This window comes from Heteronotia binoei, chromosome 11, assembly GCF_032191835.1.
Source record: "Heteronotia binoei isolate CCM8104 ecotype False Entrance Well chromosome 11, APGP_CSIRO_Hbin_v1, whole genome shotgun sequence".
NCBI classification, from domain to species: Eukaryota; Metazoa; Chordata; class Lepidosauria; order Squamata; family Gekkonidae; genus Heteronotia; species Heteronotia binoei.
Genome location: NC_083233.1, coordinates 65,269,145 through 65,496,270, shown reverse-complemented (window position 1 = coordinate 65,496,270; position 227,126 = coordinate 65,269,145). Strand labels below are relative to the sequence as shown.

The window sequence follows — 227,126 nt, the reverse complement described above, 5'->3', positions numbered from 1 at the left end:
CGGAGGCATCATCTGCAGGTAGCTGTGCTGTGCCAGGCCTTTCCGGGTCCCTCTGGGCCTCCTCAGACACTGATCTTGACTCTTCCTCTAGAGAGGCTTAGAATCACTGAACAGGCTGGAGGGGGTCATGATGACACCTGTGTTTGGGATGATGACAGTAACGTGAAAGTTCTGGGTAAGGCTGGAAGCAATTTCATTAGAGCAATGGAATAAATCCAATAAGGAAACTCGAAAAAAAGACATCAGTTTTGCTTTCTACAGCAAAAACGTTGATCGCTTATAAATGTCTAGATAAGCAAATTCCTGCTTCCCAGACTTGGTTTCAAAAACTATGGGATTATTTCATTTTAGCTAAAATAGCATTTTCCTTTTAAAACGTAACACCAATGCAATATGAGAAGAGAGTTATTGAGCCATGGTATCCTGTAGTAAATTACCAGATAATTCTTTATACAAAAAAGATATATATTTTAATAGGTTAAAAAAATAAACAATCAGAATTGGAGTATAGTAAACTATATAATGGTATCTATAGTTTGATGATTAGAAATGTTTTTATTTGTATTTGAATTTGTCAAATAAAAAACTGTGAAGAAGTAGTAGTAGTTCTGGGTAAGAGCTGTGGCTCATCAGTAGAGCATCTCCTTTGCATCTAGAAGGTTCTAGGTTCGATTCTCACCATCCCCTAGTTGAAAGATAGTAGGTGAGGTGGAAGATCTCTACCTTAGATTCTGAAGAAACTAATTCCAAAGCAAACAGTAGTGACCTTGATCGACCAGAGATATTTATTTATTTTAAATGTTTCCATACTGCCTCTTCAGAGTCCTGTGTGAGGGGGCTGACAATTAAAAACCACAGTATAAAACACAGTAAAAACCACAGTATAAAATACAAGCCAAGATAGTAGGTGAGGTGGAAGATCTCTACCTTAGATCCTGAAGAAACTAATTCCAAAGCAAAGAGTACTGACCTTGATCGGCCAGAGATATTATTTATTTATTTTAAATGTTTCCATACTGCCTCTTCACAGTCCTGTGTGAGGGGGCTGACAATTAAAAAACACAGTATAAAACACAAGCCATCTTTTTGAAAGTACAAGAAGCATTAAAAACAATAAAAGATAAAACAGACCATTCAAACCTGATAAAGACTACCCTCTTTCGATCGGCCTTCACCGACTAAGGGGGAAGCTGCTAATGAAATTCGCCATCTGTACAATAGCACCAATATGTTAATTTTATTAAATTTATTGATTTTAGAGTTTTAGCAAAATTTTAATTAAGGTGTTAATTAGTTTGTTTAAATACTTTGTGAAACTAATGTATTGATTATGTTGTTAGCCGCCCTGAGCCTGCTTCGGTGGGGAGGGCGGTATATAAATAAAATTGATTGATTGGTTGAAAATAACCCCCTGATTAAAAGCCTGGGAATATGGTATGTTTTAGCCTGGTGCCTCAAACAGCGTCAAGTAGGTGCCCAGTGAGTTTCAAAAGGGAAAGCATTCCAAAGATGAGATGCCACCACAGAAAAGGCCATGTCTGTAGCCATCGCCTCTGAAGGCAAGAGCACACAGCAGGGCTTGAGAGGCAGGTCTTAACTGGTGGGATGGACAGTATAGGAAAATAAGGCTTTTTAAAAAATGTATGTGAGTGTTTTATCTGCAGTGGTTGATTAGTGATGGTCTGGCTGCAAGTTCATGTGTGAACCAGCCCACAGAGAAAGTCTAGGACCAAGCTAGATGGTTGAGAAAATGAAAAGATGGAAAAAAATAACCAGAAGAATAGTAGAGTGATCAAATATTATGTCAAACAGGAAGCCACAAGAACAGAAGGACATCTCTCTATGAGAAGTTAGAATGTGGTGTTAAAAGGCTTCCAAAGAAGCAAATCCAAGGGTAACGTAGAGCAGAGCAGAGCAGAAATATTCATTGTATATAGCCAAAGGCCATCACAGTGAAGAACTTAATAAAAAGGTCAAACAAAGCTAAAAGCATCTTCAAAAAATCTGTTATAAGATAAAATACAGAAACAAGTAATATTAAATTACAGAAATACAATTACCATTATACTCAACCATAATAGACCTAATTAGTTACAAATATTGGTATCCAAGAATAATGTGATATATGCCACAATGTCCTTCTGTCATTTTTACTTGCCAAACTAGGCCATTTAGGCAAGAGAATAATGGACAGGAATCGGACGTTAAATGTAGAAAGCTTTCTAGTGGGAGTGGGGTATCATCTTCCGTGTAACTCGCCATACTCCAAAGAAACTCAAAGGCGGACAATCTGAATTCATATGTAGGTCTGACACTATCAGTCTTGGATTCACTCAGGCTTGGGAGTGGCTGGCTCCCTATATGCGGTAATTATCCCTCTTAACAGACTCATGAGCAGCTGTTGACTTGCTTGCTGATTCATCACAAATTTGGAATGGTCCACGCCCACTTGAATAACATCTCTCTTTTTTTAATTGCATCTTGTTTTCATTTGTGCTCTGAATCATACTGTAATTCACCAGTCTTAAGTTTTCTTGATTTTGTGGCTTCATCTTTCATATACACACACTCCTTTTTTCTGTTTGTATTGGATCGTGGCCCTGGTAAATGTGTTAGGCCTTTAAGGTGCTGTGAGACTCTGTGTTGTTTTAGCTACAAATGGATGGGTGCACACTGAAGCACAACAGTATGAACTCACATGCCATCTAATAAATAAACCTCTCCCTCAAATTGTCACAACTTTGCTACTCTCTCCTCACTGATATGTCTAAGACCCCAAGTCTTTGGTACTAGTGTAGTGTACAGAGTACAAGAATGAACATGAGATTCCCAGTTCAAATCACATCTCTGCTAAGATCAGGAGTGTTAAATGTGCAGCCTGTGGGCCAGATCCGGTCCCCAGAGGGTTCCTATCAGGCCCCCAAGCAACTTACTGTCATCTGTTTCCTTCCATCTCTCTTGCTTCCCTCTGCATCCCAACTTGCTTTGCCAGGCTTGCACAGTCGCGCAGGAGCTACGTTTTCTCCATTGGCTAACCAGCAGATGAAGCAATTTATGTACAAAACCTTGCAATGCCCTGCCAATTCATGTTTTCCTCTGGGTCTTAGGCTCAAAGCATTGACCATGTGATTTCTGTAATAAAAAGGTAAAGGTAGTCCCCTGTGCAAGCACCAGCCGTTTCCAACTCTGGGGTGACGTCACATCACAACGTTTTCACGGCAAACTTTTTATGGGGTGGTTTGCCATTGCCTTCCACAGTCATCTACATTTTCTCCCCAGCAAGCTGGGTACTCATTTTACCAACCTTGGAAGGATGAGTCAACCTTGATCCAGCTACCTGAACCCAGCTTCCACTGGGATCAAACTCAGGTCGTGAGCAGAGCTTAGGACTGCAGTACTGCAGCTTTACCCCTCAGTAAATCAAAAGTAGGTTTGCAACAGATGAACACCTGAACAGCATACTCAAGATTGCTACAGCACAGACATTGTCTCCAGATGTTCAAAGCAAGAGGTGTCAGTTATCAGAGATTGTTAAATAAACAAATTATTGCAAGAGCGCTAGTCTTTTAAGCATGTTTAATTTAAACTTTTAAAAAGTGTTTTAGTTATTTAGTTATGTTTGTCTGTGTCTTTTATAACGTTTATATCTTCACTACCTGGCATTTCATTTTATGACGCACGTGGCCTAACCCCACAAAGTCCCATTTGTGTCAGATCTGGCTCTCAGAACAACTGAGTTCAACACCTCTGCGCTAGATGCTCATAGACAAACCACTGTGCCTTCCTCTATAATATGATGATAAAATACTGATCCACCTTATAGGGATGTTAGAAGCAATGTTCCCTCTAAGCCATGGAGTCTTGTGAGCAAAAATTCTACGTTGTGAGCTACTGGCATTAAAGTTGGGAGCTGCTGCATAAATTAGTTTGCCATTTTTCCTGACAAAAGTGTGTGAGCTGGATGCTAAAAAACTGAGCTAACTCACTAACTCAGCTTAGAGGGAACACTGGTTAGAAGGATTGGTAGTTGAATGTGCCATTGAGTTGCTGTGGACTTGTGGAGATCCTGTAGGGTTTTCAAGGCAGGAGCAGAAGTGGTTTTCCCTTGCCTGCCTCTATGGAGCAACCCTGGGCTTCCTTGGTGATCTCCCACCCAAATACTAACCTGATTTGACCCTGCCTAGCTTTGGAGATCTGACAAGATCGGCCTTGCATGAGCTTAGAAGGTCTTCCACCAATAGAATGTGTGTGAAGTGCCCAGAACACTGAAGGCAGTCTGTTTACTTGACGCTAAGCATCTTCTTGAAAAGTACATGAGACAATGGGATGTGCTTTGTAATCGAGAACAAAAGGCTGGAGGCTTACAGTTTGTGGGGAAGTGTGTTGTTGTTCCTGTTTTCTTCTGTTGCCAGGGTTACAAGGCCACAAAAAGCAAATCAAAACAAAACCACAGAATGATGGTATGGGGAAATGCATCGGTATGCTGTATACGTTAACTGTTAAAGGGGTGGGAGAAGAAGACATGAAAGTTGTACAGTTAGTGACAGACATTGCGAGCAGAATGATGTAGCTCAGGGGTGGCCAAACTTGCTTAACATAAGAGCTACATAGAATAAACATCAGATATTTGAGAGCCACAAGACATGAACATCAGATGTTTGAGAGCTGCAAGGGAGGGAGGGAGGAAGGCAAATAGATGAGGGGGAGGAAGGAGAGGGGGAAAGGTGGAAAAAAAGCAACTAACTTTAAATGCATTCTCCAAGCTGCTGGCTGGTTTGGCTTGGAGAAGTGATTTAAAGAGACAAATGCCTTCTTGAAGGTGGTGGGGGCTTTGAGAGTGACACAATATGTGTGAAAGAGCCACACGTGGCTCCCAAACCACAGTCTGGCTACCCCTGATGCAGCTGAATCCAGGCAGGCGTCCTTCATAGCTAAAACTAAGGAGCTTGGATTTATGTAGCTGTCCCTGTAGGATTTCTTCCCTTTGTTCTCTCATTTTTGAAAGAACAACACTGACCTCTAGAGGTCAGATATTTGCCAGGTACCAAAGAACTGCAGTTATAAATAAAGTAGGAGTCAAGGAGCACCTTTAACACCAACAAAGTTTTATTCAGAATGTAAGCTTTCATATGCATGCATAGGGTACAATGGATAGGGTAGAAGCTTTCATATGCATGCATAGGGTACAATGCATAGGGTAGAATGTAAGCTTTCATATGCATGAATGTAAGCTTTCATATGCATGCATAGGGTACAATGCATAGGGTAGAATGTAAGCTTTCATATGCATGCATAGGGTACAATGGGCTGAAATATTCCAGCTGGCCTTTAATTGATCCGGAATGGCTGATATGGTGATATGGAATGACACTAAAATATATTGAACGCCATCTGAAATGAAACAATACCAAATGATATTAGCACCAGACTGTTTTAACTGTTTTAATTGTTTGTTTAATTTCAATGCAGGATGTAAGTAATATGAGTAAATTGTTTGATTTTACTATTGTGAGTTGCCCTGAGTCTTCTTCGGCGGGGAGGGTGGGATATAAATCCAATAAACCTTAAACCTTAGTTGGTGGTTTAAGAGTGTAAACTGATACAAAAGATGAAATGGCGAAATAGTGTAATAAATTGGAAGACCATGTCTGGCTAGCAATAAAAGGTAATAAAAGTTGCCTGTTAATTGCTGTTGCTGAAAGTCTAGGTAAAACAAAAGGACATATATTTCCTAGTTCTTGTCCACCTAATTTACTTTTTAACATCATTCTATACCTTATAAATGAAGAATAGATGGTTTTGAGATGTGGTGTTGGAGAAGACTCTTGAGAGTCCTTTGGACTGCAAGAAGATCAAATCAGTCAGTCCTAAGGGAAATCAACCCAAACTGTTCCCTGGAAGGCCAGATGCTGAAGCTGAAGCTCAAATACTTTGGCCACCAAATGAGAAGGGAGCACTCCCTGGAGAAGATCCTGATGCTAGGAAAAACAGAAGGCAAAAGAAGGGGATGGCAAAAGATGAGATGGCTGGACAGTGTTATTGATGTAACAAACACGAATTTGAGCAGACTTCGGAGGATGGTGGAAGACAGGAGGGCCTGGCGTGACTTTGTCCATAGGGTTGCAAAGAGTCGGACTCGATTGTGCAACTGAACAACAACAATACCTTATAAACATAATTCTAGTGAATTTTTTTTAGCCATTAGAAAAAAAGAATACATAAAATGAGAATGGCTGCCCTCTTGGATTTATGCAGCTATAAATGTTATTCCTGACCAGAGCTTTAAAAAAAAAAAAAAAAGCAGGAACGGCTGGCTTAGCACCAAGAAGTGTGGCCTAATATGCAAATGAGTCCCTGCTGGGCTTTTTCTACACAAAAAAGCTCTGTGTGAAACAATGGCGATATCAAGTGGTGTGGCCTAATATGCAAATGAGTCCCTGCTGGGCATTTTCTTTTTAAAAAAAGCTGTGTGAAACAATGGCGATATCAGGTGGTGTGGCCTAATATGCAAATGAGTTCCTGCTGGGCTTTTTCTATAAACAAAGCCCTGTTCCTGACTGTGTGTGTATCAAGTGCCATCCAGTCACTTATGGCGACTCTATAATGACTTCTAAAACATCTGCTAGTTAACAGCCTTGCTCAGGTTTTGCAAACTGAGGGCCGTGGCTTTTCAGCTATTTCTGATTAGCTAAAATCAATTTGCTTTTTGAATCTGGATGAGTCAATGAATCTAAATTCCCATGTCCCCTATTGGAAAAGAAAGAACATGTAAACCCAGAAAGATACCTATGTAAAATCAAGCAGCAGGCTTATGGCGTTTCGGAGACATAGCACATCTTTTAATTCTAGCATAAGCTTTTGTTGACCAAACCCCACTTGATCAACTGAGGTTACAAAAGAAGAAAGAGGCAGAGTCACGAAATTCAGAAAGCACAAGGTGAGATGTAATTGTGTAGAATTCAAACGCAATCAAGAAAATGGTGATTTACTCAACCTCTCTAGTTTTGCTAACACCTGAAGTAGTTGAAGGTTCCCAGGTCCTTCTTTATTAAGTCCTCGGGAGATGGGATTAAATTACTCGATGAATTCTAATGCAACAGTTTCACACTGGGGTCACATGAGCTGCCTTATACTGAATCCAAAGCCAGTATTGTCTACTCGGACTGGCAGCGGCTCTCTAGGTCTCAGGCAGAGGCCTTTCACATCACTTACTGTTAGATCCTTTAACTGGAGATGCTGGGAATTGAATCTGGGACCTCCTGCATGTCGAGCAGATGCTCTACCATGGAGCTATAGCTTATCCTTATGGTCTTTCTTGGAACCTCTTGTGTGGAATTCACTGCTACAGGAGGTGGTGGCGGCCACAAGTATAGCCACCTTCAAGAAGGGTTTAGATAAATATATGGAGCACAGGTCCATCAGTGGCTATTAGCCACAGTGTATGTGTGTATATAAAATTTTTTGCCACTGTGTGACACAGAGTGTTGGACTGGATGGGCCGTTGGCCTGATCCAACATGGCTTCTCTTATGTTCTTAAGAGTATGGTGACTTTTAGTTCAGCAGCAGTGAAAGCAGCTTGCTTCCCTTCATCTTGATGGTCACCGCTCAGAGCTGAGAGCCAGTTTGGTGTTCTTGGTTAAGTGCACAGACTCTTATCTGGGAGAACCGGGTTTGATTCCCCACTCCTCCACATGCACCTGCTGATGTGACCTTGAGTTGGTCACAAGTTCTCACGGAGCTGTTCCTCTCAAGAACGGTTTCTGTCAGGGCTCTCTCAGTTCCACCTACCTCACAGGGTGTCTGTTGGGGAGAGGAAGGGAAAGGAGATTGTAGGCCGCTCTCAGGGCTTTTTGTGTAGCAGGAACTCCTTTACATATTAGGCCACACACCCCTGATTTAGCCAATCCTTCTGGAGCTTACAGTAGGCCCTGTACTAAGAGCCCTGTAGGCTCTTGGAGGATTGGCTACATCAGGGTGTGTAGCCTAATATGCAAAGAAGTTCCTGCTACAAAAAAAAAGCCCTGGCTGCTCTGAGACTTTTTTGGTAGTGAAGGGTGGGGTATAAATCCAATCTCTTCCTCCTCCTTTTCTCCTCCTCCTCCTCTTCATGCTGCCAGAATTCTATGGAAGTACACAGGGGGCACATTAGGAAGTTTAAATGGCCCAATGCTGAGTGGCTCCTGGCGTGATGCAAACCAGCATTGCAGGTAGGGGCTATCACCCTCCAGGTGGCACCTGGAGTTCTCCATGCTATTATAACTGATTTCCAGATCCAGTCCCCTGGGAAAAAATGGCTGCTTTGGAGAGTGGACTTATAATATAGTGGATTCAATGCATGGGAGAGATGAGGTAGTAGTGATCATAGCTCTTCATTCAAGTACAGCATTGTGATGGCTGAACTCAAGACTGGAGAATGGGCCCTAAAGGGCTAACTATATACACTACAAGGTTCCTGTGCTAGTGCGCCATTGGATCATTCAAACCAGCAGGGGGCCTGTGATTGGAGCAGAACAGCAGGGATTTGGATCCTGCTGCCCATTGTTCCTGAGTCCCCAAGCTAAGTCCTAATGGCTCCAATGAGCCAGGCAGGAACACACTAATAGTCTTCACTTTGGTCCTCATACATTATACTCTGATAAGGTCCCTCCCCAAACCCAACCCTCCCCAGGCTCCCCCTGCCCCCCCAAAAAATCTCCAGATGTTTTCCAACCCAGAGCTGGCAACCCTAACTGCAGAGGCCACGCAAATCAGGCTCAGTCAACAGTCTCGGTGATCAGGTTTTCAGCTCACCCATTTGACTCCCATGGCAGTGTGGGAGGAGGCAACCGGTGAGCCAGTGCCAATAACTGCGGCTGCTGAAAGATCCAAGCCAAACAACTCCTACAGCACTGGAATTTCTTTTGGCTTCTTCTTGTCTGCCAGCAGCCCTCCAGGGGACCAGCCCACCAAGAACTTTCCCAGATCATTAAATGGCTGCCCGTTGCAGTATGCCAGTGCAAATCCTGTTTCTGACTTCCGTTCATGGACTATAGTTAATGTCTTTGGAATTTAAAGCAGTCGCTCATTGCATATATTATGCATGGAATATGTCATAGTTCTCTGACTTTGGAATCCAGCTTTATTACGTTATTTATTCTTTGTACTCTACTGTTTCATTGCCTTGTTCTACAAATCACGTAATTTATGCTTTATTCTCGATACGATACTGTGTCTTAGTGCAGTGTTCTCCAACTTTGTATGCTGTATGTATTACTATATTGTCCTTAATGCATTGCTTTTAGTTGTGATTTGCCTTGCGTCTCAGTGAGAAAGATATTGGATTTATATCCCGCCCTATACTCTGAATCTCAGAGTGGTCACAATCTCCTTTACCTTCCCCCCCCCCCCCCACACACACACAACAGACACCCTGTGAGGCAGGTGGGGCTGAGGGAGCTCTTGCAGCAGCTGCCCTTTCAAGGACAACTCCTACGAAAGCTTTGGCTGACCCAAGGCCATTCCAACAGGTGCAAGCGGAGGAGTGGGGAATCAAACCCGGTTCTCCCAGATAAGGGTCCACACACTTAACCGCTACACCAAACTGGCTCTCTGAGGTGGTCTGTAAGTGAACTAAATGACAATGGTAGTGGGCCCTGTCGTGTGGCTTTTGTTTTCCACTCGGGATATATGCCTTGTTCACAGAGCAACAGCAACAAAAATGAGATATACAGAGAAGGATGGAAGAAAAAAGGCAAAGCCACTGTGTATAAACGTCCAAAACAATCTTAAGAAAAATACACAATCCCTATTACACTCACAAAGTATACTAATATACATTCAATGTAATTGACAAGCAAACGCAGAAGCAGTGCAGTGCCGTACAAGCAGTCCAAGGCAAGAATCCAACTGGTAAAGTTCAAAAAAGTGATACAATCATCAATACAATTTGTAGGAGCGCATCTTCTGTTCCAGCACTGCTTACTAGAATCCACTATGGACTAGGGTTGCCAAGTCCAATTTAAGAAATATCTGGGGACTTTGGGGGTGGAGCCAGGAGACATTAGGGGTGGAGCCAAGATCAAGGCTGTGACAAGCATAATCGAACTCCAAAGGGAGTTCTGGCCATCACATTTAAAGGGACAGCACACTTTTTCAATGCCTTCCTTCCATAAGAAATAATGAAGGATAGGGGCACCTTCTTTTGGGGCTCATAGAATTGGACCCCCTGGTCCAATTATTTTGAAACTTGGGGGATATTTTGGGGAGAGGCACTAGATGCTGTACTGAAAATTTGGTGCCTCTACCTCAAAAAACAGCCCCCCACAGAGCCCCAGATACCCACGGATCAATTCTCCATTATTTTCTATGGGAATAAATCTCCATAGGGAATAACAGAGTTCCCAGCAGACATTTCCCTCCCCCCCCCCCCCGCTTTCTGACGACCCTGAAGCAGGGGGAGGGCCTCCAAACCGGGGGATCCCCTGCCCCCATCTGGGGATTGGCAACCCTACTATGGACCGAAATCCAGCAATTGTACAAGAAGCCACTAAACAAGCATCTCCGGATATTTGAACCTCGTTTTTGCAGGAAGCTTCGCCTAAGCTTAAACTTCAAAGGACATGATCTCTTCAAATTCCAATGCTTCTAATGTGTTCCCTCCAGTGAAGTTCAAGGCTTGAGACTTCTCAGACCAAACCACATCAGGATTATAGTGCTTGGAGAGCTGCGGTTTAAGCTTTCCTCCTGTTAACATTTTCCTGACCTGAAATGGCCCCTGAGGAGCTGTGATTTGTCACACTGGGGGAAATTACATATAATAGGGTTACCATATTTTGAAAAGCAGAAAAGAGGATGTATTTCCTGACTGACTGCTTCAAACAAGTGATCACTATGACAAATCACATATTCATATACCCCTGCTATTTAAGCTGGGATAATTGCTGTTATCTAGGAATATTCCTTACCATCCAACCCAGATAGAGGACATTTTCATCAGCTTTTTAAAAAGAGTCCAAAAGAGGTTGGAAACTTGTTGTGTATGCGAACTGTAATATGTATGTTTAATGGTGTTCCTGCCTGGCTTATGGGAGGGCTGAGCTTGGTGACTCGGGAACAATGGGCAGTACAATCCAGATCCCTGCTCCAATCATGGCCCCCCTGCTGGTTTGAATGATCCAATGGCATGCTTGCATAGGAATCCTGTAGAGTATATAGTTAGCCCCATTGGCCCAGTTCTCCAGTCTTAGAGTGCAGCCCTATTCCCTGCTGTGTTGGAATAAAGGGCTATGATCCCCACCACCTCTCCTCTTCCTTGTGTTGAACCCACAATATTATAGGAAACCCGCCCCCCCCCCCAAAAAAAGAGGACATGTTCCCTAAAAAAAAGGACATCTGGCAAACCTAACATATAACCAGGACTTTTTTTGAACAGGAATGCACAGGAATGCAGTTCCGGCAGGCCTGGCATCGGGGTGTGTGTGACCTAATATGCAAATGAGTTCCTGCTTGCCCTATTCTACAAAAAACCCTGCATGAAACAGTGGTGACATCTGGGGGGGGGGGGTGGCATAATATGCAAATGCATTCCTGCTGGGTTTTTTCTACCAAAAAAAAGCCCTGAATATAACCATCAGTGCAAGTGTACTTTCCCAGCAAGGCAAATAGTGGCACGCTGTGGCCATTTCTGGTTGAGAAATTGGTGTATGTATGAAGCCCTCTCTCCTCATGTGCCACAGTCATGATCCGAATTAGATCTGTATGCGATGAGGAGCTGAGTTCCCCCAGCATGGAACTCATAAGAACTGACTGCTCAAAAGTCCTTGTGGCAGCCACAAAAGGGGTTCAAGGACTTTGTAACATGTGAATTGCCTGTAAGTCTCATCTACATTGGATGCAGAGAATGAGGTGGCAGACCATCGATCTCTTCTGATTGCAGGGCAGGGATACCACTTTTAATGCTTCCCTATAGAATAAAGCTGCAGTACTGCAGTCGGAGCCCTCTGCTCACGACCTGAGTTTGATCCCAGCGGAAGCTGGTTCAGGTAGCCGGCTCCAGGTTGACTCAGCCTTCCAACTTTCTGAGGTCAGTAAAATGAGTACCCAGCTTGCTGGGGGGAAAGTATAGATGACTGGGGAAGGCAATGGCAAAACCACCCCGTAAAAAGCCTGCCGTCAAAACGTTGTGAAAGCAACGTCACCCCAGAGTCGAAAACGACTGGTGCTTGCACAGGGGACTACCTTTACTTTATAGAAAAGTTGCAATCAGAGAACCAGCAAAGAAGACAAAAGGCTACTGTGGAGGCAGAGAAGATTATGGTCTCCAACCTCTCTTGAACCAATATCCACAGAACTGCAAGCGTATCACAGTCATGTGACATCAGGGATGGAATTCTAGCAGGAGCTCCTTTGCATATTAGGCCACACACCCCTGATGTAGCCAATCCTCCAAGAGCATACAAGGTTCTTTTTTGTAAGTTCTTGGAGGATTGGCTACATCAGGGGTGTGTGGCCTAATATGCAAAGGAGCTCCCCCTAGAATTCCACCCCTGTGTGACATTAAGGGCAGAGTCAGAGTTATCACCAACGGTCTCAAGGCTTGGCTCATGGACAGCAGATCAAAAGAGCTGGGGAAGGGAAACACAATATTTATTTGTTTGCTTATATTCTGCTTTCCTTCCCAGAGGGGACCCAAAGTGTCTTGCAACACCATTCTCCACTCCTCCATTTTATCTCCACCATAACCCTGTGAGGTAGGTTAGGCTGAGAGACAGTGACTGGCCCAAGATTCCCTCGCAAGCTTCTGTGGCACAGCAGGGATTTGAACCTGGGTCTCCTGGATCTTACTCCGACATGCTAAGCACTGCACCAAGCCAAGCACCAGGAGGTATACTGAACAAACCATGGGTCAGAACCAGAGAGAAATCCTTTCCTGTGCTGAAGGATCTCGCCTCAGTGTACAGCTGTTCTTCTGAGCATGAGTGCAAAGAGAGGCAGGGGACGTCAACACACTGCTGCCTATGCAGTGAGCACTCCCAAAAGGTAGCAAAAACATGTCTGCTGTACAGGGACTTCCCATGCAACAGGAAGGTCTCTTCAACCAACCCAAGAGACTCTACTAGGGTTGCCAGGTATCTCAGCCACCTGCAAGGGATGGGGGGTAGGGTTACCAGCTCCAGGTTGGGAAATTCCTGGAGATCTGAGAAAGGTAGGGGCATCAAGTGGGGTAGAATGCCATAGAGTCCACCCTCCAAAGCATCCATTTTCTCCAGGGGTACTGATCTTTGTAGTCTGGAGATGAGTTGTAATTGCAGGTTCATCATCATCAATCTGGAATTACAGTTGGGTTCAATTTTGATGATTTAGTCTCCCTCCCTGAGGGGACTGCATTTGCTCTGATCAAACAACAACTTGCAGATATTGAAATGCAAGAACTCAGAAGCCTTGTCTCTGGCAGATGTTCCCCTTTGAGGTGGGGGATCTACTCTAGTGGAACCTTGGCAACATATCTTTCTTGCTTGACTTCCCTTAACCTTCGTAGAGCCTTCATGTTAGAGACAATCTGATGGTGGTAAGACTCTCTTCCTATTGTTCTCTCATAACCCTGAGATTATTGAGACTGTGGCTAAATATCTGTGCTGTGCTTCTAAGAGGAGAGGAATGTTTCAAATGTTGGGGTAATATATGTTTTCTCCTATGCTGTTAGTTATGCCAATAAATGTTGTTGTTTGTAATTCCAGGGGATCCCCAAGTCCCACCTGGAGGCTGGCATTCTTAGTTCCTACCCGTGGGCTGAATTCCATTGGTCTGAGGCATGGTCTGTTCTAGTACTTCATTACAGTGTCATTCTGGTACATATATAAAATCAGCCTTACTTCCAGATATGCTCAAGGCCAAACCAAATGAGATATGCGCTGGAATCCACTTGGTCAAACAGGAAGCGTCAAACCTCCTTTGCCATTACACAGCCTAGGGTTGCCAATCCCCAGGTGGGGGCAGGGGATCTCCCGGTTTGGAGGCCCTCCCCCCCAGCTTCAGGGTCATCAGAAAGCGGGAGGATGGGAAGGAAATGTCTGCTGGGAACTCTGTTATTCCCTAGGGAGATTTATTCCCATAGAAAATCATGGAGAATTGATCCGCGGGTATCTGGGGCTCTGGAGGGCTGTTTTTGGGGGTAGAGGCACCAAATTTTCACTATAGCATCTAGTGCCTCTCCCCAAAATACCCTCCAAGTTTCAAAAAGATTGGACCAGGGGATCCAATTCTATGAGGCCCAAAAGAAGGTGCCCCTATCCTTCATTGTTTCCTATGGAAGGAAGGCATTGAAAAGGTGGGCCGTCCCTTTAAATGTGATGACCAGAACTCCCTTTGGAGTTCAATTATGCTTGTCACAGCCTTGATCTTGGCTCCACCCCTAATATCTCCTGGCTCCACCCCCAAAGCCCCCAGATATTTCTTGAATTGGACTTGGCAACCCTAACACAGCCCCAATTTCCTTCTTCCTCCCCACAGTGAAGGCATCTTTGTTTGGCCCTCAGTGGTGGGGAAAAGGCTCTCTCAGGAGGCTTTCTTCTGTGCGGAAGCGAGTTCTCCAGTGGGAGGCTGCAAAGTTTCTTAAGATCAAGCCTAAAATGTTGCAAAGCTGCCTTAGGGAGTGAAGAAGATGCCTAAATCATGTTGCAAATTTGTGGAAATTAAAAACATTCAAATAGTTTAAAGAGGTGTCATAACAATCTGTTCACACTTAAATGCTCTGAATCATAGGATAAGGCCTTGGTTCATCTCTCTCTCTCTCTCTCTCTCTCTCTCTCTCTCTCTGGTGCAAGGACAAACTAAACCCTGACCTTTTAAAAACATTTGAGTTTTATCTGTAATCAGATACGTTGAGCCTGTGCGTATATATATATATATTTTAAACAACCCACTCACTTTCAGAAAAGCCACTCAGTTTCTCCTCTGGACTGCCTTAAAATGTCGAGACAGATTGAGGAACGCTGCCAAGAGATAATTCCCAGACACAAAATCATCTCAACCTTTTTCTAACGGGTTGCCTTCCAACTCTCAAAGGTTTAGCATGAATATTTTGTATAAATGCTTATATTTCAATACAAATGGCAAGCCCATCTGTTTTGCGGAATCCGACAGTGTATAATTTGAGCACTAGTTAAAAATAGATCCATCAGGCATGCAAAATCATTTACAGTAATGGCAATTTATGAAAGTCTTTGTCCAAATATTTTTTTAAAAAACTGACTTTGATTGGCACTCAGCAGAACTAGAGCATATTGTATGTTATGCAAACATATTGTCAGGGAGGGGGATTATAAAGCATGGAGTATGCTTTTTGGTGGGAGGTTGTGCAGAAATTAGGACAACAGGCCATGATAAATAATAAAATATTCTGCAAGTTCTGTTTTTAATTAACACTTTTACATATGTTACCGTTTTCCAGCTTTTAAATCAAATTAGTTTCTAAAGTAAAAGTAGTAGTTTGAAATTTCTCAAATCCATGGTAGCCTTAAGGGAATTATGAATGCTTATGAAATTCTGAGGGCAATCTGGCATACACACTCTGTCTGTCTGGGGCACTCTACATTAGCTTGCGATTCTCCCAAAGGTGTTGAAAATGTGGAAAGGATCAACCAAAGACATGGCACTGTACATAAGAGTGGCACTATCTATGCACAGTCATGCAAGCTTACCGCTAGGGTTGCCAAGTCCAACCCCAGAAATATCTGGGGACTTTGGGGGTGGAGCCAGGAGACACTGGGGTGGAGCTAGGGGGGAGGGGGGGAAAAGCGCCGGGGAGTGTGGTGAGCCGCCCCGTCTCGGAGCGGGCGAGGCCGCCGCGCCGCTGCCGCCTCTTCTCCGCTTGCCGTGGCTGCTCCTCCGAGATGGGCTCAGGCTGAGCCCATCTCGGAGGAGCAGCCTCGGTGAGCGGAGAAGAGGCGGCAGCGGCGCGGCGGCCTCGCCCGCTCCGCCTCTGGGGTGGAATCAGAGGGTGGTGGTGGAGGCAGGCCGGGGGCGTGGCCCGGATTCACGGCTCGCCATGCTCCTGGCCTGCTTCCGCCCTCCCCTGGATTTTCCTGTGCTGCTGCCGCCTCTTGGCTGCTCCTCCGAGATGGGCTCAGCCTGGGCCCATCTCGGAGGAGCAGCTGCGGTGGGCGGGGAGGGCGCGGCGCCTCGCCCGCTCCGGGATGGGGCAGCTCACTATGCTCCCCGGCACCATTTCCCCCCTCCCCCCGCTTCCGTTTTTTGGGGGAGCGGGGGAAGAGGGTGGAAATCCTGGGGTCCCCCACCAGGGCGGGAGGGTTGGGAAGCCTACTAACCGCTCTTGTTGCTCTGCCAAAGAGTTGCTAAAGCTATCTAGTGAAGGAGAACCAAGCTTGAATCTTACCCTGAACCCACTATAAAGTCTAGACCAGGGGTGGCCAAACTGCAGCCCGGGAGCCACATGTGGCTCTCTCACACATATTGTGTGGCTCTCAAAACCCCCACTGCTTCATCAGCTGACTTGGAAAAGCCATTTTTCTCTTTAAATCATAACAGAATAAGAGAAGCCATGTTGGATTAGGCCAGTGGCCCATCCAGTCCAACACTCTGTGTCACACAGTGGCCAAAATAAAGGAGGTTCACAAGCGGGGCTAGAAGCTCTTCCACTTTGCATCCCACCCAAGCAGCAAGAATACAGAGCATCAGTGCCCCAGACGGTTCCAATAATATGCTGTGGCTAATAGACACACTTCTCCAAGCCAGCCAGCAACTTGGAAAATGCATTTAAAGCTGCTTTTCCCACCTCTCCCTCCCTCCTCCATTTCCTTCCTTCCTTCCTTCCATCTTGAGGCTCTCAAACATCTGACATTCATGTCCTGTGGCTCTCAAACACCTGATGTTGATTCTATGTGGCTCTTACGTTAAGCAACATTGGCCACCCCTTGTCTAGACTTTATAAATGGTCTTATGTGTGCATGTTTATAAAGTACTGTCAGACAATCACAGTCCTTTTATGGCAATCCCATAAGGCTTTCAAAGCAAGCGGTTAAGCAGAGTTGATTTGCAATTGCTGCTTTCTCCAGTCATCGTTGGTGGTGTCCCATCCAAGTTCTGACCCTGCTTAGCTTCCAAGATCTGGCTATAGTATACCATTCCACATCCCTATAGGTGGGTTTATCCAGGAGTTCTAAAGTGGGGAATGTCATCCTCTCTTCTTTCACAACAATCCTGTGAGGCAGGTTGTACTGAGAGATAGGGACTGGTTCACCACTAACCAGTGAGCTTCATGGCAGAGTGGTTCAGTGGGAAAGCCTGTGTTCAGTCCCTGCTTCTCGTTCAAAGGCACCCAGTAGAAGGTGCTGGGAAAAGACCTTTCTCTGCCTGAGACCTTGGAGAGCTGCTGCCAGTCAGAGGAGGAAATACTGAGCTAGAATCATTGATCAGCTAACGCTTTCATGCTTTCCCGCATGCATAATAATGATGTTTCAACCCACTTCAGCGACTGTTTGCAAGTGGAACTTGCCATTTCACACAGCAAAATCCAGTTGCAAAGTGCACTGAAAGCGTGTTATTTAGTTTGGGTGGAAGCACCCTAAGGCAGCTGGCATCTTCAAATCTCTTTTCAATCCCAACATTTTTCTCATTAAGTTGCAGCAAATTTATGGTGATACTGTAGGGTAGAGAGCCAGTTTGGTGTAGTAGTTAAGTGTGCGGACTCTTATCTGGGAGAACCGGGTTTGATTCCCCACTCCTCCACTTGCACCTGCTGGAATGGCCTTGGGTCAGCCATAGCTATCGCAGGGGTTGTCCTTGAAAGGGCAGCTGCTGTAAGAGCTCTCTCAGCCCCACCCACCTCACAGGGTGTCTGCTGTGGGGGGAGAAGATATAGAAGATTGTAAGATGCTCTGTGTCTGATTCAGAGAGAAGGGTGGGGTAACCTATTCCAGCATAACTTCTTCCTGGTTGTGTGCTAATGGTGTTAGATACAATGGTGTTAGAGATATTGGACACGTCCACTGATTGCCATCACACAAGAACATGAACACACATGTTTGAAGGCCTATGAGATGGCAATCAAATCCGCAAAGAAAGCATTCTTTGCGGCTAAGATTGCGTCCGCAACTTCGCGCCCGGCACAACTGTTCGATATAATTCGAGGACTTACAACGCTGCCGCAAGGCAGACCAAATTCTATTGAATTGGAAATAGGCTGCGAGGCTTTTGCGAAATTTTTTGCAGATAAAATCACGTCACTCCGCCCCGACCCCCCTGCCAGTTTTAAGACAGTTAGTGAAACCGAGGCCCCAAGCCTGTCTTCGGATTATATTCTGGATGGTTTTAGCCCCCTCAGCCTGGAGGAAGTTGACAGGATTCTCTTATCGGCTCGCCCAACAACTTGTAAATTGGACCCATGCCCTTCCTGGCTTATTAAATCCTGCCACAGGGACCTTAGATATCCTGTACGGGATATCATAAATAGATCCCTGATGGAAGGGCATTTTCCAACGCCGCTCAAAGAGGCTGTGGTCCGTCCCCTCCTAAAAAAAACATCTTTCGACCCGGCCCAATTGGCACATTATCGGCTGGTCTCAAATTTGCCCTTTTTGGGCAAACTTATTGAGAGGGCAGTGGTGATGCAGTTACAGACTTTCCTGGAGGACGCTTCCGTCCTTGACTCATTTCAGTCCGGCTTTCGCCCGGGTCATGGGATGGAGACGGTGTTGGTTGCCCTAGTAGATGACCTTCAACGGCATCTGGATCGGGGTGGCTCAGCGGTGCTGATGCTGTTAGACCTGTCGGCTGCGTTCGACACGGTCGACCATCAGCTGAAGTGCCGCCTTGCCGACGCGGGGGTTCAGGGGTTGGCCTTACAGTGGCTTTCCTCTTTCCTGGAAGGTCGGGGACAAAGGGTCGCAATTGGGGGGGAGCTATCCCGGAGGTGCACACTCGATTGTGGTGTGCCCCAAGGGGCGGATCTCTCTCCGATGTTATTTAACATCTATATGTGGCCTCTTGCCCGGATTGCCCGAAGGTATGGGCTGGGGTGTCACCAGTACACTGATGACACCCAGCTCTATCTACTGATGGACGGCCAACCGGTCTGCGCCCTGGAAAATCTTGATCGGGCACTACAGGCCATGGCTGAGTGGCTCAGACTGAGTGGACTGAGACTAAATCCTGCGAAGACAGAAGTCCTTTGCTTGGGTCGCCGGGGGCCGGGAGGGGGAATCCCCCTACCAGTTTTTGACGGTGTGCCGCTGACGGCGGCGGACAGGGTCAAGAGCTTGGGGGTACTATTGGAGCCTTCTCTAAAGATGGAGGCTCAGATAGCAGCCGCTGCCAAATCCGCGTTCTTTCACCTTAGGTGGGCAAGGCAGTTGGCCCCCTTTCCTGGAGCACGACGACCTAGCAACAGTGATCCATGCTACGGTCACCTCGAGGTTGGACTACTGCAATGCCCTCTACATGGGGCTGCCCCTGTCCCGAACTCGGAAATTGCAGCTGGTGCAGAATGCCACGGCCGGCTGTTACTGGGTCTCCTAAAATGGGGACACATTCGGCCGGGTCTTCGGACCCTGCACTGGCTTCCAGTGATATACCGAGTTCGGTACAAGGTGCTGGTTATTACCTTTAAAGCCCTATATGGCCTGGGACCTGCCTACCTGAAGGACTGTCTCTCCCCACATGTTCCCCAGAGAGTACTGAGATCAGGAACCCAAAATCTTCTCACTATCCCTGGGCCAAAAGAAGCCCGTTTAAAATCCACTAGAGATAGGGCTTTCTCTGTTATGGCCCCTACATGGTGGAATCAGCTGCCGGAGGAGGTGAGGGCCCTGCGGGACCTTGTTCAGTTCCACAGGGCCTGTAAGACGACCCTCTTCCGGCTAGCCTACACCTAGCTGAGATGAGAAAATCAATGTAGCTTGCCAGACTCCTGTTTTATATATATATTTTTGGAATGTTTACTGGTTTTTAAGGTTTTAACTGTTTTAAATGTTTAACTGTTTATATATTTAAATATTGTTTAATTTTATGTTGACTAATTGTTGGGAGCCGCCCTGAGCCACTTGTGGGAAGGGCGGGATACAAATCATAAATAAATAAATAAATGAAGCTGAATCAGACCCTTGGTCCATCAGTTGCTCTCCAGTGTCTCAGGCAGCGGCCTTTCTCATCACCTGCTGCCTGGTCCTTTTTTAACTGAAGATGTGGGGACTGAACTTGGGACACGCAAAGCAGATGCTCTTACCACTGAGCCTCAGCCCCTCCCCATGTCTGAAGTGCTGGCAGAATAAGGTTTGCACAGTGAGCAGAATGGAGATGCTACTCAGGGATAAAGTTCACATGAGGCTTTGTTGCTTTATTTTATTGTAAAGGAAATACATACCGGATAGCAAAGAGGAGCTGTGTTGGTCTGAAGCAGCAGAACAAAGTCTGAGTCCAGTGGCACCTTTAAGTCCAGCAAAGTTTTATTCAAGGTATAAGCTTTTGTGTCCCTGCACACCTCTTCAGATACAGCAAAGAGGAGAGTTGGCATTCTATCTGTGCTAGGATGGAGAGAGACTTGTAGAGAGCACACCTTTTCCTTGTGATGGTTAGTCAAATAAGGCAGGAAAGAATAGTCAGCTGGAAGGAAGTTTCCCTGAAAATAGCCATTTAGGCCAGGAGTCCCTAATATGGTGCCTGTAGGTGCTTTGACGCCTGCCAACACTTTTCTTGGTGCTCACAAAGTGTTTTTAGAAAGTGGATGGGGCCAGGTGGGGCTTATGCACACCAAGGTTTTGATGGCCATATTGAGTTTAAAAGCGTTGCTTTGGCAGCAGCTGCCACCACAGCACAAGGATCTTCACTGTGCTACTGAGGTAAGGTACTTCAGTCAGCCATCTTGTGGTTGGCTCCTGTGGCAGCCATTTTGTGGCTGCACTACTACCACAGTATCAGACTTCCAAAGGTGCATGCAGGGTCAGAAATGTCAGGGACACATGATCTAGGTAAACAAAGGGACAGAATCAGAGCAGACAACTGAAGGGATACATAATCCTGACCTATCTGTCTTTCTAATACTATTGCCCCTCTGAAATCTTAGTGTGGACTAATACTAAGTTACACTGTGGTCCATTAATTCCAGCACTGAGTACCTCTGAGCAGAGGGAAAGTGTTACATATTGTAAAAGCCCCAGGTTATATCCAGTTTTCAGATATCCAGTTTTAAAAGAATCTCAGTTAGCTGGACTGGCAAAAACCTCTGCTCGAGATCAGAGAAGAAACCAACAGAATTCACAATAATTCTAATGTTTGCAAACAAAATATTAAAAACATTGAACTTACCTTTCCGTTGTCAGGCCCCACATACAATGGGACTTATTATTTGTGTACACCTTAAAATGCTGAGCACTTCTTCAAACGGCTTTCAAACTGCACATGGAAGATAGCATTCAATATGGGGGGCTGGCTCAGTGAGCTATGCTCAAAATGCACTATTTTGTTTGGACTACATAGATGCCAGGATCATCATAGGTCAGTGGTGCATCATCTAAGGGCTGACCACATTTCAAAGATACTTCTTTTGTAGGACAGTGGAAAATCAGTGTGAGATGTGCAACAAGTTTGCAATAAATTTGTAACAAATTTTGAGCATTCTGTAATTGCTGAATGTTTAAGGGCATACTTCATAATTCAAATTATGGGACGCCGTCCATGTATCTGTTTTTCTTATACATCACATATCAGCAGATATAGCAAGAAATCAGTTAATTTTATATATTACGGTTTTAATAATTGCTTAATGTTTTATACTAACATTGCTTTAGAATAGATTATTGTATTTTATGATGTTAATATGCTGTTAGCTGCTCTGAGCCTGTTCACAGGGAGGGTGGGATACAAACATAAATAAATAAATGGAGGAGTGTTCACCCATCACGAGTTAAAATAGACAATTTGGCTAGATAGGTCACTGGTTTGTTCGAGTATTTCACAGTTTTTGGTATCCTATACCAGATCGCAACAATCTTTGCAAGGCAATTGTGTGCTATCTTTCCAGAGATGTTCTGCCAGGCTTGGGTTGAGAATAGCGACGTTTTCCATCTTGGATGGTACCCTCTTTTTTCCATGCTCCCTTTGCTTCCTTTTGCCCCTGCCCAGAAAGTGGCCAGCGGTCTGCAATTTGGATAATTAATGTATCAGTATTTGCCATCTGCCTATTAAACGTACCTCTCATTTTGTTTACTGTTTTTATTTGGAAATTTTTTTAATGTTACTGCGGTAGCAAGGACGGGGCAACTCATGAATCAAACCAATCAACCAACCTTCAGCACGGTCACTTGAATGCGGAAATGTTGCCCTTCGAAACCATAAAATACTACAACTCCAAAAGCTGAAAAATATATACATATGTAATTGAGAGCCACAGAAATGAGAGAATTACAGACGGAGCTCCACAAAGCCTGCACAGATACATTCCAAAAATTCAAGGTAGAACAGGTGAAATACAGACTGTTAAGATATCTCAACACAGGGTTCTCAAATCGTGCACTTAATAGCAAGACTGCCTCCAGTCTGTTCGTCCGTTGTCTCTCTCCGCCTCTAGGCGTGCCCGTAGACTGACTCAGCCAAACATTGTCATGGCCACCGCTAGGTCCCTTCCACAGACATGTGTGCTCATCACCTGGAGAGGCTCTCTTAGAGTCCCAATAGTACAATAATCCTGGGCAAATATTTACACAACTCTGGGCTTGCTTTTTCAGCAAGCCACCTTTGCTGCATATCAGATTTTTCAACATTAAAGCATACATCTGCATAGTTTTTTATTTTCATTTTTTTTACAGTCGAGGTTACCTACCAAAAGAAAGATTATTTAATTTCACTTTTTTATATATATACAAAGTAATAAAGGCCTTGGGAATCTCTTTGATACCTCTGAAGACGTCTCTGAAACCTGATCTGCCATTCCCATGAAAATATACATCCCTAAGGAATTCTCTTTTTGTCCTCCTGTAACACTGCAAATAATAAAAAAAGCCCTTTTGTCTTCCCTGCCAGCTTTTTAGCATACCTGGGCAAATTCTAGCATTACGCCCAAGCAAAAAAAGTGTTTCTGAATCATTCCCCTCCATCACTAATTCTGACAAAGAAGTAAAATATTAAGGCTTCAAGTTAAAAAGAAAGGAAAGAAAACAAAAGGAAATCCAACTCTCCTCCCATTTTTGTTGCAAATAGAAAAGGCCTGTCATGCCACAAATGACAACCATTCATCCTCACCCCCCACCCCGGCACACACAATAACTTCAAAGATATAAAAAAACTACAGCTCACCTAAGATGCGATACATGGTGCTACTAAGATGAAATGACAGCCCAGACTGGATTTGTAATGCAGAACTATTGCTGTTTCCTTAAACAGAATGTAGACTACCGTGCAAAATTCACAATTAAATGTTAACTTGTTTGAAAGGGTATGAGATCTTTTTTTAATGCACAATCAACAAAAAGGAGACAAAACCGATTAATTTGCCATGGATCTGTCATTCATTATGACAAGAGCAGTGTATTATTTTAATATGGAGAGAGACGAGGAAGGGGAGGGATTACAGTAACAATGTCCTGGCCAATCTGTTGTGATTTTGTGATCCCCGAAATAACCGAATTTAATCTACTTGAACAGAAACCAGGGCGTGAACTGAACTTGCTTGTTTGTTTCACCCAAACAGGACCCGGGGGAAAAAATAAACTGGGTAGGAGCTCTGCAGTTTGAACTAGATGGGGTGCCCATTTCTCCTTTAGACCCACTTTACAAATGTAGTGGATTCACCATTTCTTCATATATGTGAAGGCTGACATGATCCTTTGCCGTGCCTCCTAGATCTTAAATCTAGAAAGTTAGGATGTCTGGGCTTTCTGACAGTTTTTTCATGAAGAAGTATTGAGGCAATCAAGTTCCTAACAGGCATCCTGAAATGGTTCAGTGATCCAGTCCAGGAAAAGGGGAGAATCAATAGGGAATTTACGGGGGGGGGGGGAGTTGTAGCATATTAGGCCACGCACCCCCAATGTAGCCAATCCTCCAAGAGCTGACAGGGCTCTTCTTACAGGGCCTACTGTAAGCTCTAGGAGGACTGGCTACATCAGAGGTGTGTGGCCCAATATGCAAAGGAGTTCCTGCTACAAAAAAAAGCCAATTTCCCACTCTTACATGGGCCAGGTTACTAACTCTTAGCATGACATTTCTCACAGGGCTGTTGTGAGGGGAAAAATGGAGGGGGATGGCACTGAGTGAAGAAGGAACAGTTGTTTTTTTATACCCCATTTTCCTCTACCCTAAGGAGTTTCAAAGCCGCTTACAATCTTCTTCCCTTACTCTCCTCACAATAGGAACCTATTGAGGGAATAGGGGCTGGAAGAGTTCCGAGAGAACCGTGATTGGCCCAAGGTCAACCAGCAGGTTTTATGAGGAGCAGTAGGGAATTGAAACCGGTTCACCACTCTTCGCCACTATACCACGCTGGCACTGCATTGAGCTCGTTTGAAGATAAGGATGAATAATATGATAAAACAATATTTGGGGGGGAATTTAAATGCATTTAATGTATTTTTACATTGTATTTTTAAAGCTTTCTGGTTTTTCTGCAACCTGTGGGAGGGTCCCCCAAGTTTGCAGAAAAATTGTCGTGTAGTGTTGATGTGGCTCCATTCTGTGAATCTGCCATTGCTATTAAGATACACAGATAATTGTATTAATTATGCCAAGCGCCATAGGTAGGTCGTTATTTTCTCTGAAACACAACACTCAACTTTAGGAAAAGCTACTAATCATGGTGACTAAAAGGGAACCTCCATGTTCTGAACAGCAAGGTCAGGTAAAACCACTGGGAAAAGACCTTGGGGTGAGTTTTGTACCCTGGCTGCACTTTGGTTGGCAGAATGCATCAAGAAACGGCTATACTACTGTGTCCTCTTAAGACACAGTCAGCTTGCCATAATAAACAATGTCTCAGAAGTACAGTCAAGTACCACTTATAATGTGCTTTCTGTACTCAAAAAAAAGATGTTTGGGTCTAAAACAATCCCAGAAATCATGTATTTCACCACTGGGTTTTCTGTTTAACCCCACACCCATTTAACATAAAAATACCCAGGGGTTTATACATGAAAACAGTGGTGCAAGGAACCATTTTAAGAACTTTGGAGAGACACCTGATCTTTCCTAATAATTTGGAGAATATTTACCTCACCACAGAGAGATATATTCATGGGATAGAACATTTCCCCGATAACAAAAACATTAGAAATTATGGATTTTAGATATTTTTAGATGTTTTCCTCTAATATTCATGGAAGTTTATGCTAACAACTTAGATGCCAAACATAGTTTTTATTGTTCCAGATTTTAAAATAGTATAGCTTTGTAAATCAACCTTACTGGTGTGAGTTATTCAATAGGCAAAAAGGGGAGGGGTGACTCTATGCTGAAGAAACATGTCTCACATCCAAGTTTCTTTTCAAGCTCTGGATATTTTAGTAAACACAAACACGGCAGTTTCAGCCACCATGTTTTTTTGGAACTTTTCTCCCCAATATAATGAATTTTGGCCTTGGGGTATGACTATACCCTAGAGTATATGTAAAAGGAAACATTTCTTGGATTTAAAAGTCCTAATTTTCACCATGTTTATTTGTTTTGACACCAGGATGCTGGAAGTCCTATCAAATAGTTTGATGTGAGAATTACATGTAAAAATTAAGCAGAGTCTGTGGTGAAAGCTTGTGATGGAACCTAACTCAGTTATACTAAAAATATTTGACACTTAATGCCCAACCTTTGTGCTGGCTTATTTTTAAAAATTGTAAGCCACTCAGATTCAGAGTGAAGGGTGGGGTATAAATCCATTATCATCTTCTTCTTCAAAAATGGACTAGTGTGCTGATTTATGCTTCTGATGTCTATCTTCTGCCAGCCTTAACCTATGTGTTATGCGAGATCAAGAGCTTAGGTTCCAATTCCCAGCCAGGTAGCAATCCAGAGATTCTTGCCCTCTACTTTTAAATCTACTGCTGAATCTGGAGATGAGGCATCAGGGATTTCTGCTGCCTGGCTACCTCCTTATTTCCTTCTGGTCCACTCCTTTCCCACCTTCTGGGGTGGGAGTCCCAGAAGCTCCACCCCACTTCTACAACTGCCGATTCTATAGCTAATTACAAGCAGGAGTCTCCAGTTTGCAATCCGCCAAACCCGTTTGTCAGTGCGCTCACATTTAATGGAATGGTTTTACTTTCAAGTTAATGTATTTTGGAATCAGGGCATTAGCGAGAAAGTAGGTCTGAACTGCCTGCATCTGCCATTTTCAGTTATGGTAATCTCTAGATGTCGACTTCCAGGAAGATTTGAATAATTTACTGCCGTCTCCAATCCAGTCGAGCTATTTTAAATGCAAACCTCAAAAGAAAAAAAAAATATCTAGGGCTATCATAAGCCTATTAATATGAAATGTATCTCCATATCCCACAGGAGTCTTGCATCTAGATTTAACAAGCTACTGCCTGCAATTTATGTCTGCATGGATCCCTCTTACATCGTAACCTAATGATATGCAACCCCAGAGCATTCACTTACATCATCTTTTTCTTGTTACTTTCTTCATCTCTTGCATGATGGCTAATTCACCTTGGCAATAAATGGTTTGAGGGTTTTCCCTCCACCTACATACAAATAAAAGATGGGAGTTTTAAAGAATTCATGAGACTGAGGAAGTATTTCACAGGTCTTTATGCTCTTCTTTTTCCCCCTTCCTAACAGAATAGGGTTGCCAATCCCCAGGTGGGGGCAGGAGATCCCCCGGTTTGGAGGCCCTCCCCTCGCTTCAGGGTCATCAGAAAGCAGAAATTCCCTATGTTGACCAATTCCCACAGGCCAGGGTATAATAGAGCATTGATCTGCAGGTATCTGGGGCTTCAGAGGGGCTGTTTTTTGAAGTAGAGGCACCAAATTTTCAGCATAGCATCTAGTACCTCTCCTCAAAATACCCTCCTAGTTTCAAGAAGATTGAACCAGGGGTTCTAATTCTATGAGCCCCCAAAGAAGGTGCCCCTATACTTCGTTATTTCCAATGGAGGAAAGGCACTTAAAAGGTGTGCAGTCCCTTTAAATGTGACGGCCAGAACTCCCTTTGGTGTTCAGTTATGCTTGTCACAACCTTGCTCCTGGCTCCACCCTCAGAGTCGCCAGATATTTCTTGACTTGGACTCGGCAGCCCTATAACAGAAGCAATAACTCAGAATTTAATAAGCTTGCTCAGAATTTAGCCTTTTACTATTAGAGTCCGTTAGGGCCCAAGCATTATTTCTCCAGGCTTGTAATATACTCCCCTCCTAACAATACTATCTCATACATATAATGTCAGGATTTATTTAAAAAAAAGGGTGAAAGTATTTTATTTCTGAAATGGCAAAAATTGGCCCTATCCTGATAATGGGACCCCAGGCTATTGGATCGATCTGATTTGACTGCAGAAGCCAGGGGTGCCTACCAACAACTCGAACACTGTCTCCACGCTTCTTCTTTTAAAAAGTGCCACACTATTTAAGGGATAAGAAGGAGGTTTTTTGGTGGTATCATGGGAGGCAAGCACCAGGCTGAAAACTTACAAATTGTTTCCCCCATTATTGCAGAATTTGACTCTAGGGAGTGGGAGATGCATAAATGAGGCAACTACATCAGTCTGCTGTTCTGGACATGTCAGATCTGTCTTTCCTCTAACAGAGTTGTTTTAAGCACATCGACAACTGAAATTTAAGTGCAACGGGAAGCTCAGGATCAGATGTTAAGCTTCCATCCTCAGGGAAAGGGGTAGGTCTCAGCCTTGCTACTGAAGTACTGCAGGCTATGAGGATGAGGACGATATTGGATTCATACCCTGCCCTTCACTCTGAATCTCAAGAGCGGCTCACAACCTCCTTGACTTTCCTTTCAACCACAACAGACACCTTGTGAGGTAGGTGGGGCTGAGAGAGCTCTCCCCGAAGCTGCCTTTTCAAGGACAGCTCTGCGGAGCTATGGCTGACCCAAGCCCATTCCAGCAGGTGCAAGTGGAGGAGTGGCGAATCAAAGCCAGTTCTCCCAGATAAGAGTCCACGCACTTAACCATTACACCTAACTGGCTCTCCTGAATTGGGCAGAAGCCTCCACCTACATTAGAGTAGCCTCTAAACAGAGTAGTTGTACCACACTCATGCCACATTATTTTAAGCTCCTGTTAAGAAGGGTCGTGATAATTTAACCAAAGCCATGAAAGATTGTTTCTTATTTTCTGTGCCCCGCCAATCTGATCCACAGCTCCATTAATCTGAAATACCAGGAAGTCAACAACAGTGCTGCTGAAGTCTCAACTGTATTTCCCCTTATGTTGGGGATATCCAGATCCTGGCTGTGATCTTAGGATGGAAGTTAATGGGCAATTCAGTCTCTAGCTGGAAATGCTGTACATGCAGTGGGGGCAATGGATCTGTGTGTGCATGCGCATGATGTAACACACAATCAATGTTCCCTTTAAGCTGCAGAGTCTTGTGAGCAAAAATTCTACTTTCTGAGCTACTGGCATTAAAGTTGTGAGCTACTGCATAAATTATTGTGCTCTGGGGTCAGCCTTCCTGAATTAAGGGGAAAAGCTGTGATCTGGAGGCTAAAAATCTGTGAGCTAGCTTGCGCTAACTCAGCTTAGAGGGAACACTGCATATAATGCGGGCACACATCTGAGCATCTGTACTGTTCTGGATTTCCCAAGATCCTTGGCTGGAAGGAGGCCGGGAACTGCATGCCACACATTACTGCTTGGTGCAGAAAGGCCACGCCTTCCTGAGGCACATGCAGCATTTCCACGGATATTTTCCCAGAGCGAACCATTCCAACAATGTACTTGCACTTACCTGGAGATGCAGCAGTAATTCACAAGAACATTGCTGCATCTTGAAATTGCCACATGGGAAATGATCCTAAAATTACAGTCTTTCACTGGCTCCCCCTGCAAGCATGCAGCCTCCCCACACATAATGCAGTCAGTACTATGGCACACCAGGACAACTTGAGGAAATCAATTTAGAAAAAACTGTGGGTGCTCTAGGATGGTTCTTAACCACTAAGGTGTAAAATCTTCTGTGTTTCCCATGAAACAGCTCGTGGAATTATCTGTACCAACTCTTAGAACTCTCGTGGCTTTTTTTCTTTAGAATCCTTAGCTGCTTTTTAATTCATGAACATTAGATGGAAACCCAAAACGTGTACACTTTTTTTAAAGTGCCAGCAGGAAGCAACAAAGTGGAGACATGAGGAAAGGAAAGTGACCTACAGCCCAACCCTAGACAGAGCTGAACCCTTCTAAACCCACTGACGTCAAGAAAATGAGGGCTGGGCTTTTTTTTTGTATCAGGAACTCATTTGCATATTAGGCCACAACTCCCAATGTAGCCAATCCTCCAGGAGCTTATAGTAGGCCTGTAAGAAGGACCCTGTGAATTATTGGAGGACTGGCTACATCAGGGGGGTGTAGCCTAAAATGCAAAGGCGTTCATGCTACAAAAAAAGCCATGGAGGCTTTGCTTAGGATTGCCTGACGAGATCACCAGATGTTTTGCTGGTCCATTAAGAGAGGAAAAATCAAACAGTTAACAGTATAATAATTTTTCATTAGGACCAACCAAAGCATCACAAATGGAAGAGCCACCTTCTGGGCTGCACAGAATTCTTCTTCCGGCTGGGTATGAACCCTGAGCCTGACAAAGAGTTCTGTGGGGACTGTTTAATGCATGGGAATGATTTGGTTGGTCAGAGATTGTTAGTTCGTTTGGACCTCATTTGCCAGAAGATGCCTGCAGCAGGCATGGAAAGCAAGCAACATGGACTGCCCAAAACTATTTTCAGTTGCTGCCAGCACTGTGGACTGGCAAGGAGTCAACGGTTGCTGTCCAGTGGTCTTTCTACCTGGACTTGGAAGTGCTACAATAAGACACTCCTCCTGAAATTAGAGCAGCCTGGATTAGAATTGAAATGAAATTCTGCAATCTGAATTCTGAACTTTTTCAAATTTCACTGTCAAAACTAAACTCTGAGGGATGCTTCTTTTGTTAAAAATGCAAATCTAATGGCTTTTAAGGTGATAATGTGCTTATCAGGTTCCCTAATTTATTTTTTCTTGACACATTGCTTTTCTTTACAATTCCAAAATCCAACAGCATCCGTAACTGAGGAAACTGCGGGGGGAAATAATACTGCTTAGGAAAAGAAACATTTGGGATTTCTGCAAGTAACTTTTTCTATTTTCAAATCAGCTCTACCCTGGAGGAACTTTAGGTGCAGTGGACATCAGCAATGGAAAATACATGCCTGTTTTCAAAATATTTAGGGCTTACAAAAACTCACTCATTGGACAGGTAACACGCTTGTATATCTTACAGGCATGTGCTTGACTGATAATCACACACAACCAGTCATCCACAAGCACGCACACACACACACACAAAGAGCAAATTTCAACAAACCATAATAACCTTGTGCTGAGATGATACACACTGCACGAGTGTGAGACAATACACCGTATTATAGCCCATCTCCAGAAGTGCAAACAAGGGAAAAAGAGGACGGCCGAATATCAGTTGAATATTTGGGGGTTTCTTTTCTCTGAGCTGAATAGGCTTTTAAAAAAAATAATCCAAGGAGGAACGGAAGTTGCTTCTTTGTGTGACAGTTTTTTGACATGATTAACAAACTCACATGGACACAGGATTTAATACACAGTGGGTGAAGGATAACGGGATACCTCCAAACCACTTTCTCCCCTTCCCTTGCTCAGAAAACACTCACAAAAAACAGACTGCATGATAGTCAAATGACCACTGGCCCCCTTCAGCTGAAGAAGATCACAACTGACTTTGCTTGAGCCCTGCTCTTGCCTACAATGGCGCAGAAACCCATGCTTGTGCGCATGTATGAGAATTCCTTGTTCACACAAACTTTCTCCATTCATTCCAATGGAGGAAACAGATTGGCATACCTTCCAGTGTGGAGCAAAGAAAGTGGACAGAGACAAATTTTCTACTTTCATAATACTGAAAGTTGGGGAATTCATGGGGAGCAGATTTAGGACAGAAAAAAGAAATCACTGCTTCCTATAATGCATGATTAATTTGTGGAATTCACCACCACAAGGATAGCATGATGTCCTCTAACAGATAGTTTTAAAAGTGTTTTAGACAACTGTGGAAGAGAGATCTATCAAAGACTTATCCATAAATGGCTACATGGGATTTCCATGTTCAGGGGCAATATACCTCCAGATACTGGTTGCTGGGGTCAACTGTAGAAGAGGACTGTTGTGTTCATGCCCTACTTGTGGTTTTTTAAAAAAAAACATCTGGCCAGCCACTGTGGGGAAACAGGATGCTGGTCTAGACAGATGCTTGGTCTGATCATCAGGGCTCTTCTTATATTCATGTGGCCGCCCACGTGAATCTGTTTCCTCCTGCAAAATGAATGGGCAGCCATAGTTATTTGGTGCCTTGGGGAACAGCAACCTCTTCCAAGAAATCTAGTATTCATAATTTATAGAATGAAAAAAAAATAAGCTAATTAACTCTGTCATTCTATCACATCGTTTGCCATCAAACTTAGAGGACAGGACGGGGAGAACCACTGAGCCTGATCAAACTGTTTTTTTAAGATCACAGTACGACATCTACATGACAGGATTTGATGGACAGACAAACGCACAATGGCTTTTCCCATTCTCTTCCGCAAAAACAAGAGTAATCTCTGACTCGTGGTGCCGCACATCTGTCAACTGGTCCAGCTGGTTCCCAACTTCCTTTTGGAGATAATGAGCTGTACAAAGTTTTATTTCTTCACAAATAAGGCTGCAGCTGGTTTTTGGCCAAAAAATGGTTTTTTTAAAAAGAAAAGAATGAAGAAAGTTTTTTTTTTAAATTTAAAAACAAAAACCAACCAACCCCCATGAAACGAAACAGAAACGACTCCATCAGCTGCTCCTCCTCCACTTCTTGTTGTTGGCATTATTATCTGAGTTTTCACAGTGCACCTAGCTTCACGGCTGGTTTTGTGGATGGCTGTTTGTTTCACGAATTTCTTTTTTATACTGAAATTTCGTAGGTCGTTCCACCCACTCCAGACACTTTCTTAACGTTTGAGTGCCTAGCAGGACTGACTGGGGGGCCCTGGAGGCTTGGCGTTGATCCTAGTCGACACTCTACCCTTGAAATTCCTTTTGGCTGTCCGTTAATTTTACTGTGAGGTGTCTTCAACTGGATGTCCTCCCTGTATCGGAAGCAAAACAAGCAGGTTGGGAATTAGCAGACAGGGATCAGTGGTCATGAAAAGTTCCATATAAACATTCTGGGAAGCTGTTTATGTCCAGATTCTGCAAAGCGCACAAGAACTTTTTAAGGGTATTTCTCCAAGGTGTTTTCCATATGAGGATAAGCTTGTGCGTTTTCCCTATCTCTGATAAAGGGCGTGGCAGTGGGATTCCATGTGGCAGCTTTCCCATACTTTCCCTTCCCCAATCCACCATGGCATTATTCCCACACACATCACTGGGGGGAGCTTTTTCAAATTCTTTAAATCTGTAACTATCTATCATTATAGCATTAAAATCATAATATTATAGCATTATATCACTCTATCAGATGCTGTGAATTCTCGACTTTCATTTACGTCTCTAACCTCTTTCACTGTGGAGTGTTCTGGAGGGTTCCTACTCTCTTAACCAGGGGTGGAATTCTAGCAGGAGCTCCTTTGCATATTAGGCCACACACCCCTGATGTAGCCAATCCTCCAAGAGCTTACAAAAAAGAGCCTTGTAAGCTCTTGGAGGATTGGCTACATCAGGGGTGTGTGGACTAATATACAAAGGAGCTCCTACTAGAATTCCTCCCCTGCTCTTTACAGAATTTGAAATTTATTAAGATGATAAAGGTAACACGATGAGTGGTAAATTATGGGGGAAAATGCCAATGTAGGCTGGACCAGAAATGTCCAGTACCACAGGGTACCACTGTGGCTTTTCTGCTATCTTTCCCAAAATGTTGCAGCAAAGGTTTGAGAAAGACTGCAAGAAAGATGGGGAAAATATGACAAGTGCAAATAAGGCACCATGATGCTATGGGGAACTGGGGGAAAGTCTGCTTCCCAGCAGTGTCCAAGCTGAGACAAATGACTCTCGTGTCTATTCCGATGCATGAACACATCTATAACTGGAGAGGTGAGAAGAAAAACTGAATGTTATTCTTCTCCAGGTGAAAAGTGGCAACAGGGAATGCACAAAGCACATTTAAAAATACATCTGCTCCAAGAAACATTCACCCTATTTTGTTTCTATGTACAATCTTCTCTTGAAAAATAAATGAAAGGAAAATGGTTTTTTTATGTTTATAGAGCAAGATTGAGTCCAGGAGCAGCTCAAAGACCAACCACATTTCCAGGGTATAAGCTTTTGACAGTCAAAGCTCCCTTCATCAGATACCAAAACTGCTACCCAACTAGGGTTGCCAGCCTCCAGGTGGGATCTGGAAATCTGCTTTTATAACTGATCTCCAGAGGGCAGAGATCAGCTCCCCTGGAGAGCATGGCTGCTTTGAAGGGTGGACTCTATGGCCATGTACCATGCTGAGGCCCCTCCCCTCCCCAAACTCCACCCTCAAAATTTCCAGGTATTTTACAACACAGACCTGGCAACCCTATCAGAAACTATCTTTGTGTTTATAATAGATGCTGGATAAGACCTGCACTGACTGGCCTCAAACAGTGACATCGCCAACCCTCTTTCTCCCCAAAGCAATTTTTCATTTGAAGATTCCTGCTTTTTAAAAAAGAGAAACTTAAATTTAATTTAAATGTACATATGGCACTTTCAGAAATTTGGAACAAGTGGGACAGAAAGTCAAGTTTGATCAGCCGGAGGAAATACTACAGAGAGTTCAGATTGGTATGTACGTTTACGAACAGCCCCAAATGAATGTTTAATTTTGTGAATTTATAAGCTCAATCAGTACTTTGTATTGCTGATCTGTTTCCTGCCTGTCCTCCAAGGGCTCTAGATATACAGGGCTGTTCTATGTTCACAATAATCCTGAGAAGCAGGCCAGGCCAAAGACAGAACCTTAAGGTTGAACATGGATATAAACCCAGATCTCTCCAATCCAAGTCTAACATTCAGTCCAGGGCAATGCCTTTCTAACACTGCTCTGTGGTCTCCGGTAATAAAGTTTCAGAAATACCAGGTTTGCCACATACAAATAGGAGAGGATGATGCCATATCCCAGGAGGAAGAAAAAAACTGAATGTTATTCTTCTCCAGGTGAAAAGTGACAACAGGGAATGCACAAAGCGCATTAAAAAATACATCTGCTCCCAGAAACTTGAAAGTACACATCTGTAAAATCATTCAGATTTAACTGCTACATTTTCCAGGAACTGTAATTAGAATTAAAGATGGCACTGGCTGTTTCCTCTGTTAATGAACTGGATTCACAAGCTCAAATGAATGCCTGTGTTAAAGGATAACAGGCCCTGCAATAAATTTGTGCGCAACCACTTTGTCCCCCTTCTCTACTAACGGTAAACCTAAGTGTGCTTCACTTTAAATGAGCACATATTTGTCCCTAATTTTATTCCAGTCTCTATCTCCCTCCCCTCCTTTTGTTGTGTCCTTAGCTCAAATTTTTGACTTCAAGCTGCTCAAGGCAGGGACCCGTCTTCAAACCACCATCTCAATCGACAGTGCTCCCCTGAGGCCATTTGCTGTCATCATTACCCCGCCTAGAGATGCCAATCTACAGGTAGGGCCTTCAGATCTTTTGGAATTACAACTGATTTCTAGGGATCAGAGATCAGTTTCCCTGGAGGAAATGGCTGCTTTGGAAGATGAACTCTATGGCATTGTACCCAACTGAGTTCCCTCTCAACCTCAAACCTCCAGGAATTTCCCAACTTGGAGTTCACAACCCTACAGAGACTTCCAGAAGTCTCAAAATATACGTCTCCTCTGGTGAGAGTTCAGCCATCTTTACTGGTTGCCTGTTGCCCAGGCAACCGAAATGGGGGCAGAATTCTGCCAGAGGAAGAAATATCATGTAAGCTTTATTCAGCATGCACAGTGGCTGAGGCAAAGGAGGTAGTGGATTGGTGGAAGTAGTGGATACACAAATAACTGTAAAGTTATTTGTAGAGTAGAATATATCTGAGGGGAAGGGAGAAATACTTTGTGCCCGTTTTCTGCCCCTTAAAGTGATCTCTGAACAGAGGAGGGTTTACAGGTCAATATGAGAAGTAAGTACCATTGTTTCAAGTAGATGGAAAATAGATGGGGGGTGAAGGGACGGGAAACATGCTAAGCATTAAGTAAATGTAGCCCCAGACTGAATAATCTCCCTGCCAAAAAGACATTTTGTATTTTCCTCCAAGTCCGGTTTGCTTGAATAGCATATTTAAAGTATATAAAGAAAGGACAGGATTTCAACTGTGTGCTAGACAGCTATCTCTGTGTGGATATGTTTGTGCTTTGAGCTTATTTTTTAAAAAAAACCTGTAACTTTCTGCATTGTGTGTGTATAAAGTGCTTCAAATCACAACCAACTTATCCCCTCATAGGATTTTCAAGGTGAGAGACAATCTGAGGTGGTTTGCGATTGCCAGCCTCTGGGTGCACTCATACTACAACTAAATTTGTACTGTGTAAGGATAGCAAAAATCCAGTTGCAAATCGCATTATTTAGTGTAGTGTGAGTGCACCCTCTGTGTAGCTAGCGACCCTGGATTTCACTGGTGGTCTTCCATCCAACTACAGACCTAGGCCAACCCCTCTAAGCTTCTAAGATCTGACAAGATCAGGCTCACCTGGGCTCTGCAGGTCAGGACAACCTAAAGCTCAATTTTATTTTATTTTTTCAGATTTTTAGTTTTATTTTTCAAATTTTGGTCTGTCCCATTCAGCCTGCCAGCCACTCCTTCCTGTTTGCTTAAAAATTGCTACTTAATTAATCTAATTACCTCCTAGTATGCATTCTGCAATGTAAGCCTCTTTAACATGCTAAAATGTTTTAAAAGGTAGCTTCACAATCAAATATTTCCATTCCAAAATTACGTTTCCTTTTCGCCACAAGATGTATGATGCACGTTCAAATAAATGCAGCAATTTTAGCAGAGGGGTTCTTGAGAGATTACTGGGACCAGTTAGAAGCAGCAGTCCTTCTCATTATTCTTTGCAGCTCGCAGGATAATAGAAGTTTGTTCCCATTGAGCTCCTTATTATAAACCACAAGAGACCAAAGCGACACCCACCTCCATCATCAAAGCCTGTTAGTATTAAGCAAACAAGTCAGCTACACCCTGGTAGTTAATAGCTGTTACAGCACTCAAAATACAAGATTGCATTACTATGTTCCATGATTGCTAGGTGGGTGGGTTGGGACCTACCTAAGAGTTTCCAAGGGGCTTTTTCAAGTGCATTGCCAGGCTGCCAACACCGAATGTTCCATGAGCAAGTGAAATGGTTACAGAGATCTCATTTCCAAGCTGAAATTCTGAATTATGGTTATTCCAGGTTGGGAAATTCCTGGATACTTGGGGATAAATCCTGGGGAAGATGGGGTTTAGGGAGAGAAGGGACCTCAGAAGGATATAATATACCCCACCAAAGCAGCCATTTCCTCCAGAGGAACCAGTCTCTGTAATATGGAGATGAACTGCAATTGTGGGAAAGCTCCCGGCCCCACCTGGAGGTTGGCAACCCTATAAACGGTCACCACTGTGGAACTCTTTGACACAAGAAGGCAGCGATAACCACCAGTCTTGTCAGCTTCCCAAGCAGCTTAAAAACAGCCAATAGGCCCATCACTGTCTCTCAGCTGTGAAGTTCAGAGGCAGCATTCTGGTGGCCTGCATAGTTCTTCTTGTTACCTTTGACCACTGCTTGTAGGTTTCTCAGGGGCATGTGGTTGACTTCTGTGGGAAACACAATGCTCACCTAAATAAGCCCTTTGGTCTACTCCGGGAGGATTCTACTTATGTTCTGCTTTGGACTCTATGAGAAAGATGCGCACAGGTCTTTGGGCTTTTCCAGGGGCCTTTGACATGCCACAGAGTGGATGAAATTAATGCTCATACACTGCCAGACAAGCTAAGTCTTTTTAAAAAATGTGTGTGTGTGAAGTGCCATCGAGTCGCAACTGACTTATGGCAACCCCACAGGGGTTTTCAAGGCAAGAGAGATTTGTAAGTAGTTTGCCATCGCCTGTCTCTTGGTGGTCTCCCATCCAAATACTAAGCAGGGCCACAATCCTTTCAGAAGTCATTTGGAGATCTGATGAGATTAAACTAGCCTGGGCTATCAAGGCCTCCAAAGAAGACAGTGATGTCATGGACCCTCACCATATGCCAGAAGCCTCCACATATGTACTGCAAGGGCTAGCAAGGTTCTGAATATTGTGCCAAAGTGCTAAAGAAGCCAAAAGATTCCAGTAAGTCATGCTAGCCTGTGGAAGCTGCGCATCAATCACTTTGCATATTTTGGGTTGAGAAATACTTGGAGATTTTGGAGGTGGGGCCTGAAGTGGGTGAAATTTGGGGAGGAGAGGAATCTCAGCAAAGGACAATGCCATAGCGTCGACCCTCCAAAGCAGCCATTTTTTCTCCAAGGGAACTGATTTTTATTGTTTGGAGGTAAGTTGTAATAGACGGAGATCTTCAGGCCCCACCTGGAGGTTGGGAACCCTAACTCTGAGAGTATGCCACTCTCCTCATGGTGACAGGCACAAACTTACCTAGTGTGGCATTGTGTTTACAGTATCAGACTAGGACCTGGCAGCACCAGGTTCAAATATCCACTCATGAAAGTCACTAAGCAACCTTGGGCCAGTCAACTGTCTTTCAGCCTAACTACAGAGTTGAGGCAAAGATAAAATGGAGGAGACAGAACTGTGTATTCCGCCCTGAGCTCATTGGAGGAAAGGTGGGACAAAAATGCACCAAATAAACAAATACATGAATAAATCAGTAGTGGCTTGTAGCCTACCATCTGTGCACAGAAAACCCAAGGAGTTTCCCCACATTTCTCTCCCTTCCAAAACCCACATAGACCAAAAGCCATGCAGTTTGGGTCACAGAGGACAAGAGTGAACATAAGAACTTAAGAGAAGCCATGTTGGATCAGGCCAATGGCTCATCAAGTCCAACACTGTTACACAGTGGCCAAAAACCCCCAAGTGCCATCAAGACGTCCACTAGTTGGGCCAGGACACAAGCCCCCCCCCCCCCCCAGCACCAAGAATACACAACATCACTGCCCCAGACAGAGAGTTCCATCTACACCCTGTGGCTAATAGCCACTGATGGACCTCTGCTCCATATGGTTATCCAATCCCGTCTTGAAACCATCTATAAAGATGGTATTAGGGAGTAAAATCCTCCCCCACCCCAAAACTGTGCCTGGGGGGAAAAGATGACAATTTCATCTCCTCGTCCCTCTTCACTTCAGCCTGCTGATTTTGCTTGGCTATTCCTTCTAAGTCCATGCCAACCCCTTACCCTCAGGAACTATCTTTCCAGGGGCCAGAAGGGGCAGCAAGAACAGGGGAAAACTCTGCCTTCTGTGTGAGGATGGTTGGATGTAGACCAGAGCAACAGATGTACATCACAGAAGAGATAAATGTCAAAGAGAAAGAGCACAAGTCGCACATTACTGCGGCTCTTAATTGGCACTTCTGGTTTAAAACGTAACAGCTTTCTAACTCTGATTCTGAATGTAAAGTATATGGTTGGTTTCACCCTAGAGATGCTAAATCCAAGAGCAGCACAGTATACAGGTGTTAGCATCCTAGCTTAGGACTGGAGAATTCTAGGTTCCAGTCCCCCATCAACTCTAAAGCTCGCCAGGTGACACTCTCTCAGCCTAAACTACCTCATAGGATGATTGCAAGGATAAAATTAAATAACACCATGAACATTTCCTGAAGGAAAGGCAAGATAAAAATGTGACAGAGCCATGGGGATGTCTCTGCAATGGTGGTTATCAATGTTTACTGGACTTTCAGGCTGTAGGTCAGTACAGAGTTTTTCTCTCTAAGGTAAAATGTTATACTCAGGGCTTTTTTTGTAGCAGGAACTCATTCGCATATTAAGCCACACACCCCTGATGCAGCCAATCCTCCCAGAGCTTACAGGGCTCTTCTTACAGGGCCTACTGTAAGTACTTGGAGGATTGGCTACCTCAGGGGTGTGTGGTCTAATATACAAAGGAGTTCCTGCTACAAAAAAAAAGCCCTGGTTATACTCATAATGTAGCTGCCCACTGTGTAATGGATGCTATTCTATCCCACTGTCTCCTTCCAATGGCCACCTTGCCAGATTGATCCAGCTGCCATTTTTTCACCCTGCAGCAATCAGCACATGGATTGTCACACATGACAACTGGCTTTTAAGCTGTTTCTTGTGCATTGAGCATGTGTGCACTGCGAGTTCACGTAATTGCGTTTCTCCTGCACCACAATAGGAATAAACGACTTTGATGGCTCCCCCCCACTGCTCACACGAAACAGGCTGGATACTAATCTGTATGCCATCTTTCCATGTTCCAAAATTTAATAATATTTCCCCTGTCAAAAAAAAAAATCCTTGAGCATTCAAAGAAAAATATCTCTGCTAAGGAGGAAAGGAAGGACGCTAGCACAGTTTAAGGACAACTGTAGTAAGAAAGTTGTGCATACCTTGGAGTCCCCATAGGTTGTGCCTCTGTTATTTCCACAGCGTTAACAAAAGAGACCGCTTTTGGGCCATACGAAGGTGACCTAGGTATCCCACCGGGGGATGATGGGACTTGATGGCCAGGAGACTTGAAGGAGCCATTGCTCATCCTGCCCTGCAATGCTTGGTGGGCTTGGACATTGTTATTGGCTAAGTCAGCTTGAAGGGAAGGAGTGGAAGTCCTTGATGTTCTGGTCATGGCGCTGGAGAGGGAAGTAACCGAGGCCTGCAGGACAGGGTTCCTTGCGCTAAAACTGCTTGCGGCCATCAGGTTGTCTCTAGAGCCGTATCTCAAGACGATGCTCCGAGGGTCTTCCGACAGCATGCTGACTTGCTGAAGGCTGTAAGAACTAGGGGTGTCGTACACACCAGAGTCTGCAAACACAGAGTCTGGGTGAGAGAGGAGGAGTTTTTCCCTCTCCTCCATTTCCTTCCTCTCCTGAATGGATGCCATAATGGTTTTCGACAGGTTGTCATAGCGGACCGGTGAGGGGTCACGTGGGTGTGAAGCCGGGCTGCCCAGCACGGGGCTGAAGCTCTGTGGGGGTGGGCGCTGAAGCTCTCTGCCTCGCAGGTGGCACATTTTGGCAGACAAATATGGCGAGTGGTACCCAATGGAGCCCACAGCGGAATGAGCTATGCACCTCCTCCCTGAGGGGGACATGGGGTTGAGCAAACTGTCATAAGACAAACTTCCGTTCCTGTTCGACAAAGAGTTGGGGGAAAAGATGCTCTTGTAAGGTGTGGAGGCAGCCCCTTCTGACTTCAGGGGATGGAGGGGCATTTTGTCTAACCCTCGCCGGCTGGCGGATTTTAGGCTCAAAGACCTCGAATTGACAGCAAAGGAGTCTATCTGGAGTGGAGAAGACTGGTAGGTCTTGTGGAGGGAGCTCTTCCGATAGCTGGGGATATCGACGCTCGGTTCTGACTGGTAATCGAGGCTGCTGTCGTTCTCCTCCATGACGGCTGCTTGCTTGTGGCCATCCTGTATGGAGATCTGGAAAAGAGATAAGAGATAAGGCAGCAGGGCCAAAGAAAGGGAGGCAGAATACAGGCCACAATACTCTTGGAACGTCTCCTCTTTGCAAAATGGGACCATTTCCCTCTTTTCTTTGCAGTCACCATATACTTGGACTCCTTTATGGAATGCAGTACAAAAGTTGGAACAAGGTGACAGAGATATCACAATCACACTTGAGCTATATCCAGGTGGGCAGCCATGTTGGTCTGAAGCAGTAGAACAAAGCAAGGGTCAAGTTGCACCTTTAAGACCAACAAAGTTTTATTCGGAATGTAAGCTTTCGTGTGCTAGAAGCACACTTCATCAGACAATAGCACACATTCTAGCATACGAAAGCTTACATTCTGAATAAAACTTTGTTGGTCTTAAAGGTGCATCTTACTTTGTTCTACACTTGTGGGTTCTCCTCAACTCCTGTGTGTGCACTGCACAGTGAAAATCAGGAACACAGTGCACACGACAGGGGGCTTCAGCACCATAATATCAGCCTGTAATAGTCCCAGGGTGCTGTTTGGAGAAACCCAAATGTTCTCTGAGATATCCATGGGTTTCCCCCAAGAGACCTAATAGTACCACCCTTGGGCTGTTTCAGGACGTGAAAACTGTGCAGGCACAAAGGCCAAAGCCCCTTCTCAACATGCCCTGCATTCCTGACCCTAACTTACAACTTAAAGACCCTTTCTACACAAAGCCCTGCTCGATACTAGTATTCTCTTCCATCCACCCAGTTCTACAGACAGTTCGAAACCAGCTGAAGCATGCATAAAACTATAATATTTTGAATGAGAGGCACACTGAAGCCATTTGTCAGGTAATAAAGGTGAAGCTCTCAAGGTAATCTTTTCAGCTGTGGGCAGCTCGGTGCCATAATAGCACACTGCAAACTTGCCTTTTGAAAGCTCTCAGTCGGGCGACAAGTACCCAAAGAAAGATGGATGAGCCATTACAGTGAACTTTAAAAAAGGCACTTTCCTGAAGCAGGATTTCTTAATGGGTGTCTGCCTCCCATTTTCAAAGCTAAGAGGGCAATCATCATAGGCATAGAGCCTATATATGGTTTCCACATCTTCCTTTGTATGCTGCAGAGGTGGTTCTCCACTATGGAGTATGTATCCCTTAGGCAGGGGAGGAATTCTAGCAGGAGCTCCTTTGCATATTAGGCCACACACCCCTGATGTAGCCAATCCTCCAAGAGCTTACAAGACTCTTTTTTGTAAGCTCTTGGAGGACTGGCCACATCAGGGGTGTGTGGCCTAATATGCAAAGGGGCTCCTGCTAGAATTCCACCCCTGCCCTTAGGTGCTAAGCATTTTGCAGCTTATTGAAAGACACTGCGTATAAACAGAAATCCCTAGCAGCACACAGAGAATCTATGCTTCACAACACAGGACTGCCTTCATAAAATTGTCACAGGGGGTTTGAACAATGGAGCCCAGAAGCAAGCATTTGGGGCGGAGGGGGTTAAGAAAGAAAGAGCACAATGAAAGTTAGATGTTCCGGAACTCTGATCCTGAGAGCTCCTGCCCAAAATGAGGCCTGCAGCAACCCTCACTGAAATGCTTGATTTTGCAGCCACATCATACCCACAGAACAAGAGGCATGAATGGCATAAAACCTTTTCATCATACATTGCAATATATTTAATTATGAACTGAAGGTTAAGTAAAGTCATTCATTTCATGATTTTTTCCCCCTAATTAAACTGCACAATTTAAAAAAAAACAATGGGTGATTCATATCTTATTTCTAGAAACTAACACACAAGCTTAATGTCTCAAATATGTAATCTACTAGTTTGGGCAGGGAAACACACGAGAAGGATTGTATGCAATATTTCAGATCTTCCAAGAGCAAGAATTTTCGTTTTGGGGTGCACTTCTTTCACAGAACTTTTTTTGCAGTATGGTATGTATCAAATTCCTCCTTCTGAAAGCAAGCCACACACTGTAATACTCAAATCTCTAAACTCCAGGGAGGTAGCCGTATTACTCTGTTGTAACCAGATCAACAGAGAATCTTGTGGCACCTTAAACATTAACTGATTTATTGTTGAATAAGCTTTCACGACTCAGAGCTCACTTTGTTAGCCACATCATTAAAGTATGAGAGGGAGAAGAAGGAGAAGTTATGTTTGAATTGATTAGCCATGTAATTCCTGGGAATTAATCCCAGAGTGAGGCCAAGAACAAATCTTTCATGCTTATCTCAAGGACTATGCAAAAAGTATTTAAAGCCTTGCTTCTTGCAATTCAAGGCCACTTACAAACTAATTAAAGCAATACAGCAAATTGCTAAGAACACCTAAACATTAAATATGTAATTTTTTTTTAAAGCACCAGAGACAAATCCAGGACTTTTTTGAGCAGGAATGCACAGGAACGCAGTTCTGGCTGGCTTGGCATCAGGAGGTGTGGCCTAATATGCAAATGAGTTTCTGCTGGGCTTTTTTTACAAAAGGAAAGGAAAGGTCCCCTGTGCAAGCACCAATAGTTTCCAACTCTGGGGTGACACTGCTCTCACAAAGTTTTCACAGCAGACTTTTTACGGGGTGGTTTGCATTGCCTTCCCCAGTCATCTACATTCCGCCCCCCCCCCCCAGCAAGCTGGGTACTTCCATTTACTGATGGAAAGCTGAGTCAACCTTGAGCTGGCTACCTGAAAACCCAGCTTCCGCCGGGGATCGAACTCAGGTCGTGAGCAGAGCTTAGAACTGCAGTATTGCAGCTTTAACACTCTGCCCCATGGGGCTCTTGCTTTTCTACAAAAAGCCCTAAGCAAAGCAATGGTGACATCAGTGGGTGTGGCTTAATATGCAAATGAGTTCCTTCTGGGCTTTTTCTGCAAAACCTTGAACAAATCTACCAATGAATCTACTCTTACTTACAATATAATAATAATAATAATAATAATAATAATAATAATAATAATAATAATAATAATAATAATAATAATAATAATAATAATAATATTAATTTGTATCCTGCCCTCCCCACCGAAGCAGGCTCAGGGCAGCTCACAACACAGGTACTTCAACAATTAAAACAATATATATTATACGTACATACATATTATAAATCAAACATTTATAAAATTAATCATCATTGTAATTAACAAGCATTCTAAGATTAGATTAATATTAAAATCTTGATGTTATGCATCGCACAGTTTTTCCGTGGTGACGGTATTCATTCAACAATATGCTGTAAGATCATTAAGTAAAGGCCAGCTGAAAAAGAGCAGTCTTGCAGGCCCTGCGGAACTGAGCAAGGCTCAGGCACTGAAATTAATAGACGTTGGTTACATGGAAAACCAGTTCCAACAAGCTGCTTCAGAGACAGGCCAACACGGCTTCCCATTTTGATCTATCTCCATATGACTACACACTTAAAGTGGTACAGACAGACCAGCCCTTGGTTTACCATCTCTGCAAGACCTAGGCCTCCATGTTAGATAGGAACTGGCTCTTTGGTTGACTTAGATATTTTCACAGTTTTGGAATCCTCGGTTCTGAAAAAGGATTTTCTTCTTTCAATTCAAATATACCAAAGCAAGATGCGCCTCTGACAAAATTCTGCAGCATGCTGCTTCCTTTAAACTGAGAATACTGTATCTGATGTAAAAATGCCTAGGTGTGTAAGATGCCACCGAGTCACAGCGAACTTATGGTGACCTTGTGGAGTTTGCAAATGCAAGGGATTAACAGAGGTGGCTTGCCACTGCTTGCCTCTTGGTAGCACCGCTGCACCTCCTTGGTGGTCTCCCATCCAAGCACTAACCAGAGCTGATCCTGCTTAGCTTCTGATGAGATCAGGCTAGCCTGGGCCATCCAGGTCAAGGCAGATGTAATAATAATTACCAGTTAAAACCACTCTCATTCATAACCACTCAGATCTAGAACTTTCCCCCCTGCATAAATGTGGATGTTTATATATGCCTGCCTTTTGAGGTCCAAACACCTTGCGTCTAACGGATGGGTACTGTCTGTGGCAGTTTATGCAAGATGAAGTGTCATTGAGGAACAAAGCAGGAGTCAAGTTGCACCTTTAAGACCAACCAATTTTTATTCAGAACGTAAGCTTTCGTGTGCTCTCTTAAGCACACTTCATCAGACGAGGGGATCAGGTATTGTCTTAAAGGTACTACTTGACTCCTGCTTTGTTCTCCTGCTTCAGACCAACACAGCTGCCCACTTGGATCTGTCATTGAGGAGATACCTTTCTTAAGCACTTTAAATCCTCACCTGTTCAGATGCTCCATGATAGTGTACTTTAGGATTGTTACTGAAAGCTGGGCGATACTTATACATTGCCGGTGTGGGAGGGCTGATCAGTTTGGGCGAAAGGCTGCTCTCTGGGAAAAGAAAGAAAGAAAAGAAATGAACTAAAACCGATGCATATTTATGTGCAAGAGTACACACCGGGAGTCCCCACCCTAGCTGAGTTAAGGAGCACTTTGGAATGTTGAGTGCCCCACAAAAGGTGAGATCACACAAGAGATTTGGCCACCCCTCCCCTCTGGACTTAATGTGCATGATCACACGCACATATCTGCCCCTGAGTCCTGCTCATACTTACCTCATCTTAGGACAGGTTGGAACCAGAGAAACAGCTACCAGGAAGATCCCAGCCTGTCCTAAGATGAGGTAAGTATAGGCAGGACTTGGGGGCAGATGTGCATGTGTGATAGTGCATATTAAATCCAGGAAATCTCTAAAGCGCATACAGAGTGCGTTTCCTGGCAGTCTGAATGGCTGGGGTGCCCTTCATGTGCAGGAGCAGTCTGAAGACTCCTCTTGCGCGTGTGCCGCCCGTGCCACTCCCAGCAGCAGGACGGGGGCTGTGTGATTGCCACAGCATGCATCAAAGAGCACCAGCTTTTTCAAAGCCACGATACTACTGTGCCAAATACCCAATGTGATTTCACCCAAAGTGTCTAGCATGGGGAATCATCTCCTTGCTTTGGGGAAGAGATACTAGCATGGTCACTGTGAGCTCAAAGCTCAGTGATATAAGAAGGTCTGTTAGCTGTACATTGATTATTTTCACCTGCTTGATCTCCTTGTCTCTTCTTGGTTTGTTAAGGTTTACTTTTCTTTGTCTGAGAACCTGGTGATCCACTCCGAATCAGAGTAGACAATGCGAGGCTAGATTAATCAATTACCTAACCGACTGTAAGCCAGCTTCATTTCAGAGTACTTTATTCAAACAGTGCACGCCAGTTTGGTGTAGTGGTTAAGTGTACGGACTCAGTTTAAAGAGGCCTGTAATGGCTGCTTCCACACCAAGGTTTTTCTCCACTCAGGTGTCTAACCTGGAGCTTTTAGAATCTTTTTGGAGTATCCATACAAACTCTAAACATGTTCCAATCATCCTTTCCCTGTTCTCAGTATGCTCATTCCTAAACCTGCTTTGCTATGATCTTTTGGGGAAGTGCACAGTCCAAGAGAGTTATCACAGCTTCTGAATGGGAAGGCGTCTGTTTTCAAAGGTCCCACCCACATCAGTACCATTTTCCTTCCATCGGTTGTTTGATGCCACCATTTCCACCCACTTTACAACATCCTCCACTTCTCCATTTTATCATCACAACAACCCTGTGAGGTATGTTGGGCCAAGAGTATGTATGACTAGCCCAAGGTCATCCAGCAAGCTTCCATGGCAGACTGGAAATTTGAACTTAGGTCTCTCAGATCCTAGATCAACAGTTTAAACACTACACCAGGCTAGCTATTGCTATGGTGCTGTAATTAGGGCTTTTTTTGTAGCAGGAACTCCTTTGCATATTAGGCCAAACACCCTTGATGTAGCCAATCCTCCTGGAGCTTATAGTAGGCCATGTCCTAAGAGCCCTGTAAGCTCTTGGAAGACTGGCTACATCAGAGGTGTGTGGCCTAATATGCAAAGGAGTTCCTGCTACAAAAAAAAGCCCTGGCTGTAATGATATACCATTTGCTGATTTTCAGAAAGCCCTTCAGTGGCACGGCAGGGAACAAATGCAGGGAAAATGGCAGCAGATGGTGGATACGGTATAGAAAGTCCTCATGTCCTGTGATCACACACACAAAATAATGCACTTTCAATTCGCTTTCAATGCACTTTCCAACTGGGTTTTGCCAGTTCAGACAATAAAATCCAGTTGGAAAGTGCCTTGAAAGTGGATCGAAAATGCACTTTTTTGCATGTGTGATCACAACCAGTAAGAAGCTCCAAGCTTCTGCATTCACAGCAGCAATGACTGCAAAACAGAGAATCCACACTATATGGCTGTGGCCAGTATCCTGTCTGGCTTCAAAAGTAAAGCCCCAATACCTTCACTGCTCCCCAGTTCACTATATTTGCTGGAATCTCCTTTGGGTGGTAGAGGTGGCTGGATATCCAGGCTTTTGTCTTCCAACCCTTCCAGGCTAACTTTAGACTGAAAAATAACCCAATAAAGCAAATTAATATCATTTCAAGGTCCAGAAGGCACTGCACATCTAATGTAAGATAACAGAGAACAGAAGTCATGCAAACTCTTCAAATTAAGGAAATGGTTGTGCCTGTCTTCTCATTGTGCTTGGCTAAATATTATCTACTGAATATTATGGTATTACTTCCCGGCACGGAGGCATCTGAAAGTATTTAGGCATGCACACAACCTATTCAAAGACATTCCCATCAGCTGGCTTCTTGGCTAGATCTGGGTCAAGGGATTGCTCCATATGTCTCTTAATACCAGAGGCCTCTTGATCCTTTTTCAAGTGTATCTATAACTCTGAGGTCTAGAAAACCTTGTTTTCTGTTTAGGATTGCACTTTAATACTCATCTGGGTCTCCGCTCCATGCTCCCCTCCAGCAAGCCTTGGAAAGCATGGGGGGAAATCTTGAAACGTAATGAATGCAACAAATCTGGATGTATTAATATTAATGTATTAAAATGTAATTAATGCATTAAATATTATTGCTATTAATGGATTAAGACCTTATGCATATTAATTGTTTCCTTGGCATATTTTATGTCCATTATTGCAGGGGTCCCCAACCCCCGGGCCCTAGACTGGTACCGGTCCGTGGCCTGTTTCCGAGTGGGCTGCGCAGCTGCCCCCACCTTCCCGCGCAGCCTCGCCGTCCCCTGTTTATACCACTTTAAGGCCGGGGAAGGTGCCATGAAGCGCTTTCCAGGCTGACCTCCCCCACCCCCTGCTGATCAGCTGATCCAATCAGTGGGGAAAACTGCAGCAGCAGCGGTGAGGGACGGCTGTTGTAATTTTCCTGGCGGATTGGATCAGCTGATCGGGGGGGGGGGTGGAGGTCTGGAAGGCGCTTCACCTTAAAGTGATAAAGTGGCCTTAAAGTGGTAAAAACAGGAGGCAGTGAGGCTGCATGGGGGCGGGCGGCAAGGCTGCGGGGGGCGGGACAGAGGAGGAAACGGTGGGGGAGGAAGAGGCGCCTTGGGGGAGTGGGGGGCGGCCACTGGCTCTGGGGCCACAGTGGGCCGGCCAGCCCTGGGGTCGGTCCCTGGGATAAAAAAGGTTGGGGGCCTCTGTATTATTGTACTCAGAATCATGGTAGCTGAAAAAATGTTGCTTCCTTTCTGAGGCTTGCTTACTGAAGAAATTGTGTACTCGGTGATTAGGTAATGCTCAGGGCTTTTTTTTTTTTTTTTTGCAGCAATGCAGTTCCAGCTGGCCTAATATGCAAATGAGTTCCTACTGGACCTTTTCTACAAAAAAGCCCTGCTTGAAGCAATGGTGAAGTCAGGGGTGTGGCTTAATATGCAAATGAGTTCCTGCTGGACTTTTTCTACCCCAAAGCCCTCATAATGCTGAATGGGTATGCCAAATGCGTAGTTGCATCCTTATTTTAAAATTCCATGCATGGGGATTCCTAGCTAGAATCTGGTACCTGAGGGAGCAGATGTGGGGGTGGCCCTCAAAAAGGCTCCAGCCTTACCCATCTAACAGTGCAGTCCTAAGCAGAGTTACGCCCTTCAGTGCTCACCGAAGTCAATAGGCTTAGAAGGGTTAACTCTGCTTAGAATTGCACTGTAAAGGTGGGAGGGAAGGAAAGAGAGATCCAGGTGTTGGTGGACTGGCTGTTATGGTCCCCTGGAGTTTCCTGGGGGGCTAATGCCCCCATCAGGCCCATAGCCAGGATTTCAAATGTTGGGGGCATTTAGATTTCCCACTTACATTAATTTAATTCTTGCGGGGAGCTGTGCACTGATGCTCTGTCTGTCTGACCTCTGCCAGGCTGTCCTTGGCAGCAGCAAGGCACAGGTGGGGCTTCCTTACTTTCCAAAGGGCCATCTCACCTCCCACACCCCCAGTTCTCTGAATAGGGAGGACTGACCTCTTGCAATCTGCCCGCCCGCCTCCCAGGCAGTGGCAGAGGCAGCAGGAAGAGAAAGCTGTGGGTTAGGGGCCCTGAGTCAGGGGGCCTCACCAGGAAGTCAGGGAGCAGGGCCCACACAGGCCCCCCTGCAGCTATAGCCCTGCCCCCCCCCCCAGCCTGGCCCAGCCCAGTAGCAGAAGGACAATGCTTGGCCTCGTTCAGTAAGGAGAAAGGCAGACTTCCCTCTCTCCCTTTTTGAGCTCCCCCCGCAGCCACTCCTGCAGGTACCAGATTACAACTAAGAATGCATGGAGTTTTAAAATAAGGATGCAGCTATGCATCTTTCATGCTTCAAGATTACGCATAATCTCATGAGACCATTTGAGCAGAAAGCAGCCACTCAGGAAGACAGACTAATTAATTCTTTCCCCTCTTGCTGTTTTATGTTTCCCCAATGAAAAATCGCCACTCCCAAGCAGGATGGCAGTTTCCACTGGGAAACGACACAAAGACTAAATAGCCCCTCTCTCCCCATGCTGGCCTCCCCCCTTCACATTTTGGTCTCAGAGGCTGCCTCGTTTATAAAAGGTACCCTGTAAACCACACATTGTTCTAATCAAAGAGGCTTGACTTTCACACAGATCTTGTTTTCCTACAGAAACGTACTTGTTCTCATAATCTTCCAAAACTAGAAATTATCTTCTGTTTCAAAAATGCATTTTCTATCCTGGGCTTCAGTCCACAGGTTATTAACAACAGAATAACCCTGAAGTGCCCCGAAGCTCTTTACAGAGCAGAGGCCTTGCAGAGTACAAAATGAATGTTAAATCATGTATTTATTAGTTTAAAAACATGCTGCTGGAACTGACCGGCTTTTCATCACAAATGAGGCCAGAGGGACAACTTTTCTATCACCCGAAAGGCTATGTCAGGCATTACGGAACTGGCATGGGCAAAAGGCACACATAATGGAGGGGGAACTGGAGATATGAAGTAGAAAAGCTGGTTGGATTGAACCCAGATGTTACCCAGCTCTCCAGCTTAGGATTGCCAGTTGGGGGCAGGGGATCCCCTGGTTTGGAGGCTGTCCCCCCACTTCAGGGTCATCAGAAAGTGGGTGGGGGGAGAGAAATGTTTGCTGGGCACTCCATTATTCCCTATGGAGACTGATTCCCATAAGGGTATAATGGTGAATTGATCTGTGGGTATCTGGCGCTCTAGGGGGGCTGTTGTTTGAGGTAGAGAGTTTTCAACATAGCATCCGGTGCCTCTCTTCAAAACACCCTCCAAGTTTCAAAAAGTTTGGACCGGTGGATCCAATTCTATGAGCGCCCAAAGAAGGTGCCCCTATCCTTCATTATTTCCAATCCAGGTAGCATTTCCCCCTCACCAAATTCTTTATTACAGGGGTCCCCAACCTGGTGGTGCCCATGGGTGCCATAATGCCCAGTGACACTTTTCCTGGTGTCCAGGGCTTTTTTTGTAGCAGGAACTCCTTTGCATATTAGGCCACACACCCCTGATGTAGCCAGTCCTCCAAGAGCTGACAGGGCTCTTCTTACAGGGCCTGCTGGAAGCTCTTGGAGGACTGGCTACATCAGGGGTGTGTGGCCTAATATGCAAAGGAGTTCCTGCTCCACAAAAAGCCCTGCTGGTGTCCATCAAGTGTCTTTAGAAAGTGAGCAGAGCAAGGTTGGACTTTTGTCCAGTAAAGCTTCCTATTGGCCACTGGAGAGCTAACTGGCTGTGCAGATTTTCAAAAATGCTGTTTTGGCTGCAGCTGATACTACAACACTAAGATCTTCACTGTGGGACTGAAGGTAAGCTACAGCAACCATTTTGTGGCTGGCTCTACCTCCTACAGCAATCATTTTGTGGCTGCATCTACCACCCTGTGTCAGAATTCCAAACATACCTGGCAGACTCAAAAACGTTGAGGACCCCTTGCTACAACTCTCATCTCATGTGGTTTTTGTCCATGGCAGTTCCATGATCCCCAGCATAGCATTCTTGGTGATCAAAGGGAACCCTTTTCTCCCATTTTCACCATGGAAGAGCCAGTTGTAACCAGGGCTTTTTTTGTTGCAGGAACTGCTTTTCATATTAGGCTATACCCCCCCTAATTAGCCAATCCTCCAAGAGCTTACAGTAAGCCCTGTAAGAAGAGCCCTGTAAGCTCTTGGAGGATTGGCTATAACAGGGGGGTGTAGCCTAATATGCAAAGGAGTTCCTGCTACAAAATAAGCCCTGGTTGGAAGCAATCCATAATCTCTTCTCCTGTTTCCCCCCTAATATCTTATCCCCCCAACAGCTCTGCCTGAAATGTTGATGGTTTTGGAATGACAGCAGCTGGGTAGTGTATTCTGTAGCCCCTTCTTCCCAGGACTAGAAGTTTCTTACATCTTGGGGGCTAAACAAGGAGGAGTCAGGGGCCTAAAACATTGCTCTACCTTGCTCCGGTTGAGGTTGGCTTGAATGCCGTTGTCACTGATCTTGACTGTGATCTGCCGCTCAGTTAAATCTGGTCTCAGAAAGGGTGGTTTCACGCTTACTGGCTGTTTCTTCTTTGGGTCAACAATGTATCTGAGAAATTAAAGAAGAAGACATTGGATTTATATTCCGCCCTATACTCTGAATCTCAGAGCAGTCACAATCTCTTTTAACTTCTCCCCCCACAACAGACACCCTGTGAGGTGGGTGGGGCTGAGGGAGCTCTTATAGCAGCTGTCCTTTCAAGGGCAATTTCTACAAGAGCTATGGCTGACCCAAGGCCATTCCAGCAGGTACAAGTGGAGGAGTGGGGAATCAAATCCAGTTCTCCCAGATAAGAGTCCGCACACTTAACCACTACACCAAACTGGCTCTCAAGTTAGTTAAAGATTTCTTCTTTTTTAAAAAAACCAACTCCTTGCAAATAGGAAAGAGGGGGAAAAATCCAACTCCTGTTTTGTTTGCATAGCTAAAAGAAGCATTTGTAAGTAGCCTGGGAAGTGTCATTTTTGTTACACTGAGATTTTGAGAGGACTGGATCCAGACTATAGTGGCAACTCCTACTAATTCCTTCTTCCCACTTCAAACCTTCCCATACCATTCTTTAACGTCCCCTCTAACCCAGGAGCAGAATTTTCTGGAAATCGGTGGAGTACAGTGGGAGGGGTGAGGCTGAAAATTTCCATTCTGCCATTGGAAGATTTCGTCTGGATCTAGCCAATGGCTAGTTTCTCCTACACAAGTTTCACTGGCATTAGAGAGGAGTTCCCATTCATTTCATTGGAGCTTCTGCAGGAGAGCTTCCCAATCAATTGTGCCCAGAGACGACAAAGCCGGGCAGTTTTAAGGATCACTTCTGTGCTTAGAGAGTCCTGCACTTGGAGAGTGCCTATTTCATAATACTGAAAACTGTCAAGGAGATTGAAAACCACCACTACCTTCCATTCATTATAACGCTAAGGAGCCAAGCATCAGTTTCAAGGACTTCAATTTTGTTCTGACAGTGGATAGGATCTTGTGAAAAGGCAGACTGCTATTGTAGGAGAAGGAGAATCTTTGAGACCAGGAGAATAATTGCTTTGATGATGGAGGCTGATATGGATCTGCCTGAATACTGAATTTCATCAGATAAGCAATTTCTAGCGAGCAAAATCAATTAAAAGGGGGCTGCAAAGGAAATGTACTTGAGTGCATGAGAGATTGGCCTGATTTATATACAGTTGCCAGACACCCTGTGGAGTTGGAGGGGGGTCTCCCGCCACAAGCCCTGCCCCCCGCCGGCTGTCAAATGGACTTACCATTAAAAAGAAGAAAGCCTAGGCTGAGTTGCCTGCATTGTACAGGAAATGACATCATGTCAGCTATTTCCAGGCGACACTCTGGTCTTTGGGCAAAAACTCTATGGTAGAAGTGAGTTGTGATACAAGCAATGTGGCCTAGGCCTTTTTTTTTTTTTAACTCATTATCCCCTGCCTGGCAACCCTACAGTAAATGAGGTGGGAATAAGAAGGCAGAATATTGTGGTAGGCTGTGCCATACCATTTCAACTTGGTGGAACATCAAAAAGGATCATGGGATTCTCTCCCCCATATTCAAATTTTCCTGCCATTAGAAACGCTGTCTTTGGAAATTCCTGAAGATTTGGAGGCAGTGTTTGGGTAGAACAAAGTGTGGGGAGGGGGGGAAGGTCAGCAGGAATTTCACACCAGAGTCCCCCTTCTGCTTTTTCCTCCAGGAAGCTGATCTCTATAGTCTGGAGATCAGCTGTAAACTCAGAAAAACTCTTTACTGAACACAACAAAGTGGAGACAGAAGTTTTCTCCCTCCAGGAGAGGCACAGAGAAGACTCACTGGAAAAGATAATAATGCTAGGAAAAGTCAAAGGCAGCAGGAAAACAGGAGGAGCCAACATGAGATGGATTGACTCCGTCAAGGAAGCCGCAGCCCTCCGTTTGCAAGATCCGAGCAAGGCTGTTAACAATAAGATGCTTGGAGGGTCATCACTTCATAGCGTCGCCATGAGCTGGAAGCGACTTTGAGCACTTAACACACACAAATTAGGGAAGGAGAAGTTAACTTCCAACCACACACTTTCCCCAGCTGAAATCCCCTTCCCCCTACTGGTTAGACAAAAGAGGTATCTGTCTTTTCCCCTCACTGGGGTTTAATTTGTTCTTGCACCAGAACTATCTGATGCTGGTGCTGAAACCTGCAATGCAACCAAGCACATTCCTGCTTTGAAGTGGGGTTGTGAGTCTGTCCATATAAAAAGAGTTCTCCAGCAGTTGCCAAAATAATATATGAACCAGCTGACGCATCAGTGGTAGATGGAGGATCTGAACCCAGGTTTTTCAGGTCCAAAATGCCTAGTAAGCAACAGGCTGGAACTCCCAGGACCCCTGGGACACAGCTTAGGTTAATAATGTAGCTTTTATACTCCTCTCCTCCTGGTTTACCTGGGTGCCAGAGGGCTGCAGAGAACATGTTCCACATTACCACAGCATCCTCGAGTGAAAGGATTCACTCCTCCTCGGAATTTACCTGTCACCTGCAATTATAATAATCATAGTACTTTGAACAGGTAAGAAAAACATCAATTAGGACATCTACATCACGGCTGCTGATCTCTCGTCTTCAGTATCAAAAGAGCCCTGCCGGAGCAAACCAAAGGTCCATCTACTCCAGTACCCATTTCCCAGCAGTGGCCAACCAGACGTCTCTAAGGAAGCCCTCAAGTGCAACATGAAAGCAAGTTTCTGACTTTCTTCAAAATAGTATAATTGTTTCTCTTACACCCCTCTCCCCATATCTCTGCAGAGAACATGGAGACACAAATATACGTGAAGTTGCCTCAAACTAATGGGCCACTGGCCCATCTTAAAGTATTCTGATCGGCAGGGAAATAAAAGTCTTTCCCAACGCTCACTAACCAGGGCTGTAGCCAGCAGTGGGGGGGGGGGGGGGCCACAGGGCTGGTGCCCCCTATAGAATCTGTAGCACTCCCACTGGGTACAGTCCTGTTCCTAACCAAGATTAACGTATGAAGCTGCCTTACACTGAATCAGACCATCGGTCCATCACAGTCAGTATTGTCTACTCAGACTGGCAGCAGCTCTCCAGCCGAGGTCTTTTTCAGCAACTAGAGTCTTGTTCTTTTAACAGGTAATGCCAGTGACTGAACCTGGGACCTTCTGCATGCCAAGCAGATGCTCTACCACTGGGTCACAGCCCCTTCCCTTTTGACAGATCAGGAACTGAGCCTGAAGCCTTCTGCATAAAAGACCCATTCTCTATCATGGAGACATGTCCCCTTTGTTTAAATGTTTAAAAATTGCCTCCTTACCTGTTCGTTGGTTGTGCGTCCTCGTGCCACTAGGACAATATGGAAGCCTGTGAGGCCAATGACTGGAATAAAGAACAACCCAGCCACACACATGACAGCCATCCTGTGTCCCCAACATTAAGGAAATTCTAGTGTTTAAATGAGGATGCAAATGACAGGAAGAGAAGGGAAAGCACCCCAGAGCCTTTCAGAAGGAGTCCTGGAGGATTCTAACCCTTTCCATCTCAGTGAAAATGAGAGACTGAACTATACTAAACCAAGCTCTAAAACTTTACACAAAGGGTAACAGCGTGACTGCATATCGTCCATGTTTGCGACAGAAGTTTACAATGACTATATTCTATGGCTAGGGTTGCCAATCTCCAGGTGGGGGCAGGGGATCCCCCAGTTTGGAGGCCCTCCCCCCGCTTCAGGGTTATCTGTTCTTGGCGGCCATCGCTGGTCAATTACCAGGCAAGTGATGGTGATAGCAAGCAGCCACCAAATGCTTTCTACATCTGACTGAAAAAGAAAGGAACAACTGTGATGGAGGACAAGAAGGTGATGGTGTTACACTTGGGGTCTGACTGATGCAGGGTTGCCAGTCTCCAGGTGGTGGCTGGAGATCTCCTAGAATTACAACTGTTCTCTCTAGGTTACAGAGATCAGTTCCCCTGGAGAAAATGGCTGCTTTGGAAGGGGGACCCTATTGCATTATACCCTGTGAGGTCACATCTCTCTCTTAACCCTGCCTTCGTCAGGCTCCATTCCCCAAATCTCCAGGCATTTCCCAACCCAGAGCTGGCAACCGTAGAGAAGGCCTTTTTTGAGGACCTCTCTAAACTGAACTGTCAGCCACTGATTAGATAGTTACATAGTTATGAAAGCCACTTTCTCCATACCCTCTGCAGATGCATTTTTCAGGGGCAATTTCTTTCTTTCTTTGTTTTGTGTGGTGGAACATCACGCTGCCGTGTGAGCTCCCATCTGCCATCTGAGAGTTTAATGAGAAGTAACAACAGGAGTTCCATGGATTGTACCCCTGCTGTTCTGTAAACTGCAAACAGCTGCTGGGGAGGTGCGGAGGAAGAGTTTGGATCAGGACTGCAGGTGGCATTGGGATTAACTCTCCTATGGTGTGCTATCTCCAACACACACACACACACACACTTGCAGAAAGAGAGAGACAGAGAGAAAGAGAGAGAGATAGACAGACATACACACACACAGTGTTCAGGTGCTTGTATATTTCTTTCCCTGCAAGAAAAGCATCTGGGGAGAAAGACCCCAATTTGAACTGGAGCTCAGCTGCTATTTGCAATTCAAAATACAGGGAGGGGGGAGAGTTGCTGGAGGGGAAGACAGCATTTAGCCTCTTCCTCCCATCTCTCTCCTCCACAATTTAAAATGCAATCATAAACAGAGTGACATCCCACTGATTTGAATGGACTGAATGCTGGGCCAGACCTAGAATGTCTGGCTCCCTAGGCAAGGCCAGCTTCTGGTGCCCCTCCCCTGCACTGATAACATCACTGAGTCGCATGGGGGGGGTACCTGATTTGGCACCCCCAAGAGGCCAGCACTCTAGGCAATCACCTAGTTTGCCTAATGGCAGGACTGGCCCTGAGTCAATGGTGGAAAGTGCTCTGAAGTCCCAGCCGACTTACAGCAACCCTTTAGGATTCTCAGGGCAAGAAATGTGCAGAGGTGGTTTCTTCTGCATGGTGACCCATCCAAGTACTAACCAGGGCTGACCCTGCTTAGGTTCTGAGATCTAACAAGATTGGTCTTGCCTGGGCTATCCAGGTCTGGGCTCAGTGGATTTGGAAGGGTGTAAATCTGCTGACTGTGGCAGTACAAACTTGGGTTGCCAGCTCTGGATTAGGAAATCCCTGGAGATTTAGGGGCGGCGTGTAGCGAGGGTAATGGGAAGGACCTCAGCAGAATATAATGTCATAGCCTACCCACTGTTTTCTCTAGGGAAACTGTTGTCTGTCTTCTGGAGATCAGTTGTAATTCCAGATCTCCAGCCCCAATACCAGGGCTTTTTTGTAGCAGGAACTCCTTTGCATATTAGGCCACACACCCCTGATGTAGCCAATTCTCCTGGAGCTTACAGGGCTCTTATTACAGGGCCTACTGTAAGCTCTTGGGAGTGTGTGGCCTAATATACAAATGAGTTCTTGCTACAAAAAAAGTCCTGCCCAACACAGAGATTGAAAATCTTGATACAAATCTCTCAACAGTCTTCAAAGGAGAAGAGGAGAGACTAGACTTATACCCCGCCCTTCACCCAGAGTCTCAGAGCAGTTTACAATCTCCTTCCCTTCCTCTCCCCACAACAAACATCTTGTGAAGGAGGTGGGGCTGAGAGAGCTTGAGAGAACTGTGCCTGGTCCAAGGTCACCCAGCTGGCTGCATGTGTTGAAGTGGTGAATCAAACCCAGTTCTCCAGATTAGAACCTGCCGTTGTTAACCACTGCACCAAGCTGGCTCTCTGGGGCCACAAATAAGTATTTTAATAAACCACAGAAGACATAATCCATGGGTGTTTCACATCAGGTATGGTTTGGCCTTAAAAAGAAGGCCTACGTTTGCGCAGGGAATGAGTGACTTTGGGATAGTGTGGGACAGATGACCGAGGAGGAGGAGGAAGATGATGATATTGGATTTATACATGCCCTTCACTCTGAATCTCAGAGTCTCAGAGTGGCTTGCTATCTCCTTTACCTTCCTCCCTCACAACAGACACCCTGTGAGGTAGGTGGGGCTAAGAGAGCTCTTACAGCAGCTGCCCTTTCAAGGAGAGATCTGTGAGAGCTATGGCTGATCCAAGGCCATTCCAGCAGCTGCAAGTGGAGAAGTGGGGAATCAAACCCGGTTCTCCTAGATAAGAGTCTGTGTACTTAACAACTACACCAAACGGGCTCTGGTTATAAACCAGAGAACTGTACAAAAACCAGAGAGCAAGGGCTGTGGAAGGGATAAGATAATAATATTGAGGGAATGCAGCTAGCTTTCGCGGTCCACACATCCAGTTCTTCTAGGGTGAACATTCCACTTGCCAAAAGAAGGATACGTAACGGCTGTGTGCACTGCCCCCAGTTTTTCCGCGTGGTTTAAAACGAAGATGAGTCCAAAAGTGAACACTCCAACCATGTGGGCGCTTAAGGACAGCAAGAAGAGGAAAAAATATCGGTAGTTCCTCCGTCCTATGCAGTTATTAACCCAAGGGCAATGATGGTCAAAATCCTTGTAAAGAGAGGAGAGAGAGAGAAGGTATAAGTATCAAAATGAAGCAACTTGATCCAAAAGTTATAACAAATATGTAGGCAAGGGTTAGCAACAAAATAATCTAGTTGGTGAAACAGGTATCATTCTAAGAATCGCAGCTCTGAATATTATTTGGGAAGTAAGTTAAGTTTATTGATCTCAGCATTTTGAAGACAAGTCTAAAAAAACACAAGCAGCCTTTTCTGTAATAATGACTATCTTTGGCTTCCAGTTATCCTTTTTAAATTCAGCACAGTGGCTCCTTTATCCTCCCCCAATCTGATTTTTCTCCCTTAGAAAAAAAATCACTAACATAACCTATTTATTTCATTGATTTTCTTGGGATCGTACTGCAGAGAAGCAGCGTATAACGGTGCCAAATAAGTTAACATTTTCTCTAACTTCTCATTTATCCATTTTACCTCCAGCACCCTTATTATGGTCGTAAAATAAATTCCAAACTCTGTTAAAACTAGAGGTTGTGCAAACAGACTAGGAACCCTCCAGACAAACTGGTATAAAATGATATTAACTGATGTCTTAATAAAATTCTCTGCATGTCAGGTAGCTGCTCTGCCACTGAGCCAGAGGGTCACCGTGCCCTCTGCTTGCCGTGGTCTCTCCAAGCATCTTGTCCTCCACTGGCACAATTCCTGGCTGGAGACCTCCCCCGCCTTCCAAATCCTATACAGAAAAGTTGTCAGAAGCCAAACCTTGAGTTATATTCCTATCCCTGTAAGAATTGCTAACACATGTTCAGGATTCTCTAAAATATATACGTTGAAAAGGTGTGGAGGCAACTGATACCACCAACTGCAGAACTGGAGTTTGTTTTTAGACTGTTATGTTGTTTTCAGATTGTATGTTGTTTTATTATATGTGTCTGATTTTAACCTTGTATTATTGACTGTTGTTACCCGCTCAGAGTCCATTCGGGAAAGGGCGGGCTATAAATCTAAATAAATAAATGAAATTAAGAGTCCTCAAGAGCACATCATTTTTAAACTGTTTTCTTCATATCAAGCATAGTTCACATTTCTGCTCTGACCAACTGCTACTTTTTTCTCCTTAAATCACTACCTCCCAGCAATCACAAAATCTTTCCTTGTCTTGTTTCACTTTAAGTAAAACTGTTATTTTATTATATGTTGCATCGCTGTACACCACCCTGAGCCTGCTGGGGGAGGGTCGTTTATAGATCGAATAAATCAAATCAACCCTGTGAGGTAGGTTAGGCTGAGAGGGTGTGACTGGCCCAAGGTCACCCAGCAAGCTTGCGTGACAGAGGGGGGAATTCAAACCTGAGGCTGGTTTCACACAGTGAAATTGACACAATTTTATCCCGTTGCAAAAAAAATCCACTTCAGTTTGAACCGTTTCCGGGCTAGCTCAATTGGAGAAGTGAACAAGCACTCTTCAGAGAGGGGTCGGGGGGAGAAACCCCGACCTTGCTGGAAACGGCTTGGTGCGATCACACAGCTCTTCCATTTATGAGTCGCCCCGGGGCATTCAGACAGCAGTCGATTATGCAACCTACATCCGATTCAGGGGGATGCTACCAGGGAAATCCAGGTAGCTTTTTTATGTGGATAGGAGGCGTCTAGAGACGGGATGAGTATAGGTGTGGCTCGGAGGGCAGTTGTGCTCCTGTGATCGTGCACTTTTAATCCAAATGGGAGGTGGGGCTAGGTCAGGGCAAATCTCCTGTGTGAAATCACCTTGAGTTTCCCAGATTCTAGTCCGACACTTTAACCACTATGCCACACTGGTTCTTAATTGTTATTATTATTATTTTCATTTATAGTCCAACCTTTCTCACCCGGACTCCAGATGGTTTACATGTATGATAAAAACTTTTCAGTCAGTCAGTAAGCAGATTACAACAATAGGATAACATAAGTCAGTCAGTAAGCAGATTACAAGATATGATAATCATATCATATCTTAACAGCAAATATTCCTAGTAAAAAGAAAATAGTGTATAAAACGGCGGGGGGGGGGGGGGGAGAGAACCAGGGAAGCAAAGAGATGTGTTGCATCAGCGTAGAAAACACTTTATCCCCAATAAAGGTCACCTCCTGAGCTTGATACATATGAAGCTGCCTTATACTGACTCAGACCCTCAGTCCATCAAAGTCAGTACTGTCTACTCAGATTGGCAGAGGCTCTCCAGGGTCTCAAGCTGAGGTTTTTCATGCCTATTTGCCTGGACCCTTTTTAGTTGGAGATGCCAGGGATTGAACCTGGGACCTTCCGGTTACCAAGCAGATGCTCTACCACTGAGCCACCGTCCCTCCCCTTTAGTGGCTCTCCAGGACATAGTCTCAGTGTAGTCATTTTAGTTTTTAGGGGGAGCAGGTAAAGGGAACTAAACTCTGGGCCAGATCTACACAAATTCCTGCCATTTGGAGTAGGGAGACTTTTGACAATTCTCCCTTCCCACAGGAAATCACCAGCTCTTCCCCGCTCTTCCCCGCCCCCCCCCCCCCCACACACACTGTCCCTGTATCTCAGTGGCAGCATTTTGGGGTGCAGTAGGAAGAGGGAGGTGAAGAAGTCCTGCAGCACACAAAAATCCTTCCTGTACAATTCTGGTCACTACACCTCAAAAAAGATATTCTAGCATTGGAAAAAGTGCAAAAAAAGGGCAACTAGAATGATTAAAGGTTTGGAACACTTTCCCTAGGAAGAAAGGTTAAAACACTTGGGGCTCTTTAGCCTGGAGAAACGTCAACTGAGGGGTGATATGATAGAGGTTTACAAGATTATGCACAGGATAGAGAAGGTAGAGAAAGAAATACTTTTCTCACAAGAACTCATGGGCACTCAATGAAATTGCTGAGCTAGTCAGGTTATGTTGGAACTCTCTGTCTGGGGCAAGTGATGCTCTGTATTCTTGGTGCTTGGGAGGGGCACAGTGTGAGGACTTCTAGTGTCTTGGCCCCACTGATGGATCTCCTGATGGCACCTGGGTTTTTTGGCCACTGTGTGACACAGAGTGTTGGACTGGATGGGCCATTGGCCTGATCCAACATGGCTTCTCTTATGTTCTTATGTTCCCTTCTACGGAGATTTTCCTCAGGATCTATGATCCTGCTACCTATCCTCCCTCCTTAATTGAACTACACTCCATTATATTATGCATTTTATCCCAAGCCAAGCTTAGGGTAACCCCAAGCCTTAGGCTTAGGGTTGCCAGATCTTACTGGATTTTCAGCAGGGTGTTCTCAGTCTATGCAATGTGGTGATGTTACCAGAAAGTGATATCATTACACTAGGCATGTTGTGTGTTGACACTCTAGCATTTTTGCTCCAAAACTCTGTTGTAACCATAGAGTTTTGGCCCAAATGCCAAAGCGTCGACAAGCAACACGTCCACACGATGACGTCACTACTGGGTGACATCATTGTGCTGACAACACCAACGTGGGAGGGAGCTATTTGGGGTGGGGCTTCCCACACTAGCCAGTGGCGTTTTGGAGCCCCTGAAATCGGGCAACCCTAGCTGGGCTATAAGAAGAGTGCTTCATGTGATGGAGAGCACTGAAGGCAGTCAGGGAGAGGGCAAAGTTTTACTTTCCTTCACCTATGTCCTCTATTAAAAAATCAATGCATCCTCAGCATGCTTGACCCGACAGACATGTGACTCCACCTTCCAAATCCGTTGAATTCTCATGTCCAAATTAAATACATCAAATGCACGGTGGGATGCAGGCAGGGCTTGTGTTGTGTACAGAATGGTTGTGTGAAATGGCCCTAAATCAGCCTTGATTGTTTACTATTGTCTGGCAACAAAAAGCTGCCCTTTACAGCCTAAGTAATTGTGAAAATTTATAACCACAATGAGAATGAAAGGGCTGAATAACAACCTTTGGTGTACTGAGAGCTTCTAAATGGAAACACAATAATAAGTACTTCATTGTGACCCAATATCCAGGTGGAAATGCAAAATGTACAGAGAATTTTCAAACATACATGCAAAGAACTAATCCAAAGAAATGAATGAAGCCTTCGGGTTAAGGACACAGTTTATTGATTTAAGAGATATTAATGACTGTGCCTTGTCTTCCCTGTAAGCAACAGTAGCTTAATAATGTGCTAAAGCTGTCTGTTATAACCAATCAGGGATATAGTTTAATAATGTGGCAACACCATTTGTTGTAGCCGATCAGTTTAATAATATGGCAACACTATCTGTTGTAACCAATTAGGCTTATAGTTTAATAACGTGGCAATTCTGTTTGTTATAGCCAGTCAGGGATGACAAGATGTTCTGTACATTCAAAAACTGAAGAGAATTAATGGAAACCTAGAGGCAAGAAGAACATATGAATCTGGTTTATACAAGTCAAATCACCAGCGGACTCATAGAAGTTAACTTATACAGGTGCAACCAACCGTTAGTTGACTTTTCCTACCAGCCTCAGTCCCAGATTCACTGTGTTTTAAAAATATTCTGTGGAACCTGAGCAATGGCAATCAGGTAGGGAAGTAGGAAGCAGAAAACATGATGGGGAGATAGAGAGCTTTAAAGTGTGAAGAATTCCTTCCCTTGTCTACTGGAAGCCTTTTTCAAAACTTCATTGAGTCTCCAAGCTCTTAACAACATCTTTATGTTAATCCATCCTTTACTAATAATGGAGGCTAAAAATGTCCTTTAGGAGAGTCCTGTGGCGCAGAGTGGTAACCTGCAGTATTGCAGCCCAAACTCTGCTCATGACCTGGGTTCGATCCTGGCAGAAGCTGGGTTCAGGTAGCTGGCTCAAAGTTGACTCAGCCTTCCATCCTTCCGAGGTTGGTAAAATGAGTACACAGCTTGCTGGGGGTAAAGTGTAGATGACTGGGGAAAGCAATGGCAAACTACCTTGTAAAAAAGTCTGCTGTGAAAACGTCGTGATGTGACGTCACCCCAGAGTCGGAAACGACTGGTTCTTGCACAGGGGGACTACCTTTACCTTTTTACCTTTTAAAAATGTCCTCTACTCTTTGTTCACTGTGGTATGTTAGGCTTGGTGTAGTGGTTAAGTACGTGGACTCTTATCTGGGAGAACCGGGTTTGATTCCCCACTCCTCCACCTGCACCTGCTGGAATGGCCTTGAGTTAGCCATAGCTCTGGCAGAGGTTGTCCTTGAAAGGGCAGCTGCTGTGAGAGCCCTCTTAGCTCCACCCACCTCACAGGGTGTCTGTTGTGGGGGGAGAAGATATAGGAGATTGTAAGCCGCTCTGAGTCTCTGATTCAGAGAGAAGGGCGGGGTATAAATCTGCAGTCTTCTTCTTCTTCTTTGGGGGGGGGGAGTGTTGCATGGTATTCCCAGTTCTGCAATCCTATTCCTGTTGCATTGCTGTTTGGAAATCTTGGATGCCTAATTGAATTATTTTCATATTTTGTAATCCACATTGATTCTCAGTGAGAAAGGCAGCTATAAATTACTACTACTAATAATAATTATTATTATAACAACAACAACATGCCTTTAAAAATCCCCTAACAATAAAAATGAGATTCTGAGTCAGACAGATGTACTTGTGTCCTAAATACATTGCACAGTTGCAAACATACAGTAATTCTCTACAGGTCATATTGAGATCCCATGCCCACTACTCAAGCCTTACTCCATGTAAGATCAGGCATGCTGCCTTAGTTAAGGGAGTACCTTTCTTTTGATGCTGGGGCACAAGTTCTGCCATTTATAAAGCACCGCTCTAAGAATGACCAGCCAACAGAAAAGCAAGCCCAGTTTATGTCTTCAGACCCAACGGGACACTGAAGATTGCACCCAAAGTAATGCACAAAACAGTTCTAGGTTACATCCATGCATTGCTGGATACTGCACTATCATAGTGCTATAGCAACCATTTGCAACTGGATCACACAAAGGAAAAAATCCAGTTGTGAATGAAAGATTGGATGAGGGCTTTTTTTTTTTTTTATCAGAAACTCCCTTGCAAATTAGGCCACACACCCCTGGTGTAGCCAATCCTCCAGGAGCTTACAGGGTTCTTAGTACAGGGACTACTGTAAGCTCCAGGAGGATTGCTAAATCAGGGGTGCGTGGCCTAATACGTAAAGGAGCTCCTGCTACAAGAAAAGCCCTGGGTTGGATCCAGGCTAAACTGGAAATTTGCACCCATTTCCCCTTCCTGCTACAGACCTCCCCCAATAGTGTTCCTCAGGGGGCTTATATTCCCCCCTCCCCAAGCAGTACATTGTGGAGACTGGAGGCAGGGCATAAAATCTCTGTTGCACTGATGGAAAATTTAGTCTGGACCCAACTCTATTGTTTTAGTGCAATGTGTGAATGCAGCTGAAACATAGCGAATGCATACTAGGATATTCACCCATTTAAACATGTGATTTCAATCACAGCCAACCCAAGTAGTTGCATGGCCAGAATGATGAACAAGGGGGTGTTTGTGTCTGGTGGGGGGGGTGCACGTTCTTACCTCCACACAGTTGTCACAAACGCTGCAATGGGAGCAACGGGGAGGGCGATAGAAGTGACAAGTGGCACACCATTTCATCCGTACTTGGATCCCTTTGATCTCCACGTTCTTGTACAGCGGAGCTCGGAAATCGTCATCTTTATCCTCATCTTCATCTGCTGCTCAAGAGTGCACAAAAACAACACCAGCACAGATTATTGACAGCAAGCTGAGCCAATAAAGGAGCAATACAGCAGGACCAAGTTCTTTGCCCCACTGATTTCCTATAAAACACTGGCAAGAAAAATTGGGACTGTTGATTGATCTAGGTGGGCAGTCGTGTTGGTCTGAAGCAGTAAAACAAAGCAAGAGTCAAGATGCACCTTTAAGACCAACAAAGTTTTATTTGGAATGTAAGTTTTTGTGTGCTAGAAGCACACTTCATCAGAGTGTGCTTCTAGTACACAAAAGCTTACATTCCGAATAAAACTTTGCTAGTCTTAAAGGTGCATCTTGACTCTTGCTTTGTTGGACTGTTGACTGGAGGTGGAGAATGGATGGATGGAAATGGGAGGGGAGCTGCTCTATTGGCAAGGGTCTTGCAGACCCACTGGGGCAAAAATAACTAAAAGAGATGGGAAGGGGGAAAGTTCATCCCACCATCCTACTTATGAAGGTGCTGCAATGGACCTCTCTAGCTTTACGGATTTCAAGGGAGGAGCCGTGGCTCAATGAAAGAGCCCCTGCTTTGCATGCAGAAGTTCCAAGGTTCAATCCCTGGCTTCTCTGGTTAAAAAGGACCAGGCAGTAGGTGATGTAAAAGACCTCCTCCTGAGGCCCTGGAGAGCTGCTGCCGCTGTGAGTAGTGTGCATATGTTTAGGACAGGGGCTATAGCTCAGTGGTAGAGCATCTGCTTGACATGGAGAAAGTCCCAGCATCTCCAGTTAAAAGGATCAAGTAGTAAGTGATGGAAAGTAAGTGATGGAAAAGATCTCCAATTAAGAGCCCGGACAGCCACTGCCAGTCTGTGTAGATGATACTGATCTGGATGGACCAAGGGTCTGATTCAGCATCTGGCAGCTTCATGGGAGTGTTCAACAGAAAACCCAGTTTCACAAAAAGTCTGCTCTCCTCACATCTAGTGTTAGGGCTTTTTTTGCAGCAGGAACTCCTTTGCATATTAGGCCACACACCCCTGATGTAGCCAATCCTCCAAGAGCATACAAGGTTCTTTTTTGTAAGCTCTTGGAGGATTGGCTACATCAGGGGTGTGTGGCCTAATATGCAAAGGAGTTCCTGCTACAAAACAAAGCCTGGTCCAATTTATTTGATTGTAAATAAGTACCCAGCTTGCTGGGGGGAAAGTGTAGATGACTGAGAAATGCAATGGCAAACCACCCTGTAAAAAGTCTGCCAAGAAAACGTCATGATGTGACATCACTGCATGGGTAAGTAACAACCTGGTGCTTTCACAGGGGGCTGTCTTTACCTTTAATTTCTAGGGAAGCCTGGGCAACATATCCCACCCCCCTTTTAAATCTGAAAAAGAGGTAAACTGGTGTGTTACCATTTATCTAATAGCCAAGTAAGGCCCACTCTGATGCAGATTAAAAAATCCACAAGCCGGAGCTGCCCAGGGCTTGGGGGGATGCTTCTGGAAACCTGCTGGGGGATTAAAAAAATAGATTTTTTTTTAAAAAAAAATGCATATAGAATGTTTATTCCTACCAGCCAGCCATCAAATGTGATAAAAACTGACAACGTACATATTCAAAGATACACAGAGCTGTCAGAAGTATTAGTCACTGTCCACATGAAATAAACAAGGAAGAATACAGAAATATGGTTTGTGTTAAGGAATTTATCCTCATAGAAGACTGCTAAATTATGGCCAAAAGCAAGCCTGTAAAATAGATAGACAAATCACTATGGTTAATTAGTGGTGTAACATTTAGTCAATTCATCTGTTGATCTGCTCAATTAATAATATTCTGATTGACTAAAAAGGGTCCCTAATATTCAGGTAGCAGTTTTAAATTTTTTAGAACATTATAGAATTTAGAAAAACTGCGGACAGCAAGTGACATCTGAGAAGAGGCATTTCCCCCTGAAATAGGCATGGAGAATGCTTCTTCTTGGATTGTGTCAATGGTACCACATGGAAAGATCACCTAAAAACAGAAGTGTGGCTCTATTTTCCTTTAAAACTTAAATTTTCTTTTCATATGCCTATTTATGCAGATTTAATCAGCTTGCAGGACAATCCTAAAAAAAGGTCTACTCTGAATCCTTCTGAAGTCTACTCGATAGAGGCTTTACTCCCAGGAAAGTAGTTTTAGGATTGCACCTAAACTCATGATGCTAAAATTGGTTGAATCAGATTGACAGCGCCAAAACCAGTAAAGCTGTTGGAAGTAAAGACTCAGTGTGGCTGGAATTGTACTTTAATCTACAGAGAACAAAAAGTTGAGTCTCTGTCTCAAGGTTACAGTTTAAAACTTAACACTCAGGAAAAAAGAATGAGACGAGATGGAGGGAGACATAGGATAACAGAGAAAGAATATTACTGTAATTCATCCTGGTTACGTGTACTTAAGTTTAGCTGCCATAGTAGTAGGAAACTAAGGACCGCATTTCATGGAATGTTAGGTTTTAAGAAGGGAATTGGAGGAAATGAGAGGTGGTATCTCACATAAATCCTCTGAGAAGTCCTTCCAGACACGGGTCAAGAAGAGAGAAAAAGCAAAACCTTTTTAGAAAGCACGAGAATTCTGGATAACTCAGGGTGAATTTGGACGGCCATGTTTTTGTTTTCACCCTTCCTTCCCACATCCCACCTCCATTTACCTCGTGGAAAAACTCCTGGGTCCATGAAGGTCGCCATGCTGAAGTTTGCGAGGACAAAAAGAAAAACGAGCCCATTGTACAGAGGGATGGCTGGGGAGACGGCTCTTGTTAACCAGGGGCACCTGCACAGAGACACAAGAGAAAGAACAGAACATTGTCTATATGGAACATCAAGAAAGGTGTGTCCTGCTCTGCAGTCATGCTGAGGAAAGAGGGAAGCCATCTTGTTAACTGCTTCTATAAATGAGACTCGGGAGACCAACATGAACAAGCAATCCAGGCATTTAGCTAGGCTAGCAATACTTCTAGAACTTTCAAAGAAAAGCCTGCCGGATCAGACCAAGGGTCCATCTGACTCATCATTTTGGTATGAACAGTGGCCAACCAGTTGCATCTGGGAAACCCACAAGAAAGTCATGAAGAGAACAGCCCTCTGGAGGTTGCATTTCGCTTTCACTGGTATTGACAAACCTATCTTCTGTAAATCTGTTTAAACTCCTTTAGACAGGCAGGTAAGTGGCCCCCAGTGTAAGTTTTGGTGTGGGTTTTTTTGCTGTGGAGCCACAGCTGCCCATTTTGAAACTCTCTGCATGCGAGAAATGTAATCATAATGCCTTATATTCTCTTATCAGTGCTAAGTGATTTATCAGGCCAGATGATCTGACATCTAAGTCATGGACCGATTTCCCACTATCCTTATCTAGCTCTCACTTTCCTCTGCTCAGCGGGGCTTCCTGTCGGATTTTGCATAAGCTGCCCCGAGGCTGCAACTCACTCCACCTCTTTTGCACAGCAAACAAGATCCTCTAAAACCCAGTTTCTGTTTGCTGAGCCAACAAGGCAAAGCACGTTGCAGCCCTGGGGCACATAGTGTGAAATACAATGGAAGCCTCACAGAGAAGAGGAGCGTGAGAGTGGCATAACGCTAGTGGGAAATTGGTATCAGTGTGTCTGTATGTACAGATCCCAATCTTTGAAAGCAACCAATGGAGGCACAACATCCAATTTAAGCATGCCTTCAATGAACATTTCTGAACAAAGACTTTCTCTCCCTACAGTTCATCAGCCAAGAAGGTCTACAAAGGAATGACAAACTAACCATGAAAACAATGAGCGGAGATTTATTTGCAGGTAATTAGCTACCTAGGGAGAAATTAATAAGATATTTGGCGATGGTAAATTTTCATCTCCACTGCATCATAATGGAAGGAAACCCATAAGCATAAACAATTCTGTCCATTTATTGCAGCCACATATTTTAACAAGTCCGTCGGAGTTTAAATAAAGGACACAGTGAATCACCATACACATTAGCCAGAGTTTCTGGTCTCCACCCTTTCTCTGTTCCTTATATAATTTGTTTTCAGGAATTTTTTTTTGACAGCATATCGAGTACACTGTGAAAAAATTAGAACCCACAAAAACTTTTAAGAGATGAGGTTGCGCAAATGAAACTGCCAGATTAAAATAACAAAAATATGAGTATTAAACATTTATTTCACACTTTTGTATAACATCCCTATTTGGGGTTGCCAAGTCCCACCTGGCACCCGCCACAGAGAAAGAGAAAGGCCCAAGCTATGTTACTGCTGTCACATAGGAAGTGACAACATCACACCAGTGACTTCCAGGTGAGGATCTGGTATTTGGGCAAAAACTCTATGGTAAAACCAGCTTCTACCATAGAGTTTTTAGCCAAATACCAGAGCACTGCCCAAAGATCACTGGCATGATATCCTCACTTCCTTTGTGGCCTGGGCCTTCCTCTTTTTACCAGTAAGTTCCCCTACTGGCCAGCTGATCAGTGGCTGTGGGACAGAGCCTGGCAGATAATGAGACATAATTAAAGTGCATTATCAACTGGGTTAGAAAAAAATCGACAAAGAAAAGGGCTGGAAGTGGTTGAAATCAAAGTAGGGCTATACCTTGGTGGTAAAGCAGCTGCTTTGCATGCAGAATGTCCCAGTTTCTATCCCCAGAACTGACAGTTTAAAAAGGATGAGGTAGTAGGTGCTATAAAGCATTTTCCCTGAAACCTCAGAAAGCTAATGCCAGAGTGGACAGTGCTGGGTTTGCAGGCCTATTATATGGCTCAGTATATGGCACTTTTGGTTGTGCTCAGGGCTTTTTTTCTGGAAAAGAGGTGCCAGAATTCTCAAGAAGGAAATGAAGGAGAAACACATGGGTGCCCCTCATGAATTTTAAACATTGAACAATGTTTCCACAAAGAGATTCCGGAATTTTGTTTCCACAAAGAGATTCCGGAACTCCGTTCTGTCACATCTCCCAAAAAAAACCCTGATTGTGCTTCTTTAGGAGAACAGCTGTGGTGGCTCAGTGGTAGAGCATCTGTTCTGCATGTAGAAGGTCCCAAGTTCCATCAATATCTTCAGACTGCAGGTGATGTGGAAGACCTCTGCCTGAGATTCTGAACAGCTGCTGGCAATAGGGTTGCCAGCTCGGCCTTGGCAAATGCTGGGAGATTTTCAGAGTGGTGCACAGGGAGGTGCAGTTTGGGAAGATTGTAATTCCACTTCCAGATGGGATACCACTGCTGGATGTAACCCCACTTCTTAGTTTCTATGATACCAGGGAAATTTTTAGAGCATCACTATGTGAGTCATTTTCCAGCCATTTTTTTTTCTTCCACTCCTCTGTTTCTTGAGCACAAAGGATTGGGGCCAAGAGTAGAGGTCTGCCTGGCACAGGCAGGTAAATGGCAAGCCTAGTTGCCAGTCAGAGAAGACATTACTTTGGTAGATCCAAAGCTATGATTTGCATTCATGCAAATTGATGCACTACGTTTATTGCACAGTTTTGACACGCACCGTGGAAGTGGAAGGCCAGGGTTTTGGGGTTTTTTATTATGGAGATAACCAGGGAGGTGCTTGCAGAATTAGCATGCATTGTCACAGCATGCAATCTGCATAGCATGTTGCCTAATGAGCAAATTCACTTAGGGAACTGGAATATGGGAATCCTAACTTTAGCGTAGCTTTCCCCCCCACCCCTTTCCTCCAGAAACTGTCACATGCCATGGCCCGTTAAAACCTGATTTCACCCGCACAATTGGCAAAGCAGGCTTCAGAAGACAGTTGGCTTGCTGAATACACAGTCAAGGGCTGCCTTGCCTGTGGAATGTGTAGTCTGCTTCCTTCAGCACGGGGCACAAAGAAAAAGAAGAGGGAAGGGATGCTCAGATATCTCCATATATGCATCTCCTGCTCTTTCTCCAGGGAGCTCAGTATGGTGTCCATGAAGTAATAAGCAGTATTTTTTTACTTCATTTATAGCCCCACTTGCAGGGCTTTTTTTGTAGCAGGAACTCCTTTACATATTAGGCCACACACCTCTGATGTAGCCAATCCTCCAAGAGCTTACAGGGCACAGGGCTCTTAGTACAGGGCCTACTGTAAGCTCCAGGAGGACTCCCAAATGGGGGTCCAATGCAGTTTAATTCATTCTCCATGTTATCCTCACAACAGCCTTGTGAGGCTGAGCACGTGACAGGCCCAAGGTCACCCAGCAGCTTCCATGGCATAGTGGGAATTTAGACCTGGATCTTTCAGATCTCATTTTGACACTCTGAACACAACGTGTTGGCTTTCTATCATCACAACAATTCCACAGGATAAGTTAGACAGAAAACAAATGAAACAGTTTGATTGTTGAGTCATAAGCTATGGGTAGACAACAACATGTGCAAAATAACTATGTGTGAGTCCAGTTTGTGTCTAGCACACAGGGACAGTTCCCTATGTAAGGGACTGCCCACTCAAGGCACTGGCGCCAGCACTGCCAGTGAGACGCAACGTGTTCCTCATGGATCTGGCCAAATATGACCCGATTCACAGGCACAACATCATTTTCACAGGTGGAAGATGCCTTTCACGGGCCTCAAAAGTTGCCAACTGCTGCCTCAGGCCATAACAATATACAGAGAATAAAAGGAAGTCCTTCCATAAAACTAGCTATTTTGTTAATGAATCATCACGAAGTCAACAACATTAATGAGTCCTTTCGGAACAACCCTGCTTTTCCCACCAAGAAGAAATGAAAATTCCTTGGAAGACAAACCAACAGAGGAAAGGACAGAGGGGAAAAAAGGATTTAAAAGCTGATACTTTCTAGACTCATGTTACATTTCCCAGAATTATGGCAGCTTTGCAGGAGTTTGGTACCACTGTAAGTCAGCATGAGAGAGGCTGCTTTCAACTGTGGCAAGTTTGCTATTTTCCTCTAAAGGACACAGGAAGAGTTTTGCCTAAAAAAAGAATCTGAAAGTACACAAAGAATCTGTTGATCCGGAAAATCCAGGGGAAAACCTTTGTAAACAAATAATTCCTAGTTAAACACAAAATGATTTTATTTCTCACCCCTAGATTGTACTGTAGTAGGCCAAACAGCTTTCTCTGAAGTATAGTTGCCAACTTCCAGGTGGTGCATGGAAATCTCCCAGAATTACAACTGACGGGGTGAAATTCTAGCAGGAGCTCCTTTGTATATTAGGCCACACACCCCTTATGTAGCCAATCCTCCAAGAGCTTACAGGGCTGTTTTCTGTAAGCTCTTGGAGGATTGGCTACATCAGGGGTGTGTGGCCTAATATGCAAAGGAGCTCCTGCTAGAATTCCACCCCCTTAAAACTGATCACACCACAGAGGTCCATTCTCCTGGAGATAAAGGCTTATTTGAAGGGTGGACTTTGAAGGGCATTATACTCCACTGAGGTCTTCCTCAAACTCCACCTTCCTCAAGTTCCATTCCTAGATCTCCAGGAATTTTCCAGTGTGGACTTGGCAACCCTACGAGCCTCAAGAAGTCCCTGCAGTGTTCAATAAAGACGCTTCTAAATATTCACCTTTGAAGCAACACTCTGAGCAATCCTAATAATCCACTGGTTGATAAATTTAGGAAGGGTGGAATCCTGTTTAGGATTATGCTGTGGGCTCCAGAACTGTATGTAGAATAGGAACGGTCTCAAAGAGGAAGGATCTACCATTACAAACTCTTATTTGTGAAAATGACCTTGTGCTAATTGCCCACTCTCCACTTAACCTACCTAACAAGGTTGTGAGAGAATGGAAGAAAGAAGATGATGATATTGAATTTATACCTCACCCTACACTCTGAATCTCAGAGTCTCAGAGCAGCTTACAATCTCCTTTACCTTCCCCCACCCCCACAACAGACACCCTGTGAGGTAGTTGGGGCTGAGAGAGCTCTCCCAGAAGCTGCCCTTTCAAGGACAACTCCTATGAGAGCTATGGCTGACCCAAGGCCATTCCAGCAGCTGCAAGTGGAGGAGTGGGGAATCAAACCTGGTTCTCCCAAATAAGAGTCTGTGTGCTTAGCCACTACACCGAACTGGTGTAAGCTGCTTTGGATCCCTGTTGGGGAGAAATGTAGGATAGAAATGAATACATATGTCTTTTTTTTGTTTCTTTTGCTTTTCATTGCGGGTGTTTCCAATTTGTTTGGGGTTTTTTTGCTATTTTAATGGATTTTTAAAACATCCTATGCCATTTATATGACAACATAATGCAAAAACAATGAAGGAAAATGCATTCATTTTAATAGGAAGAATTCAGCACAAAGAAACAGAAACTGGCAGGATACCATATCCAGGATTCTCCATTTTGTATTAATTGCTGCTGCAAATGCAGAGGCATATGCTTTGGCAACAGAGCTTCCACATTGGAATTCTCATGCACTTTCTTCCATCAGTGGTCATTTTCCTTTCTCCAGTATGCCATTGGATGTGGGTTTTTTAAATCGATAATTGCTATAGCATTATAACAGCATTAAAATGCTATAGCAATTCTGTTTTTTTAAAGACATCCAAATGCCCTTCAGTGGCAGAGCAGAGAAGTCAGTGTCTGAGAGGTACAAATGGAGAGAAGATGGTGGTGTTATGGGGGGCATCATTGAAAATGTGTACCTTCTCATCCAGAGAAACATGAACTGTCCTCTTTCAAAAAAAGACTAAAGAAAAGCAGATCTGGGAAACAGCATACCAGGAATGGAGAAAACTGGAGCATGATAAGAGCAGAGGTGGAATTCTATCAGAAGCTTCTTTGCATATTAGGCCACACACCCCTGATGTAGCCAATCTTCCAAGAGCTTACAAAAAAAAAAAGCCTTGTAAAAAGGAGCTCCTGATAGAATTCCATCCCTGGATAAAAGCATAATGCTATGTGGATCTCCCCTGACCTCCATGCTCCAGTTTGGAAATAGAAGCAGAAAAAAACTTCCTAATGGAAGCAGCTGAAGATTCGCAGGTTTTATTTGCATACGGGCCAAACTATATCAAAATAGGGGTTTTTGAGGCAAAACAGAGTGGCTTTGAACTTCATTAAGAATCCTCATTGGTCTGCTAACAACTGCCACACTCAAGCTGTTTTTCTTCCTATTTTGAAAAAATACACGGATTCAGGATATTTTCCTGTGCAGGTCAGAAAGCAGCTCAGGGGAAATATTTGTTTGATTTAAAAAGCAGCTTAGGGGGGGACAACAGATTTTCTGTTATTTCCTTCCCTCCGCTGCTTCTCTGATCAAATTTTGAGCCCTTCCTGTCTACATTAAAAAATTTCTAAAAATTAGAGTCAGGGAGGATGTACCAGGAGGATCCACAACCAAGGACTGTGGGAGAGCCAGAAAGAGACCTTGGAGCACTCAAAAGTTAACCATCAGGGCAACTGGATTTTGAGCTTCCGTTTGAGCTTCAGTCTACAGTCACCTTTCACTTGGCATAACAGTCATTTAGAAGATGCCTCAAGTCCCACTGGGGAGAGCTTATTCTTTACACTGGTTTAAAAATGAAGGTCCCCTGCATTAACAATGCTAATTTCACTCTCATAATAAACCAAAAGGTACAACGAGGCAAATGGTAGTACACCAAAAATAGCAGGGCCTTTTAACTATTCTGGATGGATTGTTGTTGGGATTCCAATTTCCAACCAGGCTAATGGTAGCGCTCACAACCTAGAAGTGTTTACTGAAGAAAACGGTTTCTTCAGATGGTGGAATACCACAATGAGGTCTGTTAAAAACTGTTTAAGAACTACCTCTGAAAACACCTTTCCTCTCAGGTCTTTGACCTCTACTCTTCTTTTCCCCTAATTTCCACTTCTTATTATGTCCCAACCTGTCTCCTTTTTGGGGGTTATCTTTTATGAAAAAAGTTTGTACACCTGAGGCAAAATTTGTTCTTTCCAATATAATTGCTGTACAGTTCCTAGCTTTTGATGTGCTTTATAATTAAATAAATACTTGGACATGGGTTCAAAGCTTAGCTCTGCCACAGACTTATCTTCCCTTGGGCAACTTTAAAAAAAAAAAATCCAACCCAAAGAGTCACTTTGCCAGTGTAACTTTTGATGATATTCTCAGGTGGGTCGCCATGCTGACCTGAAGCAGAACAAAAGGCTTGAGTAGAAGATAAAAGGTACCTGACTGAGGTTCCTGTGGTGTGTTTGAAAGGATTTGTTTTTTAATGTGATGAGGTAATTCCTTTATAAGATTGTTTCGTCTTTTTTTATTCCTTTTTTATTTTATTTTGTTTCGTCCTTTTTAGAGAGCCAGTTTGGTGTAGTGGTTAAGTGCACGGACTCTTATCCGGGAGAACTGGGTTTGATTCCTCACTCCTCCACTTGCACCTGCTGGAATGGCCTTGCGTTAGCCATAGCTCTGGCAGAGGTTGTCCTTGAAAGGGCAGTTGCTGTGAGAGCCCTCTCAGTCCCACTCACCTCACAGGGTGTCTGTTGTGGGGGGAGAAGATATGGGAGATTGCAAGCCGCTCTGAGTCTCTGATTCAGAGAGAAGGGCAGGGTATAAGTCTGCAATTCTTCTTTTCTTCTTGTGTTGTGTTCCTGGGGGGCAAACCTTTTCTGTTGCACAGATAGCCCCCAATCTCAAACAATTCCTCACCCACAATAACACCTCTAATCTGAATATAGACACTGGTACCAGAGCTTGCAATAAACCTAGATGCCAACTTTGCTGCCACACACCCCCAGACAACACAATCACTGGACCTAACAACATCAACTACACCATCTCAGGCGTATTCACTTGCTTATCTTCTAAACATTGTATTTGCCATTAAGTTCTCTACATAGGGAAAACAGGTCAAATCCTAAGCAAAAGGCTAAATGGATGCAAATCTGATACCAAGAATCACAAAACTGAGAATCCTATTGGAGAACACTTCAGCCTTCCAGAACATTCAATGGGTGACCTCAAAGTAGCTGTTGTATTGCAAAGGAACTTCAGGAACAGACTAGAAAGGGAATTACAACACTCAGAACAATGGAATCACCAGGACTTAACAGGGATACTGGTTTCTTATCTTACTACATATGCTAACCTCATTCAGCCCTTACTTACATCTGTATTCTCACTAGGCATGGGCATGAATCAAAGCATGAACTGTGATTCGTGCTAAAAATGGCTGATTCATAATTTGTTACAAATCGGTTTAGCAAATAATGCTGTGCATCGAATAAAAACAAAACGGCTTGGGTTTTTGGGTGGTTCATTTGTGTTGTTATCAGCGGGAATCTGCCTTGCATACACAACGTGCCCTGCGTGATGACATAATCCGGACGTGACATTATTGCACTGAGCATTTCGCCGATGGGGAGGAACGCTCTATAATGTGATAGAGAGTTCCCTGGAGATATGCCCGCATGATAACATCACTCCCGGGTGATGTCATCATGCAGGGCATGTTGCAGCACACCTGCACTTTCTAGACTTTCCCAAACTGAATGAACCAACAAACCACAAATTGTTTGAGAAATTTAAAAAAAAACCCATGAACTGAATCGAATCAAACCACCAAACTGGGTAACCCAATGAACCATGAAACAAAACAAACCACCATTTCCGCGTTCTGCGTTCATGCCTAATTCTCACCAATCCCACAGAAGGGCCATACATCCTCTTATTTCTGATTTGGAATAGCAGATTAGAACACTAGATTGTCATGTAGTGAATGGTAGAATGTAATGTAATCTGGAATGGTAGACTGGAACATATTTATCTGGTCTGGAGACAGGGGAGATACTCTATACCACCAATCGCATCACTTAAAAGAAGATGCTATATGGTTGCCTCTGGCCTGAAAGGAGACAAATGGAGTCTCACTTAAGAAGATGAAGAAGAAGATATTGGATTTATATCCCGCCCTCCACTCCGAAGAGTCTCAGAGCGGCTCACAATCTCCTTTACCTTCCTCCTCCACAACCGGCCCCCGCCGTGACGTGGGTGGGGCTTGAGAGGGCTCTCACAGCAGCTGCCCTTTCAAGGACAACCTCTGCCAGAGCTACGGCTGACCCAAGGCCATGCTAGCAGGTGTAAGTGGAGGAGTGGGGAATCAAACCCGGTTCTCCCAGATAAGAGTCCGCACACTTAACCACTACACCAAACTGGCTTAATAACTATCAACATTCCACAATTAAGGATGCATCTGCCCATCAATCTCCAATTTTGACATATTTATTTCCTTTATATGGTTACAAATAGTAACCATATAAATTAAGCTTATCATTCCTGTTTGGTCCTTGAGTCTGTTAAACATCTTCATTATGTTGTATGCTAATTTACTGCTCAGTCTCTACCCGTATGTATAGACTGGTAACGTCTGTTTCATTGTATCTGAAGAAGTGTGTGTGCACACGAATGCTTATACCTTGAATAAAACTTTCTTGGTCTTAAAAGTGCCACTGGACTCAGTCTTTGTTCTTTTGATGATATTGTTCTTTCTGAAAGTTGAAGGAAGATCTATGTTTCCCTAAGCTCTACAAACAGTGGATTGTTGGGAGAAGGGTGATTGACTAGGCATACGAGCCATGCTTTTTGCATAATTTGCATGGAGAGCTCCCTCAAATCCCACTATGCTACTTTAATTCAAGGTGACACCTTTCCTTGTGCTCACCTTGTTTCCGCCACCAACTTTCAGCATGAGATAACGGAACATTCAAGAGATTAGCAAATAAGAGCTTATTGTTTGCAAGGGCATGCCACAATACATCTGTTCAAGTTGAAGGTACCAGGTGATGCCATTGTGCCAGCAATGTTGATGTGGGAGGGGGCTGTTCAGGAGTTGGCAGGGGTTGGCATCCCTAGGGTCTAAGAAAGGGAGCTTTGACTCTCTAAAGCTTATACCCTGAAACTCTTGTCAGTCTTTAGCAGGGCTTCTTTTGCAGAAAAAACCCAGCAGGAACTCATCTGCATATTAGGCCACACCCCCAGACAACACCATTAGTTCGCCCAGGGATTTTTTGTAGAAGAAGCCCAGCAGGAACTCATTTGCATATTAAGCCACACCTCTTATTTATTTATTTATATTTATATTTCGATTTATATCCCGCCCTTCCCACCGGAGTGGCTCTGATTTAAAACCTCTGATTTTAAACCAACCAGAACTGTTTCCTGTGCATTCCTGCTCAAAAAAAAAGCCCTGGTCTTTAAGATGCTACTGGACTTGAGTCTAACTGTTGTACTACAGTGCAGACTAGGGTTACCAGAACTCCTTTGGTCACCAGTTAGGGGTGAGGGACATAGGGTTGCCAGCCTCCAGGTGGGGCCTGGAAATCTCCCACTTTTACAACTGATCTCCAACTGGAAGAGATCAGCTTCCCGGAGAAAATGGCTGCTTTGAAGGGTGGACTCTGTGGCATTGTACCAAGCTGAGGCCCCTCCCCAAACCCCACCCTCTCCTGACCCCCCCTCACAGTCTCCAGGTGTTTTCCAGTACACACCTGGCAACTCTACTTTTCAATATTAACCAAGATAGGTCTGTATTGACCCTTTCGCCACAATATCTGCTGCAAATAGGAACTTTTTCATCCAGTTCTTCTACACATTTTTTCTACCTCCCTCTTCCTTTTTGGTTTATCATTGATCCTGAATTGGCATTCTGGTGAACTCCAAAGCTTATTCTCTTTTTTTGTGTCATATGAGCAGATCCTCATTAAGATGTGGTGATAATATTTGTTTTGGGAAAACATGACACCTCTCTCCATCACGGCTAGGCTGCCTCAAAGGGAACCCTGTGGTTTTATTGTATCTGCACCACAGACTCCACCCCGCCTCTATCCTTTAGATGCTACGTTTACAAAATGGCCTAATAATGAAGAATCTGCCGAACTCGAGGATGCGCTTGGGAGATAAATCTAATTAATGCAAAGCATAACACACTCTGGAGTGTTACTTGTAGTCTCAATTCCTTTTGAAGTTTTCACTTCAAGTAAACACATTACCATATTTAGAGCCAATTGCCCTAGAAAATGACAATGAGGGGAAAATGTTGTGAGTCATAAAACAAGACTCATAAAACAATAGGAAAGCCGCTTAATCTCTCGCTACCACATTTTGAGGGGGCTTTGTGTGTGTGTGTATGGAAACAGCAATTCCACAATTAACGCCTACCTTTGTACTGCTCAGGAAGCACAATCAGTACGTTGAACCAATTTGACTTCCAAACAGGAAGTCAGAGCTCTGATTCGGGTTCTGTCTGGGCTGAACTCCAGTTCCAGTCGAAAACCGACTCAGGCTCTCTGCTTTGAATGAAAACTGCCTGATATCGACCCAGCTAATTGTGAATCCCACACAAAAGAAATTTCTGTGCTTCACAATAAGCATTGTAATGAATAGAAGACGACGACCATAGATTTATACCCCACTCTTCTCTCTGAATCAGAGTCTCAGAGCGGCTTACAATCTCCTTTATCTTCTTCCCCCACAACAGACACCCTGTGAGGTGGGTGGGGCTGAGAGAGCTCTCCCAGAAGCTGCCCTTTCAAGGAAACCTCTGCCAGAGCTATGGCTGACCCAAGAACATTCCAGCAGCTGCGAGGGGAGGAGTGGGGAATCAAACCTGGCTCTCCCAGATAAGAGTCCACTCACTTAACCATTACACCATACTGGCTCTCTGACCTAGCTGACCAGCTAGGGATGCCAGCTTCCAGGTCGGACCTGGGGATCCCCTGGAATTACAGCTCATCTCCAGACGACAGATATCAGTCCCCCTGGAGAAAATGGCTGATTTGGAGAGTGGAGTCTATGGCACTGTACCCCACTGAGGTCCCTGTCCTTCCCAGACTCCAGTCCCAAAACTCTAGGAGTTTCCCAGTCTGGAGGTGGCAACCCTACCCCCCACCCCATCCTATCTCCGTGGCTAGAAAGGACTTTGTAACCCTTGAACTTTAGCTCCTGGAAAGGAGGAAGGGCCTGGGAACAGGCCCTTGTCATCAAGGGCAGAGCTGTTGCCACCTGCTGTACTCCCCCCCCATTTAGTCTGTTGATGGCATGTGGACTTCTTCCTTCCTTCCTTCCAGGAGGCAGCTTCCCTTTCAGTTTCCACAGGATGGAGGGGCAGAGCACAGCAGGTGGCCATATTACCAGTAGTTGCTTTCTGGAAGTTTTGCAGCATTATGAGTCACAGGAAACAGACTTGCCTTCCATTTCAGCCAGTTTGCCACGCTAGTATTGTAGACTCTGTGGGTGTTCTCAACATTCTGTGCTCTTGGGGTATACTGAGTTCTCATTAATCCACTTTCTTGGCATTCCTCCCTTGCTTGTGGTTAATTTACACAATTGCATGGGGGGTTGGTCTGAATACATACATACTATCTTATCTGCAGGTGGTCTGGTTTTGCAGTTTTTGTAACTGGCTTGGGGGGGGGGGGGGTCAAGGGTTTAAAATCTTTGTGCTTTTGTTTTTTTGACACTGTGACCCATACTGAGAGGAGGAAAAACAGGTTTAATGTTCCCAAATGAACAGAGAAAATGCAGTCATATGCTACACTAACAGAGTTACTCGCCGAAATGCTTCTGGCCACAGTGGTCAAAGTGTTTTGGTTGCCCTTCAAACTGCTAAACAGCCCGGAGCCTCAAAAAGCACTTCTCTACATGGCTGTTGCTTTCGTGAAAATCTGGGCTAAGGCTTTCCACACAGAGGCACTGAAGCCTTGTATAAATTCCCAAAAGCTCATTTCAAAGTAAGTGTTGTTAGTCTTCAAGGAGCCACTGGGTTTTTGTTTTATCACTCTAAAGAGGCCTACATTGCTCCATCTTCATGGAGGTATCTTTGAAACGTTACAGACAGGAATATCATGGGATTCAGCATTTAGCCATTATTTCTCCATAACATTTTTAAATCCCACCCTTCCTCCAAGCAGCTCAAGACAGCACATACCAAGGGTGGCCAAACTGTGGCTTGGGAGCTAAATGTTGCTCTTTCACATATATCGTGTGGCTCTCTAAGCCCCCACTGCCCTGTTGGCTGGCTTGGAGAAGGCATTTGTTTCTGTAAATGACTTCTCCAAACCAAGGCAGCTGGTGGCTTGTAGAATGCATTTAAAGTTAAAGTTGCTTTCTTTCTGCCTCTCCCTCCTCCACCTATTTGCCTGCCTGCCTTCCATCTTGCAACTCTCGGACATCTGGCATTCGTGTTTTGCAGCTCTCAAACATCTGACATGTATTCTGTGTGTCTCTTACATTAGGCAAGTTTGGCCATCCCTGGCATGTATGATTCTCCGCTTCATCCTCACAACAACACTGTGAGTAAGGCTAGGCTGACGGCTGGCTGGACCAAAGCCATCCTGTCACCCAGAAGCCTGCTGAGACTTTCCCAGTGGCAATAATGGCTAATCTGCCAGAACAGCTCGGTTCTTCCTGGCCAGCAGTAGTATCCCAATTTAGCCTTCAATTAATATTTTCCTGATCTCATTTCCTCTTTGCAGCCTCAAGAACTGCTCTTTTAAAAAATCGATCTTTCAAATGACTTCCCAGACATGCCACATGCAGAGCTGAAAAACAGCAATTAAAACATTCCATGTCCTCGAGCAGAACCCTGCAATGTCTATGAGTTCATGCTCTCCATTCCGTGATATAAATCAGCAATTTAAACAAACATATCTTAGTCTGCAGTCTCAGAATGTTTCCAAAATAAAGGGTGATGGAACTGAGTTGGAGGAAATTTGAAAATGTCAGCGCAACCATGAAATGGTAGGGCCTTCCTAACGATGTCATGAACTCAACTACTCCTACCACCAGAGCATCTACTTTGCCAGTACACACTGCACAGACTAATACTTCAGTACTGTTCAAAGAAGTGTCATCACAATCCAGGTCTGAAAAAAGTCAGGAGGGCAACACAGACAACACTGAACAGCAACATTCTGCCAGTGTTGCCATCTGAATTCTCTATGATGACCACATGAACAAATCCATAGCAATTCTAGACAAAAGGCTGGTTAGGTAGACAGCCTAGGTCACTTTGGACAAGCAACAAATCCTTTCTCCACATTCAAAACTACATCCCGCCATGCCTATTTGTCTAACGATCCCCCATGCTGCCAATTTGATGCCATATTCTGCTGGTTTAGAAGTTAGAAAATGCTATCCAAGTACTGACTTGCTAACGAAACAGCATCAGAAAGCTAGTTATTTATATGTAACACTTTTACACTGACTTTTTTGGGGGGAAAGGGGGAGTTGAATTAGGAATACCCAAAGTGGTATTCAGCAATAGCAATAATTAAAACACTGTGCAAAACAATAATTAAAAATTTATACAGTAGTACATGCCAAAGACCAGCACTCTAACAGAAAAGAACTATACCAGAAACCTTACCAACAGCTCCCTCCAAGGCAAGAATGCCCAACTTGCTTAATGTAAGAGCTGGATAGAATAAATGTCAGATGCTTGAGAGTCATCAGGTATCAACATTGAATGTTGGAGGGAGGGAGGGAGGGAGGGAGGGAGGGAGGGAGGGAGGAAGGAAGGAAGGAAGGAAGGAAGGAAGGAAGGAAGGAAGGAAGGAAGGAAGGAAGGAAGGAAGGAAGGAAGGAAGGAAGGAAGGAAGGAAGGAAGGAAGGAAGGAAGGAAGGAAGGAAAACAGATGGGGAGAGGGAGTGGTGGAAAGAATGCAACTTTAACTTTAAATGCATTCTCCAAGCTGTCAGCTGGCTTGGCTTGGAGAAGTGATTTAAAGAGGAAAATGCCTTCTCCAGGCTGGTTGACAGGATGGTGGGGGCTTCAAGAGCCACACAATATGTGTGAAAGAGCCACATGTGGCCCCCGAGCCGCAATTTGGCCACCCCTGCTGCAAAGTCTTGGTAGGTTTATTTATTTATTTATTTATTCCGTAACTTATATCCCGCCCTTCCCGCAAGTGGCTCAGGGCGGCTTACAACAAATAATAAAACAATAAAATCAGAACCAATTAATACATTTAAATTCAAACATTTAAAACCTAAAAACCTTAAAATTTTACATTTTACATTAAAACTGTGCAGTATAATCACAAAAATCTAAGATCTAGAAAGCTACATTTGTCTAGTCAGGCGTAGGCTAACCGGAAGAGGGTCGTCTTACAGGCCCTGCAGAACTGAGTAAGATCCCGCAGGGCCCTCACCTCTTCCGGTAGCTGGTTCCACCACATAGGGGCCGTTGTGGAAAAGGCCCTGTCTCTAGTTGTTTTGAGGCGCACTTCCTTGGGCCCGGGGATGGTGAGAAGATTTTGAGTCCCAGACCTCAGTACTCTCTGGGGAATGTGTGGGGAGAGACGGTCCCTCAGGTAGGCAGGTCCCAGGCCATATAGGGCTTTAAAGGTAATGACCAGCACCTTGTACCGGACTCGGTATATTATTGGAAGCCAGTGCAGAGCCCGAAGACCCGGCCGAATGTGCCCCCATCTTGGGAGGCCCAATAACAGCCGGGCCGCGGCATTCTGCACCAGCTGCAATTTCCGGGTCCGGCACAGGGGCAGCCCCATGTAGAGGGCATTGCAGTAATCCAACCTCGAGGTGACCGTAGCATGGATCACTGTTGCTAGGTCGTCGGGGTCCAGGAAGGGGGCCAACTGCCTTGCCCGTCTAAGATGAAAAAACGCGGACTTGGCAGTGGTCGCTATCTGGGCCTCCATATTTAGGTTGACGGAAGGACTGTGGCTCAGTGGTAGAGTGCCCACTTCACACGTAGAAGGTCCCAGTTTCAATCCCTGGCACCTCCAGTCTTCAAAGCATACAGCAGTAGGTGTTGTGAAATACCTTTACATTAAATCCCGGAGAGCCACTGCCAGTCAAAGCAGACAACACTGACAGTCAATGGTAGGCTTGCCAGTTATGGATTGGGAAATTCTTGCAGATTTTGTGTTGGAGCCTGGAGACAGTGGAGTTTTTCGAGGGGGGTGGGTGGGACCTTAGTGGGATATAATGCCATAGAGACCACTCTCCAAAACAGCCATTTTCTCTAGGAGAACTAATCTCTGTAGTCTAGAGATCAGGCCCCACCTGGAGGCTGGCAACCCTAAAGCAGATGACTCAGTACAAAGCAGCTTCACCTGCCTATGCTTAAAAACAGAGATGAGACAGATTTATTTATCTTATATGTGCAAACTAGTTTAACAGCCATCCCCCTTCTCAGAGGCTTCTGAATGATAAGGCTAGCGGTCATTAGAAAAATATCGACACCCCACCAAACCCCAGAAAAACCCTGATTTCTTTGGCTCCAGTCTAATAGAGCATGCATGAAACAGCCAGTGCTAAATAGAATCATAGAGTTGGAAGGGACCTCCAAGGTCATCTAGTCCAACCCCCTGCACAATGTAGGAAACTCACAAACACCTCCTCCTAAATTCACAGGATCTGCATTGCTGTCAGATGGCCATCTAGCCTCTTTTTAAAAACCTCGAAGGAAGGAGAGCCCACCACCTCCCGAGGAAGCCTGTTCCACCGAGGAACTGCTCATGTGCATAGCTGGTCAGTGATTTGGTGCAGAGAGGAGAGCACAAAAGACAGACCTCAGCTTCCGCATCCCTTGTCTGAGCATCCAATTAGTGAGATTATTGTTTCTTTTTTAATATGTACAGTTCTCATCTATTGGCTCAGGAAGAGAAATCGTGTCTGCAGAGAGGATGCGGTTTGTACATTTATTTTCCCATCCAGCTAGGACTGCAAGCTCTGGGTTAGAAAACACCTTGGTATTTTGGAGATGGAACCTGGAAAGAGTGGGGTTTGCAGAGTGGAGGGGCCTCTATTGAGTAGAATGCCATGGAGTCCACCTTCCAAAGCAGCCATTTTTTCCAGGGGGACTGATCTCTGTGGTCTGGAGATCAGTTGTAAACGCTGGAGACTGGCAACCTTCCATTTAGATATGGAAACCCGCTTCCTTGTGCAAATCAAGTCTCTTGCTGTACTGAGGAGACTTATCGATAACAGGAGAACAAGAATGCCATCCTTGTGCCAAAACAGGCAGGTTGAAGGAAGGATGGGAGTACAGGGATGCAGCATGGAAAAAGATTGACTCTAAGCCAGTGTTGTCAAACATGCAACCCAGGGGCCAAATCAGGCCCCCAGAGAGTTCCTAACAGGCCTCCAAGCAACTGGCTGCCATCTGCTTCCTTCTCCCTCTCTCTTGCTTCCTTCTGCATCACAGATTGCTTTGCCAGGCTCTCTCAATCGCACAGCAGAGCTACTGAGCGAAGCCTCTATTTTCTCCATTGGCTGAGGTTCCTCCCTTGGGGAAGAGAGGGGAGGAAGAGCTTGCTTTGCCAGGCTCTTTCAATCATACAGCAGAGCTACTAAGCCAAGTCTCTCTATCTTCTGTTGGCTGAGGCTGCCCCCTGGTCTCCAGGAGAAAAAAGGAAAGAGCCAGAGCTTCCTTTGCCCAGTTCCCTGGATCCCATGGAAGAAATACAAAGAAAGCACATTTAAGACCAACAAGTGCTAATGTTTTAAGCATGTTTTAAGCTTTTTGGGGAAAAAAATCATTGTGTTTGTCTGTGTGCTTTATATAGTTTATATCGCTGCTACCTAATCTTAAATAGATATACACATGGCCTGACCCAACCTGGCCTGGCCCGACAATTAGAGCCAGTTTGGTGTAGTGGTTAAGTGTGCAGACTCTTATCTGGGAGAACTGGGTTTGATTCCCCATTCCTCCACTTACACCTGCTGGAATAGCCTTGGGTTAGCCATAGCTCCGGCAGAGGTTGTCCTTGAAAGGGCAGCTGCTGTGAGAGTTCTCTCAGTCCCACCCACCTCACAGGGTGTCTGTTGTGGGGAGAGAAGATATGGGAGATTATAAGCCGCTCTGAGTCTCTGATTCAGGGAGAAGGGCGGGGTATAAATCTGTAATTCTTCTTCATAACAAATGAGTTCGACAGCCGTGTTCTAAGCAATGTCAAGCTGAAAACACACATATCCTGATAATCTCCACCAACCTATGGCAGAAATTGTCCTGGATGCAGCTGAGTCCAGACTGGCTCTTTAAGCTGACAAAGGGATGGCTCCCAGACAGATAAAAAAGAACCTGAATCCAAACAAGCACATCTGTATCCTGTCCTGCTCCCATACTCACCCTGTCCTTAGGTGTCTCTGAGATGGCTCAAAAAGCTACCACTTTCAAAGTAGTAGCAAATTTTTGTGTCGCACGCCATCCACCCTTCCAGCATCTGAATGCCAAAGCACACAAGTGAGGCGCATTGGTGGTGTGAACCTGCCAGGCTGTCCTGAGCAGCTTCCGACTTTTAAAGAAAACACACTGCTTCCAAGTGCATAGGCGCATGGGTGCACATGTGCATTACCAATAAATGATTGGGAGGGGGGGGGGGAAGAAACCCAAACCAAGCTACAGGAACGGTGCATGACAGACATCTGACTGCACTGAAGTGCATCCCAAGTGGGATATGGGTGCTTCGTGGGAGAGTGTGTGGATGGGCTTCTGCCACTCCATTTTGAGCCGGCCCAATTTGGGATGCCTCCTGTGCACCCCAAGCTGTCGGTCTGGACCCAGCTTACATTGTGTGTGTAAAGCACAGCCAAGCTGCAGACAACTTATGGCAACTACAGCAAGGGGTTTTCAAGGAAGAGTCATTTGGAGGTGGTTTGCTGCTGCCTTCTTCAGCGGTCTCTCTTCCAAGTATTGACCCTGCTTAGCTTCCAAGATCTGACAAGGTCAGGCTACACCACACCACTCTCTCCATTACTAGAGATTATTTCTCTCTCTCATTTTTTTTCCGACAGAGCAAATTAGGTTGTGTAAGTCTCTTCTAGGAAAACCTGGCAAGACGCCACCGCTCTGAGGTTCAAATCCATCTATCCGACTTAAACTTGTTTAATTATTCAAATCAAGTGCACTGGGTAGAAATTCTCTGAGGTTTAATAAGATCTGATGGGTTGCAGTGAGCTTTCCATTACAACCTGGATGTGTTCCAAAACCAGGAGACGTATGCTGGGTAGATCAGGGAAAGGCAAATGGATTAACAACAAAAAAAGATGCTTGACACAAAAGCGCCCTTAGTCAAGAGCTGGATCAGAGTTCCACACCACAGACACAAAACAAAGCCTCTTAAACCAAAGAATGCATTGGAGCACCATTTCTAAAAACCCCATCCTAGCTCAGAGGCAGGAAGGACACTTTCTACTAAGGAATACTGTACGAGAAGTTTTTGTTCTATTGCATGGCCATTTATTTGTGCACAAAAATTAGAATTGTCAGTCTCCAGGAGTACGGAGAAAAAAGGCACCGCCTCCGTGTAAAAGTGTCTACGGAGATACTCTTAAAGTCACAGAATTTACGCTCTAATTACTTGGAACAATACAATTATTATTTTTCAGGATCAAAAATAAAGCAAAATATTCCAAAACAGAACAACCAACAGAGAGCGGGACATAAAACCCTTAAGACCAACAGGTAACGTTCAGAGTATAAATGCATTCATTCTTCTTTTTCTCAGGTAAACATCCACAACTCCCACAGTAGAAGAAACTCTCAGAAGGCCTCCAATTCAAATTCGATTCTCAAAGGTGCAGTATATGCAGGGGTGGAATTCTAGCAGGAGCTCCTTTGCATATTAGGGCACACACCCCTGATGTAGCAAATCCTCCAAGAGCTATTCAGTGACCAAGAGAGAGACCTTGGGGTCATGGTAGATAACTCACTGAAAATGTCAAGACAGTGTGCGTTTGCAGTAAAAAAGGCCAACGCCATGCTGGGAATTATTAGGAAGGGAATTGAAAACAAATCAGCCAGTATCATAATGCCCCTGTATAAATCGATGGTGCGGTCTCATTTGGAGTTCTGTGCGCAGTTCTGGTCGTCACACCTCAAAAAGGATATTATAGCATTGGAGAAAGTCTAGAAAAGGGCAACTAGAATGATTAAAGGGCTGGAACACTTTCCCTATGAAGAAAGGTTGAAACGCTTGGGACTCTTTAGCTTGGAGAAACATCGACTGCGGGGTGACATGATAGAGGTTTACAAAATAATGCATGGGATGGAGAAAGTAGAGAAAGAAGTACTTTTCTCCCTTTCTCACAATACAAGAACTCGTGGGCATTCGATGAAATTGCTGAGCAGACAGGTTAAAACGGATAAAAGGAAGTACTTCTTCACCCAAAGGGTGATTAACATGTGGAATTCACTGCCACAGGAGGTGGTGGCGGCCACAAGCATAGCCACCTTCAAGAGGGGTTTAGATAAAAATATGGAGCAGAGGTCCATCAGTGGGTATTAGCCACAGTGTGTGTGTGTGTGTGTGTATCTATATATATATACATTTTTTTTGGCCACTGTGTGACGCAGAGTGTTGGACTGGATGGGCCATTGGCCTGATCCATCATGGCTTCTCTTATGTTCTTATGTTTTTAAAAAGAGTCTTGTAAGCTCTTGGAGGATTGGCTACATTTGGGGGGGTGGCCTAATATGCAAAGGAGCTCCTGCTAGAATTCCACTCCTGAGTATATGAACATTCAAACGTGCAGCTAAATGAGCTCTTCCAGAATCTCATTATTGCTGAAAACTTCATCTAACCTTCACATTCAAGACAAGGCATTTAATCAGATCCAAACTCGTACACTTCTCAATGGGTTCCAAGTTTTGATCTGATAAAATGGAACAGGGATCTCCAGTTGCAAAGGATCCCCTTGTTGGCTGATGCATTAACATTTGAAAAGAACGTAAGAACAGCCCTGTTAGATCAGACCAGCGGTCCATCTAGCCCAGCATTCTGTCTCACACAGTAGCTACCCAGTTCCTCTAGAGCAGAAGTGGTCAAACTTGCTTAACGTAAGAGCCACATAGTTTGAGAGCCTCAAGACATGAACACCAGATGTTTGAGAGCTGCGAGAGAGGGAGGAAGGAAGGCAAATAGATTGGGGGGGGGGGAGGGAAGGAGAGGTGGGAAGAAAGCAATTTTAACTTTAAATGCATTTATCAAACCTCCAGTTGGCTTGGCTTGGAGAAGTGATTTAAGGAGAGAAATGCCTTCTCCAAGCTGGCTGACAGGGTGGTGGAGGCTTTGAGAGCCACACAATATGTGTGAAAGAGCCACATGTGGCTCCTGAGCCGCATTTTGGCCACCCCCTGCTCTAGAGGGCCAACAGGGCAGATTGGCAGAGGCCTTCTCCTGATGTTGCATCTTGACACCGGGATTCTGATGTTGACTGCCTCTGAATTTGGAGGTTCTCTTTAGTCACCATAGCTAGTAACCCTTGATAGACCTATCCTCCATGAATCTGTCTAATCCCGTTTTAAATCCATCTATGTTTGGGGCCATCACTACATCATCTGGCAGTGAATTCCATATTTTAATCATTTTCTATGTAAAGGGTTGTTTCCTTTTGTCCATCCTGGATCTACTGCCCATCAGCTTCACTGGATGCCCTCAAGTTTCTAGTATTTTGAGAGAGGAAGAAAATGTTCTCTTTGTCAAATCTCTGCAATCCATGCATAATTTTATAAACCTGTATCATGTCCCCCCTTTAGTTATCTCTTTCCAAAAGCGAAGAGTCCCAGCCTGTCCTCATAGGGAAGGTGCTCCAACCCCTAATTGTCTTGGTTGCCTTCTTCTGAAATTGCTACTAGTCCCCAGAAATCACTCCACAGGTTTGTTCTGGCAATTGGCTTTCCTTCCTTTGTCTGTCATACCTTATAGTGTGCCAATAGTGTACTGGATTCATTACAAGGTGCTAGTTATTACCTTTAAAGTCCTATATGGTCGAGGATCTGCTAGGGTGGCCAGACCGTCCCGGTCTCCCGGGACATTCCCGGTTCTGGCCACCCAATCCCGGCTCCCGGGCTGCCTATACCGGGACCATTAAAGGTCCCGGTTTAGCCAGCCCAGGAGGCGGTGGGCCGCGGGCGGGGAAGGCGGCGAGTGAGGGAGGGAGCGTCCCTGCGCCTGCGCAGGGCCCCTGCGCACGCGCAGGGACGCTCCCTCCCTCACTCGCCGCCTTCCCCGCCCGCGCGCGGGGCCGGCAGCGGTGGCGGAGGCCTCTCCGCGGCCTCCGCTGGTCCCTGGAGGCCCTCCAGAGTCTCTGGAGGGCCTCCAGGGACCAGCGGAGGCCGCGGGGGACGCCGCGGAGCACCCGGCGCTGGTCCCGGAAGGCCTTCCTGAGCCTCTGGAAGGCCTTCCGGGACCAGCGCCGACCAGCGAAAGCCTCCCCGCGGCCTCCGCTGGTCCCTGGAGGCCCTCCAGAGTCTCTGGAGGGCCTCCAGGGACCAGCGGAGGCCGCGGGGACGCCGCGGAGCACCCGGCGCTGGTCCCGGAAGGCCTTCCAGAGCCTCTGGAAGGCCTTCCGGGACCAGCGAAGGCCTCCCCGCGGCCTCCGCTGGTCCCTGGAGGCCCTCCAGAGTCTCTGGAGGGCCTCCAGGGACCAGCGGAGGCCGCGGGGACGCCGCGGAGCACCCGGCGCTGGTCCCGGAAGGGCTTCCAGAGCCTCTGGAAGGCCTTCCGGGACCAGCGCCGACCAGCGAAGGCCTCCCCGCGGCCTCCACTGGTCCCTGGAGGCCCTCCAGAGTCTCTGGAGGGCCTCCAGGGACCAGCGGAGGCCGCGGAGAGGCTGCAGAGCAGCCGGCGCTGGTCCCTGGAGGCCTCCAGAGGCCAGCGCCGGCAGCTCCCTCCCTCCCTCGCCGCAAGGCCGCCGCCGCTGGACTCTCCGCCGCCCTGGAAGCAGGTAAGGGGGCCGAAAGCGGGGGGGGGGGCGGCCTTCCTTTCTTCCCTCCCTCCCTCCTCCCTCCCTTCCTTCCTTCCTTCCTTCCTTCCTTCCTTCCTTCCTTCCTTCCCTCACTCCCTTCCCTTCCTTCCTTCCCTCCCTCCTCCCTTCCTTCCTTTCTTCCTTCCTTCCCTCCCTTCCCTCACTCCCTTCCCTTCCTTTCTTCCCTCCCTCCTCTCTTCCTTCCTTTCTTCCTTCCTTCCCTCCCTCCCCCCTTCCTTCCTTCCTTCCCTCCCTCCCCCTTCCTTCCCTCCCTCCCCCTTCCTTCCTTCCTTCCTTCCTTCCTTCCTTCCTTCCTTCCTTCCTTCCTTCCTTCCCTTCCCTTCCTCCTCCCTTCCTTCCCTCCTTATGTTCTTATGTAACACAGAGTGTTGGACTGGAGGGGCCACTGGCCTGATCTAACAGGGCTTCTCTTATGTTTTTATGTGACCAGAGTGGTGGAGTGGATGAGCCATTGGTCTGATGCAACAGGGCTTCTCTTATATTTTTATGTGGCACAGAGTGTTGGACTGGAGGGGCCACTGGCCTGATCCAACAGGGCTTCTCTTATGTTCTTATGTGACACAGAGTGTTGGACTGGAGGGGCCACTGGCCTGATCTAACAGGGCTTCTCTTATGTTCTTATGTGACCAGAGTGGTGGAGTGGATGAGCCATTGGTCGGATGCAACAGGGCTTCTCTTATATTTTTATGTGGCACAGAGTGTTGGACTGGAGGGGCCATTGGTCTGATGCAACAGGGCTTCTCTTATATTTTTATGTGGCACAGAGTGTTGGACTGGAGGGGCCACTGGCCTGATGCAACAGGGCTTCTCTTATGTTCTTATGTGACGCAGAGGGTTGGACTGGATGGGCCACTGGCCTGATCCAACAGGGCTTCTCTTATGTTCTTATGTGACAATACTGACTTTGGTGGACCCAAGCACTGATTCAGTGTAAGGGAGCTTTGTGTTTGTGACTGGAGTAGATAATACTGACTTTGGTGGACCCAAGCACTGATTCAGTGTAAGGGAGCTTTGTGTTTGTGTCTTCTGGTGCAATTTTGTTCTCAGATCCTGTATTTACTTCATCAGTATATGGGATAAGGCACTTTCTCAACTGTGCTGCATAATGCAGCCTATTTATTTTGTCCTGTTGGCTCTGTTGGCTCTGTCTGCGCCACCTTCATCACTTTCGGGGTGTGGATCCCCCAGTGGGGTGGTCTCGTGACTCCCTCCGCCGGCTGTTTCTGATAGCCCTGCGCCCCCTCTTTCATTTGATATGTGTCCCGTGCGGGTGCCACCCTCCCGCCGGGAGATGCCGCAAAATGAGCCCCCTTGAGGCTTATGGCGGCAGGGCTCGGGGGAAGCGAGCTAGACTGCTGTTCTTTTGAGGGGTTATAGAGTGTTTCGAGCCCGTCCCTGTGGCATCGGTCCCATCGTTGTGGGGCCCAGGGGGCCGGCGCAGCGGTACGCTGAAGCAGCCTGTCGGTCACTTCCGGGTTCCTGTCCTGCATCTCGACCTGTGTTATTAGTGACAGGCTGCTTCGGCGTGCCGCTGCGCCGGCCCCCTGGGCCCCACAACGATGGGACCGATGCCACAGGGACGGGCTCGAAACACTCTATAACCCCTCAAAAGAACAGCAGTCTAGCTCGCTTCCCCCGAGCCCTGCCGCCATAAGCCTCAAGGGGGCTCATTTTGCGGCATCTCCCGGCGGGAGGGTGGCACCCGCACGGGACACATATCAAATGAAAGAGGGGGCGCAGGGCTATCAGAAACAGCCGGCGGAGGGAGTCAGGAGAGCACCCCACTGGGGGATCCACACCCCGAAAGTGATGAAGGTGGCGCAGATAGAGCCAACAGAGCAAACAGGACAAAATAAATAGGCTGCATTATGCAGCACAGTTGAGAAAGTGCCTTATCCCATATACTGATGAAGTATATACAGGATTTCAGAACAAAATTGTTTCCGGCGGTGATATTTGGGGGATTTTTGGGGATGTCACAGGAAGTGCTGTGAAGTCACTTCCTGTTTCCGGCAGTGGAATTTGGGGGAAATGATGTCATTTGGGGGAAATGATGTCACAGGAAGTGATGTCACTTCCTGTTTCCTGTGGTGGCATGACGTCGCCGGAAGTGACGTCACTGGAAGTGACGTCACTTCCTGTTTCCGGCGGCGCGCGCGCACAAAGCGCGCGCACCCCTACCTCCCCCCCCCAACATGTCCCTGGCTGGCCTTCAGACATTATGGTCACCCTAGGATCTGCCTACCTTAGGGACCATCTCTTCCCATATATTCCCCAGAGGGTACTCCGATCTGGTTCTCAAAACCTATTGGTAATCCCCAGGCTGAAGGAGGCCAAACTGAATGTCACCAGGGAAAGGGCCTTTTTGATCGCTGCCCCCCACTGGTGGAACCAACTGCCAGAGGAAGTGCGGGCCTTGCGGAATCTTGGCCAGTTCCACAGGGCCTGCAAAACCATCCTCTTCCAGCTGGCCTTTAATTAACATGGAGTCACATCGTAGATGGAATGTCGTCACACTGAAAAATTGAATAAGACATAATACCTAGATCTTAGCATCAAATGAAATGAAATTATTGAATGTATAATTTTATAGAAGGTACTATTTTATAACGTATTGTTTTAACTACTGTGGTGTTTTTATGTTGTGAGCCACCCTGAGTCTGCTTCGGCGGGGAGGGCGGGATATAAATCAAATCAAATCAAAAATAAATAAAATATAGTGTGCAGACTCTTATCTGGGAGAACTGGGTTTGACTCCCCACTCCTCCACTTGCAGCTCCTGGAATGACCTTGGGTCAGCCATAGCTCTGGCAGGAGTTGTCCTTGAAAGGGCAGTGAGAGTCCTCTCAGTCCCACCTACCTCACAGGGTGTCTGTTGTGGGGGAGGAAGATAAAGGAGATTGTGAGCCGCTCTGAGACTCTGAGATTCGGAGTGGAGGGCGGGATATAAATCCAATATCTTTTGCTTCTTCTTAGAACAGTGGTGTCAAACATGTGGCCCAGGGGCCGAATCAGGCCCCCAGAGGGCTCTTATCAGGCCCCTGAGCAACTGGCTGTTATCTGCTTCCTTCTCCCTCTCTTTTGCTTCCTTCTGCATAACAGCTTGATTTGCAAGGCTTGCTCAATCACACAGGAGCTACAGAGCAAAACTGCCATTGGCTGAGGTTTCTCCCCTGGGGAGAAAGGGAGAGCTTGCTTTACCAGGCTCTCTCAATCACATAGCAGAGCTACTGAACCAAGCCTCTTTTCCTTCTCTTGGCTGAGGCTCCTCCCACACCTGGTCCCCTAGGGAAGGAAGGAAAGAGCCAGAGTTTCCTTTGCCCTGTTCCCTGGATCCCATGGGAGAAATGCAAATAAAGTACCTTTAAGACCAGTGAGTGGTAATGTTTTAAGCATGTTTTAAGGGTTTTACCAAGGTGGGTAAAATGAGTACCCAGCTTGCTGGGGGGAAAGTGTAGATGACTGGGGAAGGCAATGGCAAACCTCCCCGTAAAAAGTCTGCCGTGAAAACGTTGTGAAAGCAACGTCACCCCAAAGTTGGAAAAGACTGGTGCTTGCACAGAGGACCTTTCCTTTCCAAGGGTTTTTAAAAAATCTTTAACTGTGTTTGTCTGTGTCCTTTATAAAGTTTATTTCTCTGCTACCTAATCTTAAATAGGTACACACATGGCCCGACCCGACATGGCATGGCCCAACAAGTTCACAGCCAATGTGCCCCTACACCGATCGATATTGGTTCAATATCAATCTCTCCTATTTTTTTATAGCTCCTGTTGGCCCAGGAGACATTGAGTATTCACTCAAACATTAATAAGAACTTCTTATCACAAATTGGGGAGGGGGGTGAGAGAGGAAACTAGGCTAGTCTCTCTGTGTGGGATTCAGGGAAGGGGCGGGGTGGGGGGGGGAGAGATATTCTAGAGGGAAGCAATTCTAATTACACATGCTGCTGATCACAGAGAAATCAAGAGCCTCAAGAGATCGGGTGACCTTGCAGAACCTGTAGTGAAAAGAGGTTAACAAAGCTAAGCTAATCACATTTCCTTTTGCTGTCTTTGCCCATCTTGCCGAACTACTGTTCTCTGCCCCCACCCCCCAATAGTATTTTTTTTTCTTCAACAAGGCCAAATTAGCACTAAGATCAATCTTAACATTTTTATAAGGCGGAATGCTAGCAACAACAAAAAGGCGTATGAATACCCTTGAAAGTCTAACGGTCAGTAAGTTTGCCACCCCTGCCCTAGCTATTTTCTCCGTTCTATTAATGTACAGAAAAAACCTTCACAAAGTAAATGTAAGCTGAAGGAGGGGAGGGAGAACAGGTCCTTGCCTCGAGGAGCTACAATATTTCTAGAATGCCTGAAGACAACTCAGGCAGACTGAAAAACAGGAGAGAATGCAGCAAAACCACGGGTCGTTTTGTTGAAAAAGACGTGGCAAAGCTCATTAGCTTATGCCCCCCCCCCCAGCCGAAAGCAACCCGATGCAAGAAAGGAGAGCCCTGGGCGAGCGAGGCCTGCCCAGTCAAAAGGTTGCCCCCCCCCTCCAGTCAAAACGCCAGCAAGCCACCCACTGCCCAAAATCACATAAGAAGTAGAGAAAGGGTAGTGTGAGCTTCTCTAGGGGTTAATGGGGGCTGCTTGGGGTGGCAAAGCCCCTGGAGTCTGGCTTTCTGCCCACTCTCCTAATCCAGGGATTGTTATGCAGCTGCACCTACTATTTAGGGTTCCCAAATCCCCCGCTAGGCCTGGAGACTCCAGATTTGGAGCCTCCTCCCCCCGCTGGCCATAAAAGGGAAAGCGGGGGGGGGGGAGGGAGGAGAACGGCAGCCAGAGCTCTTCCGTTTTCTCAGGCTGCTTCCCGCCCCCAGTCAGCTGGCCGGTGAAGGGAGGGGAGCCCAGCCACGCCCCCAAAGGACCATGTGCCTTTGCACCTCCGGAGGTGAGTGAGTTCTGTCCCCTGCATCAGATTTCCCAGAAACGGGGGGGGGGCGGGGGGGAGGGGGAGGGGGTGGAGAGGGAAACGTCTTCTCATAGGGTATAATGGGGAATTGATCTGGAGGTTTCGGGGGCTCTGGGGGAGCTGTTTTTTGAGGTAGAGGCACCAAATTTTCAATATAGTATCTAGTGCCTCTCCCCAAAGTATCCCCAAAATTTCAAAACGATTGGACCAGGGGGTCCAATTCTATGAGCCCCAAAAGAAGGTGCCCTTATCCTTCATTATTTCCTATGGAAGGAAGACATTTAAAAAGGTGTGCTGTCCCTTTAAATGTGATGGCCAGAACTCTCTTGGAGTTCAGTTATGCTTGTCACACTCTTGTTCCTGGCTCCGCCCCAATGTCTCCTGGTCCACCCCCAAAGTCTCCTGGCTCCACCCCCAAAGTCCCCAGATATTTCTTGAATTGGACTTGGCAACCCTACTACTATTCAATGGACAAGGTACGTAGGGAGAAAGAAAGGGAACCCTCAGAAAGGTTCAGGAGCTGTGCTCCTGTGAGCTCCTGCCAAATCTGAGGCCTGAGCAAAACCATGTAGAAACAACATAATGTGTGACATGGAACCCCGTCTCCTTCCAGATGCTCTGTGCCACTCACGCACTCCTGCTCTGGCTAAGGGTCTATATCACTCCATTGTAGTAACCTGCTGGAACCAGATTTGTTTGGGGTTTTTTGCCGTATAAACAGTGCACAAGTAGTATTAATAAACAGGGAAATGGCGGCAGGGGGGCGGGGACGGGGGAAGCAAATCATTAAACCTAACATAGCCCGTGTCTTTGTTGGAAAAGCTGTTCCAGCTTATTAGCTGCACCTTTTGCTTTGTGTGCCGCAGGAGGAAAAGGCAGTAAAGCCTAACAGAAGCCCCCTTTCCCGGCAAGGCCCAGGGGAAATAATTAAACATAAGAGTAGCAGAGCTGTACAATGTTTCAATTCATAGTAAAACAAGACTTAGCAGCACATGGAAGGGGCAGTATGAATTCCTGCCAGTGGACGAGCACTGGGCTTAAGCCAGGCTTTCTCACTAAACAGGGGCTGCAGCGTTTCAGACACATGAATGGGAAAACCAGGGATGTCTTGGTCACCCACAGAAAACCCAGTGGTCCTTTTGCCAAGTCCGTGTCTGTGTATTTTAGCATCTATGAACTGGTTAGCACCAGAAGGCCTGTGACTAAGAACATTAGTTTTCTTTCTCTTTGTTTCATTTTTTTTTAAATTTCTCCTTATTTATAATGACTGTATTCCTGAAATAATCATTCTTATCATTTCTGTAGTGTTTTCAGTGTTCGACATGCTCCACACACGTTTCAGGGGTCCCCAAACTTTTTGAGCCTGTGAACACATTTGGAATTCTGAACGTGGCACAGTGGCAGCAAAATGGCTGCCAGAGGAGGCGGAGCCACCCACAAAATGAACACCAGCTTCAGTAACACAGTGTAGAACCTTGTGCTGTGTTGGCTGATGCTCCTCAAGCAAAAAAAAAAAAAAACACCAAACCTCTGCACAGCCAATCGAATTTCCAATAGCCAATCACAAGCCCTGCTGGGCAAAAGACTGACCTGGTCCCACCCACTTCCTAAAAATGCTTGGTGGGCACCAGAAAAGGGGTTTTTATTTTGGGGGGGTCCATGGGGCCCACAATCACCTTTTTGGGGACACTGCATTATTTTGTAAGGGTTCAACAGCAACCTTGTAAATTAGAGGATAAGTGGCTTGCTCAAAGCTAATTCACACGTCCGTGGTAGAGAGTTGAATTAAACCCACAGGGGCATCAGCACTTGGAAGGGGGACAAGAGCTTGTGGGGCTGCCAGGCCATGTGACTGGTCTGGATTAGGGCCTCACAGCAATTAAAAAGAGCCAGTTTGGTGTAGTGGTTAAGTGCATGGACTCTTATCTGGGATAACCTGGTTTGATTCCCACTCCTCCACTTGCACCTGCTGGAATGGCCTTGGGTCAGCCATAGCTTTCTCATGAGCTCTCTCAGCCCCACCTACCTCACAGGGTGTCTATTGTGTGTGGGGGGGAGAAGGTAGAGGAAATTGTGACCGCTCTGAGACTTGGAGTATAGGGCTGGATATAAATCCAATATCTTCAACTACAGCTGCTTCTAAAATGGTTGCCATCATGTTTAATTTGGCTCAGAGACAAGATCTGAATGCGGGAATCATAGTTTGGTGTAGTGGTTAAGTGTGCGGACTCTTATCTGGGATAACCTGGTTTGATTCCCCACTCCTCCACTTGCACCTGCTGGAATGGCCTTGGGTCAGCCATAGCTTTCTCATGAGCTCTCTCAGCCCCACCTACCTCACAGGGTGTCTATTGTGTGTGGGGGGGAGAAGGTAGAGGAAATTGTGACCGCTCTGAGACTTGGAGTATAGGGCTGGATATAAATCCAATATCTTCAACTACAGCTGCTTCTAAAATGGTTGCCATCATGTTTAATTTGGCTCAGAGACAAGATCTGAATGCGGGAATCATAGTTTGGTGTAGTGGTTAAGTGTGCGGACTCTTATCTGGGAGAAACGGGTTTGATTCCCCACTCCTCCACTTGCACCTGCTAGCATGGCCTTGGGTCAGCCATAGCTCTGGCAGAGGTTGTCCTTGAAAGGGCAGCTGCTTTGAGAGCCCTCTCCAGCCCCACCCACCTCACAGGGTGCCTGTTGTGGGGGAGGAAGGTAAAGGAGATTGTAAGCCGCTCTGAGACTCTTTGGAGTGGAGGGCGGGATATAAATCCAATATCATCATCATCATTTACTGCCACCTGATATACTACCTAGATTTGGGGGGGGGGGGGTGGAGCCTGAGGGCAGGGTTTGGGGATGGGAGGAACAACAGTGGGGTATAATGCCACAGAATCCACCTTTCAAAGTAGCCATTTTCTACAGTTGAATGGATCTCTGTTGCCGGGAGATCAGTTGTAATCCCATGAGGACTCCAGCCACCACCTGGAGGTTGGCAACCCTAACACTACACCAGCTTCCAAAATAAGTAGGTAGCAACAAGTAACTCCTTTCACCGTTTATGCATTCTGCCATGCCCAGTGTAGATAAGGGTTTGTTTTTCTTCTTCAGGATCACCTAACCACGATAAAGGTGGCTGTGATCTTGAAAAATCATAAGAGTTGAAAGGGACTTCCAGGGTCATCTAGTCCAACCCCCTGCACAATGCAGGAAACTCACAAATACCTCCTCCTAAATTCACAGGATCCTCATTGCTGTCAGATGGCCATCTAGCTCTAATGGTCAGGAAGCTCTTCCTAATATTAAGCCGGAAACTCTTTTGATTTAATTTCAACCCATTGGTTCTGGTCCTACCTTCTGGGGACACAGAAAACAATTCTACACGATCCTCTAGATGACAGCCCTTCAAGTATTTATTTATTTATTTATTTATTTAGTGGACTTATATCCCGCCCTTCTCGCCGAAGTGTCTCAGGGCGGCTCACAACATAGTGATTCATACAATTCGATTTAAAACATTTACAAATACAATAAAACCATTAATAAAACAAAGATAAGATAAGATAAGATAAAATCAGCGGTCTATAAAAGCATTTTGTTCCATCCGGAGGTGTTCTCATTATCAGTTAGGTGTTATAGGCCTGCCGGAAGAGGGCTGTCTTACAGGCCCTGCGGAACTGCCCTAGGTCCCGCAGGGCCCGTACCTCCTCCGGCAGCTGGTTCCACCAATGGGGTGCCGCTATTGAGAAGGCCCGATCCCTGGTGGATTTTAGGCGGGCCTCCTTTGGCCCAGGGACTACCAACAGGTTTTGCGAACCCGAGCGTAGTACTCTCTGGGGAACGTGTGGGGAGAGACGGTCCCTAAGGTAGACAGGTCCTAGGCCATATAGGGCTTTAAAGGTAATGACCAACACCTTGTACTGGACTCGGAATATTACTGGCAGCCAGTGCAGATCCCGGAGCCCCGGCCGAATGTGCTCCCATCTTGGGAGCCCTAATAGCAGCCGGGCAGCAGTGTTCTGCACCAACTGCAGTTTCCGGGTCCGGCACAAGGGTAGCCCCATGTAGAGGGCATTACAGTAGTCCAACCTCGAGGTGACCGTAGCATGAATCACTGTTGCTAGGTCGTCGCGTTCCAGGAAGGGGGCCAACTGCCTCGCCCGCCTAAGATGAAAAAAAGCGGACTTGGCAGTGGCTGCTATCTGAGCCTCCATCGTCAGAGAAGGCTCCAATAGCACCCCCAGGCTCTTGACCCTGCCCGACGCTGTCAGCGGCGCGCCGTCAAAAACTGGCAGGGGGATTTCCCTTCCCGGGCCGCAGCGACCCAAGCAAAGGACCTCTGTCTTCGCCGGATTCAGCTTCAGCCCGCTCAGTCTAAGCCACCTAGCCACTGCCTGTAACGCCCGGTCCAGATTTTCTGGGGCGCAGGCGGGCCGGCCGCCCATAAGCAGATAGAGCTGGGTGTCATCAGCATATTGATGACAACCCAGCCCGTACCCTCGGGCAATCTGGGCAAGGGGGCGCATATAGATGTTAAATAACATCGGGGAAAGTACCGCCCCTTGAGGCACGCCGCAATCAAGCGTATGTCTCCGGGACAGTTCCTCCCCAATCGCCACCCTTTGTCCCCGACCATCAAGGAAAGAGGAAAGCCATTGCAAGGCCAGCCCCTGAATCCCTGCGTCGGCAAGGCGGCGCGCCAGAAACCGATGGTCGACCGTATCGAACGCTGCCGATAGGTCCAACAACATCAGCACCGCCGAGCCGCCTTGATCCAGATGCCGCTGAAGGTCATCTACCAGGGCGACCAGCACCGTCTCCGTCCCATGGCCCGGGCAGAAACCAGACTGGTAGGGGTCAAGAACAGAAGCATCCTCCAGGAAACTCTGTAGCTGCAACGCCACTGCCCTCTCAATAAGTTTGCCCAAAAAGGGCAGATTCGAGACCGGCCGGTAGTGTGCCAATTCGGCCGGATCTAACGTTGTTTTCTTCAAGAGGGGACGGACCACCGCCTCCTTGAGCGCTGATGGAAAATGCCCCTCCAGTAGGGATCTATTTATGATATCCCGTATAGGATATCTTAGCTCCCTCTGGCAGGTCTTAATAAGCCAAGAGGGGCATGGGTCCAATTTACAAGTTGTTGGGCGTGCAGATAGGAGGATCCTGTCAACTTCTTCCAGGCTGAGCGCGCCAAAGCCGTCCAGAACACGATTCGAAGACAGGCACGGAGCCTCAGTTTCGCTAGCTGTATCTAATATGGCAGGGAAGTCGGAACGGAGCGATGCGATTTTATCCGCAAAGAAATTCGCAAAAGCCTCACAGCCAATTTCCAATTCATTAGAATTTGGTCTGCCCTGTGGCAGTGTTGTAAGGGTCCGGATTGTATTGAACAGTTGGGCCGGGCGCGAAATTGCGGACGCAATCTCCGCCGCAAAGTATGCTTTCTTTGCGGCCTTGACTGCCATCTCGTAGGACTTCATAAACTCTCTATAAGATGTTCGAATCGCTTCGTCTCGAGTACGCCGCCATTGCCTCTCTAATCGTCTGAGTCCCCGTTTCAACCGCCGCAACTCCTGGTTATACCAGGGTGTCGGCCTTGAACGAGGGCGTAGAGGACGCCTAGGTGCGATCTCGTCGATGGCCCCGGCAAGCCTATTATTCCAAGATTCCACCAGGTCATCGAGGGAATCGCCAGGGGGCCTGGGATCCCGCAGAGCCGTCAGGAACCGTTCCGGGTCCATCAGGCTCCGCGGGCGAGCTAAAATAAGCTCACCACCCAAACGGGTTTGGGGTGGGACGTCCACACTAGCCTTAAGGGCATAGTGATCCGACCATGGCACTGCTATAGGAGCAAGATCGTTCACTAAAACTCCCGACGCGAAGATCAAGTCTAACATGTGACCCGCCTGGTGGGTGGGTGTCGTAACTACTTGGGAGAGTCCTAGTGTCGCCATGGAAGACACTAGGTCCATCGCCTGATTGGAGGTCACGTCATCGGCATGAACATTGAAGTCACCCAGGATCAAAAGCCTCGGGTGCTCCAATGCCCATCCTGCTGCGGCCTCCATCAGGGATAGTAAGGCGCTGGCCGGTGCGTTAGGCGGTCGGTACACCAGCCAGATCGCCAACCCCTCCCCCAACATCCCACGCCAGGCCGGCACATTCAATACCCCCGATCTCCGGAGTCGGGAGGGTACTTGAAGTACTTGAAGTACTTGAAGATGGTGATCATATCACCTCTCAGCCGCCTCCTCTCCAGGCTAAACGTGTCCAGCTCCTTCAACCTTTCTTCCTAGAGTTGAAAGGAACCTCTAGGTCATCCAACTCCCTTCCAAGTGCTTGTAGAGAAAAAGTTAGGAAAGCTAAAGCTCAGTATGAGCTTAGGCTGGCCAAAGATGCTAAAAACAACAAAATAGGGTTCTTTTTTTATGTTCAGAGTAGGAAAAAGAGCAAGGACATGATAGACCCCTTGCGAGGGCAGGAAAGTGAAATTGTAACAGGTAATGAAGAGAGGGCGGAACTGCTCAATTCCTACTTTTCCTCAGTCTTCTCTTCTGGGGGAAACGGTGCTTAGCATGGCAAAAACAGAACATATAAGGAGGGTATGAAGTTCCAACCTAGGATCAGCATAGGGATAGTACATAAACACCTAGTTTCTTTAAATGAAACTAAGTCCTCGGGGCCAGATGAATTGCATCCAAGGATTCTAAAAGAGCTTGCGGATGTAATTTCTGAGCCTCTGGCTATTATTTTTGAGAATTCTTGGAGAACAGGAGAGATGCCGGAAGATTGGAGGTGGGTGAATGTTGTCCCCATCTTCAAGAAGGGGAAAAAAGATGATCCGGGTAACTACTGACCCATCAGCTTGACATCTATACCTGGAAAAGTTTTAGAACAAATCATCAAACAGTCGGTCCTGGAACATTTAGAAAGAATGGATGTGATTACTAAGAGCCGACATAGGTTTCTCAAGAACAAGTCATGTCAGACTAACCTGATCTCTTTTTTTGAGAAAGTGACTCCCTTGCTGGATCAGGGGAATGCTGTAGACATTGTTTATCTTGATTTCAGTAAGGCTTTTGATAAGGTTCCACATATTATCCTTGTTGACAAGTTGGTAAAATGTGGTTTGGATCCTGTTACCATTAGGTGGATCTGTAACTGGTTGACAGATCGCACCCGAAGAGTGCTTGTGAATGGTTCCTCATCCTCTTGGAGAGGAGTGGCAAGTGGAGTGCCTCAAGGATCTGTCCTGGGACCTGTTTTGTTCAACATCTTTATAAATGATTTGGATGAAGGAATAGAGGGAATGCTTATTAAATTTGCAGATGATACGAGATGATTGGGAGGGGTTACAAACACAGAAAAAGACAGAAACAGCATACAGGATGACCTTGACAGGCTGGAAAACTGGGCTAAAATCAAGAAAATGAATTTTAACAGGGATACATGTAAAGTTCTGCATTTAGGTAGGAAAAATCCAATGCATGGTTATAGGATGGGGGAGACTTGTCTCAGCAGTAGTATGTGCGAAAAGGATCTAGGGGTCTTAGTGGATCATACTATTGTGAGCCACCCTGAGCCTGCTTCGGCGGGGAGGGTGAGATATAAATCCAATAAAATAAATAAATACCCTGAACATGAGTCAACTGTGTGATGCGGTGGCTAAAAAGGCAAATGCAATTTTGGGCTGTATCAACAGAAGTATAGTGTCCAGATCACATGAAGTGATGGTATCACTACTCTGCTCTGGTAAGACCTCACCTGGGGTACTGTGCTCAGTTTTGGACACCAAATTTTTTTAAAATGTCTTTTTGAGTTTATTGGTTATAAATTCTTCATACAATTACATCTTTATACATAATATCCTGATAGTTATATCTTAATTCATAATCCAATTGAAAAGAATAAAAACAAAACCATTAAATTATTAAAACAGAAAACAAAGGTAGTTATTTCATAAATTCCTATGTTATTTAATATCCTTATACCATCCGTCCATTCATTTAAATTTATTTATCCTCTATTAATCATTTATTCCAGATTTAACCCATTACTACCCATTACTAGCATTATAATCCTCATCTTTAACTCCATTTTGTATCCACTCGTATAATTTCCCCCATCTTTGAGTGGCCAATTTTTTTTATTTCCCATTAACAATTGTCGTAAGTATATCTGCTTCTGCAGCTTGGAGAACCTTATCTATTAATTCTTCCATGTTTGGAGTTTTCTCCAGTCTCCAATATTTTGCATATAACATTCTAGCAGCCGTGAGGACATGTATTACTAAGTGAACATTTTTCTTTGCCACATCCTTCTTAATAAAATAATTTTGGGCTTGAACTGAATTACCATTTTTAACATTCCTTGAAGGAGTTCATAAATTTTAACCCAATATTTTTTCACCCTTCTGCACGTCCACCACATATGGTAGAACGTGCCTATATTTTCACCACATTTCCAACACTTTGGCGATACTCCTGGGCATATCTTGGCTAACCGGACTGATGTGATATGCCACCTGTGAAATATCTTGAATAAATTTTCTCTAGTTGTCTGCCTTAGTTATCCTACAGTTAATCTGCCATATTTGTGCCCATTGCTCTAAATCTATGTTTTGTCCCAAATTTTGCAACCATTTTATCATTACTTCTTTAACGGTCTCATCCTCCAATTTCAGTTGCATAAGATATTTGTAGATTTTTTAATTAATTTATCCTCCTTATTCATTAACAATTTATCAAAATTCTCTTTGTTAAAACCGATTACTTTATCTTTATTAAATTTTGATTTGATCTGCATTGTTAGCCACCAATCCATTTTTATACCTTGATTCCCTAGCTCTTCAACCATTTTTAGGGTATCATCTTCATTTAATAACTCGATATCTTAAGGTCTTTGACTTTGACTTTAAAAACAGTTGTGGTTGAATAGAAGCTTCAATAGGAGAAAGCCATCTTGGGGTCTTACTATATATTTTCTTTTTTACTTTTTCCCAACAGTCCAGTAATGATTTACATATCAAATGATTACTAAAATATTTGTGCCCATTAACATTATATCACATATTTGCATGCCATCCTGCTTTGAGATCGTATCCCTCTATTGCTAAAATTCTTGTGTTCTCCAATTTCACCCAATCATATAACTAAACCAAAGCATTTGCTAGATAATATGTCTCCCAGTCCAGCAGGGCAAGTCCACCATTTTCTTTTTTATCCCACAACATTTTACGTTTTATCCTTGGTTGCCTACCCTGCCATATAAAGGACATAATTACTTTATTTAGCTTTGTAAAATAATCTTTTCTTAACATAATATTTATGGTCTGAAATAGAAACATTATTTTTGGGAGGATAGCCAATTACCACAATGCATCCCATAAATGACAACTGCAGGTTACCCCACTTTTTTAGGCTTACTTCTATCTCCTTTAAAAGCTTCAAATAATTGTTTTCATAAAGCAACAGGTGGAAATGTACTTCCAGGAACTTTTTTTAAGATGTCAGAAGAATATACATGGTCGATGCATGAAGAAGATAGAAGAAGATATTGGATTTATATCCCGCCCTCCACTCCGAAGAGTCTCAGAGCGGCTCACAATCTCCTTTACCTTCCTCCCCCATAACAGACACCCTGTGAGGTGGGTGGGGCTGGAGAGGGCTCTCACAGCAGCTGCCCTTTCAAGGACAACCTCTGCCAGAGCTATGGCTGACCCAAGGCCATGCTAGCAGGTGCAAGTGGAGGAGTGGGGAATCAAACCCGGTTCTCCCAGATAAGAGTCCACACACTTAACCACTACACCAAACTGGCTCTCCATGCCTGCATGGAGAACAGGTAATCCTTTAACAAAAGACTATACATTCTATTCACATAGGCATTGTTTGTGGTCGTATATTGACATGTGCTGGATGTCGGCTGGATTAATGAGAAACCTGGAAGAGATTGAGATATTACCAAATACATTCGCTGATCATAATCCAACAATGTTAAGTCTGAAAGGAGGACGCAAGGAATATAGATGGAAGATGAATCCTATGATAATAAGGAACAAGAAGTTTGTGGAATATGCAGAACGAGAAATGAAATTGTTTTTTGAAATAAATAGCCAAAATGGAATGTCCCCAAAAATAGTTTGGGAAGCAAGCAAAGCTTCTTATAGGGGCTTGATTATAAAAACATAATGCTATTCAAAACCGGGGAAAAAGAAAATGAAAGAATTGACAAATGTGTTGACCTGCAAAGATATAGACAAGTTGGAACGGGTCCAGAAGGTAGGACCAGAACCAATGGGTTGAAATTAAATCAAAAGAGTTTCTGGCTCAACATTAGGAAGAACATCCTGACCATTGGAGCGATTCCTCAGTGGAACAGGCTTCCTCGGGAGGTGGTGGGCTCTCCTTCCTTGGAGGTTTTTAAATAGAGGCTAGATGGCCATCTGACAGCAATGAAGATCCTGTGAATTTAGGGGGAGGTGTTTGTGAGTTTCCGGCATTGTGCAGGGGTTTGGATTAGATAACCCTAGAGGTCCCTTCCAACTCTATGATTCTATATGACTTGCTCTTCAGACCCCTCACCATCTTCGTTGCCCTCCTCCAGACCCATTCCAGCTTGTCTATATCATTCTTAAAATGTGGTGCCCAAAACTGAACACAATACTCCAGGTGAGGTCTTACCAGAGCAGAGTAAAGTGATACCATCACTTCACATGATCTGGACACTATACTTCTGTTGATACAGCCCAAAATTATATTTGCCTTTTTAGTCACCATATCACACTGCTGACTCATGTTCAGTGTATGGTCCACTAAGATCCCTTGATCCTTTTCACACATACTACTGCTAAGATAAATCTCCCCCATCCTATAATCCATCCTGAGCCAGGGAGATCTTGGGTAACGGAGTTCAGTGACTCATTTGGGAAGAGTCTGGATACAACCATTTGGGAGGAATCATCTATTGCTCATCTGTTTTCACAAGAAAATGTTCCTGTTCCGAAGCCATACTGTCAAACCCTGGTTTTTACAAGCAAATTCTTAGGGCAAATCAGTGCATTGAGCTGGTGGGACTATATACTCCGGTCCACAATGGCTACGGCCCTGGTGAGAGAACTTTGCTTTATGTTAAAATTGGGCTCCTGATGATAAAAGATGTTGGCAGGACATGGATGAATAGGAAGAAGAAGAGGAAGAGCAAAGATAAAAGGTCAGCTTTACCCACCTTTCCATGTTGACAGGTAAGGCTGAAAGCTATTCCCGCCCCCCTCCCGCATTGAAGAAGAATGGCACAATTTGTTCCTTCAACCACAGCACTTTCCTTTCAGAGAACAGAAGGGCAAGATTTGCCTGCTTTCACAAAAGCCCCTTCACACACTTCTGTGTGAGTCATGGATGTGGGCGTCTTTCCCATCACAACTACCTGATCCCTTTTTAACTGGCGATGCTTGGGTGTGAACCTGGGACCTTCAGCATGCGATGCTGAGATTATACCACTGAAAACAAAATACAGGCTGGCTTTTCAGAGCCTCATCTGTGTATGAAGATCAGTGATAAATGAATATGGGTCCTTGGACTGTGGGCAAGGCTAAGTGTTTGGACTGGGCAAAGGTTGCTGCCTCCAATTCCAAACCCAAGACCGATCCATACAGTAGTGGTATGGGATGCCTCTGGCTGAAAAGCACATTCATGGGTTCAGAGCACTACCTGATTGCAGGAATGTCTGAAGTGGCTTCTTGTGTGATTGGACTTTTGCCTCTTTGAGAGCCAATTTGGTGTAGTGGTTAAGTGTGTGGACTCTTATCTGGGAGAACCGAGTTTGATTCCCCACTCCTCCACTTGCACCTGCTGGAATGGCCTTGGGTCAGCCATAGCTCTCATAGGAGTTGTCCTTGAAAGGGCAGCTGCTGTAAGTGCTCTCTCAGCCTCACCTACCTCACAGGGTGTGGGGAGGGGGGGGAAGGTAAAGAGGATTGTGACCGCTCTGAGACTCTGAGATTCAGAGTATAGGGCAGGATATAAATCCAGTATCATCTTCTTCTTCCCAATCCAGCTTGCTAACCCATGTGGAAATAGGGTTGGCCAGGTGCCCCTGCCCACTGGCATGGGATCGGGGAAGTAGGGTAGCCAGATCCAGGTTGGGAAACTCCTGGAGATTTGGGGATGGAGCTTGGGTGGGACAGGTACCTCAATGGTACCGCAAAAAGCATCTGTTTTCTCTAGGGGAATGGATCTCTGTATCTGGGGATGAGCTGTAATTCTGGAGGAAAGGAGACTCAGTTGTTCCTGTGGATAAATGAGCAACCCCGATCATGGAGCAAGCCCTACCCGTGTGAAAGCGATTTTCAACAACTCTGCCTGTGAATGAGACCGAATCAGCCCTGATTCTATGCATGGTTTGCTCCGAATAATTTCCAATAAATTGAATAGAATCCCTCCCAAGCATGCACTTGCGGAACTGCAAACTCTGGGTTTTTCTGCATGCTCAACTTACTCCTGATTTTCTTGGCAAACAATCCACAAGCAATGGAATCGGTCTGAGCGCAGGTCCCCCTCATTCTGCCCCCCATCTGCATTTCACAGTTGTACAGTCAGTTTATTTTCTTCTGCACTGGCATTCAATAATGAGGATTTTCAGAGCAGGATGCTATTGTCATCAGTGGTATCATAGCACTCCTCACCCTTGTTTGTGTGTGTGTGTTTATATTGCTATATGAATATCAGTTCTGCATTTTTAAAGACACTAAAATAGCCTCTCAGTACAGTGTTGTAATGATGGTTTAAGCAGGTTCTCCAAATTCCCAGTTTTCACCTCCCCCTCAAAAAAGAGGAAGTCTCTAGCCCTTACCTCAAAGAGATATAAGGAAAAAGGCATACCTCTGTGAGGGAAGAAGCTAGAGATTTACAATGAAAGCTCAGCATTCAGAGAGCCTGTTTAAATTATCATTACAATTCTATATCAATATATTGATATCTTAGTACAATTTTTTTAAAAAATAAAACGAAACCATTCATCTTTAAAGCGGGGATGGTTTGACCAGGATGACAGTCTAATCATGGAAAAGAGGGTTGGAGGTGGGTTGGAGTGGGTGAGACAAAGAAAACAACTGAAACATTATGCACTAGGAAAAAGCTAACTCAAAACTGGCTTCCAGAAAAAAACAAGTGGGGTAAAAATGGTCTCAAAAGAAATAGAGGCGGAAACCTGCAAACTACAAGGTCAAAAACTCAAGGCACAGAAGTGCATGTGGAACTCAGGGGATAAAGCAAAGCAGTTACACAGGCTTACCAGTCCCTAGGTCCTGGCAGGGGATCCCTTGGTTTTTCAGGCTCCTCCCTGCCCCAACAGCCACCATGTGCATTCAAACTTTGGCTTCCCTGGCAGAGTGGGGTTCCAAGTCTGACACGCTCACTGCTACGCCAAGGATCACTATTTGAATCAGAGAGCTCCTCAGCTGCCATTGACATTTTTTAAAAATTACAGGCAGAGATTTGCATGGGGCTCTCTGGGGTTGCCAGTTCTAGGTTGGGAAATACCTGGAGATTTGGGAGGTGAAGCCTGGGGAAGGCGAGGGACCTCAGCAGAGTATAATGCCACAGAGTCCATCCTCCAAAGCAGCCTTTCTCTCCAGGGGAACTGATCTTGGTCTTCTGGAGTGGAGACCAATGGTTATAGCCGGAGGTCTCCAGGTGCCAACTGGAGGTTGGCAGCCCTAACAGGATCCCCCAACCTCCTGGTTAGTTGAGTTTTTAGTCTCCTGCTTTTGGAGGAGCAGATTCAATCTGTCTCCATGCAGGAAGGCAGTCAGCATTATCTACCTACATGATACTTTCAGATGAAGAATTCTGCCACTGCCCAGTTTCCCTAGGATTACTGAGTTGGATGAGATGTAAAAAATCTCTGCACAATGACCGTTTGGTACATGCCTGCCTTGACACCATGAACTACCAAGGGAAACATTGTTCTTGTTGTTTAAATGCAGTACGCTTGTACTATCAGCTGCACAGGAGACCGCATCTGACGGAAAGAGCTTATCTGCATCGGCACATCTTCCTTAAACCGGCTGGGATGCTTCTCTATGGAGCTTTAGCGAAAGGCACGCACACACGCCTTGTCGCAATGTCACTTCGGTTCGCGTTTATTATGCAAACTGCATGTATCCGTCAGGATGCTGCTCCACCAAAGAGATCTCGTTTGCTCTTCCCTGCATCTTCCAGGTTCTCTCCCCCTCTTCCTCTGTGCACATACACACACACACACACACACACACATTCATACATACATACACACCCCTCCCAAAATGCGAATTCTAATTGTGGCTTTGTACGCTCTATTTCCTGTCATGGTTTCTGCCACCCAGTCACTCAGTTAGTTAAACCAATTTGACTGCAGCAGCAATCTGACATTGCCGCAAGGCAAAAACTAAGGATTCTTGGAGCCTCAACCGTTCAATAGAACAGAGGTCTTCCCAAGTAAGCCTCTGAACAATCTGCAGCAAAAAACAAAAAAAACGAGGGGGTCAAGAGGTAGGGGGAAAGATTCACACCAGAGGAGCAGCTGTCGTTTCAGGGTGATGGTTATTTTTTTAAGCAACTTTTGCGGAGGTTGTTGCGATAAAAGCCAGTGTTTGCAGGACTCCTTCACAAGACATCAGGAGCCACCCCCCCACCGGAAGATAATTCCTAACTTCCTGCAAATTCACCTTGCAAATCAAACATCCTTGATCACGCAATCGTACCAGCCCATTCACCCATGCACATAAAACACTTGCTCTCTTAGTGCCCAATGCACTGATATTTGTGACCTGCAACTTAACGTGCAAACTAACTTAGCAGAAAAGCACTGCATTTTGGAGAAATTAAAGTTCTGTCTCCTGATGTATGATCTGCGGTGGCTTATTCACACATGCAGATGGCCACATGACGCTGGGTTGATTGCAACAACCGTGCAGGGCCGGATTAACAATTAGGCCAAGGAGGCACTGGCCTATGGGCCTCCATACCTTCAGGGGTCCTGGGATGGCTCCCCGCCCGGTTCCCCCCCTGCTTGCAGCCCTCCCAGCCAGCAAGTGAGCCGCTCTTTGCCTGACTTGCCTGGTGCAGCTGCTTCTGGCATTGTCGCCAAGTTTGCCTCTCTCTGCTCTCCCCCCGCAGCTTTGTCAAAGGGGCCTTTGAGAAGGTGCCTGCAGGCTGCAGCAGGGGCCGCAGGTGGCAGAGCAGATGCTCCGACTCTGAGATAATTTGTGAAGGGGGGTTTTGACTGCCTAGGGGCCTCCACAGGGTTTAATCCGGCCCTGCAACTGTGCACATGTGAAAGGTTGCCCACCCAGTCCAACCTTCGGTGAGGAAGCAGGGTCACCAGTTCCTCCAAAAAAGAGAGATCAGGTCTCCTCCAGCGGCTTGTTGCCCTGTGACTGCAGATGTGAAGAACTGGACACTCTGGCCTCTGTCACTAGCCAGAGGTCCAAAGGCCGCTAGGAGGCTACACTCCCTTCCTATAAAAAGAACATCACGGCCACAGTCCCAGCCACAAACTAGCAAATGAGCAGTTGCAAAGATGCGCTTGCCTTCCATGCCAGGAAGAATTCTACTCCACACACCAGGTGTGCTTGGGACTGTAGAAGGGGGAAGGACTCTGCTAATTTTGGTTTTCTGTAAAGTGCCACGGTCAGTTGATCAGGAGGTGGGATATCAGTCTTTAACCAACAAGCCCACCTGCTGAAGGTGGAGGAAAGGAAAGGTCCCCTGTGCAAGCACCAGTCGTTTCCAACTCTGGGGTGACGTTGCTTTCACAACGTTTTCACGGCAGACTTTTTACGGGGTGGTTTGCCATTGCCTTCCCCAGTCATCTGCACTTTCCCCCCAGCAAGCTGGGTACTCATTTTACCGACCTCGGAAGGATGGAAGGCTGAGTCAACCTCGAGTCGGCTACTTGAACCCAGCTTCTGCTGGGGATCGAACTCAGGTCGTGAGCAGAGCTTAGGGCTGCAGTACTGCAGCTTTAACACTCTGCACCACAGGGCTCTTACTGAAGGTGGAGAGATCTGCACAAAAAAGACGCTCACAGCGCAAACAGCTTGAAATGACTCATGTCAGAGAATGAAACCACCAGGGTGCAACACAGTCACACGAACACACGTGAAGCTGACTTCTACTAAATCAGGCCTTTGGTCAGTATTGTCTGCTCAGATTGGCAGCAGCTCTCCAGGGTCTCAGGCAGTGGTGTTTCACATCACCTACTGCCTGGTCTTTTTCAACTGGAGATTCCAAGGACTGGATCTGGGACCACTGGTATTGAAAACAGATACTCTGCTACTGAGCTATGGCCCTTCTCCATTACGTTTCCTTTTGTGACTGTGAAAATAGTTCCACTGTGACTGTCAAGAGGGCCCCAAGCTCCTTCTTGGCTCCCAACATGCTGATCAATTAAACACTCTTTGCATGAGCAAAACCCTTACGCAAGAAAACCCTTAATCCAGGGGTGTCAAACATGCAGTCCAGGGGCCAAATCATGCCCCCAGAGGGTTCCTAACAGGCCTCCAAGCAACTGCCTGTCATCTGATTCCTTCTCCCTCTCTCTTGCTTCCTTCTGCATCAGAGTTTGCTTTGCCAGGCTTGCTCAATCACACAGGAGCTACAGAGCAAAGTCTCTGTTTTCTCCATTGGCTGAGGCTCCTCCCTTGGGGAGGAAGGGGGGAGAGGGAGAACTTGTTTTACCAGGCTCTTTCAATCACACAGCAGAGCTACTGAGCCAATCCTCTTTTCCTTCTATTGCCTGAGGCTCCCCCTGCCCCCATCCCCTGGGGAAGGAAGGAAAGAGCCAGAGCTTCCTTTGCCCAGTTCTTTGGATCACTTGGGAGAGATACAAAAAAGCACCTTTAAGGCCAACAATTGCTAATGTTTTAAGCATGTTTTAAGTTTTTTTAAAAAAACCTTTAGTCATGTTTGTATCCTTTAAAAAGTTTATATCTCTGCTACCTGATCTTAAATAGCTATACACATGGCCTGGCCCAAGATGGCCCAGCCCAACAAGGTCTCATTTACTTCAGATCCGTCCCTCATAACAAATGAGTTCAACACTCCAGTCATGGAGTTTTCAAAGCAAGATATGAGCAGAAGTAGTTTGCCACTGCCTTCTTCCACACAGCGGCCCCTTTTTTCCTTCAAGTGCTAATGTTTTAAGCTTGTTTTGTATTTGTCTGAGTCCTTTATAAAGTTTATATCTCTGCTACCTGCATTACATTTTATGACACACATGGCCTAGCAAGATCCGATCCTCATAACAAATGAGTTTGACACCCCTGCCTTAATCAGCCTGGGCTGGTTGACACCTGTGTGGATTTCAGGTGTATGCACAGAGCTGCGTTAGACTGAATCAGACCCTTGGTCCACTAGAGTCTGTATTGTCTACTTAGGCAGTGGTTCTCCAGGGTCTCAGCCTGAGGTCTTTCACATCCCCTCCTACCTGATCTTCTAAATCAGAGATGCCAGGAATTGAACCCGGTGCTCTACCACTGAGCTACTGCCCCTCCCAAGGTGATTTCTTCTTGCTTCCTATAGTTCTGGAAAGAAGACTGCAGATGAAGACTGCACATTTATACCCCGCCCTTCTCTCTGAATCAGAGACTCAGAGCAGTTTACAACCTCCTATATCTTCTTCCTCCACAACAGACACCCTGTGAGGTGGGTGGGGCTGAGAGGGCTCTCACAGCAGCTGCCCTCCCTGCGATAGCTATGGCTGACCCAAGGCCATTCCAGCAGCTGCAAGCGGAGGAGTGGGGCATCAACCCTGGTTCTCCCAGATAAGAGTCTGTGCACTTAGCCACTACACCAAACTGGCTCTCCAAAGGTAGGGTAGGCATCAGGGACTGAAGAAATAAAAACAGTGCTCCTCTCCAAGGCCATGTAAGAGACAGACAGGCTCTCTGGCTATGCCCCACTGCCCACTAAACTGTCTCCTGGCTTTGCTTTTATCAGCACCTCTGCAGCTGCCTGACTCTTTCTTACCCATCCTCACTGTTCATCGATTTCTCCTTCCATTCCTGCCCTGCTAAGCCTTATTAGACTGAAAGGCAGACACTGTGCTGAGTTTATATTCTTTTTGCTACAGTAGTGGTGGAGAAACTAGTCACAGATTGTTGCTTCCTAGAGACGAAATAGGCAGGGACCTACTAGACTAAGGGTGTCAAACTCATTTGTTATGAGGGACGGATTTGACATAAATGAGACCTTGTCAGGCTGGGCCATGTGCGTCATAAAATGTAATGCCAGGTAGCGGAGATATATACTTTATAAAGGACACAGACAAACACAATTAAAGAATTTTTTTTTTTTAAGTAAAACATGCTTAAAACATTAGCACTTGTTGGTCTTAAAGGTGAAATCCAAGGAACTGGGCAAAGGAAGCTCTGGCTCGTTTCTGCTTTCCCCAGGGGACCAGGAAGGGGAGGAGCTTCAGCCTATAAAAGGAAAAGAGGCTTGGTTCAGTAGCTCTGCTGTGTGATTGAGAGAGCCTGGCAAAGCAAGCTCTCCCTCTCCCCTTTCGCCCCGAGGGAGGAGCCTCAGCCAATGGAGAAAACAGAAGTTTCGCTCTGTAGCTCCTGTACAATTGAGCAAGCCTGTCAAAGCAAGCTGTGATGCAGAAGGAAGCAAGAGAGAGGAAGAAGGAAGCAGATGACAGCATGTTTCTCAGGGGCCTGATAGGAGCCCTCCAGGATTCGGCCCCTGGGCTGCACGTTTGACACCCATGTACTAGAGAATCTACTGGGGACACCTCGAAACTTGATGCTATACATGGTTTGATTTTAAGTTTTCTGGTATGTTCGATGTAGAAACTACCACCAAATAAAACACGTCTCTCTATTTGGCTGTAACTCAGTGGTAGGACATCTGCTTGCCATGCAGATGGTCCCAGGTTCCAGACAGTGGAGAGCAGCTGCCTGGAAGGAAATAATTCAGGTTTAGATGGACCATTATATTATGCTGCATTTTGAGATTCAGTAGTGGAGTACATAGGCTGTACATGCCGTAAGTCCCAAGTTCAATATTTAAACATACGAAGATGCCTAACAGTTGAGTCAGACAACTGGTATGTCAAGGTCAGTCTTCTCTACTCTGACTAGCAGCAGCTTTCTAAGGTCTCAAGCAGAGGTCTTACACATTTCATGTCATTTCATTTTATTTGATTTCTATCCCACCCTACCCCACCGAGGCGGGCTCAGGGCGGGACATCACCAACTGCCTGACCCTTTTTTTACTGGAGGTGCTGAGGATTGAACCTGGGACCTTCTGCATGCAAACCAAATGCTCTACACCTGAGTCATGACCTCAGTCCAGAGCCTTCCCACTCCCAGTTAAAAGAACCCAGTGGTGGCAGGTAGTGGGGAAATCTCCTTTTCGCCTAAGGCCCTGGAGAGCCATGGCCAAGCATACAACACTGAAGTAGATGGACCCATGGCCGGACTTTGCATAATGCAGCTTTGTGTATTCACAATTCTATCTGATGTTTTTACAAAGTTTTTAAAAATGCAGATTAACCTCTTCTCTTTTTCTTTTAAAAAAATTTTTTTAAATGCAGATTAACCTCTTTTCTTTTCCTTTTAGGAATACCTTCCGACCGTGATGAGAACAGTGAAGTTAGAAAACAAGTGCTGAATACACGGGCTTAACAAAAAGGAATCCAAAACAAAATGCAGGCGTGCTTCCAGCAACATCAGCAGTGACAATTTCACCCAGGCAGCTGACACTCCTACTCAAATCGCTCTGCAGGGCAAAGCGCGACTCAGCACCTATCAGTGTTTTGTAGTTAAACATCATGAACAAGCCATGATAAATTATTTTTTTTAAAAAAAATACGCCCAACAGAGCACTGCGTACCACAAAGCTGCAGCTTTGCCAATTGTAACTTGGAGAACGAAACCCTTTGCTTTAAAACCTCAGCACCAGAATCCTGTCTGGGATCCACCTTCTTTGGTTTCAGACTGCATTTTCACAGGTGCACTATGACTTAGCAACATGCACTCTGCTTTCGTCTGCAGTCACTTGCGGTACCATTTCAAAGAGCCTAACTAGATGTTACAAACGGCTTGAGTTCATAACGGGGACTCGGTCTTATAGCGTAACTGTTAGTTCCCCGCGGTAACTTGTGAACAAACCTGCAGGTTCTGATCAGGATCGCTGTGCATGAGAAATTCCTGCCTTCTCTCCTGCGGTGCATTTGGTGGCTGAAACAGCCCGGGAGCCATGGGAGTGTAGGTGGGAGTGTTATTTGCTCTGCTGGGAACCAGCATGTGGACTGAATGCTTGCATACTCTGACTGCACACAGAGAAATTAACAGACACATCCCCTGGGAGCTCCTGGGCTCTTTCAGCTGCCAAAAACAGAACAGCGGAGAAGGCAGGAATTTTCCTTCTGTGCAGCAGTCCTGTGTGCATCAGGCCCTGCTGTGCATTTACTCATGAGTTGCCACTGGGAACTAGCAGCTACAGTTGAGCTGCAAAGTCCTCCTGGTGAACCCTTGCAGCTAGTGACGTCAAGTTAAGCATAAAGGCTCAGGGGTGAATTCTGCCCAAAGACAAAGTTAGATCAGTATTTTGTTTTGTTATAATTGCGCATTGTAAGTTTTGCCCCAGATCTTCCTAATAGGTATGGGTGGGGAAGGGGATTGCAGACAGATCATTCCTGTTTGAGTGTGGCATTCTCACAATGCTTAAGCCCAATTTTATTTATAACTTAAATTCACAAACCACTCTCCCCTGAGTACATAAGGCTCAGGGTGGTGAACAACAACCATGATAAAAATGCTGATGATGTTAGGACAACTTACATAATACATAATTAAAACAAGAGCTTTTTTTGAGCAGGAATGCAGTTCTGGCTGGCTTGGCCTCAGAGGTCTAGTATGCAAATGAGTCGATGGGCTTCTTTTTTTAAAAAAAAGGCCCCGTGTGAAACAATGGTGATGTCAGGGGGTGTGGCCTAATATGCCATTGAGTTCCTGCTGGGCTTTTTCTACAAAAAAGCCCTGATTAAAACATTCCCAGATGCATTAAATCTTCAAAATTTCAAATTGTGTTACTGCCCAAGGGGGAAGGTAGAGAAGAAGCAGAAAAGGGGGAGAAATGGAATGCCAGAAAGATAGCACCTGTCACTGTCCTCAGCCAAAAGCCTGAACATCTCTGCCTTGCAAGGCCTGTGCAATTGCATTAAGTCCCACAGGGTGCAGGTGTTATTCAGCAGAGAGTTCCACCAAGTGGGAGCTAGCACTGAAAAGGCCCTGGCTCTGGTCGGAGACAGCTGGATGTTTTTTGTGTTGGGGACCACCAGTAGATTGTTCTCTGCAGAGTGTAATGCTCTTTGGGGGACACAGCAGAGGAGGTGGTCCCAAAGATACGTGGGTCCCTGGCTGTTTAAGGCCTTAAACATCAATACCGAAACCTTGACTTGGTACTCCACTGGAAGCCAGAGAAGCTGATGCAGCAAGGCTAAATAAGTGCTGCTCTTGACGTTCCCGTCAGAACTCACTCTGCCATATTCTGGACCAGCTGGAGTTTCCATATCAGTCTCAAGAGTAAGTCAACATAGAGCAAGTTACAGTAGTCCAATCTGGAGGTGATTGTTGCATGGATTACTGTGGCTAGGTTGGGTCAAGACAGGAAGGGAGCCAGTCGCTTCACCTGGCAGAGCTGAGAAAACTCCAGCTTAGCAAGATTTGTGATCTGGGCTGCCATTGATAAGAAGACATTCAGAACCATGCCCATTGTGGTGTAATGGTTAGAACAGGGGTGACCAAACTGTGGCTCTTTCATTGTGTGGCTCTCAAAACCCCCACTGCCCTGTTGGCTGGCTTGGAGAAGGCATTTGTCTCTTTTAAATCACTTCTCCACGCCAAGCTAGCTGGCCACTTGGAAAATGCATTTAAAGTTAAAGTTGATTTCTTTCCTCTTCTCCCTTCCCCATCTCCCTTCCTTCCCTCTCTCCCTCCCTTCCAGCTCTCAAACATCTGACATTTATGTCTTGCAGCTCTCAAACATCTGACGTTTATTCTTTGAGGCTCTTGGGTTAATCAAGTTTGGCCACTCCTGGGTTAGAGCATCAGACTAGGATCTGGAAGACCCAGGTTCCAATTCCAGCTTGGTTGGGAGACCACCAAGGCAGAGGCAGGCAATGGTCAGCCCCCTTCACTGGCTCCTTGCCTTAAAAGCCCTACAGAGTCACCATAAGTTGACTCTGACCCTCCAGCATTTTCCATCACCACTAATATATAAACAAACAAGCCATTGGCAGCTGCACAATACAAGCTGGACTTTCAGATCAACCAGAAGCATATACAGACTGAGAGAGTTTGGAAGAGGTGAGGGGAGCCGATTGGCAATAACAGATTCACAGCAGCATCCTGGAATCTCTCCCCAGAAACCTATTCGCAATTTTTACAGGCGCTTTCAGACTCAAACAGGTTCTCACCTCTGAAGCCCACCAGATGTGAAAGCGAGTCCGGTCTTGTCTCCCTTCCTGCAGGAGAACCAACCACCCCCAAGCCAAGCTGATCTCCTGTGCCAGACTGGCACAGGCTGCCTACATGCCAGGTCATGCCAAAATTAGGCAGAACAATAGGAGTTCAGTTCCATTTATCTGCTCTGCAGCCTAGGCCATCAGGAAACAATGATCCGCTCACGTAAAGTTTTTATGAACGTGTTCCAGACACACAGATAGCCAAAACAAGCTAATCACAACGGCTACAGAAATTGCGACAGAGCCACTAAAAATGCAGCTTATTATAGGGAATTTAATGAAATGTAATTTAATTTCTGTGAGAGAGAACAATAGGTTTCACACACTTTGTTCTGATTTTCCCAGCTGCCACCATACAAAAGATCACTCTGATGTAATGTTTAAGTATCAGACAAGATCTCGAGAGTGCAGGGTTCGTGTCTCCGGATTAGCCATGAAACTTGCTGGGTGATCTTGAGCCAGTTTCAGCCAGATCTACCTCACAGGGTTGTTGTTAGGACATAAAGGAGGAGAGAATCATCAATGTCACCTTGAGCTCCTTGGAAGAAGAGCAGGATAAAAATGTGAAATGGAAGATTAAAGGTTGCTTTATCGGTATTTTTTATCCAGATCAAACAGTCAGTAACAAATCTGAAAATCTATCATCTTGGTTATGCTAGTTAGCAGACATGAAATAAACCTTTTTTTCTGGAGTCTCCGTATATAAAGAGCAAGCGCAGCATACTGAGAGTTAAAGAATCAAGAATAATATACAGTATGAATAAGATAATTTAATTAATCTCTATGCCTCCCAGGAATGTGCAGGCTGATTTAGATGGGAACCATGACACGACTGGCCTTGCATGATGCCGCAACCACATTTCTAGGTATGTGCCAAGAAGTGACAGCACACCAACATGCAAAGCTCTAGGCATTTCCCATTCTTTTTACCATAGAGATTTGGGGAATTCCTAGAGTGTCACACTCTGTTGCATCGATTTCAGGTACATGACTGGAAGTGATGTTGTGGCATTATGCAACACCAGTTTTCAATGTGTCCACCCCTCCGAGGTTCCTGGAGAGATGCCAGCCAAGGACTGGCAATCCTACTTAAACTCCATCTCCTCTTGTGCCATAAATCCTGGTTCAAATCTGGCCCCAACCCTCCTAGCAAGCACAGAACTCCCAGACTGCATCTAGACGCCCCAAATACAGAACTGCCCATGTCCTATGTAGGCTAATTCTTGCAAAGGAATCCTGTGAGTGTTTATTCAGAAATTCCAGTTTATTTGATAGAAGTTAATCCCAGGTAAAATTGCTTAGAACTGCAGCTTTTAGGGTTGTCCGGCAGAGCCTGGCAGCCAGCAAGAGGATTGGGGGCAGGGACATGGAGGGTGCAATGTTGGTTGTGTCCCTACGTCATTTCCAGGAAAAACCTGGAAGTGATTTGGGTACTCCTAGGAATCACTGGAAAATCTATGATAAAACCATAGACTTGCAGATGATTCCTAGAGCTACTATATGTCACTTCCCCCCCCCCAGAAGTGATGTAATGACACAGCTGATGTAGCTGCTTTGTAAAATTTTCCCCAAAGCTGGCATCCACTGTCTGTTGTCTCAAGAGACACATCTTAGGGCTTTGCCATCAGATTCCTTCCCACCTCATGCTATTGCGTGTAGGAACCAGGCCCAACAAGTCTGCTTAGCTTTCTGCTTCTCCCATCCTTATTTTTCTCTCTGCCATGAATTGGGCCTTGTGAGACAGGTGGAGTCCAGATTGTGCTTTTTACAAGGCATGTTTCAAGGCCAACAAGCTCGCAGAACAATCAGGTGTTCAGATTAATGTTGCTGTTAAAAACTAGATTAAAAAAAAAAAACTCAGAATGCAAAGCCAATAAAGTGCATTAGGAAAGCTAATGTAAAAATTCCCCAAGATGTATCAAAACAAACCTGTGCAACCTCTATGGGGAACACAGAGAAACTGTGCCTCACAGTGCCATCCTAAGCTACAGAACATAGGAAGAGCCCTGCTGGATCAGACCAGTGGTCCATCTAGTCTAGCATCCTGTCTCACAACAGTGGCTGAATAGTTATTCTGGAGGGTCAACAACAGAGCATAGAGACTGAGGCCTTCTCTAATATTGCCTCCCAGCTCTGGTATTCAGAAGACTACTGCCTGTATTTGGGGCGTCTAGATGCAGTCTGGGAGTTCTGTGCTTGCTAGGAGGGTTGGGGCCAGATTTGGACCAGGATTTATGGCACAAGAGGAGATGGAGTTTAAAGAATTCCCTTTAGTCACCATGGCTAGTAGCGACTATGGACTTATCCTCTACGAATACATCTAATTCCCTTTTAAAACCATCCATTCCTGTAGAGGATAAGTCCATAGTGGCTACTAGCCATGGTGAATACTTGTCATGTAGAAGGTCCCAATTTCAATATGCAACATCTTCAGTTAACTATTAGGTTATATGCAGTGTGCGAGATCTCAGCCTGAGACAGTGGAGAGATGCTGTCAATCTGAGCAGACAATACTGATTTTGATGGCTCAAAAGTCTGATTCAGTTTAAGGCAGCTTCAGGTGTCCATGCGTGTTCACATGCACATCTCTTCCAGGGGAAACCCAGAAGTGATGCAGGGTTGCTCAAGGAATCCCTCAAAACTTTATGGTAAAACCATAGCGTTTCCAGAGATTCCTAGAGCTGCCCTGTGCCACTTACAGGTTTTTCCCAGAAGTGACGCAGCAACACAGCTGACATCATCATTTTCTCCCCTCCCAATATAATTCACAGTGGTGATGGGCAACTAGAAGCAGCCCTGCCTGTTCCTAACATCTGCTCCCTTCCCCTTTAATCAACAATGCCAAGGCTTACAGTACTCTGCTACTAAACCACAGGGCAACTGGAATGATTAAAGGTTAGGAACACTTTCCCTATGAAGAAAGGTTAAAACGCTTGGGGCTCTTTAGCTTGGAGAAACGTCGACTGCGGGGTGATATGATAGAGGTTTACAAGATTATGCATGGGATGAAGAAAGTAGAGAAAGAAGTACTTTTCTCCCTTTCTCACAATATAAGAACTCGTGGGCATTCGATGAAATTGCTGAGCAGTCAGGTTAAAATGGATAAAAATAAGTACTTCTTCACCCAAAGGGTGATTAACATATGAAATTCACTGCTACCGGAGGTGGTGGCGGCTACAAGCATAGCCAGCTTCAAGAGGGGATTGGATAAAAATATGGAGCAGAGGTCCATCAGTGGCTATTAGCCACAGTGTGTGTGTGTATGTGTGTACTGGCCACTGTGTGATACAGAGAGTGTTGGACTGGATGGGCCACTGGCCTGATCCAACATGGCTTCTCTTATGTTCTTATGTCTTCCCAAATTTTATGAACAATATGAAGTTGCCAAGATAGGGGCCTGTAGCTCAGTTGTTTCCTTTTCTGGGAGACAGCAGCTCTACCAGATCTCAGGCAGAGAGATGTCTCCCCCAACACTTACTACCTTGGATTAGACCTCGGACCTTCCACATGCAAGGCCCTTGACCCACAGCCCCTCCCTAGTGAGGGCATACCTAGCCAACCTCTTGTGAAATAAACCATTAACTGACAAATCATAGAATCAGAGGTGGAAGGCACCTCCAGGATCATCTAGTCCAGGGATCCCCAACCCCAGCCCATGTACCAGTCCCAGTTTGTGGCCTGTTAGCAATTGGGCCATCAGTTGTATAATTATTTCATTATACATTACAATGTGGTAGTAATAAAAATAATAAAACAACATTGGATTTATATCCTGCCCTCCACTCCAAATTTCAGAGTCTCAGAGTGGCTCACAACCTTTTTTACCTTTCTCCCCCACAACAGACACCTTGTGAGGTGGATGGGGCTGAGAGAGCTCTCCCCAGAAGCTGCCCTTTCAAGGACAACTCTGCGAGAGCTATGGCTGACCCAAGGCCATTCCAGCAGCTGCAAGTGGAGGAGTGGGGAGTCAGACTCGGTTCTCCTAACTAAGAGTCCGCACACTTAACTAAGCCTGCTTCGGCAGGGAAGGCGGGGTATAAATTAAAATTTATTATTATTATTAACTACCACACCAAACTAACAGAAATAAAGTGCACAATTGTATCATCCCGAAACCATCACTCCCATCCCCTGGTCCGTGGAAAAATTGTCCACAAAACTGGTCCCTGGTGCCAAAAAGATTGGGGACTGCTGACTAGTCCAAACCCCTGCCCAATGCAGGAACTTCACAAATACCTCTCCCCACAGACCCCGTCCCCACCCCAATGACACCTGCTCCACACCCAGAAGATGGCAACACCCCCCACCCCCGAATCCTCAGCAAACTGGCCTGGAGAAAAATGGCTGCCTGACCCCAAAGAGGCGAACAGCATTTCCCAGGGCAGGTAAGAAAGGGCCACGAGAACGAAGCTCTGATGCAGTCTTCTTGCCCTCCCTCCCATGATCTGCCTAACTGGCCCTTTTCAGACATTAGGTTTGATCTTCCAGGTTTTCTGATTGCATGGTGAATCCCATACACGTACCCATGTAAACCAACATTCAAGGAATATGTCTAGATCAGTGCTGGGTCTGCCTGAGCCTCCTCCTTTCCTTATGCACATCCACCTGTTGTGTGAAAGGGTTACACTCTGCACATAATGGATTTGGGGAAAGGAAGAATTAATTTGTTGCAATGATTTGCCCTCTTTGAGAAAAAGAAAAGGCTAGATGCCTGTTGTAGCTCTGGAAAGAGGAAAAGCAATCCATTAGAAAGCTAAATAAATCACTCCTTTTAAAATCATGGGGGGGAATCATTTATTGGGTTGAGGTGGCTGGTGCATGCTGTTTTTCAGGTTTACAGGATTAGCAGAACAGAAGAAGAAAAGATATTTTGGAAAATTTGAAGCTGAGGGTTTTGTCAGTACAAGATTATTGGTCAGGACTTCGAAACAGCCACTTTTGGAACCTGACTGTGCTGGATTAAGACTGCCAGAGACTAATTTGTAGTCAGCAGGCTGGGGACAGCAGTGATTCTGAGGATCCACTCAAGACTTTTGCCTAGAGCCCCAGAATAGGCTTACCAGGTGCCCACTAATTGAGGGCAGACTCCTGGTAATTATCGCCAGCGTTTGTCGAGGCTCATCTGGTTGGTGGACAGGAGCAGACCAGCAAAATGGGGGGCAGCTAACTTTGTTGCTGAATGATGATGTCACTTCTGCCGCAACCAGGAAGTGCTAGCATCACACAGGGCAGACGAACTGGGGCAAGTATCAGAGCACTGCCTGGGTGCAATGCCATCACATTGTGACATCATCATGTGCGGCAACAAAGATCGCTGCCCCCTCCTGCAGTGAGTACCTGCCTCCTCCCATTTGTGACATCATCATATGCTGCGACGACAATCACTGCCCCCTCCTGCAGTAAGTACCTGCCTCCTTCCATTTCCTGCCATTGCCTGGCAACCCTATCCCAGAATCACGATGACTTCTCCTGCATTCTCGCCCCCTGTCTTTTGCTATTTCAGAACATCCCGAGTGAAGTGTCAATAGCAACCCATTTTCTACTGTAAGGTATCTGGGATAGATTTGCTTTCTAATAAGGATGCCCTGTTGCAAAACATTTTTTTTAAAAGGACTTGATGGCCTTCACTATCGATCTATGCCATTAAGCTGACAGCAGCATAGGATTCGTGTCAACTCAGCAAGCTGCGTTGCTACGGAGGCAGACTGGCTGGATGAAACGTTGAACCTGTTTGCGTTTCCCTCTCTTGCGCTGTTCCTCTTTCAGAACAGAAACTTGTTTGGACTCAAACGGTCCATGAAACCAACACAGCAGTGGGTAGCAGCAATTAAAAACAAATTATTAAGAAGCTCTTCCTCAGATAACACAATCATAAATCATATTAAGACAAGGTATCTCAGAAAGAAATCATTTCAGAGGAATTATTCCATTATTGAGGATATAATTCATGCATCTGAGGAAGCAGAATTAATCCTCAAAAGCCTATTCTGGAATAAAAGTTTGTCATTTAAAGCACCCTATTTATTCTCACAAAGAAAGTTTCGCATAGGAATGAACTATTGAGAGAATTACAGCATTACTAAGTTCTACAAAATAGGATAGAATGGATTTAAAATAAGGGGGGAAATCCTTTGATGCCATGTGCATTTTACAGTCAAGATGCAGGATGTTAATTTTGTCTGTATAGACCCTCACTTCAAAATAGGTCCCATTCAGTTCAGCGAAGCACGTGCAGGTAAAGTGCCATCAAGTTGCACCCAACATACAGTGGCTCCAGCCAGGGCAAGAAGGAAGCAGAGCTGGTTTGCCATTGCCTTCCTTGGTGGTCTCCCATCCCAGTACTGACCCTGCTTAGCTTCCAAGATCTGACTAGATTGAGCTATCCCACGCTGCCTTCCCTCGCTCAGAAGGGCTTACTTCCAAGTAAAGAACCAAGATGCAACAAAGACGACGACCATGGATTTATATCCCGCTCTTCTCCCTGAATCAGAGTCTCAGAGCGGCTAACAATCTCCTTTATCTTCTTCCCCCACAATAAACACCCTGTGAGGTAGGGGAGGCTAAGAGAGCTCTCCCACAAGCTGCCCTTTCAAGGACAACCTCTGTGAGAGCCAGGGCTTTTTTTTGAGCAGGAACACACAGGAACGCAGTTCTGACTGGCCTGGCATCAGGGGGGTGCAACCTAATATGCAAATGAGTTCCCGCTGGGCTTTTTCTACAAAAAAAGCCCTGGTGAGACCTATGGCTGACCCAACGCCATTCCAGCGGCTGCAAGTGGAGGAGTGGGGAATCAAACACGGTTCTCCCAGATAAGAGTCCGCACACTTAACCACTACACCAAACTGGCTACTTTTGCCCATATGAATCTACCTGTAGTCATAAGAATATAAGAACAGGCTTGGTGTTCAATGGGAGAAACATGCATTCTCTAACTGAAAATGGCAGGGCATAAGAACAGCCCTACTGAATCAGACCAGCAGTGGTCCATGTAGTCTAACATTGTGTCTCACATAGTGGGCAACCAGTTATTCTGGAGGGCCAACAACGGCATAGAGGCCGAGGCCTTCCTAAGAACATAAGAAGAGCCCTCCTGGATCAGACCAGTGGTCCATCTAGTCCAGCATCCTGTCTCACACAGTGGCCAACCAGTTCCTCTGGAGGGCCAACAACAGGGCATAGAGGCTGAGGCTTTCCTAAGACCATAATAAGAGCCCTCCTGGATCAAGACCAATGGTCATTCTAGTCCAACATCCTCTCTCACATAGTGGGCAACCAGTTATTCTGGAGGGCCAACAACAGGGCATAGAGGCTGAGCCCTTTCCCAAACGTTATCTCTGAGTATTCCTATCTGATTGTGGAGCCTCAGACAAGGGGTTCACTTTTGGTGAGATCATGCCCTGGCTCTTTTGTGCAACCTACCACCGCTGGTCCATTTGCCAGAACATTTTATCCACCTCACTTCACTTTTATGCTGTGTATATTCATTGGCAAAGTCTGCTTTCTCTCTTTGGTTTCTTGGGAGCCTGTATTGGCCGTCCATCCATCCAAACAATCGTTCCAGCAGAGCTGAGGGCAGCCGTGGCGGGGGAGGGGGGCGGCTCAACCATGCCAGCCAAGTCTTGTTTAATGAACGTTAACTGTTTTATAACATGTCACGCTTGGCGATACTGAAAGGAAAAGCCTATAAGGAGAAAACTTAATCGAGTGATTCAACACAAGTGCTCTGCCTTCCTGGCTGCTGAAGCTGGCAACAGGCCTCCCCCCTAAGGGCTGGGTGGAAACGGTCTTCTGTCTTTGGCAACGTGGCCGTCGTTTTCATTAACAAAAGGTCCCAGGGAATGAATGACGGCAGCGCAGGCCTTCACACGGAACACTGAGTTGTGCCAAATTGACTGTGATGTAATATCTCGGTACTCACAGGATGAGTGTGATCCCATGAACAGAAAGCAATGGGGGGCGGGGTTGGAATGAAACAGAAGCAAGTTGTCCCCAACTTTACTGGAATAAAGTTATTTATTATCATTAATAACCAGGCCCAGAAACAACTTGGAAGCCAGTGCAGGCGAACCAAGACTGGAATTATATAATGTTATTATCCACCCTGAGCCCTCCTTGGGATACGACGGACTATAAATGACCTTAAATAAAATAAAATAAAATGATATGGTCCCTGTGAGCTATGCCCGTCATCCTGGCTGCAGCATTCTGCACCAATTGGAATTTCTAAACATTTTTTTAAGGGCAGCCCCATGTAGAGCACATTACAGTAATCTAGGGCTTTTTTTGTAGCAGGAACTCCTTTGCTTATTAGGCCACGCACCCCTGATGTAGCCAATCCTCCTGGAGCTTACAGCAGGCCCTGTACTAAGAGCCCTGTAAGCTCTTGAAGGATTGGCTACATCAAGGGGTGTGGCCTAATAAGCAAAGGAGTTCCTGCTACAAAAAAAAAAAGCCCTGCAGTAATCTAGTCAAAATGGTAAAGGGACATAGAAGGGAAGGGGCCCACTGATACTCCAAAGTTTGCTGCTAGCTAGTAGTTGTGGATAGAGCAAAGATTGTGATTGGAGGATCTGTTTGTTTATTCATGCTTTTTTCCATTCATGTGAGAATCATGGATCTGGAGCAGGTCTATTTGTAATTTAAAAAACAGAACATGTGCTGAAGGAAGCTAAACCTTGTCTCCTCCCCCAACATACCTGGCTGCATCTGCTGAAGTCAGCACTTTTCTCCTAGTCCAGACTGCAGCTTTGGAGCTACATGTGGCTCTTTCACACATATTGTGTGGCTCTCGAAGCCCTTACCACCCGGTTGGCCATCCTGGAGAATGCTTTCGTCTCTTTACATCACTTCTCCAAGACATGTCAGCTGGTGGCCTGGACAATGTATTTAAAGTTAAAGTTGATTTCTCCCTCCCTCCTCCCTCACCCATCTACTTGCCTTCCTTCCTTCCCTCCCTCCCTCCCTCAAACATCTGATGTTTATTCTATGTGGCTCTTATGTCAATCAAGTTTGGTCACCCCTGTCCTAGCCAATCCCTAAAGGCAGTACCTAAGCAAAGAAAGGGAGAGGCGGGGCAAGATTAACTTGGTTTAAAATATCCAGCTTTTCACATAGTGGGGGACATTTGAATAAATACATGAGGATTCTCTTATCACATCTAGTTTGGCCCATTTTTTTCTCCCTCACTTCATACTTCTGCCATTCTCCTCTAGGTTGGCAACAAAGGGTCAGAAGACACCTCTCAAAGAGGCTAGATTTAAAGCCCATTCCCGACTCTCCCTACAAATGAGAGTTAGATTCCGTGGAAGACAGACAATGTTTGGAACAGTTTTCATCACACAGCAACATTATTTCAAGGGTGATCAATCCTGCAAGCAAGATCTTAGGTTATGTTCACATGTGCCACTTCATTATAAATTGTCACACTTTTAGCAATAAATATTCCCGTATAAGTTGGATCCATAATTTTTTGAAGGCCCATTACTCCATCCTGATATGTATGTTTGTATGTTTGATCCGCCACATGCTGCGCTCGGCCAAAGATATGAGAGATCCACTTTCAACCCCTGGAGTCTACAAAATACCCTGCTCCTGTGGTGCAGTCTACATTGGCACTACCCAACGCAGTATCAACACCCATCTCACTGAACACAAGAGACACTGTCGCTTGTTTCAGCCAGAAAAATCAGCTGTAGCTGAACATGCACTTCAAGAAGGAGACCACGTCATCCACTTTGAAAGAACTGAAGTCCTTTCTACGGTCTCACATTATCATACCTGCCTGAACAGAGAAGCTATTGAGATTTACAAACACCAGCACAATTTTAACAGAAAGGAAGAAGGCATTTTCATCCACCAATCTTGGTACCCAGCTCTACAAAACACCCTACAGACTAGAAAGTCTCAAAACAACCAGCAAATTCCACAGAACAATCAGCACAGTCAACAACCACCTTCCTTATCTTCAAACCCCTTCCAACCTTCCCGGCAATTAACACAGAACAATGGTCACATTCAACAGCCAGTTTCCTTATCACTACCCTTCCAGGAAGCCCCACCAAACAATGGGCACATCCACAAACCAATTGTCCTTTCATCACACCCCCTCCAGCCTACAAATAACAGCTCTCCAGCAGCCCTGGCCCCTCTCAATGCACAGCAGCCAAGAAGGTCATAGTGCCTGCTCCGGCTGCAACGCCACTGAGGATGTTCTCCGCAGCTGAGAACGAAACGTCTGGAAGGAAAACTTTCTCCAGTAGAACACGGCACTTGATCCCGAAAGATTCTACAAACCATAACTTCTATTACTTGTTGGTACTGTGTAGGATTGCCAGCCCCAGGTCTCAGGGGGGGTGGTTCCCCTGCTTTTGGAGGATTTTGCCGAGGGAAACTCAAACAGTGAGGTAGTTATGCAACATCCTCAACGCAATAAGGCTCTGTTTTTTTATAATGTTGGTGATGCTCTAGTTTTGGGGCAAACTCTATGGTTTTGAAGTAAAAAAATCATAGAGTTTTTAAAAAAACCAGAGTGTTGTCTCTGTCACTGCAATGATGGCACTTCTGAGTGATGTTATCACATTGGGGACATTGTGACCACCCCTGGAATGACCCCCAAACCTTCGCTGGATGAGCAAAGGGACCTGGAAACCTTAGTATGATGCCAGGGTAAAATGAGGGAGAAAATGTGTTGCTTTTATGTACATCACTTCCAGTGCAAAACTGGAACTGTTGGTCATTGGATTGAGGCAATACTCTAACATTCCCCCATAGAGTTTTGGTGAGATCCTGAAGTGCTGATACAATGTGATTGCATCACTTCTGGTTTCATGCTGGACATGACATCGCACATCAAATCAACCCATATTTCAGAGGTGCCAAACTGCAGCTCGAGAGTCACATGTGGCTCTTTCACACATATTGTGTAGTTCTCAAAGCCTCCTCCACCCCATTGGCTGGCTTGGAGAGGGCATTGCTCTCACTTCTCCAAGCCAAGCCATTTAAAGTTAAAGTTGATTTCTTTCCACCTCTCCCTCCCCGATCTATTTTCCTTCCTTCCTTCTTTGCAGCTCTCAAACGTCTGATGTTCATGTCTTACAGCTCTCAAACATCTGTCCTGTATTCTATGCAGCTCTTGTGTTAAGCATATCTGAATGCCCCCATCTCCATAAATCCCCCACAGGTTGCCACTGCTAAGCTGTCAAGTCTGTTGGGGGGGAGCTCTATGGCACCACATCCCTCCTGAACTCCCTCCCTCCCCTTCTGAGACTCCGCCCTCCCCAAGCTCCACCTCCAAATTTCTACCCCAGAGGAGGCATGTTCTGCTCCAGAATGCTATTTCAGATGTCCCCACAGGGCAGCTTTGCAAGACAGTCGATCAACAGCAGCAGCCTGTTCTCTGCTTCAGCCAATTTTGCTAAAATTATCCCACTGATATCCTACTCACGGGCAGGGCAGGCCTTCCCAAAAATCCTAGCAAGTGCTGAGATGTCTTTACACATTCTAAGTTTGGCCTGGATCTTGCAGAAAGGGATTTGTTTGGTTTTTGTTTTTAGCACTTAGCTAAATAAGTGAATGAGTCAGTGTGGTTCGGTGCCAGATGATGACCTCGGAGATCAGGGTTCAAACGGCCCTGAAGTTCACTGGATTACCTCAAGCCAGTCACATTCTCCTAACCTACCTCGCAGAATTGTTGAAAGGGAGTGGGGTGAGACTGAAAGTAGGACAAAACCTTTCCTCTTAGGAATTAATGATATTTACAGAGATGGATGTATATGCAGGCCTTGAATTCAGCAGGAGCTCACAGGAGCATAGCTCCTGAACCTTTCTGAGGGTTCCCCCTCCTCCTCCCCACCTCCCTTGTCCATTGAATAGCAGGTGCAACTTAATAACAATCCCTGGATTAGGAGAGCGGGCAGCCAGTCAGCCACCAGTAGCTTTGCCACACTCCCAGCAGCCCTCATTAACCCCTGGAAAAGCCTTTCTCCACTTCTTATGTGATTTGGGGTGGCAGATGGCTTGCTGGCCTTTTGACTGGGAGGGGGGTGTCCCAGGAGAGCCCCAGGTGAGTGAGGCCTGCTTGGGCTGATGGATCTCTAGCCAGCCCAAGCAGGCCTCACTTGCCTGGGACTCTCCTTTCTTGCATCGGGTTGATTTGGCTGGTTGGGGGGAGCGGCATATACTAATGAGTTATGCTAATGAGCTCCACTACCTATTTTTCAACAAAACGACCCCCGGGTATATGTAGCTGGGAAACCTTCACTTCTCCAGAACTAAATGTTTTCACACCCTGCCAGGGAAATAAGAAATCTCTCTGATGTGCAAAGCATCTGACTTAGGGGAGGCTGGAGATCTCCCACGATTACAACTGGTCTCCAGCAGTGTTTCCTCTAAGCTGAGTTAGTGTGAGCTAGTTCTCAGTTTTTTAACCTCCGGCTCACACATTTTTGTCTTAGCTCAGGAAAATGACCCCAGAGCAAACCAATTTATGCAGTAGTTCACCACTTTAATGCCAGCAGCTCACAAAGTAGAATTTTTGCTCACAAGACTCCACAGCTTAAAGGGAGCATTAGTCTCCAGGCAACAGAGATTGGTTCACCTGGAGAAAATGGTTACTTTGGAATGTGGACTGTATGGCAGTATATCCTACTCTGAGGTCCTGCCCTCCCCACACCTCTCCAGGCTCCACCCTCAAACCTTCCAGGTAGTTCCCCAGATCAGACCTGGCAACTCTGACTATTGGCTGCTGTATTCTTGCGGAATTCTGTAGCTAGAACCCAGATTGGCTAGCATCTTTATACAAATGTGGGAGGAGAGCACTGAAAAGGAACTTTCTTTGTCTCGTATATGCATATCTGTACGTCCATGTGAGTGATCGCCAGAGACCATCCTCTTTAAACATACACCCATTTGCATCTTCCAGTAGGGAGGGAAACTGCAGGGTTGCCAGGTCTGTATTGGAAAATACCTGGAAACTTTGGGGGTGGATTTGGGAGAGGATGGGTTTTGGGGGAGGGGAGGGGTCTTTGCATGGTACAATGCCATGACTCCACCCTTCAAAGCAACCATTTGTTCCAGGAGAGCTGATCTCTGCCAGCTGGAGATCAGTTGTAAAAGCGGGAGATTTCCAAGCCCTATCTGGAGGTTGGCAACCCTAAGCGGCTTGGTATAGCCCAATCTTGGATCCTAAGGAGGGTGAGTACTTGGAAGGGAGACCACCAAGGAACACTCTGCAGGGGAAGGCAATGGCAAACCACCTCTGCTTCTCACTTGCCTTGAAAGCCCCTTGGCAGCATGGCACTGTACACACACAATAGGAAGAGAATAACAGACACGAGGTACTGTAGTTTTCACATTAGGTTAGAAATATTTCTGTCTTCATTTTTCTTTATTAGTGACTGTTAGGGTCAGCCCTACAGAAACTGTGTGCCGGCCACGAGCCCACCCTACCCCTCTCTGATGAGCGGAATCATCAGAGAGGGGTGGGGAGGACCTTCTGGCCAGCGCACAGTCTCTGTGTCGCTTTCTGAGCATCCGAGAACGCTCAGAGTGATACAGAGGCTGTGCGCCTGCCAGGACCCCTCACAGGGCAAAATCTGGGCATTTGCCTATGGCGCCCAGCCTGGTGCCCTAGGCAGATGCCTAATTTGCCTAGTGAGAGAGCCGGCCCTGGTGACTGCACCATCATTTCTGCAGCCTGTATACCTTACAAGGCTCCCATTAGTAAGCTGCAACTTAATGGCATTTTACAAGCACAATCTTTTACAGTCCAAACCTAAGAAGAAATCAATGCGCTCAGAAGAGCGTAACTGTGTTTAGGATTGTGCTGTGAATTTAGTTTTTTAAGCAAGGAGGAGTACGATGCATTAGATAAATCCTGATCTATATGAATATGCACCAGTCTCTCAAAATGTGGGCCTTTAGCCACCCATACCAAGCTCAACATATGTTCATGTCCTTTCCTCCTGCTCTCCAATATTGTTTCAAATAACCGCATGATTGTTAGGAAATGTCCCCTATTTAGGAGTCTTCTCTTCCACAAACGGCTGTCTGCCGAATACTGATTTTGGCCCCGAGCTATGGAAATATAAAATCGTGTCTGTTTCCTGCTCTGAACTCTGAAACATCTGCGATTTTTAGCGTTTATGTCAGCCACTGTTGTCTGTGGTCCCCCTGAAGAAAATTAGAGGGGGTTGGTTTGTCTCACTGTTCAGGAGAAAGAGGCAGATGTAAAAATTATAGGGTGGAAAGAAGGAAACGTAAACAGTAATTAAAAGGGAAAGACGTACCACTCCCCTAACACATCATAACTTCCCTCCTGAAATCCCCCTCTGTAGCAAAAAGATTTTACACCATATAGCGTTGTGTTTTGGGTTTTTTTTTTGGGGGGGGGCGGTGTCACACTAACCTTGCCTTCCGCCTTCAGAGCTTCTGCAGAGTGAAATGACTGGAGTGTGCCACACACAAAAAAACCGCCATACGTTCTTTTTGGGTATGAAACCATGGCTGGTTTCCACTGAATTAAATTCATCATAAATCTACACGCTTCTGCCAAGACCAATAGATCTCAGCATGGTCAAAACCCAGCCAGCTTCTCTAAGCAGGGTTGCTAACCTCCAGGTGAGGCCTAGCAATTTCCTGCTTTTACAACTGGCCTTCAGAAATCAAAGATCAGTTCCCCTGGAGAAAATGGCTGCTCTGGAAGGTAGACTCTATGCCAGGGTTCCCCAACTCTCAGTCCATTGACCAGTACCAGTCCATGGCCTGTTAGCAACCAGGCCGTGAGTTGTATAATTATTTCATTATATATTACAATGTAATAATAATAATAATTATGACGACATTGGATTTATATCCTGCCCTCCGCTCTGAATCTCAGAGTGGCTGACAATCTCCTTTACTTTCCTCCCCCACGACAGACACCCTGTGAGGTGGGTGGGGCTGAGAGAGCTCTCCCCAGAAGCTGTCCTTTCAAGGACAACTCTGTGAGAGCTATGGCTGACCCAAGGCCATTCCAGCAGGGGCAAGTGGAGGAGTGGGGAATCAAACCCGGTTCTCCCAGATAAGAGTCCCCATGTTTAACCTCCACACCAAACTAATAAAAATAAAGTGCATAATTGTATAATCCCAAAACCACCACCACTCCCGGTCCGTGGGAAAATTGTCTTACACAAAATCGGTCCCTGGTGCCAAAAAGGTTGAGGACCGCTGCTCTATGTCATTGTACCCTTCCCCAAACCCTGCATTCCTTAGGCTGTACCTCCCCCCAAATCTCCAGGTATTTCCCAACCCAAAGATGACAACCCTATCTCCTAGGGAAGGCACAATGATGTATAGCATTGTTAACTTGTGGAACTCACTGCTTCAGGGTGCATTGAAGGACACTAACCTTCCACGTGCAGCTGAATCATGAGGGAGTAAAATAGACTGTAGTGCTTCAGACATGTTTATGTTCCTCCATGTAAAAAACTCCCAGCAATTTAGAAAGAGCAGTTTGAAGCTGGGGAAACAGCATAGGAGGGAAGGTTGAAGCCTCCTTCCCCTTGAGTAACAGCCAGCATTCAAATCAGTATATGGGATCATACGTTCTTCCTTTTGAAAAATTTTGACTATTTTGTGTGAGTTTTGGCTAAAGTCCTAAACACTGAGAACAATAGAACTTCCAAGTAAACATAAGGTCTAGGTTGCACATCACATTTTGTAACATGACGGAAGCACCTGGTATGTGCTCACCGGATCAAATTTTGGAGAGTGCCCTAAAAGCCTACTGGCAGAGTGTATGTGTGCATCCACAGGACACTGGGAGAATATTATACATATAATTGTTGTGTGTACTCCAACAGATATAAATGCAGATACAGCCATATATCTGCACTATGAAAAACTGAATTCTGGAATATGCATAAAGCTTGCATGATTGTTTTTTTTTCTTCTGATTTCAAATCTTGCATGATTGTTTTTGTTTTCTGCTGCTACTCATGAGGAGGGACTCAGAACTACACAAGGCTGTCCCTCGCAGTCCATCAAAGTCAGTACTGTCTCAGGGCTGGATTAACAATTAGGCAAAGTAGGCACTGGCCTATGGGTCCCCATGCCTTTAGGGGCCCCAGGCTGGCTCCCCATCCCCCACTCCAGTTTTCTCCCTGCTAGCAGCCCTTCCAGCCTGCACGCACAGCCAGCAACTGAGCCATGGATGGGCCGTTGGTCTGATCCAATATGCCTTCTTTTATGTTCTTAGCTGCTCTTTGCCTGACTTGCCTGGTGCAGCTGCTGGCGTAGTTGTCAATTTTGCCTCTCTCTGCTTCTCCCCCACAGCTTTGTCAAAGGGGCTTTTGAAAAAGTGCATGCAGGCTGCAGTGGGGGGTTGCAGGTGGCAGACTGGCCATTCCAACTGAGACAATTTGCAAGGGCCCCCCCCGAGATTTTGACTTCCTAGGGGCCTCCACAGGGTTTAATCCGGCACTGTACTGTCTACTCAGACTGGCAGTGACTCTTCATGGTCTCAGGTAGAGGTCTTTCACATCACTCACTGCAGATACTTTCACCTGGATATACTGAGAATTGAACCTGAGACCTTCTGCAGTGGCAAATGCTCTGTCACTGAGTCACAGCCCTCCCTACGGTTTACTAGTCTCTCCTCCTGCATATTGGGGAAAAACATTTCTTTCGCTTGAACTTATTCCACCAAGAGTCCATTAGAAGAAGAGGACGACATTGGATTTATATCCCGCCCTATACTCTGAATCTCAAAGTCTCAGAGCGGTCACAATCTCCTTTACCTTCCCCCCCACACACAAAAGACACCCTGTGAGGTAGGTGGGGCTGAGAGAGCTCTCCCAGAAGCTGCCCTTTCAAGGAGAGCTCTGAGATAGCTATGGCTGACCCAAGGCCATTCCAGCAGGTGCAAGTGGAGGAGAGGGGAATCAAACTTTTAGGGATGAGGCTCGTGAAATTTCTCTGCCATCAAATTTCCCTGCCAAATTAGATCTGTCCAGCCAGCAGCACAACACGTGTATTTCTTTTTTCCTTTTCACTTTGCCACCTCCAGGTTGATTATACATGCTTTGATTATCTCACTACCAGTGGGCATGGGAGTGGCTAGGAGCCTAGATGGCTTTAAAAGGGGATTAGAGAGATTCACAGAGGCAGCCCATAGCTCCTAGTCAAGGTTAGTAAAGGGAACCTCTGTATCCAAAGACAGTAAACCTCTGAAAACCCAATGGTAGGTGGCAACATCAGGGAAGGCCTGGTTGACTGTTGAGTGAAACAGGGTGCTGGATTAGATGGGACAGCTAGTATATGTAATTTAATTTGTATATGTAATTTAAAACAAGTTGACTCCTCCACTTGCAGCTGCTGGAATGACCTTGGGTCAGCCATAGCTCTGGCAGAGGTTGTCCTTGAAAGGGCAGCTGCTGGGAGAGTCCTCTCAGCCCCACCTGCCTTACAGGGTGTTAGTTCTGGGGGAGGAAGATTAAGGAGATTGTGAGCCACTCTGAGACTCTGAGTGGGGGATGGAATAGAAATCCAATGTCGTCGTCATCGTGACTCGTCTCATATTCTCATATCAAGGTGACTTGTCTCATATTCTTTATTGTCCTCTATATCAGGGGTGGCCAACGGTAGCTCTCCAGGTGTTTTTTGCCTACAACTCCCATCAGTCCCAGTCATTGGCCATGCTGGCTGGGGCTGATGGGAGTTGGAGGCAAAAAACATCTGGAGAGCTACCGTTTGCCACCCTTGCCCTATATGCCTTAGATTTCTAGATCCAATTCTGTTCAATATGACAGGCTGCTCAGACGCTGTAAAGGTTTGCTATCTTTTGAATGATTTGTCATCTGAAATTACTGAAAAGGTTGCTTTATTCTTGAGTCAAGGATTGATTGTCTAATGTATAGCTGCATATGACTGTTTTTGTTATTTCTGTAGCTGTTTGTTTGTTTGTTTATAATCTGATATATGCCAATAAAGGCTTTTGAGTTTGGGTTTAGTCTGATCCAGCAGGGTTCTTCTTACATCCTTTCAACAGTTGAAATGAAGGGTGCACAGAAAGCCATAGGCAGGGCAGCCTGGGAGATGTCACTGATCTAGGGATGCCAGACTCCAGGTGGGACCCAGGGATCTCTTGGGATTACAACCCATCTCCAGGTCACAGAGATCAGTTCCCCTGGAGAAAATGGATGCTTTGGAGGCTGGACTCTATGGCATTGCACCCCACTGAGGTCCCTGCCCTCCCCAGACTTCGTCCCCAAATCTCAAGGAGTTTCCCAACCTGGATCTGGTAACCCTCCCCCCACCCCCTATCAGTGGCCACCCTAATGAGATCTGAACCTACTGATAGGATAATAATATGGGAGCTTCAGAGCTGTGTGGAGCTCGAGGATCCTGGCTCCTACACCGAGGCACACAAGATAAGGAGAACCCTGCTGGATTGGAGCAAAGGCCCCCAAGCAAGGCACAGAGGCCATGTATTGCTGCCCCCCCCACAATGAGTATTCAAAGATATACTGCCTATGTATATGGAGGCTTTATTTAGCCATCATGGCTAAAAGCCGTGACCAGTAGTCTTTAAAGATACCGATGGTTTGAGATAAGTAAGAGACCTAACTTGACTCCTGCAATGTTCTGTTATGTTAAGGACAAGCTGCCGTCATTGTGCTAAACCAATCTGACAACTGTGACCTCAATGTGACAGCAAAATGTCAAGGAAATGCCTCAGAAACCAGGCAAAAAGAAACTGTGACAGTGGAATCCTGCGGCTGTCTTCGGCATGGCAAAAACTTGCACAAAGCAAAACACTTGGATGGATGATTTTTGAGGAACTCATCCCCAAATGAGTTATCCTGATTAGTCAATGTTCGAAACCTTACAGGAAGAATTCCACCGCCAATCCTGTTTGTCATTCTGTGAAACAGGATTTCTTCAGGAAATCTGTTGGCCAGCTGGATGGTTGCCTGGTTCATCAGAGCCTTGCTGGATGAGACTAAAAGTGACCTCCTGAATGGAGTTACACGCTTCCAAGTTCAGTAAAGTCAGTGGGCTGAGAACATGGCTGCCAGCCTCCAGCCTGGAGTTCTCTTGAAATTACAACAGATTTCCAAATTATGAAGATCCATTCCCTGGAGGATATGGCAGATTCAGGGGGTGGACTCCATGGGCTCACATCCCTGCTGAGTACCCTCTCATCTAGGGTTGCCAGCCCCCCTCTGGTCACTGGCTGGGGATGGGTGTTAGAGCTGCCATATCAAGGTTGGGAAACTTTGGCCTAGAGATTTGGGAATGGAGCCTGGGGACGACGAAGACCTCAGCGTGGCCTCAGCAGATAGATCCAGGTGGGCAGCCGTGTTGGTCTGAAGCAACAGAACAAAGTTGGGAGTCCAGTGGCACCTTTAAGGCCAACAAAGTTTTAGAAGAAGATGAAGAAGATATTGGATTTATATCCCGCCCTCCACTCCGAAGAGCCTCAGAGCGGCTCGCAATCTCCTTTACCTTCCTCCCCCACAACAGGCACCCTGTGAGGTGGGTGGGGCTGGAGAGGACTCTCACAGCAGCTGCCCTTTCAAGGACAACCTCTGCCAGAGCTATGGCTGGCCCAAGGCCATGCTAGCAGGTGCAAGTGGAGGAGTGGGGAATCAAACCCGGTTCTCCCAGATAAGAGTCCGCACACTTAACCACTACACCAAACTGGCTCTCCATTTATTGAGAATGTTTTATTGAGAATTGTCTGATGAAGTGTGCTTTTAGCACACAGAAGCTTACATTCTCAACAAAACTTTGTTGGTCTTAAAGCTGCTACTGGACTCCAACTTTGTTATGATGCCATAACCTTCCAAAGCACCTATTTTCTCCATGGGAACTGAACTCTGTAGCCTGGAAATGAGCTGTGATTCTGGGGGATCCCCAGGTCCCACCTAGAGGCTGGCATCTCTACTTACATCCCCAAACTCTGCCTTCCCCAAACACACATCCCCTCCCCAAATCTTATTAATTCCCCAACATGGTGGTGACAATTCTAGTTGAGAAGGACATCATTCTGTTTAGGAAGATACTGCTAGTATCCACCTACTCCAGCATCCTGGTTTCTGCAGCAGGCGACTGGTTCTGTGCATGCTCACTGCATTCATTCACTTTGGCTTAGCTTAATCTAGGCTCCAGATGTTGTTTTGCATAATGGGTTGTATAGTCTTAAAACTATGGGCACTGCATCATTCTCTAAGGCATATTTCAACTGAGTTAAATGTCCTAACCAGACCTTTTTCTCAGAGAACAGTTCCTGTTCCCAAATCCTTCTCCTTAGTAAAACCACTGTCTTTAGATGGCCTTTTCAAAACTCTGATACTGAGAGTTGCTAGGACTATCATACTATATGACTTACGCTGCAGTCCTAAATGGAATTACATCCTTCCACTGTGGTGCAGAGTGGTAAAGCTGCAGTACTGCAGTCTGAGCTCTCTGCTCACAACCTGAGTTCGATCCCAGCAGAAGCTGGGTTTAGGTAGCCGGTAGGGGTGTGCAAAAAAAAAAAAAAATTACGGATTTACACGGATTCGGAAATACACGGGGCCAAAAAATTCAGGATACCGTGTATTTCCGAATACCGGTACTCGGAATAGCTGCACATACGGTAGATGTGCGGCTATTACCGAATATACGGCCCCATTATACCCTATGGCCATTGAAATCAATGTCAAAATAGGGTATATTGGAAGCCATCTGGAGGGGAGGAGGTTTGAGGGAGAGCCCCCAAATTTGCAGGGGACCTGCAGGAGACTCTCTCCTACAAACCCCCCAAATCCCCAAAAGATTGGGCCAGGGGGTCCCATTCTAGGGGCACCCAAAGAGGGTGCCCCTATCCCACCATTATACCCTATGGGCCATTGAAATCAAAGGCAACGTAGGGCATAATTAGAGGCTACTAGGGGGCAGGGGGGTTGAGGGAGAGCCCCCAAGACTGCAGGGAACCCGCAGGGGATTCTCCCCTACAAAACCCCCAAGTCCCAAAAAGATTGGGCCAGGGGGTCCCATTCCAGGGGCACCCAAAGCCAAACCTAACTTCACACCACAGAATCTCTATAGGACCCAAATGCACTACATCCATCTATCTACTCTATGAACCCTGCTGGCCTGGAACCAATATAAACCCAGTTGCTAATGTTACTGCCACACAAAACACAATCTGCTCAAGGTCTGCTCTGTAGACCTGGCTGCAGCAAACCCAGATGCCAGCTCTCTAGCCCTGCCCCAAACAACACGGGGAGAGCTGGCCAAGCACAACAAGCCTGCTGGTTCTGGGCCTCTCACCCAGGTGCCAGCTTCCCTGCCACAGAACACACAATCTACAGATGCCAGCTCTCCAGCCCTGCCCCAAACAACACAACTCTCAAACAAGAGAAGCGGTGGACAGATCCAAACAGACCACTGAGAATCAAACTCAACTGTTTAAAAAGTGACCCTTTTTAACAATGAAAATTAGGTCAAACAGCCCCCCCTCCACAAAAACCAGAACCAGAAGAGAAAAGGAACAACAGCAGCACAACACAGCAGCAACAAATCAAATACAGAATCCTTTTAAAACAGTAAAAAAACTTGATTTTTAACAATGCAGGAACTTTACCAACCCCTCCCCCCCAAAAAAAACTTCGCCTTAACCCCAAGAAACCCAAGCCACCCAAATCAGGAAAAGTACTTTTAAAAGTCCTCTCACTAAAGTAAGATATGGGCAAATTGGCAACCCCCACCCCCACCCCAGGCCCCCACCCCCAGCAGAACCCCCTAACCCCAAATAATCTACCCAGTACTTACCCACCCAAATCTGGATAAGTAAAGGGACTCTGAGTCTTAAAAAGTCCTTTTACTAACTAAAATAAAAACAAGAACCCCAAGACTGCCTTACCTCAGATGTCTCCTCTTCTCCTAACAGGTCAGGCAAGGCTGAGAGAGAGCAGCAGCAGCTGAGGCCAAGGACTAGCACAGCACAATCTCTCTCACACACCAACATAGCAGCAATGCAATGGAGTCCAGCCAGGCAGCCTCCTTTAAAAAGTTCTCTGACCCTACACAGAGCAGTTTCAAAAAATACCACTGCTCTGTGATTGGCCAGAGAACACTGTTTACTTGGATACCCAACTAAACAAAAGAACAAAAGAACAACAATGTTGCTGATGGCTGGGGAATGAGCCCAGCCATCAGCTACACAACAGCTCTGCAAAGCATGCATTTGTAATGCATTTTGCAAATGCATGCTTTGGATTGGCTGCTGGGGCTCCTCTCCCCCTCCCCCTCCCTCCCTGATCCCAGGGAAGCTATGAGAGAGGCGGGAAAAGGCTTCCAAAGGCAGGAAAGGAGGCAAGCAGCTTCCCTGAGGCTGCAGAAACTCCTTTCCCGCCTTTTCCATGGAGTTCCGTATACTTCCGAATATCTATAATGGCTTCAAAATGGATTTGGAAGTATACGGCGCCGTATACTTCCGAATCAGGGGTGATTCGGGGGTTTCTTTGATTCGGCCGAACCGAATGCACACCCCTAGTAGCCGACTCAAGGTCGACTCAGCCTTCCATCCTTCCAAGGTCAGTAAAATGAGTACCCAGCTTGCTGGGGGTAAAGTGTAGATGACTGGGGAAGGCAATGGCAAACCATCCCATAAAAAGTCTGCCGTGAAAACGTCATGATGCAATGTTAACCCAGAGTCAGAAATGACTGGTGCTTGCACAGGGGACTACCTTTACCTTTTTAATTCCATTGAAGTTGATGGGCTTAAAGTGGTGGAACTCCACTTAGGCAAGCCTCTCCCCCTGCCCAACCTTTAGCAAGTGCGGACAATATTAGATGTTATAATTCCAGAGATGGGTAACAGAGTTAGTCCATTGCAGCAAAAATAAACAGAAGTTGTGGTGACTTAAAGATTTAGCAACCTGTTATTCCAGCATATGAAGGAGTCTCTAGCCCACAAAAATTATACTGGAATAAGCTTTTGTTAGTTTGAAGAGGGGGTGGATTGGCCACTAAGGCCACTGGGGAAATTCCCAGTAGGCTGATGGCCGGGGTGGGGCATTCACTGTGCTGGGACCACTCCTTAAAGATTAATAAAATTTGTGGCAGGGTATGAGCTTTTGTGAGCACTCACTGGAGAAGAATCTGATGCTGGGAAAGACAGAAGGCAAAAGAAGAAGGGGATGGCAAAAGATGAGATGGCTGGACAGTGTTACTGATATAACAAACATGAATTTGAGCAGACTTCAGAGGATGGTGGAAGAAAGCAGAGCCTGGCGTGACTTTGTCCATGGGGTCGCAAAGAGTCAGACTCGACTGTGCGACTGAACAACAACAAATGAGCTTTTGTGAGTCACGAAAGCTCATACTCCACCACAAACTTTGTTAGTCTTTATGGCGCTACTGGACTCTTGCTCGTTTCTACTGCTACAGAAAGGCTAACACAGCTCCCCATCTGGCTAAAAGAATTGCAACTAGGCAAGAGTTTCACTGCAGAATAATGTAAGAAATGCAAGCAAGGAGCAAAAAAATGATTCAAATAAGAACATAAGAGGTGCCCTGCTGGATCTGACCAGCGGTCCATTTAGTTTGGCAACTGATTGCACTCAGCATTCAACCAATTACCCTGGAGGGTCTTTGAACAGGTCATGGAGGGCAAAGCCTTCCCCCAGAATGGTGCCTCCTAGCATTGGCATTCAGAGGTTAACCACCTCTGGATATGGAGTTGCCCTTTCACACTAATTTATTGATCAACCTCTCCTCCGTGAATCTGTTCAATCTCCTTTTAAAGCCATCTGTGCCTGTGGCTCTCACTTCATCCACTGGCAGTGAATCCCACTATTTAAGTGCTCATCGAGGAAAGAAGTACTTCCATTTTGTCTATCCTGAATTTATTACTTTGCCCTTGGTCGCTGTTACTCTAGCTCTGAAAAGCCTCAGACTCTTGAGGCTTTTCTCGGAGGGAAGGGTGTTCCCCTTTATCATTGTGGGAAAATAGGAGACTGCAGATATCAGACAGCTACGTAACAGGACCTGGTATGGGCATATGATGAAGCACTTCTGCTAAAGCAATAGAGGCCTAGGGCTGATCAATGCCTGGATGGAGACCCTGCCCTCCTGAAAATCCGCAAACCTCAAGAGCAAAGTCAGGTGGGACATAAAAGTGATAAATGATGCTTAAGGTTATAGGCCCAAAGAAATCTTTCTGGTCTTGGATCAATGAGCGGGTTTGACAATAGGATGCCATATTTCTGTGTGACTTTCAGTGTTACCAGAAACAGCAATATTTGAAGATCTACTTTTCTTCCTTTTTCAGATCTCTTGCCATACTTTTTTTTTTATTTTGAATTTTCAATAGGGATACAGAAGGGCGAAAAGGGGAATGTGGAAAAGGGCAGAATCATATATTAAATAAGTATACAAAATATGGGCAATTTTACTAATATGAATACTGAAGGTACTTCTCAGGGCTTTTTTTGTACAAAAAGCCCAGGAGGAACTCATTTGCGTATTAGGCTATACCCCTTGATGTCACCATTGTTTCACACAGGGCTTTTTTGTAGGAAAAGTCCGTTTGCATATTAGGCCACACCCCCTGATGCCAAGTCAGTCAGAACTGTGTTCCTGTGTGTTGCTGCTCAAAAAAAGCCCTGGTATTTCTTATTCAATGTACAAATATGTAAGAAGAGTAGTTTAGCCAATACATGACATGATATATTAGCATAATAACATGAGAGTATTTCATGAGAAAGTATATACAGTATACAATATATGTATAATGTAATATATAGGGCCTATTTAAAGGTCCAATATAGATTCCTATTTAAGCCATTATATATATATTCTGTAGTATTATCTTACTGCCTTAACATTGTTATCCTATCTTATCAATTTCATCTAATATGGAATATGATATATCTTTCAATAAGTTCAAAGTTCAAATTTATTGATACAGTCAAGGACCAGCTCAATCAAAACATTTGAATATGAGACAAACAGAAAATGATATAAGTAACCTCATTAGGGCAGTTATAAAGTTTTCATGCTAGCATTTGTTATATATATTTTTAAAAATAGTCACAACTAGACCCTATAAGATTTTATGTTAAATCTATCATATCTATCATGCAATATTATCATATACCGAGCTACCAAACTACACATTTAATTATGGGCAGCACAGAACCCCTCTTTCAGATTTCAAAGGGAAATCAGATATGTTCTCATCAGAGTCAGGCCTAATTCTTCCTGCTGGCAAAAGACCCTATCCTAAATGTTACAGGGAGCTTGTTCTAATTTATGCTCTCTGCATTTAGTTGCTTTAGTGCTACACACAATTTATGTATCTGCAATGCTCGCTCATTTCCATTCTCCCTGTTACATCCCCAAGAGTTATCCACAGATACATTTTGGGCTCTGGCCAGTTCTAAGACAGACAATATCAGAACAGGCAAGCTTTAGATGCTGGATCTCTCCTTGGCAAACTCTAAGGAGCTGTTGTGTCAACCTGACTCAGCTTTCCAAGCTCTTAAGCACTGGACTGACTCAGCATTTCCAAAGATGGGATCAGACAGAAGCTGGAACCGGTAGAAGAGAGGAAGAGATAATTAGCCAGACGGTAGTAGTGTATTTCCATTTTTACCCAAGTTCACATATCCCTTCAGCAGAATTCCACAAATCATAACTGTGGGTGGCTGTCAGTGCATTCTGCTTAAAGAAGCAGGGATATTATAAAAGGAAGCGATCACATTTTCTCTTCCTGACTTGATGACACTTCGCACACACACAGAGACATTTAGCTCTGTTCAAAGCATACACTATTTCTAAATAATCTTCCCCAGTTGCTGGAAAGGATTTAGAGATAATGGTACATCCTCCCCTCCCCCTGCTCAGTTAGGGTGGCTAGCACAACCCCACCTGAAAGAAAGTCTTTATCGCCTCTAGTAAAGTAATTCAGGAAAGTGTTACTCCAACCCTGATTTAGGTTGACTGGGCATTCTTAAAGAGACCATGGGTACTAAGCCACACAAGACATAATTCATTTCTTTATGGTAGCAACCTGACAAGTTATTGCTCCGTTCTGAAAAACCAAGGATGCCTCTGATGTCCAGATGTGGTACGCAGAATTGTAGAGACCTGCCTCTGTGAAGAAATTAATTCACCAGTTAAGGCTATCAAGGGATTAACTTATCCAGAACGTTGTTTTTTAATGTAACATCTGGCATCCCTTTAGCTGCATTCATCCAGGCTCAATCTCTTCCCTTCCCCCAAGACAAATGCAATAGGCTTGGAACAGAAGTCATCGCTTTTAACCAACATTATTGGATGGTTTCTTTTGTTTTGCTCTTCAACTGGCTTTGTCTGCATTTTATCATGCCAACACGTTGTCTGTTCACTTGCCTTTTGCATGATCCCTTACACCTGTACACTTTGATGTTTGCATAAAACATTTCATGTTTTATCATGCCAGCACGTTGTCTGCTCACTTGCCTTTTGCATGATCCCTTATTGCCAATGCCAGTTATTGGAAGAAGCATTCCTCTTGTAACATAGAATGCCTTGAAAGAGGCATTCCATGGAAGAGGCATTCCTCTTGCAACATAGAATGCCTCTTCCAAGATGGTGTCTGCTGTAACGCCTGTCAACATCAGCTAAACCCAAAGGCAGAATTTCTTTTTTTTAATGCCTTTGTTGTAATAAGATAACATGTACAATGCTGTTTTATTATCATGTTTTATTATCATTATTACACCAGGGTGGTGTAGTGGATAGCACGTCAGACTAGAACCCAGAAAGCTCAGGTTCAAATCCCCATTCAGTCTTAAACCTCCTGCATTACCTTGCATCTCTCTCTCTCTCTCTCTCACCTACCACACAGGATTGTTGTGAGCAAAACTCCCTTCTAAGCTGTGGTGTGAGCAAAAATTCAACTTCATGAGCTACTAGCATTAAAGTTGTGAGATACTGCATAAATCAGCTTGCTCTGGGGCCATTTTTTCCTGAGCTGAGGCAAAAATGTATGAGCTGGAAGCTTAAAAAACTGTAAGCTAGCTCACACTAACTCACCTTAAGAGGGAACATGGGTTGTGAGAACAAGGTGGGAAAGAACTACCACATACATCACCACGAGCTCCTCAGAGGAAAAGAGGAATAAAAATATAGCAATGTACATGTTATCTTATTACAACAAGCATTAAAAAAGAGACATTCTGCCTTTGGGTTTAGCTGATGTTGGCAGGCTTTACAGCAGACACCATCTTGGAAGAGGCATTCTATGTTGCAAGAGGAATGCCTCTTCCATGGAATGCCTCTTTCAAGGCATTCTATGTTATAAGAGGAATGCTTCTTCCAATAACTGGCATTGGCAATAAGCAATTTTACAAAGTGCCCTATTAAATAGGAGCACCATTTTAAATCAATGAAAAGATTTTTAGTCAATGGGTATCAAGCTGAGGTCTTTCACATCACCCACAACATGATCCTAGAGAGGTTCAGGATTGAAACTGGAACCTTCTACCTACAAAGCAGACACTCTATTGTCAAGCTATAACCCCACTCTGTTCGCCAAAGGCTCTCATACAGATGGCCAAAAGTTCCAACAAAGAGAAAGCTGGATGCAAAACAAGATGCCTTTGAAAATGGCAACTGAAGCTCTCAAGCGTAACAACCTGCTTCCCTTTGATATGTAACCGCGGTTGCCTCCAATTGATATCTTTGCACCTGCAAGCAATTACATCATGCAAAGCGACCCAGGTGCAAATCATTGAGAGTAATTTTTAAGGGGGGGGACTTTGCTGTTAAGAGTTCAGCATTTTAAAGGTATTCCAGCTGCTGGAGCTGCAAAGAGATTTGTTTTTATTAGGGCTCCTGGGAATTACAGCAACATTTATCTTCCCCTCAGACATTACAGATAGCTTTACTTTTTACATATGGCGTGACACAGCCAGGGCGAGAAGTGATGGGGATGCTAAGCAAAGGCACACATGCTTTGCGAGAGGCAACTCCCTCCCCGGCACATGGGACTCCATGGTCAATGCTCCCTGTATCTTCCTGCCTACCTGAGCCAAGATCTAAACCGCAGCTGAACAGCAGAGATTAAAGAGAGGAATGGCTTGAAACTGCAGCTAAGCCAAACCTCTTCTCTGTATTTACCGTAAGGCAGGGGTGTCAAACATGCAGTTTGGGGGCTGAATCAAGCCCCCGGAGGGCTCCTATCAGGCCCTCGAGCAACTGGCTGTCATCTACTTCCTTCTCCCTGGCCGTTTTCGCACTCACGTTTTACTGGCGCCACGACCCTCCTGACGCCGGCGAATCTGCATGGATTTCGCACCAGAAGCGCCGGCGCACCCAGAAGCGCCGGCTACTTCCGTCGCTAAGCCAGCGCAAACGGAAATCGCAAAGATGCAGGAAAACGTTTGCGCTGGCTTAGCGACGGAAGTAGCCGGCGCTTCTGGGTGCGCCGGCGCTTCTGGTGCGAAATCCATGCAGATTCGCCGGCGTCAGGAGGGTCGTGGCGCCAGTAAAACGTGAGTGCGAAAACACCCCCTATATCTTGCTTCCTTCTGCATAACAGCTTGCTTTGCAAGTAATGCTCAATTGCACAGGAGCTATAGAGCAAAACTTTCCATTTTCTCCATTGGCTGAGGCTCTTCCCTTGGGGTGGAAAGGGGGAGGAATAGCTTGCTTTGCAAGGCTCTCTCAGTTTCACAGCAGAGCTACTGAGCCAAGCCTTTCTTCCTTCTGTTGGCAGAGGCTCCTACCCCCCTAGTTCCCTGGAAAAGGAAGGAAAGAGTCAGAGCTTCCTTTGCCCTGTTCCCTGGATCCCATAGGAGAAATACAAAGAAAGCATCTTTAAGACCAATGGGTGCTAACATTTTAAGCATATATATATATATAAGCATATATATATATATATGCTTATATATAAGCATTTTAAGCATATATATATATATATATATATATATATATATACATACACATATATATATATACACATATATATACACACACACACACATATATATATATATATATATATATATATATATATATATATATATATATATATATATATATATATATATATATATATATATATATATATATATATATATATATATATATATATATATATGGCTTGGCCCAACCTGACATGGCCTGGCCCAACGAGGTTTCATTTATGTCAGTTGCAGCCCTCATAACGAATGAGTTTGACACCCCTGCCATAAGGAGAGAGCAGGCTCTGTAATATCCCTCCAGGATATTGTACAAAGAAAAAAGGAAGACTGCATCATCCCAAGCTATGATAGGTTTGCCAGCCTCCATGTCCCAGCTGGGGTTCCTCCACTTTTGGGGGCTGTGTAAATAAAAGAACTGCTAAGAGACACCATAAATTTTAAACAAGACAGTGTAATGTAGAGGTTAGTGGTGTTCTGACAAAGCTTGCACATAGAACTTCAAATAGAAAAGAGCATGTAGCCAAAAGACATTAACAGAAGACAGTTCAAAAGCAGTCTTTCCAATCACAAAGGAGTGACAATATTCTAGTATTAAGTTCATGGAACTAAAAGAAGCCCTTCCAAAGATTTCCAGGTTCAGAATATGTCTGTAAGATTTCCAGGCTTTCCAGAACCTGGAAAACTTACAGACATGTTCTGAACCTTGTTGGTCTCCTGTGAATGTATTGTAAAGATTGGGTTCCAGTGATAAATAAGCCTCCAAACTGAAGAAAGATGGAAGAAACGTCTTGATATCTAGAACAGACATCTTTGGAAGGGCTTCTTTTAGTTCCATTAACTTAATACTGGAATATTGTCACTCCTTTGTGATTGGAAAGACTGCTTTTGAACTGTCTTCTGTTAATGTCTTTTGGGTACATACTCTTTTCTATTTGAAGTTCTATGTGCAAGCTTTGTCAGAACACCACTGACCTCTACATTACACTGTCTTGTTTAAAATTTATGGTGTCTCTTAGCGGTTCTTTTATTTACCCACCTGGGGATTGGCAACTCTAAGTACCACTCCCTTTCTCCTTTGGGAATGCTGCTCCATTTGGATTGACCAACTTCAACAGAAGATCTGTGGATGGAATCCTAAAGAACAGAGACTGAATCCTAAAAGGGGCCGGCCTTCAGGAATCTGCCACTCCCTCCTCTCAGCTATATTGGTGTGGATTCACATTGCCTATGGCTTTCTGAAGCCATGATCTCTTCAAGCCTCTTCTGTCTACCCAGCCACACGGAATGCCAGGACACAAACAGAGCCGTAGGTGGGTGCCGGCAAACACAGTGTTGTTTTCATGATTGGCTCTCTTGTCAGAAGCATCCGCTCCGGAGAAACAGTCTATTGTGCTTTGGGTTTCTTGGACATGGCACCCTGACCTGTCTTTGCTTCAGAACTTTTCTTGCCACTGTAATCTCATTATTTTCCAGCTGTAAGACTGAAAACAACCCAGAGTACCTGTAATGCCTCCAGCACGCTTTCCTCCACTTAGGAAGAAAACAGCATTATACATAGTTTTACAAAATCATTGCCCTGAATACCTGTTGTATATTTACCAAGAGGTAGATTCATGCAAGCTCAAATTAAAGCTTCTGGAGGCCAGAAATAACCTTTGCGTAGGAAAATATGTGCATATCGGTATACAAAATATAGCGCACAATGGATTTATTTATTTTTGAACAGCCACTTCTCACCTCCCAAAGTGGGCACAACATTTAAATCATCCTATTCAAGTACATCTTCCAGTTTAATTCCGTGTAGGAAAAATGACAACATTTTCTCCAAGGGAACTGATCTTGGTCATCTGAAGATCTCTGACTGCCATGCGCAGGTCAGCAACCCTAACCACAACCAGGGCTTTTTTTTGTAGCAGGAACTCCTCTGAATATTGGGCCACACACCCCTGATGTAGCCAGTCCTTCTGGAGCTTACAGTAGGCCCTGTACTAAGACTCCTGTAAGCTCTGTAAGAGACGGCCAGTTTGGTGTAGTGGTTAAGTGCGAAGGCTTTTATCTGGGAGAACTGGGCTTGATTCCCCACTCCTCCACTTGCACCTGCTGGAATGGCCTTGGGTCAGCCAGAGCTCTGGCAGAGTTGTTCTTGAAAGGGCAGCTGCTGTGAGAGTCCTCTCAGCCCCACCCACTGCACAGGGTGCCTGTTGTGGGGGAGGAAGATAAAGGAGATTGTGAGCTGCTCTGAGACTCTGAGATTCAGAGTGGAGGGCGGGATATAAACCCAATATCTTCATCTTCTTCTTCACTTGAAGGATTGGCTACATCAGGGGTGTGTGGCCTAATATGCAAAGCAGTTCCTGCTACAAAAAAAGCCCTGCACCATAACAGATATCCAATTCTGTATTAGACACTTTTTTCCAAAGTACATGACATCTGCACAGCAATACTCAGGCTGGTGTCAGCTTTAGAAGAAATCTGGAAAAGCAAGGATATCAGCCTTGCAACCAAAAGCAGATTAGTCTGTGCTATTGTGTTCCCCATAGCAACCTATGGCTGCAAAAGCTGGACCATGAAGAAGCAAGACAGGAGGCTTCCACGCATTCCTTGGACAGCAAAGGTGACAAAGAAGCAAGTACTGGAATGCATAAAAACCAGGCATGCCACTGGAAGGAAAAAATCACAAGACTGTGACTGACTTATTCTGCCTATATCTTGCAGAAGAACTTGCTAGATAAAGCAATTATGCTTGGATGGATTAGCGGCAAAAGGAAACCAGGCCGCCAAAGAACACGATGGGTAGACACCATAAAAGCTGACACCAGCCTGAGCATGGAACAACTCAAACTAACAGTACAAAATTGGAAAACGTGGAGAGAGGTGGCCCACAGAATCGCCAAGAGTTGGACACAACTGAATAATTAACAACAACAACATGACACCTACACTGGTACCTGAATGTGCTGCCATTTATGAAACCAGCATGTTCTTCACAATATCGGAGATGACCCCAGATAGCAGAGGGAGAGAAGAATTTCAGAAAAACAAAAAAAGGAATTCAAGGAACTCGCTAATTTCTTACCCTTCCTCCAGACTAAAAAGAACTACTGTGAAGAATGCGTTCAGACTTCGCCCAAGCTGCTAGGACTTGGAAAGCAATTGCAACAGCTGTTACTCATGAAGAGCCAACTTGTGGCACCATAGATCAAAATGAAATCCTTGGGAGCAGAAGACTATTTATGCTAGCCTCTTAATTGAATGTTCCTCTATCAGCCAAGACATTCCAGGCTCTGCTACGCAAATAATGTCAGCTAATTTGCAGTTAAGCGCCCTAAGTTGGAAACATATTTATAAATATCTTTCTCAGCTAAGGAAAAAGAGCTTGGCAGAAGGTGGACTGGGAATGGTATGATATAAACACAATGGACAAGGCACAAAACCAACACCGAGTCTCATGAGCGGCTGACCTCGGCTTCTTCTTTGACAGCCTCATTTAGAGAACCCCCAAACAGCACAGTAGCCTGTGGTTTAAGGAAGACCCAACAGGGTGCATTTATTAGTACTCGTTGAGAAGAACTGCACCCTGCTTCTCCGGTTCCAAACCAAATGCAATAAACCACAATTGAATATAAAAATTACAATAAATTGCTAACACACAAATAAAATCAATGCACCATCACAATCATAACAGCCAGATCACAGCAACAGAACGAAATTTAATACACATTTATTCATTGAAACCATTTACAGATTGCCGTTCTTTGTTTCTCAAGGCCATTTAGAAACATTAATGTAACCTATCAAGAACCAGAACAATCCCATGAAAGGCACAACTGTACAGAACATTGGGTTGAAAAGCCATTTTCCCCCCTAATAGAACTACAGACCCAGACCATTCTCAGTCAACCGTTGAATTACCCAAAGTTGGCCATGAGCAAAATGGTCTAGTCACTCTAATGTTTGGGACAAGGGAGAAACAGTTCCCTCTAACCACATCCTTCATGGTTTAGCTTCAGTCCTGCCCTCCCTGAGTCACCTTTTTCTTCTAAACTGGTGATGAGAGACTTGTAGAAACCTCACAGGGTTTTCCAAGCAAAAGAGACATTCAGAGGATGTTTGTCATTACCTATCTCTGCATAGCAACCCTGAATGACTTCCTTGGTGGTTTCCCATCCAGATTCTAACCCGGGCCAGACATGCTTTGCTTCTGAGTTCTGACAAGATTGGGCTACCCTAGGCTTCCGTTCTAAACTGGACAGCACCCCCAACTCTTCAGCCTTTCCTTGATGTTGTGGTATGCGGACTCAAGTGATATTGGATTTATATCCCGCCCTCCACTCCGAAGAGTCTCAGAGCGGCTCACAATCTCCTTTCCCTTCCTCCCCCACAACAGACACCCTGTGAGGTGGGTGGGGCTGGAGAGGGCTCTCCCAGCAGCTGCCCTTTCAAGGACAACCTCTGCCAGAGCTATGGCTGACCCAAGGCCATTCCATCAGCTGCAAGTGGAGGAGTGGGGAATCAAACTCGGTTCTCCCAGATAAGAGTCCGCACGCTTAACCACTACACCAAATGGGTGTTCCTGCCATGCTCGTTGGAGCCATACGAATGAAGCCAAATCCCTGCCTCCCTGCACCAATCACGGGCCCCCTGCTGGTGTGAATGACCCAACAGCATGCTCGAACGGGAATCCTGAGTTGCATATAGTTAGCCCTGTTGGCCCAGTTCCTTAGTCTTGAAGTGCAGTCTACCTAATGCTGTACCTAATTAAGAGCTGATGTTCACTACCGCCTCGTCACTTCTGTGCGTGGAACCCACTATATTATACTTGTAGAGAGGGTGCTCCAGCACTCAGGTCATTTTGGTTGCGCTTTTGTGTATCTTTTTCTGCTCTAACTCAGTCTTTTTGAGATGGGGAGGGTACTACCGCCAACCTCCAGGTGAAGCCTGAAATTCTCATGGAATGAGAACTGATTTCCAGTCTACAGAGATCAGTTCCCCTAGGCAGGGGTGTCGAACTCATTTGTTATGAGGGTCAGATCTGACATAAATGAGATCTTGTCGGGCCACACCATGTCAGACCTGGCCATATGTGTGCCTATTTAAGATTAGGCAGCAGAGATATAAATTTTAAAAAGGACACAAACACAATGAAAGATTTTTTTAAAACTTAAAACCTGCTTAAAACATTAGCACTGTTGATTGTTAATTTGTGATACAACCCCCTTTTATGAATATACAGGCCAAGGTCGGGCATTTGACTATACACAGATTTGTAACAGCTCTGTTGCCAGATGTCTTTGAAAAGGCCATTCTTTATTCCCCAGCACAACAACACTTCTACAGCCCTATCAACACCACTTACTTCAAAACAGAAACACTCTTCCCTACAACTATATAAAACAGACACTCGAGCGCTTTCTGTTTGAAACGGTAATCTTTCAGACCCCAGCGATTTGACAGGATTAGCTATGCTTCTTGCCTTATCTAGCAATTGCCTGCCAAGGGATTAAAATGGCTCGGTTTTGCAAAAGACTCATGCAAAGTGTGATATTACAGACACCTATTCCCTCCCCCCCCCTCGCTTTTTTAATTGAGCTGTGGAGAAGAGCTAAGGAGGCCCTGATCCATGCCACAGAGAAATGCTGGCTCACACTGCTTAATCAGCTTTTGCGTCTATTAGCTCCAAAGAGAGATTCATTCTCAAAGATGGCAGTTTGCTTGCTAATTGCTGTTTTTCTTTGAAATTTGTATTCAGGGCAGATGGGGAGAATAAAATGACCCCAGAAAAGAGCCTTAGTTTCTCCTTGTACATCTCACCTGATCCAGGCCTGTCTCTTTGGCCACTAAGAAGAAGAAGATGATGATGATATTGGATTTATACCCCACCCTTCACTCTGAATCTCAGAGTCTCAGAATGACCTACAACCTCCTTTACCTTCCGCACCCCCCCCCACAACAGACACCCTGTGCAGTAGGTGGAGCTGAGAGAGCTCTCCCAGAAACTGCCCTTTCAAGGATAGCTCCTGTGAGAGATATGGTTGACCCAAGGCCATTCCAGTGCCTGCAAGTGGAGGAGTGGGGAATCAAACCTGGGTCTCCCAGATAAGAGTCTGCACACTTAACCAAGCTGCTCAGGCCTGGGGGTGGCACTCAGGACAGACAACTCAAGAGGCTATCAGCCCACCAAGAATTTACCTTGATCTCCACCAGTGCATCACAGGCAAGCATGGGGAAAACGGGGGAACATGGGGAGTTCTAGAGTTTTGACTGAATCCTAGAGTGTCCCCCAACATGATGACACCACTTCGGATTCAATATTAGAAGGGACATGTGCTGACACAATTCTGGCATATCCCTCCCTGCTCCTCAGTTCCTCCCAGAAGATTGCCAGCTATGGCCAGCAACTCTGCCTGGTAGCTATAATGGCCAACCCGCCTCCTTCTCATTCCACAACACCATTTCAAGAGGCACAGAAAATAAGCAGCCTCTGGAGAGAGCAGAGAAGGGCAGTAAAGTGCAAGAGGGACAGACCATCACCCTCTGTCCTCCTTTTTTGCCCTTTCACTAGAATTTTTCATATTCTAAGCTCTGATAGAATGGTGTAGGCCAGGGTTAGCCAAAATGTGGCTCGGGAGCCACATGTGGCTCTTTCACATACCGTATATTGTGTGGCTCTTGAAGCCCCCACCACCCTGCTGGCTGGCTTGGAGAATGCATTTAAAGTTACAGTTACTTTCTTTTCACCTCTCCCTCCCCCCATTTCCTTCCTTCCTTCCTTCCTTCCTTCCTTCCTTCCTTCCTTCCTTCCTTCCTTCCTTCCTTCCTTCCTTCCTTCCTTCCTTCCTTCCTTCCTTCCTTCCTTCCTTCCTCTGATGTTCATGTCTTTCAGCTCTCAAACATCTGATGTTTCTTCTATGCAGCTCGTATGTTGAGCAAGTTTGGCCACCCCTGGTGTAGGCAAAGCTCTTGTATGCATGATGCATATAAGTAGTACCACTGTTCTCAAGTTACAGTGACGCATGTACATACATTTATAAGAAACAGCCAACGTGCATTGCCTCCTCAAATGAAACCAGGGAACAGTACCTGGATAAACGTGTTGTTTCAGTTACACATTCCACTGTACATGTGTTGAATGTAACACAAGAATCATCAATGCATGCATGAAGAAAAACCAACCATACACTCTACACACATTGTACATGCACTAACTGTTTTTAATTAATTAATTAATCTTATTTATTGTCTACCTTTCTTGCTTTGACTCAAGGCAGGTAACAATACAATGGACAAATGGGACATTCAGTAAACAATGCAAAAGGATTCGGGTTGTAGAACCAACCAGAAGTCTAAAAACAGAACTGATGTAAAGCAGATTAACACGACACAACTGAATGATGCAAAATTCCACAGTAAGATCCTAGTTCCAGCAAGCTAAACACAGTAGTATAGACCACAGTTCCTAATGATTTTTCCAAGGAACTTTGTGAATCATTTAGCTCTATCGCCTGTGTAGACATTTCCTCTTGAATAATTTAGTTTTACATAGTTTGTGGAAAGTTGCAGTTTGTGGAAAGCCACCATAACTTGTGAACAGGGCTATAGGGTCAACATGCATGGCCTACGTTTTATACTTTTTTTTAGGCTCAAGTATGTTCTGAGAACATGTATCTCTTGATGTATCTAAATCAGGGGTGGCCAAACTGTGGCTCAGGAGCCACATGTGGCTCTTTCACACATATTGTGTGGCTCTTGAAGCCCCCACCACACCACATCAGTCAGCTTGGAGAAGGCATTTGTCTCTTTAAATCACTTCTCCAAGCCAAGATAGCCAGTGGCTAGAAGAATACATTTAAAGTTTCTTTCTTTCCACCTCTCCTTCCTCCTTCATCTATTGCCTTCCTTCCTTTTTTCCTTCCTTCCTGTCTTGCAGCTTTAAAAAATCTGATGTTTATGTCTTGCAGCTCTCAAACATCTGACATTGATTCTATGTGGCCCTTACATTAAGCAAGTTGGGCGACCCCAATCTAAACCCCCTCCTTGCGCCAAACTCCCTGAAAAATTACGCTGTATTTCCTTTTCCACAAACCCATGTATACATTTTTGTTCATTCCAGCACTTCTTCCACAATGCTTACATTATTCTCCCCATAATTTTGGCCTCACAATATCCCAGTGAAGGACTTTAGGCAGACAGAGAATTTTACACCCAGGGTTATCCAATTTGGAAGTCTTTGGAGGATTTTCAACACATGGAAAGGGGGGCGGGGGAAATTGTTTGTTTTTAAAGATCATTAAGTTGGGGAAAAAATCCGGGGGTCAGAAAGTTTCAGAAGAATAACAGAAACCTGCTGAATCTCAGCAGACAGGCTTTTGCCCATGTCAGCAGCTACCAACCAGCGTGAGACGGTCTTTGATTCGGTCCTCTGATATCACATTATTTTCTCATCATATTTTTCTGTGCTTCATTACGCTGCTCCCTCTTGCTTGCCTCTCCTACTTCTGCAGTCAACCTTCCTTCCATCCCTCCTCTCTTGCACTCAGCAGGGGTGCAGCTGGTGTAAGTCCTAGGAGATGTCTTGCCCCATCTGGAGCTGAGATTTGCTCTCCCTAAGAATGTTTTAATGGAAAACTAGAGCTTTTAAACATTTGAACTGAAAGAACACGGCCGTGTTGGAGGAGCTGGAGAAATTTGGGGTTTTAGAGAAGAGAAGGCTGACACCCCTCCAAAATGATTGTCTCCCTCCCCAAAGCTCCACTTATAGGATTCACTCGTGCTCATCTGGAATTCTCTTCAGCAGGGCTTTGTTTGTAGAACAAGCCCAGCAGGAATTCATTTGCATATTAGGCCACACACCCCTGATATTGCCATTTTTTTCCATTGGGTTTTTCTGTGGGAAAAGCCCAGCAGGGACTAATTTGCACACCCCTCTTCTTATAGGGCCAACTGTAAGCTCTTGGAGGATTGGCTACATCAGGGAGGTGTAGCCTAAAATGCTAGCTCGATCTCTTCCAGTCTCAAAAGTTAGGCACAGTTCACCCTGGTTGGTATTTGGGTGGGAGACCACTGAGGGAGTCTAGGGTTGCTATGCAGAGGCAGGCAATGGCAAACCCAGGGCTTTTGTAGCAGGGACCTCTTTGCATATTAGGCTACACCCCCTCTTCTTATAGGGCCAACTGTAAGCTTGGATGGATGGATGGATGGATTGGGTCAGTGACACTAGGAAGAAAGAGCAGATAACCCCTCCCTCAGGCTATTTCTCTGATGGTTCCCCATGCCCCCTGTCTCTCTCTCTCACACACATGTATATTTAGGAGCAAATGTCTATAATTCCAAGCACAGAACTGCAATATCACCTGTAGGTTTAATTCTGATGCACACATCTGAATTCTTGGGAACATACACATCCAGCCAATGCTTCTGAATCATTAAAAAAAAACAACACAGGGCCTGAAAGTGTTCTTTAACACACAAGTTCTTTGGATTCCCTGGTCTGAAATCACAAATGGTAGTGGAAAGTACTGTCAAGCTGCAGCCAATTTACAGCCACCCTGTAGGATTTTCAAGACAAGAGGCATTCAGAGGTGGTTAGCCATTCCCTGCCTCTGTGTAGCAACCCTGGAATTCCTCAGTAGCTAGGGTTGCCAGGTCTGACTCAAGATATATCTGGGGACTTTGAGGAGACTTTGGAGGTGGAGCTGGGAGCAAGGGTGTGGCAAGCATGATTGAACTCCAAAGGGAGTTCTGGCAATCATAGTTAAAGGGACCATACTCCTTTTAAATGCCTTTTCTCCATTTGGAATAATGAAGGATAGGGGCACCTTCTTTTGGGGCTCATGGATTTGGGCCCCCTGGTTCAATCTTTTTGAAACTTGGGAGGGTATTTTGGGGAGATACACCGAATGCTATGCTGAAAATATGGTACCTCTACCTCAAAAAACAACCCCCCCCCCCAGCCCCAGATACCCACAGATCAATTCTCCATTATACTCTATGTGGGAATCAAGTCTCCATAGAGCAGGGGTGGCCAAACTGAGGCTTGGAAGCCACATGTGTTTCTTTCACACATTGTGTGGCTCTCAAAGCCCCTATCAACCCATTGGCTGGCTTGGAGAAGGCATTTCTCTTTTTAAATGTCTTCTCTAAACCAAGATAGCCAGCAGCTTGGAGAATGCATTTAAAGTTAAAATTGCTTTCTTTTGACCTCTTCCTCCCTCCCCATCTGTTTTCCTTCCTTCCCTCAAACATATCTTGTGGCTCTCAAACATCTGACATTTACTCTTTGTGGCTCTTACGTTAAACAAGTTTGGCCACCCCTGCCATAGAGTATAACAGAGTGCCCAGCAGACATTTCCCTCCCCCACCCCCCACTTTCTGATTACCCTGAAGTGGGGGGAGGGCCTCCAAACCAGGGGATCCCCTGCCCCCACCTGGGGATTGGCAACCATATCAGTGGTCTCCCATCCAAATACTAAGCAGGGCCAACCCTGCATAGCTTCTGGGCTCTGAGAAGATCAGGCTAGCCTGGCCCATCCAGGTTGGGGCAAAACGACCCTTGGCACTTACCGTGAGGGGTCCTTCTCCTAAGAGGACAGGAGGACATCTTGGGTGTTTCCCACCGTCCAATCAGGGAGGCAGGAATCTTAAAAACTTCCTCTTCCTGTGGCTGTGGGAACCACCCTTCCTTCAGTTCGGGTGACTCCGAGAAGCAGTAAGGAAAAAACTATCATACCTAACGCTCCTAATGTAACAAGAAAACTAACAGTCGGTCATAAAAACGTGGCATTAGCCTACCAGACCGATTAGAACAAACTCTTAGAGAAGATAACAGGAAAAACAGACATCAGCCGGAAAAAAGGGCCGCAGACGAAGGATACAAAAATTCAGATACAGAGAAATGCTGCCCAAGGTAGGGTGAAAGAAAGGGAGGGCAAGATGTCCTCCTGTCCTCTTAGGAGAAGGACTCCTCACGGTAAGTGCCAAGGGTTGTTCTCCCTAAGAGGCGGAGGACATCTTGGGTGCTCCCATAGCAGTATGTTAGTCAGGGTGGGATTGCCCTACTCAGGCAGTACATGTTGCAGGATTCGTCTGCCAAAGGCTGCATCCGCTGACGCGTATGCGTTCAGTTTATAGTGGCGGATAAAGGTGGAAATAGACGACCACATAGCTGCTTTACACACCTCCTCGATGGAGGCATTCTTATTAAAGGCTGCATTGGTGGCCACACTTCTGGTCAAGTGCGCAGTGATCCCTGAGGGTATCTGAAGATGTAGTGCCTTATACGCCTCCACTATACACTGCTTGATGGCGTAGCTAATCGCAGACTTGGACATTTTCTGACCCAATCTGGGTGCTGCTATGTTAATGAACATTGAGTCTGACTTACGAATAGATTCAGTTCTAATAAGGTAGACTTTGGCTGCTCTACGCATGTCTAGAGTATGCCATGTGCGCTCCTTGGGATGCTTTCGATCCGGACAAAAAGATGGTAAATTGATTTCTTGGCTCTGGTGAAACCTAGAAGAGATCTTCGGTTTAAAAGTAGGGTCTGGATAGAGAACTACTTTGTCCTTGTGGAACACGCATAATTCTCGTTTAACTGACAGGGTTCCGATCTCTGATACTCTTCTGGCCGATGTTATTGCCCCCAGGAAGATGGTCTTCATGCGCATCATCTTTAAAGGCACGGATATTAAGGGTTCAAATGGTGGACCTGTTAAGGCAGAAAGGACTAGATTCAATCTCCAGGTAGGAAAGCGATGCACTTGTGGTGAAGAACTCATAGCAGCCCCTCTAAGGAAACGACGGATATGAGGGTGTGATGCGAGATTTATGCCATCCACCTGCTGGAGTACCGAAGACAAGGCCACAACCTGACGTTTGAGGGTAGCCGGCTTCAGGCCAGAACGAAGACCATCCTGAAGGAACTGAAGAATCTTAGGGACAGAAGGTAATGGGTCCACAGATTTTCTCCGACACCACCTGTGAAAGGCTTTCCATGACATATCGTAAATCCGCGTTGTGGAATCTTTTCTGGAAGCTAGGATGGTATTTGTCACGTCGCTTGTATAACCCAAGTCTAACAGGGATCTCCTCTCAACCTCCAAATGGTCAATCTCAGCCAGTCTGGATGAGGATGCCACACTGGTCCCTGCAACAGCATGTCCGGCCAAGTTGGTAGATGAAGTGACTCCGCAATTGACATCTGTTGGATTGAAGAGAACCAGTGACGTCGAGGCCACCAGGGAGCAACCGGGATGACCTCGGCCCCCAGTAGCTTGATCCTTCTGAGTAACTTTGGGATGACCGGGATCAGAGGAAAGGCATATAGAAGGTCTCGTGGCCATGGAGATGTTAATGCATCCGTGGACTCCGCTTGACTGTGGTAGTATCATGTGTAAAATCAAGGAAGCTGGTGGTTCTGAAGGGACGCAAATAGATCCAACACCGGTGAACCAAAGTGCTCCGCTATCCTTAGGAAAAGCTTCTTGTTGAGAGACCACTCTCCCGATTGAATGCTCTCCCGACTGAGCCAGTCTGCCTTGACATTGCAAGTCCCTTTGATATGTTCTGCTCTTATTGATTTCAAATGAATCTCCACCCATTCGAACAGCTTCCCGGCCTCCTTGTGGAGAGAACTGGACCTGGACCCCCCTTGATTGTTTAGATAAGCTTTGGCTGCTATATTGTCCGTTCGAACTAGGACATGCTTCCCGGCCATCTGGTCCTGAAAATGTAGTAGAGCCAAACGAATGGCCCACAGCTCCAGGAGATTGATTGGGAGACTCGACTCCTTGGTCATCCACTGACCCGGTGTGGGGATCTCGTTGAGGGTCGCCCCCCATCCTGAGAGGCTGGCATCCGAGAACAGCTGTATCTCCCTCTCTACGAAGTATGTTCTCCCCTGACGTAGGTTGGGGTCCTTGGTCCACCACAGGAGACTTTCCTTGACTGTCCTGGGAACGGTCAGTAACATGGGATGCCTCTCCATGATCTGGATTTGAAAGCGTCCCCACTGAAGCGCCTCTAGATTTGAAATCAAAAGATCCATGAGCCTTGCCAAAGTCTGGAGAGACGACAATGGCTCCTGCACTACCTGACGTATTAACGTCTTGGTCTTCAGTATCTTGTCTTCTGGGAGAAAAATAGAGTTCAGGTTCGTGTCGATGACCATACCCAGGTGTTGCAGTCTCTGGGATGGGCATAAATGACTCTTGGATAAGTTGATTATGAACCTGTGTTGCTGGAGACAACTGATAGTGTGTTGAACGTCTTGCTCCAAATTCTTTCTCAACGAAGATCTTATCAACAGGTCGTCGAGATAAGGATGCACGTGTATCCCCCTCTGCCTGAGGAGTGCTATCAGGTTCACCAATACCTTGGTGAATACCCGCGGTGCCGTTGCAAGGCCAAATGGCAGAGTTCTGAACTGGTAGTGGGACCCGTTCACACGGAAGTGAAGGAATTTGCGGTGTGCAGGGAGGATTGGAATATGAAGATAGGCCTCTGTTAGGTCCAGAGATGACAGGTAGTCTTGATGGTGCAGGGCTTCCGTTATTGACTTTATGGACTCCATTCTGAAGTGACAGAGCTTGATGTGTCTGTTCAGAAATTTTAAGTCCAGAATTGCCCTCCAGTCCCCGTTTTTCTTGGGTACCGTGAAAAAAATAGAATAAACACCTTGACATCTCTGCCATGGAGGAACTTGTTCTATTGCCGCGATTTCCAGCAGATGTTGAATTGCTTTGAAAGTGACGTCCCTTCGCCCCGGGTTTGAGCGAAGAGGAGATACAATGAAACGATCCTGAGATGTCCTTTTGAATTCTATGGGGTAGCCCCACGAAACAATTTCCAGAGTCCAAGAGTCGACCTTCGAAGCCGCCCACACTTGATGGAAATGTAGTAGGCGGCCCCCTACTAGTATGGAGTCCCAGTCATGCTTTATTGGGCTTGGAGCCCTTCTCGAACTTGTCGGACCTATCAGGCTGATTTCTCTGGAATCGTGTATTGGAAAAGCTTTTACGGAAATTCTGTTTGGGCTGTCCCCAGGCTGATCTCCTATATTCCTGTTTAGGCTTGGAGAGGCTGGCGGAGGCACGAAAGGAATTAGATCCGAACCCTCTTCTGTCGGTACGTCTCAGATACTTGGGCATGGCTTTCTTCTTATCCCATGTTTCCACCAGGATCTTATGAAGGGTGTCTCCAAACAGCTTTTCTCCTTGAAAGGGATAGGCTGAAACGATCGACTTCGAGTGAATGTCTGCCAGCCAGGCCTGAAGCCATAGGTGTTTGATGCCATTGCTCTAGCAGAGAACGTAAGAGCATCCAGAGAGGTGTCCACTGAGAATTCGGATGCCCTAAGGAGTCTGTTGGTGCCTTCCAGGATTCTTTTATCTGCATTTGGCAAAAGTTGAGTTAGTCGCTTTATCCAGACAATTGCTGTTCTAGAGACTATAGAGTTGGTCGCAGCTGCCTTAATGGCCAGGGCCGTAGCTTCATGGCTCCTCTTCAAGGCCAGGTCTATCTTTCTGTCCCAGTTGTCTCGAACCGAGCCATGGCCGTCCTCAGCTAACAGGCCATGGGACTGCAAGGCTGTGATTGGTGCATGCACCAAAGGTACCTGTAGCATGTCATTAGCAACGGAAGGTAACTCATAAAGCTTCTTGACGAAATTGGGCACTTGTCTGTTAGCACTAGGCTTGGCCCACTCAGACTTTAACTGGCGTTCAAAAAACTCCAGAAAAGGAAAAACCTTATCAGAAGATCGGTATCTAGGAAAAAACTCCGTGTTCCCCTTGGGTTTATTTTTGGAATTAGTCAGTGGGCTGGAAGACTCCTGTTCCTCAGGGGACACCTGGAGGTCTAGGGCAGACAGCACTTTGGCCAACAGGGGTTGGAACTCTTCTGCCTTGAAGAAATGTGAACAGGGTTCCGGAACTATAATGTTCTCTATCTCCTCATCGGATAAGAATTCACCTTCCTCCCGATCTCCCCTATAAGAATCCTCAGAGCGACCCTCACAAAAGGATCTTTTGCTCTCCATCTGATCACTGACCAAGGACTTTTTATGAGCCCTAGAGTGGGAGGTGCCATCCCTGGATCTCTTGGGAGAAGGTGACCTGGAGGAACTGGATATGGAGGACCCCGGTCTCTTACGGGCAGTTGCCCTGACTGCCGCCCCCACAGTCTGCCTTATAGACTCTAAAAATTCAGAAAGAAACGAAGGTCCCATTAAGGGTACGTTACCCAAGCCCTTCTGGGGCTGGTAGGTCTGCGCGGCTTCCAGAGCAGGCTGGATATCTTCTGTGTTGAAGTCTCCCACCTGGAGGTTGGCACCGGAAAGCTCCTGTGGCTGGAGCCTGCAAGGCTGCTGGTCCTTCCCATTTCGCGCCTTTTTGCGCTCCCCGAAATGGCCGCCAGTGTCGGGGGAAAACCCTGAGGAGGAAGCCTCCTCCGCAGCCGGAGAAGACCAGCGCCGCTTGCGTCCGCTCTTCTCCGCCTTGCCCCTACAGGGCACGTTGCCGGTAGCTGAGGCAAGCCCAGCGGTCATGCCGGCTCCAGGGGGTGGACTCTCGGCTCCGTGCCATGCGTCAGGAGCCGGGCCGTCGTCCATAAACACGTTTCTCGCCTGACGCGCCATTTGCCTCCTCTTCTTGCCACGGCTTGAGTTTTGTGCCGGGGCCACCACTGCGCCGCTCCTCGATAGAGCGGAGGAAAAGCGGGGGGGGGGGGTCAGGAGAAAGGAATGCAGAGGAGGCTGAAGAAATAGAATGGGAAAAAAGACAGAAAAGCTGGAGATGTTAGTTGCTAGAAGATGTTGAGGAGAAAATACTCAAGGTAAGGAGGAGGAAGAAAAAAAATTTTTTTACAGGTAACAAATGAAAGATAAAGGGATAGGGACCTATCCTAAATGCTTGCTCTCCCTGTTGAGGCAGGAAATAAACTGAAGGAAGGGTGGTTCCCACAGCCACAGGAAGAGGAAGTTTTTAAGATTCCTGCCTCCCTGATTGGATGGTGGGAAACACCCAAGATGTCCTCCGCCTCTTAGGGAGAATCACAAATATATATTTGCATTTCAACTCAGTCAGTAACAACATAAGCCTCTTACAGTTGCTCTGGTCTGCTGAGGATAACAACAACAATAGAATTAGGCTTAATAGGCACAATATCAGTAGACCAGATGACAGTCTTCTCTGTGACAGTCATTATCAGCAGTTGCTACGCACTGTGGGATTCATATGGTTTTGGACAGCAAGCCACAGGCCAACCCATGGCTGGCATTTGCAACCTGGGGGAAAGGGGAGAGGAGGAAGGAACATCCAAAGATGCTGTGGAAAATTGATTTATTTTGTTGGAAACTGTCCCAATGCCTTTGACACCAGCATGTTTTCAGCAAAATGCAAAATCCAGACTGCCAAATGTGCGTGAGTATTCCCGGGTGTGTGTGTGTGGGGGGGGGAAGGTCTGCTCCTGCCACACTGCAGCTCCTTCAATCGACTCTGTTCCTTTCTCTGTGTTGTCCATATGCCTGGAAGTGCCTCCCAGAATGCCTTCATTATGCAGGCTTCTCCCCACCCTCTTCAAATCCTTCCAAAAACCCTCTATTTTTCTTCCAAAGCATTTGACACAATCTGTTAGTCTGCCTTCCCATACTGGAGCCCTGCATGCATAAATGAAATGCAGGTTCTTCCCTGATTTTCCTAGAGTTGCCAGGTCCTCTCCTCATTGTGGTGGGGGGGAATTGGGGGGGGGGGTGTTCTGGGGTGGGTGGTCTGGCGTGATGACATCACTTGGAAGGGAGGTCATCGCTTCGACAACATCAGATTTTTGGGCAAAACTCAATGGCTTCTATGTTTTCTGGATCTGCTCTAAGGACTTTGGATCTGATGTGAACTGTGAGCTCAATGCTCAAAACTCAGTTCCCGCAAACCATAACGTGTACTTCGGGCCTCAGTTGTCCCAGTGTGAAGCATTTTGTCACAGCCTACACTGAATTAACGCAGTCAACCACAATCACAAACTGCAGTTCTCAAACTTGCTACAAACCTTAGTTTCAAATCTTGGTTGGGCATAACCAACCTTGGATTAGCGGTGTTGGTCTGAAGCAGGGGTGGCCAAACTTGCTTAACATGAGCCACACAGAATAACAGTCAGATGTTTGAGAGCCACAAGACAGGAAGGGAGGAAGGAAAGAAGGGAGGGAGGGAGGAAGCCAAATAGATGGATGAGGGATGGAAAGAAAGCAACTTTAACTTTAAATGTATTCTCCAAGCCACTGGCTGGCTTGGCAAAGTGATTTAAAGAGATGGGGTGGCCAAGCCAGCCAACAGGGTGGTGGGGGCTTCAAGAGCCATACAATATGTGTGAAAGAGCCACATGTGGCTCCCGAGCCACAGTTTAGCCACCAGTGGTCTGAAGCAACAGAACAAAGTCAGAGTCCAGTGGCACCTTTAAAGGTGGCCACTGGACTCTAATTTTGTTCTAAACCTTGGTTAGTTAGATCATCTGTGTTTGGACCTCATAAGTAATGAGGGTTCAATCAAATCATGGTTCAGAAAACACTATGACATCTGAACTACAGCCATAGGATAGTAGCTTCACAGAGGAGAAACTAACTTCTATATGATGTCTCTCCCTTCTCTCACCTTGAGCTCCTCAGTACTGCAGAAAGGCCCATAAACTTTGAAAAATGACTGCAGTCATGCAAGGTCATTTATCTAGGTAGGTCTCTTTGCACTCCAAAGCAGGGCTTTTTGTAGCAGGAACTCCTTTGCATATTAGGCCACACCCTCCTGATGTAACCAGTCTTCCAAGAGTTCACAGGGCTTAGTACAGGGCCTACTGTAAGCTCCAAGAGGATTGGCTACATCAGGGGGATGGCCTAATATGCAAATTAGTTCCTGCTACAAAAAAAGCCCTGCTCCAAAGTATTTAAATGGCAAGGATTGAGCTGTCATTGTCACTGACTAATTAGACCCTCTTCCCAAATATTCCTTGAAAGTAATTTCCAAGTCTCAATCTCCCATCAGCTTATTTTTTTTGTTTTCTATGAAGCACCTGGTCTTTGTTGGTCCTCTAGAAATAAATTCTCTCTGCCCCTACAAAAGGAGCCCTAAATTAGCCAGGCTATTTGTGCTTTCCTAGAATCTTAGCATAAAAATAACCTTGGGTAAAGTGGATCATAAGGGATCAACCCAGGATTCGCAAACAGTACCCCTGTTTGTGTACAAAAGCCATCTCAGACCAAACTGTAATTGAGCCACAGTTCCTAGAATGAGACCAGTTCTGCAGGACTCGTGATGCTTTCGATACTGCACATCTTAGCGTCATGCTTTCATCCTTGTCAGTTCTCATTTGGAGGTGCATTCAGTTACAGCCTCCTTCTGGGTTTTTGTCTGAGCTGGTGGAATGCGTGTGCATGTGCTTTAAACAGCTGTGTGCACTGATGTATAAATGAAGGAGAAGCAATAGAATACTGGCTAGATTAGGAAGAAAAGTGACAGTTGCAAATCTCACGTCCGTGAAATTGCTATTAGGAGTTATGCACATAAGATGTTGCTTTATACTAAATCAGGGCCATTGGTCCGTCTAGCTCCTGCTGTGGTTGGTTTGTTTTTTGTTTTTAATTGGAGGGGGGGCAGAGTCTGCCTGCAGTGTGAAGGGACTGCAAAGGGGCAGCCGTGTTTTTTTTTAACAGCAAAAAAAAAAAAAAAATCCAGTATCACACTGAACAGCATTTATGTCAATACGAGCTTTTTTGAGTCAGAGCTCACTTTCTCAATCTGAGGCCCTGAGATCTGACTCACAAAAGCTCATACTGAAATAAACATTGTTAAAGGTGCCACTGGACTAGAGTTGCCAGCTCTGGGTTGTGAAACACCTGGAGATATAGGGATGGAGCCTGGGGAAAGGATAGGGATGCCAACCTCCTGGTGGGACTGGAACACTCCGCAACTACAGCCGTAATTCAGCTGTGCTTTGATGGCCCTTTCTACCACCCCAGCACTACCCCTGGAATTTTTCAAAGCAAAAGGAAGCAAGGAGTGCTTAACATGGCATTAGAAGAGGAATTCTGTTTCCATGGAAAAATGGAGATGGACTGATTTGTTCTCTGAGGATCTGCTGCCCAATAGAGGAGTACCTGTTTGCTTCCCCTATGTTCTCTGCTTATATATTTTAAATAAGGCTGGTACTACAAAGCCACCTCAAGCCTTCAGCATTCCCTCATCAAAAGGAAAATAAACATGCCCTAACCTGGATAGCTCAGGCAAGCCTGATCTCATCAGATCTCAGGAGCTAAACAAGGTCGAATCTGGCAAGTACTTGGATGGGAGACCTTCCTGGAATACCAGCAGTTGGGAGGCAGAGGCAGGCTTTATTCAACCACCTTGCTGAATATCTTCCATGCTCCCAGTCGGGGGGTCAGTCACCAGAGGCTGCCATGACTTCCATGCACACACACACATGCAAAAAAAAATACAAAAATACCGGCCCCCCCACAAAAAAAAAGAAGGAAAGGAAAATGAATGCAGCTGCACCGCCCCCAGAACTTGTCTCTGCTCAAAAAAATGGGGAGGACATAACAGTATATTCCTTGTTTCCACAAATTGTGTTTGAAGCTCTCCATTGTAAGCTGCCATGGGTCAACATGCTTACCATAAAATTTAACAGAACAGACACCAAGATATTTTCAGCCCCCACACCAACGGGAATTTATGTAGAACTTTTGTCAAATATAAAATTCTGGCAGTACATAAAATGCCAGCAGCCCACTCCCTGGAGTTAAAACCCTTCACTTATTGTTCAGGGACTGATTTAATTTCCTTAATAAAATAAAGGGAATTCTAACCAGCTTGGACTCTGTAGAGCCACAGTGACAATTTTGTTCCAACAGATATTCATTAGGGCCATGAGCTGTAGTAATTAATCGGATTAATCCAGTAACCCCAGGTTAACTGGTTGGAATTAACACCCAAGCTGTCCCTTAACAAAAACATTCTTAGTTCCAGTACAGAATTATGAATGCGTCTCAGCATTGCGTGCCATACAAATTGCAGTTCTGTGGCGAGGAAGGACATTTATAAGATGGAGTCACTCTGGGATGCTGCAGTTTTCTCACCTCTTGTTTTTTGCTCCTTATAAAAACAAATCGTATTGACTACAAGTTTAACACCCGGCAGAGAAGAACTTACGTATGCTCTGAATAAATATGCCAATGCTAGAAGACATTACCTGGGTTACCTGGTCCCTCCTGCCCACTTGTAGGGGATTGGGGGAGCATTACCAGGTCCAGGTTGGGAAACTTCTGGAGATTTGGGGATGGAGTCTGGGGAAGACAAGGACCTCAGAGGGGCACAATGCTACAGAGTCCACCCTCCAAGGCATCAATTTTCTCCAGAGGGAACTGATATCTGCCATCTGGAGATGTGCTGTAATTCCGGAGGATTCCCCGGTCCCACCTAGAGGCAGGCATCCCAACCCAAAAATAGCCACTCACTATAGGTCTGTTCAAATGATGGCTGCATCCTACCTTAGGCTGGATGAACTTACTCTACTAGGGTGAAGAAGAAGAAGAAGATATTGGATTTATATCCCGCTCTCCACTCCAAAGAGTCTCAGAGCGGCTCACAATCTCCTTTACTTTCCTCCCCCACAACAGACACCCTGTGAGGTGGGTGGGGCTGGAGAGGGCTCTCACAGCAGCTGCCCTTTCAAGGACAACCTCTGCCAGAGCTATGGCTGACCCAAGGCCATGCCAGCAGGTGCAAGTGGAGGAGTGGGGAATCAAACCCGGTTCTCCCAGATAAGAGTCTGCACACTTAACCACTCTCACCAAGAGAATTCCTCCTCCCTTTTTTTGTATTTGTGTGTGCGTGCATGCCTAGAAGTCATCACTGACTTCTGGTAACCCCTACTGGGGCTTGGACGTTCAGAGAGGTTGGCTCTATTGCCTGCCCTGTGTCCCAGCCCTGGTATTCCTTTGAGGTCTCCCATCCACGTACTTGCCAGGGTTGGCCCTGTTTAGTTTCCACGGTCTGACGAGATCAGGCTTTCCTGGGCTATCCAGATCAGGGCAGCATTCCTCCATTTTAAGTGGCTGTTCTGTGGGGGGAACAGCTGCTTAAGTCAGAGTAAAGCTCCCAACTTTGCTCAGTGGAATGTCAGGATACATGCCAGGATATCTAGGTCGGGAGTGCCCAATCTTTATTGAGCCTGCAGCCACCTTTGGAATTCTGACCCAGGGTGGGGGTGGGTGCAGCCACTAAAATGGCTACTGGAGGAGCCAACTACAAAAGGCCAGAAAGTGAGGTGATGCGTAATGTTGATAGTGACATTTCAATATTTCAATCCTAAACTCTCTTTAATCAAGATTCTTTTTAAAATGAACATGCTGAAGTGTATTTCCTACCACATGTACAGTTACTACCTTCAGTCACACAAGATCTTTGTGCTGCTGCGGCAGCTGCATTTTTAAAATCCTGAACAGCCAATCAAAGCTCCAATAATCAATCAGAAGCTCTGCTGCACAAAAGTCCCCTCAGCTTTGCACACTTTCTAGAAATGCTAAGCAGGTGCCTGGTAAGGTGTCAGAAAGTGCTATGGGCTCCCTCAGGCCCATAGCCAGGATTTCAAAGGTTGGGGGCATAAATAATGGTCGGGGCACTTCGGGGGGGTCCTCCCCCCTGCTGCCACCACTGCCCCCCACCACCAAGACTCAAGGCGCACAACTCAGAACGCCTGTTCTTCCCTTCCCTCCTTGAAATCATGCGGGAGGCCAGCAGTTGCTCCTGCCCGCCCCTCCGGTGCGATTTAAACAGCCCTCCCCACCAACTACCACCTCCTGAGGGGCCATGGGGTGAAAGCGGGGGGGAAAGAAGGAAGGTCAGGGGCCCTGAATAGGGGCACCCCGACAGGAAGTCAGGGGGCGGGGCCCCCACAGACCCTCCTGTGGCTACGGACCTGGGCTCCCTGATCTAGGTGGAATGAATGCACATGAGGAGAAACCTATGCCTCTTCAGTTAAAAATCTGATCGGGGTTGTTTGTATACTCAGCCTGCTCCATACAGGCCTCTCCCTTATGCAGTTGGGAGACATGGGGGGGAAAACAGAGGTCGTGACTGAACAGCTGTACATACGCGGACTCTACACAGAAACTCCACTGAAAGTGATACTGAAGCACGGCATGGCTTAGGGTTCCCAAAAATGTACAATAGTTGCTTTCTTCCGAAGGCACGATGTAAGAAGGCCACGCTTGTCGCTCTGTGAAATGACCACTGCGGTTTCTTGTTGTGCCTGCTGCTAAAGAGATGGCACTTTGTTTCATAAATTCATTCCGAGTCCAGCAGAGCATCAGTAAGGTCAAACGGATATGGCCGGGGGCAATGAACATCATCAGCCATCCCAAACCATTGCCAAGTGCTAAGTGCCTCATCAGCATCTCCTGGCTAGTCCTCTCTGAACTCACTGCTAAAGCTAATCAAAACCTGCACTCAAGATCCTCTCTGTTCTAGAAACCCCTAGCTGAGTTCTGTTCACTGCAGGATTAGAAAGAAGTCAAGACAGATGTTTCAACTGACTGATCTGGAAGGCCAGTGTGGTGTACAAGCTCGAGATTTTTTGATCGTAGAGATCTGGGTTCCAATCCCTGCTCTGCAATGAGGCTTCCTGGCAGGGCTGGATTAACAGTTAGGCCAAGCAGGCACTGGCCTATGAGCCCCCATGTCTTTAGGGGCCCCGGCCCAGCTTTCCCCCCGCAGCTTTCCCCCTGCTTGTAGCCCCCTCAGCCTGCATGCACAGCCAGCAACTGAGCCGCTCTTTGCCTGACTTGCCTGGTGCAGCTGCTTCTGGCATCGTCACCAAGTTTGCCTCTCTCTGCCTCTCCCCCGCAGCATTGTCAAAGGGGCCTTTGAGAAGGTGCCTGCAGGCTGCAGCAGGAGCCACAGGCAGTGGGGCAGCCGCTCCAACTCTGAGGTAATTTGCGAGGGGGCCCCCAAGATTTTGACTGCCTCGGGGCCTCCACAGGGTTTAATCCGGCCCTGCTTACTGGGAGACTGCAGGTCAATCCCACAGTCTAACTCACCTTAAAGGGTTGTTGTGAGAATAACAGGGTGTGTCACTTAGGGTTGCTAACTTCCAGGAGGGGTCTGGAGATCTCCAGGAATTACAACTGATCTCCAGATAGGGTTTCCAGGTCCCCCCAGGCCACTGGAGAGGGATGAAGGTAGGGCTGCCAGATCCAAGCTGGGAAACTCCTAAAGATTTGGGGACGGAGCCTGGGGAGGACAGGGACTTCAGTGGGGTATTTTGTCACAGAGACCACCCTCCAAAGCATCCATTTTCTCCAGGGCAGCTGATCTCTGTAGTCTGGAGATGAGCTGCGATTCCAGGGGATATTCCAGGTCCCAACCTGGAGGCTGGTGACCCCAGACTACAGAGGCCTGATCCCTTGAAGAAAATGGCTGTTTTGGAGAGTGGACTCTGCCCATGGTATTATATGCCACTGAATTCCCTCCAGTCCCCAAACCTTGCCCTCCTAAGACTCCCCTCCCCCACAAATCTCCAGGAATTTCCAGGAGATGGCAACTCTAATGCCACTCTGAGTGTCTTGCTGGAAAGTAGGTTAAAATATAATTAAAATCAGGTCTGAGAAGAGCTGGACCTCATCCAACTGCCTCTGCCAGTTGTGGAATTGCCTAGGCCTTGATTCACTCTTGGCTCAGTGCTCTGATTGGCTGGGAAGCCCTCAATACGACCTTCTGGATGGAGGTTAATCAGTTGAATATTGTTGGTGGCTGCAGGCGTCATGCCAGGATCCTCTTTCTGCTTGGAATAGCTCCAGCTTACGTCCTTTCTTCCATGCTTCTCTCATCCAGCCCCTGCTGAGCTGCTCCACTTCACCATGATCCGAATTTCTGATAGAAATCTGTTAAACCCACCGTGAACAGCATTGTTCCCCCATTACACACCACAAGCCCTGGCAACCCATCAGGGTTTCCCCACAAGTTGCTTCTACACAGATGTTTTCCTTTGGTTCGATATCCCAAGAACTGTGCTTGTTTCCTTTTCCAGCAGCGTTCACACAATGTCGTCCCCTAAGCGTCCACTATCCAGACCAGGGGTGGCCAACCTGTGGCTCGGGAGTGACATGTGACTCTTTCACACATATTGTGTGGCTCTCGAAGCCCCCACCACGCTGTCAGCCAGCTTGGAGAAGGCATTTCTCTCTTTAAATCACTTCGCCAAGCCAACAGGCGGCTTGAAGAATTCATTTAAAGTTGCCTTCTTTCCACCTCTCTTCCCTCTCCATTGATTTTCCTTCCTTCCTTCCTTCCTTCCTTCCTTCCTTCCTTCCTTCCTTCCTTCCTTCCTTCCTTCCTTCCTTCCTTCCTTCCTTCCTTCCTTCCTTCCTTCCGGCTCTCAAACACCTGACGTTTATTCTATGTGGCTCTTATATTTAGCAAATTTGGCCACCCCTGATCCAGACTCTGCCATGCTTTACCCCAATTGTTCCTCAGACTTGTTTGATATGACTGTTTGATACGACCGGGGGGGGGGGGTGGATGGGTGGAGAGATCACAGTCAAAGTGTATTTGCACACTGTACAGATGGGAAGGTGTGAGTTTTTTGAAGAGCCCATTCTATTATTGGCCTCATTTTCCTTGCCTCAGCCCCCCCTGCAGCTGCCACATCAGAGAGCTGGGGGAAACGCGGCTTTTTAAAATGGCGCTTGCTATACCAGTAAAGCAATACTAAAAGCAACTAAAAACCAACAAGAAGAAGGGTCAATAAGGGAATGCCAGGGGAAACAGAAAAGTTTTCACCTGCTGGCAAAAGACAATGATTGAGGGAGACAGACAAGTCTCCCTGAGAAGGGAATTCTATCAATAATAAGAACATTTAGCATACTAGCAGGAGACAATGGGGACTGTGTGGGCCTGGAGGCCAACATCGCTGGTGATTGAGGTTTTGAGCAGCGACCGGCCTGTCTGAGGCGTGTGGACAGAGAGCAGTGGCAGAAGCATCTGTGAGGTAAGACTGTTTGGGCAGGTATTGTAAACATTCCCAGTCCTGCAGTCGGCAGGGGACAGCGAAATCAGCCATCAGCCAATGAAGGGCAGAGATGCTGAGTGTGACATGAAGGGCCAATTACTTGTCGAGTACATGGAATGCACATGTAAGCCAATGGGAGAGCTCAATTTGGCCCATAGGGGCCAATAGGGGAACTGTCCATAAAAAAGGTAAAGGTAGTCTCCTGTGCAAGTACCAGTCGTTTTCAACTCCGGGGTGACATTGCTTTCACAACATTTTCACATCTTTTTTACGGGGTGGTTTGCCATTGCCTTCCCAGTCATCTACACTTTCCCCCCAGCAAGCTGGGTACTCATTTTACCAACCTCGGAAGGCTGGAAGGCTGAGTCAACCTCAAGCCAGCTACCTGAATCCAGATTCCGCCGGGATCAAACAGGTCGTGAGCAGAGTTTAGGACTGCAGTAAGGCAGCTTTACCACTCTGCGCCGTGGGGCTCTTATGAACTGCCCATAGGGGCAATTATATATATAGATGTGTAACACCTTCAGTGTTCTGAGTCTTCCACACATGTTATCACAACAATGCAGTGAGGTAGACCAGTGTTATCATCACTACATTACAGAGGAGAGAAGTAGGGCTCCCAGTATGATAGAAAAGCATGGAAAATGGGGAGGTGGGAAGAAAATAGGTGTCTTGCAGCATTGCATTGTCACTTCCAGTGTGACCCTGCAAGTGACATCATCACCTCAGGATGGACCTATAGGATTACTGCGATTCCTATTTGCATGTCCCCATCCCTGTACACTGCCCTCCATTTGGGCAACTGAAGCCAAAAGCTAAGTGTCTTGTTTAAAGCTTTCTAGTATGCTTACCGCAGACACAACACATGCCCTCCTCAATTACATCTCATTCTCTTAGCAACTATGCAACACCAGTTTCAAATCCTCCTTTTAATTATAAATACCCAGCATCTGTGTAGCTCTTCCAGTGCTGGATGCATTTCACAGGCATTAGCACAGAAATCCTGATAAGCAGCCCTGTAATAGCAGACTTGTGCCATTATGATCAACCTGCAGATGAAAGGCTATCTCTCTGTGGCAATTTTTATCCTGCCTTACTTCCAGCGAAATGGGTCTCCTGCACTCTCCTCCATATTATCCTGACTACAATCCTGTACAGTAGGGTAGACTGAGAGAAAGACACTGGTTCAAGATCAGTAGGGATTTGAACCTGTGTCTCTCAGTGTCTAGGCAGGCACTCAAGGTCCTACACCACACTGGTTGCCGGTGTAAGGCCACCCAGCATGTTTGTAGCAGGTTTGACCAACTGCCTTCTAGGTCTCGCCTCTTTCTTACAGCTAGGGTTGCCAGGTCCAATTCGAGAAATATCTGGGGACTTTGGGGGTGGAGCCAGGAGCAAGGGTGTGGCAAGCATGATTGAACTCTGAAGGGGAGCTCTGGTCATCACATTTTAAGGGACCACACTCCTTTTAAATGCCTTCCCTCCATTTAGAATAAAGAAGGATAGGGGCACCTTCTTTTGGGGCTCACAAAATTAAAACCCCTGGTCCAATCTTTTTGAAACTTGGAGGGTATTTTGAGGAGTGTCACCAGATGCTATGCTGAAAATTTGGTGCCTCTACCTTAAAAAACAGACCTCCCCTCAGAGCCCCAGATACTCACATATCAATTCTCCATTATTCCCTATGGGAATCAATCTTCATAGGGAATAATGGAGCACCTAGCAGATGTTTTCCTCTCCCCACCCCCGCTTTCTGATGACCCTGAAGTGGGCAGAGGGCCTCCAAACTGGGGGATCCTCTGCCCCCACCTGGGGACTGGCAACCCTATTCTTAAAGTCAACTTTTGCACATCTGCTGACAAAAAGCAGACACGGGGAGGCGGGAGCAATTAAATCAGAATGAAACACATGTATATCCAATACTGTTTGCGCCTCAATTTTATTTGTTGCAAAGTATGTGCCAAAATTTAATAAAATATACATTTGCAAAATATTTGTTTCATTTTTTGTAATGGAACAAGAATTTGAGAGATACCACTGAGACTTCTTGTGTGTCGATCATGAACAGGCCACGCAAACTGAGCCATCGTTTACTCACATCTGACTCACATCCAGGCACTGATCAAAATCTTCCCTACAATATAAGACTTTCATCAAAGAAAAACTCGACTGTGGGCACACTTCCATGAGCAACATTTGCAAAATGGAAAGCAATGTGAAGGCCCTGCCCTGGTTCTCAGTTGCTTTCTTTGGTTCAGCATCACATACGGAGTTCCCAACTCCAACCACCTCTCTCTCACTAAAGCTCCCCTTGTTCTCTTATCGAGATGCTGGTGGCACATCACGCTATATTTCCATAAATGGCAGCTCTCAGAACTGGATTGAGATGGTGGGCGCAGGGGCCTAATCCTTTTCCTTCTGTCATTTTCAAATGTAGCCCCTGATAAAAATGTAACCCCCAAACAAGAAATTGCTACCACCTCAGCGACAGACACCCAGCATGGCATAGAGGTTAGGTAATCAGAATAGGTTCTGAGGGTAAAACTTGATGTTACCATGACCACAGGTCAAACCAACGGAGGTTGGCACCATTTCAGAGATGAATTCAGCCATTTAAAAATGCTGTGAGGGCCCATGGAACCAGGCACTGATTCCTACTCACACACACATATACCACATGCTTTCAAGGGCTGAACCAGTCCCATGGCTAGGGCTGCCAGCTCCGGGCTGGGAATACCTGGAGATTTGGGGGATGGAGCCTGAGGAGGGCGGGTTTTGGGGAGGGGAGGGGTTTTCAGTGGAGTATAATGCCACAGAGTCCACTTTCCAAAGCAGCCATTTTCTCTCTGTAACCTGGAGATCAGTTGTAATAGCAAACCTCCAGCCACCACCTGGAGGCTGGCAAGTGGCAACCCTAGGAACAGCTCCCCTTATAGGTTTTAAATCTTCCAGTTGTTCTTTCCTTTGATTAAAAAGAGAGCGACATACACACACAACCATTTTCTGGGTCCTGCTTCATTTAACAGCTCTCTTCACACAGCCTAATAGGCCCATTTAGCATTGTTATTTATACGGATGTTCAGTATCTACATTTCTACCTCTTGACCCCTTTGCTACACACACACACACAAACACACAAATACAAGTAATAAATTGAAATTCCTCCATTTGGAGGGGTTTAAAAAGCACTGACTTTCCTTTTCAATTACAGAAATACAGAACAATACAAACATGAAAGAACTTCTTGTGAGGCCAAAAGGCGTCCTAGTCCAAGAGGACGAGAACATCTTCTAATCTAGAGGAACAGGCTGAGGTATTCACAAACATATCAGCTGAAGGGTAATTTATGTATATTATTTATCAGCTGCCTCCAATATGCCCAAAACTTACTTGAGATGAGGGTGAAAGGATGACTGATAAACCCAACAGCTCCCAAAGGCTTCTGGGGCTGGCATTATAAGGCGAGAAATTTCATAGGAGACACAACATATTCCTTCCTCCTCCGGGAACCTCCTTCTGTGTATCACTTATTTTTAAATAACTGAGCAAGTATTTGAGGAGAGGTACAATAACATCTACAAGTGGGCATTTTGAAAGAAATACAGTATACAATAAAACTTGGGAGGCAGGAAGAAACAGGAGACTGGGGGAGCAACAGAAACATTTGGCCATCTTGGAAAATGGTCAGTGAGAGGTTTGTAGATTACAGCTGCCAGAAAAGCTGTTTGTGGCTATTACAGTAGCTTGGCCACATCCAAACATCACATATGGAGCACACGATGGTCAGTTTGGACTGAGATGAGCCTCACAGGGCTCCAGGTTTGCACCCACCATCCCCTCTTTGTCCATATCTCCGATGACTCTCTGCCTTCCATACACTACATCAACAGTGAAGCCTTCTTAGAAACTGTGTCTGATGAAATGATCTCTGAAGATCACTTGCAATCCTACTAGAACTACAGGCCCCACCTTGAGGTTATTAACCCTAACTACTTCAGAGGCAGGTCTTAATTGGTGGACTGGTCTCCTCCCAAAGCCAAAAATATGGGGGGAGGGGGAATGGTCTTTCCAGGAATGGCACTAGTCAGGGGAAGTCAGCGGCCATCACTTTTCTCCAGCTGAGAAACTTGAGTCAAAAATTCCAGAATGATTCCCAAAGAGGAAGAAACTGTATTATATGAAATCCACATTGCAATTAAGGTTAGCAAACCACAGATTCCAGCCGCTGATGCAATGCTGTCCCTGCAGTAATCTCTTCACCTAGCCAAGTCATCCTCAGTTTTATTTAGTTATATCATGCCATTCTCCCCAAGGAGGACTGAAAGTAGCTTACATCATTCTTCTCTCCTCCACTTTATCCTTTCAACAACCCTGTGAAGTAGGTTAGGCTGAGAATGTGTGATTGGCCTAAGATCACCCAGCATTGCACAGTACAGATTCAAACCGGGGTCCCCCAGATAGTCCAACTCTCTAATCACTACACCAAGCAGGATGTCTTAGGGGAAAACGAGCCTCAGGGTCAATATGGTGGGGTCATGAGCAAAACTTCTACGTTGTGAGCTACTAGCGTTAAAGTTGTGAGCTACTGCATACATTAGCTTGCTTTGGGGCCATTTTTCCTGAACGAAGACAAAAATGTGTGAGCCAGAAGCTAAAACTCTGTGAGCTAGCTCACACTAACACAGCTTAGAGGGAACACTGCTCAGGGCACAGGGGCTACTAACAAAACCAACTTGCATTTTTTTCTAACAACAAGTACATATCCCACCACTAAAAGATGCATCTGTTGTGTATAGGTTGCATGTTTTGTTTTGTTTTTAAAGTCAAGCCTGCAGGTTTTGTTCCAGACTTTTGGGGGAGTTACATAATGTTGGGCCATGACTCATTTAAGCTCAGAGAGATTAAAAAAAATAGATTTAACGTTTAGTTAGGGGTATAAGTTGTAAGTTACTGGACACTCGCCTGGCTTGGAAAGCGATATGCGTGGTAACAGCTAATTTAACTGTGAGGTGATTCAGAATTTTTGGCAACAGGTGTTATTGAAAATAACAGATACAGGATACAGATAAAGGATACAATTAAACGTCAACTACCATGGCAAGATAGTCACTTAATATTAAACTTTTTTCCGAAAGAATGGAAATTAAAGAAGGGGCAAAAATTATGGTTAGGAAGGGCTCTGTTGATAGCAAAACGCCAAATTCTTAAACACTGGAAACAAAATGGTGTAATTTCAATTCTTCTTTGGGAAGATGACTTATTGAAACTTGCAGCTTTTGAAAAAATATCGTTTTCTGGTCGTAGACAAATGTGTCGTTTTAATGAGATTTGGAGTCCATTTATGCAAATGATGAATGTTTAGCTGATTTGATTTGATATCGTTGTAAACTGTATCGCTTTACTTTTCTTGTATTCACTATATGAATGTTAGGTTGATGTTCTTCTTTCTGATATTTATTAATGTTTAACTTGAGTAACTATTGTAATTTTATGCACTGGGGTTTCACATGCGGGGTTTTTAAAACAACAATAAAATTTAAAAAATCAAAAAAAAAACAGCTAATTTTATGATGAATACCGCCTCCTTTATTAATAGCAAAAATTCCATCATGATTTCAGACTTTAGGCTTCCAGCTAGCAAAAGAAAGAGTGCACGACTATTTTAAGAATCATTTTCCAAGAGCGACAATGGTACATTTTTAGTCTCGCCACTGAAGTTAGACGTTTCTGCGTCCTGAAGAAAATAATAATTTAAAAATGTTGCCACCGTTATTTGTTTTACTTAAAATAGTTGTACCTTGCTTTCTTGGTCCTAAAGAGCTGCAAAGCAACTATTAACAAACATTTTACAATAAATCTGAAACATACCACAAAGTAAACTAGCCAGGAATTAAGCAAAACCAAGCAGCAGGTGGCCAACACATAGAATAATAACTTACCAAACACTGAAAAAGGAAAAGTAATAATAAAATTCTAAATCAATTCACAATCAACTACAACGTAACCCAAAGCCCCAAGGAACGAGGTTGCCTGCGCCAGCTTCCTGGAAACTAGGAGAGATAGGTCACAACCTCTTGGTGATGGAAGAGTTGCACAGTCCTGGTGTCACCACTCAGAAGCCCCTGAGCAACATAACTCTGTGCATTTCTGATGGATGGGGCAACCATGAAACATGGTCTCTCTTGGTTCCCTAGTTGTTCAGACAGGTTCAGCACGTGAGGCTGACTTTATGTGGAATTAGACCAGGGGTGCTCACAGTTGCTTAACATAAGAGCCACACAGAATAAACATGAGATATTTGAGAGCTGCAAGACATTAACGTCAGAGGAAGGAAGGAAGGAAGGAAGGAAGGAAGGAAGGAAGGAAGGAAGGAAGGAAGGAAGGAAGGAAGGAAGGAAGGAAGGAAGGAAGGAAGGAAGGAAATAGATGGGGAGAGGGAGGGAGAGGCGAAAAGCAACTTTAAATGCATTTAAATACAAGCTGCTAGCTGGCTTGGCTTGGAGAAGTGATTTAAAGAGAGAAATGTCTTCTCCAAGTTGGCTGATGGGTTGGTGGGGGCTTTGAGAGCCACACAATATGTGTGAAAGAGCCACATGTGTCTCCCAAACCACAGATTGGCAACCCCTGAATTAGACCCCTGCTCCTTCAAGGTCAATACTGTCTACTCTGGCAGCAGCTCTCCAGGGGCAGAGATCTTTCTCATCACCCACTACCTGATTCTTTCAACTGGACATGCTGGGGATTGAACCTGGGACCTTCTATATGCCAAGCAGATCCTCTATGACTGAGCCATGTCCCCTGCAAAAGGTTAACATGGACATAAATGATCCTTAACATATCATGATCCCCAGACTGTTTAAAAAGGCTTTAAACCAACACTTTGTCCCTGCAGTCTGAGCCTGGAACAAACTCAAAGTTAATAAAATAGTCTCAACATCCAAGGTCATCTAGTCCAACCCCCTGCACAATGCAGGAAACACACAAATACCTACCCCAAATTCACAGGATCCTCATTGCTGCCAGATGGCCCTAGCCTCTGTTTAAAAACCTCCAAGAAAGGAGAGCCCACCAACTCCTGAGGAAGCCTGTTTACTGAGGAATAGTTCTAACGGTCAGGAAGTTCTTCCTAATGTTGAGCTGGAAACTCTTCTGATTTAATTTCAACCCATCAGTTCTGGTCCTACCTTCTGGGGCCACAGAAAACAATTCCACACCATCATCTATATGACAGTACTTGAAGATGGTGATCATATCACCTCTCAGCCGCCTCCTCTCAGCCACCTCCTCTCCAGGCTAAACATCCCCAGCTCCTTCAACCTTTCCTCAAAGGACTTGGTCTCCAGACCCCTCACCATCTTTGTCGCCCTCCTCTGGACCCGTTTCAGCTTGTCTATATTCTTCTTAAAATGTGGTGCCCAAAACGGAACACAATGTTCCAGATGAGGTCTTACCAAAGCAGAGTAAAGTGATTCCATCACATCACGTGATCTGGTGGACACTATACTTCTGTTGATACAGCCCAAAATTGCATTTGCCTTTTTAGCCACCGCATCACACTGTTGACTCATGTTCAGCGTATGATCCACTGAGACCCCCAGATCCTTTTCGCACATACTGCTGCTAAGACAAGTCTCTCCCATCCTATAACTATGCATGGGATTTTTCCTACCGAATTGCAGAACTTTACATTTATCCCTGTTAAAATTCATTTCATTGGTTTTAGCCCAGTTTTCCAGCCTGTCAAGGTCATCCTGTATCCTGTTTCTGTCTTCTACTGTATTTGCAACCCCTCCCAGTTGCTATTATACGATTGTAGAAACTTGCATCTATCAATAACTGGGCAGCCACATACATACGAGCACATAAAGACACTGCCTTGTACCAAATCAGACCTCTGCTCTATCTTGTAATATCCAGAAAAAGCCCTGACCTGTGATAGCCTGATCTTGTGGAATCTCAGAAGCTAAGCAGGGTCAGCCCTGATTAGTACTTGGATGGGAGACCACCAAGGAAGTCCAGGGTTGCTAGGATGAGGCAGGCAACGGCAAACCACCTCTGAATGCCTCTTGCCTTGAAAACCCTACACTGTGACATTAAGTCAGTTGTGACATAATGGCAAAATAAAAAATGACTCATGCATTGTGTTTTTATTTAACAATCTTTTAATAATATTCATATAGCATTTATGTAGCACTTTCAGTGTTCAAAGCCCAAATATATATATTATCTTGGCATAATCCTACCTGATAAAGTAGAGTGATTAGAGTGAAATCTGAACCAGGAACCTTCTGGTTCAAAGCTCATTCTCTTAGCTAAATTAGTCCTTGGAAATCATGTTTATGAATCAAACAAATTAACAGTTGAAGATTCTTTCCCATATGAATATATTTGCACTTCTTAGTTGGGGAGGGGGAAGAACTGCATACAGAAGAATTAAACACGAACAGCTATCCTCCAAAAATGACCACATTATAAACTTATTTGACTTTCGATGATAAAGCTGAAGCAATGCACAGTTCTGTTTTGGCTCTCTGTTTGTGTTGTATGATTTGGATTTTGGATTGTTTTTGGTTTTTTTGCATAAGGAAATTGTGATGTTTGTCTGCCGGAAAGGTCTTGGGGCAAGTTGCTTGTCTTTAAACACATTCATCAGATTTACAGTCCTATTAGAATGTGGCCTTTATCTTAAATTACTTTTCGTACACTTGTGCATCTGAATAACATAGCACCGCTTTAAATCATAAACTGCAGTAAGCAGCAGCCAGACTTGCTTTGAAAACACAAATGCCAGCAGATGGATGAGAAAGAAAAAGGAGAGAGGAAAATGCACGCACACACACACACACACACACAGAGCCCTTAACAGTACAGCAGTATTGGTAGCGGCCCACTTTCCAATGCTGCATGTTGACTCATTGTCAAAAGCAGTGCCTTAACAAATAAAATAAAGCACTATTATTAACACATGGTTGTTCTACTTATTACAAGAATGTCAGCCAGGGATGAGGCCTGGCAGGCATTCAGTTACTAAAACATTAAAATGGCCAAAAACTTGCTCTCTTTTTTTCAGTGGAGGATCCTTGTTTGGAGGCCCCCAACACACCAGCATGGAGCAGGCCATTGGGGGGGGGGGGAATCCCCCCCCCCCGTGCTCTGTTGTCATGCAATGTGCCCAGCAAGAGGACCTCACCTGGAAGCAACATCATTGGGCTGGGAACATCACGCCGGGGACACTCTAGCCTTCAGGTTAAAACTCTGGTACAATAAAAAATTTTTAAATCCAAATCCTAGAGCGTCCCTAGTACAACATGCCCAGCGCGATGACATCACTTCTGGGTGACATCATTGCACCATGTGTGCTTTGCACGTGCAATAATTATCCTCCAGCTGAAGCTAAGATGAGGCTTGGCAACCCTGTTCTTTCCCCAAAGCCTATCCAGCATGCATGGTCACTAACTTGTTTTATTTATCATCTTTATCTCCTCCAACCTTTCTATCCTGCAGCTTCAGGCATCTTGTTCAGCAAGGTTGCTGCATCATGCCCCCTTTAGCAACCATTTTATCCCAGTTCTTAGGACAGATTCTTATATTAGTACTGCAATATGGCCCCAAACTTCCATGCAGCTAAGTCCTATGATGCTCCAGTGGTTTCCTGTTCAGGCTTCAGCTCAGCAAGCCAGGTGGAATTGCAGCTCCTGCAAACTCCCCGAATTGAGCAGATTGAGGGGGTCTGGGAAGCCCAGATACCCAAGGGGACCCCTGGAGGGGAAGACCTGACAGCATGGGAAACAACATTCTCAGGGATTTCGTCAGCGGGCGAAGCCTGGTTCTTTGTCTATCCTGAAGCCTCACTGCGACAATTGCCATTTTGTATGGCTTTTTCTTTGCTTTTCAGGGAAGTAAATGAGTACAATTTGATGGGAGTGAGATGAATCTTCCCTATAGATCAAGGTTCCCCTTTCTGTTTAGTGTGAAGTTGTGGGAGCAATTGGGAATGGCTAGCGCCTTCTGAGATGAGGGCTGCTGTAAAAACAGCATTCCATGGGTTTGTGTTTTTTCTTCTCCTCCCTTGCTTACTTTTTCTCTTTTCTTTTTGAAAACCCATCCTTTTTGTTTATTAAAGAGAACTAACTGTTCAAGTAGTACATTTGCTAATAAGACATGAGTATCATAACTGTACCCATCTAACTCAAAAGCCTTTCATGGTTAATGAGAAGCCTGTTTTATTTTTGTTTAGCCTTGAGATTCCTTTGTGAATTAGATAGAGATGCAGCTGCTGTTGCTACATATTGAAACCTCTTGGTTAATAAGCTAGTACTGAAGACCAGAATTTGAATCTTTCTTTCTCTTCTTTTTTTTCTTCCTTCTGTTGCTTTACGTAGATTAAAGATACATAGATTTGGTTTTGTACGATCACAGATATGATAGATTGATAGATAAGAATCTGGAATCTGCCACTAAATAGTTGTTAAAACAGGAGGATTTTACAGTAATATCAAAAGATCATAAAATGTTTGTAGACTTTAAAGGTAATATCTATGTACTAATTTTGAGTACTTGCAGGTATAATGAATTATATTTTTTCTTTTGTTTTTCTTGATATAGTAATAACTGTAATCTATTTTTTTATTTTCTGTATCCTATCCCTGATCCTTCCCCCAATTCCCCAAATTTCCCTGTTAAATTTAATAAAACTTGTTATCCTATGATGCACCAGTTATTTTACAGAGGGAGGGCCATGGCTCAATGGCACAGGAAAATGTCTTGAGTTCAATCCCTAACACCTCCTTTAAAAAAAATTGGAGGAAGGATTTAATAATGTAATTTAATAAAATATATTACTTACACTTGCTGATGAAGGCAGGGAAACTCAACTCCTGAATTCAGACACAGCACAAAACCGTGTTTGTTTTTAAGCTATAGTTAGTTTGGGGAAAACAGAATTCATCCTGAGAGAAGATAACTCAATACCAGGTTTGGGTCAACATTTATTGGTTTCCTTTCCTTCCTTCTGTAATCTGACAGAGCAAGCCACAATTAATCCATAATTAAAGTCTAACCAGGGTTAACAAACTGATCTTAGTTTCACAAACTCTGACTAATGATAGTGGCATGGCATGCATTCAGACAATCAAGTAAATATACCTGAATTAAACCATGATTTTGCATGAACTCATGTGATGCTGTCAGTTCCTCAACTGAATTCAGACAGCAAGAGAGGCAGGGCCAGCCCTAGGTTGGGAAATACCTGGAGATTTTTGTGGATGGAGCCTACGGAGGGTGGGATTTGGGGAGAGGAGGGACCTCAACAGGGAACAATGCCATAGAGTCCACCCTCCAAAGCAGCCATTTTTTTCAGGGGAACTGATCTTGGTCATCTGGACACTGAAATGCAGTGAGTCAGATTCTATATTGATTCCAGCATAGCTCTTTTATTAAAGAAAACCCAACTGAAACCACTGATGCAGTTAGGTGCAACTATATATACAGAAACTCCACCCAAAACATATATCCAACAATAAATAACCCAATAGAAAAACAGGCACCTGGAACCCTCATTTTCATGGGCTTCATTCAAATGGATATTACCTAATTGGCTGGCTCAGCAAGGGCGGCCACTCTGAGAGTAGCTGCAAGGAGCCTCTCAAACAATGGGCTTTATTCAAATAGATATTACCTGATTGGCTAGCTCAGCAAGAGCAGCCAATCTGAATGCAGTGTCAAGGCACCTCTCAAATAAAGGGTCTTCATTTGAAGCTCCCAGTACACTACAGGCACCAACTATAATAACAGGAGATTTCCAGGTGCCATCTGGAGACTGGCAGAGGGGACATACTGTAATAGTGAAAAGACAACAATTACACCAGAGCAAAGGCCTTTTCTCAGTAGGGTTGCCAACCTTCAGGTGGTGCCTAGAGATCTCCCAGAATTACAACTGATTTCCAGACTACCAAGATCAGTTCCCCTAGAGAAGAAGAAGACTGCAGATTTATACCCCGCCTTTCTCTCTGAATCAGAGACTCAGAGTGGCTTACAATCTCCCGCATCTCTCCCCCCACAACAGACACACTGTGAGGTGGGGGTGTTTTGAAAAGTGGACACTAATGTCACATGGCATTATTTTTTATTTGTATTTATTTTAGCAGATTTATATTCTGTCCTATCCCACAAGCAGGCTCAGGGCAGATAACAACAGAATCAGACAATTAAAATCAGTAAAACATATCATAAAACAATTAATATCTGATGCTGAAGCAGGTGACAATTCCATTCGCAGCAATACTATTTCCAACTGGAACCAAAAATCAAGATGTCAATAAACCTTAGGTGTTTTATTTTATGCAGATTTTTTTTCCTTTGCAAGTGCAACCACGGGGATTGTCTCATCAAAGAGGAAAACGGCTTGAGAGACAGAAAGTTCCATCCTTCCCTCCTCTGCCATTTTCTCACTGGAGAAAGCACACCCAGGCCCCGTGCACTAGTTTTTGTTTCTCAGAGAGAAATCGTATAGGTACCTGATTTCTTTTTCTCCTGTGAGATAAAAGAAGCTCAAAACCAACTTTTCCCCACTGAGAAAACAGCAAGCAAGGAAGGAAAGGGTTCAAGTTTCCCTCTTTGCATATGCCATATTATAACTCTGATAAAACAATCCCAGAGGCTACATTAGCAAAAGGTGGGGAAAGTAATTTACTCATGAGAGGAAAATGAAACGCGTAGTCAACCCTTGAGCAGTAGGCCCAAACAGGCCCAAATCTGTTCCCAACAACGTGAAGGGACAGTTATATCAAGAGATATTAATGGTGTGTTTTTATTGAGAACCAGAGCCAAACGCCAAAGGGTGATGCTGTTTAATATCACCACGCCTATTTCATTCCCTTATGTTTCTGTTTCTTCTCCTTCTTTGTGGCTTGGCCAATGGAAACAGAAAGGGTCTGGGGAGACAAACAAATGGTAACCTAGCTTTAAAGGTATTATTTAAGGCCAAGATGGTGCCATGAAGTGAGGACTTCAGAGCTTGGAATAGTTGGCCTCGAAGTATTTTCAGTGTTTTTCCATGTGTCCAACATGAGCCTCATGTTACAACCTAATACAAACATAATAGCCAGAGTTGATATATGGATAGAGCTGCCACGCTGCAGCCTGCAACTCCCCAAACCACTGGGGGGCAGACTAAACCATGGAGTTTTTGGCAAATCCTAGAGCATTTCCCTCCCTACATCATCATGAAGCCACTCTTGGTATACACGGGAAGTAGGGTAGCCAGGTATGGCATGGCATGGCAAGATAGGGAGGCAGGGACTTAGATGGGAGGGAACTGGCCCCCCCAACGCAATGGAGTCACTACCAGAGCGACCTGAAATTGACATCTTCATGTTGGGGTCACATTCTAGCATGCACCCAAAAATCTGTGGTTTGGCAATAAGTTATGGTTGAATGTTCAAGGATCACATAACATGATGATGTCACTTCCAGATCATGCAGGAAGCGACATCATCACCTCACTAGGAATTTCTCCAATCTCCTTTCTTGTGTGTTGAAAAAGGAAGCATGGCTGATCTAAGTTTATACAGATAGGCATTCAGATTGGCCCTACTCATAGTGAAAACAACTACCCTTGCTTACACACCACTACCTTCACAGCTCCACAACCACATTCTATGAAATACAACTTTTTTTCCTTCCCGCTGTCAGGCTTTGAGGTTTGTTATGTTTCTAAGCCATTTTGTACTGTGGTTAAGTACATTAATTGAATCAATGTTAACAGCAGCTGCCCCAGATTTCTCAATACGCGTACGGTGCCGTGTTTTAGAAATACTGAAAATCATCATTGTCATAATAAACTAGTAATTCTAGCCCAAAGGATGCTTATGGCTAGGTTTACTCTTAGTATAGCATAGTTTTAAGGGCTATACGTATTCCCCCCCCCCCCTGTACATTCACATGCTGGGTCGACAGTACTCTGCCATCAGCTTTACACAAAGATTGGCTTCCCGGGGCTTCCATTGCACACATGCAGTCATTCCTTGTTAGTGTTAAAAGGTTGCTATAGGTCACTTGCTAGCAAATGAAAATAAAATGCAATATCCATGTAGACAGATGCTGCGGGAAGTTACTGAGACAGATGTAACATCAGAAGGTTACTTACAAAGCATTCCCTGATATGCATACCACAATAATACATATTCATAATGCATGTACAACATATATTCTATTTGAAATGGAGTAGATATTTTATGTACAATGCAGCACAGTTTACAAGCCTGAGCTCTCCCCAGAAGCTAAAATGACCAAACTGTGGCTACTGTACTTTGGTCTTATTACAAAGAGACAAGAGTCACTGGAAAAGACAATAATACTAGAAGAAGTTGGAAGCAGAAGGAAAAATAGACCCAGCAGGAAATGGATTGACTCAAGGAAGCCACAGCCAAAAATCAAGGATATCGCGGGCTATAGTTTACCCTTAAGATTGGAACTCATTTTGCTTGACTGTTGGAAAGGTATTTCTATTACTTCTCTCAATAAATCCCTGATATCCCTTTTACTAGCTGCTGCTGAAATGGTGTTAGCCCAATTTTGGAAATCTCCCAATATTCCTCCAGTTAAAGCCTGGTATGCTAAAATCTGGGAGGTCTATGCTATGGACAAGATAGCAGATAGTTTATGCAATATAAACAATTCAGAAAGTAACGATTCTCTGATGTACAAGTGGCTTCCATTTCTTAAATTTTCTTTTGGTCCTGTAGATCAGATGCGTACATGTATACCTGGTAGATATTATGACATTATTAATTTGATGTAATTAATATATGGACAGAGTACTTATTTTTTAATTCAGCTGCCAATTATGTATGTGTGTGTGAATGTATGTATGTGTTTTGTTGTTTTGTTTGTATTTTGTGTATATATATATTTTTTGTTTTCTGCTGGTATGCTATGCTTATACACAAAGAATGATTGCAGATACAATCATTGATTGCTTTATTTGTATGTTTATTAAATTCATTAAAAAAGTTTTTGGACCCCAAAAAAAAATTACAAAAAAAAAAAAAAAGGAAGCCACAGCCCTCAGTTTGCAAGCCTTCAGCGAGGCTGTTAACAGAAGGACATTTTGCAGGACATCAGTTTGTAGAGTTGTAGAGTTGTGGAATAGATTAACCAGGGCTTTTGGGGTAGAAAAAAAGCCCACGAGGGACTCATTTGCATATTAGGCCACACCCCCTGACATCACCACTGTTACACAAAGGGCTTTTTTGTAGAAAAGGCCCAGCAGGAACTCATTTGCATTTTAGGCCACACACACACACCGGACACCAAGCCAGCCGGAACTGCGTTCCTGCTCAAAAAAGGCCTTGGGATTAACAATTCTTCAGGATAAAAAAACAAATAGCTTTTATTTCACATACTACCTACGATGCACATCCATGTGCAACTGTCAACACTGACTTGATTCCAGACCGTTGCTGCGATCACACACGCTAAGTAATGTACTTTCAATCCACTTTCCAACTGGATTTTACTTTACGGACTGGCAAAATCCCGTTTGAAAGTACAATGAAAGTGAATTGAAAGTGCATTATTTTGTGAGTGTGATCGCAGCCTAAATTAGCAGTTCCCACAGATTGCCCCCTTCCTCCTGGAAATATTCCCCCCCCTCCCATTTAATTCCTCAAGCTCCCCAGTCCCCCAAGAGCAGCATATGGTGAAGATCAGTGGGAGGAAAGAGGCCAGAGAAATTCGATTCTGCCATTTTGATTATTTATTCTGGATCCGTCTCAGTTACCTATTTAGAAAACGTATATGCTGCCTCTCCAGAGACGAGCTTGAGGTGGCTCACAAAATAAAACAATACCAAAAAATCATGCAACATAAAAGCGCTGGGAAACATCATTCAGAAGCAGGATTGCCAACCTCCAGGTGGTGGCTGGAAATCTCCTGGGATTCCAACTGATCTCCAAGTGACAGAGATCTGTTCAGCTAGGGGGAAACGTCCACTTCGGAATCTCTATGGCATTATGACCCATTTTTGTGTGACTATATATTTTTATTTTATGCATTATTTCCCATCAAAGTCCCTCCTCTCCCCAAATCCTGCCCTCCTCAAACTTCACCCCCCAAATTTCCTGGTATTTCCCAACACAGAACCCTATTCAGAAGCTTAAAATTAAGTTAAGCTCAATTGGTTAACAGCAACTTCCTTTTTTGAGCTCTGCTGTATCTCCCATATTCCAGAATAAGAGCCAGCCCGATGCTGCTGTTTATGCAAAACTGCAAGGGAATGAGTTCCTAGACAACCCTGCAGTGATTCATCACAATACATCCTCTACACTATAAGTAAGATTTTAAACTACTAACAAAATAACTCAGTTGCCTATCACCTGTCATGTTTGTGTTAGTGAATTGTATAAATATCTTCTCATAATGGCCCTAGTTAGCCCAGTCTGCTCAGATCTGAGCAGGAATGGCTCTGGTTTAGTACTTGGATCAGAAACCACCAAGGAAGTCCAGGTTTTCTAAACAGAAGCGGGTAATGGCAAATCAGCTCTTGAATGTCTCTTGCCTTGACTACTCCATGACAGGTTGCCATAAATTGGCTGTGAATTGACAGCAGTTTCTACCTATAAATGTTTTAAATGCTTTAAATCAAGGGTGGAATTCTAGCAGGAGCTCCTTTGCATATTAGGCCACACACCCCTGATGTAGCCAACCCTCCAAGAGTTTACAAGGCTCTTTTTTGTAAGCTCTTGGGGGATTGGCTACATCAGGGGTGTGTGGCCTAATATGCAAAGGAGCTCCTGCTAGAATTCCACCCCTGCTTTAAATGTCTGCAGCCTTGGGGACCCTATTTGGGTGGAAAGGCAGCATAGAAATTTTAAAATGCATAAGTAAATGAACAAATATCCCAAGGTCATTAAGTGAAAGAACAGGCTGCCAGCCCTGTCGGCTTGTCTCTATAATCAAGAACATAGGATGCTGAACTCAAGATCCAAAAAACATTGTGCAGCGACCACAAACAACCTCATTAAACTTGGGTCGCACAACCTTTAAACCAGAGGAAAACTGCTCCCTTTTGAGAAGGAATTTTAACTTGACTTAAGCAAAGTTCTGTCTTCACCTGAGGTCCAGTAGGGTACCAACAAATGCTCTTCCTTCCAGAGCCCTACACGGTGCTTGCCAAAACACAAGGCAGAAAGCAAGGAAACAAACATGTAAAGTTAAAAATAAAATCTCCAGGGTTGTCTAATCAAAGAAACCCCCATTTGAATCGAGTATCTGTTACGAGCAACATGCTTTTTTCAAGTCCCTGCCAAAGGCGCTATATTCTGGAACCAGAGCCAAATAGATGATCTTACTTGAGAACGAGAGCTAGAGAAAAGAATAGCAGAGAGCCTTGCCGTGATTCATTGCCCATCCCTATATATATATATATATATATAGGAAGTTATTTCCAGAAGCCTGGCAAAGACACAGCAAAAGAAGGACTGCTCAGGAGTATATTTATCAAAGGAAACATTCCACTTCCTTTCAAGCAAATGAAACATAAGGACTGAGCGAAAGTTAATCTGTGGCGTATTCCGAACATGAATCGGAGGAGACAGTTTAAAAATTCATCGCAGACCGACTGACTCTTGCCAGCTCTTCCTAGCTAAAGATGGATCTTTTCAAGGCTACTACACTGTATGACAACAACTGGCGAAGCAAATTTTATTTTTTGCATATGTCGCTGTTGACATAGCTTTTCCTTCAGTGCATTGGGGGTAAACTCTGAGAATGCAAATAGTAAAGGTTTAAATAAATATGGAAGCAGGGTGGGAAAGAATCGAGACCTCTGCAGCAACCACGTGGAATTCACAGATAATACCCTACAAATTTAGGGTTTAACTAGGCTTGATGCCATAGACTTGTGACAAGAACCTTTCACAAATCTTTTAAATTGTTGAGACATTTAAGAAAGCCAACCAAATGGGACAAAAAATGGGCTGGGATGTGACCCTTGGCAGGTTGTGATCTCCCCCCACCCCCATTATTTCCCCAAAAATGGTAAGCATAGGGGAGGGCTAAGTTCCGTGTTCCTAGGGTGTGCAGTGCCCTAGACAAGCCTGTTGCCCATTATCCCCCTGCCACCCTCCTCCACAGTGCTGCCCCCGTCTGTGGTGCTGCCCTGCACAGCAAGGGAGAAGAAACTGAGGTAGGGGAGGCAGCCGGAGAGCGGAGAAGCCAGCATGAGAGTGAGGAAGGTGGTGCGAGAGTAAGAAAGGTGGCAGGAGAGCGAGAAAGGTGGTGTGAGAGCAGGGAAGGCCTCTTTGAGTCATGTGGGAGGGTGCCCAATTTGGTGTCCCTCCTGGGCCAGCGCTGTAGGCAAATGCCTAATTTGCATAGTGGAAGAGCCAGCCCTGCTTGTCCGCACATGCTGCGGTCCTGATCCAAATTGGCGGCCCTGTGCACTTAGGAATTAATTTCTAAGGACCAACCCCTTCAGACCACGTTGGTCTACAAGATCCGTGGACTTTGCAACCTGTGAACTGGCTCCGCAAATCTGTTAAAAGAGAAGAATAACCACTACAAAGTGATATCCTTAACACTCTTTAGAAATAGAGAACTAAGAGGGGACATGACAGAAGTTTACAAAATTATGCACAGGATGGAAAGAGTTGACAAAGAGGACTTTTTCTTTCCCTCTCCCAAAATACTGGAACTTGAAGGAATCCAATTAAGCTGATAAGCAGTGGAATCAGGACAGGCAAAAGGAAATATTTCTTTACAGAGGCAAGTGATTAAAATGTAGAATTCACTGCCAGAGAATGTAGTGATGGCCACAGACACACAGAGGTTTAAAAGGGGATTAGACAGATTTATGGAAGATAGATCTATCAGTGCTTATTAGCTTATTGTGACTAAAGGAAACCTCCACACTCAGAGGCAGTGAGTTTCTGAATCCCAGGGCTGGAGGCAACATCAGGGGAAGGCCTCGGCCTCTCTGTCCTGTTGTTGGCCGTCAAGAGGAACTGGTTGGCTGCTGTGTGAGACAGGATGCTGGACTAGACGGCCCACTGGCCTGATCCAGCAGGCCTCTTTTTATGTTCTTTTGCCTCAAAATTTGTCTGATGAAGTGAGCAGGCACACAAAAGCTTACATTCTGAATAAAACTTTGTCGGTACTTAAAGGTTTGTTCTATTGCTTCAGACCAACATGGCTGCCCACCTGGATCTGCCTCGCCATCCTATTTGTGCTTTCTTTTCTTCTCTAGGTAATTCTCCAGGTGCGTGTGTTATTTTTCAGACACCTCAGACTGACTGTACTTCTGTCACTCCCTGCGGGTAAACATTATTCCGTTGCCTAATAATTCTGTTGCAAAGGGGAAGCAAATCACTGAAGTGCAATGGAAACATGACAACTGGGGAAGCCTTAAAAGAGAATCTTGCCCTTATTTGCCTTTGAACTCCAAACAAGGTCGAGCGAACATTCAGTCAGCATAATTCTTGCACAGAGAATGTTAACAATTCACTGGAGCAGTAAAGTATCCATTAACACAGCTCACCAGAGGTCTGCTATGATTCAGGAGTTTAGCTCTTATAAGGCTTTTGTTTTGTTTTTGTTTTTTGCTCCATTCATCCTAGCTTTGTATCTTTCACCATCCTGCACCCTACATCTAGAAGACTGTTTCAGAGGGCAGCCGCATTGGTCTGCTGTAAAAGAGCTAGATTCAAGGCCAGAAACATCATACAGACCAGGGGTGGCCGAACTGCAGCTCAGGAGCCACTTGAGTTCTTTCATATATATTGTGTGGCTCTCAAAGCCCCCACTACCCCATTGGCCAGCTTGGCGAGGGCACTTCTCTCTTTAAATCACTTATCCAAGCCAAGCTAGCTGGCAGCCTAGAGAATGCATTTAAGTTAAAGTTGCTTTCTTTCTACCTCTACCCCCTATTTATTTGCTTTCCTTCCTCCTTTCAAACATCTGACGTTCATGTCTTGTGGCTCTCAAACATTTATTCTATGTGGCCCATACCTTAAGCAAGTTTCACCACCCCTGTTACAGGCCAACAAAATGTTCAGGGCTTGAACTTTCAAGAACCAAAGTTCCCTTTGTCAAATGCAAGTAACTGACAGAGGGAAAAACAAGCCTTGTAGCGGATGAAGGCAGCTTTGACTCTCAAATCTTATACCCCAAACATCTTGTTGGTCTCGAAGATGCTACTGGACTCGAATCTAGCACTTCTACATCTGGAAGACACTCCAGATTATATTTAAATAATCCTCAACTCCAAATATCTGCCCCATCCCATAATTCCTATCACCGCTCAGTCTGCTTTTCTCTTCTCCGTACAATTCTGGCACATTCTTCTCTTCCTGCTGCTTTCCATATCATTTTTAAGCCCCTAGTCCTCACTATTTTAAATGGCAATGCTTAATTTGACATCTGCCAGTCTGCCTATCTGTATAAGAGACGGAGATGTTGGCTACAATCCAACAGACAACTGAACACAGTTGATCTCAGTGGGATTAAGCATCACCAGGCTATGTGAGATCTTGCTTTGTACAATCAGCCACAGCAATTTTACATTATTAAAGAGATTATAAAGCTCATTACAAACCCTGTTCCATTCCCATTTATCTGCTATTGGTCATTTTTGCTGAGGGTTGCTGGTAACTCTACTCTCAGTAAGTCAACAGATAAATAAATTGCAATCTGGATATATGAATGCATTTAGGTATTTATACCCCACTTTTCTCCCCAATGGGGAATCAAAGAGGCTTACAACTTTGTACTGTACTCCTCTAGTTAATCCCCACAGGAACTCTATGAGGTAAGTAAGGATGAGAGAAAGCAATAGGCCCAAAGCTATCCAGCAGGTTTTTGTGGTAGAATGGAAATGTGAATGTGGGACTTCCATATCACAGTCTGAAATTCTGATCCCTACACCAAACTAGTACCTGAGATGCTAGAGATAGTGAATGGGACATTTTCTGTACAAATAAGAAGATATTGATTTGTATCCCACCCTATACTCTGAATCTCAGAGTGATCACAATCTCCTTTACCTCCCCCACCCCAGCAACACACTCCCTGTGAGGTAGGTGGAGCTAAGAGAGCTCTTACAGCAGCTGCCTTTTCAAGGATAACTCCTACAAAAGCTATGGCTGACCCAAGGCCATTCCAGCAGATGCAAGTGGAGGAATGAGGAATCAAACCCGGTTCTCCCAGATAAGAGTCTGCACACTTAACCACTACACCAAGCCGGTACTCTGCCCCTGAGCTATACACAGCTGCTTCCCAGCAAGGGCATCAAATTCTGAACCTAAACAGCAGAATTAGAGATTCAAGTGGGTAGCCATGTTGGTCAGAAGCAACAGAACAAAATCTGAGTTCAGTGGCCCCCTTAAGACCAACAAAGTTCTATTCAAGGTATAAGCTTTCATGTGTGCACACACTCCTTCCAGTACATTGAAACAGAACTTACAAGTCCATACGTGAGCAGCAAATTAGCATACAACATAATGAAAATGTTTAACAGATGCAAGGACCAAACAGGAATAACATTCACCATTTGTTTGGAAGTATACCCGGGGTGAGGGACATAATGAAGCAAATAAATATATCAAAATTAGAGATCGATGTGCGAATGTATCCTTCTTAATTGTGGAATGCTGAGAGTAAATAACTGAGAACCTGTTGTTATGTTCCATCTGTGTCTTCTCAAGCATGGAAGTATTGTGTGATACTTCCAAGTTTATTTTCAGTTTCAGGAGTTAAAAAACTGCCTTTGCCAAATTTTTGAGCTTCAATTCTCAGAATGCTGAATTCCAAAGCCCTCTCTGGTTTTAACAGCAGTTTAGAATGATTATTGCACACGCAAAGACAAATCTTAATCCACATCTGCACATACGTACCTTTTTTTGGGGGGGGGGGGGACTGAGTCCCTCTCTGAGGCCGTTTTCCCTCTTACCTTACCCCGGAGCGACGTCCCTCTTCACCGTGCTGCGTCTGCGCGGATTTTGCACAAACTGCTGCGCAGCACCAGGAAGAGCCGCGTAGTCCCGGAGCTTTTGCATCGCAAATGTAAACTGCTTTTGGGCGGTTTACATTTGCGACGCAAAAGCCGCAGGACTACGCAGCTCTTCCTGGTGCTGCGCAGCAGTTTGTGCGAAATCCGCGCAGACGCAGCACGGTGAAGAGGGACGTCGCTCCGGGGTAAGGTAAGTGGGAAAACGGCCTTAGTGAAGCCTCTCACATGCGAGAACTTTTTCTGTTTGTAAAAAGCATTTCTTTTTAATGGGTGGGTACTGTTGCTAGCAGTCTCGTTTGGAATTGCCATGATTCATTCATTTAGTTTTTAATGGAGAATCCAGATGATGGCATTGGCAACCAGTTGCATTCTAGTGTTTTCTCTGCTGTCCTTCAGTCTTTTTTTGCATCTGAACTGGGGCAATTTTTCCAACATAAAAATGTCACTGCACAGCCAGGTTGCTAGCATGGACAGTCAAATGCTCCTGTGATCTCAGAGCCACTGTACCTTTAATTTTTCCTCCTTTTGTTTGTAGCTTGGTAACATCCTGTTCTGCATCCTGCCTAGCCGAGACATTAATGAATCAATTGCTAATTATCAGCTTCGCTCATTCAAGCAAGGCCTTTTGAAGGTGCCATTCTGCAAAGGAGTAAGATCAACAGCTGCCAGTACCTGGTCATTCTCTGGCTGCAATCACACACTCAGTAATGCACTTTCAATCCATTTTCAATGCACTTTCCAACTGGAATTTGCCAGTTCACACAAGTAAAATCCAGTTGGAAAATGCACTGAAAGTGGTCTGAAAGTACATTACTTAGTGTGTATGATCACAGCCTCTGTTGCGGCTTGGTGGAATGGCCTATGATGAAGGCCAGAAGATGTTTATCATGCCAGAGACTGTGTAAAATGGAATCCTCCTTTAGAAGATGAAGAAGAAGATATTGGATTTATATCCCGCCCTCCACTCCGAAGAGTCTCAGAGCGGCTCACAATCTCCTTTACCTTCCTCCCCCACAACAGTCATCCTGTGAGGTGGGTGGGGCTGGAGCTGCCCTTTCAAGGACAACCTCTGCCAGAGCTATGGCTAACCCAAGGCCATTCCAGCAGCTGCAAGTGGAGGAGTGGGGAATCAAACCAGGTTCTCCCAGATAAGAGTCCACACACTTAACCACTACACCAAACCAGCTGGAATAAGGGTATAATCAGGGCCTTTTTTGTAGAAAAAGCCCAGCAGGAACTCATTTGCACATTAGGCCACACCTCCTGCCACCACCATTGTTTCACACAGGTCTTTTTTTGTAGAAAAAGCCCAGCTGGAACTCATTTGCATATTGGGCCACACTCCATGGTGCCAAGCCAGCTGGAATTGTGTCCCTGTGTGTTCCTGCTCAAAAAAAGTCCTGGCTATAATGTTTATGTCTGTGGTGAAAACATCAGGCAATTTTATTGCAATATTTGTTGCTTGTATTTTTTCTGGGATTGCTTGCTTAATTTTGTCATCTGACTTGAGGCTTGGAGACAAAGGCAGGCTATAAGCGACGTTAACTAAAATACAAAATAATATAAAATGTTCTCCCTGAAGCAGTACTGCTTTCTACCTTGAAGACAAAGCTACTGATTATTATTACTTTTAATGATCATAAAGGCATTATTGCAACACTACTATTATTAAAAAGTAATGAAAGATTAATTGATAGAGCAGTGATTTTGAATATAAAGTATACTTTGAAATACTTAGTTCTCTCCCTCTAGAACTCATAATTAAAAATTGATTCATGGATGCTGGGGGAAAATAACAGGAAGTAATTAAATGAAGAGGACAAAAAGAAATTGCATAGAGAAGCAGAATATTTGCTGAATGGGGTCCCTAAGTAGACAGTAGGATGTTGTTCAAAGGAAGAACCAACTGCTGGATTTTCATGGAAAGCATAACACAACGTTTAAGTGTCATGTAGGGTTGCCAGGGCTGTGCTGAAAAATACCTTGAGGGACCTCAGCATGGTACAATGCCACAGAATCCGCCACAGAGCCAGTTTGGTGTAGTGGTTAAGTGTGCAGACTCCTATCTGGGAGAACCAGGTTTGATTCCCCACTCCTGCACTTGCAGCTGCTAGCATGGCCTTGGGTCAGCCATAGCTCTGGCAGAGGTTGTCCTTGAAAGGGCAGCTGCTGTGAGAGCCCTCTCAGCCCCACCTACCTCACAGGGTGTTTGTTGTTGGGGGGGGCTGCCAGCTGGAGATCAGTTGTAAAAGTGGGAGATCTCCTGGCCCCACCTGGAGGCTGGCAATCCTAGGACGCTTGCACTTGGTGAGGATAATGGAAGGACTAAGACAGAAGCGTATGTGTGAGAGTGAGAAATGGAGGAAAGAAGAAAGATACTTTGCAGGCCTGAAGCTGCTTGATATCCAAGCCAGTCAATTTCACTCCTTCTTAGGGTTGCCAAGTCCCCCACAGTTTATGGTGGGGGACCTTTTTCGCACGCGGCAGCAACGTCATTGGGCTGGCAATGCTGCGCACCGACTGCTCTAGGCGTTTCCGGGAAAACGCTATGGTTTTCCCAGACGCTCTAGCAATTTGGGAGGGGGACTCTATGGTACCTATTATACCTTCGCAGACCATTCCAGGTGATGTCATCGCGCCAGCAATGTCGGGGGAAGTTCCCAATGTGGGCTGGCGGGTTGGGAACTTCCAGGGTGGGAGAACCCCTGCCTGGTCCGGAGGCTTAGCAGCCCTACTCCTTGTATGGATAGCTCTGCCCTGACCTGGATGGGCCAGACAAGCCCGATTACATCAGCTCTTTGAAGCTAAGCAGGGTTGGCCCCAGTTAGCACTTGGATGGGAGACCACCAAGGGATACCAGAGTCACTACACAGAGGTAATCAACGCCAAACCACCTCTGAATGTCTCTTGCTTTGCAAACTCTACAGGGTAGCCGTAGGTTGGCTGATACTTGATGGCACTTCCCACCATCACCTGCTTGGAATGCTTCGTAGGTTCCAAATCCTTCAATATTTTCCTTCAAAGATTCACGTTAAATTACCCACGGCCCCTTGCGAACAGCTGCTGCAGTCAGGAAATATACATGAAGATTAATTTTATTCTGAAGACTTCCCCCCACCTAGTTTTCAAATTTACAATTTGGGGGTGGGGTTTTTGTTTTTTTAAATTACACAAATATAATCTGCTTTCATACAAACCTGCTTTGAGACGTGTGCGCACCCAATTCAGATTAGGACCACAGCAAACAAACAAAAAAGGCGAAACAGACATTCCCTCAGAGCATAATCCTTCCCCTCCTCTATTACAACTGCTGGATAAGGTCTTGGGCCTCAGTACTGATACAGGGCTGCCAGGTCTGACTCGGGAAATATCTGGGGACTTTGGGGGTGGAGCCAGACGCAAGGGTGTGGCAAGCACAACTGAACTCCACAATCATCACACCTTAAGGGACTGCACTCCTTTTAAATGCCTTCCACCAGCTGGATATAGTAGAGGATGGGGGCACCTTCTTTGGGAGCTCACAGAATTGGACCACCACCACCCCCAGTCCAATCTTTTTGAAACTTGGAGGGAGTTTTGAGAAGAGGTGCTGAAAATTTTGTGTCTCTACCTCAAAAACAGCCCTTCCCAGAGGCACAGATACCAAGAGATCAATTCTCGATTATAACCTATGAGGAACCAGTCTCCGTAGGGTATAATGCAGTGCACAGTGGACATTTCCTTCCCCCCCCCACACACACCTTTCTGATAACACTGAAGCAGGGGGAGGGCCTCCAAACCAGGGAATCCCCTGCTCCCAAATGGGGACTGTGTAAACCAAAAAGGGAAGAACACCAGGGGGTTACAGACCAAGAGACAAGGTGTTCTTTGAAACTGACAGAAGACGCTTAAAGAAACTTACAAGCTTCTAATTCATTACTATAGAACAAGTTTACTCTGGAAACTAATCCACACTTTCAAGAGAGCATTTAGAATTATTAGCAAACGATTGAAAAAAAACCCCCACTATTTGAAAACAAACTAACGATTTATAAGCTAATATGAAATGGAAAAGTCTGTCATACAAAAGACCACAAAGACGCACTACTCCAATGTAGCAATGTTGACACGCAGACCTCTCCGTTAAAAAAACAAGATGAATGTTGAAGGATTTTAAATAAATTTTTATCTCATTTGATGAAAGGATTCAGATGTTGAAGAGAAATATTACTGAGTACATGATTGCCAAGTAAAAATTTCGTGTTTCGATTCAGGGATTCCTCTGATCAATATACTTCCATATTCTGGAACTAATGCACAATGATAATTTACACGCAGTGATTCAGTTTCTTACAGCGGCATTCCCTCCAAACTAGGGAATCCCCTGCTCCCAAATGGGGATTGGCAACCCTATGAGCTGCCTTATACTGAATTAGGTCCTTGGTCCAGCCATCTCAGTTCTGCTGATTATGGCTCTCAAGAGCACTGCAAACTCTTGGGCAGAGAAAGAGCTCTTCCAGCACCTGCCACCCAAGATCCATTAACTGGTAATGCTAGGACTTGAACCTGATAGCTTCTGCTTACAAAACTCAAGTGCTGCTATTGAGCATCACAGCCCTTCCTCAAAACATTTAGGTCTTAATTTATACCCCACTTTTTCGCAAGTGGGGGACCCAAAGCAGCTTACGGCATTTTCCTCCTCCTTCATTTTTTTCCTTCCAACAAACCTGTGAGGTAGGTTAGATTGAGAGAGTCTGACTGGTCCAAGGTCATCTAGCAAGCTTCCAGGGCAGAGTGAGGATTCAAACCCAGGCCTCTCAGATCACAGTCCAGAGGTGGCCAAACTGCTGCTCGAGAGCCACATGTGGCTCTTTCACACACATTGTGTAGTTCTTGAAGCCCCCTCCACCCCGTTGGCTGGCTTGGAGAGGGCACTTGTCTCTTTAAATCACTTCTCCAAGCCAAGCCAGCACCTGCTACCCAAGATCCATTAACTGGGATCCATCTGACATCTGGCTCTTAAGTTAAGCAAGTTTGGCCACCACTGTCCTAGTCCAACATTCTAACCACTACACCATGCTATACTGTTGTGGGAATGTGTGGAGATGCCTTACATTGATTCACACCCTTGGTTCCTTTCTTCTCAGTACTATCTACATTGTCAGCCAGCGGTGCTCCAGACTCAAGCATAAAATGATCCTTCTCCTCACCAACACCTAGAAATTCTTTTAACTAGAGAAGCTAAGGATTGAACCTGGGACTTTCTGCATGTGAAATAGCTAATGCAGAACTGCAGGAGAAACTCTGAAGCCAGTTAGGAAGACTTTTAAGTAGCTCCATGTGAATAAATCAGCATAAGAAACAATTTACGAGCAGGCAATTGCCACCCAATGCCAAACTGAAATTGATTATCTCTGACTTTTCCATCATATATATATATATATGAATGATTATCACAGTGCTGGGGATAAAAAGGATGAATAAAAAAAGCAAAGGCTAGAGATCTGAAGAAAAGGCCCATTAATTTTTCAGATCCTGACACACACGTTCTAACGATCATGTCTCTCCCCCTAGCCCCATAATACAGTCCAAGAAACATAACTTGGTATGCAAAATTAGCCAGAGTTGAATGAGATAAATTAATGTTTAAAGATTACACTGCTGTAGCATTAAACTTTCAAACAAAGGCTGAGGGAAGCTTGGAAGCAAGGCTTTTGCCAAGTCACATCTCTGTAAGAGATCTGTCTTGAAAAGAACAGCCAAATCCCAACACTTGTGTTTGATTTCTAGCACTGAAGGAAAAGCTTGAAGATGACAGATCTTTACAAATGATTTTTTAAAAATAATTCCCTTCCAGCAGAACCTCTCAAGGCTAAATTAGAAGTGCTCCATTTAAAAAAGAGTTGGGTCTAGGTTTCCTGGATCAAAAAGGAGGAGGAGGAGGAGGGATGGCATTATACCTCACCTTTCAGTGTCTCAGAGCAGCTTACCATCTCCTTCCTTTCCTCTCCCCACAACAGACACCCTGTGAGGTAGATGATGAAAGAGCTCTTTGAGAACTGCTCTTAAGAGAACTGTGACTGGCCCAAGGTCACCCAGCTGGCTGCATATGGCAGAGTGGGGAATCAAGCCCAGTTCTCCAGATTATAGTCCATGCACTTAACCACTACACCAAACTGGCTCTGGTAGAGGGAGTTATAACCAGGGCTTTTTTTGTAGCAGGAACTCCTTTGTATATTAAGCCACAAACCCCTGATGTAGCCAAACCTCCTGAAACTTACAGTAGGCCCTGTACTAAGAGCCCTGTAAGCTCTTGGAGAACTGGCTACATCAGGGCAGTGTAGCCTAATATGCAAAGGAGTTCCTGCTACAAAAAAAAAAGCCTTGTCTACCCCAATTTCTCCGCTATACATGTACAGAATTCCCCAAGTGGAGTAGCAAAAATGGAGAAATAACCCCTCAAGCCCCATTTTGGTGCAGGCAAAACATTAATCCTCTAGGACAAGGGGACCTAACCATGTACCATGGCACATGCCAATACTTTTCCTGGCACCTGTCAAGTGTCTTTAAGAAAGTGAGCAGGACTGGGTGGGGCTTTTGACCACCAAGGCTTCTAATTGGCCATTTCAGGGTGTTTTGATTTTTAAAAAACACTGCTTTGGCAGCAACTGCCACCACAACACATGGATCTTCAAAGTGTGACTGAAGGTAAGCTGCAGCAGACATTTTGTGGCCGGCTCCACCTCCTGCTGCAGCCATTTTGTGGCAGCACCCATCACACTGTGTCAGAATCCCAAAGGTGTCCACAGGCTCAAAAAGGTTAGGAACCCCTGCTCTAAGATGCTCAGGTGTTGCCTCAGTGACACTGGCCTTCTGAGGCAGGTGGGATCTGTGAATCTCAAAGAAAGAAAGGGAGTTAGCATAGGACTGCAGGCATCAGGGGCCACCCCTGGGAACAGGGAGCTCTCCTCATCTGGCTACAGTCATCAGAAATTTGGAGCTGGGAAACCAGGTGCTGATGTTGCTGTGAATCTGCTGGCCTGTAGGCTTGTTTCTGCAGCCTACAGCCAAAACAATTTACTACAGTCAAAACAATTTATTACCGTAAGAGCCATAATTCTCCAGCATACTTGGTCCACCCACATAGTCCACTGATCCAGTAAGGGTTGCCCTGAACTTCTCTCATTGTGGACAGGGAGGCAGGTCTAAAGAAACTGAATACATGGAGATAATTGCTCTTCATGGCTGATCCACAATGCCCTCCATCGATAAATTCCCTGAGTAAGTCTGCGCTTCTGCCCAACCTAATGCAATGCAGTACTCTTTGGCCAGTAATAACCTCACACTTACCTTTCTTATCCTGAACTTTAGAATGATGGGGGTACATGCCACCAGAAATATGCTACTAAACATATTACCATCTAATATATCAAAATTTCATAACGAGCTATTTAAAAGTATGGTGCTAGCGCTAAGAGTGGTATATGCATCTAAATGGAAAGCTAAAATATGCCCAGAATTGACTATGACAATGGCAAAGCTAACATCTTACTTGCACAACAGACCAGAATCTGAATTTCAAGGAAAAAAGGAATGTATTTTTTTTTTCATATATTGAATGAAATTAGGTTGGAAAGCTTTAAAGATTAAAATAAAAATAAAACAATAAAGTCCAGAAGAATTAAGAGACAGAATTGAGCAACACATGTTGAAAATGTTTATGCTTACAATGGCTCAGGATCAGATATGTTAAAATTGTATGTAGACTAGATCAAAACAAACAAACATAACAAAGTAAGATTTGTTCAACAACTTTATAGACAGAAAAACGTTATTAGTTACAATTTATCAGACAATATTGATAATTATAAATGATGGTTTTCCTCTGATTTTTATGCTTTTGTTGACCAGAATATGACTGCATATGTATCAATGGCATTCTATCTTATCTTGTCTGTCTCAATGTTTGTATTGTTTACATAAAATTAAAAAACAACAACATACTATCCCAGAAATTCAGTGGCTCAACAAAGCCACCTTCCAATTCTGATGCTTGCCTGAAGCCTAATTTCCTAGAGTATGTGCAACAATTTTTAGGAACAGCAGCATATTTTCAAGAGACACAGGTGTAGCATCACATACATTTTCTAAACTGATAGGCTTCCTAGATTGGAGAAAATAATGTATGAGTATGAAAATAATGCTAAAGCATCTGATGAATTCTGCTACAAAAAAGGGGGGGGGGGAGTCAAACACAGCTGCTGAAGCTGCTTTTCCTTGTTACCACTTTCTCCCAGAACCTTCTCCAGAAGTTGTTCTCTTGGCCATGCAACTTCCTCCAAAGCCATTCTTTTAATTCCTTCTTCCACATTTCCTGCGCTCCAGTGCAATTCCAAGGGTCAAGTTCAAGAATGCAGACAAGCACATGGTACAACCTCTCATGACTGTACCACTTTGGGCTTTGTGTACGTTACTTGGGGGGGGGGGGTAGGCAGGAAAAATAACCTATTTGAATGCTTCCTGCTTGTTAGGATGCAGCTAGCTGGCTAAGCCTATAGAAGCAACCACCACCACAGAAATAGAGTCTGGGGAAATGCTATTAATCCTACTCCGAAAATAAGCATGATTGGAAATACGCTGTTAAAGAGTTGCTGTTGGAGACAATGAAAACGGGCCTGACATCTCTGTTATTAGAATCTTTCAAAGCCTTTTTTAATGAACAGAACAATAGCAACCCTTGACAGTAGATCCTGTTTGTGTTCACAGATACTGACTCAAGTTTGATAAAATATTTTGATCTTAGCGTTCTTTTTTCTGGGCAGCTTATCTGGGACCAGAGAATAGGCAGAGCGTCGGGTCATATTTTTCGACACAGCGCTCAGTAATTCCATCTAGAAAGCATAACATAATTACAGGTACAGCTTAATTGGTTTAAAAAAAAAAAGCAGAAACAGCAACCATTTTGTTTTTTTAAAAAACCCTCATTCCGCCAGAAACAAGACTTCATACAGGGAGTCTTAGCGCTTTTAGGAGAGCAACCTGAAAGTGGGGGAGGGAGTTATTGTGACCAGAGATCGGCCTTGTCAGATCTAATCGTATCTCAGCACACACAAGCCACATACATCAGGCTGAGTGGTAGCACTTAGCAAAAAATCTGTCAGAGCTTCATGATTCACCCTTTCTCCCCCCCCCCCAACAAAAAAAACAACACTGCCATTTGATCGTGTTAATGTAAAGGTCTGCGGAGACAACCTCTCCCTGAGGTTATGAGGGATGTCTTCATAAATACTGACATAAGGACAAGAATTCAACATGTTAACATCTCAGCTTTTGTGAAAAAAAATAAAGAACAAATTGTGTGTGGGGGGGGCGGCATTTTTCATAAATTATTAACTCTTGTGAAATTTGGCTTGAAAGTGGGTCTCTGAAGCTGAAGGGGAAATCTGAAGTCCAATGATAAAGCATTCGCAGCGAATCTCCTGAATTTTTGAATGCTGGAGAATTCAGCTGTTTTCTTAGAGCAGATTAGCGCAGACCATCTGTAGTGCCTCTAGCAATGCAAAGTGGTAGGATGGTCCTGTGAAAGCATCCCAATGGAGGAGAATCAAAATGATCCCATGCAGGGCTTTTTCTATAGCAGGAATTCATTTGCATATTAGGCCACACTCCTGATGTAGCCAATCCTCCTGGAGCTAACAGTAGGCCCTGTACTTAAGAACCCTGTAAGCTCTTGAAGGATTGGCTACATTGGGGTGTGTGGCCTAATATGCAAAGGAGTTCCTGCTACAAAAGAAAGCCTTGATGCCATGTCTAGAAAACGTTAGGAACTGTAAAGTCTGTCAACCTGGGGTGAGGTGCAATTTTGTTACATTGAGGGGAAGGGCTTGGCTCAGTGGTACAGCATCTGCCTCCCATGCAGATAATCACAGGTTAAATTCCTGCCATCTCCAGTTAAAAGATCAGGTAGCAGGGAATGTGAAAGATCTCTGCCTGAGACCCTGGAAAGCCGATACCAGTAGACAATACTGACCTTGATGAACCAGGGGTCTGATTCAGCATAAGGCTGTTTCATGTGACATGCCACACTGAAGCTGAATCTACACATTTGTTTCCTTCTTCCAAATTTGCAGAGGAAAGCCGTACAATGTTTTGTCCTACTGCATAGAACAAATTTACCCTAGGAAATATTATTTTAAATCCGCCCAGAGAATCGCTGAGGATTACGTCAAAGGTATACATCTTCATTGTCAAACCCATCAAAAAAAGATTCTCACTGACATTTCATCAGGCATACAATCTTCTTGCCCAAATTATACGGATAAGAGGTAAAGGTAAAGGTAGTCCCCTGTGCAAGCATCGAATCATTACCAACCCATGGAGTGATGTCACATCGCAATATTTTCTTGGCAAGACTTTTTATTTTATTTTTTATTTTATCAAATTTATATCCTGCCCTCCCCTAACGGGCTCAGGGTGTTACAGGATGGTTTGCCATTGCCTTCCCCAGTCATCTACACTTGACCCCCAGCAAGCTGGGTACTCATTTTACTGACCTCAGAAGGATGGAAGGCTGAGTCAACCTTGAATTGGCTACCAGAACCCAGCTTCTGCGGAGATCGAACTCAGGTCGTGAGCAGAGCTTGGACTGCAGTACTGCAGTTTACCACTCAGTGCCATGAGGCTTCTTATACTTGGGAGGTGAAGGCAAAAGCTGGATTTATTCAGCCATGGTTGGCTAGGCCTGTGTCAGTCATAGGGCTACCTCCCTCTTTTCCAATCAGGGCATGCACTATGCTGATTGTATCAACCCCAAGTTGCTCCCTTTTCTGGGCAGTTTCTACAATATTTAAGAAAAAACTGTATAAAAATTAAAAATTGAACTATCAGGCAAACACATGCCAACCAACTGAAGAGAAGGGTAAAACGTGGCTAACCCCAGGTGCTCCAACAGGTCCTGTTTAACAGGAATGGTCCCTATTTTGCTGGTTTTTCTCCCTGAGAAATCATTTTAGCATCTCCAAAGATGCCTCATTAAAATTTTGTGAGTTGTCAATGTTGTTAGCATGCTTGTCAGGACACACCTCAACACTAAGCATCATGCCATGCACAGCCAGCCAGTTCGCAATGTGGCTATGGTAGCCAACTCCTGGGAAGGGACATCAGCCAGGTATCATGACATATTGTCCACTCTCCGAAAAAGCCATTTTCTCCAGGTGAATTCATCTTTGTAATCTAGAGCTCAGCTGCAATTCCAGGAGATCTCCAGGTCCCACCTGGAGGCTGACAATGTTACCGCAGAGGTACATTTTGAACAACTGCCAGAGAGCAACATTTTCTGAGGGAAACATTAACTTTAAAAGGAATCACCTTTTGGACTTTTAAACAGGTTGAGGGAAGGCTATTTCAGAACAGATGATGGCATTGGGCAGAAAATAGTAGCGATAAAAAGGTCCACAAAGGGAGGACAGACAATACCCTCAGAGGTGGGAGGAAGAAATAATCAGAGTTCAGTCACAGGCGGATCAGGTATCTCCAGAGGAGTGAAGGCAGAAAGGGCACAATTCTCACTCCAGAGCCAATGAACTGGTGCCTGTTTTTGTTCACAAGTACATCTGCCTTCCCTCTGAGCCAGACTGACACAGGGCGCCTCGTTTTCTTACTAACTCCAATCGTTTCACTGTCCATTTTGCAAGTTGGTTCAAAAATCTAACGCCATCCTTGATCACTTCAAAGGTGCAACTCCATATAGGATCCAGCCCTGCAATCAAATTCTGCACTTCTCAAAACAATCGCTCCGTCTCACACACCAGAGACAAAACACAGCTTTTCCTCTGTTTTATGTGTGAAATTGTTTTCCAGCCACCTGCCAACACCACGTTTCTTTTTCTCCCCACCTCCCACCCCCAAACAGAACTGACGTTTACTTTCTGAAATCTCTGTTATCACACACCTATGAACAGTAAAGTGCTAGGGGCTAGAAGAAAAAAAGAAAAAGCTGTACAGTTCTCTGCCCAGAGGAGGCTGAAAAAGATGTGACATATTGACATTCACAATCGGATTGTCCCAGAGGTTTTTTTTTTTTTTAAAGGATAACAGCTGCTATGTAGAGTCCCAATTTGGATCAGGGCCACAGTGTGAGAGGGGGAAAGCATTTTTATCTCTCCATCTCCACATTGTTTCGCTAATTAAAACCAATGTACGCAACCCTCCTGGGCTGTTCTTAGCCACAGAAAGGGGAGGGGGGAGGAAACACCAGAAAAGAGGGTTTTCTCCCCCCCACACACACCTTTCCATAGCTACAAACAGCATATATGTCTGTCAGGGAGCATGAGTTATTAATTAATTATACAATACAAAATTGAAAGGACTCCTTCCTATGTAAACTGAGGAGTCACAGAAGAATAGGGTTGCCAGGTCTCCCACCAAGCAGTGCATGGGGGAGGGGGGTGAATTCTCCCTTCCCCCAAACCACAGACCTGATTCTAAGTGTACATATAGGAAGAGGGCCCTGCAGTTACCATTTTTCCCTTCTACTTATCTTCCTGTTCTTCTCTCAAAGGTCTTGAACAGACCGAGATCCAATCTTCTTACAGACAATCACTACAGCTAAATATTTAGCAACTGCTGAGGGAGTTTTCTGATCCTCATCTACAAGGAAAAAACCAGATGATTTTTTGAGATGATAAATACACATAACCTAGGAAGATGGAGGACAAGTATCTTTGTCATGCATCAGACCAGATTGCACACTCCGATAAAAAAATGTTCTAAGGACTGAAGCTAACCAGATTCACATTTACAAACTTTATCCAAATGTGCCAAGTCTGCAAATCGGCCTTCCTGTATGGCGGAAGGAAAAGAATTTAGTCAAGTGCATGAAAATGCTCTTCTATAATAAGGGATCCTCAGGTCTTTTAGGTAGCTCAGAATAGCACAAGAGAAGGCAGCTCCAAAGAACAGTGGGAAGCACACATGCTGTGCCCTCAATAAGATATTTGTTCTACCCAAATTCAGTATCGAGGGCTTTATTTGTTTCATGATGTCCATATCGTAATCATCATCCCAGTCCCTGGAGTCTATTCTTAACTATCACCTTCCGTAGCCCCATATAAGGATCTTTCTCAAGAAGATCCAAAATCCTTTTTGAAAGAAAGGAAAGAAGGAAAGAAGGAAAGAAGGAAAGAAGGAAAGAAGGAAAGAAGGAAAGAAGGAAAGAAAGAAAGAAAGAAAGAAAGAAAGAAAGAAAGAAAGAAAGAAAGAAAGAAAGAAAGAAAGAAAGAAAGAAAGAAAGATGCTTATTTAAATGCGAAGATCCACACATGCGAATATCCACTTCCAATGAATTCTGGGTCAATTCAGCTCTAAAAGCAATGCCTGAAACACTTGGTCTTGTTGCTGCCTTTTACCAATAAAAAGCACTCAGAATATCCAGTGATGGATCTCTCACCATATTTACTAGTTTGGCTCCAAGCTACAGATCTGGGTTTGATTCTCAGCTCTGTAATAGCCTTACTCAATAGCCCTAGACAAGCTACTCTGTCTCAGTCTCTGCTTCGTTACTCACCACATGGGTATAATCAGGGCTTTTTTTGGTGATGTCAGGGGCATGGCCTAATATGCAAATGGCTTCCTGCTGGGCTTTTTCTACAAAAAAGTCCTGGGTATAATACACAACAACCTATCTTACAGGGCAGGTGCAAGGATGATAACAAGAGACTGCAATTGGAGTGTTTGGTACACTCAAAAACCCTATATAAATGCTATATATTATTCTTATCGTTTCAAACCCGCTGCCCGTCAGCCCTGGGAGAAAACCAACAAAGGTTCAACAAGATTCTCCCAGACTTCCTTTTTCTAGCAGTCAAGGAAAGCCTTCCAGCGAGATTGAATATTTTCAAATAAATTGCTTCTATTTATAAATTGGGGGGGTGGGGGTGGGGGGAGGAGAGAATGCCCAGTATATTTTGATATGCACAGCTCAGCATTCCATAGAAGATCTCTTTGCCTGAGCTACAAGGACACAAAGAGTCCAGGCAGCTTACAGGGAGTTAATCGCAGGCACCGTTTCGCTCTGTTCAGTCTGCTATTTTGGTTTGCCAAAAATTCTTAAGACTCAGTTTGTTAGGAAGAATGAGAAGAGCAGTTGCTGGCAGTCCAGGTCAAGCATATTCAGTGAGGCGCAGCTGCAGCCAGAATCAGGAATAGCTTTCCTAAGTTTAGGCATCTTAATTTTTGACAAATGAGGGACATGATTAGTACTCAAAGGCCACCCAGGCATTTATCATTACACAACAGGGAGGGGGTTCAATATAAGAATGTTTTTCAGTGTCATCCTAAGCTGGCCAAAAAGATTTTCTGGGTACACTTTCAAGAGACACTCTTGTTGGTCTATACCAGGAATGGCCAAACTTACTTAACATAAGAGCCACAAAGAATAAATGTCAGATGTTTGAGAGCCACAAGACATTAATGTCAGATGTTTGAGGGAGGGAGGGAGGGAGGGAGGAAGGAAGGAAGGAAGGAAGGAAGGAAGGAAGGAAGGAAGGAAGGAAGGAAGGAAGGAAGGAAGGAAGGAAGGAAGGAAGGAAAACAGATGGGGGAGGGAGGGAGAGGTGGAAAGAAAGCGGTTTTAACTTTAAATGCATTCTCCAAGCTGCTGGCTGGCTTGGGTTGGAGAAGAGATTTAAAAAGAGAAATGCCTTCTCCAAACCAGCCAATGGGAGGATGGTAGCTTCGAGAGCCACACAATATGTGTGAAAGAGTCACATGTGGATCCCGAGCCTCTGTTTGCCCACCCTTGGTCTATACAGTGCTTCTTAGGGTTGACAGCTCTGGGCTGAGAAATACCTGGAGATTTTTTTTTGGGGGGGGGGGGGAGCCTCAGAAGGGCAGGGTTTGGAGAAGGACTTCCATGGGATATAATGCCATAGAGCCTACCTTCCAAAGTGGCCATTTTCTCGCAGTGAACTGACTTCTTTTGCCTTCACAACCCCAAGGAACAACTTACAATCACCTTCCCTCCCTCTCCCCACAACAGACACCCTGTGAGCTATACTTCCTTTAAACTGTGGAGTCTTGTGAGCAGAAATTCTACTTTGTGAGCTACTGGCATTAAAGTTGTGAGCCACTGCACAAAATAATTTGCTCTGGGGCCATTTTTCCTGAGCTAAGACAAAAAGTGTGAGCTGGAAGCTAAAGAACTGTGAGCTAGCTCACACTAACTCAGCTTAGAGGGAACACTGCCTGTGAGGTAGGTGAGACTGAGAGAGCTCTGAGAGAACTGTGACTTACCCAAGGTCACCCAGCTGGCTTTATGTGGAGGAGTGAAAAATCAAACCCAGTTCTCCAGATTAGAATCTGCTGCTCTTAACCACTACACAATGCTGGCTTAAAGCTGAAGACTGGAGTAGTAAAAGCCAAAGCCACCGTGTATTAATCTTTTATTAAATATACAATAAAACCAATCTCCTCTAAACACAAGGAGATGCATATAAAGTAAGACCAGAACAGAGAATCAAATAAGACTTAAGTCACGGAAGAAGCTAGATATGATGGAAACCTCTAGAATCAAAAGAAATTTACTCTATACAAAACAACAGTATTGGTTCAAAAATCCAAGGTCACTAAAACTGCTTTCCTGGAAGCTTAGGACACAAATCGCAGATAGATAAATTAAAATGATTAAGGACCCCACGGGGCACTTACATTCTTCAACAGTAGATATTGTTAATGTTTTTAAAGATTTTTATACGAAACTGTACAAAACTACCAATCCTGATCCAATAGCAATACGAAATGTCCTGCATTCCAATCAACTTATAAAACGATTGTCTGAGGCCCATAAGGCATATATAGATTCAGAGATAATTGCTGAGGAGATTTATATGGCACTACAGGGTTCAAAAAATAATAAAACCTGTTGGAACTCAGTCCTAAAATGGCTGACTGACTCCATCTTAGTAATAGTAATGTTGTTTCTGAAATGTCATGCTGAGTCATGCTGCATCATGATCCAGCTGTTACCTGTTACTGAGGTAAGGTGGGATGACCTCACCTGTAATTAGGCTTTGTGCTGACTCACAGAGCTGATGCAACCTTCTGGTAAGATTGCATGATTGGTACATGTACTTAGGGAAGCTCAGTGAGCCTGCTCAGTCTGCCTGTAAGGATTGTGGGTTCTGTGAGGCCCGCTATCTGGGTGGCAGCGATCACTGCTGGTGTTGGATCCTATGCTACTGTGCTTGGATCGTGCTGTGTATACTTACTGCTGTATACTGTTATCTATCGTGCTGTGTATACTTACTGCTGTATACTGTTATCTACTGAAGTGTGTACTGATTACTGTGTATGACCTTGGCCTGGCAACGACTCTGAATATTGGATACTATCACTGGTAAATATATCTACCATTGAATACAGCTGTTTCTCTTGTCTATTAATTCCTGTGTTTTGCCTGTCCCTCTCCTTCAGCTCTTCTGCTGCGTGCAAAATACTCCCTGTCGAATTTTATAAAAAATTCCAATCATCTCTCATATCTCACTTAACAGATCTATGTAATTTAGTGCTACAGGGTGGTCATATAAAAGACACCTGGGGTCAAGCAAAGATAGTTTTGATCCCAAAAAAAGACCAAGATCCTTTGTGTCCGAAATCCTATCGTCCTATTTCCCTCTTAAATTCTGACTATAAATTATTTTCTACTGTTTTGTCTAAAAGGCTTAATAATATAATTTTTTGCTACATACATAAAAATCAGTCGGGTTTCATTGTAAATAGGGAAATTACTGATAATATAAGGCAGACGGTTAATATCATTCAATATGCTTTATTTCAAAAACAGAGTTCTTGTATTGTGGCACTGGACTTTGAAAAAGCCTTTGATATGGTTGAGCCGGTATACCTTCTTGCCACCCTTCAGGAGATGGGCTTCGGCAAGAACTTTATTCATATAGTTAATGCTTTGTATGCCTCGCCCAAAGCACTGCTATCTATTAATAATCAACATTCTTTTGATTTTGGGCTATCTAGGGGCACCCGACAAGGTTGTCCTCTTTTTTTTTAAATTTTAAATAAATTTATTAATATTAATATAACAATAACAATCCAACACATACAACTATTACAATATCTATAACTTTAGCCATCCCATTATGCTTACAATATTATGTAGAGAGACTTAATAGAATACAAAGTCTATATATTTTTCTGGCAGTTGACATGAAACATTTTGTTGTTCTTGTACAAACTTAAAGAAATTTTTCCTCTTTCACCTCTGTTCTTTGCTTTGGCTATAGAACCTTTTGCCAACCTGATTCGCCAATGCCCAGATCTCCAAGGTATCCAAGTTGCAAACACACCCTTTAAGATATCATTATTTGCAGATGACATAGTAATTTATTTGTCTGACCCTGTGAAATCTCTGCAGGTGTTACAAAAATTGCTTTTTGACTTCCTGCGGGTTTCAGGCTTAAAAATCAACTATAGTAAGTCCTTGATTTATCCCATTAAGCTTACCCTTGAAGACAAGCAGGAAATAGGCATTGTATGTCCCTATCAATGGGTAAAGTCATCATGGACCTATTTGGGTATTAAGGTCCCGACTGATATTTCAAACATAGTTACAGTTAATTATATGGAGGTAGTCACTAATATTTCTAAACTTTTAAAACAATGGGACTCAAAGCAATTATCACGGCTGGAACGTTTGAATGTGATTAAGACGTTTATTTTCCCAAAATTTTTATATTTGTTTAGAGCTTTACCCATTCATTTATCACACAGTACGATTAGTAGGTGGCAAACCCTACTGAATGATTTTGTATGGAGCTATAAGAAACCAAGGGTTGCGTTCTCAACTCTCTGCTGTCATTCCGACAGAGGTGGCCTAGCTTACCCAAATTTATATTTATTGTATTCAGCTACGGTACTTGCAGGCTTTTTAAAAGCAGTTTATGCTAAAGATACTCCAGACTGGGTGATAATAGAAGAACAACATTTAACCCCACTGAAATACCATGAATATATGTGGATGGAAAGGTCATCTAGACCAAGCTGGCTGTTACAGAGCCCCTTTTTGAAAGCAATAGTGAGTATATGGGATAACAATCGCAAGAGATTGGCCCCTCCTATCTCTTTAACTGCAACCTTTTTGAGGCAACCCTGGTTTGCTCCAGCGGCAAATCAGGACTCTTACAGTTTTTGGAGCAGAAACTCAATAAAAGTTTTGTTTCAATTAATCGTTGGGAGCTCAATTTTGTCGATGGCTGAACTGGGAAAGAAACTAAATTGCCTTCCTTCTTGGTATGAGTATATTCAGCTAACACATCTTTTAAATCCCCCAATGTTGTTAGCAGCTAAATTACGTCCTAAAACTGACTTTGAAAGATTGGTGATGAATTTTAACCAAAACAGTAAACATACTATCTCTAAATTGTTTCACATGTTATTGTTAGATCATTTTAGACAGCCGCCTTCTTATGTTGTACGTTGGCACAGAGATTGTGACATGATTCTTGATGCAGACCATTGGGATTCTATATGGTTATCAGAAGCTTTTAGCACCAATTCACTTAATACTCTGCAGTTGAAATATAAAATACCTTTAAGGTGGTATTATACTCCTGTACGTTTAGCACGTATTTTACCAGACTGTTCCCCTTTGTGTTGGAGAGGGTGTGGCCAGAAAGCTTCTTTTTTCCATTGTTGGTGGGAATGTGAGAAATTCGTAAGCTTCTGGAAATGTATTATCCAAAAGGTGTCAGAAATTACGGGTGTTCGCATTCCATATACTCCAGATTCCATATTATTGTATAACTGGTTAGATTCGAAAATTCCATCTAGGCATCGCTCATTGTTGGTAATTCTGCTGACAGCAGCGAAATCTGTCATAGCTACCACATGGAAAAGCCTTAATTATTAAAGTGTTGATCAATGGTTTTCCAAAATTTGGGACCATATGGCCATGGACAAAATAGCATCAGGTCTTAATTCTATAGATCCCTACATGGCCCATGAAAAGTTTATTGCAAAATGGTTTCCGATAATTGAAAAGTTAGACAACGATCCTTGCTATGTAAATTCGCTCTTGAAATGTGAGAGTTATAAATTTCTGTTACTATTATGGTTAGTTTTGGGCAGGCCTTTTGGTTTTAATTTGAAATATCTGGTTATAATTTGTCTATCGGTTTCTGAGGATATATGTACACATATATTTAAGAATGATTTTTTTTTTACTATTTTGTATGTATACAATTCTATTTTATGTTTGCCTTTCTGTGGTGTTGAATAAAAATTTATTAAAAATAAATAAATAAATAAATAAATAAGACTTAAGTCCATGCCTAAATATACACCGCAAGGTTTTTCACAATATGAGAGTCTCTGTTCCAGAATTTTATGAGTCCCAAAAGGTGCAACATTGATCCCATGACCTGGTTCCAGCTTCCAGCAATAGGTAGACCAATGATGTCCCAGACCATATTTCGCTGATGCTTTTTCCAGCTCAATTCAGGTCTGAATTCTTACAAGATTCTTACAAGATTCAAAGACAAATTTCCAAGACGCTTATAACTCTTGTAGACTTTCAATCAGTTATGCATTGGATCTAGGTCTTCTACTGCAGACCAGTGGGGCTACCCCCCAAAACTATCCTAAGCAAGAGTTATCCATTCTTCTAAACACAAGAATTTCAGTGGACTTAGAAGGATGTGACCCTAAGGATAGCGAAATTTAGTGCATATGGAGCACTAAGACATTATGCTTAGACACTAAGACACATCCAAAAAGTTGAACAAAGCAGGAGCCAAGTTTGCACCTTTAAGACCAACAAATTTTTATTTAGAAAGTAAGCTTTCCCTAAAGTGTCACATAAACATGATCCCCCCCTCCCCCCCAAAAAAATATCACGGCACCTGAATTTGTGAACAGCTGGATCTGGTAGTGGTGCGAGGCTAAGAAGAAAATCATATCAGGGATTTCTCTATGAAAGAAATAACACTATAACAAAATTATCAAAACTGTCATTATCTGGGAATGCTTCACTAAAAGGCATGCAGGCTTTCTTTAAGTCACTTTTTTAGGAAACCACAGCAGCGTTTTGTAGAATGGCGAATTTCTCTACCAGATTAGGGGTTTGACCTTCAGCTGTTATGAGTTAGCTCTCATACTGCAGTACATATATGTAGGCTGGTTGTAAAGGCTGGAGTGCCAGACTGAGACCTGGGTGCAAATCTGCACTGACAACTTAACTAAACAGTACACTTTTCCTGTCCATCAGTATACATTAAGTACCTGAAGAGCAGTTACTTAGAGGAGGGCAGGGAGCTGTTCCCACTGGCAACAGAGGATAGAACTCGGAATAATGGGTTAAATTAAAGGTGGAAGGTGCCATTTGGATAGAGGGGTGGGGGGAGATTACAGCCAGAGTTGTTCAACAGTGGAATCAGCTACCGAGGGAGGTGGTGAGCTCTACCTCACTATCAGTCTTCAAGCAGCAGCTGGACAAACACTTGACAGGGATGCTCTAGGCTGATCCTGCATAGAGCAGGGGGTTGGATTCTGGCCCCTTCCAACTCTGAGATTCTCTGATTCTAAATTTCACCAGCAAGGACAACAGTGCCCCAACAGTGCTCACAGGCAACTTACAGAAACACTGTAGGGCAGGGATGTCAAACATGAGGCCCAGAAGCCAAATCAGGTCCCCAAGCAATTGGCTATCATCTGCTTCCTTCTCCCTCTCTCTTGTTTCCTTCTGTGTAATAGCTTGCTTTGCCAGGCTAGTTCAATCACACAGGAGTTAGAGAGCAAAACCTATTTTCTCTGTTGGCTAAGGCTCCTCCCTTGGGGGTGGGGAGGCAGAGCTTGCTTTGCCAGGTAGAGCTACTGAGCCAAGCCTCTCTTCCCCCCTGGCCCCCTGGGGAAGGAAGGAAAAGAGCCAGAGCTTCCTTTGCCCAGTTCCCTGAATCCCATGGGAGAGATATAAAGGAAGCACCTTTAAGACCAATGAGTGCTAATGCTTTAAGTCTTGGGTTTTAAAAAAAAAAAATCTTTAATTGGACTTCTCTAGTGGTCTTGCATCCAGAGCCAACCCTCCTTAGCTTCTGAGATCTGATAGGACTGGGCTGCCTGGGCTATCCAAGTCAGGGTACAAAGTCATCAAGACTAAGAAGGTGTACAGCCAAGCAAGGACAGTGAACATAAAAAGATCTCTACCACTGAGATCCCTTTTGTCTCTCTGGCTGGCAGCAGCTCTCAGATTTCACACCACCTCCTACCTGATTCATAAGAACATAAGAGAAGCCATGTTGGCTCAGGCCAATGGCCCATCCAGTCCAACACTCTGTGTCACACTGTGGCCAAAAAACCCAAGTGCCACCAGGAGGTCCATCAGTGAGGCCAGGACACTAGAAGACTTCCCACTGTGCCCTCCCAAGCACCAAGAATACAGAGCATCACTGCCCCAGACAGAGAGTTCCAACAATACACTGTGGCTAAAAGCCACTGATGGACCTCTGCTCCATATGTTCATCCAATCCCCTCTTGAAGCTGTCTTGTAGCCACCACCACCTCCTGTGGCAGTGAATTCCATGAGTTAATCACCCTTTGAGGGGAAAAGTATTTCCCTTTATCAGTTCTAATGTAATTTCATTGAATGTCCATAAGTTCTTGTACTGTGAGAAAGGGAGAAAAGTGCTTCTTTCTCTACCTTCTCTATCCCATGCATAATCTTGTAAACCTCTATCATGTTCATGTCACCCCTCAGTGACGTTTCTCCAAGCTAAAGAGCCCCAAGCACTTTAACCTTTCTGCACAGGGTTCCTTTCAACTAGAGATACCGGGATTGAATTGAAATCTTGCTGCCTCAAAAACAGATGTTCCACCCCCAAGCCACAGGGAGCCCTGCTCCTAGCTGAGTCATGGAGGATCTCTAGGTACAAAAGGCCCTGCTCAGAACTACGTTTCCAAGCGTACATTGCCTCTCGATTGATTGTCAAGCTATAGCAACCACAAACTCTGAATACTTGATTTTTTTTTCAACCTAAAAGAATGCTGGCAGTCCCAGAATACCAATTTTGTGTCAGATTGTGCAATCACTGATCAAATCTACAGAAAACAGCTCGGAGACAATATTGGTTGTTGTGACAGTGGGTGACCCCTGCTCGCACTAACTGCAGGATCGTTGGCTGATGGGGTTTTTAAAAAAAAAAAATCAAACAGCCATCATAAAAAGCCATTTGAAAATCTATATTCAGCCCTGGCAACTCCCTTCCGTGTAATTTTAATGAACATACCCCACAGCCTTGAACTCATAACCTGCCAGAGATACGCCCTGAGCTAAAAGTCGCCAGGCTAAAACCACTTGCTCTGGTCATTCAAGGCAGAGACAGCTCTAAAAACCAAACAGCAAATATGTTTCTCTGTTGCCTCAAACACCTGCATCCTTTTCTTCTGCCTGTTTCTTCTGTTAATACTTGCTTATCATTGGCATGCAGCTGATCAGAGCCAAAGCAAACAGACTCGACCCAGCGTGTGCTGGTCTCTGTACATCTAACAACCAAACAAATCACCAGGGCTAAATCCAAGGCTCCTTTTTGATTGCAGGCTGTGTCAAGGAAAAGATTTTAGTTCTGTCTATGAGCCAACACACACTTTGCATAACAAATGAGTTTGCCACCTGTTGGAAGAGGAAACCTTTGCCTGAATATGGGGGGAAGGGTGTTAATGCATACGCAGATGCAATTGCTGACATTTGCCCATTGACTTATTTTACCATTTTTATACCCTGCTTTACAGCAGTGCCATCAAGAAAACTGATGGCAGAACAAGGTTTTAAAACAGAAAGGTCTAATACTAAGTATCACAAAGTACAAAGCAGCAACAAACCAGCAAAAATTTTTTTTAACAATCATCACAACCAGGATCCATGATCAGAAATCAGAATAAAATCAGTCCAGTGCAAATGCCCAGTAAAAAGGGTAGTTTCTAACCAGTCTTCCAAAATCCTGAAAGCAAAGGGCCAGATGTACATCCTAAGCAGGGCTTTTTTGTAGGAATCACCTTCATTTCACACAGGGCTTTTTTGTAGAAAAAGCCCAGCAGAAACTCATTTGCACATTAGGCCACACCCCCTGAAAGCAAGCCAGTTGGAACTGTGTTCCTGTGCATTCCTGCTAAAAAAAACTCTGATCCTAAGGAAGCAAATACTAATATTGGCGTGCCACCACCAAGGATGCCCTGCCACGTATACACACCACACTTCTGAAGGCAACAGGATACAGTGGAAGGCCTCCCAGACCGACACAGGACCCATTCATACTGTCAAGACAATTCTCCCCAAGGGGCCAAGGATCAAACTCACCTGACCTGTTGAACGTGAACACACCAAAGAGACTGTTGAGCTGCCAGTTGAGAGAGAGAAGTCTTCAAAATAGCAAGGACTGGGTTCCCCACATAGCTCTGTGATGCATTTGGATGTTGACAGCTTATTATTTTTCTGAGGTAACTTTTCCTGATGGTTGCCATGGTGTTTACCTAGGTTTGCTACCTGTGGGTTGGGAAATACATGGAGATTTTGGGGGTGGAGCCCGGGAAGGGAGGGGTTTGGAGAGGGTATAATACCATAGAGTCCATCCTCCAAAGCAGCCATTTTCTCCAGGGGAACTGATCGATTGTAACAGATCAATTGTAACAGCAGGAGATCTCCAGGTGCCACCCGAAGACTGGCAAACATGTTTACCCTAGGGTAGCTTCAAAAGACTGATAACTGTATATGAAGGGAGAACGTTTCGGCAAGGAGTGGAAAAGAAGGAGCTTATTCATTGCACAGATACATGCCATCACGTCTCAATTGACTTATCAAGGGTTATCAAGGCAAGTCGAGAAGCGGAGGGGGTGCGCCATTGCCTTCCTCTGCAGAGTCTTCTTTGGTAGTCTCCCACCCGAATACTGGCTTTGCTTAGCTTCCAAGATCTGACAAGATTGGACTATCACTATACCATGTTGCCTTAGCCTCCCAGAGGTTTTTACTACAGGAAAATAATTGGCCCTTCCAGTTTCCTAAACGCAGCTACTCCCCAAAAGAAGAAAATTACCTTGGGGGAGGGGTCTGGAATCAGATTCCCCCCCCGATATGTAATTTCACTTCAAAATAAAACCAATTGTATCGATTCTACTACATTCACCAAGACTCCTCAATGGATGCTCAAGGCTTCTAAGAAGGTATATCTATGCCTCTGTGTTGAGATTATCTTTCCCTGTCAATGTTAAGTAGTCTTTAACATGAAGTGACTTTTACACTATGTTTGAACAACCAGCTTTAATTAAACCCTAGTCTTCCAGCAGACTGAATTAGACCATCTTCAGGCATTCCACTCAAAAGCAATCAATTTGAGAGAGTACAACAGTTAAGACTTTTAAAAACATTAGTGACCCAAATCTTCAGCACTTCCCAAGTAACAGTAAGACATCGTACAGAAACGTACTGGTCTTTATGCTTTGCATGGTCGTACATAAGACTGACAATTCTGGCTTGAGAAATTCTGGAAGATTTGGGAGTGGTATCTGGGGAAAGCAGAGTCTGGGAAGGAGAGAGGGGCCAACAGAGAATTACATGTGAGGGCCAAACAGAGAATCAATTTGGTACAGTGAGCAGACTTTAATCTGGGAGAACTGGGTTTCTCCTTCACATGAAGCTGCTGGTCTGACCTTGGGTCAGTCACAGTTCTCTCAGAGCTCTCTCAGCCCCACTTACCTCACAGGGTGTCTGTTGTGGAGAGAGGAGGGGAAGGAGATTGTAAACTGCTCTGAGTCTAAATCCAATTTCCTCTTCCTCCTCCTCCATTCTCCAAACCTGTCATTTCCTTCAAGACAACCAATCGCTGTAATCCAGAGATGACTTGTAACTGCCATTGGTTCATTTTATTTGTTCCTTCCTTCCTGCCTGCCCGCCTGCCTGCCTGCAAACACCCAACGTTCATGTCTTGTGGCTCCCAAAACACCTGATGCTTATTCTGTGTGGCTCTTACATTAAGCAAGTTTGGCCACCCCTGCTCTAGTATATTGCAAAAAGTCTATGGAAAACCATAGAGCATCGGCCATGTCACTTTTGGTTTTCACTGCAAGTGATGTAAGAGGGCAGGCACAATATTGCCTGCCCCCCCATTTCCTCCCAGAGGTTGCTAGCTGAGGCATAGCAACTCTGAGAACCTTTCACTGAAAAAGCCAGAGGCTGACCTGGGGTTTTCTATGAAGGTACCTGTTCATGTCTTGTGGCTCTCAAACATCTGACGTTTATTTATGTGGCTCTTACATTAAGCAAGTTTGGCTACCCCTGGTTTAACCAGTACACCATGATGGTTAATTATTTAAAATCTGGGAGATTAGGTCCCCATTCTGCCATGGAAACGAACGTGATGACCTAATCATGCCCCCAGCCTAACCCACCTCACAGGGTGGTTGTTAAGATAGAGAATGGGAGAATGATGTCATTTTTGGATCCCCACTGAGGGGAAAAATGGGGTATAAATATCTCTATAAAATACAAAGAGGAGTCTAAAGCTTCCCTCCAGTGTGTGGAAGTAGTCATGAAGTTCTTTAGACCCGAGTCTTAAAATTGCAAAGTTTCAGATAAAGATTGTTAAGTCTGATCTGGTAAAGCAGTCTCATGCTGTCTGATCTGGTAAAGCAGTCTCATGCAGCAAGCCCCTTTTAGGTCTGCAGCTCTGGGATCTGCAGAATAAACAGAACACAGCAGGTTTCCTAGAGATGACCTGTTCAGTACGACCGAGAGAAATAAATAGCATATTTTATGTAAGGTTTGACCATCTTTAGTCAGCTGTTTTCACAGTGGAAGACCAGTCCCCTAAATGAGAATTTTGTTTTAAAAGATTAAGTAATTAACAGATTGTAAGCACAGAGAAAAACAAGAACACAGCCGAATTACCCTACAAGTTACCAAGCTGAAGCCCAGACAACGTGTGATGCTGCAGTTCGTCGATTGGAACTTTAAATGTATAAGTTGGTCCTAAAGAATAGCTGTAGGAGGCCAGGGCTTTTTCTTATAGCAGGAGCTCCTTTGCATATTAGGCCACACACCCCTGCTGTAGCCAATCCTCCAAGAGCTTACAGGGCTCTTAGTACAGGGCCTACTGTAAGCTCCAGGAGGATTGGCTACATTAGGGGTGTGTGGCCTAATATGCAAAGGAGTTCCTGCTACCAAAAAAGCCCAATATAGATCCGAATCGCAGAGTTTAAAAGTAGGGGGCAGAGTCACTGGGTCCTCCTGGCCAGGGCTCTTTTTCTAGCAGGAGCTCCTCTGCAAATTAGGCCACGCCCCCTGATGTAGCCAATCCTCCTGGAGCTTATAGTAGGCCCTGTACTAAGAGCCTTCTAAGCTCTTGGAGGACTGGCTACATCAGGGGGGCATGGCCTAATATGCAGAGGAGCTCCTGCTAAAAAAAGAGCCCTGCTCCTGGCTAATGGTGAGGGTGGGGTAGGGTTGCTAGATTCAGGTCTGAGAAACTCCTAGAGATTTTGGGATGGAGTCTGGGGTGGTCAGGGACCTCAGTGGGGTACAATGCCATTAATATTACCCTCCAAAGCATCCATTTTCTCGAGGGGAACTGGTATCTGTAGTCTGGAGAATAAATTATAATTCCGGGGAATCCCCAGGCAGAAGGAGGAAGAGGAGGAGGAGGAGGAGGTGGCGGTGGTATTGGATTTATATCCCACCCTATACTCTGAATCTCAGAGCGGTCACAATCTCCTTAACCTTCCCCCACTCCACAACAGACACCCTGTAAGGTGAGTGGGGCTGAAAGAGCTCTTACAGCAGCTGCCCTTTCAATGACAACTCTGCGAGAGCTATGGCTGTCCCAGCAGCTGCAAGTGAAGGAGTGGGGAATCAAACCTGATTCTCCCAGATAAGAGTACGTTCACTTAACCAGTATACCAAACTGGCTGTCTGGAGGCTGGCATCCTTTGTTAGGGGTGGCAGTAGCTCCTTCTTGCTTTGAAAAATAACCAGCCAACTAGCATGGTATATAGTGGTTCCACTAACCACTATAGTGGTTCCACTGGACCACTGCTTCTGTCACTTTCAGAGAATCCTTCTTCAGGCAGCTCACCAAGGGATACAGTTTCAGTTTGGCACTAGTCTGCTTCTCTCCAAGGATCAAGCACGGCTCCACACTTCTGTTTGTCCTTAGCTTCTCTTGAAAGAGCCAGCTGAATAAAGCCTGCCTTCACCTCCCAACTGCTGGTATTCCAAGGAGGTCTGGTCTCCCATCTAAGTACTTGCCAGAGTCAGCCCTGCTTAGCTTCCAAGATTGGGCTTGCCTGGGCAGCAAGTGCTTAGCAGGCAAGATTGGGCAGCGGGCAAAGATTTTGATGGGACTAAAAGGTATCTTAGAGATGCTTTACAGAAAAGGGAAATGAGAGAGGTGAACAGTTGCTGGTAATCCAAGTGGCAAACCACGTGCCAATTTATGCCAGTGCATTAAAGCAACTGCGCAGGGTATTTCCTTGTATATTTATTACTTTTTGAGGGCCCTCTTCCTAATCAAGGACTCAAGCCACCAATATTTGGGCTGCAGAATCTTTAAGGTTTATTAGTCAACATGCCAATTATCAGTGTTAAGTTATATAGTTTTAACTGTGCTAACAGACTTCTTTTTTCAATCTCTTGTTCTGAATTTAGACATACATTGGCTCTTTTTTGATTAAAGGTTATTTACCCATGGAATATTAGTGTGATCTAGAACTCCTTCAGCCAGCTACAAAGGCATTGCCCCTTGCACCAAACAGTTAAAAGTTTTGAAGTAAGCTATGACTTAAGAGACAGGAGAAAGCATTTTAACTGTCAGGCGTGCCGGAATGCTAGATTTATTGTACTTCTGAAAATGCAAGATTGTTATTTTAAAAACAAAAGTCTCCTTCCGCCACAGTGGAAAGATCAACACAGCTCTTTCTTGGTCCAAATGAAAGTTACATTTTTATAATAGACTATTATATTTCACTGAACTTCAAGATGTAATGTCTCTCTCCATGTTTGGAAACACCCTGGCACTGTTTCAGAGTTCTGAGAGGAAGGGGGAAGAAAATGTGCTTTTAAAAATCATATTTATCCATTCTCAGGCTCATTCCCACAACCATCAATTATGTTTATCTGCTCTGGGACCATCAAGTACCAGACTTGTCTTCCTGGACCAGGGAGCTTGAGATGTAGGCTCTGGACTCGGCTCAGGGAGATCTGGGTTCAAATTCCTACTCTGCCATGAAACTTACGACATAACCCTGTGCCAATCACTGTCTTTTCTGATCCTTACCTACCCACATCACAAGGTTGTTGGCAACATGAAACGGCAAAGGGAAGAACTTTAAATTCCTTGAAGGAAGGGTGGGGGAGAGGAAACAACAACAATTGTTCATTGAGTAGAATCTCCTCCGAATTGTTTTCAGGGATGTGTCAACCAACATTGTGGAGTCCATGCATATTTCCTCACATCAATGACTTCTGGAAACAGGGAGGGGAGCAGGGCTTTTTTTGAGCAGGAACGCACAGTAATGCAGTTCCAGCTGTCTTGGCGTCAGGGGTGTGGCCTAATATGCAAATAAGTTCCTGCTGGGCCTTTTCTACAAAAAGTCATTTATAAAAACAGTGGTGACATCGGGGAGTGTGGCCTAATATGCAAATAAGTTCCTGCTGGGATTTTTCTACAAAAAAGCCCTTTATAAAACAGTGATGACATCAGGGGGTGTGGCCTAATATGCAAATGAGCCCCTGCTGGGCTTTTTCGACCGAAAAAGCCCTGCATGAAGCAGTGGTGACACCAGGGGGTGTGGCCTAATATGCAAATGAGTTCCTTATGGGCTTTTTCTACATGAGAGGAACCAATTCAAAATATTACCCATATATACACCCAGTGAGTCATGTTAATTATTCCTTATTCATGGCAATGTAGGTGCTCAGTCACACAACGAAGTCTTCCTTGCCCTGCGTATTCAAATAAACAGCTGCCTTAAATCAACCAGCTTGGCAACAGTCAGTTCTCAGTGGTCTTTCCCAGTCTGGCTTCCTGAGATCTTTTATTGTTATTGCTACTATTTATTAATAACTTGTGCAACCCTGTCAGAGTACTCAAAAGTACTGTGCAGCAATCCTAAAAATAAAATAAGCCATAACATAAGACACTCATAAAATTATTACAATGCTATTTTTTAAAAAAATCACAGAGCAAACCATTCATATTTCCAGTTTACATGAAACTTTCATCCATCTCCACCAAAGACAAATGTTAGAGCCATAGAATCACAAAGCTGGAAGGGACCATACAGGCCATCTAGTCAACCCACTGCTCCATGCAGAATCAACCTGGAGCATCCCCAACAAGTGCTCATCTAGCCGCTGCTTCAAGACTGCCACCTTCCTAGGTAGCTGATTCCACAGTTGAACAACTCTGACTGTAATCAGTTAAAACAACCAGATCTTTACTTCCTGGCCAATCCAAACATTTTTCCTTGGGCGGCAGTGCTATCATGTTGTGGGAACAGCAGGCACAAGGTGAGATAACCCCATGATTATTTAGAAAAATCTGTCTGAGCAAACCAGGACTAGGACAAAACTCACAGTGGTACAATCATCAACAAAACCTTATCTTACTCCTGCTTGTCCTTTAGCCTAGCTCCTCCCATGTCCTACAGATGAAAACAGCAACTTGCTTCTGCCCGTAAACCGTGTGTACCTTGCTGAATCACACCGCCACAAAACTGTTGTAAAGCCATCATAAAAATACATAGCCCAAAAAATGCAGTTAATATACAATTGTCAATGATGACCAAGCCTCAGATTTACTTACACCTAACATTCTGAATATTATTCAAGGAGACAACTCCCTCATAAACACATGCTTAAATATGCAAGTATATCCCAGTTGACAGACAAGAATCAACCCTGTGTCTCATAAGGACTCAAGAGCAGCTCTGCTGGATCAGACCTCAATGTTTATCTGTCTGTCTGTCTCTCTCTCTATCTTATTATTATTAACATCATAATCATCGCTCCATCCCTGCTTGCGCCAAGCTCTCAGTGATGTACAACATATAATTTAAAACAATATACAGAATAAATACAGCACATAGATTAATTAAAATTATATAAACTCGGATGATGCCCAATAAGTCCCCCCCCCCGCAACATCTTGGACTACCCGGGCATCCATTGGAGGGAGGGGAGAAAACTTTCAAAGCGTCTGTGGGGGAAGGAAAAAGGAAGGTGCAGCTGAACCTACCCCAGCATCTTATCCCTGTGGCCAATCAGATGCCCTGGATGTCTATAAGCTTGTCCCTCTTGTTGCCCCCGGACTGGTATTGTGAGGTGCACTGTCTCTGAACATGGAGGTTCCATTTGGCCATCATGGCCCCTAACCATAGATGGGCCCTATCTTCCATGGCTTTACGCTATTCCCTTTCACAGACAGCTTCCTTGGTAGAACAAATGTCTGTTCAGCCTGGAGGCCCCTGTTATCAACGCTTCTGGCTCTCACAGGGTGGAACAGATCTAAGAATCTTGCCCTGGAACATCAGAAATAAGTCAGGTTTTTTTGGTGCCCTGTCCAAGCCGGGCACATATATATCCCCTATAATTAGATAGAAGATGCAGCATCGGGAATGGGGGGAGACCAATTCTTTCAGCGCCAGCATTCACCATGCCTCATGAACCAAACCACAGGCTGGGTTATTCAAGAGCAGTTTTCACGAAATCATTATCCACTGTGAACCAAGGACATTCCAATATGTCAGATAATGCAACCAACGTCTTCTGAGCCAACATCCCATTTTAGCTTACTCCAAGGCCCTTTAACTCCTATTGGGAGCTAACACACGTACATTTATTTGCAGCCAAGACAAGCCAATGGGGTATTTTATAACCCACACCTCTAGGTCCAGTTGGCAACATCCCTGAGCTCACCTTTCAAAAAAGGAGACAGATGAATAACAAGCAACGATTCAACCTCCCCCCCCCCCCCCAAAATACCCACTGCAAAGCGTTACATCTCTAGACACACTTTGAAGCATTCATTAGGAGACTTCCAAGAGCCATTAAAGAGAGGCTTTGGGAAGACTGAGAAGTTCTTCTGCATGGAGAGATCTTCGCATCCACCCCTGCGTGCAAGCCAGCCGGGTTTTGTCTTAATTGGCTTAGAACAAACTTGCCAGTCAAGTCAGCACCAAGATGATAAAAGCCAGAAAACGGAAAAGGTCAGGGGAACCTCCTAGGAACACAACTGCCCTAGATTTGCAGGGGGGGGGGATTTCAGTTTTGATTGGGGGGAGGAAGGCTTCTCCCTCCCCCAAGCAAAAAAAAAATGTTTGAAAGAGCAAAGTGTAGTGGGGGATACATCCCAGAGTCTCCCAGGGCACCAAGAAAGCCAAATTATTCTGCCCCTGTCTGGGAAAGGGTTTCCTTCAGTCTTCACAAACCATCCACCTATTTCCTGGGCAGGGGGGCGGGGGGGGGGGGCGGGAAGGCCAATTCCCTCTTGAGGTCCACCCAACCCAGGCGGAATCCAGCCCACAGTCCCCCCCGGTTTCCGGGGCTGAACTGCACCAAACCCCTTTCGCATCGCATCGCCCAGCAGGTTGCTCACTCGAATCTATACCTACACCTCCCTCCCTAATCCCCCCCCCCCTTTTGCGCACAGAAGCAGGTTGCGGGGGAGGCGGGGAGGGTTAAGTCAGGAGAAGGGCTTCCCACCCAGCGGGCACGGCCAGCCGCTGCCCAAGTCTGACTTTTGCCACGAAATGGTGGTGCCCGCTGGCGTCTTCTCAATCAGGCACATCAACGTGCAAGGAGCGGAGGAGGGGAAGGAAAAAGCACAAACACACACAACAGCCAGCATCTCTCAGCATCCAGCTCGGCAAAGTCTGGAACACCCCCCAGCAGAGCAAGCTCAGAGCCTTCCCACCCGCCCCCCACCCCCAGCAAAGGGCCTCCCAGATCCACCCCAGATTCCTCCATGGCAACCATAGCGCCCCCCCCCGAAAAAAATCCCTCCCCCCCAAATCTCCCTCCTCCCGCCAGCCACCCCCGACGGCTTGCCCCCTCCGACTCACGTGAAGACGAAGAACAAAGTGGTGGATCCGACGAGCAAAGCGGCGGCGGTGGAGACCGGGATGTATTTCGTGGGTTTAAACCTTTTCCCGATGCTGTTGGGCATCCTGTGCTTTACACATCACTAGGCAGATTTCCCCCGAAGAGAGTCCAGCAGCAGCAGCAGCAGCCAGGCCCCCGATGCGCCGCCGCCGCCGCCGCCGCCGGGAAAGAGGGAGCGAGAGAGGAGCGAGGGAGCCGCCGGGCGGGCAGGGACTGGGAGGGCTGCTGGCGCTGTGGAGCCCGGGCAGGGGAGGGGGGCGGGGGCAGGAGGGAGGGAGGGGGAGAAGAGAGGGGCCGAGAGAGAGAGAGAGACAGAGAGAGAGAAAAGGGGGGGAGAGACAGAGAGAGAGAGAGAGGAGAGGGACGGCGAGCAGCTGACCTCTCCAGCACAGGAAATCCCACCCACACAGGCCGGCCCACTCGGCTGATGTCAAGCGGCCCTTAAGGTAGAACTGCAGAGAGAAAGAGGAGGGGGGAGAGAAAGCACCGGGCATGGCGTTCGAGGACCGGGCCGGGGGGGGGGAGTTTTTTGGGGGGAAGAGACGCATCATCATGAGACGCATCATGTGGTGCTGCTGGTTCTCCTTCCCTCCCACCCCCGTCTGCCAAGATCTGCTCCTGCAGCTTGCTCTCCCCCCAAATCTGGCACAGCCCAGCTTGCAATGCAAAGGCGCAGAGTTTTGCCAAGGCATGCAACGGGGGTGGGTGGGGGGGGTGCAGAGGTATAATAGAGCAGGGGTGGCCAAACTTGCTTAACTGTAAGAGCCACACAGAATAAAGATCAGATATTTGAGAGCCACGAGATATGAACATCAGATGTTTGAGAGCCGCAAGGAAGGAAGAAACATGGGGAAGGGAGTGAAAGGTGGAAAGAAAGCATCTTTAAATGCATTCTCCAAGACACCGGGTACCTTGGCTTGGAGAAGTGGTTTAAAGAGAGAAATGCCTTCTTTCAGCCGGTCAACAGGGCAGTGGGGGCTTCAAGAGCCACACTACATGTGTGAAAGTGCCACGTGTGGCTCCCGAGCCACAGTTTGGCCACCCCTGTAATACAGCCTGAAATCAGAGACTGG

General features: G+C 45.2%; 1 protein-coding gene across 1 annotated transcript; it reads right to left on the bottom strand.

The window, feature by feature from the left end:
* Nucleotides 1-30,605: 30,605 nt before the first annotated feature.
* On the bottom strand, nucleotides 30,606-226,146 carry ZDHHC8 (zinc finger DHHC-type palmitoyltransferase 8). The gene is made up of 11 exons (XM_060249609.1): nucleotides 226,014-226,146; nucleotides 67,457-67,578; nucleotides 64,630-64,787; nucleotides 57,991-58,163; nucleotides 54,933-55,035; nucleotides 54,046-54,137; nucleotides 51,550-51,682; nucleotides 47,096-47,201; nucleotides 45,028-45,137; nucleotides 39,730-40,763; nucleotides 30,606-32,284 (listed from the first exon to the last, which is right to left on the bottom strand). Exons 1-11 carry the CDS (start codon nucleotides 226,115-226,117, stop codon nucleotides 32,101-32,103), a joined length of 2,319 nt encoding a protein of 772 aa, XP_060105592.1. The 5' UTR covers nucleotides 226,118-226,146; the 3' UTR covers nucleotides 30,606-32,100.
* Between the last annotated feature and the right edge of the window lie 980 nt (nucleotides 226,147-227,126).

What these genes read in the sequence shown, in the direction of transcription:
- ZDHHC8 (XM_060249609.1), bottom strand. Translation starts at nt 226,117, where the DNA reads ATGCCCAACAGCATCGGGAAAAGGTTTAAACCCACGAAATACATCCCG. An exon ending in TGAACTGGGGAGCAGTGAAG is followed by an intron (nt 45,138 to 47,095) that starts GTATTGGGGCTT and finishes TTCTTTTCCCAG; the next exon opens with AGAGCAGCCTTTCGCCCAAA. An exon ending in CAACCTATGGGGACTCCAAG is followed by an intron (nt 32,285 to 39,729) that starts GTATGCACAACT and finishes CTTCCGATACAG; the next exon opens with GGAGGACATCCAGTTGAAGA.